Source organism: Mesoplodon mirus (assembly GCF_964341445.2).
Source record: "Mesoplodon mirus genome assembly, chromosome: 8".
NCBI classification, from domain to species: domain Eukaryota; kingdom Metazoa; phylum Chordata; class Mammalia; order Artiodactyla; family Ziphiidae; genus Mesoplodon; species Mesoplodon mirus.
In genome coordinates this window covers 3,078,197-3,326,303 of record NC_138984.1, presented here as the reverse complement: position 1 = coordinate 3,326,303, position 248,107 = coordinate 3,078,197, and the positions used below count along the sequence as shown (strand labels likewise).

At 47.3% G+C, this 248,107-nt stretch overlaps 3 protein-coding genes and 2 long non-coding RNA genes across 44 annotated transcripts; 2 read left to right on the top strand and 3 right to left on the bottom strand.

The window, feature by feature from the left end:
• Nucleotides 1-7,424: 7,424 nt before the first annotated feature.
• On the top strand, nt 7,425-8,151 carry PRLH (prolactin releasing hormone; the record flags this gene model as incomplete). Its single annotated transcript, XM_082630387.1, has 2 exons — nt 7,425-7,500; nt 7,988-8,151. 2 exons carry the CDS (start codon nt 7,425-7,427, stop codon nt 8,149-8,151), a joined length of 240 nt encoding a protein of 79 aa, XP_082486513.1.
• A 4,228-nt stretch (nt 8,152-12,379) lies between these two features.
• RAB17 (RAB17, member RAS oncogene family) lies at nt 12,380-35,418 on the bottom strand. Of its 3 annotated transcripts, none has more exons than XM_082631202.1 (6): nt 35,192-35,418; nt 28,779-28,938; nt 19,194-19,345; nt 17,769-17,945; nt 14,813-14,906; nt 12,380-14,540 (listed from the first exon to the last, which is right to left on the bottom strand). In XM_082631202.1, the coding sequence occupies exons 2-6, from the start codon at nt 28,933-28,935 to the stop codon at nt 14,428-14,430; spliced, it is 693 nt and encodes a 230-aa protein (XP_082487328.1). In that variant the 5' UTR covers nt 28,936-28,938; nt 35,192-35,418; the 3' UTR covers nt 12,380-14,427. The 3 variants fall into 3 exon arrangements, with proteins under 3 accessions (XP_082487328.1, XP_082487329.1, XP_082487330.1); XM_082631203.1 differs by having other exon boundaries at nt 17,820-17,945; XM_082631204.1 differs by having other exon boundaries at nt 17,832-17,945.
• Nucleotides 35,419-36,486: 1,068 nt separating this feature from the next.
• On the bottom strand, nt 36,487-51,477 carry LOC309809772. The gene is made up of 3 exons (XR_014294899.1): nt 51,431-51,477; nt 47,511-47,570; nt 36,487-36,596 (listed from the first exon to the last, which is right to left on the bottom strand). It is a non-coding gene; the product is annotated as an uncharacterized lncRNA (long non-coding RNA).
• Nucleotides 51,478-61,671: 10,194 nt separating this feature from the next.
• LOC309809580 lies at nt 61,672-63,679 on the bottom strand. The gene is made up of 3 exons (XR_014294875.1): nt 63,592-63,679; nt 62,530-62,610; nt 61,672-61,889 (listed from the first exon to the last, which is right to left on the bottom strand). It is a non-coding gene; the product is annotated as an uncharacterized lncRNA (long non-coding RNA).
• Nucleotides 63,680-63,772: 93 nt separating this feature from the next.
• Nucleotides 63,773-217,236, top strand: LRRFIP1 (LRR binding FLII interacting protein 1). 38 transcript variants are annotated; one of them, XM_082631445.1, is made up of 24 exons: nt 63,773-63,936; nt 149,294-149,380; nt 155,806-155,823; nt 159,163-159,210; nt 160,829-160,873; nt 161,500-161,550; nt 164,527-164,565; nt 168,346-168,405; nt 174,310-174,354; nt 175,504-175,569; nt 180,716-180,793; nt 189,635-189,670; nt 190,121-190,246; nt 191,789-191,860; nt 193,609-193,779; nt 196,811-196,903; nt 197,859-197,951; nt 199,125-199,217; nt 200,504-200,645; nt 211,216-211,265; nt 212,811-212,928; nt 213,525-213,604; nt 214,692-214,796; nt 216,377-217,236. In XM_082631445.1, the coding sequence occupies exons 1-24, from the start codon at nt 63,847-63,849 to the stop codon at nt 216,485-216,487; spliced, it is 1,917 nt and encodes a 638-aa protein (XP_082487571.1). In that variant the 5' UTR covers nt 63,773-63,846; the 3' UTR covers nt 216,488-217,236. The 38 variants fall into 38 exon arrangements, with proteins under 38 accessions (XP_082487571.1, XP_082487566.1, XP_082487541.1 ...); XM_082631446.1 differs by lacking the exons at nt 63,773-63,936; nt 164,527-164,565; nt 174,310-174,354 and adding exons at nt 130,096-130,600; nt 172,864-172,941; XM_082631440.1 differs by lacking the exons at nt 164,527-164,565; nt 168,346-168,405 and having other exon boundaries at nt 180,704-180,793.
• The last annotated feature ends 30,871 nt before the right edge of the window (nt 217,237-248,107 follow it).

Here is a 248,107-nt window from a genome sequence, read left to right as displayed (position 1 = left end):
ATAAATTCCACTGTTTGAGAGAATTCTCCAGAGTTCCTTTTTCTACCGGATGGCCATTCCAGAGACATTTCTCCTGGGAGCGGAACACAGGTCAGGGACCAGTGGCCCTGGTGTACAGAGAGTCATACCCCTGCTTCCAACCAGGGAGCAAGAGAAGCCAGTGGCTTCACTGTGACCCCGGGTGGACATGAGAGACACTATTTAAACAGTAGTTAAAATACTTCTCCAGAGTCTTTTTCTCTGTCCATCTCCTTAATGTGGAAAAGAGAAAAAAGCATGACGAGGAGTTGAATGCAGGAATCTACCAAAGACCTTTCATGGTTAAAGGTGGGCTGTGCATGGGCAGCACAAACCGTTCTGTTCAGATAACCTAGCATCCAGCACCCAGGTCGCCAGAGGACGCCCAGTCTCCTGCAAGTCCTTAGGGAAGAGTGTGATTTCACAGGTCACCTCCCTGGTCTCATCAACTTCAAGCCAGCCATGAGTCAAAGAGCTACAATTCCACAATTTTATACCAAACCTTCATTTCAGAAAGTTCCAAGGACTTTCACTTCTCAGCAGCACCGTGAGGAAGAAGCTGCTTTGCTGGGGGCCTCATAACCCGTCGCTGAAGGAGCGCTACGAATCTTAGTGCTTGGCCTCTGCCAACCAGGCATTCTGCGTTCAGCTTGCTGGCTGCAGCCAAGTAATCTTTCAGCATGCTCACAATGCCCGTATCTCCAAAGTTGGTTTTTTTTTGTTTGTTTGTTTTGTTTTTGCGTTACGCGGTCCTCTCACTGTTGTGGCCTCTCCCCCTGCGGAGCACAGGCTCCGGACACACAGGCTCAGCGGCCATGGCTCACGGGCCCAGCCGCTCCGCAGCATGTGGGCTCTTCCCGGACCGGGGCATGAACCCGTGTCCCCTGCATCGGCAGGCGGACTCTCAACCACTGCGCCACCAGGGAAGCCCCAAAGTTATTTTTATAGAGGATTTTTATTACCTATGAGATGTCCTTATGCTTTATTGGGAAGAAAACAGAAAAAATAGATAAGCTAAAAAAATAAGGTAAGAAAAGAAAAAGTCAGAATCCTCTCTCAACCAGCAACCTTGTTCATTCCTCCAGACATCCATTCACATATTAACTTTTAGCCAAGGCTCCTGCAAGTTAATTTATGGGTAAGTAGGCGAAGTCCATTCCAGAAGTTACCTGACAGCTGTGGCTTCTCGGGAAAGGGCCAGCCTGAGGAATCTTATGCTGCCAGATTCCCCTGAAAACATCTACAGCAAAGTCTGCCCAGAGGCAGCCTTTTGGGTAAATAAACAAGCCAACCCCTCAAGTCCTTCCACACTTGCAGCTCAGTGGCACCTGGGCTCAGAATCCCAAGGAAATAGTCACACTGGAGAAAGTAGTACTTTGCTCCATCACCACAAACACAGCAGTCTGTGATGGTTAATTTTATGCGTCATCTTGGCCTGGCTGTGGAGTCCAGATGTTTAGTCAAACATCAGTCTAGATGTTGCTGTGATGGTGATTTTCAGGCGAGATTAACAGAGTACACGCCATAATGTGGGTGGGCCTCGTCTAATCAGCTGAAGCCCTTAAGAGGAAAAAGATTGAGGTTCCCGAGGAAGAGGGAATTCTGCAGACTACACTGGGCTTCCGGTGGGAAAATCAGCTCTTCCCTCGTCTCCAGGCTGCCGGCTGCCCTGAGGATTTCAGACTTGCCAGGCCCAAAGTCACATGAGGCTATTCCATAAAATCCCTCTCTCTCCCTTTCTCTTTCTCCTTGAAAACACACACGTGCACACACACACACACACACACACACACCTTATTGGTTCTGCCAGGGGAAATGGCCCCATGCTTCTCCCCCAGCCTCAGGTGCTTCTGGCAGCCCTTGACGTTGTGCCTGGTCTTGTGGCCGCATCCCTCCCGTCTCTGCCTCAGAATCCACATTGCCTCTTCCCTTGTGTGTCTCTGCTTGTCTGTCCTCTTCTCATCATGACACCAGTGATTGGATTTAGGGCCCGCTTTACACCAGAATGATCTCGTCTTAACAAATTACATCTGCAATGACCCTATTTCCAAATAATGTCGCATCTGAGGTTCCGGGTGGACATGAATTAGGGAGGACACTATTCAACCCCCTACAGAGCACCATTAGGTCCAAAAGCCAGAACAAAAACCATCCGTCATCACGCCACTTACTGCGTGCCCGCTGTGTACCCGGTAATCTACCATGTGAGTGTGTAAGCTCAAAGACCTCAAAACTGTGACTTCGGGCTTCCCTGGTGGCGCAGTGGTTGAGAGTCCGCCTGCCGATGCAGGGGACGCGGGTTCGTGCCCCGGTCCAGGAGGATCCCGCGTGCCACGGAGCGGCTGGGCCCGTGAGCCGTGGCCGCTGAGCCTGCGCGTCCAGAGCCTGTGCTCCGCGACGGGAGAGGCCGCAGCGGTGACAGGCCTGCATACCGTAAAAAAAAAAAAAAAAAAAAAAAAAACTGTGACTTCCACCCTGAAGACTGGGGTTCTCCTAACTATGCTGAGGACACGGGGGTCTCCTCCACGTGGCTCTTCCAGTGCAGGAGCGTCATCCGCTCACAGCAGCCTGGTGCACCTGGAACATCCTCTCAGGATGGAGGGAAGGGCAGGGGCCAGGGTGGCTCGGGGCAGCCATGCCCTTGAGACCTCTCGGAGCGTCCCTCTTGACCATGAGCCGTTCATCGCGCATTTCAGGAGGTGAGTCTCCACCCCCGCCCCTGCCTCTCTAGCCCAGATTCTGACTGTAGCCCTGCAGCGTCCACAGCTCATGGTTCTAGACACAAGAGTGAGCAGGGTGATGTGTGTCCCAGGTGCTGGCCAGTCAGGGATGGACCGAGCCTGCTGAGAAGCCCTCCGTTGGACCAGCAGGGAGCGGGTCACTGGATCCAGCCATGTACGCCTCACAGACACCCCACATGGGGTCCCAGGAGCCAGACTGTCATCTCTCCCCAAAGATCTGAGGCCTCTGTGTGTGGAGTACTGTTCACCCACACCTGCCATAAATAATTTCTAGCTAGAGATACAGACCAGGGAGCAGCAGACTGTGGCTCCAGGTGTTCTCGTAAATAACGTCTTGCAGGTGCCCCCTGGGGCTTGGGGGTTCCTGGCGAGAGCAGTAGAGTAGCACCTCCAGTTCTCAAAGTGCCCCCTCAGTAACTCTGGGTCCTCTTATGGCTGCCACCAGAGACCACATGGGACATCATTCCCCTCTGTCAGCAGGGCGGAGCAGAGAGCCGTGGGCGCAGGGGCTGGAGCAATGCCACCCTGTCGACCAAAATAATCAATCGACAGTCTATACTAGGAATAGGAAAGAGATTTATCTGAGCCAAACTGAGGGCTACAGCCCGGAAGCCAGCCTCCCAGATAACTCCAGAACTGCTCTGGAGGAGCATGGTTTTCAGAACAGCTGTGTATCTTGTCAGAACAAAAAACATTAATATTAAACAAGTCAGGGATACATTCTTTCAAAGTTTAAAAAAAAAACAGACCAGCAGGTACACAGCGAGCCAGCATGGCCTTGGCCCTGGGAAGGGAGTCTTATCATCAAAGGAGCACCAGCATCGGCGTCCCAGGAAGGGAGGCATTTCATCTTTATTTTTAATGTGGACATTCTTTACTTCTGGTCAGTGCGCCCTTTTCTTTAACGATTAGAGCAGACGTACAATGTATGTTTGATGGGCCACAAACAGGATGTTCTAGTTAACATACGGTTCAAGTTAATGCATGTATAAGCCAGAACGACTCCCCCAGACCTCAATATGTGAACATTTATTTTATCAGCACCAACCCGCACTGAGACGAAGCTGCTTGGCTGAAAGAGAAGGATTCACTACCCCCACACACACACTCATGCACACATACACACACACACCACACATGTGCGCGCACACACACACGCTTGCACACACGCGCATGCACACTCACACACACGCGTGCACGCTCACACACGACGTGCACACACACACATACTCACAGACACGCTGACACACACACACACACACAGGCTCCCACGATGGTGCCCAGGAAGCTGCCTCCAGCTGCTGTGATCTCACACTGTCCACTGCCCCTGAGGCCCAGCTGCTGTGCACACATCCGCAGGGAGAGGACCCACCTCGAGACAGGACCACACCTCATGTCAGTGCTTCTCCACCATCACCACTCTTCACAAGAGCCACTCTGACCACCGCGGACCCTGAGCTCCCCTGGGCATTCTGACAGTATCCATCCCAGTGGCCTCAGCCTGCAGCCCGGGGTGGAAGCCACCCGCCACGCTCCTTATACACTCCCCCTCACCAGCGCCCCCCGACTCCAGACTTTCTGGGAACCCACCACCCATATAACCTCCATCACTAGGAATGGGCAGCCATGGCAGGAAGGAGAAGCGCCCGTGACTGACCCTCTGGGGTCCAGGTACTGCTCTGGAACTTTCCTCGAAGTCTGACGGAGGCTCAGGAAGGGCCATGTGGCCCCTGCACACGTCCAAGGAGAGCAACCCGGGAAGTGTCCTCCCCAGGACAGGCTCTTTGAGATGATGCTCAACAGCACTTAAATGACCTTTGCTCTAATCTAGGATTATTCAGTATATGAACGAGCTCAGTTCTGAGGGCAAGTGAAGTGGAGAGCAGTGCTCAGTTATTTAAAATAGCACAAGTCCGATGAATCTACCCAGAGAGTATGTGAAAAGCCCATGAGAAGGAAATATATCGCATGTGATAAATGGCTGGATTCCCTGATATGATGGATGTTTTTTTTTCTAGCTTTCTGTATGTGCTAAGTTCTTTCCAAATGTATATACATAGTTTTTATAATAAAAATAAACTTGTTTATTATTTATTTCACAATGGAAATACATGTATTTGTTTTATAATAATAATAAACTTGTTTATTTTAAACAGTAATTATGACAATTCTGGAAAAGCCTAGAAAAAGTAATTTTTCAGTGATCGGAACAGGACGAAAGTGGCTTGCATGTAGTGAATGCAGCTATGAAAATCCCCATAGGTGCCTGGGAAGGATTATGAGGATATATCATTCAGTTGTGAGGGCCTCGGGTGACTTGTCCCTTCACCTTTGCATTGGAACCTGGGACTTAAAGGAGGAGGGAGACAGCCGCGGGGTCCCCTCTGCGTCAGCCATCACGCGGCTGCGAGCACCCAGGCTGGTGGCACCTGACTGCAATTGCCCAAAGCATGAAGGAGGAAGGCTAATGTGTTTTAAAACCACTCAGCCCAAATGAAATTATATAACCCAGGAAGGGACACATCACATCGCTAATGAGAGTTAAAAAAAAAAAAATAGAAGAAAGAAAAGAACAAAAACAACTCTCTCCTGATGCCGCCCAGTGAGGGAGGCGGGCGGGGAGGGACGGGCGGGTGTCGGGTCGACTGCTTCCTCCTGGGACTATAAAAGGGGGAAGCTGGCTGCCACCTGGGTCACTGCTCCTGGTCACAGCACTTGCCAGCCTCGTGGGAACCTCGGTGAGTAGCTCCCAGGGTGCTGGAGAGGGTGGGGGTCCCTGACACCCCACCCTCCTCTGTCAACCTTCCCTCCGCATCCGGGCAGGGGTCAGTCCTGGCAGCCAGGACTGGCGGGGCAGCCACCACATCGCTTGTGCATCTGAGGGCCACGCCGGCCTGCCGGGGCCCCGGTGCACAAGGCTGCCCGTGGTGGAGACAAAAGGTGAAGCCGTCCAGGCAACTCTGCTGGGAATGCAGACCAGGAATCCCGCCGGCCAGGCCACAGCCAACCTCCAACTCTCAGGAGGCAGGTCCTTCCTCTGGTATCAGGTGCTGTCAGGGTTCTCCTAAGACACCCTCCACCCAGCGAGGGTCCCAGCCCAGGGGGAGGAGCAAACACCCCAGTGTCTCTGGGTGCACCGCTTTAGTACTCCGCTTTTTTATTTTTTTATTTTTATTTTTGGCTGTGGGGATCTTAGTTCCCCGATCAGGGATTGAACCTGGGCCCCAGAAGTGAAAGTGCCGAGTCCAAACATTGGACCGCCAGGGAGCGCCCTTTATTACTCTGCTTTGATGATGGCACCTCCATTTCCTCTAAGTTGGAGTCCCCCGCCACTGAGTGTGAGACACCCCAGCATGTCTCTGGAAAGGAAAGGGGTGGGCATCTTAAATCTCTTGCATGGAGAGCACTTTCCGGGGGCTGGAAAGCCAAGGTCGGCAGAGGGGTCCTCCCTGAAACAGGCAGCCTCTCTGGCGTCTTCTGTGGGTTCCTGAAGTGCCAAGGGTGGGTGAGGTGGGAAGACCCAGCCCTATGAGCTGGGGGCACCTGCGGAAGGAGTTGCCAGGTCTGCGGGATGGATGCTGTTCAGGGCCTCAGCCCCGGCAGGGTGAGAAGTGAGTTTTCTGGGTGTCTCTGTTGCCCGCAGCACCCTCTCCCCCAACACCGGCACTGGGGGTGTCCTGCTGCATGAGGACAGGTCCCACCTGCTGCAGGTTGATCTTGGAGACTCAGTAGCTGGGATCTGGGGTCGTGGGGAGGGTGAGTGCTCTTGGGAAGGATGGAAGATGATGACACTTCTACAGTGCCCGGCTGGCAGCTGACATTCTCCAGCCGGCACGGGGCAGGATGCAACCGGGCCGAGGGAGGGACAGAACCCTGCACCAGGGTCCTGGTCCCTGAGCGTGGTCCAGGCTCAGCATCCCCTCGGCTTGCCTCCCTGGGCACGCCTGAGGTTGGGCCACACCCCATCCACCTCTGCAGCAACCCCGGCTCCTCCGGGCGGCTCCCCACCAACCCCCTCATCTCTGCCCTCCCTGCCGAGGCCAGGTGTGCACACCCACAGTGGCGCGGAGCCCTCCCACACTCCTGGTTCCCTGACACAGACAGGCAGACAGATGGGGGCAGTTCCAAGAGAGCCCCGCTCTCCACATCCACAGCTCACGTTCCTCCCGGCTTCCTTCTGATGACAGAGGGTCCTTGCAAACATGACTGAGCACGGCAGAGGCCACCACACACGTGGTCACCTCATCTAGTGCTCACCGTACGGAGGAGAGGGCGGGGTGCCCAGGGGAGCAAGGGACTGTGCAGAGAGCCAGGTCGCCTGCTACCTCTACGCTCACTGCCATTCCAGCAGAGCAGAGAAACGCACAGCAGAGCACAGCTGCCTGCACACGCGTGTAACCCCATGCACACCCCCTCACGTACACAGGGGCGTGAAAACACATGCACACCCTGTCGTACACAGGTGCACACCCATGCACGCGTGCACTCACACACACGCTCACGCACACGGGCACGTCCACTCTGACGTGCGCAGCGCCCGCGTTACCTGAGGGTCCCAGCTTTGTGCGCACGCGCCCTCACGCGCTCTCACCTTTACCTCTGCCCCAGGTTGCGCCCTCCCGTGTGGGACCCCAGCTCGAGTGGGCCTCTCAAGGAGCCCGAGGGATGAAGGCACCGGGGGCCTGGCTCCTGTGCCTGCTGCTGCTGGGCCTGGCCCACCCGCACTCCACGGAGCTCCGCAGTGAGTGCCCAGACCCCCGGCCTGCCCTCCCACCCCTCCGCCCCGGGGTCGCGGTGGGGGCCCGGCCACCTCCTGAGCTAGGGCACCATCCTTGCTAAGTGCCCCAGGGCTGGGGGCTCGGCCTCCTGCTCACCAGACCTCTCCACACAGTGTCCCTGACACCTGCTCCCAAGGGCCCCTGCCCGACGTTCGGGGGAGGGGTTCAGTCCTCACCACCAGGGCAGCCTGGGGCTGAGGCCACTTTGCCCATGAGAACGGGCTTGTGGGGACAGGAAGGGAAGGGGGAGTTTGAATTCCCATCTCCCGAAGCCACCGCGCCCCCCAGAAACGGCCTGGCCAGGCCCTCTGGGCGCCCCTCCTGCGCGGGCGGGTCCCAGCAGGGCCTGGCGACTGGGCAGCAGTGAGCTGAGCGCTTGCACTGGGCCCTGCCACCGCGGTTGCACACACCAGGGCACGTGCATTCACACACTGCTCTCTCTCTTTCCAGCCCCCGACATCAGTCCTGCCTGGTACATGGGCCGTGGAATCCGGCCTGTGGGCCGCTTTGGCCGGAGGAGAGCAGCCCTGGGGGATGGACCAAAGCCTGGCCTCCAGTGCCTGCCCGTCTGCTTCCCCCTGGCAGGAGGCGCTGAGCCCTCCCAGGGTGGCTGACAGCTCAGCTCCTCCAGGAATAGCCCCAGGAGCCTGCCTCCAGCCCCCCGCCCCCTCCTCCACAGGCTACGTCCCCTTCAGTCCCAATAAAAGCAGCTGGCCTTGTTTACAAGTGTCTGTGTGGGGACAAAGTGGGAGGTGCTTTCCCTTGTGGGATGTTAGCATAGAGGACCCTTAGAGCCCAGAGGCTCTAGGACTTGTTCAGGGGCGCCCAGCATGGAGAAGGGAGGCTGGGATGTCCTCGGTCGCTGCAGCTCCTACCACCCTCCCCCAAGCCGCCTTGAACGGCTGCTCAGGCTGTGCACTGCATGAGGCCACCACGCAGGAGGCCCCAGAGGAGGGCAGCCCCGCCCCCCAGCCTGCCCTGCCCTCTCTCTGCCCCAGGACTTTTCCCCTCCCTGTTGGTACTCGGGGGAGAAAAAGAAGCACGGGTGGCTTGTTTCCAGTACTCTTAGGTTCAAGTATTTCAACCCCAGCTTGCGTCCCTTTCAAATCACACGGGGACGTCCCTGTGTCCTGTCTCAGAGGGAACTCGCTTTGGCTTCGGGGAACACACAGGCACAAACTGGGTGACTGGGCCCAGCCGCTAACTTCTTGGAGCCCCGGTTCCCACGCCTGAACCTGGGGCTAGTAACCACCCCACCTCACTCCTGAGCTCAGGTTGGTGCAGCCAACAAGTGTGGATGCTCTGTGAGCGTAAACCCCCTTCTCCAAGGCGCACCCCCTAGTCCAGCACTGGGGTGGGGGGCAGGGCAGGTTTAACCAGTTGCTTCTGAACCCAGAGCTCAGGGCCCATCAGGCCTCTGCCTGCAGGGTCCCAGGAGCCTGCCCGGACCACGGGACTGCTTCTGTCCATCCACACTCAGGAGGGCTCGGGATGCAGAGCAAGCCCGCAGGACCCCAGACACCAGCCATCCCTGCTCCAAATCAAGGAAGGCGGGTCACACTCACTGGCCAGCTGAAGGAGGCTGAGCTGGCCCAGACCACCCAAATGGAGCTGCATCAGGGCTGCCCCCCTTCCCAGCCACAGGGAGGCCAGAGGGAGGCCGGAGGCCCGTCTCCTCCCAGGGGAGAGCTCCCGCAGCGTCGGCGCCTCCCCAGGGTGGATGCACACGGGGGAACAGGAGGGCGGCCAGGTCTGCTTCCTGGGCAGGCAGGTGCTGGGCCAGGTCAGGCAGCGTGGAGAGCCCAGGAAAGCAGTTTGGCGGTTCTTCAAAAGTTAAACCTGGAGTTAGCACACGGCCCCTACCACTCGTGGGTACGTACCCCAGAGAGCTGAGAACCAGTGTTCAAATAAATACTTGTACAGGAATGTTCATAGCAGCACAATTCACAACAGCCAAAAAGGTAGAAACAACCCAATACCCATCGATAGACGAATGGATAACAGAACATGGTCCATCCACACAATGGATTATTATTCAGCCATGAAAAGGAAGTTCTTTCAAATGCTACCACATGGATGAACCTTGAAAGCATGACGCAAAGTGAAAGAAGCCAGACACAAAAGGTCCCACAGTGGATGATTCCATTTATATGAAAGGTCCAGAGGAGGCAAATCCATAGAGACGGAAGTAGCTTGGTGGCTGCCAGGGGCTGGGGTCTGCTCCATGGGTACAGGGTTTCCTTGTGGGGATGAAAGTGTCTGGGAACTGGCCCGAGGTGGTGACTGTGCTAAACACCACTCAATCGTACACTTTAAACAAAAGAGTTCACAGCCCCACATGACGCAGACATGGAAACATCAGTGTGATGAAGGGCTCCAGATTCCAGCCACCCAGTGTGTGATACCCTGTCAGGGAAGCCCCAGGAAACAAATATATCTTCTGAGCCCAGAGAAGTAGAGAGGTGGAAGATGTTATGTTTTCTACAAATTCTTATTATGAAAGTTTTCAAACTTACAAGAAATCACAAAAATATTATGATGACGTCTAATACCTTGCACTAAATTCTGCAATTCTCACTGTATTTACTTTCTCTCCCCGCCACCTCCCCTTCTCTCTCTCTAACGCTTGGAAGTAAGCTGTAGACATCATATTTCCCCTAGAAATCTCAGCATCTTTCTCCTCAAACTAAGGACAATCTCCTACGTAACCACAAAATTATCACCATGCCTAAAACATTTTGTAATAATTCCTTAACATCATCGAGTTTTTAGTCCATACTCAAAAATCCCCAAATAAGGCAAGAAAATCTTAGTTGTCTTTTCTTTTTTTTTGGAAGCCAGGCTCCAATCTAATCTCAAGGTCACCCTTAGTTATTTCTCGTCACTCCCAGATCATCTCATTTTGTCACAACATTGACTTTCACAGAGGCCTGGATGTGTTACCTTGTAGAACGGATCCATACGTGTGACCTGTCAACTGCTCCCCCACGTGCTGTTATCGTGTTCTTCTGTCTCCCCCCTCCCCCCCCCCCACTGTATTTCCTGTCATCTGGGCAGCGGATCTAGGGGCAGAACTGGACTCGGTTACCACTGAGGGCATGAATGCTCTGTGTCTGTCCTACAGCATCATACCTGATGGTGGGCTCTGGGCCCCGCTCTGACTGGTGCCAAGTCTGGCCCTTTACGGAGAGGATCTCTCAACTGTAAAAATCTCTCGGGTTCCCCGTCTGCTCACTATGCGATCCGCAGAGGTCGTGGGGACTCATGGCACTAGCCTGTTTCCCAAAGAGCTCACGGCCAGTGATGTACACCTACGGAATACCTTCTCTGGGATCAACTGTTATATTATGGGTTGTACAACGGTGATTCTCTAATTCCTTCCACATGTATGAGCGGGGTTCTTCTAAAGGACATATTTCTCCTTTTTTCTCCTTTCCTCCCTTTTTTTTTTCTTTTTTGTTCAGCAACTTACAAATCATTCTTGATGCTCAAATTGTCCTAAGTTTGGCCACTGAGACCTTCAAAAAGGGAATACATTTTAAAAGAAAAAAAATGGGGCCTCCCTGGTGGCACAGCAGTTAAGAATCCGCCTGCCGATGCAGCGGACACGGGTTTGAGCCCTGGCCTGGGAAGATCCCACGTGCCTAGAACCTGTGCTCCACAACAAGAGAAGCCACCGTAATAAGCCCACGCACCGCAACAAAGAGTAGCCCCCGCTCGCCGCAACTAGAGAAAGACTGCACGCAGCAACGAAGATCCAACGCAGACAAAAATAATTAATTATTTTTTTAAAAACGGTACCAAAGGGGCTTCCCTGGTGACGCAGTGGTTGAGAGTCCGCCTGCCGATGCAGGGGACACGGGTTCGTGCCCCGGTCCGGGAAGATCCCACATGCCGCAGAGCGGCTGGGCCCGTGAGCCACGGCCGCTGAGCCTGCACGTCCGGAGCCTGTGCTCCGCAACGGGAGAGGCCACAACAGTGAGAGGCCCGCATACCGAAAAAAAAAAGGTACCAAAAACAAAAGAAAAAGAAAAAGAATGGATTCCTGAGTCAGCCCTCTGGGCACAGGGGGCTCTTCCAGGGAAGTTGGAGGAGGCATTAGAAGCAGAGGGGGACGGGAAGGGTCACGGCTACAGGCAGGACAGCAGGGCTGCGCCCAGATGCTGCTTCTCGTCCTCTCTGTGCTTCCTGCCTCCATCATGAGCACGCACACTCACACATGCGCACACGCACATGCACACCCACACACACGCACGCGCACACACACCCCGGCTCATGAGAAGGGTTGGAGCAGCTTCCCTGGATGCGGGCGGGACGGTGAGCTCACCCACCAGCCTCCCCTGAGCATCTGCAACCCCATGGGCTCATCGCCCCCCAGGCTGTACGCCCACGCCCCCTACCACCACCTCACGGTCCAGGACGGGCTGAGATCGGGTGGGAGAAGCACTGACACAGAGAGAGGCTTCCATAAACGTCTGCGGTGGCCGGGGTGGAGGCTGTTTGTAGAAGAACCTGCCTTTTCTTTACATCACTGGGAATATCGGCTCGTATCCTCTCTTGGACACATATTTGTTGAGCGCCTGGCATGTACCAGACATCATACCAGGCACCTGGAGCCCCACGAGAGGAAGGACAGACAAACCCCTGCCCTCATGGCAGAGCGCCCCCTTATCTGAATATTAGGTCACCAGGTGGGCTCAAAACTCCCAGGGCTCAAGCCGCACTGCAGACGGATTTAACCAGGGCTTCTGGCGGGCACAGAGATGCTGCCTGCAAAGGCTCCCAGGTGATTCCATTGCAGGGCTGAGCCCCACCTGCCTCGTGGGGGAGAAGGGGAGGAAAAGGGGCTATCATATCCGGCAATGGGGAACCCAGCTCCAGGATCACAACGCACCCCATCCCATCTTGGGGGAAGGGAGGGAAGCATGAAAGGATGCCAGGTGGCAATGAGTCAAAGAACATGTTTTAATAATAAATTCTAGCACAGTGTTACTAGCCTGGCAAGACGGGAGAAAAACAATCAGAAATGTGGGCATCCTACAAATATCATTATTTCCCCACTTCCTATTTCATTATGGATGGGTCAGATACTCCTCTGAAAGCCTTACTGTCAGCAAAGCAGCACTCAGGACGCAAACACCAGGGGCGGTGGGGTTTGCCTTCGGCGATGCTGGCGCGCCATCTAGTGGCCAGGGGCCACCTCAGCCTCCCGCCGCCTCCGACGTGGGTCCCGCCCTTTGCAGAAGGGATCCCAGCCCTGCTCCCCCAGAGTGGGGGAACAGACGGCGTGAGGACACAGCCTTACACAGAGGGGTTCACACCTCACGTACTTCACCACGAGGGAACAGTCACATACAGAGCTTCACTGCAGTCAGAAACCGCAGGGCACACAGCACCAAGCTGTCAGGTTTCACCTGGAAATTGTCTAGGAAAAAAACCGCGTGAGTGCTTCTGGGACGTCCAGGAGCTCAGCGTCAATGGGGAAGGACGCTTTACGTTTGTCCTTCTGTTGATATAGAAGTTACAGTTGATATAGTGAAGCCACCTTTTTCAGGGGGATGACAATGTCGTCTTATTTAAAATTTCATACAGGAGGGCCATCGGGCCTCTCTAAAGGCAGGAACGAGGTGACCACATGAGGTGTCACCACCAGAAAGATGTCCTGTGCCCACCTCAGCCACAGCCCGCCGCCTGGGGCCCCTCAGTATTTACTCACCATGAGCCCTCCTAGAGGATGTGCGGGAACAGACCCCCAGCTTACAAACTCACCGAAAACCACGTGATATAAAGTTAACTCTAAAAATGCATTCCAATAGACAGTAGGTGCAGACAAATACTGTGTGATTCCACTTACACGAGGTACGTAGAATAGCCAGATTCATAGAGTCAGAAAGTACATTGATAGATTCCAGGGTCAGGGGAGGGGAGGTGGGGCGGGGGAATGGGGAGTCAGGGTGTAATGGGGACAGAGTTTCCGCTTAAGAAAGTGAAAACTTCAGGAGGTGGATGATGTGAGAACTGCACGACAATGTGACTGTACTTAGTGCCCCCGAACTGTACAGTTACATGTGGTTAAAATAGTATGTTTTATATTATGTGACTTTTACCACAATTAAAAAACATTTGGAAACATAAAAAGGACCACATGATAGAAATCGGTTTACTTTTCGGAGAAAAACTCATACGCGGTACAAGTTGCACCTGGGCTCCAAGTCTGAGTCCTGGCGCGTGTTGCACAAGCACCTGTTCGCATTCACAGCAAGGAGCAGAGAGGAGGGGCCTGACTCCGCCACCCCCATCCCCAGCCGCCCTCCGTCAGGCACCGTCCCTCGGGGAAGCCTCACAGAGATCCGGTGACGATGGACCCAGCCCCGTGATGGTCGCGCCAGCTCTCCCTGGCACTGCCCCCTGCGCCGGGCCTGCCGTCCCCTCTCCCACCTCCCAGGAGCAGGGGGGCCCCAAGCCCCCGGGCAGCCCCCTGCCCAACACCAAGTGCGTGCTGGGTGATTTTCCGATCTTTATTTCCCCTCTGACCGTTTCATTCTCCAGTGTCCGGTGGCCAGGCAGCTAAGGGCAGGGTCACGCGTGCCCACCCCCCAGGACATCCGGGATTCAGTCGGTATCTGGTGTCTGAGAGGTGGAGCTGACACCCTCTGGGAGCCTTGGACACGGGACCCTCTCCTGAATGATTCCCACCAGCTTGTGAGATGGTTATTCTATGGGGAGGAGGCCCTCTTCCAGAGCCTCTAGGACTCAGGAGCAAGCCAGCATCGACGGTGAATCAGGATAAGTACCACAATCGGCATGGAGCTGGCGGTGGCTCGCCCTGCGGACCAGTGGGTTGTGGGCTGGGCGCATCCTCCCCACGGCCTTTCCTGGAGTGGCCCCTTCTAGCGGGCGCAGCATCTGCCCCGCCCCGGGGGCGTCTCATTCAGAGCCAGCCGTGCATCTCCCCGCTGCCTCTGGCCCTCCTTCTTCTCTTCTCTCTGCAAAAGCTCTCGGGCTGTGGACGACAGAAGGAGAAGGACGTGGCCTGGTTGGGAGGAAAGTCCCCCAACCCAGCCCAGCACTCGCCTTGCACACGTGGCATCCCCCAGGGTCCCACCCTCCCTGATGTTTTCCAGGAAGCAGGAAACACGGGCCCTTGACTCCTGCCCACTTTCCAGGCCCTGGGGATGTTCTGCTGGGTCCCAGGTCGCCAGAGAAGAAGACCTGTTGAAGACCCAGTGATGGTCCCCCCACCCCCTGCTCTGGGGTCGGAGGCTGGTCACTCACCGACAGCACTGAAGACTTCAGTCACCTGGTGGTTCAGTTTGGCCGAGGTTTCCATGAACAGCAACCCCTTGCTCTCTGCAAACTCCCTCCCTTCCTGACGGAAACGGCCACGGAAAGCCCACATTAATCATCAGAAATTTCCCACGAACACTTAGACGGCTTCTAACAGGAAGACCCAAGAAACACCGAGAAACAATTGCACCAGCAGAGAACGTCATTCCTCAAGCTCTGTTTCTGGGGCTCCCAGAGAAGGGGGCCCAGACCAGGGAGCAGGGCAGGGCAGGGAGGGAGGGTGCTCGCTGGCAGGGGAGCCCGGCACCCCCAGCGGGGTCCAAGGATGCTTTCCTTGGCGAGGTTCCCGCCCCTACCACAGCTCTCTGGCACCGGTGGGCTCTGAAGCCAAGTGAGAACAGAGGCAACGTGGAAGGGGAGTGGGGACAGCCTGGTGGGAGCCCGGCCCTTCTCTGGGTCCCCCACCACCGTCCCACAGGGGTCTGGCCTACGTGGAGTGAAGGGTGTACGGAGCAAGGGCATCTGGGAAACACCAGGGCTGCGCATGTGGCTGAGAAGCGGAGAAGCATTCATGGGAAGGCGGTGGTGAAGGAGGACCTGAGGGCCTCCCCGTGTAGGCCTCTCGCCTCCGGACCCTCCCAGGAGGCGCAGTGCTCAGTGCCTGACACTGAGCCAGCCCCTGGGGGCTGGGCCGGCCGTGCCCACAGCATGGCACCCAGCGGTGTCTACTCCCCCCACCCCCAGCCTGGCCCGCAGAGCTTTGCTCTTCACGAGCCCCCAACGAGCTTCTCAGCCCTTTCCCAGACACAGAGGGATGGGGACATTATTACTTGTATTTTAAAGGACAAGGTGACCTAGTACAGCTGAAGACTCCGTGACTTTAGGTAGCTCATATCTGGATCACATGAATGAAACTCAAATACCCCCCTTTGCCCAACTAGCTTGGGGGTTCCAGATGGGGTCATTTTAGGGGTTTGTCCTCAGGTCCAATGAGCCTCTGGCCCCTAAATTGCAGGCCCCCAGCCCTCCGTCCGCCAGTTTTTCCTGGAGGCTCCCCAGGATGGAAGCCACGGTTACCTCACGCCCCGTGGAATGAGCACATCCAGTACGCAGATCTTGACTCCTAAATTCATTCCCCAACACTAGGAACCAGGGCTCTTTGGGGAAATGATTGATTCCAGGGCTGGGGCCGAAAAAGGACAAGATGACCCTGGAACAACTTGGTGAGCCAGAAAGGAAGGAAGAGCTCAGAGAATAACAGGGCGGGGTGACAGGGCCAGCGGAGGGAGCCGCTCTCCACGGCCAGATCTAGGAGCAGATTTCCCCGAACCAAGAGAAGGGCATTAGTGGGAAAAATGATAAAATCTGCACAAGATCTGTAAGGAAGTTTGAACTGTCGTTTCCTGATTTGCTCGTTGCTCTGAGCCTATGTGAGATGTTAACACTTGGGAAAGCTTGGAGAAGGGCAGACAGGGACTTTTTGTACTATTTTTGCAACAATTTTTGTAATTCTGGAATTATTTTAAGATGAAAAGCCCCAAAATCAATGTAAAAGCTGCACTGACCACAGGTCAGCTTGGCCTCTGCCCCAGCCGAGGCGCCTGCGGCTCCGGGGTCTGCCCCCTGCCCCACCGCCCCCAAGACCCAGCTCAGTGGGAGCTCAGAGGGAGCCAGAAGCCAGGGTGGGGCCTGGGGGCCCAGGGTCTACAGCCCAGGCCCCAGGGTGGCCGCTTCTGTGCAGTCTAAGCCACGGGGTCTCCCTCCCACAGGCAGGGGTCCTGGGAGAGTGGAGAGGAGGCCCCTCCCGCCCCTGAGCTGGGCCCCCGGCCTCCAACGGGTCTCCCCACCCAGGCCCCGTCTCCCAATTCAGCCTGGCCTGGGCTCCATACGCTCTTCCTAAATCACCCATCAGGTCCCCACCCCAGGGACTCGAGGCTGCCCCGGAATAAAGCCCCCAATCCCAACACCAGCGCTGGGATCTCTGCCTCTGAGCCCCAGCGCCTGCTCAGCAGGGCCTCCTCTGGCTGCCCCCTGCCCCCAGACTCCCTCCCCCTCCTGCTCTCCCCTCATCTGCCCCTCCTCCCAGAGCCTCTCCTAAAACCCACACCCACATACACACACTCAGACACCACTGTACACACACGTCCTGTACACACACACACACATGCAGACACCACTGTACACACACGTCCTGTACACACACACACACACGAACCCCTTGCTCCCTGCTTGCTCCAGGCTCTCATCGCTTTACAAGCAACTGCCTAGAGTATTTATTCTGCTGTTGGTCATTTTACAGAAGAACTGCAGCTTTCAGGTTCTCTCTCCCTTGCTCAGTTCCTAGCAAAAAATTTGGATTTGCCCCTCATTTTTGCGGTACTTGGGCCTCTCACTGTTGTGGCCTCTCCCGTTGTGGAGCACAGGCTCCGGACGCACAGGCTCAGCGGCCATGGCTCACGGGCCCAGCCGCTCCACGTCATGTAGGATCTTCCCGGACCGGGGCACGAACCGGCGTCCCCCGCATCGGCAGGCGGACTCTCAACCACTGCGCCACCAGGGAAGCCCAGAATTTGGCCCTTCTTGAGTAGTTTATTGAACACGAAGAGAAAGATCTGAAACCCGCATTACTCAAAGAAGGAGAGAGGGTGGGAAGGGTCATGGTTTCCTCATGGAAACCGTTCCCTGCACTGCGCCCGCCCCTGCCAGCCCTCGGGAGGCTGCGGTGATGCTCACAGCTCTCCCCGCAGCCAGGAGCAACCACCTCTGGGTCTGACCTTCCCAGGAGAGACCAGAAACCTCTGCCCAGGAGGGAAACTGAAGTGGTACGTGTGTGTGTGCGCATGTAGGGTGTGTGTGTGTATGAGTGTGTGGGCAGGTGGACATGTGTGTCTGGGGCCCCTCCCTGCTCCTACACTGGAGACATAGTGACCGTCCCCAGGCCCACCTCCAAGGTCACCTCCTGCACCGGGGACATAGTGACCATCCCCAGGCCCACCTCCAAGGTCACCTCCCGCTCCTGGTCGAGGTCTGTCTTGTTGCCGACCAGCATCACCACGACTTCTCCCGGGCGGAACTCCTCCTCCAGGTCCTTCAGCCACTGCTGCGCCTTGCAGAAGGAACCCTGAGAAAGGAAAACAGGACCATCAGGCAAACCCGGTGGTCTTCCTCAGCCGTCCCAGGGAAGACACGGCAAGTGTCGGTGGCTACCCTGCGTAAAACACAGGATCCAAGTGACCCACGCAAGGAATCGTGAGGGATGGATGGGGGTGCACTGTTCTGGGTACTCCGGGAGGACCACGGAGGGGCGCAAACCCAACCGTGCAGCAGGAAGAGGGGCTGTCAGGGAGGGCTTCCTGGAGGAGGTGACCAACTTTCACTGAAGGAATCTACTGGTTGTCACGATTTTAACATAAAACGGCACGTGATCCAACTGGCCTTATGTCGGGCCCCAAGGGCTGTTCTGCCCCTTGAGCAGGGGTGGCTGGTCTTCCTCTGGCCTCGGGTGGTCTGGGCCGAAGGCAGCTCTGTCCCCACCCGGCCAGCAGGAGGCTGGGGGCTGCAGGAGGTTCCGAGTCAGACCTGGAGCTCTAGAGGCCTCTGCTCCTGGATGCCCTCAAGGACCACTTTGTGGGGAAGTGGCTGTAACCCGAAACCCTGATCCTAACTGCAGTGCCCCACAGACCTGGGAATGGGGCCTCTGCCCTGGGTCCCATGCAGCCCCTCTCCCCAGCAGCCATGCTGACCCAGTAGGCCTGCTCTGAGCACTGCAGGGGCTCCGTGCATGGCACTCGACCTCCTTAATTCCACCAGCGCTGCCCTCTGACCGGAACTCCCGTCCCGCCTGCTGCTCACATGCCCACCGCCACCTCCCTGCACGGCCCTGCCCAACGGGGCTAATCCTGCCTCTCCCAAAGTCTCAGCTAGAGCCTTCCTGCAGGAAGTATGGTGCCCCTCCTGTTAATCCCATAGAACCCTACCCTTCCTTGCTAGTGCACTAAGCATCTGCTCACGTCTGTTCGGCCCGATGATATTCTGCAGAGTGGATATGCAGCCAGGGGCTGTATCCTGCTTTCATAACACCCCCCCTCAGCAGCTCAGTGGGCACCCAAGGAATCGTGAGTGATGGATGGGGGTGCACTGTTCTGGGTACTCCAAGAAGACCACGGAGGGGCGCAAACCCAACCGTGCAGCAGGAAGAGGGGTTGTCAGGGAGGGCTTCCTGGAGGAGGTGACTGACTTTCACCGAAGGAGTCTCCACTGGTGCTCACGATTTTAACATAAAGCACCAGCACAGGTCAGTCACATAATGCCGCCAGAAGGTTGTGTCCATGTGCCTGGGAGGGCGGGGACACACCCAGGTGAGCCTCACCTTCCTGGTGACATCATACACCAAAAGCGCGGCATTGGCACCCCTGAAGTAGAGGTGGCAGACGCTGTGGTACTTTTCCTGGCCAGCCGTGTCCCAGATCTCAAACTTCAGAGACGCAGCCCCCAAATCCACCACCTTTGTGAAGAATGCACCTGAAACAGAAGCCCAGAGGAGTTTTACATGAAGGACGAGGTCTTTATCCATGGCTCAGCCTGGACCAGCGTGAGCCCTGGGCTCAGCAAACCAGCCAGAGACAGCCAGCCCTGTGCTTCCTGTCACCCTCAGTGGGGAAGGCTCAGCAAACACCTCTTCTAGAAGATGGCATTTTCCAGAAAAAGCGAAGAGTTGTAAGGAATTTGCTGCAGACCTTTGCAGATTCCACAGAGGCTTTGGGTGGGAAGATAAACTCTCAGGGTCCTATTCAAATCCTCTGGACTATGTGTGGCATGGAAGGGTCTCTGACAACCAGGGTCACCCCGTGGGTGTCCAGCGAGGTAGCTGGCATGCTGACGGTCACACCAGCTCCTCCCCTGCATCCTTCCTGGTCTCCTGCTAACTCCCCGGCCTGATCCACAACTCTCCCTGCTGACCTCCCTTCTCCACTGACCTCTCTGCTTGGAATCCTTCCTCTTCCCCACCTCCCTACATGTCCACCGGGTCTTTGAGTGTGAGCCCTTGGGGCAGTGCTGGGACCCCCTTCCCCGGGAGTGGTCTATAGTAGCCCCCCTGTGCTCATCACTCACCCACTGCACAGGTAGACTTCTGTGTTCTCACCTGTCACCCCTGGGGACAGTGAGCATCTGGAGGGCAAGGACTTTTATGCATTCTTATCCCTGCTTAATAAGTACACACAACAAAAGATCTATCCCCAAACCATTCATTCAACATATTGGGCAATCCACCTTTCATTTGAAGACTGTTTTCCCCTTAGCATAGCTTTCCAAAGTGTTGTGACTTTAAGATAGTTATTTACTAACACCAGGATATTGTCCCCAGAATGTAAATTGGTGCAGCCGCTATGGAAAACAGTATGAGGGTTCCTCAAAGAACTAATAAGAGTTGCCATATGATCCAGCGATCCTATTCCTAGGCATATATCTGAACAAAACTATAATTCAAAAAGATACATGCACCCCAATGTTCACAGCAGCACTATTCACAATAGCCAAGACATGGAAACAACCTAATGTTCATCGACAGATGAATGGATAAAGATGCGGTACATATAAACAATGGAACTTTACTCAGTCATAAAAAGAATGAAATAATGTCATTTGCAGCAATGGATGGACCTACAGATTATCATACTAAATGAAGTAGGCCAGAAAGAGAAAGACAAATGCCACATGATATCACTTATATGTGGAATCTAAAACATGACACAAGTAAACTACTTACAAAACAGAAACAGACTCACAGACATAGAGAACAGACTTGTGGTTGCAAAGGGAGAGAGGAGGAGAGGGAGGGATGGATGCAAACTAGTATATATAGGATGGATAAACAACAAGGTCCTACTGTATAGCACAGGGAACTATATTCAATATCCTGTGATAAACCATAATGGAAAAGAATGAAAAAGAATATACATATGTATAACTGAGTCATTTTCTGTACAGCAGAAATCAACTATACTTCAATAAAATAAATTTAAAAAAAGATGTTCTGCTCCCATAGCGTATGGGGTATGTCATATACAGAAATAGACCAGGGACTGGGAGGGGCCAGGGGTGAGACTCCAGGCAAAGCTTCTGCCCTGCCCAGACCCGGGCTGGGTTGGAAGCTTGTTGGTAGATTCTGGTAAATGTAGCCACATGCTTGAAGTTAAATTTTTCACTCCAAGGCCAGTGTGTTAGTGTCCTGGGGTTGTCATAACAAATAACCACAAAAAGGGTGGCTAAAAACAGCAGACATTTATTCTTTCAGTTCTGGGGGCCAGAGGTCCAAAATCAAGGTGTTTCCAGTGTTGGTTCCTTCCAGAAGTTCTGAGAGGGAATCTGTTCCACGCCTCCTCCTGGCTCCTGGTGGGGACCAGCAACCGTCGGTGGTCCCTGGCTTGTAGATGCATCTCTCCCGTCTCTGCCTCTGTCTTCACATAGCCAACCCCTCTGCATCTTTGTGTTCTCCTGTTACAGAGACACTAGTCATGGGATTCAGGGCTCACCCGAAATCCAGGAATATCCTTAACTAGTTACATCTGCAAACACCCATTTTCCAAATAAAGCCACATTCACAGGCACTGGAAATTAGGAGGAGGACGAATCTTTTGGGGGACACAATTCAATCTGCTACAGACAGAGAATAAGAGACAAGTCTGGGCTGAGATTTTTAGCATAGAAAGGGTAAGATCATGATCCTCTCTCATGAGAATCTAGTTTGGGGTGACTCCTAAATGGAAACCGCTGATCCACCCTCTGCCTGCCCATCCTGCATTTTTCTGCTTGTCCACAAACTTGAAGTCAGATACACTTCCTAGGTGTTATGGACTGAATGATTGTATCCTCCCAAAATTCACATATAGAAGCCCTAACCCTCAGCATGATAGTATTTGGAGATGGAGCTTTAGGGAGGCGATTAGGCTTACATGAGGTCGTGAGGGTGGGGCCCTCAGGGTGGGATTAGTGCCTCTGTAAGAATGCACTCCCTCTCTCTCACTGTCTCTCTGTCTTCTTCCCTCTGTCTCCTCTCTCTGTCTCTCTGTCTCTGTCTGTCTGTCTGCTCTCTCTCTCTCTCTCTCTCCCCTCCCTTCCATGCAAACACAAAGAAGAGGCCATGTAAGCACACAGTCAGTTACCTAGATGGCAGCTACCCATAAGCCAAGAAAAGAGGGCTCAGGATGAAACCTACTTTGCCAACACCTCGCCTTTGGGCTTCCAGCCCCCAGGACTATGAGAATAAACCTCTGTCATTTAAGGCACCCAGTCTGTGGTGTTTGTTATGACAGCCCAGCAGAACACCACACCAGGTCAAACAAAGCTGCCGTCTTCAGCTCAACAGTAGGACTGACAGCTCCCAGCTCATACGGGGCTACTGTCAGGACTGAGCAGGACAGAAGCTCCATTAAGACTGTTGAGGTCATGAGGGTGAGGGCCACGCCTGGGCCTTGGAGGGAAGTCTATCAGCTGCAACAAACTCTGTCGACTTGCTTCAACCTTAGAGATCCCAGCCTCCTCCTTTACCAAGAGTCAATAGTGCCCTCTTCCCAGGGCGGTGGTCAAACCCAGGAGAAAAGAGACGAGGTGCAGGGTGTGGCACCTGACGTCCCTTCCTCCCCTCCCTCTCCGCTCTCCCAGCTCATTGTCTGGGAACAGCAGCCTTTTATCCACACCCTTTGTTTGTTATCAGGTCAAATCACACTTCTGCGTGTGCGATTTTGGTTTCATCCTAAAAGTCATCACTGCCAGGTTACAGGTGGGCATAAAATTCAGGTTTGCCTCCTTTGCTTAACAATCTGAGCTTCTGATATTTTCCTTTTCTACTCTGAAAACGATGGCTGGTGGTTGAGTTTAAATCAATGTAAAATCCCAACCGACTTGCAAGGAGCGCAGGGTTTTCACACCGAGCAATGACGTGGCATGAGTGGCTGTTGGATATTCACAGACCGCAGCACCTCGTCTCCCCTGGAGAGAGACACAGACCCCCCAAGTGGGCCCCTGGGCTGGTATCCGAAGCAAACTTCCACCCCCTACCCCGTGAACTCCTGGCTCCAACCCACAAAAGAGCCCACATGTGCTACCTTCCTTGTTCAGAAACCCACTGACCACATTTTCTACCTGTTCACAGCTAAAGCCAAAAAGTGATTAAACAATAAACTTCCAAGATATTCAAACAGACTGGGAGATTTTTCCTGAAATGAAGTTGGCAACAAGCTGGGGTGTGGGAGCAGGACCGGGCCCAGAACCCGGAAGTGTCCACGTCTCTAGAATACGCTGGTGGTGATGACACACCGGCACATTTTTACCAGACGATACCCTGAACCGGGGCCACCTGGCACTGCTTTATATGGCGACACAGGGCTCCAGCCTCCTCTGGCCCCAGCACAGACCTCAACACAGGAGCCCCAGCGGTGGGGACACTTGGGGACGCTTCCGGCCCCCTCCCTAGCCTCTGGAAGCGGGTGTGCCTTCCACTTGCTGAGCTGAATGGACCCCCAGTGGGCAACGAATGACAAGAGAATTCACTGGGGGTTGTTCTTCAACTTGCATTCTGTTGCCCCCAATTAAAAGGTGTCTCAACTAAATGTTAACACAAGGAAAGGTTTTGTTTTTTGACCTTTTAATTTAAATCAACGGCCGATCTTGCTCACTGAAGCCCTCTCTGCAGCGCTCTCTTTTCTGTAAAAGTCACGAGCTGCTTCCTGGTGGAAGGGAACACGACATGGGTGACTTCTCAGGGTCACCTGGGCTCCAGCAATGTTTCATTCAGCAGGGAAGGGAGGTGGGGAGAAATCCAGTACCTTGCGCACCTTCGCTGCCCCAGGCAAGGCCCAGCTGGTCCAAACTGGCTTCTGCCAGCAGATCCGAACACAAGCACTAGATGTCACCACCCCTCCAAAGATGTCACTAAAACGTGCAGGGCAGGGAAATGGGCCAGAATGTCCCCTGCTGCTGTCCTTCAGGATTCCAGGATGAGGGGTCCGCGGGAGCTCAGTGGGATCTTCGGAAGCTCTTGGTGCTCCAAGCCCCCAGCCACCGTAAGCGCTTTGGGCAGCTGCCCACCTCCCCTGCCAGCCCCTCTCTCAGGTGGGTCTGGAGGGCTTTGTGGTGCTGGGGCAGCCAGGAGTTCAGGGGGTTCTGGTCTCCTCCCAGCAGGCCACGCCCTCGGGAGGCTGCGCTCAACTCTACTCTGGCTCTGCTTTGGGTACAAGAGTCTGTCACCGCCTGTCACAGGTACGGCTCCAGCTTCCTCTGGAAGGACAGGTCTTGCCGCAGGGCGGCTGGAACCCTGTCTTGGCGCAGGCGCTGTTCTGCAGAGCTGTGCCCAGTGCTTGTGTAACCCTCCACTGTGGGGCCACTCCACACACTCACCAACAGATCCAGACCCTCTGGAGGGGCCCAGGGACCCCCGCTCTTCCCCAGGGCTGGAGTGTCTTGCAGCTGGCCTGCGCTGAAGGCAGCACCACCAAAGACGTGCCAGGCCCTGGTCCCACCCCTGCCCTCGGGAGTGTGCGGGTGGGCGTCTGAGGAAAGGGGGCGGCAGGAAAGGGTGACAACTGAGGCCGAGCAGGACCCTGTGGGGCTCCTGGGCACGGACGCCTCTCCATGCCCCCCGCTTCTGTTTGCAGGGAACAGACTCCAGCCCCCATGACCTTCCCTGAGTTCTAAAGCGCAGATTCGAACCGTCGCTAATCAGGGAAGGGAGGGGATGCAGAGACAAGGGAGGGGCAGCCAAGAAACAATAGAGCAGCCTTGGGCCCTGGTTCCGCCTCAAGGGTTACACATAGGGATTTCCCAGGTGGCACAGTGGTTAAGAACCCACCTGCCAATGCAGGGGACACGGGTTCGAGCCCTGGTCCAGGAAGATCCCACATGCCGCGGAGCAACTAAGCCCGTGCGCCACAACCACTGAGCCTGGGCTCTAGAGCCCGCGAGCCACAGCTATTGAAGCCCGTGGGCCTAGAGCCCGTGCTCCACAACAAGAGAAGCCACCGCAATGAGAAGCACACGCACCACAACGAAGAGTAGCCCCCGCTCGCCGCAACTAGAGAAAGCCTGCGTGCGGCAACGAAGACCCAATGCAGCCCAAAATAAAATAAATAAATTTATTTTTTTAAAGGGATACATATAACAATATCTTTGAGCTCCTTACAGAACTAAAACCCCCAACAAATAGATGTCAGCATACCTCATTCCAGAGAAGATCACGGTTTGATAACCTCATCAAGAGACCACCTGAGGGCCTCCCTGGTGGCGCAGTGGTTGAGAGTCCGCCTGCCGATGCAGGGGATGCGGGTTCGTGCCCCGGTCTGGGAGGATCCCATATGCCGCGGAGCGGCTGGGCCCGTGAGCCATGGCCGCTGGGCCTGCGCATCCGGAGCCTGTGCTCCGCAACGGGGGAGGCCACAACAGTGAGAGGCCCGCGTACCGCAAAAAGAAAAAAAAAAAAAAAAAAGAGACCACCTGAGGCCACATTAAAGGAGCTGCAGGCCCTGCATACACCCTGATCCTCATCAGCAACCCTGGCCTTGAACCGTTGTTATAAAACTCCTCACTACATCTTCCCGGCTTGGGACCCACAGTTTTCGAGGGCAGGAGCCTGCTCTCTCCCCCTCTGCCTGGCAAAGCAATAAAGCTGTTCTTTTCTACTTCACCCCAAACCCTGTCTCTGAGATACAACGCAGCAATGGTGCACAGAGGTCGAGTCTTCGGCATCCCAACCCTAAGTCATAACGTGGTGACCCGTGACCTGACATCCTTGGTCGACCTTTCACAAAGCCCTCCCCCCCACAGAGAGGACTGTACATCCCATTTTACAGATGAAAGCATGGCGCTGAGAGCCTAGGCCCTTGCCCTCGGCCGTCCCCTGTCCCCTCGTTTGTAAGTTCAGCTCATATTTATCAAGGGCTTCCTGCAGGCCAAGCCCTGAGCAAGGCACCACCAACTTGTTCCCCCAGCTGCCCCTGGGGAGGAAGTGAGGGCCCTCATTCTTATCCCCCATAAAGCCAAGCCGTAGTGAGAAAGCAATGGGCGTGTCTGCCTTCAAAGGGTTTCTGTACAACACAGACTGTCTCCCTTAGATTAAAGGGATACTCGTGGTCCATTGCCTCCTCTGAAAATTCAGGGAACTTCCCTGGCAGTCCAGTGGTTAAGACTCCGCACTTCCAAAGCAGGGGGCGCAGGTTCGATCCCTGGTCAGGGAACTAAGATCCCACATGCTGTGCGGCGTAACCAAAACAAAAAACAACCAAAAAAGGGAGGATGTCTGCTTTTATACTAATATAATAATTATCATAGCATAATAATTAATAAAATCACATAGAATATAATACGTGAATAAATATCATATTATAATAAATAATATTATTTATTTATTTCTATAATAGCGTAATAATCCTTATAATATCCCCTGCAAAGGTCACAAGGTGTACAAGGCATGTGAAGTAGGCCCAGAGATGTATGTGGCGGAGACCGTCATTCCCACAGGGGATTTAGCTCCTCAAAGCAAAGGAAGGCGTACTCATCTCTATGTCCCTTATACCCAGCTCAGTGGCTGGCACCTAGTAGGTGCTCAATAAATAGGCTGGTGGCTGATTGAATAAACGACTGCTAGACTCACCTAGAGGGCTGCGGGGCCACAACACTGATCCACACCCTCCCACGGCAGCCCAGGAAGCCAAGGCCTAGGGCACCAGCCCCAGGGCAGAGGCGGGGTCCTGGGGAGATGAGCCCCGGCCTGGGGGAGGGGCACGGGCAGGAGGAGGAGGGCCGGGGCCAGGCAGAGGACCAGGAGTGGAGAGGGCGCACCCCGGCCTGCCACCCAAGAAAAGGCCCCCCACCCTGACCCGAGCCCAGGCTCTGTGCACCCTCCTGACCCTCGTAGGACCCCTGAAGAGAGCAGGGTGACTTGGACAGCCTGGGGAGGGTGACAGCTTGGCCCCCGACTTGCTGGAGCTAAAGGAAGCAGTGGAGGTGACTGGGGTCGGGGAGACAGGGCACCCCACCCACCGTCCACGAGCTGCAGCGTGCCGGACCTGCGGGTTTTTCAATTGGGAGAGTTAGCGAACTTGTCTGCGTTCCCCTTTCCCTCCCCAGAAATACAGAACGCCAGCACCGCCCGCAGGCTCAGCCTGGCTCTGTGTTTATGGGGCCTCTTCTGCCCCACAAGGTAGGTCAGAGTTGCAGGCCTCCCTGGGCCCACTGAGCTAAGTTCTCAGCTCACAGTGAGTCCCCAGGCCACTCCATGCCCGCTGGAGCCCACCCCCTGGCCGCCCACTGCCTCCCAGGATACTGGCTCTCAAGCAGGAGTCCTAAACTTTTGGGGGGAAGTTCCCTGTTGTAAACATTTTAGGCTTCGAGGGATGTACTGTCACGGTTGCCAGCAATCAACTCAAAGCCGCCCTTCCAGAGGGAAAGCAGCCACAGAGGATACACAGGCATGAGCGGGCTGTGTCCCCATAGAACCTTATTTGCAAAAACAAGTGAGCCTGTGAGCCGTGGCCTCAGACCTCGGCCTTAGAGTGAGATCCAACCTGACAAACCGCCCGGTCTGGTCCCTGCAGTCTCCCTCCCCTGACTTGGAATCCAGGTTCACACCCAGGCACACAGCCCTCGATATCCCAGCTTGGCCTGGCCCCCTTCTGTGGTCTCTGCTCTCAGAGAAACCCACCTTGAAGCCAGACTTGGCACTTTGTTGTATTTTTTTAAAAGCCCAGTCTGATATCACGGGTGGGCGGTGTCAGCTTTCCCGCTGATGGAGAAGAGGTGGCCCTGCGTGCCCCTCAGCCGGCCTGGATCCACGGTCTTTACCGGCTCTGCCCGCGTTCCCGTCCTGGGGCCAGCGCTTCACCCTGACTCTGCCCTGCTCACCACTGTTGCTGGGGGCCTGGCCCTGGCAGATCCCTTCGGGCCCTATATTCCTCAGGGACTATGGTTCCTGAGAACCACTCTCCTGAGAAGATTGAGGGTCCCCAAGGAGTTAATACCGTTTGCTGAATTTTGTGCTCTGTTTCTATGTTGGTGTGTCTGCTTGGCATCTTAGAGAATCCTCCACACCTAATGTGGGCCTGCGACAGAGGCCACACCCAACAGATACTTGCTGAGTGAGTGAATGAATGGATGAGTGAATGAATGGATGGGTGACTGAATGAATGAATGAGTGGACACAGAGAAACGGAAGGCTTATCCATAGCGGAGTCCAAATTTCAAACCGAAGCTTTCGTTCCCAGTGAGGTGTCTCTTCCACCATGACGGCTGCCTCCCGAGAGGACTGGCACAAAGCACACTGGGTTTCCCTATTTTAGGGGGGAAGTGGGGCTTTTTACCCCCAGACAGGATGTGAAGGAGACCAGTTGTCCACAGATGCGCCAAAGCCCCTCCCCTCTGAAAGCCATGATTTGCTATCCTCTTTAAGCAGTGCAGTGAGAGGGGCCTCCCTCCCTGTCGTCCCTTCCTACAGCACCCACCCTATCCGCCAGCCCAGACCAGGTGGGTAAGCCAAGTCCAGGCAGAAAGGGATCAGCGTTAGCAGGAGAGCAACCAGCCAGGGTGAGAGGCCGGCTTGTGTAGGGGGCTGAGTGGCAGAGCCTGGGGGCAGGTTCTTCTTCTGGGCTCCCCCCTCCACCAGCAGAAGCCCTCACACACCCAACTCTTTGGGGCCAGAAACTCTGTCCCTGATACACTACCCGCCCCCTCCCCGGTCCCCGCAGACTCCAGTTGAGCTGAAACCTGTCTGAGTTCTGGATTCCGTGTGCATGCCTGCCTGGGGTGGACCTCATGCCCTCCCTGCACGTGCCAGGCACTGCCCGAGGCTCCAGGAGAGCCTGGGAAATTCCCAGGTGGCCTCGTCCCCAGGTGCCCCACATGTGGGTCAGCAGCCCTGGCTTCCCCACCAGGAGATGAAGGAAGGGTGGCCTGTCCCGTTACTTACATCCCACGGTCGGCAGGATGCTCTTGAAGTCATTCTTCACATACCGGAGAGCCAAGCTGGACTTGCCTACAGAACCACTGCCCAGGAGAACTAGCTTGAAGATGCAGGGCTGGCCCAGGGCAGCCCTGGGCCGGGGGGCCCCATCCACCTGTGCCATGCCCTGCAGAGAGACAATGATGGACGGGGGCTGAATGTCAGATGCCAAATAATCTCAGCAAGGGCACCCCCGGGCTGCTGCTGCCCTGGCTGAATACAAACAGCCTTGAATGGAATGGAGCTCCAAGTCAGAGGCACCTGGCTTGCCACTCTGCACCCCATCTCCCCTTCTGGAAAGTGGGGTGAACAATAGCTATAATATACGCCTGCTGTGAGTGACTGAATGGATGGGTGACTGAATGAATGAATGAGTGGACACAGAGAAACGGAAGGCTTACCCATAGCGGAGTCCAAATTTCATACCAAAGCTTTTGTTCCCAGTGTCTCTTCCACCAGGATGGCTGCCTCCTGAGAGGACTGGCACAAAGCACACACTGGATTTCCCTATTTTAGGCGGGAAGTAGGGGTTTTCACCCCCAGACAGGGTGAAAGTGTTGTGAGGTGCTTGGAAAGTGAGTCCACGGTGCCCAGCAGGGGCCAATGCATATGAACGGCTTCGTATCTACAAAGTAGTGATTGTGTGCTAGTCATCATACCGGCTCACTGTCCTCTTTCCACCACCTCTCACTTTTGAAAAACCTATGACTTATTCCAAAAAGGTTCTGAAATACCTCAAAGGTACAGCACTCTCTCAGTTGTGGTTCATGGATTAAAATTGATGTTTCAAGAAAATCTGTTTACAAAAAAGCTTGGTGTTTCAAGGATCTCACAACATTGCAGTCCTTCCCACTGTATTGAAAGCCTCAGAACCCACAGTGATAGGCCCTGGAGAAAAATGGCTCTGTGATCAAAATTAATTGGGGCAAACCCTGCACATGTTTTCATTGTAGAAAATTTCAGGCATGCACCAGAACAGAGAGGAGGGAGGTCGTCCTGGTGGACCTCAGGTCTCCATCATCCACCTCCACAAGAATCAGCTGTAGCCAATCTTGTTTCACCCACATCCCCAAAGCCCCCTTCCTCCGAAGATTAGTTTGAGGGAATTCCTAGACATCCTATTAATTCTCCTGCAAATCTCAGTTTATGTACATGCATCCTCTTTTTCTCTGTAATTTATTTGTTGAAGAAATCAGATTGCCCTGTAGTTTCCAGTCTGGATTTTGCTGATTGCATCCCTATGTTGTCAATAAATGTGTTCCCTTGAACCCTGATTTTCTGTAGCTTGGTGGCTCAGAACAGAAATCTGATTGGATATAGGCTATCTTTTGGCAAGAATACTGTCGTGAGTATGGTGTGCATTTCCTCAGGAGGCAAATAATGTCCGGTGGTCTCTTTGTGATGTTAGCAGCCATTGAAAACTGTCCCTATGTCCACTGTCTCATTAGGGGGCTGCAAACTGGTGGCATTCTACTGTTATCATTTTGTCTTCGTCTATTATCTGGATTGCATCTAGAGAAAAGCTTCCCCTGAAAAATACCCAAACCCACATCAGAGCTAGCCCGTCCAGTGAACAGAGACTCTCCCACCACACTGCAGTGGGTGGGAATGGAGGAAGGGAAGGAATTTTGAAGAGGGAGGGAGAAAAGAGAGAGCAGTAGGAAGCAGACCCTGTTCCCTCGCTGTCCCCAACAAGCAGCCACAGCCACAGACTGGTCTGGTCTGCCGTGCGGGGACAAAAGGAAAAGAATCGAGTTTGGGATCAAAGTTTAAAAACAAATAGGACTGAGTCCTAAATACCAACAAGACTTTCTAAACAGAAAGTGACTGGAGTTACAGGGTCTGGCAAAGAAGGGTTCACAGGCCTATCCACCCCTTGGTGAAAGGGACACAGCAGAGCTGAATGGTTATTGGAAAGCATGTCTGGAACCCCATCTTCAATGGGATGCTCTCAAGTTTCACCATCGGGGATGATGCTTAATTGTGTCAACGGATGACATCCCGCCAGGGCACCCTGCAACTTTCTCTGCATCCCGCAGACCCACAGCTGCCGCAGGGGTTGGGTAATGGAGTTCTGCAGGGGCCAGTCCTCTCTCCAGAACCCACCACCCATGCAGGAATTCAAAGCAGTCCTTCTACAGATTTCTGATCCACTGGTAGAAATTAAACTCAAAGGCAAAATAAAATAAACACCAGGAACAAATAGGGGCGCCCCCCATAGTGGCTGGCCCTCCAGGGATAAAATGACAGCCTATGATTCAACTCTACAGGCCAAAGGGCAAATCAGAGTCCAGAATGAGGATTGACGCTGCAGGAAAGATAACAAAAAGCGGTTGGCTCAAAGTTCAGAGGTTGCTAGAGCTGCTTATCTGTCAATCCCACTGCCTAATCATCTGGGGAATTTGCCTTACGGTGAAGCTGCTACATCTGCTCTCTTCTCTCTGTTCACCTTGTTGCAAATCCCTCTCCCACCACGGCCTCCTGTCTGGTCTCACAGCTGCCACCCTTACCCCACTCCCTCATCCCCGATCGTGTGTCCAGTCCCCATAAATAGCAGTTCATAAAAGAGAGAAAAGTCTCTGTATCGTGGGGCCTACAGCTCCCTGTTCCTCTTCTTGATGGAAATGATCTGTTTCCAACTCTACCTTAATTCGTAGAATTATTTTTTTCTTGGTTCTCTCTCTCGCCGGGCTATAACTGCTCACGAAAGCAAAGACAGTATCCACTGAGATTACAGTAGGTGCTCAATAAATGTCTCGTGCATATCCATGGGGATGGCCTAGCAAGTCATAGCCAGACAGACATGCTGTTTCCACCCCATAGTTTGCACGGCCAGTCCAACCCCAGGGAGCTTGTCAAACAGTGGGCTGGGGGCTTCCCTGGTGGCGCAGTGGTTGAGAGTCCGCCTGCCGATGCAGGGAACACGGGTTCGTGTCCCGGTTCGGGAAGATCCCACACGCCGCGGAGCGGCTGGGCCCGTGAGCCATGGCCGCTGAGCCTGCGCGTCCGGAGCCTGTGCTCCGCAACGGGAGAGGCCGCAACAGTGAGAGGCCGGCGTACCACACACAAAAAAAAAGTGGGCTGGGATCTCTGTAGAAAGAGAGACCAGAGGGGCATCCAGCAGGTGCTGGGACCAGCTTCCTCCAGGCAGCTCAGCCCGAGTGACCAAGAAAAGCAGAAAGCTACAGGTTTAAAGGCAACCCTGCATTCAGATTCAGACAACATATTCAGAGGAGGCTGCTGTAACAGCACGTAAAACCTTGACCAGCTTAAAGTGGTTTTGCCTCCTTAAAGAGGTGGGTTGACTAATCAAACCCGGAGTTACTGTACAGAGACAGCACTGCGCATGTGCAAGGCGGGACCCCACGTCTCCAGGATGACCCCAGAGCCAAGAAGCTCCAGACTAGGGAACTCACAAAGAATAGAAATGTTGCCACCAGAGCCCTTTACGAAGGACAGGTCCTTTAATAAGGAAAATCTGGCTTCCAGGAGCGCACGCGTAGCTTATAGGGACTGATTCAAGACTAGCCAGTTCGCTTCCAAGTTTAAAATTCCCCGAAGCCCTTAAATTTTGCCCCAAACGTGGATTGCAGAGACACGTTTGAGAGCCTTGCCGGTCGACCTCGAATTAAAGCTCTGTCTTTTCTCAAAAGCCAGTGCCATAGTGTTGGCTTCTATGCTTGTTGGGCAGGGAGCCCTTGCCCTACAACACTGCGGGGGAGGAGGGGACCAAGGCTAATGGACCCGCCATCTCCACCAAGGAGCAGGTGACCGTGCTCAGGGCCCCTGCATGGCTCGGCTGCACACAGGTTTCTACTGAAGCGGAGCAAGAAGCCTCCGGGGGTCCTGGAGTTACCCCACCCTACAGAGAGGCCCAGCAGCTTCTCTAAGAGAAAGATGCAGGAGTCCAAGCCAGAGCAGGCTCAAGGAGAAGGATGGGGGCTGGGGGAGAGATGGACTGGGAGCTTGGGATGAGCAGATGCAAACTATTATATATCGGAATGATAAACAACAAGGTCCTACTGTATAGCACAAGGAATTATATTCACTATCCCGGGATAAACCATAATGGAAAAGAGTATGAAAAGGAATGTATATATATATATATGTATAATTGAATCACTTTGCTGTACAGCAGAAATTCACACAACATTGTAAATCAACTATACTTCAATAAAACAAATTAAAAAAAAATTTTTTTTAAGCCAGAACAGGCTGCCTTCACGTCCACACTGGATTCACCAGGCACGAGCATCATTTCAGTCACTTACAGAGGCAGCGGGACCTGCACTCCATCCACACCAAGAACCGCTGGTGCAATGAGCCTGCCGGGGAGCCGCTGGCCTGACCTCATTGTCCAAAAGACGGTCAGCTCAGTAGCAAGCCCTCACTTATAAACCACTTTTTTTTTTTGGCCTAATGTAGAGAAACAGAGAGGAGAGTGGTGGTGACCAGAGGCTGGGGTGTGTGTGGGAAATGGGGTGATATTGGTAAAAGGGTGCAAACTTCAGTTGTAAGATTCACAAGTTCTGGGGATCTCATGTACAGCATGATGATTAGAGCTAATATGGTATTATACACTTGAAAAGTATTAAGAGAGTAGATCTTAAGTGTTCTCACCACAAAAAGAAATGGTAATTATGTGACGGGGTGGAGGTATTTTTGCAATATGTAAATGTACCCAATCAACACGTAACATATCTTAAATTTACCCAATGTTATATATATGTCAATTATCTCAATAAAGCTGGAAAAAAGGAACACTTTTAAGAATGGGATTCCCCAGGTTTCTGTGCCACCCCAGGCTAATACCTTGTTTCTTGCGAAAGTACTTAAAGCACCTGCTTAGAAGCAGATATTCCACTGATTTGTGCTGTAATTTTACATAGAGAGAAAGTTCTAACACACCTACAGCAATTCTCAAGTATTTAAAGATACCCTTTTAACTTTTCCTTGCTATTTATGTGCACTAATTAATAAAACTCTCCTTAAGTCAAGAAAATCTTTAGCCCCAAACATGTCTGAATTAACCAAAATCGGTGGAGTATGAATAAACATACCATTACTATGATACCACATACAGGTGACACATCTCTTTATCTAAAAACATTATTTTTCAATAAATATAAACACATAATTGTCAATATGAAAAAAATGAAATTACCCATAATCCCACACCCTTAATACAACAAGGGATAGTATTTTGCCTACTTTCTTCTAGTTTTTTGTGTAAGAATCTTAAAAACAAACAAACCATCATTTTAACATAAAATTATGCATCCTACATTAAAAAAAAAAAGTAAGACATATCAAGGGTGGTTTTCCACATTACTGCCTATGTTGTAGATACATTCGACCTATGTGTGTTTAATGACCTCATAATACCCCTACAACGATTCCAATTTCCTGAACTATTTCTCTGTTACTGGATTTTTACTTGGCTTTAATTGTTTTTTCTCTGTAATAAATAAGACTGCAGTAAGCATTTTCATGTATGCGTTTTCGTGTGATTACACACTGATTAGAGGTTGAAGCCCTCTGTTCAGAGAGGGCTCCAACTGAAAAATGTGACTCCTGACTCGGCCCCTGGAATTTCATGAAGATAGGGTTACTGACGTGTCTCTAAACACAGAGATGATCTCAAGAATGCCACGTTCGTGATCGGGGCCAACAGAGACACCCTCCGGAGCATTTCGGTTTCGGGTTTTTCATTTCTGACAAGCTCATCTCCTTGCACCAAGGGAAAAAGGAGAGATTGCAAGTCCAAACCAGTCTTCCTGGGGGAGGGTCGCTCCAGGGAAGCATCTGATCTGCCGAGTCCTCCTCCAGCTCTCCCCGCCCACCCAGGCGTGTAAGGAACGCAGGGATTACTGTGCAGTTGTTTACTCTGAGGTCAGTCGGTAGCGTTGGGCATCGCGATCCGTTTGAAATGGATTCCTGTAAGGGCTCCTATTCATTACGTTCAAGCCTTTAACTGGATTTTCCCAGAGGCCACTCTTTAAATAGGAATCTCCTTCCAGGACCCTGACCTAGCAAGCCATCCGGACAAGCAAGGACACCTCTGGTGCTCAGAACACACTCCTGGCTCTTCACTTCGCCCCTTTGATTCTGTGCACTGGGGCTCGTGCACAGACACACGTCAGACACAAAGGTGCAGGCACACGTGACACACACGGATACACTGACACCCACGGATACACTCACACCCACATACATGCACACAGACACAAATACACACAGACACACAGATACAGACAGACACCCATCGATATTCGCACACAGATACACACACACACACACACTCGACAAAGCACACAGAAGTTTAAACAATGACACACACACACTCGACAAAGCACGCAGAAGCTTAAACAATGACTCACCTGTTCCCCAGGCCTGGTCACTTCCAGTGAGCCTGACACCCTGCCATCACCGGGTCCCACAGGGCCCCTACGTGTGTCCCCTTTCTCCCCGCTTCTGGCCAGGGGAAAGTTTTGTTCCCTCAGCAGGTGGGCTGGGGCGTGGCCGTGGCCCCGGGGCCAGGCAGAGGCTCACGGAAAACCGGTGAGAGGCCGCAGCCTCGGTCCAAGGCGATGCCCAGCCCCCTCCCCCAAGGTCAGGCCTCCTCCCTTCCCAAGAGGCTCTCAGGGCAAGGTCCGCCGTGGTCAGGTGGTCACCTGGGGCAGCGGGAGGCTGGACCTTAATGCAGGCGCTGCGGGTGCACCGGGGCACCTGCCGGAAGTCGCGCTCCATCCGGTCACCCAGCTCCACCTGAGTTTCTCAGTTTTGTTACGAGTCGCATTTCAATGCTCATTCATTTCCCTCTGCTTCTCCTTCGAGCTGTGGGGCTCTTTGTTGCGCTTGAAACTAGTAGCCCAGAAGAGAAGGAAGTATTTGGGTCAAATGAATCCATTCCTGCCACAAACAGCTGGGCGCCTGCTCTGGGGGCCCTGAGCCTGGAACCAGGGGCAAGGCCGGGTGCCCTGGTCCTGGGGTCAGACCAGCCCATCCTGCCTGGATGCTTCGGGGGGTGCTGTATTTCCCTGATGCCTTCTCCCAGCAACCTGACTGCATCTGCCCGGAGGTGGGAGGGTCTGGGCACAAGAGAGAGGGCAGGGGACTTTTTCCTGGTCCTTCCAAATTCTTCACAGGACTCTAGTTGCGGAATTTCCCGCCTCAGCAATGATGGAATAGCCTCTTTGAGATGAGATTTTCAGAGTCTCCGAGCACTGGGGTAGGGGGAGCCAGATGCTGAGAAAGGTAGAAATTTGTCGGTCACGAATCTGTCTGCAGACGCAGTGTGCAGAAAGCTGGCTTTCTTTATGTTCTCATAACTCACCTTGATTTCAGTGAGACACGCTCTGTCAGCTCCGTGGTTCCCCCATGCCCTGAGGGGTCCTGGGGGTCTTCTGTTGGAGGGGACACCTGTGTAGGTTCCAGTGGGGACGCCCTCCCACCTTCCCTCCAGGGCCAGCCTCTCTCGGCTGCACCCGCACCACCCTGGGGACAGGGGTTCTTCCCCCACACAGTCATTTCGTCCAGGGTGCAGCCACCTCCCTGGGTGCCAGCATATAACTGTCCTGTCACTTTGGAGACTGAGAACCTCTCTCCCCTTTTGAATGAGCTCCTCATCCCCGACCCGCAGACCGGGAACCAAAGGTCTGGGTGCTGACCCGCTGCTCTGCCCAGAGAACCCGTGTGACAGAGGGTCCAGCTCTGATGCAGGTGAAGGTGCTTTTCTCTCACGGGGATGGGCGTCCCCCCAGTTATCGTGAAGCATCCACCTTCCTGCAGGTTGATGGGGCACAAAATGGGAGGGAGCTGTAAAGATCAGTTTTGTGGCAGGAATGCAAGAGACAAAATAGTCAATAACCAGTGTCTAACACCCCAAATGGGAGTTTTGCGCCCGCAGTCAGACAGTAGGTTTGAAAGCCAGACCCTGCCCAAAGAAGAGATTTTGGGGTCCTTTCAAAAGCTCCCATGTGACTCTCCAGCCGCCATGGATCATGTTAGGGAGGGTCCCAGCTGGAGGGCAGCGGAGGAGATGGGGGGGGACGGGGACGCACAGGCCCCCTGCTCACAGCCGCGCACATGCCCTCCCTGCCCACCCTCGAGGGCAGGGGCGTGCAAAGATCCTGGAGAGGTCTGGGGAGCCCAGATACTCCAGGGGGGCAGCTGGAAACCCCTAGAAGAGCCACTCGTGTCAGTCTTCTCTGCCCCCTCCCCCTCCCGACGCTGCCGTGAGGTCTCTGGTCACCCTGCCCAGCGAGGTCCCCAGCGCCCATCTCGCAGAGGAGCGGGAGTAGAAAGAAGGCATCTGGGAGAGCGGGCACCTCACCCAAATCCTCTCTGTGACTGCGGGAGACCAAGGTCCCTGCACTGGACACAAGTTGAGAAGCCCTCCCTCAATTTTCCAGCGGAAGAGGCCTCGCAGAGAACTTCTGGTTAATCGCTATGAAATAAAACTGCATTAAGAATTCTGTGACCTGTGGCCCCAGAACCCTCAGTGACCGCCCCAGGGGAGGACGTGTCACTCCCGGGCGCAGAGGAAAGAGCCCCAAGTTCATGACGCTCCCACCACAGCCTGGAGCAGAACCAACCCAGCACTCTGACAGCCTCGGGGTGGATGGGGGCTCGGGGCCTGGGTGCTTGTCTGTCAGCCTGTAACAGGCAACCACCAACATGGTCGCCTACGACCCACGCTTATTATCTCACAGTTCCCGTGGGTCAGGAATCTGGGCACAGCCTAATGGGTCCTGTGCTCAGGGTCTCACAGGCTGCGGTCAAGGTGTCGGCAGGGCTGCATCCCTTCTGGAGCCCAAGGTCCACTGCAAGTTCATGTAATCTTGGTGGAACCCAGTCCTTTGCTGTTGTAGGACTGAAGTCCCGTTTTGCTACTGGCTGCCAGTCAGAGGGCACTCTCAGCTCTTAGAGGCCCCCATAAAAGCGACAAGCCCCCAGGCGCTCTCACACATGGCAGCTTGCTTCCTCGAGGCCATCAGGATCTCTCTCTGACTTCCAGACCCACGATCACAGGCCTCACCTAATTAGGTCAGGCCCACCGGGCACAATCTCCCTTTCCTTCACTCAGAGTCAGCTGATGAGGGACCTTAGTTACATCTGCAAAAAACCTCTTCCCCTTTGGCATGTACTATGACCTAATCTCAAGGTGGCATCATTGTATCCAGGCCCTGGGCACCCTCAAAGGATGGGATTATCCAGCATGTGGACACCTGGGGTGGGAATCTCGGGAGCCATCTAGAATCCTGTCTGCCTCGGATCCGAGCCGGAGCACACAGAGGGAGGGCACTGCTTCCCCCACCAGGTGACGCAGAGGGAAAGCACACCACTGGCAGGTGGCGATGAACCACCCCCGGGGCCTGGACTCAGGCCAGTCCCAAACAGCCTACCTCTTCTCACCTCGAAAGGCCCAGGGGCACGAGAGGCCAGGACTCAGATACTCAGGAGGGCCTGGGGGCTGATTGCTTCTGTGGTCTTAGGGTCACCCTGCACAGCTGTCATTTGGGTGGGTCTTTTCCCTGAAACCTGTGGGTTCCTCCTGCAGAGACCTTGGCAAGTCACTCCCCTCTCGACACCTGTTCCCTCACCTCTAAGGTGAGGGGGTTCCCTTCACCTCTGGCCTCTGTGATTTGGTCTCAGGGCACAGAGAGCAAAGCCGGGGGCACTCATGCTTAAATCAGAGGAGGCTTTCCCGTGAGGTTGTGTGAGTGAGGCTTGGGGACAAACAAAGTCCCTGGTGGGGAGGATGGAGACTTAGAACACAGACCTTCTCACCCCACTGAGACCTGCACCCCAGAATTATCACTGCTTATGGTGGAAACTAATCAAAGACGGTACATAAGCAATTTGCTTATGTGACCATAATTAATATTATTTTTATATGGCCGTACCAACTTTTAACTTTCTCTCTTGGCATTTGTCAACTTTCCTGTATTGACATTAACAGGAAGAATTTCCACCGCACCAATTAATCAGGCCACAGATTCAGACACGTACACTCATGGGCATATTCCCCCTTCAAAAGAAATGCAAAATTACAGAATTTTGGAGCTGAAGGGGCCCCTGGGGACTATCTGGCCTGAGCACCCAGTGGCTGAAGAACCCAGCAACAGCCCTGCTGACTCATGTCCCAGTCCCTGCTCAAATATCCACGGTGGATTCTAGATTCTAGGATTTGAAATCTTGAGACAGTTCAAACATCAGCCTTTTGTAACTTCCCGCCCGTTTGTCCTCCTGGGGTCACTTGGTGAACGCCTGACCCACTGCTGCACAAACATTTCTGAGATTTTTGAAGCTGTTATCATGGCTTGTAACCAACACTGCCAACTGCCCGCCCAGACCTCCTTGTAAAAGGACCCCCCATGGCTCAGATGATCAACACAGCTTTCCAGTAGATGTGCCCAGTGACCCACTCTAGGGAACTGGGGGAAGACGAGCGTCCCCTTCCTCCTTGAGGCCTCCTTGCTGGGCTGTAGCTAAGGATCAATCTCATAGTGTGATAGCTATCTGAGGTGCAGATCTTCCAGAATGTTCTTATCTCCTAAGGCCTTTGAGATAAGCAGGAATGACCTCCAGCCTTGCCCCGAAACCTGCACCCTCACTTATCTCAATGGAAAATTCCAGCAGGGGTTTCTGAACACCAAGTGAAATTCCTCAGCTCAACAATCAGTTCAGTGCATGGCTGCCAGCCAGACTGGGCAAAGCAGAGGGGAGGAAAGCAAACGAAGCAAAGCCCTGCCCCGGGGTGCCCAGGGCTGCAGGGATGGGACAGGGACCACACCGAGGAAGGGGGCTGCCCTGGTTCAGACATGGTCCAAAGGGGCAGAGAGCGCAGGCAGAGGAGACACCTCGCTTGGCCGGAGGGAACAGAGATGGGTATTTCCAGGGGGAAATACTGACACACAGATGGACAGACGGATGAGAAACTTATGCACTGGCCCAGAGAAGGAAGGGCTTTCCCAGCCCCAGAGGTAGTGTGAGCACAGCGCGAGCCCCGGAACCGAGCACTAGGGGGCGCTAGAGGAGACCGCCAGCGAGGGCAGTCCGGGGTGGGTAGCCGGGGTGAGGGTGGAGAGGTCTTGTCCAATTCCATAAAGACTAGAAACATCGCAAACCAGCGTAGGTACTCTCTATTGAGCACAGACGATGCACCACCACTGTGCTAAGCCCTGAACTCAGAGTCTCTGACTTCATCCTCATCCTCACAGCAACCCCAGCCTGTGGGCCACTCCCCAGAGGGCCCTCTGCTGGCCTCCTTCCAGCCGTGCCTTCCTCATGGGAGCGGAGTCCATGGAACCAAGCGACATGACTACTTAAAGCCTGTGCCCCTGACTTCTAGATTCTGAGATGGCAGAAGTCCCTAGGAGACCTAAGCCCACTTCCCTGCAGGCCTCGGGGCTGGGTCTGGCCCCGCAAAGCAAACCACGCCACCAGTGTGTGCACCCAGGCCAGGAGGCAGCGGCCGGTGGGCCGAGGGGTTGGAGATGCAGAAAGACTTGATACATGAAGAACTCAGTCTGCTCCCAGATCAGGGATTGACATCCTGAAGCTGACACTGCCCCTAACCCCACCTCATTCAGTTCAATGAGTTACCATTTCCTGAATATGCTTGATAAAACATGTAACAATCTAACTGTACATCATAGCCTGGGGCTTAAGAACCTAGGCCTCATTTCTTGTCTCAGGGGGACACTATGTTTTAACTTCCAAGTACACCACTTGTAAATAAATGTTTTGAGTGCAGCTGCCAATGGAGGGAATATATATTAGTGTGAACACATTTCCCATCTCATCTTTCCCACTGTATACTTTAAAGCAGTGGTCCCCAAACTTTTTGGCACCAGGGACTGGTTTCATGGAAGACAATTTTTCCATGGATGGTGGGGGGTTGTGGGGGGGATGGTTCAGGCGGTAATGCAAGTGATGCAGAGCCATGGGGAGCGATGGGGAGCGATGGGGGGCAATGGGGAGTGGTGGGGAGTGATGGGGAGTGGTGGGGAGCGATGGGGAGCCATGGGGAGCCATGGGGAGCAATGGGGAGCCATGGGGAGCGATGGGGAGAGATGGGGAGCGATGGGGAGCAGTGGGGAGCGATGGGGAGCGATGGGGAGCGATGGGGAGTGATGGGGAGAGATGGGGAGCAGTGGGGAGCAATGGGGAGCGATGGGGAGCGATGGGGAGCAGTGGGGAGAGATGGGGAGTGATGGGGAGTGATGGGGAGTGATGGGGAGCAATGGGGAGCCATGGGGAGTGATGGGGAGCAGTGGGGAGCAATGGGGAGTGATGGGGAGCAGTGGGGAGCCATGGGGAGCCATGGGGAGAAATGGGGGGTGATGGGGAGCCATGGGGAGCCATGGGGAGCCATGGGGAGCGATGGGGAGGGATCGGGAGCAGTGGGGAGAGATGGGGAGCGATGGGGAGCCATGGGGAGCCATGGGGAGCAGTGGGGAGTGATGGGGAGAGGTGGGGAGCAATAGGGAGCCATGGGGAGTGATGGGGAGAGATGGGGAGCCATGGGGAGCCATGGGGAGCGATGGGGAGCGATGGGGAGCAGCGGGGAGAGATGGGGAGCGATGGGGAGCGATGGGGGGCTATGGGGAGCGATGGGGAGCGATGGGGAGCGATGGGGAGGGATGGGGAATGATGGGGAGAGATGGGGAGCGATGGGGAGAGATGGGGAGGGATGGGGAGAGATGGGGAGCGATGGGGAGCCATGGGGGTCTATGGGGAGCGATGGGGAGCGATGGGGAGCGATGGGGAATGATGGGGAGAGATGGGGAGTGATGGGGAGAGATGGGGAGGGATGGGGAGAGATAGGGAGCAGTGGGGAGAGATGGGGAGAGATGGGGAGCCATGGGGAGCGATGGGGAGCTGTGGGGAGAGATGGAGAGCCATGGGGAGCGATGGGGAGCGATGGGGAGCGATGGGGAGTGATGGGGAGTGATGGGGAGAGATGGGGAGCAGTGGGGAGCAGCTGTAAATACAGATGAAGCTTCGCTCACTCACCTGCCGCTCACCTCCTGCTGTGCGGCCTGGTTCCCAAGGCCATGGACCAGTACTGGTCCTTGGCCCAGGCGTTGGGGACCCCTCCCTTAAAGGGAATTCTGTCTTTGCCTTCTCTGCTTCCTCCCTCACCCTGCCTTCCATGGAGCCTATTTCCGGGCCAGCCTGACTCCAGGCCTTATGGGGCTGACTTGGGAAAATGGATAGTGAGGCATGGGACTCGCAAGGAGGGAAAGAGGTAGGGACCCACCCCCTGCAGGGCAAAGTGAGCCAATATATCTTTTCCATACTTTGATTTTCAGCCTGTCTTCATGCTTAAAGTACATCTCTTAGAAATATTATACAGAGCTGAGTATTAACTTTTTGATCCTGTCTGCCTTCCAGTTTAGCGTCTGGTCTGTCTACCTTTAATATAATTATTGATAGCGTTCTGCTTAAGTCTGCCATCTTGCCGTTTGTTTTCTGTTTGTTCCCTCTGTTCTTTTTCCTCTGTCCTTCTCCTTTTGATTTAATCAAGTACTTTTAGTATTCTATTCCATCTTCTTTACTGGTTTTTTAAGTACATTAGATTGTATTTTTCAGTTCTATGGTTTCCATTTGGTTCTTTTCTAGAATCTCTAAATCTCTCCTGAAATTCGCCACTTCTTCACTCACTATATGCATCCTTCCCTACAGATTCTTTACCATGTTCACCATAGTATTTTAGACTCCTTATCTACTAATTCCAACATATGGTTAGTTTGTGGGTCTTTTCCTACTGATTGGTTGCTTTGTGTTTTTCTTGACCATGGGTCACATTTTCCTGATTCTCCATATGTCTGGGAATTGTTATAGTGTATCAGATATTGTGAATGATGTGTTGCTGAGATTCTGGATTCTTTTCCTTTGAAAAGTGTTGAGCTGATTCTAGAAGCCAGTTAAATTACTGTGGGTCATCTTGAACTTGTGGAAACTTTGCTTTACACCTTGTTGGGGAGCTTGGTTTGCCTTTAATCCTAGGGTGAATCTTACTGCTGGCATGTAGTCTTTGTTCCTAAGCTGAGGCCCTTCTGGGGTTTCGGTGGAAAGTCTGAGGGGTCCACCAGGCCCCTCTACTCTGCAGAACTTAAACTCTAAACTCACTCCCCCCTGCAGAAAGAGGGCAGCAGCTGAAATCTCTGCTCAGCTCTTTAAACCTTACAGGCATTGCTTTCCTCTGGGTTTCTTGAAGCCTCACCTGTGTATGAGCTCTTGAGGGGTCAGTTAAGGATTTGAGGAGCATTAATATGCAATATTTTGGACCTCCCTTCTTTTTAAGATTTCACCTCTGCATCCAACAATAGCAGAATACACATGTTTCTCAAGCTCACATGGAACGTTCACTGAGATAGACCACATTCTGGGTCATAAAACACATCTTAACAAATTTAACATAATAGAATTCATATAGTGTCTGCTCTCAGACCACAGTGGAATTAAAATAGACATTAATAACTGGAAAATCTCCAAATTCATAGAGATTAAACAACATACTGCTAAATAACACATGAGTCAAAGAAGAAATCACAATAGAAATTTCAAAAGATATTTAACAAGATGAAAATGAAAACACAGCTTATCAAAATTGTGGGGTGCAGTGAAAGTAGTGCTTAGAGGGAAATTTATAGAATTGAATGCATATATTAGAAAAGAATACTGAAAATCGATAATCTAAGTTTCCACCTTAGAAACTAGAAAAAGAAGAGCAAATTGAATACAAAGTTAGCAGAAGAAACAATGAGAGCAGAAATCAATGAAATTGAAAATTAGAAATCAATAGAAAAAAGCCAAAGAAACCAAAAGCCTCTAGCCAGGCTGAGAAAAATGAAAGAACAAATAAGTCACTAATATTGGAAATGAAAGAGCGGACATCACTCAGATCCCATGGATATTTAACGATAATAAAAGAGTGCTATGAACGACTCTATGCCCACAAATTTGGTAACCTAGATGAAATGGACCAGTTCCTTGAAAAATCCAGTGTGCCAAAACTCACACAAGAAGAAATAAACAATCTAAATAGGCCTATAGTTATTATAAAGAAGTTGAATCAATAATTAATAATCTTGCAAAACAGAAAGCTCCAGGCCCAGATGCGTTCACTTGTAAATTCTACCAAGCATGTAAGGAAGAAATTATACCAATTCTCTACAATCTCTTTCAGAGGATAGAATCAGAGGAAGTACTTCCTAATTCATCCTATGAGGCCAGCATTATCCTAATACCAAAACCAAAGATATTACAAGAAAACTACAGACCAATATCTCTTCTGAACATAGATGCAAAAATCCTCACCAAAATATTCTCAAATGAAATCCAACAATGATAAAAAGAATTATATACCATGACCAAGTGGGATTTATCCCAGGTGTGCAAGGCTGGTTCAACATTCAAGAATCAGTTAATGTAATTCATCACATCAAGACGCTAAAAAAGAAAAATCGCATGATCATATCAGTAGATGCAGAAAAAGCATTTACAAATTCCAACTCCCATTCCTGACAAAAACTCTCAGTAAACCAAGATTTCACCCCTCATTTTCCAGCCACTCAGGCAGCCAAACTCCATCCTCCGACTTCTCAGACCTGTAAGTTCTAACTGCCCCTCCCTGAGCAGACCAGGAAGGGCCCTCCCCCTCTGAGGAACGTCCCATTCACATGGATCTCATCCAGATCAGTTCCCTTCCTTCAAGGGTCAAATCCCCTGCAGTTTTTGCTTCTCACATCACTCTCCAGTGTCCTAAAACAGTGTTTTACGTTTTATCCAGAGTTTATCGTTGCTCTTTGTGGGGAGATTAGTCCAGTAAAAGCTCCTGCACAGTTACTAGGACTGGAATTTCCCCTGGAGTCACCTTTTTTTTTTTTTTTTTTTTGCGGTACATGGGCCTCTCACTGTTGTGGCCTCTCCTGTTGCGGAGCACAGGCTCCGGACGCACAGGCTCAGCGGCCATGGCTCACGGGCCCAGCCGCTCCGCGGCATGTGGGATCTTCCCGGACCGGGGCACGAACCCGTGTCCCCTGCATCGGCAGGCGGACTCTCAACCACTGCGCCAACAGAGACGCCCTGGAATCACTTTTATAAGTACCTTTAGTTGTTGGATTGTATTTGTTTAAGGGGGAAACCAAGCTGTGATTGGGCCATGGGGTGCTGGGACTTAGCTAGGTTAAACACCTATTTATGGGGACTGGCTCCATACACAGACTCCTTCACTGAAGGAGAGTTGAGACACTTCCAGAAACTGCCACTGAGAACGTACGTTTTTCTGGGGAGTAAACTGGGAATATGTACCTATGGGCTGGACAATAATACAGCCTTTGACTCAGCTTCTTCCCCACACGCAGAAAGCACCTAGGACCCGGAGGGCAGAATTGAGGAAACGATTCAGTTCTTTAGTTCATCGGCTGATTTTAGCTACACTTCATGCTGACAGTAAAATTACTCACCCTCCTGCCCAGCCGGCTGTGATGCACACAAGGCAGCCTTGGGAAAACGCAAAGCTGACAGCGTAGGAAGTGTGGAGGAGGGGCAGGAATTCAGCTCGATTTAGATACACGTGTGAGACGTGAGCTCCTTATATCTAAGGGCTGTCTGAGCCCCAGGCTGTTGGGTTTCCTTTCCTTTTCCGGTGGTTCCTCAGCTTTCACTGAGATTCCCTGGCTGACCTCCCTAAGGAAGAGGCTCTGGAATAGACCTTCTCAGCAGCCACTTACCCCTGACCCTCCCAAGCTCAGAGGCTCATTGGAGGGATCACATTCTACTCCTGAGGAGCCTTAGGTGGTGTGACCAACAGCAGAGGCCACAGGCTGTTGTGCCCACGTTCTCAGCCAGGGTAAGCAAGCGGGCGAGGCAAGGGGGACTCAGCCAGGATGCTCTTGGTCATGTCCAGAGGCAGCCAGGCAGGAGTAAAGGAAGGTCCAGACATTGGGAAAACGCATCTCCCATAAAAAGTGGAGAAATAGCACTTTGTCCACCCAACCTTTGTGTCAGCCGATAGGTTCCCTCTGAGGCTGAGAGAAGGAAGCTGTTTCAGGCCTCTCCCCTGCCTCGGGGGGCGTGCTGCAACCTTCGCCATTCTTTGGCTTGTATTATAGAAGCATCACCTCCATCTCTGGCTCCATCCTCAGGAGGCCTTCTCCCCGTGATTGTGTGTCTGTGTCCAAACTTCCCCTTTGATAAGGACACCTGTCATATGGGTCCATGGCCCACCCTAACGAACTCACCGCAACCTGATGACCTCTGTAAAGACCCTCTCTCCAAATAAGGTCACATTTTGAGGCGCTGGGGCTTAGGACTTCAACATTTGAATTCTTGAGGGGCACAATTCAACTCATAACACCTTGGACGTCATAAATACTCATGAGAAGGTCAACCAACGTGCTTTTGTGTAGGTCTGTTTCTGTGAAAAGCAATTCGGGCATTTGCCCCAGGCCTGGTCCTTTGGGGGTTCCTGAATCAAGAGGAGGCCTTTGGACTCCAGACAACTGTACTGCGTTGAAGAGTGTCCCCCAAATTTGTGTCCAAGGAACATCAAGGATTCCCAGTAACCACCGGAAGCCAGGAGAGTGGCATGGAACAGATTGTCCTCAGAGCTTCCAGAAGGAACCAACCCTACCCACACCTTGACTTCCAAGCCTCCAGGACTGTGAGACCACAAATTTCTGTTGTTTTAAGCCCTCCAGTCTGTGGAGGTTTGTTACATCAGCCTCCGGACACCAGTACAGAACTTAGCCCAGTGCAGTACCCGTGCCCTTTGGGAGGTTAATAGTCCGACACAGAACATCAGGCCAGTCCTGGAGTCTTCCGGAGCACAGCCTTGAGTGTCTGCACAGGTCACACTCTGTGATACTAGCCCCCCGTTAGACCCCCACCTGGGCCCCAGGTGACAGAGGCTGTGCACAAAGTTTACCCAGCAGAGGTAATGCTGGTAACACGGATGCACATTCACTATGTCACTTGTTAGCTCCAAGTGACTAAGACAGTTTAGTCTCTGGTTAAGCATTTGGCCACAACAGCAGAAACCAAGAAGGCAGGCAGAGAGAAGGAAGAGGGCAGTGGAGTTGTGACAGCGCGGCACTCCAGAGAGGCGGCCGACTGTAATTTGGTCCCTGGAACTGCAGAGAGCCCTGAATCACTTCAGTCCTGCTCCCATGAGATCTGCTGTGTGGCCAGCATTCCCTGCCACTGACATCTTCGTCACTCTTAACAGCTGAAGAATTGGCAACACAGAGTCCCTGCCCTGCTGGCTGAACGCGGAGTGGTGGGCGGTGGTGTAGGCTGAGCTGGTGCCGCAAAGCCCCGTGGGAGACAGGGGGCACCGGGCACCAGGCGCCGGGCACCAGGCACTGGGGACCGGGCACCAGGCACCAGGCAGGGGTCCTCGCCTGGAGATCACCTCCCCAACCTCCAGCAGGGGCGGGGCTCCCCGTGGCCGCCCAGCTCCCTCCACCCACTCTGCGGACAGGGGAACCCCCGGAGCAGTGGGGCTCCCACCTCTCACCCCTGAAGCTGCAACCTCCCCCCGGTAGAGGCCAGTCTAGGGCCCACCTGGCCTCCGCCTGGCCCTCCCCACTGAGGAGAGAAAAATACAGCTCGGCAAGCACAGAGAGAGGTTCAGGGCATGGCCTTGGTGTCTGACAGACTGGGGTTGGCGATTGCTCTAACCTTTGCTGGTTGTGTGACTTTGGCAGGTCACATGAGCTTTCCGAACCTCAGTTCCTCCATCTGTAAAAGATGAATAGGTCCAGTGGTTAGGACTCCGCGCTTCCAATGCAGGGGGCAAGATTTCACACCCTGGTCGGGGAACTAAGATCCCACATGCTGTGCACAGCGACCATAAATAAATAAATTAATTAATTAAAGTGCTTATTCTTTAAAAAAAAAAAAAAAAGGAATAAAGTTGGGCCTTAGCCACAGGAAGTTGTGAGTACTGAAATATCAGGTTTGGATAAGACCCAGCACAGAGCCTAAAAAATGCACTAAAGAGGGGATTTTTTTTTTTTTTTTTTTTTGCGGTACACGGGCCTCTCACTGTTGTGGCCTCTCCCGTTGCAGAGCACAGGCTCCGGACGCGCAGGCTCAGCGGCCATGGCTCACGGGCCCAGCTGCTCCGTGGCATGTGAGATCTTCCCGGACCGGGGCACGAACCCGTGTCCCCTGCATCGGCAGGCGGACTCTCAACCACTGCGCCACGAGGGAAGCCTAAGAGGGGATTATTTTTTTTATATTTCTTTTTTTTAATAAATTAATTTTATCTTATTTTATGTATTTATTATTTTTGGCTGCATTGGGTCTTTGTTGCTGCACGCGGGCTTTCTCTAGTTGTGGCGAGCGGGGACTACTCTTCATTGCGGAGCACGGGCTTCTCATTGCAGTGGCTTCTCTTGTTGCAGAGTACGGGCTCTAGGCATGCAGGCTCAGCAGTTGTGGCTCACGGGCTTAGTTGCTCCGCGGCATGTGGGATCTTCCCAGACCAGGGCTCGAACCCATGCCCCCTGCATTGGCAGGCGGCTCCTTAACCACTGTGCCACGAGGGAAGTCCCGAAAGGGGGTTTTGAAAACAGTTTTTTTGGTTGCAAGTTACCAAACCAATTCAAGCTAGCTGGAGTAAAAGGAATTTTATTAGATAGCTACTGAGGTTGTTCATGGAAGCGGAGGGCAGCCAGGCCTGGAACCAGTAAATGGAGAGCTGTCACCCCCAGGGGGTCCCCTCTGCATCCCCCATCTCTTGTCTGCTTCTCTGCACTCACAGCAGCCTGCGGTTCTGGAATTGACAAGGGACCAGCCCTGCCTGACCGTCAGTCTCTCCCCCTCTTCTTCCCAAAGTCCCACACGGTCACCCAGAGCCCATCAACGGTTGAGGAAGCTGGAGGAGGTGGATGAGGGTGGGGGACCGTGAACAAACATGGTGGAAGGAGGAAGCTCTGAGCAGAAGGGGGCCTCATGAGGAGGACAGGTCCCCTGCCGAGTGATGGCTGTCACATTAATAATTACCATTAAACTGCCACACACGGCCTACAAACTCCAGAGCACAACAACCAATCTGCTCTCGTATTGTTTCATCTCCTCAGAGCAGGTGTGCCTAAAATGCATGCTGATTCCAGAGAGGAAATATGCCCGAGCCTGTCCAGAAAGCCACTGCTATGGACTAAATATCTGTACCCCCGTGAAAAATTCATGTGTTGAAACCTAATCCCCAGTGTGATGGTGTTGGGTGGTGGGGCCTTTGGGAAGGGATTAGGTCATGAGGGTGGAGGATTAGTGTCCTTATAAAAGAGGCCCCAGAGAGAGCGCCCATCCCCTCCACCCTGTGAGGACACAGTGAGAAGATGACGGTCTTTGAACCAGGAAGCGGACCCCACCAGCCACTACACCTGCCAGCACCATGATCTTGGACTTCCCAGCCTTCAGGACAGTGAAAAATAAATGCCGGTTGTCTATAAGTCACCCAGTCAGTGGTGTTCTCTTACAGCCCGAATGGATGGAGGCAGCCACAGAAAGCTCCAGTGAGGCACCCAGCTCAGTGGATGAACCTCTCTGTTGCAAACTCTCAACTGGAAGAGCCCTTGGCCTCGGTCTTGTCAGACTGTACTCTGTTATCCCCAAAGTGGGCTCTGTGAATTCTAGACCTGTGATGTGTTTCCAGGGCAAGGGTCCAAGGTCAGATAGGTTTGGAATGACTATTCCCTGCAATCCCTTCTCGGAGACTCAATGCCATCTGTACACAGAAGACCCCGAGAAGCCCCTGTATTGCAACCTGTTCAACTTTGTTTAAACCAGCATTTCCCACATTTACTGGAGCCCATACACATTTTTCATGGAGCACCTATTATCATGCCTCGGAATTAGTGGTCCATGAAACACACATGGGGGAAAACTCGCCCAGCCCCATACCAGCCCCTCCTCGGTGGGGAGAGGAGTCCTTTGGAGGCTCTCCATGCTGGCCAAGGCGTCCCTGTCCTCCCTTGGGGCCTGAGGCTGAGGAGGTCCTTCCTTCCTTCCATTGCACCCACTCCTGTTCCTCGGCCCCCTCGCCCCGGACAGTCCACTCTGCTCAGCTTCCTCCCATCACGAAGTTCTCCCAGTTGCCTTCTGGATGCTTTGCCTGTGTCCCACTCAAGTTTACTTCCTGAACTAGACCAAACTCCCGAGAGCAGTCCGACCAACACAAGACGGAGCGGACACATCTCTTCTCTTACACAGTAGATCTCAAAACTTATCCTTCATTCTGTGCTTATCAAAAACCTTCCCGAGTCCCCAGAACTGTGTCAGAAACCTACAGGGTCACCAAGAAATACCCTCGGGGAGCTTCCTGTGTACTGAGGAGGCCAAAGAAAACTTCACAAAGTTCAACAACAATATAAAAAGTAAATTATTCATGTCAGCAGTACAATACAGGTTGCAATAAGAATAGAGGGGTATTCCTGTCCTGCCCCTAGGTCCTTGAGGATGTGGGGAGGGGGAAGGGTAAGCTGGGACGAAGTGAGAGAGTGGCATGGACATATAGACACTACCAAACGTAAGGTAGATAGCTAGTGGGAAGCAGCCGCATAGCACAGGGAGATCAGCTCGGTGCTTTGTGACCACCTAGAGGGTGGGATAGGGAGGGTGGGAGGGAGACGCAAGAGGGAGGGGATATGGGGATATATGTATACTAATAGCTGATTCACTTTGTTATACAGCAGAAACTAACACACCATTGCAAAGCAATTATACTCTAATAAAGATTAAAAAATAAAAGAATAAATGGGTAAGGCCCCCAAGAGTATAAAAGATAATCAGAATCATCAAAAGCACACAGTGCCCACCTCCCCACCCCCATGAAAAGTGCAGCAGATACATTGGAACAGATGCCAACACGGAAAGTCAGGCAGGGGAAGGCAGATGTCTGATCTGACTCCGTTTCTCTTTCTTCCTCCCCAGGTTTGCTGTGAAGGACTCTTCTCCCTAAATACTGTGGCCTGAGGACATGGTGAGTCTCCCCAGAACATGGCAGAGTACGGAAGACACCTTCCCAGGAGGCAGGATGGGGCGCAGAGGCTGCAGTGAGACTCCACAGCAGACGATTCTTTCCACCAGCAATGGTAGCCATGGAAACCCCGATAACCGCAGGAAACGCTGTGATCGAGAGTGAGGAAGGGGGTCTCAAGGACACCGGAAAAGGACCGCCTCACCCTGGGCTCCACCAAGGGATGGAGGGTTCCCGCTTGCCTGTTCCCAGGGGACATTCGATAAATACTTATCCAATTGGTGAGTGATAGAGTGAACGGTGGGTAAGTGAAAACCACAAAAACACAAAAGTCAGGCTTCCCACCTGAAGCAAGGCCAAGCACAGAATTAAAGGGCCATGTGAATGAATGAATAAATGAATGAATGAATGCCCCATTGCCTTTAGGAAATGAAAGAATTTGAATATGGAATACATTTTGATAATTTGAAATAAGTTGAATGGATGGTTTCCTCCCCAGCCAGTCTACCCAGAAAGACAAAAGCAAGTTCTTGCTCAAGACTGGGAAGCGGGAAGTTGATGATGTACCTTACACACACACACACACACACACACACGCACACACTCTCTTACTCACACAAGCAGACCTGTGGACTCGTGGCCCTGCTGGTCTCTTCTTTTTTTTTTTTTTTTTTTCTTTTTGCGGTATGCGGGCCTCTCACTGTCGTGGCCTCCCCCGCTGCGGAGCACAGGCTCCGGACGCGCAGGCCCAGCGGCCATGGCTCACGGGCCCAGCCGCTCCGCGGCATATGGGATCCTCCCAGACCGGGGCACGAACCCGTATCCCCTGCATTGGCAGGCGGACTCCCAACCACTGCGCCACCAGGGAGGCCCCTGGTCTCTTCTTTGTTCTCTCCCGGCTTCGCACGGCCACATCTTTGTGCCCTTATCTGGGCCTGTCCTGGAGGCCTTCCCTCCTTCAGCGATTGGCCCCGACCCAATCCTCAGCCCTGTCCCGCCTCCTCCGGCCCTGCCCCTCCTCCCCATGGCCAGAGGCCTTCCTTCTGGGGAGCTGGCTTCTCATCTCTGTCCCATCAGGGCAGCCAGCGGCTTTGGTCAGCAGCTAAGGTCTGGTGCTGAGCAAGGATCCTGAGTCCCCTTCTCCGAGTAACAAGACGGCAGTCCCTGGAGAGAGACAGAGATGGCTGCAGAGCAGAAAAAACAATTCAGCCTTTGCCCTTCTGAGTTCTTGGCTGAGGTCCCTAAAATAAAACAGTAACAAGAGAAAAACAAATAGAAGTTTATTAACACGTTTACCTGACATATATGTGGGAAATCCCCAGGGAAAAAATGAGTAACTCTTCAGGGGGCCTCAGCCACCAGCTTAAATACCATCTTCAGCTAATGACACAAGAAAAAAGGTGGGAGGTTCATACAGGAGATGAGCAGGTAAACAGAGTGAGGTTATTATGCAGCTCTAGGCTGTGCCTTCGCCATTGATACGCGTTTCCTGTGATTTAGAGTCATCCTCTATTCCTGGTACAGGGAAGGAGACCCCCTTATATATGGAGATACCCTTTACACGTGTAGATTTCACTTACAAAAGGGCAACTTCTACTCTGTTTGCTGAGCTTTCCCTGTGTCTGCTGTTTCTCAAAATAATCAGCTCAGAATAAGCCTCAAGCCAAAAAGGCATATTTGGGGATAGTGCATCCTGTTACCCTTCGAGGTTTCACACAAAATATTCCCCTTCAGGCAGTGAAACCATGGCCCAAGAGGCCCGTGTAAAAGCAAGGATGCAGCTCACAGCCTCCCTGCCTGGGCTTTCCTTGGATACAGCTTCTTCCCGTGGGAATAAATCCTATCCATCCACAAAGCAAGTGCTCCTTCCTGATTTTCCCAGCAAGGTGCTCCGTTGGAGCAAAGCGATTTTATCCCTCCTTTTGCCACCTTGAGACCCACTGGAGACAGGAACGGGGTCTTGCTCATCCTGCTCTTTCTCCGGCCTCTCTCTACTGCACACAGTAGGTGCCCTGATGTACATTTCCAGCGTGCTGGACTCTGCCAGGCTCTTTGCAGGGCTGTGATTTCATTTAATCATCCCAGAGATGCTAACTTGCATTGTGATTAGATTTTACTGTGAAAAAAAAAAATTTCCTAAGAAGAAAACCATATAACCTTTGCTCTGCTTGAGGCAAAGCTAAATTTTACAGACTGCTTGTAGCAAATTTTATAAACTGTTCTTTGTCTGGGTTAGAAAGATATAAAGAACTTAACTTGAGCACAGACTGCAAATGAGTAAGTGGTAAACTATTTTTCTCTTATGTTCCTAAAATAGCCCGAGTGCCGGCACAGAGAGCTTCATCTTGGCCCAGAACCCTTGAGCGCTGTTATGGTGGAGAGTAAAACAAGGTAAAGCTCGGGACCCTCTGGAGTGTTTTCAATTGTTCGGCGTTATCTTCATGTAGAGAAATTTCCAGTGAATTCCTCACAAGAAAGTCTTCAGAACACTATTCAGTCTAACCAAAACTTGGTGAAATGTTTGTCCTATTTAAAAATTGGCAAATCCAGCATACAGTGTACTCTTAAAAGCTACTGCCAAAAATATGGCGAGCATCTTCCTATAATAATGAAAAAGATCTGAAACATCTGTGCTCAATTTCCGCTTTGGAGGACTGGAGTTGAGTAGTTGATAAGGATGCTGTTTTGCTCGTAAATACAGCGATTCCTCAAGGGGAAAAGCTACACTCACTAACTGGTCCATGTAAGTAGTGGAGAAACTCGGTGACTTCCTACTCAAGATGCCTCACCAATAAATAAGCTACAAGGATATATTGTACAGCATGGAGTATGTAGCCAATATGTTATAATAACTTTAAATGGAGTATAATCTATAAAAATATTTAATCACTATGTTGTACACCTGAAACTAATATAATATTGTAAATCAACTATACTTCAATTAAAAAATAATTAGGCTTGGCTGCAAAGCAGAAGAAAACAAAGACCTCACCAAATGTACAGATGTATACAAACTGTCAAACACTGCACAGGTACCAGCCCACGACTATGATCACCTGTGCGGTACCAAACAGAAAACAGGGCAGATCAAACACAGCCTGGAATTCCATGGCTCTGCCCTCCAGGTTACAGATGCTCAGTGACCACAAGAACAGAAAAGCTCACAAGGAGAAAGGACCATGGGAAATGGGAAGAATTGGCAGGAGAGGAATAAAAGGAGTGAGCTTCACGATTCCTTTCACAGCTGCCACAATGAGCCGAACTGGACTGTGAGAAAATCACCTTTTTGTTTCCATGTCCTGATGTTACCTGCGGTCCTTCTGCAGGAAAACAGCATGCCAGTGGGTACCTGAGACCCCACAACAAGTAATAGGGGAGAAATAGATGGAACCTCCCCAACCTCTTAAACCCTCCCAGGAGACAGGTGTCAAATAGGCTGACACCAAATATCCCTTCACAGCGTCTCTTTTTATCCATCATCTCCACATCCTGGAGGAAGTGATGTGCAGTCAGTGATGGACAGTCAGCGATGTGTTAGGTTATGGTCTTTCCAAAAGCCATTACATTAAAACCATGAGTTTAATATGATGCCTAAAGGACAAATGCTCTCTTCTGTTGCCTGCTTATGTTTTCATTGGTTTGGTTGTTTTCCCATCATCATTTCTTTAAATACTCTTTTTTTAAATTGTATAATCAACACATAATAAGATGCACAGATTTTAAGTGTGCATGCTCTTGGACGTGCATGCAAAAATTCTACGAGTTGTGACAAATGCTCACATGCACATATGTAAGGTGACCAACTGGTTCCAGTTTTCCTGGGACTATCCCTGTTTGAAATCTGAAAGTCCCACGTCTCAGGAAGCCCCTTATGCCCAGATAAAACTGGACAGTTCATCTCTCTACGCAGCAAACACCTCACTGAAGATATAGAATATTTCCATCACCCCCGAAAGTTTCCTTGTGCCCCTTTGTAGTCAATCCACTCACCCTGCAAAGGCAACCACTATTCTAATTTCTAGCACCATAGCTTAGTGTTGCCTGTTCCAGAATTTCATATAAAGAGAACCATTCAATATATACTTTTTTGTGTCTGGCTTCTTTCACTCAACATCATGTTTTGGAGCTTTATCCACATTGTTGCCTGTATTAGGGGTTTGTTAGTTTATTTTGCTGAGTAGTAGTATATCTATAACTATAAGTTGCTTATCTCTTCACCTGTTGATGGACATTGGGTTGTTTTCAGCTTTGGGCTATTATGAACATTCTTGTGCATGTCTTTTTGTGGACATGCTTTCATGTCTCTTGGGGAAATACCAATGACTTGAATGACCCGGTTACAGGGTAAGTTTCTAAGAAACTTCCAAACAGCATTCCAGAGCAGCGATACAATTTCATACTCCCACCGGCAACGAGTGAGAGTCCCAGTTGCTTGACATACTCAACCACATGTGGTCTTGTCAGTCTTTCCAATGGTAGAATTCCAGCAGATGTGAAGTGGTATCTCACTGTGGTTTCATTTTGCATGATAAGCATGTTCAACAGTTTTCCTATACTTTTTGGTCATTTGTAGATCCTCTTTTTTTTTTTTTTGCCGTACGCGGGCCTCTCACTGTTGTGGCCTCTCCCGTGGCGGAGCACAGGCTCCGGACGCACAGGCTCAGCGGCCATGGCTCACGGGCCCAGCCGCTCCGCGGCATGTGGGATCTTCCCGGACCGGGGCACGAACCCATGTCCCCTGCATCGGCAGGCGGAGTCTCAACCACTGCGCCACCAGGGAAGCCCACCTCTTTTTTTTTTTTAAACAAACAATTTTTTATTGAAGTGTAGTTAATTTACAGTGTTGTGTTAGTTTCAGGTGTAGAGCAAAGTAATTCCGTTATACATATACATATATATATTCTTTTTCCAATTCTTTTCCATTATAGGTTATTACAAGATACTGAATATAGTTCCCTGTGCCATACAGTAGGTCCTTGCTGTTTATTTATTTTATATATAGTAGTGTGTATCTGTTAATCCCAAACTCCTAATTTATCCCTCTACTTCCCTTTCCCTTTCAGTAACCATAAATTTGTTGTCTATGTTTGTGAGTCTGTTTCTGTGCCATAAATAAGTTCATTTGTATCATTTTCTAAGATTCCACATATAAGTGGTATCATATGGTATTTGTATTTCTCTGACTTACTTCACTTAGTGTGATAATCTCTAGATCCATCCAAGTTGCTGCAAATGGTATTATTTCATTCCTTTTTATGGCTGAATAATATTCCATGGTATATATATACCACATCTTCTTTATCCATTCATCTGTCGATAGACATTTAGGTTGCTTCCATGTCTTGGCTATTGTAAATAGTGATGCTATGAACACTGGGGTGCATGTATCTTTTCAAATTAGAGTTTTCATCTTTTCTGGAATATATGCCCAGGAGTGGGATTGCTGGGTCATATGGTAGTTCTATTTTTAATTTTTTAAAGGAAGCTCCATACTGCTCTCCACAGTGGCTGCACGAATTTACATTCCCACGAACAGTGTAAGAGTGTTCCCTTTTCTCCACACTCTCTGTATATCTTCTTATATACAGTGTCTGTTTAAGTATTCAAATCTCTTGCCTGTTATTTAAATAACTTATCTTTTTCCTATTGATTTGTAGGAAGTCTTTCTACATTCTGGATAGAAGTGCTTTGTCACATTTACATACTGAGGATATTTTCTCCTAGTCTGTGCCTTGTGTTTTCATTTTCTTACTGAAGTTTTTATATAAGCAGAAAATTTTAATTGTGACAAAATCCAATTTATCAATTTTGGATTTGATGATTAGTGCTGTTTAAACACTGTCCAGGAAATCTTTGCCTACCCCAAGTTTTCAAAAACATTCTCCTAGATTTTCTTCTAGAAATTTTACAGCTTTAGCTTTTAAGTTTAGGTCGAAAATATTTCATGATTTAATTATTGTGTAAGATGTTAGTTAAGGGTCAAACTTTATTTTCTCTCTATATATCCAGCGGTTTTGGCTCCACTTACCAAAAAAAGATTTTCCTTTCTTTGCTGAATTTTCTTGGTGCCTTATTAAAATCAAGTGACCACCGTGGTAGCCTGAACCCCTGTAACCTGTTTTTTTAAATGTCTTTTTCTCTCTGTCCTTCAGTTTGGGTAATTTTACTGACCATTCCTCAGGTTCACTGATCCTTTCTTCTACATTATCCAATCTATTGCTAATACTATTCAAAGATTTTTTAAATTGGAAAGCATTGTATTTTTCAGTTCTACAATTTCCATTTGGTTCATGTTTAGAGTCACCAAATCTTTCCTTAAATTCCCTATGTCTTCTTCCATTATATCCATCTTTCTCATAGTTATTTTATAGTACTCCTCTGCTAATTTCCACATCGAGGTCATCTGTGAATCTTTTCCAATTGATTATTTTTTTCTTGACTGTGAGCCTCATTTTCTTGATTCTTCTTGTGTCTAGTAATTCTTTATTGTATATTGGACATAGAGGACATTACATTTCAGAGACTCTGGATTCTATTGTCTTCTTTTGAAGAGTGCTGAATTTGGTTCTATCAGGGAGGGAAGTTACCTCAGCCCTTCATAGCACCTTGATCTTGTAGAGACTTGGTTCTAGGCTTTGCTACAGCATGTGTATTTTGATTTTCCTGTCATAGCCCTTAGTCCTCTAATGTCATCTTACTATTAAGGCATACTCCTTCTGTGGTTTCCATGAAAGGCTCAAGGTGTTTGCCAAGCCCTCTAACTTGATAGGACTTGAATTCCTAACTTTGTCTTCCTAGCATGGGACAGCTGTTGAAATCTCTGCTCAGTTCTTCCAGGCTTCCAGCTTCCGTGTGAATTTCCTGGAGTTTCACTCCACACACGCATTGTTCAGGACTCAGCCGTGGTTTCTACATAAGTTAGTATGCAGATCTTGAGGCTTAACCCTCTCTGCATCCCTTTTTCTGGAATTTCCTCACTAAATTGCCAGCCGTACTTGTAGTCTCAGACACTAACATCTATTCCCAATCCAATAACTCTTGAATTCTTTTCCCAGTGCACCTTGAGGACTGGAGAATATCCTCTGGGGAAGCAGATGTCACCTTTTACTTCCCTTAGTTCAAAGGTTGTAGCCACTCCAGTCTCTATCTGCTTTGATTACTCTTCAGTGGGTACTTTTATATTTTGTTTGAGGTTTATAATGATTATTGACAGGAGGATTAGTTTGAGGTAAGCTTCCTCTCCATCACTAGAAGTGAAAAGTCCTTATTTTAAAAACCAACTGAATTAATAGTTAATAAATCCCATGTGAAGAGAAAATTGGTATCAGTGTCAGTCAGTGAGTATTTGTAGCATTTCTCTTGCACAAATAAAAAGAAAATTGGTCTTCACGTCCTATTTTATATGGCACCATGTGAAAGGGCTCTTTATTCAGTCAAGCCACGAACATTTTCTAAACACCCATGGACCCATGACCCTGAATAAGGCTCTCTTGGGGGATGAAAAGACAATCCTGGGTTTGGGGCTCAGGAATGCTATCCCAAGAGGGCTGCGGAGAGCTGACTGAAGGGGTTGGCTAAGGAGCCGTTCTGTGTGCAAGAGGACAGCCACTCTCAGCTTTTCTCCCTGGAGACAAGCATGGCATGTAATTATCCTGAATGTGACGTCCTCCTGCCAAAGCATCTCATTTGTGCAAAATTCCTGCCACTCGGTAGCACTCAGTGGAGGTAAAATTATTATGGTAATAACACTTATGGCCAATAATTTCACAAACTTCAGCATTTTAACTATTACTAGTCATGAATTACCAGTAACACATTTGACACCTATTGGGAATCTCCAGAATTACTGCAAAGGCTACGATGGAGCCATTCTGAAGTTTGGAGTGTGCAAAGTGATGGAGTGTACTTCGGCAGGTTATTCTGGCTTTGGTAGTTAGGAAGGCTCCAATAGGGACAGCACAGAGCGGGAGCTCTGATGGCCCATGGATGGACTTCAAAGTATCACCCTTTAAAATTGTGCTCAATTTCCTGTTTAGGTACCCTTTACTTTCTTCCTTCATTTTTTTTGTTTTTTTGGTGGGTGAGAGTAATCCACCTTTATCAGATTATTTTCAAAGGAGTTCACAATCCTCCCAAATTTAAGAATTATTGATCTAGAAACCAGACTTCTTTTTATCATGAACTCAATCACCAAATATTTTAAAATACACCCCAAATTTTATATATTTATGTGTAAATTATGTTATAATCTATTTTCATCTGTTATATCAGGGCACAATATCCACTAAAAATGAGGTTAATCAATAATAGGAAATGTAAATTTGTGTTTCAAATTGTTTGGGATGATTATTCATTGTTCTCATCATATCTAATAACCTAATATTGAGACCAATGAAGAGTTCCTCCTGAGTTAGAAATATGTCTCTCATTCTCTTGATTGTCTGTGATTTGGGGGAAATATTTTCTTGAGAATCTTTTAAATCCTTTGAAGCCATTTATCTACCCTTTGAGTTTTAGTTAAAACTAGATTATGTAACCCATAAATCCATTTCTTGTTCATGCAAATACATCAAAATATTCTGAAAATGCTCTCATGAGAGAGAATGCCATTAGCAGCCCCTGGGAGTACCTTGTGTATCATTATGACATGACGTGTGACCACTTAAAGTGAGGTTATAGATCATACATTAACATTTGATCTATAACATTCTTATTTTTAGTTTAAAATACATATTAATGGAAGTTCTAGTATGTTTCTCCCGCACCACAGTGTATTGTCTCATGCACCCAACCCTGGAGACCTCAAGTTCAGGAGATGATTTACTGCAAGTCACCCACAGGTGTGGCAAGGTGAACCAGGTACAGAACATCATGAAGTCAGCAAAGATGCGGAAGGGGGATAGGGATAGAATCAATCAGAGATGAAGGATAAGATAAATTTAAAAATCCAACGTGATTCCAAAGTGTTAACTCCAAGAGACATGAAAACATAACTGGAAGTGGTGGTATCCTGGGAGAGAAGAGGCATTTAGAATGACAAGATTGGGTTGGGTGAAGGATCAGTCCAATTTTCTGCTTTGAGATGCTGAGAGAGGAAAGAGACAAAGGCCAGCAGGCCACTGGAGACAAACTATTAACCTCCCAGGCGTGGTGGCGACCCTGACCTCAGCCAGCTCCCCTCTGGGCATGCTTTTGGCTCCATGTTCTGTCCACTGCCTTTCAAGCCATGCTTGTGAGTGGCTGTGATTCTCCCTAGCCTTTCTCCAGCTGTAATCCAAGGGAGGTTTTTCCATCCTCTGTTAATTGGAAGAGCAAGGCTGGGACATGAGTGAATGATGTTTGAACCACATGGAAGGCTTTCTCAATGGACCCCAGTGAGTCAGCTCACGGCCATGTGACTGTCCTTCAGAGGGCCCTATCAGAGCAGCTCTGAGTCACCCTCCAGCCTGGGTGACTCCTCCAGAGATGCCGATTAACTTCTTCCCCCAGCCGGCGCACAGGCTTGCCTAATGAGGTCCCAAACAAAAGGAACACTGTGTCGGGAGTGGAAAGTCCACGTGGGGTCCCCTGTGTGGTGCCCGTCACCGAGGCTGCCTTCACATATTCATGGACCCTTCCTGAAGGGCATCTGTATCTTTGTGAAGAGCCTCAGTACCAGGCTTGGAGATGAATATATTGATTCTCTTGCCCGGGACATCAGACTTCTGATGTGGCTTCTCTGAAGTAACCCCTTGTGGGTAGTATAATGACCTGGACTAAGAAAAGGGCCACATGGGAGGGGCTAGGTGGTGTTGGTGGCACAATACAGTCTTCTAGGTAGAAGCAAGTTCGTGGACTACCATGCAGGAGAGGCTGAGAGTCCAGAGCAAATAAAAAAGCCACAGCTTCTTGGTAAGCCTGTGGCTCAGCCTGATGGATGGGGTCTTGCAGGTTTCTGTATCCTTCAAGGGACACCCCAAGAACAGGTGACAGCCACAAAGCTGCCTAATGTCCTTGCCCACCTCCCCACGCCCCAGCGGGAGCTGCTGCCCTATTCACTCCAGACCCAGGCCTTTGGGGAGAGGAGCTGGAGGACCACTTATTGATTGCCTGTGTGTCGAGCCCTGAGATACATCTTTACATGGACGGCCCCCACCCTGACAATGCAGCTATCACATTTCCATTTAAAGGCAAGAACTGATTCCAAAGGGAGAAGCAGACGGTTGTAGAGCACGTCATCAAAGAAGGAAGAAGCATGAGGATGGTGGTTCAGGAGGTCATGACATCATGGGACCACCTGAGGACCAGCAACATTGGTTCTGATGATTCCCAAAAGATTGGCCTTTCCCAGATGTGGGTGGCTGATGGGGGAGAGATGGGAGACAGAATTCACCCTAGTGTCTGAGAACACAGTGTAGGGACTGAACTATTCGGAAATACCTCCAGTCAGGCCCTGAGGCAGTGAGTCCCCTGTCTCTGTACAAAACCCAATTGGGATGGTGAGGAGGGGGTTGGGACCTGGACTCAGTCCCCAAAGTCAGCCAGACGCTCTCATTATGATTGAAACAGTGGCACATTCAGTCCCCAGTGAGGGCGGAAAGATGAGCAAGACAAGGTCGGTTCCTACCCTCCTCACATCATCAGATCAGCACAGAAGAATTCAAGTGCTAGAATAGTCGCTTGATGTTCTGAGGAAGACCAGTGAGGAAAGTAAGGGGCAGCCTGGAGAGTTGGGAAGACTTCCTCCAGAACGGAGACGTGTTAAGACTGGTTAAGACTCTGCACTTCCACTGCACGGGGCATGGGTTTGATCCTTAGTCAGGGAACCAAGATCCTGCATGCCACGCAGCGCAGCCAAAAAAAAAAATTAAAAACAAATTTTTTTGAATTTTATTTCATTTATTTTTTATACAGCAGGTTCTTATTAGTTATCCATTTGATACATATTAGTGTATAGATGTCCATCAAAAAAGAAAGGAGATGTTGGAGCTTGGATGTGGCTTTGGAGGAGGAGTTCCGGGTCTCTCAGGTAAGTCCTGAGAGAACAGCGGCTCTCTCTGTGTCCTTTGCAGTTCTGCCGCAGCTTCCGGCTGCACCTGCCAGGCAGCAGGTGTGGGGGAATGAATGAGTGAAGCCATGGGAATGAGCCTGAGCAAAGACAGAGTCTTCACCAGGCATCATGGGCTGAGGGAGCAGCGAGCCTCCAGCAGGGCTGAGGGCAGAGCAAGAGATGGTCCTCCAACCAGGACCATGTCACCTAAGGAGTATGGGGTCCTAAGTGGTGTCATGTGACATGGAAGACTCAATCAACAGGTATTTCCTCAGTCCCTCCGCTGTGTCATGTGTATGAAAGCTCCAGGAGTACAGTAATGAACAAGGTCACAGCCCTAATACCAACTGCCCTGTCGACCCACCCCACTGAAGTCCACTCAGGTGTCCTGAGCAATGGAACCTGGTTCCTCCCTCCTGTGTCACTCCCCCGCCATCTTTTCCCTGCACTAAACCTCCAGCATCCTCCTCTGCCACTGCTGGGTCCCCTTTCTGTTCCCTCCTCCATCCAGCTCCCAGGTTACTTTCTAAGAGCCCAAACCAACCTGGTCATGTCACTTGGTTAGAAATACACCAAAGTGTTAACTGTACTCATCTCTAGGGGAAAATCACATCAGGATGGCCCTGCCCTTCCATTCTTCCCTAGCCGCATTAAAGATCTCCCCATACCCCAAATATACCACTAACTTTTGGTTACTGTGCTTCGGCCAGCGCATTTCTTCTTCCTTAATTCAGTACAGACAGCTAACAATTACTCCGGTGCTTACCCTGGAAAAGAAGGTAATGGCTTTGTAAACCTCACCTGATCCTCCTATTCAATTTTAAATCCACCTTTAGAGAGTGGAAGGTAAAGCTCAAGTAGTCATTCCCTTTTCAATATCTACTTCTTGAGAGCAGCTGATGTTTCAGACCTTTTCCTAGAAGCTGGGGACACAGGAGTGAAGTGGCAGGTCCCAGAAAACACGCCGGTGAAGAAGGAAACGCCCACATCAACACGGGGGTTCTGAACGTGCTGTAAAGCTCAGGGGGCTGGCGAGATCCCACAGAGCGGGATCTGACCTCCCCTGAGTCTGACCCTAGAACCAGCTTTCACCCATCTGTGAGGCCAGACCCCACTTCACCTGGGGCGCAGGTTTGAACCACGTCCCTGCACCCACCCCTGGGTGCAAACCCCTCTCTGCAGCCCAGTCCCTCCCCGCGAGCCCTCCAGCGCCCCCCGATGAAGTGACCGCTGCCCTGGTGAGGTCAGCCCACGATTACCAGGGGGGTCCACCCTCCAGTGTCCCCCGCCCCGCCGGCCCAGACCCCTCCAGGCATCTCGAGCTCCACCTTCCCGCCCTCCCGCCTCCGAACCCTCCGTGGTCCCTTGCCCCCTGTCCCCACCGGCACCCCAAGTCTTCATCACCCCGACCCCTGCGCCCACGCGCCGCCGACCCCCAGCCATCCCAAGTCTGCTGCCGTTTCCACGCTCACTGTCCCCCAGCGTCCCTGCACCCCACTCGCATCCCCAGCCCTTGTCCCCGCGGGTCGCCGGCGTCCTGGTCCCCGTGTCCCGCCGCTCCGGCGTGACTTCGCGCCCCCAGCCCCAGTTTCCACCGGCACTCCCAGTGTCCTTGCCCCACGCGTCCCCGCGCCCCCGCCCCCCAGCCATCCCAAACCTCCCGCCATCTGCATGCTCACGGTCCCCCGGCGTCCCCGAGCCCCCAGCCCCCAGCGCCCGCGTCCCTGGACCCCGGAGTCCCAGCGCACCCAGCTCCCCGGTGCCCTCTCCGGCGCGTCCCCGCGTCCCTGCTGTCCCCGGCGCTCGAGTTCCCGTGCTCCTCCCACCGGCGGCCCCAGCCCCTGTCCCCCGCGTCCCCGCGTCCCCGCGTCCCCGGCCCGCGCCCGCTGACGCCATGACGCCGCGGCGGAGGGAGGGGCGGAGCGGGGCCCGGCCACACCGAGAGGGGCGTGGGCGGCGGGAGCCACGGTCCCGCGGCGCAGCGGGCGACGCGGCCGGTGGACATGGGCACCCAGGGCTCGGGGCGCAAGCGGCTCCCCAACCGCGAGCGGCTGACGGCGGAGGACGACGCGCTGAACCAGATTGCGCGCGAGGTGAGCGGCGGGGCCGGGGCGCGGGCGCTGGGGGCGCCGCCGTAGCTGTCAGGCATCTGTCTGTCCGCTATCCGTCGGTCCGCCGGCGCCGCGGACGGGGCGCGGGCCAGGCCGGGACCTCGGTGGGCCGGGCGCCGGTCCTCTGCCGCGGGGACAGGCTGGCGGCACCGACCCCTCCCCCCATGTCGCCAGCTCCCTTTGGCCGCCGCCCCCCCACCCCGCGCAATGTGGCCCCGGGCCGGCCGGGTTGGGGGGCGAACGAGAGCCCCGCTGTGTTGCGCCGCATGGTGAGAGTGATGTAGGCCCGACCCTGGAGGCCCGAGGACAGTCCCCGGAGGCCACATGGCCCTGGCGAAATGACCCGCTCCTGTCGATAACCAGTTGTCGTCTCAATTGACACACAAGGTGCAGCTTGGGCACGAACCGGGGTCCCCGTGAATCTTGTTTCTGGACCGCGTGCAGACGGGTTCAGGCACGCCTAGAGGTTCTCCTCAAAGTTTCCCGGGCAGAGTTTATTATAATGGTCGGTGATGAACTTGAAGTGTGGCGAACAAAAGGTGCACCGCCCGCGTAGCTATACAAGTGCCTTTTTCTCCCACAAGGATTCAGCCTTCAGGTTAAACAAACGGTGATGTTGGCAAAGATGCCCAGCAGATTGGTGGCAGGAGCTTCCCTGGGAAGGGGCGTGATTCCTTGGGCCCACAGTGGACACGCTTGTTTTTTTACAGTGTACCCTTTTGTACCTTTTGAATTGTGCGCCCAGTGTGCTCACTATAGAGAATGTATATGCAGAGGCAGTACCACCTTCCTGGTACCCTCTCCTCCAGGTGTTGGAGCGTGGTGGAGTTTGTCTGCATGTCATTATTACCACCTGGAAGAAAGTCCAGGCGATTTAGGTTGAGGTGTCTGGTTGCCTCAGTCAGCTATTTATGGAGGTCTACTCTGTAACCCGTTCTTAGGTGATTTCGCTTTTATGGACACGTGGCTGTGAATCAGTATTTGTTGACTACTGGATGAATGAACACTTTTGTTTTTCTCCCTATGCGAAGAGAAAGTCTTTCCAGGAAAACTCCTATTCACCCGTAAAGCCCACGGTAGATTTGTGTCCTCTGTGAGACCTCCTACACCACCCCGGGGCGGAAGTCTCCCTGCCTTCACTCGGGTTCCACTAGCTCTCACTCCCTACGCCTGCTGTGGTAGTCACGTGGCCTCAGCATTATTTGTTCACTGGTCTGTCCCCCGTAGAAGGTGACCACCAGGCAGGCAATGTCTTACTTTCATATCCCCAGAGCTCAACACAGAGCCAGGCGCATAGTAGGTGCTCCTAAGTCTCTGTTGCATTGCCTGAAAAACAAAAGAGGTACAAGGCACTTACAGTACATTTGGCTAAATACAGACTTTTATTTTTATTTATTTATTTTTTTGTGATACGCGGGCCTCTCACTGCTGTGGCCTCTCCCGTTGCGGAGCCCAGGCTCCGGACGCCCAGGCTCAGCGGCCATAGCTCACAGGCCCAGCCGCTCCGCGGCATGTGGGATCTTCCCGGACCGGGGCACGAACCTGCGTCCCCTGCCTCGGCAGGCGGACGCTCAACCACTGCGCCACCAGGGAAGCCCTAAATATAGACATTTGCTAAATGTAGTAGCTTGAACATAATCCCCACCCCCTGTGAGGACGGCCCTTTAAGTATGTATTTAAACATAAAACCAAACAGGTGTTCTCTGGGAGACCTGAGGTGACACGATCCGTGAGCCTTGTCTTTCTGGCAGTGGTTACGGTCAAAGGAAGGAGAATGAGGGTTCCCTAAGTCCACCTCGTATCTGCTGGATTGTATAAAAACAGACAGAAAAGGAAGGCCAGGGGCTGCTCGGGTGGACAGCCCTGAGGTCCTGAGTAACTGGGAACCCGCGGTCCTGCCTCCCAGCCAGGGGACGCAGTTGGCGGTGGCCAATTCAGACGTGGGCATCGGACCTGGGCTCGAAACTATACAGAGCTCCTCGTGAGCTGTGCGATCCTACTCAGCCCCCTCCCAGCCTCCATTTTCTCACCTGGAAAATGGGGAAGAAGAAATCCCCGAGGCTGTCAGGATTAAAGAAAGTGAGTAGCAGACATAAAGTAACTAGCTAAATGTGAGGGCTATTCACGCACACATCCTTCCAATAAAACCAGCCATAGATGTGGCTGTTCCAAGTGCTGAATGGCACGTATCTGTGGTGTTGGAAGGAGCTGGTGCAACACTTTATGTTTTACTACAAATTGAATTCTATTTCCCAGCTGTGAAACTTAGAATCACTATTCAAATGGCAAATATCTATTCAGCATGAAGTTCTCGAGAGTTCTTATAAAAATTAACAAAATCGTCTTAAGTTCCGTGCTTTCGTGTTTGCTCATTGATTCAGCAGAAACATGCCCTCCAAAGCCCTGTCCTAGGGAGACTGGGATTCAGGGATGGACCTGAAGAGCATCCGCCCTCCAGGAGTTGGGGTCTGACATAGATCAATAACAAAAATAGAAGACAGGAAGAGATCTGAGATTTAAAGGATATTGTTCCCTGAAGGTTTCGAAATGAGAGAGTTACAATTTATTAACAGGACTAAGACAGGCAATCAGAGGAGGCCTCCTGGGGGAAGTGGCATTTTGAGTTAGTCTTGAAATCACAGAAACCCTGACCTGGACTGGCCTCCACAAGGGGAAATGATTTGGCTGGAGGACGGATTCCCGGGCAGCCTCACCAGCGCGGTGGCCCCTTTTCTCCATGGCTCCTCTGCAGCTGGCTCTGCTGCGCCATCCTCTGCGGGTGGCCTCATCCTCAGGCCGCCTTGCTTTCGGCGGACTGGCTGCCGCGTTCCCAAGCCACCGCTCCTGAGCCCACACCCCTTCTCTTCCGGTGGCTCCGTCCTGAGAGCTAGAAGCATCTCCCAGGCCGCCCCTGAGCCAAGCTCTGTGACCAGGACAGTGGACTCAGCGGCGTGGCAGTGGGGCAGAGGGGGTTTACCCTGTGATCAGTCAGGCCCATCCTGGAAGTGGGGGGAGTTGGCCTCCCCCGAAGCACCTGGGGAGGTATGGGGGCCTGGACAAACCCAGGAGGCCTTAAGAAAGTGGCAGGGGGTGGGGTGGACTCGGGTCAGGCCCCCTGGAATGTGCACTCAGAGGATAAGTGGAGAATTCCAGGCAGAGGTGATGGAGTCTGGGACGGGGAGCCCCGAGCGGCCGAGGCAGGCCCTGCTGGAGAGCTGGCTTCCCTGCTGAGGGCTATGGACTCTCTGGGCAGGAGCGGGAAGCAGGAACCCAGTGGAAGCGCTGCATTTATATTTCTGCAGTCAGTTTATGGTTTCACTCCAGGCAAGTTTATAGTAAATGGAGTTGTAACTTTAAAACACTGCAGCTGCCTTAGCACGAGCAGCTTGTCTCTCACTGTCTTGTCTGAGGCGGGATTCAGGCAAGATGTTTTCAGGAAGAAGGTCCAGTAAGCACTTTGAGAAGCTCGAGCAGCGTTTCTCACGTCCCAGGGAGAGGTGCTTTGAAAGCAGATATATTTTTCTCTCCCAGCGCCTTGAACATTCTGCTGATGAGTTTTGGTAGCATCCCAAACGTCTCATTCAGCGCTCTGCTGCTGACTGGAATGGTCTTGCTCTCACAATGCCCGAGGCAGTTCAAAGTATTCCTCTCCAGTGGAGAAGGCCTTTCCGGCACACAGGAAGTCGGCTGTTCAAGCTGTGCGGGCGGCATTAGATGGTCCTCGCGGCGAGCCTAGCATCCTCTCTGCGGCCGTGAACGCTGGTCGGTTTCCCTTCCTCGCTCACAGCACGGAGACCTCCCCCATGACGGTTTCCCGTGGCCTGCTCTCCTAGGTGGTCCCACTGGGACGCTGCCCTCTGGGCCCATGATCGCCCCGGGGGCGCTGGTGCACCTCCCAGATCCCCCCCCTGTTGGAGGGTGTCGACCCCTGGCCTGTGAGTGTGGCTGTTCTGGGCTCATGGCCCCCCTTCACTAGAGAAGTGCCCATGGCAACTGGGTGGGGTCACTTTGCAGGGGAGGGGGTAAGACCTCCCACCCCAGGGGCAGCCCACAGCGATTGACCCCGGGATGTGAGGACACAAAAAGCTCCACCCCCAGCCCACTTGCCTCCCAGTGGAACCAACTCTGTGGTGCAGTTCACACTCCAGGGCTCCCCGGGGGAGGGCCCGAGGGCAGCCTGAGTCCACCTCCTTCCCTGCCCCATCTGCCTCCGCACACCCCCCTGCCGGCCGTGCTCCCTGGTAGATCACTCACATCCAAATCCCTGCCTCAGGCTCTGCCTCTGGGCACCCCAACTTAGGACAGTCTCCATGTCTCATTCTGGGTGGTCCCATGAATAAAGGACATTCTAATCCTAAAGCCCCCTTTCATTTGCTGTCCCCCCACCTCCCGTCCTTCCCAAATAGTGCCCACAGATCACCCTGTCTTGAGGGACCCTGACTCCTTTTCTCCTCAAGCCTCAAGGCCATTCGAGGGCCAGTCTGGGGGTTGGGTGCACAAGCCCTTTTGCAGGGTGGCCTGGAAATCTGGTTCAGTTTGGGCCTCCACTTCACCTTTGTCCGGCTCTCAGCAGGCCTGGCGCCTCTGGGGTCACGCAGTCCGGGAGGGAGCCCAGCTGGTGTGACATGCTGCTGGTACCCTGGTGCAGACCCTGACCTCAGGTGAGATCACACCGGCGTTTACAACACAGGCTTGTTGCTGCAGCCAGTTTCACTTCATTTGAACCATCACCTTCATACCTTTTTTCCCAGTGAATTTGCTTTTCTGAGGCTGGCTGGTGGATGCAAACCTGTCAGACACTGACTGGAGGGTGAAATCCGGCGTGGCCAGTGGTTTGGGACTGGGGGTGGTATCAGGGCCCCACCTTCCAGGTGGGGAACAGGTGAGGGGCATTCAGCACCTGGCACTGCACACACCGCCCTGCCCCAGACTCTAACACAACTACCAGGCCCTTGCCTAGTGGATCTTCCTAAGACAGCCACACACATCTTGGTGGATCAATAACAAGCATTAGGAATGTGACGAAGCAAGCGTTCCAGGCGGATTTTTATCACAGTCTGAGCTGTCAGGGGAAAGGCAAGCACCGTGCCTGTGACCTTGGGCTGTTTCCGTGATTCCCGACAAGATGGTTCTGGATGGAGTTGGAATTGGAAACTCAGGGGTGGACAGTCCCACTGGCCCCCGATGCCTTCTGGGCCCCACCCCACAGCTATTTCTGTCATAGGGCCAGCTGTCTCCCTCTCCCTTTTCTGGGTGAATCTTTAGTGACTCATGGGTTCAGTAGTCAGGACTGTGAATGCATGTGGAGGACCTGAAGAGTCTGCTCGATAGAATGGAAATCAGAAGGCCTGGATTCTAGTTGAGCCAGTTAACCTGTGAGCCTTGTCAGGGTTCAGGAGGGGAAAGGGGAGAGATGGGGACAGAGGTTGCTTTTTTTTTTTTTTAATATTTTTATTTATGTATTTATTTGGCTGTGCCGGGTCTTAGTTGCAGCATGCAAACTCTTGTTCGCATGTGGGATCTAGTTCCCTGACCAGGGATCGAACCCAGGCCCCCTGCATTGGGAGCGCGGAGTCTTAGCCACTGGACCACCAGAGAAGTACCTGAGTTGCTTTTAAGGCCTAAGGTGTGCCAGGTACTCCCAGAAACTTCACCCCTGTAATTATATGATATCCCATCAGAAGAGTATAGAGTATCTCTATTTGACATAGAGAAAAAGGGTCCTAGATGCTAAGGTCATCTGCTGACTAAGAGGTGCCAGTTCATCATCCAGGCTGTTTCCTGGGATCAGTGTCTTGGCTCCAGCCAAGGCCCTATTCCAGGTGGTGCCCTGAAGCCAAGCTGACTTGCTTCCCATCTTGGGGACTGTCATCCCCAACTGACCTCTGAGCCATCAGGCATAACATTTCATGGGCGAGTCCCATATTCTTCTCTGCCTTTACTGTGTCTTTTTTTTTTTTTTTTACTGTGTCTTCTTTTTTTCATTCTTTCATCTTTAAAACTTAATTTTTATTGAATTAAAGTAATATATGTTTTCACCCTGGTCCCATACTCCAGGCCCTTCTCCACACAGCAGCTGGTGGTCCTTTTAAAATATGTCAGATCGTGTCATAATGGCTTTTCATATCCCTCCGTAAAAGCCAAGCTCTTAATGGCCTTACAAGACCCTAAATGGTCTGGTAAGTAGCTCCATGTCTGTAAATAATATGCATATGCACTATTTATTGGTTTTTCAATTTTAGGTACTATCTGCTGGCCCCCTGGTTTGAGGATGCGGACTTGGGATCTGTAGGTCTAGCTCAGGTCCTCTCCCCACCTTTCTTTCTCCTTATCTTCACACCATAGTTACATTGTACTTTTAGGTTAGATCAGTGGTCACTGGCAGAACAGTAGGCTGGTTAAGAGTGTGGGTGCTACGGTCAGGTTTCCTGGGCTCAGTTCCTGATCCTTCTACTTGTTCCATGACCTAGAGCAAGTTACTTAACCCCTCTGTGCTTCCGTTCCCTCCTGTGTAAGATGGGAAACTTTTAACAGTATACGTCTCACAAGGTGGTTATTGGGTATATGAGGTATTTCATGAAAGGACCTCAGAATGATGACTGACACATGCTCAGTAAACACCGGTGGTGATGGTGATGTAACATGATAGAGCTAACTGCAGAGCCACGTAGTATCCTATAACATTTTTCCTTGCACAACTTTCCGCTTTTTCTGGGGTTAATTCTTTCTCTTTCTTTTTTCCCAACTGCTCATCTCTCTGCGTATCTATCATACCTAATTCCTCACAAACGTTTCAATAGAACCCCTCACAATATTATTTTCTATGTGATTAAACAAATGTATCAGTTCCATTTTATTCCCTCCTGGAAATCTACCCCCTGGAGAGCTCTGTCCTCTAGACCCACTCTGCTCTGAGTGCTCTCAGGATTTGCTTCAGCTGCCGTTCCCTTTGCCGCCATTCTGAGAACTCCTTTTGCCACTTCTTTGTTATTGTTGTTGCTGGATCCGTACTAACTCATTTTGCTGGAGCACATCCTTCAGTAGCTTTCTGAGAGAGAACGCCTTTTCTAAGTGCTTGCATGTCTGAAAATGTCTTTATTCTACCTTAATACTTGATAGTTTGTCTGAGTATAGAGTTCTAGGTTAAAAATAAATTTCCAAAGAATGACAGAGATTTCTATGTATTCTTTGACATGATTTCCAGCACGTACTGTTAACTAAAAAAAGCAATGTACGGAAAGTGTAGATAGCACGCTGTCCCTTATGTGAGAAAAGCTGTAATTTGCCTGCATTTACAGAAAGAAACACTGGCAGAAAGTATAGTAAAAGAAATGTGGAGATGTAAGTGGGAGCAGATTTGTTAAGTGTAACTTTTCATACTCTTTTGGTATTTGAACCATGAGACTGTGTTACCTATTTGATAAAATAAAATAATAAAAATCAAAAAGTATAATTAACACTATTTTCTACCACAATTTTTAAGACTTTTTTCCATTTTATTCTAGCTTTCAGGATTGCTTTGAGAATTTGATGCCTTATATATTTTCAGTATCTTGTATAATATCTGGTTTTACACTCTATAAGCTTTTAGGATCTTCTCTTGATCCTCAGTATTCTAGATCTTATTTTTCCATTTATTAAGCATTCACTGGGTTCATTCAATCTGGAAATTTGTATCCTAAAATTCTGGAAAATTTTCTGAAAATTGTCCCCTTCCCACCATCTTCTCTGTTCTCTTTTAAAGGAACTCCTGTTGTTGGAAATAACTTCCCTTTCCCCCTCATTTTCTAGCTTTTTATCTTTTGGTGATACTTTATGGGTGATAACTCAACTTTATCTTCCACTCCTTCTACTAAACTTACCTGTTCTATATTTAATTGCTAAGATTTTTGTTTGTTTGGGGTCTTTGTTCCTTTTTTTTTTTTTTTTTTTTGCGGTATGTGGGCCTCGCGCTGTTGTGGCCTCTCCCGTTGCGGAGCACAGGCTCTGGACGCGCAGGCTCAACGGCCATGGCTCACGGGCCCAGCCGCTCCGCGGCATGTGGGATCTTCCCGCACCGGGGCACGAACCCGTGTCCCCTGCATCGGCAGGCGGGCTCTCAACCACTGCGCCACCAGGAAAGCCCTGTTCCATTTTTATAGCATCCTTTTTGATTCACTAATGCAGTACCTTTTCTTATCATTCTGAGGAATATTCATTTTTGGTTTTCTGGGTTTTCCTGAAAATTGCTTTTGTTCCCTACATTATGGTCTCTTTCTTTTTGCCCTTTGTGTGCTGTGGCCTTTGTCTTTCATCTTGGAGCCTTTCCCAGATGGGTGGTGATCCTTGGATCCATTCAGATGTGAGAATGAGGCACTAAAAAACTGAGAACAATTTGAGCAAAGGCCAGGAGGGTAGATGCCAGAAGATGCGACCAGGACGCCACCTGGGGTGCAGTGGGGTGGCTGAAGTGTTGGCACCAGACGTTAAGTCGTCCCTCAGGACACTGGCACACAGCCTGGACTTGAATCCGAGCCCCCTTGTCTTCAAGGCCAGTGCCTTCCAGGCCAGGGTCAGTGTTGGGAGGAAATGCTGCTTAATGCTAACAAGTCAAACCTCTCTAATTTGGTACCTACAGATAGAGTTTTGTTTTTGATTAAGGGGGTAGAAGGGATTGAGAAGAAAGTTGAAAAATAATCTGAGACATACCAAGGAAGATGTAATGTCCATACAGCCCAAACAAGAGAACTAGTCATCACAGTGCTCTTTTACTGAGAGTGGAATCAATGTCAAATTAGGTGAGCAAACAAAGAAAGTTATAAAAAATAAGATTTTCATAGCTTCAGGCATCAAGGATAATTCATTTATTTGTTCGGAAAATTCTCTAAGGTGTGAGATATACTCTCCATGAAACAAATACAGAATACCTGGAGAGTTTAGGTAGGCAGAATGTGATATGGTCTTGGCAGTGGGTAAACTCCTGGATCAGCAAGTATGGAAGCGCCAGAACCGTCCAGAACCTCCACTGACGTATTATATTGCAGTGTTTCCACCCACTTCTTGGCTTGGGGGAGTGAATGAAAAATCACACAGTGGTCATGATAATATTTCAGCATAAAGAAACCAGTAGATCTAAAGTTGCTCATTATGCTTCTTTTTTTTTTTTTTTTTTTTTCTCACTGTTGTGGCCTCTCCCGTTGCGGAGCACAGGCTCCGGACGCGCAGGCTCAGCGGCCATGGCTCACGGGCCCAGCTGCTCCGCAGCACGTGGGATCTTCCCAGACCGGGGCACAAACCCGTGTCCCCTGCATCGGCAGGCGGAGTCTCAACCACTGCGCCACCAGGGAAGCCCGCTCATTATGCTTTCAACCTTCCTCACATAAGTTTATCAGCTTTTCCACCCTTACCCTTGATTGCTTTTTACTGTTCACCTTCTTTTGTGACGTCCCTTAGGCACATGAGAAGATGTGGAATTTTCCAAGTTGACACTCAGAGAGATGGAATTTCCATGTTGATTGAACAACTCATATGACTCCACCCTGGATGCCCTAAGATATTGCTTGAAATCACCCAGATATACTTTTAAGTCACCCAGAGCAGTGATGGCCAGTAGGGCTTTCTGTGTTGATGGAGATGTTCTGTCTCTGTGCTGTGTGTCACGGCAGCCACTAGCCCTGTGGAGTAATTGAGCACTTGAAATGTGGCTAGTGCAGCTGACAAAGTGCATTTTAAATTGTACTTAATTTTAATTCCTTTAAAGTTAATTAGCCACCTATGGTTGGTGGCTGCCATATTGGACAGCACAGCTCTAGGGTAATGACTTATTCTTTGTTGAAATTTGCTGTCATAGAGGTGTGCTCTATAGTGCAGAAGGTATTGAGTCTCATGATAGGAGAGGAGTGAAATGGGAATGCAGGTGCACAGGGCTGGCGTCCCACAAGCCGGAAGTCAGTCCAGCGTGGGGAGGAGGTTCGGGGCAGTGGGAGAAGCACAGTCAGCCTTTTGAAGTCGTGTGTCTGTAGGCAGGTTAGCGTAGCCGAGCCTCCTTTCCTTTGTCTGTGACAGAGGAAAACCATTATCTGCTGGTTGTAGTAATGAGCCATGCCGGGAAATGCAGAGCATCTACCAGGTACCTGGTAGGTGCTAACCCAACGGTAGTTATTTTCTCCCTTCACCTCTACCAAGGGACACCAGTCCCCTGCTGGACTGGCCAGGATGTGCCTCAGGAACTACTGATGCAGAGGCAGGGGTGAATCCCTCCCTCATAAGTTGAGGGCTGGAATGAGAGGCGGGGGTCAAGGGGAGAGAAAAGGGAGCAGTCTGTACAAAAGTTGTGAGAAAAATACAGGAAAGACAATCTCCTGTGTGTCAGGAGGACACAGGCGGCCCTTGGGACTGGTTCAGTGAACTCAGAATAAACGCACTAACGGCTGTCGCTTTATATACACTCAGTAGATAAGTATTCTTTAGTGTCAGACCTCTGTGGCCTTTCTTATAGTTTAGAGCTTATTACAATTCTTTGGCATTTAGATAGAAAGGACCCTCTGTTTTCAACAGTAGTTTTGCTTCTTGGCCTTGAACTGAAGAACCAGTAGTAAGATGCCATCAGATTTTTCGAGCTTCTTCATTGTCAGGCAGCCAAGCCTTGCTGTCGTGCCTCTGGTTACCTTCCTGGAGATAACGGGCCATTTCACCCAGGCGCTGTCCTGCACCATTTATCTTTGGGCTTATCTGACCTCTCAGAAGGTACTAAGTTACCTGCCTATTTTTCACCCATGCCTGGAGCCAGCTCCAGAATGAAATGGCCACATGAGCTGGGATGAGGTGGTGGCCACGCAGCCTTCCAAATCTTCATTCCAGTTTCTCAGGTTTTTCCTCTTACTTTTAAGTCAGGGTTTCTCAGCCTCGGGATTACTGACATTGGGCCGGATGCCGGGAGGTTTCTGTACATAGTGGGGTATTTAACAGCATCCCAGGAGGCAAAATGGCCCCCTGGAGAACCCTTGTTGTACGTTCCCCATCTCTACTGGGTTTGTACCTTAGCTCTGAACTGCACGCCTCATCTCCAGAAACCTGGATCCTTTCCTCTCAACTCTTGTCAGTGGCTGCTCCCCAGGAAGGCAAAAAGTACCAGCTGACCAAACTACATTCTCCTTGGAGCTTCCCCACTTAACCCTCCCGGAAATTAGTGGGAAGGGCCTGCGTACTCTGGAAGGCCATGGTGGAGCTGTTTTAGGAAAAGCTGTGCAGACTCAGGAAGCTGGGACTTCAGCTGCAAATTTGGTTACACTTTGCTGTGTGCCAGAGGGCGCTTGAGTTGACGGTGGCGTGGGAGCAGCGTGGGGAGAGGCTAAAAAGAGGGGGATGGAACGGATCCCGGATGGCAGGCCTACGGAAAATGGGTTGACATGAAGGTGGGGGCTGGTGAGAGGGGGTCCTTTGCGTGACATCCTATGGGCCCTCGTGGCTCCCTTCTGCCCGTCGGAGACACCCATTTTCCCCCTGATAATGGGTGTGCTCTAGGCCGGCCAGGCCAGCGTCAGGCCCGATTCCGTTGGGACCACAGAGCGATGATGCAGGCCACCAGGCTGTGTCAGTTCTGTGTTGTCTTTCTCTCCAGGAAAAGCCCCAGGCCAACGGCTCAGGCGTGCTCCAGGGATAACAGGGCCGTGGTGGCATCGTTCACGTGGCCCTCCCGTGAGCACTTCCGAGAGCCAGCTCTGCCAAGAGGTCGGGGGGCCACAGGCTTGACCTTCCGAGCCAGCTAGGGTCCAGTCCCCACAGCCCACGGGCTTTGCCTGGTGCCTTCCGGCTTCATTCTGGGGAGTCAGCAAGAGGCCTCCGAGGAAGGAGAGACGCTGCCGGGCGCTGCCTGGACTCAGCTAAGCACATCTGCCTGTGACCCCGCCATCCTGTAACCCTGAGGGTGGCATTTCCATACGGACGCCCACCGCCTGGGAGAAGGAGAGCAGCCTGGGAGAAACGTCAGGCCAGTAAGTGGCCAGGCCTGGGATGATGCTTCTGGTGGACTTGACGTGCCCAAAAGGGCAGGGACAGGGCAGCCCCCCACAGCCAAGGGAGGGGGTCCAAGCTGCCACCTTGTTCTTTAAGAGCCAGGAGGTCTCTGAGGCTGGGCATGACCGTAGCGCACCCGCCTGCATCACCTGCTCATGCAGAATCCCAGGTGCGCTGCAGGTGGACGGACAGGGAGGACCCCACTTCAGCCTCACCGCTGGGGGAGTTCTGGCGGCCCATTAAAACTCCAGACCCCCTGGAGAGGCCCCCCAGATCACAAGGGGGCTGGGTGTTGAGCAACATGAAGACCAGTGACCAGCACAATTCCACAAGGTTAAAATTGTCCCCGTGTCTCCTAAGAGGCATGTTGCTTTTGTCATTCATAGCTGAAATTGTTAAAACAGATGACCAGACCTGGGCCCTGTGAGGACCCCACTGCGCGCCAGGGTCTTTGTTGCTCACGCTCAGCAGGACACCTGCCTTTCCTTGCTGCTTGCTCTTTAGAGAGTTCTGTACAGCCTCCATCTCCCCGTTCTTCCTGTTCGCAGGGAAAGAACCGGAAAAATCAGCCGTCCCAGTGGCTCACCACCTCCCCCTCCCCCCCCATGCCCTCGCCCATCCCGGGGCTCTGTTCTCTCTGGATTCCCTTGGCCCGAAGGCCTGTGAGTCACCACTGAGGCTGCGGGGATGAGACAGGAAGAGACTGTTAACCACGCTGATGTTCTGTGTTCCATCATATTCCCCTCCCACGTTTAGACCTCCTGCTTCTGTTTATTTATTTGTTTATTTATTTATTATTTTTTATTTTATTTATTTTATTTTTGACTGTGTTGGGTCTTTGCTGCTGCACGCGGGCTTTTCTCTGGTTGTGGCAAGCGGGGGCTACTCTTCGTTGTGGTCTGCGGGCTTCTCGCTGCAGTGGCTTCTCTTGTTGGGAGCACGGGCTCTAGGCGTGTGGGCTTCAGTAGTTGTGGCACGCGGGCTCAGTAGTTGTGGCTCGCAGGCTCTAGAGCGCAGGCTCAGTAGTTGTGGCGCACGGGCTTAGTTGCTCCGCGGCATGTGGGATCTTCCTGGACCAGGGCTCGAACCTATGTGCCCTGCAGTGGCAGGCATATTCTTAACCACTGAGCCACCAGGGAAGCCTCCTGCTTCTGTTTTTATGTACAGTTTGTGAAGGAAAATGCACACATACAGCATCCCTCTCATTCTTTGAAAATTCAGCTTTAGGATTCCTTTGAGTTTAATACATCTTTTTTACTTAGACTTTTGTTTTGTGAATAGTGTCACAATTTTAATCTATTTTTTCTTTCCTAAACATCTTTTCCTACTTTCCCTAAACAGCATGAGGCAGATAATGAATTATCCTGAATACAGGATAGAGTGGGGAGTTGCCTTGCAGTTTAGCATTGTGCTCTATACTAGCCTGCTTTTTAAATACTATTTAATATAGAAAAATGTAACAGGTAAAAAGCACAACATATTATATACATCATATGTTGTACAGTTATAATTAATTCTGTTTATACTGTTCTGTATTCAACTTTTTAAATTTTGAATTCTTTCGGGTGAGGGTACACCTGACCTGTTAGAGGATTTCATGGGCATTGTTTAGATGATCATTGTGCTCCCTGTCTCGGGCCCTGGCCACGTTCCGTGGTGGATGATTCATTTCTTCCAGAGACGTATAAGCAGGCCCAGCTCTGCCGCCAGCTGGATCTGGGACGTGGGTCCTTTGCTGTCTTGAAGCTTCAGTTCCTCAGCTGTAGGATGAGGACGGTGGTGGTTGGGAGAACTCACGAGAGTATATGCCCATCAGCAGCCGAGGTCTGGGCCTCCCTCCCCACAGAGGTCACTTCCTCTGGGAAGACCCAGGCCTGCCTGTCTCCCACCCTGGGCCTGAGACGTGCATCCTTCCCAGTGTCCCCAGCTCCTCCTGTCTCATATGTCGGCTGGGTTGCTATGTCCTTTTCTCGGCTCTCTCCTCCCCGGCAGACTGTGTGCTCTCTGGGGGCCGCGCCTGGTCCAGTTGCTAGTGAACCCTGCCCCTGGCACACGGGAGGCCCTCAAGGACAAAGGAGGGCCCTGGACTCTTCAACCTTTACTTGGACTTTGCAGTAAGTGGTGTCTCTTTGGCTCTGTGCCTGCTCTTGCATTTTGCCGAGTTACCTGTACAGGAAACCAGCAAGGACCACTGGTCCTCATGGGGTGGAATCAGGTCAGCCTGCCACCCAGATGGGTTCTGGTCCCTTGAGGACGTTCACAGAGCTCTGAAACAGTAGCTGTTAAGTTATTCAAACCTACTCTGGGTGAACGAAGCACGCTGGGCTGGAACTGAGGGTGGCTGATTGTACCTTGGATCAGCGGTTCTCAAAATGTGGCTTCCAGACTCAGTATCAGCACCCCTCGGACCCGTTAGCAGTGCTGCTTCTTGGGCCCTCCCACACCCGACTGAGTCCAAGCCTTGGGGTGGGGCCCTGCTCTCTGTCCTGAGAGCCGTCTGGGTGGTTCTGATACACCCCAAAGTTTGAGAAGCTCTGCCTTCGATAAAACGATGCAATTAGTGAGTCTGATTAGAGAGGTGAAGAATGCCCTTTACACTAATATTCCCAATTAGAATAGTAAGGCCTTTTCCTCCTCAAATGCCTGAGGAGTCAATGGCTTGTTTCAGTAACAAATGTGAATATTATCATAACTTTCAGGCTGAGTGAACGTGCTTGTTGAGGAGCTGCCCCCTCTCACAGGCTCCCCTCCCATCTCCCCTCCTCCTAAGAGCCTGGCTGCGGCCACCAGCCCTGAGGGTCAGCCTCCTGGCACACAGCAGATGCTCAGTTACTGGGGTTAATGGTGAGTGAGTGAGTGAACAAATGAATGGATGGATGAATGAATGAATGATTGGATGGATGGATGGATGGATGGATGGATGGATGGATGGATGAATGGGTGGAATTAGCCCTACTTCACGGTAACGTTTGAAAATACAGATTCTTTTGAAACTAGAACAAGATTATTAAATATCTTTGATGGTCGCTTGGGTGTCAATGAAGATTTTCCAGAAAGCTGTTGCTAGCAGGATCTAACCTGGCAAGGTGTTAACTCCTGAAGTGTCCATTCTGATTCCCCCCACCTCCACCTTGGCCGGTTTGGTCAGTGACCTTATCCACCGTTCATGTAACAGGAGCTGGAAGGAGAAATAAAGCAGAACTTTCAATCCTTTCCTGATCACGCTTACAATCGTTCCCTCTTCCAACTCCTTTTTAGACTTTTCCCCCTCATGTTTCTCCATTGACTTGTTTTGTGAGGTTGGCACTTGGAAATAATCTTTGAATGATCTTAGTGGTGGCCTTTGGACAGCACGTGGGCCATCGGGTTCCACTGCACGTTGCCAGTGCCCCGAGCTTGCACTCCCTAAAAAGACATTCATTGTGTCCAGGAAAGCTCTGCTAAGGTTGGTGGCACTCTACCAGGGGCTGAAGTAACTTGGAGCAGGTTTGTAGAACATTCTCCTGTGCGGTTTCCCTGTTGGGCAGCAGGGTTTGGACTAGAGGAATTTAGGTGTATTCATATACCCTGCCAGGTGCAATAAATAGCTGTCTTTGCCTGACCTTAACCTCACCTAAGTGCTGTGGTTCTAAAAAGCCTAGCACACACCAGGAGGAACTGAAAACATTAGGAGGAGAGTGATGCCGGTGTAACATGTCGGAGGCGGGTTGGGCATGCAGATGGAAATTAAAACGATTAAATGTTGGAGATGTGCCTTGTAAACCAGAAAGCTTAGCTAGGCTGACAATTAAAAGAAGGCATAACCTGTTCTAAGCAATGTTTTGTTTACTAAACTACAGACTTTGTACAGATTGCCCAGTTTTTTGACTAAAGTCTTCTTTCTGTTCCAGGATCCATTCCAGGATCCCACATTGCATTTTGTCATTGTGTTGCCTTTGTCTCTTCCAATCTGTGATGGTTTCCAGGCACTTTTGAGGAGTGTCAGCTATGCATTCAGTAGAACGTTCCTCAGTTTGGATTTGCCTGATTAGACTGAGGTTGTGGATTTGGGGAAGAGTTCAGAGGTGCCCTTTGGTTCATATCACCTCAGGGGCACATGATACCAGCATGACATCCCTGACGACGTCAACCCTGATCTCTGACCTAAGGTGGGGTCTGCCCGGTTCCTCCACAGCAGAGTTACTGTTTTCCCTTTCCCTGCTCTGTCCTCAGGAAGCAAGTCCCTAAATCCAGTCCATCTCAGGGGAGGGGACTTCTGTTCCACGTCCTGGAGGGAGGGGTATCAAAGAATGTGTGGTCCTAGGTTGAAACCATCACCGTCATTCGCAAATTCGGAGAGTGATACTTTGATGCTATGCAGATATCCTGGGTCACCCTAAAGCTCATCGGTGGGTGCGTCATTCTTTTTTAAGTGTGAATACAAAAAGCGAGTTATTTGGTGCATCCGGTGAACTTGAGAGTAGGGACCGGGAAGCCCTGGGTGTTGTGGCACCTGACCCGGCCTCTTCCTGGCCAAAACCTATGGCCTTTTCTGCTTCTCCTCGCTGTGGGGACGCCGGCGGGGTGGGTCTCTGGGTCTCCAGCCCCTTTGAGTGTACTGCTCACTCACTGCTGTGGCCTGGATATGCCGACACCTCCCTGCCCCACACCTGGTCCCCCTCCTCCCACCTTCCACCAGAAGGGACGTTTTCCAGTTTTCATCTCCATCTTCCAGTTTTCTCGTGGTGCAGCCAGGAGAGGCCTTGCTGCCTCCCCAGTGGGGATGAGATATGCTTGGGAAGATAATTGTCTCTTTCTTTTTCGGAGGGGGTAGGGGGAGACTAAAGTGTGGGTCATTACTGAGTGGAGGTCTTACACGACGACTGGAAAGAATAATGATTTTTTCATCTTAACTCACTGTCACTTTTCATAGTCGAGTCATTTATTGCCTAGTTTGAGACGAGATCTCAGTTTTTCAAAGCACAAGTCTGGCCTAGAAGTGCTCTTGAACATGTGACATTGTAAAGAAATCTATATGCGGAAAACAATCACCTTCAGTCAGCTGAAGCTCATTTTGCAGTTAAACCTAAATAGCTGTGGTTCAGTGGACATGTTTTTTGCTAATTGTGTTCCCTGCTTTTCTACTGTTAAAGTGAGCAAAGACTTGAGGGGAAACGTCTAGTGGAAAGAAGGGAAAATACAGTACCTGTCTTTTAGAAATTATCTTAAATAACAATGAGCCAGAGAATGTGAGAAAAATCAGAGAAAAAAAATGCAGACCAGACTGCTAAAGACGAAATGTCTAAATGGCAGAGAATTATAAACCTTTCCCTAGAAAATGTCAGCATGAAATCCACACAAGTCAGCGTTCATCGGATTCTAGGGAGGGTTCGGAATTGCAGTTCTCCCTGAGCTCTGGCCTAGCTCTTCGTCCTGTGATACGGTCCTTTTCTTCTTTTCCTGAGGTTGATTGCTCATTGCGGGCACCGTTGGTAGTAAGATCAGAATAACAACAACAGAGGGAGTGGTAGCAGCGTTTACTGAGTGGTTAATACCCCTTGATTAACTCGCTAGATCTTCAGGGTGACACCGTAAGGCCGCGTATAGACTGAATGTCGGTCCCCACCCCAACCCCTGCCCCAAATTCATATGTTGAAGCCCTAATTCCCAGTATAGCTGTATTTGGAGATGAGGCCTCGAAGGAAGTAATTAAGATTAAATGAGGCCATAAAGGTGAGCCCCTGATCCTATAGGGCTGGTGTCCTTGTATGAAGAGCTCGCTCTCCGCGTGCACACAAAGAAGAGGCCACGTGAGCACACAGGAGAGGGCGGCCGTCCACAAGCCAGGAGGAGAGCCCTCACCCTTAGCCACGCTTGCTGGCACCTTGATCTTGGACTTCTAGCCTCCTAGAACTGTTGTTTAAACTGTTGTTTAAGTCATTTATGTGGCTTTTTGTTATAGCAGCCTGAGCAGACTAAGGTTGGTAATATCATTCCCATATCAAAAGTGAAGAGACGATCGTAGAAAGGAGAAATGACTTGCCTTATCCATCTGTTGGTTTTTCCTTTACTTCTCATCATTTTGCTTTATGCATTTGGTGAAATCTTCAGTTTATAAAGGTTCTCAACAGTTATTAGCTTAATTGTAAACCTGCCCAGTTATAGTATACTAGTATTTTCCATGTTTGACTTTTTTCACATTGAATTCTCTTTTCTTTAGTGTTAATAGTTGAAACCCTTGTGTCATCAGGATAGGCTAGGTTTCGATGTGGTAACAAACACCGCAAGCCTGAGAGGTCTGAAACGACAGAAGTTTCCCTCCTGCCCACAGTAGACACCCATCACAGGTCTGAGGGGCTCACTGTGGCCTCGCAGGGACACTGCCCGATAGTGACTTCCTTCCCAAGGGCTTCTGCTGTCATCACAGCAGTGGGTGGAGGCCACAGCGACTTGTTCACTGGCTCTTAACACCTCTGCCCTGAAATGGCACATGTTTCAGGCACAGGCGGCAGGGAGCGTGCTGAATGGCTCCCCTGGCTGATGGGACGGCCTCTGTGCAAAGCAGAAAAGGAAGGAAGACCCACCCCACAGGTGCGCTGCTGGGATAGGAGAGGGCCCCTCCCCTTAGGTGGGGCAGCCCCCAGGGTGTGTGGCTGGGTGGGGGGCAGGGGCTGTGTGGGGCCCTGGTTCTGAGCATGTTCTGTCCCTTAAGACAGCGCCTGGGAGCACCACGCGGGGAGCTGCTTCCAGTCCCCTCAGCCAGCGTTTCGTTAGTGGGAGGGCCCCCCGGGCCCAGCCCTGGCCTGCGTCTCAGCTGAGATGGGATGGGCCTTTGCCTCTTCTCAGCCTTCACAGGAATTGTTAGGAGCAGTCGGGGCTGCTGCCGAGACTGCCTTTCAGACTCTTCTTGATGTAGAAGCCACCTCTGCTTGTTGAATGTTCCAGAACCTGGGGGAAGAACTTACTCTTTTCCTTGATGTTCTGAAGTACTGAGGGCTGCCCCTGACTACGGCAGCGTCCCAACCTCAAACTGAGGCAGTATCTGAGGTCACTGGTCGTTTTGCTTTGTTTTGCTTTCTTCGTTTGGATTGTAACATTGCCCTCATTTTGTTCCCGTGTTAAAGTTACATTTGAACGACTTAATGTGCGTGGAGGCAAGCCCTGAGCCTGACCTTTTCCTGCATGTCCCACGTGGCACTTGTGTTTTAAGATTGCAGGAGCCTGGGAGCGGCCATGACTGTCTGGTACATCTTCCTGGCACCTGCTGGCTCTTTCCTGATGCCATAATTCCCCTCTTTCCCTACTTTAGGGATTTTCTTTTCTGAAAGCATGTGGCAGCTCACCAGTGGTGTCCTGAGTGCTCACCACAGGCTGGTATAAAAGACACCTTTCAGGTACTTCCTTGGTGGTCCAGTGGTTAAGACTCTGCCCTTCCAATGCAGGGGGCCTGGGTTCTATCCCTGGTCGAGGAGCTAGGATCCCAATGCCACCAGGCTCAGCCGAAAAAAAAAAAAAAAAAAAAAAAGACACCTTCAGTTCAGAAGACCTGAAGTTTGGACTTCCGGGTAAGATGGCGGAAGAGTAAGACGCGGAGATCACCTTCCTCCCCACGGATACACCAGAAATACAGCTACACGTGGAACAACTCCTACAGAACACCTACTGAACGCTGGCAGAAGACCCCAGACCTCCCAAAAGGCAAGAAACTCCCCACATACCTGGGTAGGGCAAAGCGGAGAGATCCGCACACAGAGGATCGGTGCCGAGCGGCACTCACCAGCCCGAAAGGCTTGTCTGCTCGCCCGCCGGGGCGCGCAGCGCTGGAAGCTGAGGCTCGGGCTTCGGTCAGAGCGCAGGGAGAGGACTGGGGCTGGCGGCGAGAACTCAGCCTGAAGGGGGCTAATGTGCCACAGCTAGCCGGGAGGGAGTCCGGGAAAACTCTGGAGCTGCCGAAGAGGCAAGAGACTTTTTCTCCCCTCTTGGTTTCCTGGTGCGCTAGGAGAGGGGATTAAGAGCGCTGCTTAAAGGGGCTCCACGGACGGGCGCGAGTCGCGACTGAAAGCGCGGAGCCCAGTGACAGGCGTGGGACGCTGGGGCTGCTGCTGCCGCCGCCAAGAAGCCTGTGTGCGAGCGCAGGTCACTGCCCACACCGCCCTTCCGGGAGCCTGTGCAGCCCGCCACTGCCGGGGTCCCGGGATCCAGGGGCGGCATCCCTGGGAGAACGCACGGCGCGCCTCGGGCTGGTGCAACGTCACGCCGACCTCTGCCGCTGCAGGCTTGCCCCGCACTCCGTGCCCCTCCCTCCCGCCCGGCCTGAGTGAGCCAGAGTCCCCGAAGAGGCTGCTCCTTTAACCCTGTCCTATCTGAGCGAAGAACAGACGCCCTCCGGCGACCTACACGCAGAGGCGGGGCCAAATCCAAAGCTGAGACCCAGGAGCTGTGAGAACAAAGAAGAGAAAGGGAAACCTCTCCCAGCAGCCTCAGAAGCAGCGGATTAAAGCTCCACAATCAACTTGATGTACCCTGCATCTGCGGAATACATGAATAGACAACACATCATCCCAAATTGAGGAGCCCGGAGTCAGTGCTGTGCCTCTGAGGTGGGAGAGCCAACTTCAGGACACTGGTCCACAAGAGACCTCCCAGCTCCACATAATATCAAACGGCGAAAATCTTCCAGAGATCTCCATCTCAACACCAGCACCCAGCTTCACTCAACGACCAGCAGGCTACAGTGCTGGACACCCTGAGCCAAACAACTAGCAAGACAGGAACACAACGCCACCCATTAGCAGAGAGGTGGCCTAAAATCATAAAAAGTCCACAGACACCCCAAAACACACCACCAGACGTGGACCTGCCCACCAGAAAGACAAGATCCAGCCTCATCCACCAGAACACAGGCACTAGTCCCCTCCACCAGGAAGCCTACACAACCCACTAAACCAACCTTAGCCCCTGGGGACAGACACCAAAAACAACAGGAACTACGAACCTGCAGCCTGCAAAAAGGAGACCCCAAACACAGTAACATAAGCAAAATGAGAAGACAGAAAAACACACAGCAGGAGAAGGAGCAAGATAAAAACCCACCAGACCTAACAAATGAAGAGGTAATAGGCAGTCTACCTGAAAAAGAATTCAGAATAATGATGGTAAAGATGATCCAAGATTCTATTTCCCAGATCCAAAATCTTGGAAATAGAATAGACAAAATGCAAGAAACAGTTAACAAGGACCTAGAAGAACTAAAGATGAATCAAACATCGATTAAAAACACAATACATGAAATAAAAAATACTCTAGATGGGATCAATAGCAGAATAACTGAGGCAGAAGAACGGATAAGTGAGGTGGAAGATAAAATAGTGGAAATAACTGCTGCAGAGCAAAATAAAGAAAAAAGAATGAAAAGAACAGAGGACAGTCTCAGAGACCTCTGGGACAACATTAAACGCACCAACATTCGAATTATAGGGGTTCCAGAAGAAGAAGAGAAAAAGAAAGGGACTGAGAAAATATTTGAAGAGATTATAGTTGAAAACTTCCCTAATATGGGAAAAGAAATAGTTAATCAAGTCCAGGAGGCACAGAGAGTCCCATACAGAATAAATCCAAGGAGAAATACGCCAAGACACATATTAATCAAACTGTCAAAAATTAAACACAAAGAAATCATATTAAAAGCAGCAAGGCAAAAACAACAAACAACACACAAGGGAATCCCCATCAGGATAACAGCTGATCTCTCAGCAGAAACTCTACAAGCCAGAAGGGAGTGGCAGGACATACTTAAAGTGATGAAGGAGAAAAACCTGCAACCAAGATTACTCTACCCAGCAAGGATCTCATTCAGATTTGATGGAGAAATTAAAACGTTTACAGACAAGCAAAAGCTGAGAGAGTTCAGCACCACCAAACCAGCTTTACAACAAATGCTAAAGGAACTTCTCTAGGCAAGAAACACAACAGAAGTAAAAGACCTACAATAATGAACCCAAAACAATTAAGAAAATGGGAATAGGAACATACATATCGATAATTACCTTAAATGTAAATGGATTAAATGCTCCCACCAAAAGACACAGAGTGGCTGAATGGATACAAAAACAAGACCCATCTATATGCTGTCTACAAGAGACCCACTTCAGACCTAGAGACACATACAGACTGAAAGTAAGGGGATGGAAAAAGATATTCCATGCAAATGGAAACCAAAAGAAAGCTGGAGTAGCAATTCTCATATCAGACAAAATAGACTTTAAAATAAGGACTACTAGAAGAGACAAAGAAGGACACTACATAATGATCAAGGGATCGATCCAAGAAGAAGATATAACAATTGTAAATATTTATGCACCCAACATAGGAGCACCTCAATACATAAGGCAAATACTAACAGCCATAAAAGGAGAAATCGATAGTAACACAATCATAGTAGGGGACTTTAACACCCCACTTTCACCAATGGACAGATCATCCAAAATGAAAATAAATAAGGAAACACAAGCTTTAAATGATACATTAAACAAGATGGACTTAATTGATATTTATAGGACATTCCATCCAAAAACAACAGAATACACATTTTTCTCAAGTGCTCATGGAACATTCTCCAGGATAGATCATATCTTGGGTCACAAATCAAGGCTTGGTAAATTTAAGAAAATTGAAATTGTATCAAGTATCTTTTCCGACCACAATGCTATGAGACTAGATATCAATTACAGGAAAAGAGCTGTAAAAAATACAAACACATGGAGGCTAAACAATACACTACTTAATAACGAAGTGATCACTGAAGAAATCAAAGAGGAAATTAAAAAATACCTAGAAACAAATGACAATGGAGACACGACGACCCAAAACCTATGGGATGCAGCAAAAGCAGTTTTAAGAGGGAAGTTTATAGCAATACAATCCCACCTTAAGAAACAGGAAACATCTCGAATAAACAACCTAACCTTGCACCTAAAGCAATTAGAGAAAGAAGAACAAAAACATCCCAAAGTTAGCAGAAGGAAAGAAATCATAAAAATCAGATCAGAAATAAATGAAAAAGAAATGAAGGAAACGATAGCAAAGATCAATAAAACTAAAAGCTGGTTCTTTGAGAAGATAAACAAAATTGATAAACCATTAGCCAGACTCATCAAGAAAAAAAGGGAGAAGACTCAAATCAATAGAATTAGAAATGAAAAAGGAGAAGTAACAACTGACACTACAGAAATACAAAAGATCATGAGAGATTACTATAAGCAACTCTATGCCAATAAAATGGACAACCTGGAAGAAATGGACAAATTCTTAGAAATGCACAACCTGCCGAGACTGAATCAGGAAGAAATAGAAAATATGAACAGACCAATCACAAGCACTGAAATTGAAACTGTGATAAAAAATCTTCCAACAAACAAAAGCCCAGGACCAGATGGCTTCACAGGCGAATTCTATCAAGCATTTAGAGAAGAGCTAACACCTATCCTTCTGAAACTCTTCCAAAATATAGCAGAGGGAGGAACACTCCCAAACTCATTCTACGAGGCCACCATCACCTTGATACCAAAACCAGGCAAGGATGTCACAAAGAAAGAAAACTACAGGCCAATATCACTGATGAACATAGATGCAAAAATCCTCAACAAAATACTAGCAAACAGAATCCAACAGCACATTAAAAGGATCATACACCATGATCAAGTGGGGTTTATTCCAGGAATGCAAGGATTCTTCAATATACGCAAATCAATCAACGTGATACACCATATTAACAAATTGAAGGAGAAAAACCATATGATCATCTCAATAGATGCAGAGAAAGCTTTCGACAAAATTCAACACCCATTTATGATAAAAACCCTGCAGAAAGTAGGCATAGAGGGAACTTTCCTCAACATAATAAAGGCCATATATGACAAACCCACAGCCAGCATCGTCCTCAATGGTGAAAAACTGAAACCATTTCCACTAAGATCAGGAACAAGACAAGGTTGCCCACTCTCACCACTCTTATTCAACCTAGTTTTGGAAGTTTTAGCCACAGCAATCAGAGAAGAAAAGGAAATAAAAGGAATCCAAATTGGAAAAGAAGAAGTAAAGCTGTCACTGTTTGCAGATGACATGATACTATACATAGAGAATCCAAAAGATGCTACCAGAAAACTACTAGAGTTAATCAATGAATTTGGTAAAGTTGCAGGATACAAAATTAATGCACAGAAATCTCTGGCATTCCTATATACTGATGATGAAAAATCTGAAAGTGAAATCAAGGAAACACTCCCATTTACCATTGCAACAAAAAGAATAAAATATCTAGGAATAAACCTACCTAAGGAGACAAAAGACCTGTATGCAGAAAATTATAAGACACTGATGAAAGAAATTAAAGATGATACAAATAGATGGAGAGATGTACCATGTTCTTGGATTGGAAGAATCAACATTGTGAAAATGACTCTACTACCCAAAGCAATCTACAGGTTCAATGCAATCCCTATCAAACTACCACTGGCATTTTTCACAGAACTAGAACAAAAAATTTCACAATTTGTATGGAAACACAAAAGACCCCGAATAGCCAAAGCAATCTTGAGAACGAAAAATGGAGCTGGAGGAATCAGGCTCCCTGACTTCAGACTATACTACAAAGCTACAGTAATCAAGACAGTATGGTACTGGCACAAAAACAGAAAGATAGATCAATGGAACAGGATAGAAAGCCCAGAGTTAAACCCACGGACATATGGTCACCTTATCTTTGATAAAGGAGGCAGGAATGTACAGTGGAGAAAGGACAGTCTCTTCAATAAGTGGTGCTGGGACAACTGGATAGGGACATGTAAAAGTATGAGATTAGATCACTCCCTAACACCATACACAAAAATAAGCTCAAAATGGATTAAAGACCTAAATGTAAGGCCAGACACTATCAAACTCTTAGAGGAAAACATAGGCAGAACACTCTATGACATAAATCACAGCAAGATCCTTTTTGACCCACCTCCTAGAGAAATGGAAATAAAGACAAAAATAAACACATGGGACCTAATGAAACTTCAAAGCTTTTGCACAGCAAAGGAAACCATAAACAAGACCAAAAGACAACCCTCAGAATGGGAGAAAATATTTGCAAATGAAGCAACTGACAAAGGATTAATCTCCAAAATTTATAAGCAGCTCATGCAGCTCAATAACAAAAAAACAAACAACCCAATCCAAAAATGGGCAGAAGACCTAAATAGACATTTCTCCAAAGAAGATATACAGACTGCCAACAAACACATGAAAGGATGCTCAGCATCTTTACTCATTAGAGAAATGCAAATCAAAACTACAATGAGATATCATCTCACACCAGTCAGAATGGCCATCATCAAAAAATCTAGAAACAATAAATGCTGGAGAGGGTGTGGAAAAAAGGGAACACTCTTGCACTGCTGGTGGGAATGTGAATTGGTACAGCCGCTATGGAGAACGGTATGGAGGTTCCTTAAAAAACTACAAATAGAACTACCATATGACCCAGCAATCCCACTACTGGGCATATACCCTGAGAAAACCATAATTCAAAAAGAGACATGTACCAAAATGTTCATAGCAGCCCTATTTACAATAGCCCGGAGATGGAAACAACCTAAGTGTCCATCATCGGATGAATGGATAAAGAAGATGTGGCACATATATACAATGGAATATTACTCAGCCATAAAAAGAAATGAAATTGAGCTATTTGTAATGAGGTGGATAGACCTAGAGTCTGTCATACAGAGTGAAGTAAGTCAGAAAGAGAAAGACAAATACTGTATGCTAACACATATATATGGAATTTAAGAAAAAAAAAATGTCATGAAGAACATAGGGGTAAGACAGGAATAAAGACACAGACCTACTAGAGAATGGACTTGAGGATATGGGGAGGGGGAAGGGTAAGCTGTGACAAAGTGAAAGAGCGGCATGGACATATATACACTACCAAACGTGAGGTAGATAGCTAGTGGGAAGCAGCCGCATAGCACAGGGAGATCAGCTCGGTACTTTGTGACCGCCTGGAGGGGTGGGATAGGGAGGGTGGGAGGGAGACGCAAAAGGGAGGGGATATGGAAACATATGTATATGTATAACTGATTAAATTTGTTATAAAGCAAAAAAATAAAATAAGTTAAAAAAAAAAAAATAAATAAATATATGTGATAAAAAGAAAAAAAAAAAAAAAAAAAGAAGACCTGAAGTTTAATCTCGCCTCTCAGGATATTTGCTTTGTGAACTTGGACAAGTCACATGACTCCAACTTTTCTTTGCCTCTCATGCTTTCTGGTGATGAGCTACTGAAACCATTTTTCCTAGAAACCACCTGTGCCCCCATCACCACCCCAGCTGTGTAGACCCAGGGAGGAATTATCTGGAGAGGGTCCCCACCAAGCAGGAAGCGATGGCAGGCTGCCATGGAAAGGAAGGAAAAAGCACTGAAATCAAGCAGTTTATTACCTCTCCCCTCATTTTCTCAAATTCCTGAAAGACTCACATCTTTTCAGGATTTTTTTCTCTTTCTCCCTTCTGGGTACCACACTGCCATGAGATACATCTGTTCCGCCATTCTGGCTGCCCCAAAGGGATTCTCAGAACAGTCAGGACTGCAAACAGAGAGGAGGCTGTCACCCGTTGCCTTACTTCCGTGGTCAGCAGCGTGGCTGCCAGGCCCGTGGCTTCTGCAGGAGCTGGAGGGGAGAGCCAGGGCCACAGTCTGCGAGCATCCATGGCCCCCACTGGGGACCCCCACTTAGCTCAGAGCTGGTGGTAGACAGCCCGGCCCCGGACCAGGTCCCCCTCTCCCCACCCATGGAATGAGCACTATTTAATTAGCTGTACTCAGCTGAGAGCGCGGTGATGGTAGATGCAATTATGGGTCAACCTGAGGGCATTCTCCATGTATTTTTAGATTTTATTTTCAAAAGGAAGATGGTATTTTTCAGGCCACCGTTGATAGCGGACTGCAAAGGAGCCTGACATTTTTTACTTTTCATTTTATTTACTCCTCTGTTCAATGTCTCCTTTCTCCCCCCGTGGAATAGCCACGGGGCTGGTATGAACCCTGGGTTGTCTTTTTGTTCATGTCCCTGTTGCCTCAGGTATTCACTCCTTCTCTGACCTGACAAACAAGTCTTGACTAGCCCCTGCAGGTACAGTGTGCTGGGGCCACAGAAGGAGAAGACGTGGTGCTTACCTCAACAACCTCACTTACAAATAGCCCCCCGGCCACTGGGCCGATTTTACTGATCACACCCACCGTGCTGGAGACACAGCAGTGATCAGGCAAAGTCCCCACCCCTGTAACCCTAAAGATAAACTTCCAAACTGGCAGCTCTGCAACATGTCAGGGGTTGAAAGGGCCTTTCAGAAACGCAGGGGGAGAGGTGTACGGAGGGAAATGGGGCTGCCCTTGTGATGGCTTATCGGTGGGGGGGCTCCCTGACAAGGCATTATCCCAGGCAGATGGAACAGCAGGTGCGAAGGCCACAGCTTGAGAGCAGGCCTGAGTGGGGAGGCTGTGGCGCTGAGCACGGTGCACCCAGGGAGGGAGACAGCTGGGGGCTACCTCCTGTGGGGCCTTCCAGGACGTGGTGAGGCTTGAGTTTTCTCTCCTCGTGAGATGCGTGGCTGTTGGACAGCTCCAGTGGAAGACGGCCTGCTCTGGCCTGTGTCTTAAGAGGATTCTTCATGGTGCCACGTGCAGGACCACCGTGGATGGCCGTGCAGTTTGTGCACCGCAGAACCCCAGAGCACACCCCGCAGACCGACTCTTGTATGCATGGCCATCACCTGCCTGAGTAGGGCTAGCCCTGCAGGAGGAGCAGACAGGAGGACGTGAGGGCAGAAGCAGGGAGCAGGCTGGAGGCAGTGACCCAGGGTGAGAGGTGATGGTCGCTGAGCCAGAGAGGAGCAGTGGGGGTGGTGAGAGGTGGTCGGATTCCACATGCCTGTGCAGGCCAGATTGGCCATGGGATAGGTGAGGAAAAGAGACACCAAAAGGAGACCCCAGGGGTTTTGCCCTGAGCGACCAGAAGAGGGATGCTGAGGTCTGACAGAAACCAGTCTGGGAGCTGAGCACATGTCAGTTTTAGGGGGGAAGACCTAGTTACCTCTCTTGACAACTCTGCTCTCCCCCACATGCTCCTCTGAAATGCTCCCCGGGTCCCTCTGGGGTGTGGATTTTTGATGCAGGGAACCCAGAGGTTAACTCATGGTCCCTAAGGGGTACATTGACGTTCATTTCTACAAGTTGTATCACACTCTTTAAGCTGGAGGTTTATAAAAATGAATTTTAATGTAAAAAAATTTCAAACGTACCCCAAATTAGGGAGACTAGTACAATGAGCACCCATCCATCCATCATCTAGATTCAATAAGATTTCACCATATTTACTTCATCCAGCTTTTTCTTTTTTCCTTTGCTCATAATAAGCAAATTCCAGATACTGTGTTGCCTCACTCTTACACACGTCAGTATGCATAACTTAACAGCGGGAACATTTTCTTATGTGACCACAGTGCTTTCACACATGGCAAAACTGACATTAATTCATTGTATGTCTAATACCCAAACATAGTAAAAATTTATGATTTTTATTATCTCAAAAATATCATTTTACAATTAGTTTCTTCGAATCAGGATCTACACATAGTCCAGCATCAAGGGCTGCCCCTAAGCATCTTTTAATCCATGGAAGCTCCCTTCTCCCCACCATGTTCTTTCAGAAACCAAGTCACTCGACCATTAGCCTGTCCTACAGTCTAGATTTACATTCTTTCTAAGGCACTGAGCCTTGAAATCCAGTGCCTTTTGCACTGGCGGCACACTTGTTTGGTAGCTCACCTGCCCAGGAGCCACCTGTGGGGAGGTGCATTGGGCAGCGTAACTCAAGGGGCTCCTCCAGATTCTGGCAAACCTTTCCCTCATAGGTGGTGCTGTGTGCTTCCTGTTGTGTCACATCGGGAGTTCCTCACTGGTGGTCCCGCTTTTAGTGATCTGTGGGTGCAGGTCCTTCCACTGCAAACTTGCCCATCCAAAAAGCTATGGGGCTTTCACTTTCTGAGATGGGGAAAACTGAGAAATCAGGGAGTCAGGAGTTGATTTTTGCACATGTAACATCTGAAAATCTTATTTGACATACAACGGGAAAGTAAACGAGGCAGGTGGATGTGAGCTTGGAACTCAAGAGCAAGATCTCAGCTGGGGATGTAAACTTGGGAGTCACCAATGTATTGATGGTGTGAGTATAGATGACATCACCAAGGGAACAAGGGCCAGTGTTGAGAGGTCACTAAGGTAAGGAACCAGCAAGGCAGGCTGAATGCTATCCCAGATGCCAGTGAGGAAACTATCTATAGAAAGAAGGGATCACCTGTGTCAGGTAACACCCATGGGTTGGGGAAGGCTAGGGCTGAGAAGTGACCATTGGATTTGGAAGTGACCTTGATGAGAGCTGGTTCGTTGGAGTAGTAGGGGTGGACACCCGATTGGAGTAGTTTCAAGAGAAAAGCGTCCCTTAAAAAACTTAACATAGAATTACTATATGATCCAGCAATTCCACTTCTGGGTACATATCCAAAAGAATTGAAATCAGTATCTGGAACAGATATCTGTACACCCTTGTTCATAGGAGCATTATTCACAATAGCTAAGAGGTGGAAGCAACCCAAGTTTTCATCAAAGTATGAATGGATAAACAAAGTGTGATATATATTTACAAGGGAATATTATCCATCCTTTAAAAAGAAGGAAATTCTTCTCAGATCATCCAGACAGAAAAATCAATAAAGAAACACTGGCCTTAAGCAATACATTAGACCTGATGGACTTAATAGATCTATATAGAATATTCCAGACAAAAGCAGCAGAATACACATTCCTTTCAAGTGCTCATGGAACATTCTCCAGGATAGATCACATGCCAGGCCACAAAAGAAGTCTCAATAAATTTAAGAAGATTGAAATCATACCAAGCATCTTTTCCAACTATAATGCCATGAGACTAGAAATCAACTATAAGAAAAAACCTGTAAAAAACACAAACACATGGAGGCTAAAAAATATGCTACTGAATAGCCAATGGGTCACTGGAAGAAATCAAAGAGGAAATTAAAAAATACCTGGAGACAAATGAAAATGGAAACACAGCAACCCAAAATCTATGGGACACAGCCAAAGCAGTTCTAAGATGAAAGTTTAAAACAGTACAAACCTTTTTCAGGAAACAAGAAAAATCTCAAATAAACAACCTAACCTTGCTCCCTGAGCCATGCTCCGTGGTTTCTAACTATACCACAAAGCTGCAGTAATCAAAACAGTATGGTATTAGCACAAGAACAGCTACATAGCTCAATGGAACAGAATAGAGAGTCCAGAAATTAACCCACACTTATATGGTCAATTAATCTACAACAAAGCAGACAAAAATATACAGTTGGGAAAAAACTACTTCTTCAATAAATGGTGTCAGGAACACCAGCAGCGACATGCAAAAATATTAAAGTGGACTACTTTCTCACACCATATGCAGAAATAAACTCAAAATGGACTAAAGGCTTAAATATAAGACCTGAAGCCATAAAACTCATAGAAGAAAACATAGACAATACTCTCTTTGACATCAGACTTAGCAATAGTTTTATGGATCTGTCTCCTCAGGCAAGGGAAACAAAAGCCAAAACCAAAAATAAACAAATGGGACCATGTGAAACTGAAAAGCTCTTGCATAGCTAAGGAAACTATCAACAAAACAAAAGCCACCTACTGAATGGGAGAAAATATTTGCAAATGGTATGTCCAATAAGTAAGTGGTTAATATCCAAAATATATAAAGAACTCATAAAACTAATATCCAAAAAACAAACAACCCAATTAAACAATGGGCAGAGGACCTGAATAGACATTTTTTCAAAGAATACATACAGATAGCTCCAGACACATGAGAAACATCACTAATCAGGGAAATGAAAGTCAAAACCACAATGAGATACCACCTCACACCTGTCAGAATGGCTATTATAAAAAGAAGACAAGAAGTAACAAGGGTTGGCGAGGATGTGGAGCAAAAGGAAGCTTTGTGCACTGTTGGTGGGAATGTAAATTGGTGCAGCTGCTATGGAAAGCAATCTGGAGTTTCCTCAAAAAATTAAAAATAAAACTACCATAAAATCCAGCAATTCCACTTCTGGGTATTTTTCCAAAGAAAACCAAAACACTAATTCAAAACGACATATGTGGGACTTCCTTGGAGGTCCAGTGGTTAAGACTCTGCACTCCCAACGCAGGGGGCAGGGGTTGGATCCCTGGTCGGGATCCCGCATGCCATGTGGCACAGCCCAAAAAAAAAAAAAAAAAGACATATGCACACCAGTGCTCTTTGCAGCATCATTTACAATGGCCAAGATACGGAAGAAACCTAAGTTTCCATGGATAGACAAATGAATAAAGAAGAGGCAGTGTGTGTGTGTGTGTGTGTGTGTGTGTGTGTGTATACATATATATACACACACACACACATACATATACACACAATAGGATACTACTCAGCCATAAAAAAGAATGAAATCTTGCCATTTGTGACAACATGAATGGATCTAGAGGGTATTATGCTAAATAAGTCAGAGGAAGACAAATCCTGTGTGGTTTCAGTTAAATGTGGAATCTAAAAACCAAAACAACTGAACAAACATAGCAAAATAGAAACAGAGTCATAGATACAGAGAACAAACAGGTGGTCACCAGAGGGGAGGGGGATGGGGGACAAGTGAAATAGGGAAGGGGAATTAAGAGGTACTAACTCTCAGTTAGAAAGTAAATGAGTCATAGGGATGAAATGTACAGTGTGGGTAATATAGTCTTAAGTTTGGAAAAAAGGAAGGAAGTTCTGTCACATGCTACATCATGGATGAACCCTGAAGACATTATGCTAAGTGATATAAGACAGTCACAAAAGGACAGGGACTGCATGATTCCACTTATATGAGGTGGAATCTAAAGATAGGAAGGAGATGGTGGGGGCCAGGGGCAGGGGGAGGGCGAGGGGGAGCTGGTCTTTAATGGGAAGAGACTTTCAGTTGAGGAAGATGAAAATAGTTCTGGAAATGGGTGGTGGTGATGGTTGTACAACAACGTGAATATACGTAATGCCACTGAAGTGTACACCTAAAAATGGTTAAGATGGTAAATTTTATGTTATGTGTATTTTACCATAAAAGAAAAGGGTGTAGGGAGAGAGGGAAGTTGAGGCAGGATCGGACTGCAGGGGCGAGGTGGGGAGTGCCAGATGGGAGGTGGGGATGGGAAAGGAATTAAAAAAGAGAAAATGGGGGTCATTCTGTGAAGGAGTTTAGCTGTATAGAAGATCGAGGGCAATGCATTAAAAATGTACAAAGTTAAGGAGAGAAAGGGATCACTTTGGGCCACTTCTCCATGGTGACCTTGGAGGCAGCAAAAAATCCAGTAAACTCTTGATTTGGTATAATTTTCAGGCCAGGCTAAATATGCTTCCAGGGAGTGTGTCTACAAACAGATCATACCAAAAAGATTATATAAAACAGATATCTCTGGGGTGATGGAAATGTTCTAAAATTAGTGCGGCGATGGTTCCACTGCTCTGTAAATGTACCGAAAATCCTTGAATTGTACACACAAAGGAGGTGACTGGTGTGTGAATTATACCCCGGTAAAGCTGTTAAAACACACACACACACACACACACAGAAATGATCGTGCTTCCCTGTAACCCGCCCTTGTGCCTTATCCACAGGCACCCTGTCCGTCACCCCCATTTCACCAGGAAGGGAAGGTGGTCGTGGGCAGTGAGCCTCCCCTTCTGTCCGGGTCCCTTCACAGTCTTAGGACTGGAAAACGTTCTAATCTAGATGTGTGACCTCATCAGAGGCAGCTCCCTGGGGACCTGGCAAGTCTGCTCCACTTCTGGGCACCAACGGTCAAGGCTTCCCCGCAGTCGGGGACCATCAGAACGACGCCAGCAGATGACAGCTCTCGGGTGTCAGCCACGCTCACGGGCCGTGGGGTGGGCAGCCCTTGGGGAGGCTTGAGGGTGCGCCCGGCTCCTCCACGCCTCTGGCCTGTCACTTGGCCTGGCGCACTGCGGTCATCTGCCCCGGAAGCAGCAGCTGGGTCAGCAGATAGGAAAGCCGGGCCAGCGACCTCAGGCTTTCCTGAGTCTCTGTCTGTCTGCAAATAGCTCTGAGCCCAGCTTTTTGTTTGAGAGCCATTCATCACCTCATTCCTTTCCATTCTGTCACCCGGCCTGCGGATGCCACGAGGGCGGGCTGACCCGGAGGTGCTTCCTAGCGGGGAGGCACTTGGGCTCGGTGACTTGGTGGAGAGCAGCTGTTCCCGCCAAAGTTCTGGCTCTAAAAATGGTGCATAAAGCATCACCGAGCTCTCCGCTCAGATCAAACAGGGCCAGGTGACAAGTGCTCTCCTAGATGCATGGCATTAAATCAAGCCATCATAATAACTTAGAGCTGGAAGGGGTCTTAGAGATCATTTATTTCCAGCCCATCTCCTTCATTTGAAAAACAAGACTCAGAGGGCCTAGGACTCGCCGAAGGCTACACATCGATTCGCTATCAGGACCCAGACTTGCTGCCAGGTTTCCTGGCAGCTCTCCCGGGCAGGGCTGACCTCACCCCATCAGGCCTGATGTCCCCTTCTTACTATATTTAAATGCTTCAGTGAGGAGGTGCTTACAGTTCTTTAGCCCCAACAAGGCCTGTCTGTTCAGGGAGGAGATCACTTACACGTTCATCATTAGAGCAACCTGACAATTTTAGGAAATGGACAAATGGCTGTGACATGCAGTGGCAGTAAAATCTTAATCTGGAATGAAATTACTTCAGATCAAACTTTAGATCGGCCCCAACAGTGGATCGAGTTGTTATCGAGTGGATCTTAATGTTTTCAATTTATTTCAGTATTTATAATATTTAGTTGGTTTCAGTTTACAAGTGACTTTTTTTCAATGTTAAGGGTGTCTGGCACATGAAAGGCATTTTAAACTGTTAGTTATTCTTTTACCATGTGAGTCAGTAGCTTAGAAACCAGCACATGGTGGCTTGAGACGTGGCCCCTCTGGGAGGGTCACTCAGCCAGGGGTGCTCAGAGCTGGGGGCGAGCCCGGGCTGGGGCGTGGACATCTCGGACGACTGAAAAACTATTTTTGTGCCCAGATTGACTTAGGAACTACTATTCTAGGGCACAACAAAAATAATTTTTTGAAATCACAATTGCCTAGCAAGGTTACAGCGATTTTAGAAGACTCTCCAGGCCACCAAAGCACATGGGGAAGGTTGTCTAAATCTAAATCCATGGAAGCTGATCTGCTTGCTTGTGTTGTGATTGTATGTATATAGTTCATCTTTTTAACCTCATAATATGATTTAACCAAAGACAGTTCTGTGTATTCCCTGTAGAAAACATACCAGCTCAGTGTTGATTGAAACCCAATCATATGAACAAAAGGAAAAGTATCCAAAGATATTTTTATATCTTTTTTTTTTTTTTTTTTTTTTTGCGGTACTTGGGCCTCTCACTGTTGTGGCCTCTCCCTTGCGGAGCACAGGCTCCGGACCCGCAGGCTCAGCAGCCATGGCTCACGGGCCCAGCCACTCCACGGCATGTGGGATCTTCCCGGACCGTGGCACGAACCCGTGTCCCCTGCATCGGCAGGCGGACTCTCAACCACTGCGCCACCAGGGAAGCCCTTATATCTTTTTATATCCAAAAATATCCAAACCCTCAGTTGAAATAATAAAAGACAAAACAAGAGAAAGACTACTTTTTTCTCCTCAGATTATTATTGAAAAAAACCCATAATTCCAACAGGGCAGGCATCTCTTTCTGGTCTCTTCTTATTTTCTGAAATGTAAGCTCTTGGTTCCCACTCTGAGATTTATTCATGCAGTAGACTGTCAGTTTTGTTCTTAAGGTTGTTTCTCTCTTGTTTCCTTTGGTTTTTGACCTTGACTCCCTGGACCTGTAATTTGTGTGTAGGGATTGGGAAGATGGGGAGGAGGAAGATCTACCTGGCACGAATTACCTATGTAGCCTTAAAAAAAAAAAAAAAGACCAATTTTTGGTGGCAATTGTATTATATATTAAAAACCAAATAAAGCAAAAATTGCCTAAGCAAATCAGTGCGACCTACATAATTTTCCCTTTTGGTTGTTTGAGATCGCAGCCTTCTTTTGTATGCAGTTAAGGGTTAAAGTAAGAATAATTAAAGGAAAGGTACTAGCTATTATACTGGGCAGGAGTGAGGCATGGATTTTTTTGGGGGGGGGCATGGATTTTGAAATCTTTGAATAGATTTACTCAAATTACATTTATGCCGTTTTGGGGGGACGAAGTTGAGATACATGGTTTATTATATTATTGAAATATTACCTTCCAAGATCAGTAAAACGACTAATAATTATTGAGCAACTATATGTACAAGACTTTGGCTAGATTTTGAAAACAGTGGTTCTTGGCTGTGGGCCTCAGACACCTCAAAGCCACAGTGCTCAGTACTTCTGTATCGACACCAAGCATTGTGGAGGACAGCAGCAGATTTCTGATGGAATATCCATCCAACACACGTATGGTTACTTATTCGTAAATTATACATGCACTACCACAATGAAAGTTAATTCATTGTACAGTACAAATAAAAATAGAAACTAAAAAAGGATGAGAAAAAATATAATGAGAAGAGTATGCATTTCACTTTGGAGAAGTAAGCCTATAGGACAAAAATAAATATGCCTTATACCTGTACAGACTTTTACTTTTTAAGCATTTGTAGATGCTGCTGTGATTAGTAAGACAGGCAAAGGAGATTTAACATGCAAAATTAGAATCTCTGAAGAAGCCAAAATAAACAGAACAGCATAAATATTTCAAAATATAAATTAATAAAACATCTCAGAAAGAAAAGAAGATTTAAATTTACACTGTGACCCAGAAAATAGAGTCATAGTACAGTCAATACCAAGACATAGTCTAATAAAGTTTCTAGACAGCCATAATAAAGATTTCCACGGGAAACTAGGCAAAAAGATCAAGTCACACATGAGGGGAAAAGTACTCATGCTGGCCTCAGATTTCTTCATGGTAACAATCAAAGTAAAAGACAAGGGACTTCCCTGGTGGCTCAGTGGTTAAGAATCCACCTGCCAGCGCAGGGGACACAGGTTCGATCCCTAGTCTGGGAAGATCCTACGTTCCGCGGGACAACTAAGCCCGTGAGCCACTACTACTGAGCCTGCGCTCTAGAGCCCGCGAGCCACAACTACTGACCCCACGTGCCACAACTACTGACCCCACGTGCCACAACTACTGAAGCCCACACGCCTAGAGCCCGTGCTCTGCAACAAGAGAAGCCACCGCAATGAGAAGCCTGCGCACCGCAACGAAGAGTAGCCCCCGCTCGCCACAACTAGAGAAAGCCCGTGCACAGCAACAAAGACCCAACGCAGCCAAAAAAAAATTTTTAAAAAAACAAAGTGAAAGACAGTTGGAGTAATAGCCACAAAGCTAAGAAAAGGAAGGATGACCAAGAATAGTATACCCCAAACTGTCATTCAAATTTGAGGAGGAAAAATGTTGTATTTGTTTATATATGCATAGAGTTTCTCTGAAAGGATGTGTACGGAAATAAAATCCCAGTTTTGAAAATGCAAGAACTCAGGAATATCACTCCCATAAGCCCCTCTTGAATAAACTATTAAAGACAGTGTCTTCCATGTAATGTTGCTCAATGGAATCACCTAGAGATCCTTTACAAATCCCTGTGCCCAGGCCACACCCCACACTAATTAAGTCAGGTGCTCTGCTGTTGCCACCGAGTTGCTGGTATTTTTTGAAACCCCAAGTTTGAGAATCAGTGCAACCAAGAAATAAGTAAAACACTACACAAAAGAACTGGCAGTGAACATTGTACCCATTGAGCTGTAGGACTAAGGTTAAAACCAGTGTGGAAATGCTGTGACCAACAGGACCACCTGAAAAGTGATTACAAACCATGCAAGAATCCAGTAGGTTGGTTGGCTGTAAAGTACTGCACCGAAATCAGTAGCCTCCATATAATCATGCAATGACCAGTTAGAAGCTATAATGGAAGAAAAGGCTTCATTTAATAGCTGCAGAATACATAAAATACCAATGAGTAAGGTTAACATCAGCACAGTTTATGTGAAGTCATCTTTAAAACATTACTTAGAGATGCCAAAGATTTCAATAGTAGGACAGGCAGACTGTGTTCTTCAGTGGGATGACTTAACTTCAGAAAAAGATCAAGCCTCCCACATTAATCTACATAATGGCAGTTCCAATCAAAATAGCAATAGGATTTCTTTTGGAACTAGACAACCTGATTCTAAGATATGTACAGAAAAATTAGCAAGCAATAATAACCAGGAAATTCCAAAAAAGTAAAATTCCTAGGGGGATTAGCCTTAAGATATTAAACACATTATAAATCTATAATAAATAAAACTATATGGTCCTGGGCATACATCTCAGAACAGGCAGGTACAAAATAGGAAATGCAGAAGTAAATAAAGAAATATATGGCAAAAGGAGCATTTCAAACCATTGGGGAAAGATAGATTATTAAATAATTGCTTGGGCACAAATGGCAAATTATGTGGAATAAGATTAAGTCAGCTAATGCTTCACAACTTAAAATAAGAAAATCAAAGATTTAAATATAAAAAAATGAAACCATAAAATTACAAGAAGAAATAATGAGAGAATTTTGAAATAATATTGGAAAGCCTTTCAAAGTAAGATACAAAACATAGGAGTTACAAAAGAAAAGATGTTTACATTTGTCTTATGTAAACGTCAATGTTTACGTGTATTCATTATGGTGAAAGCCAACATTAAAAATAGATCAAAAGAAAGTCAAACAACAGAAAAAAATATTTGCAACTTGTATCACTAAGGCTGATATTCCTGATACAAAAAGAACTCCGAGAAGTTGTAAAGACCAACAATATAAGAGAAGAATAAGCACAAGAAATCGAGGCCACTCCCGAGAGAGAAGCCCTGTCTCCATCTTTCTGGAAGTCAGACACCCAGCTCGTGATGTGGGCTTGGACCCTTTCTGTTGCATCCCCAGCCCAGGCACGGCCCTGGCGCCCTGGTATAAAGGAGGGTTGGTCTTCAGCTGTCGGGCTGCCCTCCCCAGCACCCCCTCTCTCCTTCTGGATCCTAGTTAAATCTGGGACTTGGCCGCTCACTCTTCCTTACCCCTCTGTCTTGCTCTAGGCCCCTGGTCCACCTGCAGTCCCTGCCCAGGGGACGTTGCTGTATGGGTGCCTCTGTCCTCACCCATGGTGCCGTCTTTGGCCTTCCTGCTGACCCTCTCGGGCAGAAGCAGAAGAGTGATGAGGATACCGACGGCCTTGTCGCCGTCAATGGGATTTTAAAATGAAGCTGAGGTCTGTGACAGAGACATACCAGTCATGGGGAGTACATCCAGCGTGCCCTGCCCAGGGACAGGTGCAAAAAGAAAGATGGCAGTGTTTCTCTGTTTTCTGAGTCCACCATCTGCAGTTATATGGCCAGGCTGCCTGGCAAAGGCTCTCCCGACCCAGGTACCTGTGAGTCCCCAGAATAGGAGTCACCAAATTCCTTTGGGCAAAATATAAAATCTATCTGAAGCCTGGTGTGCCCAGGGCAACATATGACAGTGTGTTTGTATCAGTGTCCTGAGGCTGCCATAACTGCCACAAACTGGGTGGCTTAAGACAGCGTAAATTTATTCTCTCACAGTTCTGGAGGCCAGAAGCCTGAAATCAAGGTGGCAGTAAGGTTAGTTTCTTCCGGAGGCTCTGAGGGAGAGTCTGTTCATTGCCTCTCTCCAGTTTCTGGGGGTCACCGGAACCTTGGGGTGCCTTGGCTTGTACACACATCCCTCCAACCTCTGCCTCCGTCTTCACAGAGCTTTCTCCCTGTCAGTCTGTGTCTCTGTGTTCAGGCTTCTCTCTTCATATAAGGACACCAGTCATCGGATGAGGGCCCATCTGCATCCAGGATGACTTCGTCTTAGCTTGATTGCGTCTTAGCCCATTTCCGAACAAGGGCACGGTCACAGGTTCTGGGTGGACATGAATTTTTGGAGGAGAGTATGCAACCAGGGACAGTGTCCTTAAGTGTCACATGTATGATTTTGTTCTTCGGGGTTGAAGTGTGTGGTATGTGTCCTGTGCTCTTAAGGCCTTCAACAAGATAAGGAAAGACATTTTTTTTCAGGCCCAACTACGGAAAGTATTTTTTTCCTTTCTCTTGGGACTTGAAGATGTATAACCATAGGTCATAAGCTGACCTGAAATACTTGTTTGTTCTGCAGTAAAATCCATTAATAATACCTTATATCTAGGACAGTTTTATGCCCCCTTTCTCCATCTGGCTATTTATAGTGAAACCTATTTTCTCTGAATTAAAATGCACTGGTTACCGTTAACACCTGGAACTGGTTTAACTAAAATGACTAGAATTTTGGGCTTTAAAACATGATTGATAAAGATTGCGGCCATTCTGTAAGACAAGGAGGGAAAGAGGTGAACAGCTTGACTTCTGGGCTTGGGGGAGGATGGTGCACTGTGATGGTACCATTTATTCAGACGGGGGAGCCAGTGGGTTGGTGGGGCAGGTTGGGGAATAGGGAAGAGTTCAGTTGCCTTCTGAAAGTGTTGTGTTTGAGGTAGCTGAGGGCTGCCCAAATGGAAAGATCTAGCAAACGTTCAGACACATTGGCCTGCGGTTGGGAGTCATCTCATTCAGGGATGGTCCGAGCCACATGGGCCCATGAGGTCTCCTAAGGAGATCAGGAGAGTGGGGTGCTGAGGATGGAGCACTGGGGGCCTTGGACGGACAAAGGGGAGCTGAAGCTTCACCTGGCACACACCAGGAGCCAGGGGCAGAGGAGAGTCATCCAGACTCGTGAGGGAAGCTGGCAGTGTCTCATGCTGCAGAAAGACCCAAAGGGGCACAAGTAGAAGAATGTCACTGGGACCTTGCGGTAGGGAGTTCCCTGATGATCTGAGCCTGAGGGTTCAGTGAAGGAGCACGGTGGACTGAACCTCAGGGGTCCAGGAGTGGAGATGGAGGGGCAGAGATCAGGGTCAGGCTTGTGGCGGGGACCCTGGATTCCTATCCTGCATGGTTCTGTCCCCAGGTGTGCCTGCCATTCGCCCACCCAAGGCTTTGCTGATGGCTGCTCTTCAGTCCCAGACTCCACTGCCGATCCCCTGGTCCAGTTACAACGGTTCTGCCCCAAGCTCTGAAAGCACCTTGGTTTTCAGACCAGTTTGCTGCTTCAGGCAGCATCCCCTGCATCTCCTGTTGGATACTCAGACCTACTGTCCCCACAAGGATCACTTCAAGGCAAAAGGCTGTTCTAGGAGCTGAAAATCTTGTTAAAAATCATGACTGGACTTTACCGAGTGCTTGTTACAAACCAGGCCTTTTACTTTCACCTTCCTGACAGTGCTGTGAATAGGTGTGGTCAGGGGAAAAGAAAAGAGACTGACAGGTCGCTGGCCAGAGGGTGGGCACCCCTCTTCCACTAACAGACAGCCCTGTAGCAGCGGATGTCCAGGGGCTGGGGTCTGGTGATGAGACAGCATGTTCAAGGGCATCACTGCCGCCTTTGGGAGAAACAGGCTGCGTTCTGTACAAGGTTCAGAAGCTCCAAGGAAGCTAGGCTTCATTCTATTTAAAAAGGAACTTTCCAGCAAGTAATGCTGCTCAAAAACTGAATGGACTTCCTTGAAGGTGTGAGGGTCTGGTCTCTGGGAGTGTGTTTTGCTGCCTTCTTTGAACTTTTTTGTTTGAATTCTAGAATTTTGAGCATTTTATAGAATTTTAAAATTGATAAATTCTAGAATTTGATAAAATATCATTTTATAACATAATCATTCTAAATGCACTTTTTCTACCCAGTAGCTTCATAGTGTTCTATCTATATTTACCACAGTTTATTTCCTTCCGCCCCTATTTCCCTCTGCTATAAATAATATGGAGAGAAACATTCACATTTAATCATCTTTGCCTGCATCTCTGTTCGTGGCTGGAAGTGAAATCACTGGGTTCAAATGATGTGAGCATTTTTTGGAGCATACTGATTTACATGCCCCCTTGATTTAGTTTTCCATTACCTTGCAGAGTTTCATGACAGCCAAGAATTTCCATTCATAAAATTGCATGTAGGGTTTTCTTCTGGAAACTAATAAACGATTTGAGGGTTATTATCAGCCCACTGCACTGTGCTGACGCTGAAAGATTTTTAAGTTTCTCACGTATCATAAAGAACGCATACAATTTAAATTATTTATGAAACATTTAAATAAGTTTCTTACTGTTAAATAATGCAGCATTTCTTATTGTGGAATAAACTATTTACTGATGCTTTTTGAAGTTAACGAAACTAAAGTCTAAGGGTTTCAAATAAACATTAAGGTAAAATACAATAGTAATTTAGTTTAAAAAGAAAAAATGCTAATTTTCTTATTTACTGGAGTGAATTGTTCTCCTGATGTTTTTATATTTTGAAATAATTTTAATTTAAGAGCCTGTGATTTTGAATAAAACATATAAATAAAGTAATCTGTAATCTACAAAACATAGGGATCCTGACGTTTCTCCCAGACTTCAGAGTCAGCATGGGAATCCACTCTTCTCATAAGAATGAGTTGGTTCCCAGAGATAGCTGCAACTCAAAATATCTTAATCTGATGCCTTACGGATTATCAGCACAACATTTAAAGGAGGGTTTTTATGCTGAGCAACTCATTTCCTGCCCTGAAACTGCCAAAAGGTACTACAAAAACAAAGCACACATATGCTGTTTTTAAAAAACTTTTCTTTTGTATTGGACTACAGTTGACTTACAATGTTGTCTTAGTTTCAGGTGTACAGCAACAAATACATGCTCTTTATAAACTTTGTTAGTATTAAAACTCTGTAGAAGCGATCTTGTGTGTTTGCAGAGGGGGGTTGTTCGACATCCTTCAGCAGGCTGAGTTGGCTGGTGCAGCAGAGAGAAGCCCCCAAGCCTGGGTAGGTGACACCATCTCCCTGCGGCAAGGGGGGCAGGCAATCCTTACTGTCCAGAAGAGCTGGGACAGCGGCCCATTCTTCCCCTGGGGCTTGATTTACAGGACTGCCTCTGACGCAGGGTTTCCACGGCAACTCCCCTGCTGCTCCCGTGGCCCCTGACCCCGTGTGTCTCTGGTTCAAGGTTCAAAACACCCAGGCGCCAGGGCCTTCCTGGTGGAGGAGCCCGCAGGGTCCGGCCACACCACTGACCAGGCACATGACTTGGGGCAAGTTATCTCGCCTTTTTTTGCCTCCACGACCTTACTTGGAAAATGGCTGTAATTCAGGGGCTGCGGTAAAAATTAAGTAAGAGAACCCAGGCACGCGACAAGCTCTGGAGTCGGACTCCTGTCCCCCACGTCGAGCACTCGGGCAGGCTGGCTGTGTAAGGACATCGCCACCGCCGGGGAAGCAGGGCAAGCAGGGCACAGCCGTCCTTACTGCTGTACAGGTACTGGGCAGTCCCTGCTGATCGGCACTTTATTCCTCCGGCCCCTCTCTGGGCGCTGGGAATTTTCTCTCTTCTGGAGACGGGGCGGGCGGCGGGGAGGATGGGCAGGAGGCCTGCGGGCGGGAGGCAAGCCCGCTGCTCTGCGGAGGCCACAGAGCGGGCGGAGAAGCGGTCTTCCTGACGTCATACATGGGAGCACGACTCGTTCACGCGCCCGTCGCCGTCCGCTGTGTGGTACCCACGGTTTCCACCTGGGATTGACCCGGGCCTGAATCCACCTAACCAGGAGCCGGGGAGCCGTGTTCGTGACACCGGACTGGCCTCTCAGCCTCCCCTCCTGCCGTTTGACCCTCCGACCATGTGTTTCGCGCCCCCGCCCCGGTCCTTCTCCTCTGCCCCGTGCCAGGCTGTTCTCTGTGCCACTCCGGCCACACTCACGGCGCTAACACCCCTCACGATGTCTCCACGTCCCGCCCTGACCCCCCTTTGAACTTGGCCTGACGACCCGACATCCCCAACCCCCAACTCTGAGGCTTTTCATCTCCAACCAGCCGCTGACCCTCCGGTGTCTCGCGTCCCTACGCGCTCACGGCCACCTGAGCCAGGACCGCCCCCCCATGTTCCTCCCACTGTGGAGCTGTGAACACGGCCTGGCTGAGGCCTGCTCACCTCACGTGGTTGCCTTGGTAGCTTCCTGGCCTGTGGGCTTCCCAGACTGACCCCCGCCTCAAACCGGTCTTCATCTTGGTGTCCTAGGGATCCCTAGCAAACACAGACCTCACGCCACAGTCTCCCTCTTTACCACCCTTAATGACGCCCTGTAGCTTCCAGGGTAAAGTTACAAGTCTTACGATAACACCAGGGGCCTCTCAGCCTCCCCTCCCCCTCCCCTCCCCTCCCCCTCGCCCTCCCCGTCCCCCTCCCCTCCCCTCCCCCTCGCCCTCCCCGTCCCCTCCCCTCCCTCCCCTCCCACTCCCACTCCCTCCCCTCCCCCTCCCCCTCCCCTCCCCTCCCACATCTCCCATCTCTCTCCCCCAGCACCTTGCACTGCAAACGTACTGAGCTGCCAAACAGTGTCTCCCATCCCTTTCCATCCTTCTAGACTCAGTTCGCCCTTCCTCCAGGAAGCCCTCTCTGACTTCCCCAGGCTGGGGTGGGAGCATTCACACTCACTGCATAGTCTCCTGACAGCATTTATCCTGAAGTTTGGTTTACAACAGGTTTTTGGCTGAATAAATGAAGAAATTACCAACAAAGCTAATAGTTGCTGATGAAAGGAAATGTTTAATTTATTACATTAACTGTAATACATGTTTATTATAGAAAATAATAAGGAAAATTCAAACAATTATATAAAAATTATGCCCCCTACTGTGACCAAGAATAACATTTGGTTTTATTCCCCTCCATTCTTTTATCTATGGATGTTTTTGAACATAGTCTCAATTGTATATTTGGAAATACTGCATTCTTTTTTTTTTTTTGCTGTACGCGGGCCTCTCACTGTTGTGGCCTCTCCCGTTGCGGAGCACAGGCTCCGGACGCGCAGGCTCAGCGGCCGTGGCTCACGGGTCCAGCCGCTCCGCGGCATGTGGGATCTTCCCGGACCGGGGCACGAACCCGTATCCCCTGCATCGGCAGGCGGACTCTCAACCACTGCGCCACCAGGGAGGCCCGGAAATACTGCATTCTTTATTGTCTTTCTTAAGGAAAGAAATTAGTGCAACCTTGGTATCAAATGCTCTGAAAAACGTTTTAATGGCCACAGAATATGGCACTGAGGGTGTTCCATCATGTCTTTGTTTTCCTGTTGTTGGACTTGGAAAGGTTTTTTTACAGGTTTTTTTTTTTTTCTCTCAGTTGTGAGTAACATTTCAGTGAATGTCTTTAAGAGTAAATAATGTTTTGTACTTCAAATGATTTCCTTAAATTAGAATATTAGAAGTGCAAATATAGATTTTAAAAGTGAAAACATGTGTGAGAACCCTGATATTTGTTTCCAAGCTGCTTTCCTGAAAGGCTATATCAGTTTACGTTGGCATCTGTGTTGTCTGAAAGAAAGTGTCTTCCTCACCACAAGATTAAGTGCTGTGATTATTCTTAGCCTTTGTAAATTTGAGAGCTAAAAGCTGGTGGCTTTTTTATTCTTCGTTTTTGGAAGTTCTTTTTCAAATTGCCAAAACATGTCTTGGAGTATTAGTATTTATTTAATTTTTTTTTTTGGTGATTTGTACATTGCTTATTAACCCATTTCATAGCTATTGCAAATATGTTTTTTCAGTTGAGATTAGGAGTTGAACATCTGCCTCATTGCCTGAAAGAAACATGCCTACCCAGGTGCTTGATAGCCCTAAAATAGGTTCTCCACTGGGCTTATCTTATAAGATGTTGAAGCCGTCACAGTACTTTGATCAGATGAATGAGAGCAGAAGGTTGGACTTAAGTGGGACCAAAAAGATGACTCCACGTCTGGTAAATGCATACGCGCACACTCCTCTCTTTAAAAGTAACACAATCCCCTTAAACACCGACTGGCTGTTCCATCACACTGTTCCCTAGGAAACAGTTGCTGACGCGCAGAAGCCTACAAGTTCTCCTCAGCTTCCACCCCTGTGTGAGATGTGTCTGCTGGACACAAAGCCTCGCTCACCACTGCCTGGAGAGTGGGCTTGAGTCAGCTTCTGGCAGGAGATCATGAGAGTCTGGACAAATCTGAATATCAGACACCGAGCCATTAACAAAAACCAGCTGGGAGGAGTACGTTTCCTGTGTTCTTGGACATTTGACAAATGGTGGGTAGATGGTTGTAATTCCAAAAGGGAAAAAATAACGCATTATCTAAGGATGATTTGTCAACTGGTTTTTTTCACCGAGAGGAAAAAGCCTGAAATGTCCCCAGTAAAGCTATTTGCCGCTGTTATAACACAACTGGCGGGGCAGAAAGTGGTGTTGTTGAAACGGAGATTGCTCTGTTCTAGGTGTGGCTACTTGGCCGTGTGACCTTGGACAGGTCACTTGTCAAGACTGGAATAGTGACATCTGCTGGAAGCAGCGACCAGGCCAGATCATGTCTGGAGGCCCCTTCCAGCTGTGGTTTGAAGAAAGAAAGAAAACATTTGTCCGATGGAGACAGGGATGGGGTAGGAAAGAGCCAGGACTATGGGGAGGGCAGCACAGCTGAGCTCCTGGTGCGGCCGTGCGGTCTTGAACCTGTGTCAGCTGGAGTCCATCACTCAACCCCCAGCCACGGTTCCCGCACAGATGCCCGGCAATAATAATACCCACCTTTCAGGGCTGTTGAGGCTTAAATGAGATAAACCCGTAAAGTGCCAATGCAGCATCTGACACAGCATTCAGAGACCATCTGGTGAAGGTTTGGGGACCACATTCCTGCCGGTTCTGCATCCTGGGCTACATCCGGCTGCACTGCCCCCTGGTTACAGGACCTTGACGAGCCACTCACCCCGTCTCTGCCTTGGTCCCAAATCGGAGAGTGGGATCCTTTCTCTTGATGGGGCTGTTGTGAGAAATAGCAGAATAAAGCATGTCAGGCATTTCAATAGCATCTGGTACACAGTGTTATCACTTGTTTTTGTCATCAGCCTCATGGAGAAATGTTTCATTTGAGAGTCCAGCGGAGGTGCTGAGCGTAGCACACGGGTGCCAGGGGGGTGCTTACAGCGAACCTTCCCTTCCAAGGTTCCCGTCCACCCCCTTGTTGTATCTGAAGAGACTCACAATATCTTCAGGTCATATATGGAGAACCAGTCCATTGCATCCAAAAAGGGTCCCGGGATCCTGAACTAAGGGAACCCCTTCTGGTTCGCGTGGCGACTGTGGCTGTAACACCAGTATCCCCCTTTGCAAGTGATGAGCTGTGAGCTTGTGCCGGCTTGTGGTGTCAGCCGAGGACCGTGTAACAACGTGCACTGCTCACATACCCTGCAAGTGGTAGTGGGTGGTTCCAAGCTGCCATGCAGAGGTGCAAATCCAAGAGCCAGAGACTTTTCACATCAGTTCGGGCTCTGAAGCACTTAGCCTCAACCTATGAAAACAAACCAGGCACTGCCCATGGTCCCACGAAAGCTATTTTTTTTTGTCACATGTCAGAAACCCAGTATGGCACAGAATAGATTCTCTCTCGCTGTTGGACACTTAAGTCAGACACTTTCCAATCAGAGGTGAACCACTGCAATGACATTTGTGTTGAGTCTTTCGTATTCTCACGACAACCACAGAGAAATGCGGCAGGAAGAGCTGGGGGCAGGAGAAGGGGCCGGTTCAGGGAGCCCTGCCAAGGCTCAGGGGCTGCAGTGGGCCTCCCGCCAGCTCCTTGCTCCTTCCCCGCACTTCCGTGGTCCCCTCGGAGAAGCTGGCCAGCTGGCCAGGGGCTAGGGCCCCTGCTCAGTACAGGCCTTACATGAGTCTGGGCATGCGTGTGCGTGTTTCCCTTGTGAAATATCTTAGACCACCTCTCTAAGTAAATTACAGTTAGAGTGACATGAATGACCGGTGTGGCAACATTTTTCTTAAGGCTTTTTCACTGTTCACCAGGTTGAGAGTTTCTTCTCGTTCTAATCTCTGCAGCGGTGTGAACGGTACTGTATTAGGTCCTCACAGTTTCTAGAAGTCTATGGAAGCCCACCACAAGCAGCTCAGTCTCAGGACATATAGTCACTGATGGACCCTTTACAGAGGAAGGGTCAGTGCCCTCAATTTCTTGTCTTGTTAGTGACTTTTTTTTTTTTTTTAAAGATGTTGGGGGTAGAAGTTTATTAATTAATTAATTAATTTTTTTTTTGCTGTGTTGGGTCTTCGTTTCTGTGCGAGGGCTTTCTCTAGTTGTGGCAAGCGGGGGCCACTCTTCATCGCAGTGCACGGGCCTCTCACTATCGCGGCCTCTCTTGTTGCGGAGCACAGGCTCCAGACGCGCAGGCTCAGTAGCTGTGGCTCACAGGCCTAGTTGCTCTGCGGCATGTGGGATCCTCCCAGACCAGGGCTCGAACCTGTGTCCCCTGCATTGGCAGGCAGATTCTCAACCACTGTGCCACCAGGGAAGCCCTTGTTAGTGACTTTTTAAATGTGGTAGACAACATAAAACTTCTTAAAATAGAAATGGAAAATGTGGTTCTTAGGCAACAGAGTTAGACTTTTGTGTTCAATGAGAAATTTAAGATTTGAAAAATAAAAAATTGATAGAAATCAAAGATTTAAAAATTCTTAGGTATCCACTATGATCCTATTACTTGTTCAAACTGGAAAGCAGAAAATTTTCTGCACCTGCATAACACAAATTTTGTCTTGCCCTTAAAAAAATTTTGACCTAAATTTAAGTTCGTTTTATATTTGGTTTATTATTCTGGTTATTCTAAGAGAATACCTACTTTATCATATATTGAAATAAGACCTTACAAATATCTTAGAATTGATGATATATATTTTAAAATATTTCCCTTAGCTTGAAACTCTAAACAAAACCTTGCAATGTGATTTACCTTGTATTTTCAAGTATTGCTATAGATAAGCCAGAAAATACTGACTTTCAGTGACTCTAGTAAATAGTTACAGTTTTTCATTTCTTCTTAGAGCATGATGAAATGCTTCTACAGTCGGTGGAATTGTTCAAACTTAATAGATTAAGAGTAGACTTACCAATGCGTGTATATTCCATCTGGGGGACGGAAGAGTGATCTTGTTTCTATACTCACTAAAACTCTGACATAAATGAGCTTGTTACCAAAGTTCCTCAGCTGAGGGTTGGGTCCTCTTTGATTACAATTACCGTTACGTTTTTATAAATTGTCTTCGTGGAAAAAAAGAAACATGGGGATTCTGTCTCAAAGGTTTGAAGTCAGCACCAGGCGGCAGTCTTCTGTCGCTGGTCTGTGGGATTTAAGGGCAGTGGTTGAGTGGCTGGTGGCAGGACGCCAGGCCGGCATCTAGAAGGTTTGGTGATGTCTGGGAGTTTGCCCTTTGCCCGGCTCTCAGAGGGAAGCCTCACAGGTCTCACAGGAGGGCTCTCCCTCCCCACCCCTCCCTGCTTGGAATCACGTCTTGTTTCCTTAGAAACACAATGCTGTATTTTCTGTCTGCGTCTGTCTTCGTATTTTCATTGAATGTCATGGCACTTACCATGACAATTAATTACTTAGTTGGCAATTATTTAACATCAGTCTTTCCCCCGGAGGTGTGGCTGCTCCTTGCTCACTGTTACATCCATGGTCTCTGACCCGTGGCAGCCCTCACCCACACGTGATGACTGACTGAATGAGTGGATGAGAAGACTCTGCAGCAGTATGGGGGGTGGGGTGGGCACTGGGGACAATTCTGATCATTCTGAGGAGTCACGCTGAGGCCGGGTTAAGGCAGTGGCCCTGGGGGCACATCGAAGTGACATTAGGAGGGGAAGCCGACTTGGTGCTGCACTGCCGGCGGGGGCGGGGAGAGCACCAGCCTCGCAGGGGCAGGCGTTTACTGATGTCAAGACCTGGCAGCACGTTGAGTCCTTACAACAGCCCCGGAGGTTGTGACTGTTACTACCTCTCCTTCACTGATGAGGGAACTGAAGCCCAGAGACATTAGAGAAAGCCTTCTCAGGAGGCACTGGCTGGTAGTGCCCCCTCGGAGGAGGAAATGCAGAGGAAAGACCCTTGGAGGTGACACAAGTTCCGTTTTGAATACGTCTCGAGCTTGAGGTGACTTTGGGACCTCCGGGTAGAGATGTCCACCTGGCAGGTGGGCTGAAACTTGGATAAGTCAAGAGAAAAGAAATAGAGACCTGGTGTTGGGGGACATCTGGGTCACAGTCAGAGTGGTGGGGCTGAGAGGGGACCTTACAGGAAAGAGCTCTGAAGACCACCCAGGAATCCATGTCCCCCAGGAGAGCGGGTGAGGATGTAAGCACAGTTGTGTGTCTACTTTATTTTCTGTGGCATTCAGAAATACGCATAATATGATCAACAAAATGCAAAAATTACTATTTACTATCTGCAGGATGGTTGATAATATCAGTTAGAGAGATGCACCAAGGCGTGAATTTGCGGTAGTATTATTTTCCCTTTTAAAGCATAAAAAGAAACCTGGTATCAATGATCAATCATGTGATCATGTGATCAGTCATGTGACTTTTTTTTTTTTCTTTGCGGTACACGGGCCTCTCACTGTTGTGGCCTCTCCCGTTGCGGAGCACAGGCTCTGGACATGCAGGCTCAGCGGCCATGGCTCACAGGCCCAGCCACTCCGTGGCATGTGGGATCTTCCCAGACCGGGGCACAAACCCGCGTACCCTGCATCGGCAGGCAGACTCTCAACCACTGCGCCACCCGGGAAGCCCAGTCATGTGACTTTTTTAAGCAAAAATTAAGGAAGAAAAAGAACTGTATTCGACATCTTGAAATACCAGAAGGATTCTTAACTTTGGGTCCAATCGTCCTCCAAGTGTCTTTGTTTAGATTTCAAAGGATCCCTGAAATTGGATCGGAAAAAAGAAGCAGCATTACCTCCAATTATGAATGTAGGCCCAAAACTTTAGAAGTGTGTGTGATTTCATCACCAAGGACCAACTATTTTTATGTCAGTTTTCGGTGGTTGCAGACAGCTGTGGAAATGTACAGGGCCGTGTCGATATCATGGTGGATATGAGCTCTTGTCACTCAGTACACTAAGAAAGAAGCTCGTATTTGGGCTAGTTATTAAGCTGTTGCCTCTCTGCTCCAAACCCCGCTTCTTCCCAGCCCTGTGATGCTGGGGCTGGAGCCCTGTTACACACCTCATCTCCCCGGGCTCTGCCCAGGCCCTAGAGGGCAACTGTGAGGCCAAGGAAGGAGACAGGACCCACTTCTCCTTGTCTGCCTCCTGTTTCTGTGAGCATCACCCCAGCAACGGCCTCCACCCAGGCAGCCGCGGTCGGTTCCATTTCTAGTATTTTTCATGCTCTCAGAAACCACCGTCATGGAGCCGCATAGGAGATTCTGGAGCACAGTGCCTTCCGAGCCTTTGGGGTATGCTAACCGAGCCCTTTGTTCCCCCAGCCCTAGCTGTTCCACAAAGTATTACCTCTGTGTTACCCGAGTCCCCTTTGCCTTCTCAGTCATCCAACACCTGTATTAAATTGCTCCTATTAATAGAACTGGTGTAATTTCCTTTTTTCCTGTCTGGACTGTGATTGATACGATATATCACAATTTAAAAATATATTTTGATAATATGCTTCAGAATAATCACTTTCCTTTGTAACCCTATATACTTTGTTTTAAGCATTTAAAAATACCATTCTGGGACTTCCCTGGTAGCTCAGTGGTTGGGAATCCGCCTGCCAATGCAGGGGATGTGGGTTTGAGCCCTGGTCCGGGAAGATCCCAAGTGCCGTGGAGCAACTAAGCCCGTGCACCACAACTACTGAGCCCGCGTGCCACAACTACTGAGCCCGCCTGCCTAGAGCCCAGGCTCCACAACAAGAGAAGCCACCGCAGTGAGAAGCCCGCGCACCACAAAGACGAGTAGTCCCCACTTGCCACAACTAGAGAACGCCCGCGTGCAGCAACGAAGACCCAACGCAGCCAAAAATTAATTAATTAAAAAAAAATACCATTCTGAGAATGGCCACAGGCTTCACCAGCCTGCCAGGGGCATCCATGGTACAAAAATAGGAAAGAAGTGAAAGTGGTGGGCAGCCTAATTAATTTCAGTTTCCTTTTAGGTTTAAAAGCCTCTAGGAACAAAAGGCATAAAGGTTTTTCTTTTCATTCTTCCTTTCTTTTCAAATAAAGTTACAGAGAAAAATAAAATTCTGTGTTATTTTCCCCCTTTAAAAGTAGTACATGCATAACAAAATAATCATTGGAAAATAGAAGGAAACAAAAAGCATTATAACATAAAGACAACCATGGCTCTATTTTGATTTATTTCCTTAAGGTCTTTGTTGTTGTTTATTTTTTCATAGATGTTATTAGTGTGTGTGTGTGTATTGAGTGTGTGTGCGCTCAACATTGTCATAAGCATTTTGCATTCTATTACATACTCAGCATAGACACCATTTTTATAGCCAGAAGGGATGCCATAAAGTAGATATACCAAGGTCGATTTGGCCACTTTCTTACAGTGTAAAACTTTTAATATAAATTATTTTTTATTGTGGTAAAATAGACGTAACATAAAATTCACCATCTTAACTATTTTTAAGTGTACAGTTCAGTAGGATTAAGTACACTCACACTGTTGTGCAGCCATCACCACCACCCATCTCCAGAGCTCTTCTCATCTTCCCAAATGGAACCGCATCCATTGAACACTAAATCTCATTCCTATGTCCCCTCCAGCCCCTGGCAACCACCTTCTACTTTCTGTATAAATTTGACAATTCTAGGTATCTCCTGTGAGTGAAATCATACAATATTTGTCCTTTTGCATCTGGCTTATTTCACCTTGCATAATGTTTTCAAGGCTTCATCCACATTGAAGCATGTATCGGAATTTCCTTTGTTTAAGGCCCAGTAATATTCCATTGTATGGATACACCACATGTATTTATCCATTCAGTGGACCCTCAGGTTGTCTGACATTATTAAGCCAACATGAAACCTTTAGCGCAGGCCCTTCGGGAATGCTTGCCGGTGACCACCAAGAGGCAGCCGCTGGCGTCCGACCCTCTCCCAAGTGTGTCTGTGTCTCCCTGCTTTCTCCCGTTCTTCACTGCCTACTCCCCTTTGCCTCCTTCCAGAGATAAAGATGCTGAAAGACAGAGATAGTTCTATTACATTTTATTTTAATTTTTTTTCTTTTTTTTTTTTTTGCGGTACGCAGGCCTCTCACTGCTGTGGCCTCTCCCGTTGCGGAGCACAGGCTCCGGACGCGCAGGCTCAGCGGCCATGGCTCACGGGCCCAGCCGCTCCGCGGCATGTGGGATCTTCCCGAACCAGGGCACGAACCCGCGTCCCCTGCATCGGCAGGCGGACTCTCAACCACTGCGCCACCAGGGAATCCCCTTAAATGTATTTTAAATAACCGTAGAATATTAGAACTGAAAACTTTGAATATTTTTATTCAAAACTCTCAGTTGCTTCACTGAGGAACAATTTCTTCTTTTTCAAAAATTGTACCATAAGAGAGTCTCTTTGCCCAAAAAGAGAAGTTCCTGGGCTTCTGTTGCCTAATTCCATTCTTTGCAGACACAGTCCAGTCCAGCCATCTGGGGCACAGCTCTCAACCAGGCAGTGACTGGGGGCCTGAAAGACAATAACTGTCCCAAAGTTCAGGCCACTCGTTCTAGAAAAGTAATAATGGCTTTGCTCCTACTAGAGCCTCACGACTTAGAATTCCAGTTAGTCTTCCAGTTCCATGGGCTTAACAAGCTCATATATTTCCCCTGCACCAGTGTGTGCCCTGCAGGCTGTGGGTTCCGGGCCGCAGAGATGCAGGCTGAGATAGAAGCCACAGTGGGGTGGGGCCGGAAGGCAAGAGGGAGGGGCCCTTGGTCTGGGACAAAAGTTAATTCCCACAGCCCTTTGTAAATGGTGACTGGTTACATGAGATTTAGGTGAAATGCACCTTGGAGTACTTTTTAACATTGTGCCTTTTGTAAACCAAGCGCTATGCTCACAGCCAGCATTTTATTTATTTAAATACTGATTATGAATAATCACTCATTTAATCCTTATAAATGGTATGAACTGGGTGCCATTGTTACTCCTATTTGACAGATGAGGAAACCAAGGCATAGAGAGGTTAACTGGCCCGAGACCAACAGCAAGTTCTAGGCAGGGGTGCGGCTTCCCGCCCACGCAGTGTTGGCCCCAGAATCTGAGTGTCATCCCTCCACAGGGCCTCTCCCTGCAGAAAACAATTGTATGGTAACACAATAATAAACTTTTCACTGACTTCAGTACTAATCTTCAAGTCGCTTTGCCTGTTTATCTTTTATTGGTCAAAATTAGATTGTGGCCTTTAGGCAAGAGTGTCTTGTTCTGAGACTTATAATTTCTTTCCTTTCAGGGGCTTTATCAGGTGACTGACAACAAATTCTCTGTTTACTTTCTAGGCAACTTTAATGCTGTTTAAATGCTAATAAGGCTGGTGTCCTGTCCTGTATTATTACAGTGCAAGCACAAACCCACAAAGCTGCTGAGTCCTTATTACTTCCCTAATTGCAGAGTATCCAATTTAAGAAGAGATGGCAGACCAGGGCTACTGTAACATTATAATGATGGGAGTTCTGATGTTCAGACAGGATAAAGAAATCCGCAATATAACTACTGAAAAGGAATAGATACAATTTGTAACTACTTGCAGATAATGTACATAGCCAATCCAAAAAAATCAGTCTAAAACAGAGTTCAATGAAATAATTTGTGATGATATAAACAAAAATCCATAGCAGGGGGGAAGGGTGAGGGAAAGGGATAGTTAGAGAGTTTGGGATTGACATGTACACATGGCTATATTTAAAATGGATAACCAACAAGGCCCTACTGTATAGCACAGGGAACTCTGCTCAATATTATGTAGCAACCTAAATGGGAAAAGAATTTGAAAACGAATAGATACATGTATATGTATAACTGAATCACTTTGCTGTACACCTCAAACTAACACAACATTGTTAATCAACTATACATAAAATAAAAAGGTAAAGTTAATTAATTAATTAATTAAAAGAATATGTTCAGGGAACAAGTTTCCCTACTTCCAAAAAAAAAAAAATCCATAGCATTCCCATATGCCACAATAATTTTTTAAATAACGGCCAGAAGATAAGATCCCATTCAAAAGAGCATTTAGGAGTAAAGAAATATGTAGGACCTATATGAAGGAAAGTATAACAATATACTGAAGGACACAGATTAAAAAATGGAGAGAGAGATACCTTGTTTCTGAATTAGAAGACTCGGTATTAAAAAGATGTTAATCCATCCCAAATAATTTATAAGTATAACGTAATTCAAATAAAATCCCAGTGTAAGGGACAAGGTTGGCTTAAAGTTAAAAGCTAACTTGGAAGAATAAATAGTGAGACCGGCCAAGAAATTTTTGCAAAAGAATAATGAGAGTGATTTTTAACTTTTTTGTAGCCTACAGGTTCTTTGTTCAAACAAAATCCTACTTCCCTGTTCAAACACTTTCAGTGGGTCCTTTACTGCCTCCTGAATAAAGTTCAAGTTCCTTAAACTATTATATAAAAAAAGAGCATTCAAACAATATCTAAGCGTATTCTGAAAAGCAATAAAATTCCCACGAATCCATCACTTAAATAGAGCAGCTCTTTCGTTTACTGCATTTCCTTCCAGTCTTTGTCTACATTCGTACATTTGTACAGAGTTGTATTCACAATACACTTGTCTAAGGACCAACGATGCCAGAAGCTTGGTTCTGGCCAAAATAAGCCCAAAATTCTGGGCTTGGAGGGGGGAGGTTCCAGAAAGAGGGCAAAGCTCCAAGTGCTCAAAAATGCAGACACTAAAGCCTTAAACCTAATCCGAGCCAATTAAGTGACTCGGGACTCTACCTATGGTTTGTCTAAACCTGTATGTAAATTGTAATTCCAGAGTCTCTTATCTGCAGGAAAACTAATCTGTGTTCTTTAGAATAACAGGCAGAGTGTGTGGCAGGTGCCAGCCTGGGGTCCCACCGTTTATCTGTCACCTGCCTGGTGGCTGCGTCTCTCCTGTGTCACATGGGAAGCTGAAGAGGTCACAGGAGTTGCCGGAAACTACAACCTAGTAAGCGACAGAGCAGGGATTCCAACCAGCTTTTCTCCCAAACCTCTGCTTTGGAGGTTTGAGGACTTCTGTGCTGTGTTGACTGTGCCGGCTGCTGGCGCCCCGGCTCTGGCTTTGCGCTCCATCACTTGCCCCTTTTTGATTGGGCCTTCCCAAAGGGTCAGGAGGCAAAACTCAGTTCTTCGACCTCACTTACAACGTTCTTCCTTCCAGCCCACCTCCACCATTACACCCTTGGTCTTGGCATGACTGTACCACATCTGAAATCTCAGCCTCAAACTTCCCACCCTGTGGCTCCTTTCAGTGTCTGGTGCTGACTTCCTTCGTGACTACAGCACCCAGCCCTGCTTTTGAGTTCTTACTTGAAAAAAAAAGAGGGCTATGGACATTAGAGAACGTGTTGAAATATTTCTGTCTTGATCATTATTTCTGTGCATGTTTAGCTGTGTATTTGTTGAGGTGACTTGTCTATGTAAGTTGATAAATCAGTGTCCTTCTACAGTGTGAGTGCCTTGGATGAAGGCTCAAACCCTCTAGATCAGGGGTTCTCAACAGGGTTCTCTTTCCCTCCCAGAGGACGTGTGGCAAATGTCTGGGGACACCTTTGGTCATTCAGGTGGGGTGCAGAGTGTCACTGGCATCTAGTGTGTGGAGGCCAGGGATGCTGCTAGTCATCCTCTGATGCACAGGACGGCACCCCAGCAAATAATTATTTCACCCAAAATGTCAATAGTGCCGCTATTAAGAAACCCTGCTCTATATTTATATTAGAGTTTCCTCATAAAGTCTCACCCCATATTTAATACAAACGCCTCAACAGAAGTGGGGATAAGAGGAAGGGGCTTCGGTGTAATCTGACTAACTAAAGTCAAACCCACGGGTCAGAAGAGGCTTTGGAAAATCCACAATGGGCTTAGGTAACCACGCCCTTCCATTAAGGTAGGCGAGTCAAAGCTGCCCAGTGAGGTGGCGGGTATAAAGGTGCCTTTAATTGACCTCTCGGCTGGCACTCAGAGGTGACGTGGTCAGGAGTGGCTATTTGATCTCCTGTTATTCCAGAATTTCCACTCTCATGCTAAACATGTCTCTCTAGATGGCTATTCTTCGCTCGTCCTTAAAGTTGATCTAAAATCTTCATTTTTCAAAGGTGAGGCTTTTATGTTCTATGTTAAGTCTGCTGGAAAGATATCTGGTTCATACGGATTGATGATAAAAAGGTGCCCATAATCTGGTACTTTCCTGGAGGCTAACAGTTGATGACTTTTCTTTGCCCTTTGTTTCAGGGGCTAAAATGCAGAAGGGAAAACCCTTATTTTAGGGTGTGGGCATGTGTTTTTAGTGCTGTGCTAAAGTGTGTTACAGTCTTTATTTTCCTTTAGGAAAATTCATTTTCTTAGAAGGATTATTTTAGGGATGCTCTTTCAGAAATTTCTGTACCTTAGGTTGGAAGGTTGCTTACTTCTGATATTTTTGTCCTGAAGTCAGGTTGTCTTCAAGTCAAGCTGTTTAGTAGGAGTGCCTGGATTTTAAACCTTTGAATTCACCCTATGTGCCCTCAAATTTCCCTATTTGCTATGGGTACTGTTTAAATTTAGATTATAAACTCCTGTGTTCCCCACACTTCCTTTCTGTGACTGACATTTGTCAATCACATTTGTAGCCTGATTGATTTCTGGATTTTTCAGCTAGCAGGGTAAAGATTTGTTTCATGGCTCTGATTGTTAGGCACATTCTATCTCTCCTAGAATGTTAAACTCATAGGCAAGATTACTAAGGCCAGAGCCAAATAAATCGGTGAGAATCTAGAAGAAATTTTGCTTCTGTTTTTTAACCATCATTTTATATTCCTAAATATATTTTGAAGCATTTCATTTATTTCTTACCCGTGGGGTGTTCTGTTAGCTAGTGAATACAATTATTGAAAGTAAAGCCTATTTTCCCTATTTTACTATCTATTTTGATCAAAAGGTTTTTTTGTTTGTTTGTTTTTTTCGGTACGTGGGCCTCTCCCGTTGCGGAGCACAGGCTCCAGACTCGCAGGCTCAGCGGCCATGGCTCACAGGCCCAGCCGCTCCGCGGCATGCGGAATCCTCCCAGACCGGGGCACGAACCCGCGTCCCCTGCATCGGCAGGAGGACTCTCAACCACTGCGCCACCAGGGAAGCCCGATCAAAAGTTTCTTAAATGGACTATTCTGAGTGCATATATAGATATTTTTTCTTTGCATTAGGGTTGACTTAAAGTCTTTTCCTATGTGATTGAGAAATATGTAATGGATTTGAGTTGTTTTGTTCTCAATATTTTTAGAAAATAATTGGGTGATATTTGCAGTGTGTTGTGTTCATGAAAAACAGAACTGGTTTTCCTAAGAGGTGCTTTATTGGATGTGTTTGTGGCCATTTCCTTGGGCACAGTATATGGTGGGGGGTTTCTGTGATCTTCTGGTCTGGTCTTAAGGGTCAACAGTTCTGAGGACTGGATTGAAAAAATGGCTACATCCCTCCCCCCTCCAAGATTGCTATGGACTTATTGCTGGACACTTTTGGAGATGAACTTAATTCCAGGGTAAAATAAATTAGAAATTATTTTAACTGTGGACAGATTTTACCCTGTGGCAGCATTATTGGGCCTTCTGGAGCCCCATGGAAAGGCTCTGGGCTCAGGTACTGAAAATAGCATCACCCTGGCTGGACCAGAGGTGGCTCTCTGGCGGGTCCTTCAATCTCTGCTCCTCCCACCCTTCCTCGTCCCTCAGTTCTGTGTCCACAGTCTCTGCACCAGGACTGTGCTTCTTGTTATCTGTCCTCTCCTGGCTACTTTGGTTTTCTCATCCCCATTTAGCTCAGAATCAGGCCAAATCCTGAAAGTCCAGAAATGCCCTCACCACTGTCCCTTAGTCAGCAGTCTCCCACACGCCCACCCTGTTTTGGCTCAATCTCCTTTAACTCCCACTTTCCAGCCTCCAAACTGGCTCAAGTCTCTTACATCCTTAAAAACAGATGGACACGTGAACAAATCTCTTCCCACCCAAAACCTTCTTCTTGATTCTGTCTTCCTCCGAGGCTGTAACGTGCCATTTATTTTGTGTGCACGAACCATTGAAAATGCTTAAATGTAGAATTTCAATAAGAGGATACAATAGCTGGTGTTTTTCTAGTTGCAAATTAAAGGCTTTCTCGACCCTGCCCGCTTCACTCCATCTACCTTAACACCAGCATTCACGCCAGCCTTCTGAATAGTGGCTTCCAGAAGGCGCCTTTAATTTTCTGTTTCCCTGACTACCCGTTGTCTTTCTTGGCTTGTTCTTGACACTCTCTCATTCGTTAAATGTAGGAGTCCCCAGATTCCTTCCTTCAGCCTCTTTTCTGTTATATGCATGCTACCATTTTTATCACCACCTTAAACCGGTTCATACTTCTGGTGCCAAAGTGCCCGTTGGACACCTTCCTCAAGGCTTTCTACCCCACTTCAGGTTCAGGGCAACCAAAATTCAAGCTCATCACCTTCCTTAGAAAATCCAAAGGGATTTCCAAAATATATACAAAATGAAAAAAAGGTGTGGTGAATTGCTGCGTGCCAGGTAGTTATGCAAAAAAAAGAAAAAAAAATCTAAAAGTCATGCCGTTTTAAAAAGAGAGTTTCTATTCTCAGTTGCTACCAAAAATATAAAATACTTAAGATCAATGAGAGTTAATGATAACCTATCAAAGTCCTGCATTTTCCTGGGAGAATCATCCATCCATCCATCCATCTGTGAGGTGAGCACCTGCTCCCATTTTGGAAGAGCCCACTCATAGTCTCTGGGGAGAGTGAGGACTGAGTCACAGGCAGCGGTGAGTATGAAGTATGTGGTTGTAGGTCACCCAACACAGGGTGGCTGCTCCGTAAGCAGGAGCTGTTTGTATGCTAGAAACGAGCTCTCTTGCTTTCTAGCCACTCTTGCCCCCAATATTTCTGTCCACTGGCGGCAGTCAGGACCCAGGCCCGAGTGTCAAGTTCACCGTGGGCCTGATCTGGGCCGGCTGACTGTGGGGTACAGTTTTCTCTGTGAATGGCAGGCAGGGACTGGCTCCCTCATTCGATGTCCCTACCAGTGCCCTGGGTCTTACCAGGAGAGCGAGCTACGGCCTGGACCTGGGTACGCGCACTGCTTTGCCAACACCCTTGGAGCAGGAGATGGGGTTATTGGTCCAGGTTCAGCCCAGGGAGACAGCCTGTCTGGTGACTGTCTGTTCCCAGTGAGGATCCCTGGGGGGCTGGGGGGAGGGGGCACCTCTGTGTCAGGCAGTGCGCCGGACGCTAAAGACTTGGACTTTTAGCAGGGACTTGGGTTAAAAACCTGACTTCAGGGCTTCCCTGGTGGCGCAGTGGTTGAGAGTCTGCCTGCCGATGCAGGGGACACGGGTTCGTGCCCCGGTCCGGGAAGATCCCACATGCCGTGGAGCAGCTGGGCCCGTGAGCCATGGCCGCTGAGCCTGCGCGTCCAGAGCCTGTGCTCCGCAACGGGAGAGGCCACAACAGGGAGAGGCACTCGTACCGCAAAAAAAAAAAAAACAACAACACCTGACTTCACTCTGCCAATGTGCATCTGTGGACAAGTTATACAACCTTTGTGGGCCTCCGTGTGTGTACACCTGCCTAGACCTCGTTTTATTGTACTTCACTTTATTGTGTTTCAAAGATACTGTTTTTTTTTTTTTTTTTACAAACAGAAGGTTTGTAGCAACCTTGTATTTAAGAAATATGTTTCATAAGGCTGTAGGTGCCATAGATGGTGATTCCTCTGATGGGTCTGGACAAAGTCAATTAAAAGCCTTCTAGGGCCTCCCTGGTGGCGCAGTGGTTGAGAGTCCGCCTGCCGATGCAGGGGATGCGGGTTCGTGCCCCGGTCTGGGAGGATCCCACATGCCGCGGAGCGGCTGGGCCCGTGAGCCATGGCCGCTGGGCCTGCGCGTCCGGAGCCTGTGCTCCGCAACGGGAGAGGCCACAACAGTGAGAGGCCCGCATACCACAAAAAGAAAAAAAAAAAAAAAAAAAAGCCTTCTAAAAAGGAGTCACCATTCTACACACCATTAAGAACATGTGTGATTCACCAGAAGAGGTCAAAATATCAGCATTAACAGAAGTTGGGGAGAAGTTGACTCCAACTCTCATGGGTGACTTTGAGGGGCTCAAGACTTCAGTGGAGGAAGTCACTGCAGATGTGGTGCAAGCAGCAAGAGAGCTAGAATTAGAAGTGGGGCCTGAAGATGGGACTGAATTGCTGCATCTCATGATAAAGCTAATGACTGAGGGATTGCTTCTTGTGGATTTGCTATGAAAGTGGTCTCTTGAGATGGAATCTCCTCCTGTGAAGATGCTGTGAAGACTGTTGAAATGTCAACAAAGGATTTAGAATATTTCATAAACTGAGTTGATAAAGCAGTGGCAGGGTTTGAGAGGATGGACTCCAAATTTTGAAAGAAGTGCTACTGGGGGTAAAATGTTATCAAACAGCATTGCATGCTACAGAGAAATCGTTCGTGAGAGCAAGAGTCACTCGATGCAGCGAACTTCATTATCTTATTTTAGGAAGTCGCCGCAGCTGCCCCAGCTTTCAGCACCCACCACCCTGATCAGTCAGCAGCCACCAGCACAGAGGCAGGACCCTCCTCCAGCAAAAAGATTATGGCTTGCTGAAGGCTCAGATGATGATTAGCGTTTTTTAGCAATAAAGTTTTTTTTTTGGTACGCGGGCCTCTCACTTTTGTGGCCTCTCCCATTGCGGAGCACAGGCTCCGGACGTGCAGGCTCAGTGGCCATGGCTCACGGGCCCAGCTGCTCCACGGCATGTGGGATCTTCCCAGACTGGGGCACGAACCCGTGTCTCCTGCATCGGCAGGCAGACTCTCAACCACTGTGCCACCAGGGAAGCCCAGCAATAAAGTGCTTTTAAATTAAGGTATGTACATTGTTTTTTAGACACAATGCTCTGGCATGCTTAAAAGACAACAGTGTAGTGCAAACGTAACTTTTATATGCTCTGGGATGCCATAAGACTCGTGTGACTCCCTTTATTGTGATATTCACTTTACTGCAGTGGTCTGGAGCCCAGCCCACAATGTCTCTGAGGTGTGCCTGTGTAAAATGCTTTGTAAACTGACAGGTGCCGTGCAAATCTGGGTAGTCACTTCATGAACCAGCTTTATAATATGAAGTGGTTTTTATATTAGTCAGAAGGATCCATGTAAAGTTATAACATACATGTAATCTGTTTGTAGAAGTAATATAGAGATGTTTATTCTGCTGTACTCAGTATGGCTAGGGATTCATGTTCATGAAAAACAGCTGTTGTGGCTGTGATGTGGAAAATGGTTTTGTGTGGGTTATTAACTAGGGGTGCAGCCAGGAACCACTCTGCCCTCCCCTGCCTGCCCTCTGCCTTGTGCTACATCCTGGAAGGGTTTGTCTCCGTTGCTCTAGCACTTAGCACCAGCCACAGCAGGAAGCAAAGCTAGTGAACCCAGAAGCAGCCCAGCACCATGAAGACCAGTAAACCAAGTTTGGGTGTGACCCCAAAGTGGTTAAATGTTGTGGCATTTGCTGGTTAGCTATGAGTATGAGGTTCCTAGAGCAAAATTAGATCATTCTGCTTCCCTTTTGTTCTCTTCTAGGGGCTCCCTTAAGGAATTAAGTTCCTGCGTGTAATCTTATTGCACATCAGAGAACTGCTTTTGAGATTTTCGACATTACACTTCTGTTGAGAGGGCTCAGAGCACCACAACCATGGTGGCTTTTAGGAATGCCCGAGACAGAGCTTCCACAAAACCTAAGGTGCCTCTCAGGACAGAGTCCCTGGGTTTAAACAGTGACTGGGTGCTTGCAGGTCAGTGACTGCCCAGCAGCTTGGAAGGGGCTGGAAATAGAGTCCACCTGCTAGAAGTGGGATCTTGACCTAAAGAAGGGAACGCTGAACCTGTCATTGACCTCACAGCTCTTTATATAAAGACCCTGGGCCCACACTGGTGCAGTCCGGATGGATGGCCACCCTCTTCCTTACGCCTCCCCAGCCCGCATGCTGCTCAGACCATTCAAAGGCGCCCTGGGTTTCTTCCGCCAACCTCTCTGAGGATGGAAACCTGGGGCTTCTTTTTTTTTTTTTTTAACATCTTTATTGGAGTATAATTGCTTTACAACAGTTAGTTTCTACTGTATAACAAAGTGAATCAGCTATACATATACATATATCCCCATATCCCCTCCCTCTTGCATCTCCCTCCCACCCTCCCTATCCCACCCCTCTAGGTGGTCACAAAGCACCCAGCTGATCTCCCTGTGCTATGAGGCTGCTTCCCACTGGGTATCTGTTTTACATTTGGTAGTGTATATATAAGTCCATGCCACTCTCTCACTTGGTCCCAGCTTACCCTTCCCCCTCCCCGTGTCCTTAAGTCCATTCTCTACATCTGCATCTTTATTCCTGTCCTGCCCCTAGGTTCTTCAGAACCATTTTTTTCCTTTAGATTCCATATATATGTGCTAGTGTATGGTATTTGTTTTTCTCTTTCTGACTTACTTCACTCTGTATGAGAGACTCTAGGTCCATCCACCTCACTCCAAATAACTCAATTTCGTTTCTTTTTATGGCTGAGTAATATTCCATTGTATATATGTGCCACATCTTCTTTATCCTTTCATCTGTCGATGGACACTTAAAACCTGGGGCTTCTTGTCTGATTTCTTCTCACCTGACACTCTTAGGTGGTTTTAGTTTTGTCTTCCTCAAGCTAAAGGATTTAGATTATTCGGCCAAGTGGTCTTTAGAGCTGTGAGCACTGGGGTAAAAATATACTAGTGCACGTCCATGGCTTCCGTTCTACAAAATGTCACTTTCTTTGACTTCCGTGTGGACTTTCCCAGCACCAAGTTTCTAGGCTCCAGTCACTCAGTAATCATCCTCCCAAGTGGCCTTGCTGAGTTTAAAAAAAGGGGCGGCTTCCCTGGTGGCACAGTGGTTGAGAGTCCGCCTGCCGATGTAGGGGACACGGGTTCATGCTCCTGTCCAGGAAGATCCCACATGCCCCGGAGCGGCAGGGCCCGTGAGCCATGGCCACTGAGCCTGCGCGTCCGGAGCCTGTGCTCAGCAACGGGAGAGGCCACAACAGTGAGAGGCCCGCGTACCACAAAAAAAAAAAAAAAAGTGGGGGGTGGAGACTGCCTGGGAAGGGGCTTCCTAAGGGGCACTTTTCACTAGAGAGCTACTTATGTCAAAATGAACAGAAGGCAACTAGACCCTCTACACTTTGTTCTGGGGCCCCGGGGTCTAAGTAACACCAAGAAGTGTGAATTCAGCACCACTTAAAATACAGACTGACATTTCCCTACAGCTGGGATGGGTCTGAGCCATCTTCACGGTATGGCTGGGCTGGAACACATGTCAGAACATAGAGGCCTCTCATCTAGAGGGATGTTAGCAAAGCAGTTTTCTCTAATTTGCTACTGCTTAGTAGAATCAGAAATCTCTTGTGCCTTTACTATCACTATTTTATTGTTGGTATTGTTCGTTTGTTCCTGGAAATAAAACTAGTCAACCAGTTGCTTCTTCCTCCATGATAGCGTCCTCCAGCCAGGCCCTCTCCCAGCTTTTGTGGAGGCTGTGCGTTTGGTGTCTTCTCTGGGGCTACCCACAATCTCTCCCAGTCCTCAGCCATTTAAACCTGTTGTTGCCCAGCTTCCTTCCTGCTGCGGAGAAGGGCAGGAAGGCCTGGGCGCCTGGAGGCCAGGAGAAGACAGCGGGCTGAGAGGCAGCAAGGCGGCTCCCCTGACTGTGCTCATTGGGGGTCCTCCCCTCCGCCCTGGGCACTTTCATTATCACTGTCATGTTTCAGATGAGACTCGAGACACAGGGGCTACATAGCTTAGTCCTGATCCCACAGTAAGTGGCAGAGAAGAACTGAGCCCGATGGTTTAATTCCAGAGCCACTTAACCCCTTCCCTGTGTGGTTTTCATAAAACTGGTAAGTAGCCATTGGACGGCCACCTGGGAACTGGGGAGGGTGCAGGTGTCTACAGGCACTGCCCTGTGACAGTCAGGACAAAAGAAGCCTGTTCCTTGTGCCCTGCTCAGGGAGATGTGGTCATAAGGTTCCAGGTGGCACGTAGCTCTAGAATTTGCTTATCTAGATCAGAATATTCAAACTGAAGACTCCCAGAAGGCGATTTTATTAACTGGCTATCATTCTCATCTGTGGAGCTCTTAACTAAAATCATCTTTGCTTTCCACCAAAGATTCCCTAAGTTCCGTACTTGTTTATGTAGAACAGCTTAAAATTATTTTTGCCAACCAGTTTAACTCTATAGAATCAAGAACTGTAACGCACTGACATATTTTAAGTGTTATAGCAAGAAAACAAGGTATTAAAGGTATGCATTTCAATCTTTGAAAATTATTCTTGCCAACCTAACGCTGCTATCCAACAAGGCTTGGCGCTGTGTTCCAGCTCATCAAAGTGGAAACCTGCTGTTTCTCCCGCAGAGGCCACTTTGGGTCTTTACTCGGCCTTGCTTTTCTGCTGTCCCTACTCTCTCCTAGGTTAGGACCTCGGTCCCTCAGAACCTTCTCTGTTCCCCACCCCCCTACGCCCCCCAACACATACACCCTTCCTTCCAGAGCCCCTGCCCTGAAGCCAGAGCGGGAAGGCGAGTGCACACGGGCCTTGCGCTAACGTGTTACCGAGGAGGAGGTGAGTGGGGCAGAGAGTGGGGAACTGGGGGGCTGTAACGTTTAAATGTATATTTGCGATCTGTCGAGGATTTCGCTGGAGCCGCCTTTGCAGAGAATTAGGCCCAGCCGCTCTATTCTTAAGTTCTCGTTTCGGGGGCGGGGAGGTGGTCTTTCTGAGAACGGCCTCCGAAAACGTGCCCCCAGGGCATGGGCAGGAAGGGCCCGGGGCCGCCTGGACGCAGGGTAGGAGGCGGGGCGGGGCAGGGGGGCGCGGAAAGCTTCCAGGCGCCACAGGCAGCGGGCTGGGCCAGGGCAGGTTGGCATTCCGATGAAAATCTGCGTCGCTTCCTGCCCGTCGCTTCTGCTTCGCCTGGCGAGGTCAGGAGACGTTTCGTTGCTTTGCATGTAGAACTGCTAAAGAACGAGCGACGCGAGTTCTGCGGCTGGAGGAGGCGCGTGCTGGGCGGCCGGGGCCCCATCCCGCCGCTGGACGCTCCTCTCCACGCCCTCCCCGCGCGGCGCCCGGCGGGGACCTCGGATCGGCCCCTGCACCGCACGACCTCCCGCCGGATCCCTGGCCGGTGCAGCCCCCCCGGCTCTGAGACGCCGCATCCGCGCCAAACCGCGTTCCTCTGCCGCCGCCTGCGGAGGGGGAGGCGGGCGGGGCCGCACCCGGCCCTCGGATGCTTGCTCTTACCCCCGCGGGCCGCGCGGTGTGGTCGCCCTGGAAGCCGGCCCTTTCTTCGGGTGACGCGTTAGCTGGGCACCCCGACCAGCAGGTGCCGCGGGGCTCGGGCGAGGTAGTCGCGTCCATAGAAGCTCACTTCGGCCTGAATTTGGAGAACACCTTGGGGCGGGAGCGCAACACCGACGGCGAGGGGGCCGGGGGAGGGGTCTGAGAGGCAATCCGCCCCGCCCCCGCGCGGGCCCCGCCCCCGGGACCCCGCCCCGCTCTGGCTCCTCCACCAGAGGACCCCGCCCCTCGCCCAGAACCCTCCCCCGCGCAGGCTCCTCCCCAGGGCGACCCAGGCCACGCGCGGCCGCCTTCCTACTCCTCCCCCGTCTTCCGAGGCCTCCCAGCTCGTCCTCTCTCGGAGGGCGGGTGGGCGGCCGACGGGGCTGTGGGCGGGGCCGGCTGGGGTCTTTTTCCCCCCCGCTTTTCGGGAGGGGGGCGGAGGAGGGCTGGGTGGTGATTAATAACCGCGCCGCTGGGGCGCGGGGAGGAGCGCTCGCTGAGAACGGGGCGGGCGGGGTGCGTGGTGGAGCGCGGGCGGGACCCTCGTGGGTGGAGGGCTGGGGGCGGCACCAACTGCTCTTCTCCCGGGTGCCGCCACCCCAGGCCCGCGGGCTCCCGGGCTCCGTCACCTGCGCCCCGCCCCTGCGGCCGCACTCCAGCCCCGGAACCGCGGAGGCGCGACCCCGCCTTGGGAAGGGCGAGGTTCCCGTCCCGACGCGCGAATTTGTGTCCGGGCAGTAGCCCCGCCGTTCTCGGCATGTGGCTGCGCTGAGAGCCGGCCCGCCCGCGAATCCGGGGAGCCGGGCGTTGGCTCCCTTTCCCTGCTGTGTGAGAAGGTGGACCTGCAGCCGGCAGGATGACCAACCCTGCGGCCGCGCAGAACCAGGAAATAGACTGTCTGAGCCCAGAAGCTCAGAGACTGGTAAGAAGAAAACACATTTTCGAAACTTTTGGTTCTGATTGCCAGTGTTTGGTCGTTGTTGATGTTCTAGGAGCCAAGGGCAGGCGGCACCTTCCGCCGCACTCATCTGTGCCCGGGGAGGTGTGGGGCTGCCTCGCCTGGCCGGGGACCCCCTTAAACGAACGTCCCCACGCGAGCATGGGCGGGGGGGTGGCCTGCTCTCGGTTCAGTTCGCGGCTCGGTGTGCACTGTCCCCCCCTTGCGCCCTGGAAAGCACATTTCCCTGGGCAACGCCCCTCAGCAGGACGGAAAGGAACTTCGTCTGGTCCCTTCTGCCCGCAGTTACGGCCTTTTGACGGGCTCTGCCCAGCTGCGTGACTCGGCCGTGGATCCAGCCGAGGTGTGAGACCTGCGCGTGGTCTAGAGTTTCGCTCAGAACTGCTAGTTTGATGTTTTACAAAATACAGCACCTAGGAACTGGTGCCCAGAGGCGGTGCCCTCACTTTGAGGCTGGCACTCCCAGTGGCTGGGTGGCTTGGAGCACCTACCCTGCGCTGGGCCTTAGAACTAATGGGTTGCACCCGGTTTCTCTAGTTCCCCCAAGGACCCCAGTTCCCAGATCCACTCTGGCTGGTCTCCTGGGGTCGCCGGGTCCGGAGGGGATCCTCCCTCTGGGGGATTTTGCAGTTATCCGGCTCAGCACCCAGCGTTGGAACCGTGGATGTGGGAGTCGTTTGGCATTAAAATCGGGCAGGGGGTGAGGTGGGGAAGGTTTGTAACTACCGCTTTTCACGTGGCTTGTGGTTGATGATGGATGGGAATATTTAAAGGTGAAAGGGCGTAGTCTGGAAAAGAAGCACATCATTAAGTTAGTACTACAGACAGGGAGAGAGAGACCCTAGATTTCCACATTATCCGGCCTGTGTGGAACCTTGATAAAAATGTGAACCCCAAATAGTCACTCCTTCACCAGGTAGGAATTAATCACCTACTGGGTGTTTGTGGAAGATTCAAGATGAATAAGACTGCCCTGCCCAGAGCTTCCCGGTCAACACCAGAGAGGGGTGTAGAAATAGATTCTGATGAATACACCCTTGAAAAGTACACTCCTTGCCGAGGACAGGTGGGTGGATATTTTTCAGGTCCTCCTTAGTGTGCTCCTCTGACCTGACATAACGTTCCACCCCTGGACCAGACCTTTGGAGCTGGTTTCTACCCCTTAACCTACCTGGGAACCTACAGAGAGATCCTTGAATCACCATCAGGGAAGGGCCCTTGGAAGAAAGAAGGATGGGAATGCCGCTGAGAGATGCCCAAGCTCCCCAGGAGCCGCCTGGGCAAACCATACATGGCAAGAACAGGCTGATGTTAATCCTGGGCAAGATTTGAGCTCAGAGGAATGAACTGCTGGGCAAGGAGAAGAAAAGAGTGACCATGGAGAACAGGATGTGAGGAAGGGAGCGCCAGGCCGTCAGAGGCAGGAGTAGAAATAACACCTGTCACCCGAAGGCGCTGGCTGCACGGTCTCATTAACCCTTAACTTAACCCTGGGACTGGATCTGGTTGAGGTGCGTCACAGAGATGCTGCTGGGAGTTGGTGACAGGAGAGACCGGAACAGCTGCTGATTGAGGAGGTGCTCGGTGGGCACAGCCCACCTTCTCCTACCCCGAGTTCCAGGATCCAGTAAGCTCTGAAAATCAGAAGTTGTTTCTCTTTTTTGTAAGTTGTTAGCAGTGATAGGAGGCTATTCGCGGCCCCCAAGTCTCATCTTATTGTAGGGATCTGTGCCAAGGTCCCCAGGTCCCATTTGGCTGATGGGAGGCTATTTTCAGTCTTTATTCTTCTTAGTGTGAATATTCGTACATTTCTCTGCAGCCCTGTTAAGGTTCTTGACTAAGGGCTGTTACTCTGGGTTGTTACAGAATATATGGTGTATGCATCTTGTTACCTTTCTAAAATCCAAAAATGTTGAATTCTGAAACACATTTGGTCCTAGGGGTTTTCAGTAATCAATTGTGAACTTGCTCAAGTAAATAGCAGCAAAAACTTTTTTAGAGCAGGACTGTTTTTTGAGGTTAATGGTTGAAAAGGAAACCGTTGGGCTTCCCTGGTGGCACAGTGGTTGAGAGTCCGCCTGCCGATGCAGGGGACACGGGTTCGTGCCCCAGTCTGGTAGGATCCCACATGCCGCGGAGCGGCTGGACCCGTGAGCCATGGCCGCTGAGCCTGCGCGTCCGGAGCCTGTGCTCCGCAACGGGAGAGGCCACAACAGTGAGAGGCCCGCGTACTGCAAAAAAAAAAAAAAAAAGAAAGAAAAGAAAAGGAAACCGTTGCTGAAGGACCAGTGGGGTGGGGTGGGATGTGTCAGAAGGAGTCGCCCAGCAGCCATCCTGGGCGGTAGTGTTCCAGCGGAAGAACGGTGGGCATTTCAGACTGGCTTGTGCTGGCTTGTGTTCTGTGCCCAGAGACCCTGTGTCCCGGGAACAGGGGTCTCCAGAGGAGGAGGAGGGCTGGGGCCACCTGGGTGTGAGGCCAGAGCTGGGTTGGCGGGAGGAGATAGATTTGTCCAGCTCCATCTCACAGGGCAAAGAAAAAAGCAGGATCCAAGCAGGAAGTCCAGGCTCCTTGCAGGAGAGGACAGTGTAGATACCATGTTTCTTTAACTTTTGTAACTTCCCCATGTTCGTGCCGGGTTGTGTCACCTCTGGTCGTTTTCCACATACCGATTAGCACTAAGTCCTCACAGACGGCCAGCCCCATTCTGAGAGAGGCTGTTAGGGTAGAACGTGGACCCCCGAGTCTCATCTTGCTGTAGGTACCAGTGCGCAGGTCCCCAGGTCCTGGTGGCCAGGGGACATGTGGATGAACGGGGGTGGGTGAACCCAGTGCTGGGGGGCCGACCCTGCTGGGCTCAACAGGAGACCTTTGAGCACTGGAATCATGGTTTGCTTTAGACGAATCATTTTCCCAAACAGTTAAGATATAAAAACAGTAAGTTAGGTCTTTTCTTATAATAGTAAGAGTGTCCCACTAGGGCAAAGATGGAGACGCAACTTCCCTTTTTCTTTATGGGTTAGTTTCTGTTCAGCCTGAGCTAATATCAAAGTAGTGGAAGCCTCCTTAGCAAACTTTTTGTAAACCCTGCGTCTAAACTGCCACTTACAGTGAGCACAGGAAATCGAGTTATTTATAGCGGCTGAAGTGTTTTCAGGCAAAGTTGATTGGTGTATTACCTGATTAGAGTGAGGTTCTTATCTGGTTTCTACAGAATTATGAGGCTACATGTTGGTGCGATGTGTTTGCTCCTCAAAAGGCAATGTTCAAGAGGAAATTCTTATCCCTGAAAAATCAGGCTGTGTGACTCAGCAAAGGAAATGTGTTTTTTTTTTTTCCAGAACCCACAGACTTTATTTATTTATTTATTAATTAAACATCTTTATTGAAAGGAAATGTTTATGACTAGTTACTCATATGCCAGTGTTTCCAAAATATCTGATCATATTTAAAAGTTTTAATCTTGGAGCCCCGTTGGCCATAAGGTTCGAAATACTAACCTGTTAAGGCAGTAAGCCTGTTACATCTCACTATATGTTAGACGTGGGTCAGGGAGAAGAGGAATTTTTATTACTTTACTGCTTTTACTCTAGGCCACCCAAAGTTTACTCTGTGTGTGTGTGTTTTAAAGCAGCTTATTTCCATATTTTCATGGAATGGATTTACCAGAACTTTCATTATTCAGACAGTCTAGATAAAATTAAGTAAATGAACTTCTTCTAAGTTAAACAAAGCACAATTTTGACTACATCCAAGATTAAGTGATTCAGAATTGCCATGTGCTTGATTACATACCACCACTAAAATCCCCTTTCTGCACCTCATGTATTCATTTGGAGGAGGGCCAGAGTTTCAAGTGGTTTTCTCCTTAATACTGTAACTTGACAACTTTAAAGCCATATAAATAGTTTTGTTTGGACGCCAAAGTACAACTACTCTAGCTGTAGTTTAAATTACTGTAAGGAAGTTTGACTTTTCATTTTAACTAAAATGTTTCATTTATATGTTTGTGTAATAGAGCTTATCAAAGCGACATCATTTCTGATCCTCACATCTGTTTTATTATCTCTGGCCAGTGGATGTGTAATCTTCCTGTGGGAAGAGAAGTAGGAGTGGGCTTTTGTTGTGGGTGGGCAGTCTCCACCTGCCTCCTCTGAAATTTCCCCAGCACTCTTTCTCCTGGTGAGTGCTTCAGCATGCTTGTCTTCTCCTGCTGCTTTAAACCTCCTGTGAGCTGAATTCACACTGTCGTCATAGAAGACGCTGTGTAGGTAGTAACAGTGGGTAGCATCTCCCAAACCCCTGCCGTGTCAGCCCTGTTAAGTGTTTTCTGTAGAAGTCTTCCCTTCCCCCTTGCATAACCTCAGAGGTGGTTTGGTTATTTCCACTTACACATAGAGAAAACGGGCTCAGAAAGTTCAGGGGACTTTCCCAAGGCCACACAGCCAGCAGGCAGTGGGGGCCAGTTCAGACCCAGCCCTGCTGGTTCAGAGCTGGTGCTGATGATGTCACCACCATACACGATGCTCGGGCAGGGTCTGGCAGGCAGTCAGCGAGCATCATTGCTCTTGCCAGGCTCTCCTGGGGCCTCACAACCCCAGTATCAGGGCTGAAGGGTTTCTTTTTACTAAGGTAGCCTGTTAGGACACAAGACCTTGCTCCGGAGTGCATACTGAGAAGTCTTCATTTCATTAACGTCTCCTTTCTATTTCTGGTAGTTTTTCAGGCAAAAGAACACTCAACGAACTGTATTTTTTCTAAATAAGGAGAGGAATAGTAGAAATGACAGAGCTGCAGAAATTTTTATTTTTCTCTTTTTCATACTGTACCCACTTTTTAGCTGTCACTTGCGTCAAGCCACGCTGGGAGCTGCTGGGCAGCAGCCTCATTCCCACGTGCTGTACAGCTCCTCACCACCATCCAGACTGACGAACTTGTTGAGGATGGAAATGACGCCTTCTGGCTCTTTCCTAGCTGGTTCCAGGAGAATCACTTGAGCATAGGAAAGGCTGTTGTGTGCTGCCTACATGGGAAAGCGTGGAGCTGCTGCAGGGTCCAGCCTTATGCTGAGAAGGAGCAGTGTTAGTGTTTTGTGTCACCTTAAAGGTGTGGAGTTTGCAAGGAAGACCCTGAGTGGAGCAGGTGAAGTGAAGGGTATGGAGCCCAGAGGCATTGGCTGGAGGGAACCTGTCACCTGGAGAGCTGCACAGGTGAGGCCAGGCTGCTCTTACCTGCCACCCGTCGGTCCTGTCGGTCCCACACAAGGTTCTTTGTGGCCATCACGCCCTTGCTTGTAACTCCAATATGTTGAGACTGTTGAAGGAAGTGTGAACATCACTCATCTCAGAAAAAAATTTTAAATGTATTAACAACAAGAGGAGAATTTATTTGCATGGAAGATACTGTGCACTGTTTTTATTCATCAGCTTGAGTGTGGGTCGTTGTTAAGCCAAAGATTGTGTTGTGAAGTTTGAATAGGTAAAGGTTATTAGTCTGCTCTCGATAAAGGAACATGAATAATTTTGTTCCTGATTAATATGTTTGTTATTCTGGTATGTTTTTCTGAGAAGCAAAGTCAGGAGATTTCCAGTAGCAAAATGGGGAAAGAGAACTCGATGGACAGTCTCAGGGTGCAAAGAATTCACCCCAGTGTAGAGACATAGCATTTCAGAGGCAAAGGGAGCACCCAGAGATCACGTCACCTGGTCCCCTTGCCCCCGGTATTGAGGGCTAGTGTTCAAAAGTGATGCAGTTTGTCCAAGTTCACATAATGGGTCAGCAACAGAGCCAGCGCTGGTAGCTTGGTCTCGAGACCCCTCTCTGGACAGTCTCTGTCTTTGGAAACTCAGGGCCCCGCTGAGAACACCACAGCCACAGCCGTGAGAGGTAGCTTTTCCACCTGGTCCCCTACGAGCCAGCCCCTCACAAGCAGTGACGTAAAGTGGCCTTGCAAGGTAAAGGCTTCTTTGAAGACTGCTGTTTTATCTTAAAATTCCATGATCATTTTACAGTCCATAACTCATCTGATTTGATTTTGATGGAAACATAGTGTTTTAAATAACCAGTTAAACTTTAGTCCTTAACTTTATGTCCTCCAAATCGTCAAGTAAAATTGATAATGTGTCTTGTTTATTTTGTGGCTTAAGCACTGGCCCCCAGACCTGTGCCCTGAACCTGTGCCTGGGCTGTTTCAACAATCATGGCTGTGCCGTAGAGGGGTTCATTCCCCCCCATCCCACCCCGAAGTTTTAAAACTGTGGTTTGCAGCTCTGTCAGACCCAATGCCCCTTTTTTATAACAAGCTTTTTTTTTTTTTTTTTTTTTTTTTTTTTTTTTTTTTTTTTTGCTGTACGCGGGCCTCTCACTGTTGTGGCCTCTCCCGTTGCGGAGCACAGGCTCCGGACGCACAGGCTCAGCGGCCATGGCTCACGGGCCCAGCCGCTCCGCGGCATATGGGATCCTCCCAGACCGGGGCACGAACCCGTATCCCCTGCATCGGCAGGCGGACTCTCAACCACTGCGCCACCAGGGAGGCCCTATAACAAGCTTTTAACATCCTTATTACTAACCTGAAATGAAGTTCCTAGGTGGTAAAATCTCCCTTCACACATAATTTCAAGTCAATATAATGTTTTAACTGTAACATTAAAAAGAAATAAAATGAAAGTAAATTGCAGTGATAGAATGTGAATATTGAGAGTAACTCTTGGGAAGGTTCTGAACAAAGCCATGTATGATCTTCCCTTGATTTCCATGCAGATTGCATTCCTGGAATATTCAGTGTATGTTAAAACTACTCAGAATGTACTTTGAATTTATAAGTGAGTTGGAATGAATTTGTAGGTCTGAAAGTTATAATGTGGTTTTTCTATCTGCCTGAGTAGCCAATGGGGAAGTTCCTCATTGTGCGGGCCTGAGTACAGGATGGTTGGCATACCACACCCTGCCCCTAAATGCCATTAGTCCCCTCCTCCAGTCACTGTGACTTCCCAGCACCTCCTCCAACAGTTCCAGAATGCCCTCTCAAGCGTTGGCACTTCCCCCATTGACAACTGTCATCCCAAAGCGCCTTCTTCTCCGTGGCCATCATAATTACAGTCATGGCTGTAAAGAGCAGGCCCCCTCGTGGGGGAACTTATTGTGATTGCCTGAGCGAGGGGTTTGGAAAGATGAGATGTTGAGAGTGGAGTAAAATGCACGTGGCAGCTGAGGGACACAGGGGCCGTGGACACATGTGGTTCACAGGCCAGGATCGCCACTGTTTCTGAGCTGCCAGCTGGTATACGCTCCCTCTCCTGTTCCTGCCTGTGCGGGAGAACACATTGCCCAGTCTGCTTGGTTGCTTTGAATAGCAAACCATTTTTAGAATCTACTGCATATGAGGAGTTGGGGGTTTACATAGAAAACAAAAGTTGGTAGCGGTTGCCGCTTCCTGTAGCAAAGTCAATTCAGGAAAATCATAAAGACCAGAGAGGAAATAAATAAAATAGAGATTAAAAAATAGAAAAGATCAATAAAACCAAGAGCTGGTTTTTTAAAAAGATAAACAAAATCAACAAGCCTCTAGGCAGGCTCACCAAGAAGAAAAGAGGGAGGACCCAAATAAACAAAATAAGAAATGAAAGAGGAGAAATAACAACTGAGACCACAGAAATACAAAGAATTATAAGAGAATACTGTGAACAGTTATATGCCAATGAATTGGACAACCTAGAAGACATGGACAAGTTTCTAGAAACATACAGCCTGCCAAAACTGAGTCAGGAAGAAACGGCTAATTTGAACAGACTGATTACTAGAAGTGAAATAGAATCTGTAATTAAAAAAAAAAAGAAAAAAACCTCCCTGCAAACAAAAGTCCAGGACTAGATGACTTCACTTGGGAATTCTACCAAACATACAAGGAAGAACTTATTATAGGTATCCTTCTCAAACTATTCCAAAAAAATTGAAAGGAAGAGGGAACACTCCCAAATTCATTCTGTGAAGCCACCACCACCCTGACACCAAAACCAGACAAAGACACTACAAAAAAAACAAAATTGCAGGCCAGTATCTTTGATGAATATAGATGCAAAAATCCTCAACAAAATATTAGCAAACTAAATACAACAATACATAAAAAGGATCATACACGTAATCAAGTTGGATTCATTCCGGGGTTGCAAGGATGGTTCAACATACGCAAATCAATCAGTGTGATACACCACATCAACAAAAGGAAAGACAAAAACCACCTGATCATCTCAATAGATGCAGAAAAAGCATATGACAAAATTCAACATTCCATTCATGATAAAAACTCTCACCAAAGTGGTTATAGAGGGGACATATCTCAACATAATAAAAGCCATTTACGACAAACCCACAGCCAACATAATACTCAGTGGTGAAAAGCTGAAAGCCTTCCCACTAAATTCAGGAACAAGATAAGGATGCCCACTCTCACCACTTCTATTCAACGTAGTATTGGAAGTCCTAGTCATAGCAACCAGACAAGAAAAAGAAATACAAGGTATCCGAATTGGAAGGGAAGAGGTAAAATTGTCACTATTCGTAGATTAGATGACACTCTATATAGAGAAACCCTAAAGTCTCCACACAGAAACTGTTAGAACTAATAAATGAATTCAGCAAGGCAGCAGGATACAAGATTAATACACAGAAATCTGCTGCATTTCTTTACACGAATAAGGAAGCATCAGGAAGATAAAGTAAAAAAAAAATCTTGTTTAAAATCACATAAAAAAATACCTAGGAATAAAGTTAACCAAGGTGATAATAAAAGTTATCTGCTGGGGCTTCCCTGGTGGCGCAGTGGTTGAGAGTCCACCTGCCGATGCAGGGGACACGGGTTCGTGCCCCGGTCCGGGAAGATCCCACATGCCGCGGAGTGGCTGGGCCCATGAGCCATGGCCGCTGAGCCTGCACGTCCGGAGCCTGTGCTCCGCAACAGGAGAGGCCACAGCAGTGAGAGGCCTGCATACGGCAAAAAAATTATCTGCTGAAAATTATAAAATGTTGATTAAGGAAACTGAATATGATTCAAAGAAATGGAAAGATATCCCATGCTCTTGGACTGGAAGAATTAATATTGTTAAAATGGCCGTACTACCCAAAGCAATCTACAGATTTAATGCAATCCCTATCAAAATACCCATGAGAGAATACCCATAGAACTAGAACAAATAATCCTATATGGAATCAAAGAAGGCCCAGAATTGCCAAAGCACTTCTGAGGAAAAAGAACAAAGCTGGAGGCATAACCTTACCAGACTTCAGACAGTACTACAAAACTACAGTAATCAGAACAGCGTGATATTGGCACAAAAACAAACATATAGTCCAATGGAACAGAATAGAGAGCCCATAAATAAACCCACACACTTACGGTCAATTAATCTACAACAGAGGAGGCAAGAATATACAGTGGAGAAAAGACAGTCTCTTCAATAAGTGGTGCTGGGAAAACTGGACAGCTGCATGTAAATCAGTGAAATTAGAACACTTCCTCACACCATATACAAAAATAGACTCAAAATGGTTTAAAGACCTAAATATAAGACATGACACCATAAAACTCCTAGAAGAGAAGAACATAGGCAAAATATTCTCTGACAAATTATAGCGATATTTTCTTAGATCTCCCAAAAGCAGTCTCCCAAGGCAAAAGAAATAAAAGCAAAAATAAATAAATGGGAACTAATTAAACTTAAAAGCTTTTGCACAACAAAGGAAACCATAAACAAAAGGAAAAGACAACCTACGGACTGGGAGAAAATACATGCAAAGGATGCGACTGACAAGGGCTTACTATCCAAAATACACACACAGCTCATACAACTCAATAAAACAAACAACCCAACCAAAATATGGACAGAAGACCTAAATAGACATTTCTTCAAAGAAGACATACAGATGGCCAACAGGCACGTGAAAAGGTGCTCAACATCACTAATTATTAGAGAAATGCAAATTAAAAACACAATGGGGTATCACCTCACACCAGCCAGAATGGCCATCATTAAAAAGTCTACAAGTAATAAATGCTGGAGGGGGTGTGGAGAAAGGGGAACCCTCCCACACTGCCGGTGGGGATGTAAGTTGGTGCGGCCACTATGAAGGTTCCTTTAAAAACCAAAAATAGAGTTGTCCTATGATCCAGCAATCCCACTCCTGGGCATATATCCAGAAAAGACAAAAACTCTAATTCAAAAAGATACATGCACCCCAGTGTTCATAGCATCACTCTTTACAGTAGCCAAGATATGAAACAACCTAAATGTCCATGGACAGAGGAATGGATAGAAGATGTGGTATATATACACAACGGAATATTACTCAGCCATAAAAAAGAATGAAATAATGCCATTTGCAGCAACATGGAGGGACCTAGATATTGTCATACTTAGTGAAGTCAGACAGAGAAAGACAAATACCATAAGATGTCACTTATATGTGGAATCTAATAATAATACAAATGAATCTATGTACAAAACAGAAACAGACTCACAGACTTAGAAAGCAAACTTATGGTTACCAAAAGGGAAAGGGAGGGAGGGAGGGAGAACAAATGAGGAGTTTGGGATTAACAGATACTAACTACTGTATATAAGATAGATAAGCAACAAGGATATATCTTACAGCACAGGGAATTATATTTAATATCTTGTAATAACCTATAATAGAATACGATATGAAAAAAATAACTGAATCATTTTGCTGTATACCTGAAACTAACACAACATTGTAACTCAGTTCTACTTCAAGAAAAAAAGGAAAAAAACAAAAGGCAAGTCAGGAAAGGGATTCTGTATCACAGCCTCATGGTTCCTTTGCACTGTCTGCAGCATGTTGTAAAACACTTTAACACGGGGCTGTGTGTGTTCACCAGCGACTCTGAGATTTCAGCCTTGCCCAACAGGAGCTGTAGTCCTTCCTCATTCCCAGGAACAGTCACACGTGGAGACAGAGGGCCCCTGCTTGTTTCTAAGCAGAACCAGTTCTTTGTCACACTGCAGGCTTCAACTGCATGATATTCCTATTATATTCACATGAGTGAACCTTAAATACATCCTTTAACTTTTCCCAAGAGGTTACAAACTACAGTGGTAACATATCACGTGGCCTGAAGAAAATTCTGCCATCACAGAGCATTAGGGTCACTGGTTTGCACGTCAGTAATGAGTAATAAGTCTCCCCGGGCTCTGCGGGGCAGACTGGGAGCGGCTCCCAGAGCATCATCTCGGTGCCTTTCCAGGCTCCAGGGCTTTCTCCTTCTAGGTGGAGGAAATGATGACGCAGCTCAGGCCCATTTCTCAAGAGTCATCCTAGAGTTATGGCTCATAAACCCCTTCCAGGTTCCATGTAGAATTCTGGAACCCCAGGAGAATTGAAGAACAGAATAAGAACTTTTTCTGGGACTGCGGGGTGAGAGGTCTTGGGATATAGAATTCCACACCATGCTTGAATCCCAGGAAAGCTTCGATGCTCAGGAAGTATGCAGACAGAGTCAGGACTCCGGAAGTCGTGTGGGGCTTTTTAGAAAGCTGTTGAGACTACGTCCTGGGCACCTCTGTCGTCTCCAAGCAGGCAGGACTTCGGTTCCATCGATGTTTATCGCGTTTCTGCTTTTCGAAGATCACGATGTGGAGCTGAACGGCTAGGAGCCACAAAAGGATACAGATATTATCAGAGCTCTTAGAGCCCCCGACGTCACTGGAATTGGGGTGCAGGGTACTGGGGGCGGTGCGTGGTTGCTGCACCCTCGGGCAGTGTCCACCACTGCTTACAAAACCTCCAGCACAGACAGGAGGTCAGGGAGGAAGGAAGCTGTGCAGGGGCGGGGCTCGGAGGGCAGGGCACGCCTCGCCCAGGGCGTTCTCCTCCCGTCCTGGCGCATAACTTCTCATTTAGTTTTGCTCAATCCCCAGGCCAAGCAGGGGGCTGTCCCTGAGTTCCCTGACCCTGAAGAAAGGAGCAGCCATTGTCTCTGGATGACAGTTTTATTGCAGCTGGGAGTTTCTGGTGCTCCGAGCAGGAGGCCCGTCAGGGTCACTGCTAGAAGAGGCGTGCATCTGTTTATCCGCTGACTTTTGTGTCCCGCTCTGGTAGAATCCACTTCTGCTCTGTGGTCCGATCTAGAACTAGAGCTGATCAAGCCCTCGGCCTAGTGCAGAGACCCATCACCAAAGTAACTGCTGTTTTTGCCGGTGACGTATTCACATAACCCTCCAGCCTTTCTCCAGCCCAGCCCAGGTCTGGGCCGCCAAGAGAGGGCAGTTCAGAGAGAAGCATCACTTTGGTTGTCTGCCTCCTCAGCCAGCCTGTGCACCCCTGTGGCCGGACCCTTGGCCGGTGGCCTCCGTGCTTCCTTCCACCCCTGGACCTGCAGGGTGCTGTAGGGCTGGTGTCCCAGACCCTGGCTGGGTGCGCCTGGCTGTTTTTAGCCATTTGTTTAGAAGGCCCTGGGGCTCAGACTCGTGCTTCTTCATGTGTTTTTAGCATCTCTCAGACCATACATATCACCTTAGTGTCAGAGCGTGTTGTCTTATCTATCTCTGGTAAAATAAACTGTAAAAGTGGAACTTTGGAATCAAGGGTTCAGCTTTTTAGAATTATTAGGAGGCAACTTTGGTGATAAAAGGAATCTTCTCTTCCCAACCAGCTCCACCGTCAAAGGGTGCCTTGATTGAAAGCCCCGTGTCTGTAAAGCTCTGTTTATGAGGTTCCAGGTCAGGACGGTAGGATCCTGGGGGACTGTGCCCCCTGTGAGGGGGCTGGGACTCTGGCGTGCGTTCCCCACCAACCCTGGGCGGTCCTGAGAAGGCCAGGGAGCCTGCATCTCGTCAGAGGAGGCCTGGCTGGGTCAGCCGCTGTCTCCCCTCCTCCCTAATCCTGGAGGTGCGCCCGATGGTGAGGGCCGGGGGGCAACGCTGCAAGGGTTTTTAGCGAGGGCGCCAGGCGACCTTCTCGCAGCAGTGAGCTTGGCCTTGGGGCTTCTTCGTTTCTTTCCTTCCCTCCCTTTCTCTCCCTTTCAGCCTCTGCTCCCTTCCCCCACCGCCTTCCTTCCTTCAAAAATGTTTGCTATTTATTATGAACAATGTCAAACATACCCAAGCGGAGATGGGATAACAGAAAGCAGAGGTCGTCGCACTGGGGGGGAGCAGCCAGCTCCCTGGGGGCGGGTTGAAGCCCAGACTGGCTGCACCTGAGGCCCTGATTCTGCGGGTCTGGGTTGGGGCTGGAGACTCTGCATCTTTCACAAGCCCCAGGGGCTGCCGCTGGGGCACAAGGGCCCCGCTTCCTGCCACCAGCCCCACAGCTGCCAGCCTGAGGCCACTTTCCCTACCTGAGCGAGGTCGTATCACGTCATCCTTGAATGTCTCAGCGTGTATCTCAACAAACATGCTCTTGGACCAAAAAAGGAGGATTTGGGGTCCGGAGCAACGCCTGTTCCAGAGCCCCTTTCGAGGACAGTGGGCTGAGGGACGAGCAGCTGGACGGGCCCGGCCACCAAGCTCTGGGTGGGAGCGCGGCCCTGCCAGCACCGTGCGGTCACAGTGAGCAGGCCGGGGGCTAGTAGCCAGTGGAGGACCCACGGACCTTGACCTCCAGTGGGAGCTGAAGGACGACGGCTGACAGCCATCACGGGTGGGGGGACGGGGAGCCTGGGAAGCTTCGTTTCCCAAACCTTGCTTTACAGCCCTGTGCATTTTATCGTTTGTACCCTAAATGCCATAGGTCCGTCTCCTTGGCTCCATCCTTGCCCTTCGGCCACTGTCGTCTCCCTTGAGGTTGGGAGCGCGGCGGGGAGGGGGTCAGGGTGGAAAAATGCCCCACCTCCGAGGCCGGAGGCGTCAGCAGACCGTGTGCCTGGGTTCGGGTTTGGGGGAGTGGCATCCGTCGGGGCGCGGGCTGGCTCCTGGGGCCGTGTGGGCCTCCTTGGGACCCTGGGCTCCTGACGTTCCCTCCAGGGCCCTCTCGCCTCTCCGCCCGGCTTCGTCCTTGGCACGTGGTTCATGTTCTCGGGCTCCCCCCCACCCCCCGCTCAGAAGCAGCCTCTCCTCACTTCCTGGGTCTCACGCCGCCCTCCCCACCCCGCTCCTGGTCCCCACGTTCAGCCAGAGCCACGTTTCTAAAGCGAAAGTCAGACCCCGCTGTGCTCTGCCTTCTTCAGACCCGTCAGTGGTTCCGCGTTCCTTCAAGATGAGGTTCCAGGTAGCGGGGCTGAGGCTGGCGCGGGCAGCCGGGCCCTCGGGACTCCGCCGCCCCGTCCTGGCCCCTTGCTGCCCGCCCCCTCGCCTGGGCTTCTTCTCTTTGCCCCTCGGCGTTGGCTTCGGGCTCCCGTCCTCCAGGACGCCTTCCTGACACCCGGACGGGTTACGTTCTCCTCCAGAGCAGCCCCAGCACGGTTTCTTACCCACCGTAGCACTTGTCACTTGTACGTGGTCCCCGAGAGCTTTGTGTGCACCCCCTGAGACTGGGGCCCCAGACCGCACGTTGAAAGTCTTTCCCCTGCAGTCTCGGCAGTGCTGCGAGGCTTGGGCTGGAGTGCTGATGGCCAGGAAGCTGCAGTCCCCTACAGGCGAGGGACAGAAAGTGAAAGTGTGCATTTGGAGACTCAAACAGTGTGACCTGGCTGTGCCCTCAAGCGTGAGTTTATATTTTACAAAAGTGTCAGTCTGCAGCGGATTTGTCCTGCATCACCGAAGCCCTGGCCAGGGGCACACCGACCCCTGGAACCGCTCGCCTGATGGTCAGCAACTAGAGGGCAGGGCTGGGCCTCCCTGGAAGTTTTGGGGGGAATGAACTCATGCCTGCAGGTCACCAGGGTGGACCATCGCTATTCTGTACTCTCTGTTCATTGAACGACTGATCTTATCAAACATTTCCTCTGATGCTGTCTTAAATCAGCATCATCTGTGATGCTCTGTGTCTGGCTGTTTTGTGTTCTTGGCAATGTCGGCGTTTTAGAGTGAATTGTGTTGTCAGAGCTCTGTGTGGTTTTTCTTTTAGGCATCTCAGGTTGTGTTGGGGTTATTCTGCTGATACTGGTTTTGTGCTAATGAAGTTGGCTGTGCATAGGTTTTGTGCCCCTTCAAACGTTGGCTTATGTATCTGTTAGCTTTTAGCCAGAGTCCCAGAAGCAAGCATGGTTGTTACCACTTCCTGTGTTATGAGAGCCTTGTTCTCCACATATGAGTCATGTCAGAATCCTGTGAGATGTAGGTGCTTCATATGGCGGTGACTACAAGCATTTGAAACTGTACTGAATTATTTATCTCCTTTCCACATTCTAATCTAAGGTGAAGCTTGACCATATCGATCTGTCTTCAGGGTTGGCTAGCTCGTGTCCTCACGGGGAGCTTGTCCTGTAACAAGCTCATGTGGTCCCTTTGTCAACCCAAGGCCAGGTCCCTCAGGTCGGGGGTTGTTCTCATGGATGGGACAGACATGCTGGGTGGACGTGAGGACCAGAGAGGAGGTGGGCCATGACGGGAGCCCTTTGCTGGTGGGTAGAGGCCCACCAGAGTAGCTGGGGTCTGATGGGACATGATTTTGGAGGCCTGCCAGTCTGGTGGGGAGGCCATCTCAGGTGTCAGGGACCACCTGCTCAGAGAGGTGGTCTCTTCGAGGATCTTTGCTCCGGTCCCAAGAGGAGTTCAAGCAGAGGAAGGGGCTGGCCGGACAGGCTGGGGAGGAGGTGGGCGTGCAGGGGCTCGGGCTCCTTAGTCACAGAGGCACCCACGTGTGAGCAGGAATCATCCCAGGCCTCACCGCCTCGTGTCAGTCGTCTGCTGATGCGGGACAGATACCCACAAATGTGGCAGCTTAGAGCAACACATGCTGATTATCTCACAGTTCCCGTGGGTCAGGAGTTTGGGCACAGCCTACTGGGTCCCTCTGCCCAGGGTCTCCCAAGGCTGCGGTCAAGGTCTCGGCCAGGCTGCATCCGTTCTGGAGCTCAGTCCTGTTCCCGGCTCACGTGGTTGTTGGTGGCATTCACCTCCTGCTGTTGGACTGAGGTCCCATTTTCCTGATGGCTGTCAGCTGGGCCGCTCTCACTCTTTGTCATGCGACCCCTCACAGGCCCTCTCGCACGTGGCAGCTTGCTTTTGCGAGGCTGGCAGGAGTCTCTGTCTGACCTCCAGGCCCACTTTTCCGGGGCTCACCTGATGAGGTCAGGCCCACAATGGAGCTCTGTTTTGATGAACTCAAAGTCAGCGGATGAGGGACCTTCATTACTAGTGCGTTTCTCTTTGCAGTATAATGTAACCCAGTCACAGGAGTGACATCTGTCGTACTCACCGTTCTGGCCACACTCAAGGGGAGAGGAGAATGCAGAGCACGTACCGTGGTGACGGGAATCTCGGAGGCCACCCTAGAATTCTGCCTGCCACACACCTCTCTCCCCTGGCCCCCCCTGGCAGCCCCTCCTTCTTCCAGCCTCTTTCTCACTTTCTCACTCCTCCACCCCCCTCTTCTTCCTCCATGCCCTCCCTTCTCTTTTCCTGAATCCCCTCGCTGTTCCTCACCGCCCCCTCCCCAAGCTGATGGGCTGTGGCTGCCTGGTCCACACCGGCTGAGAACCTGGGCCAACAGCCAGGGAGCCCAGGAAGGGCCGGAGAGTCAGCTGCACTCAGCGTGGACACAGGCCTCTTCCCGGCCTGTTGATGGGGCTGCAGGGAGTCAGTGTACCCAGAGGTCGGTCTGCCACAGCTTCCCCTCCCCTCCCCTCCTCTCCCCTCCGTTTTGGCTGGATCTGTTTATAGACCCTGAGCGAGTGGTTCATCACACAATGTAACATGGGTTAGAAAATTGGAAATGGCAATGAGGTATCAAAGTTCTGATGCACTTGTGATGTTTGACATCCTTGATTCGAAGGACGTGGGCTTGGGTTGATAAAGAAACCACATGGGGCTTCCCTGGTGGCGCGGTGGTTGGGAGTCCGCCTGCCGATGCAGGGTACACGGGTTTGTGCCCCGGTCCGGGAGGATCCCACATGCCTCGGAGCGACTGGGCCCGTGAGCCGTGGCCGCTGAGCCTGCGCGTCCGGAGCCTGTGCTCCGCAACGGGAGAGGCCACAGCAGTGAGAGGCCCGCGTACCGCAAAAAAAAAAAAAAAAAGAAACCACATGAACGAAGCGTGTTGTAGAATAAATTCCTTATGAGGACATTAGGTAGCTAATCTTTGACAGATCAGCTGTGGTCAGTTTTCAGCTTAGATTAGAACTTAGAAGACGCATTTGTAGTTCTGTGCAGTATAATTGTGGGGTGAGGGCAAGGGACATCCTTGACATGAGGAGCCACGGTCCTGGTGGGAGCCTGCGGTACAGGGTGCCTGGCCTTTGGGAAGAAACTGGACAACAGGACATTTGGGCCACCTCACTGCTTGCTGGCCCCAATGACCACATCAGAAGCACGTGACCGTCTCCGATGGCCCCGTTTTAAGATGACCTAGGGCACAGCGAAAGCTCTTAGAACTGTTGGAAGAATCACAAGTGTATTCCCATAAAAAATTAAGGGGAGGGCTTCCCCGGTGGCGCAGTGGTTGAGAGTCCGCCTGCCAATGCAGGGGACATGGGTTCGTGCCCCGGTCCGGGAAGATCCCACATGCCGCGGGGCGGCTGGGCCCGTGAGCCATGGCCGCTGAGCCTGCGCGTCCGGAGCCTGTGCTCTGCAGCAGGAGAGGCCACAACAGTGAGAGGCCCGTGTACTGCAAAAAAAAAAAAAAAAAAAAAAATTAAGTGGAAAGGATGGATTTGTTTGACACCAGAAAACCTGGATCCTGGTAGCCTTGCACCGTTCACCTCACTGGGCCGTTTTATCACCTGTGATAATGAATAAGCTCGAGATTTGTAGAATGTGAAACCAGGTTCAAGTGCCACGTCCGACAACGTTGGCTGGTCCTGGTCAAGCGTTTTAGATGCTCTTGAGTAGAATAGGGCAAATCAGCTGCAAGTTGACAGGTAGTTAAATGGAGCCAGATTTTGTTTTAATTTAACAGCTGGAACCACTCTGCTCTGGTGGAAGATGTCTTGCTTGAGAAAAGATGGGCTTCCCAGTGCTCAGGTGCCTGGGGGGCAGCGGAGAGTAGTGAGGGGTGACTGGACAGGAGTTCTGGAAAGCAGGGGCAGAGTCTCAGCCCTGTGACCTTGGACAGGTCTGGCGGCCTCTCCGGGCCTCTGCTTCCTGGTCTGTAAAGGGAGGGGTTCAACCAGTGACCTGGGGTCTTGTCCAGCTCTAGTGCTTTGCTCCGTGCACTCATCTGTCATCGCTCCAGAGGAAGGCAGACCGCCCAGCCCTGCCACTTACGGGCTGTGTGACCGTGGGCGCCCTACCCTCCCTGTGCCCTAGTTCCCTTGTCTATTAACTGGGTGTGGTAACACCATCTCCCCAGTAGGGCTGGTACGAGGAGTCCATGGCATAATATACATGAAGCCCTCAGAATAGCACCCATTGGCATTTAGTAAGGGGGCAATAAAAGGGAGCAATCGTGACTACTGTAACGATGGTGACTGTGATTCCTGGACCCTTTTAACGCTTACAAGTCTGTGTTACTATGTATTAACCTCTGAACAAGAGCATCATTGTTAGCCGTGTCCCGGACAGGAGCCGCTGGTCTGTCTCCTAATGCCATCTCCGGGTCTGTTGCAGGCGGAGGCCAGGCTGGCGGCAAAGCGCGCGGCACGAGCAGAGGCCCGAGAGATCAGGATGAAGGAGCTGGAGCGGCAGCAGAAAGAGGTAACGCCGGGCTCCTCGTCAGTTCTCGCGGGAGGGTTCCTTCCAGGCAGAGCAGGCCCACGTGGGGGCACCTGCCCCTCTGATGTTGCTCTCGATTTGAAGGCACCTGTGCCTGTGACTTTGGTTCAAGGTCAGGCCAGGGCATGGCATAGCATGCGGATGCCAGATGGCCCATCCTGGACACTCAACCTGTCAGATCCTGGGACGAGCCTCCGCACAGAGCACTTGCCCACGTGGATCTCCCCGGCCCAGCCTTCTGGCCGGAAGGAACCAAGAGACGCTGGCTCTGGACTTGAGGTTCTAACTGTTGAGCTAGAATGCCCATCCTCTGAATTAAAATGTGAAAGAAGAACAGGTTATTATTTATTTAGGCTAACCAGTCTCATTTAAAATACTTGCCCTGTGGTTTTTACACTTTTTCATAGGTTTCATGAGGCCTGAAGCCTGTGTGTGATACAGAGAACAGAATAAACACTGGATGAAATAATCAGGAAAGAAACTGCCCTCCTGGGAAGGTGGATATTAATGTGTTTACACACCTGTTAATGCTGTTTGCTACTTTCTTTCACCACCTTGAGCCGGAGCCAGAAGCCACGTGGGCAGCGTGAGGGCTCTCTCACTCGCAGTTCAAGGGGTGGGCTTTCCTGTGACCTTGAAGTCCACGCAGCGAATGAGCGACTCCCTCTCCATGGTCTCCGCCTTCTCCCGTGGACCTCGGCCTCGCGGGGTCTAGGGAGCAGCCGTGCCAGGCCCACGTGCCAGGCCCACCGGCGGCTCTGCTTGTTTGGAAGATTTGAATGTATTGTGTTGGAGAGGCAGCCAGCTGCTTTCCCCAGGGATGATTTTCATACTCAGAGTCTGGTTTGGTTCATGTAGCCAAATTTTCAAAGTCGAACCGGTGTCTTAAAACTTGTGAGGTCTCAGATGAAACTCTGGATTTCCAGTTTCTCATAAAACAACTGCAGTTTCTGCCAGGTTCCCAAGGTCACGTTCCCTGTAGAGGCGAGGTGCTCACTGTCGTCCCCTGCCTGACTGCGGGGTTTGCCACTCTGCATGGACGTGTGTACTCTGGGGGAGGGGTGTGGCCAAGCTTGAACTTGAGGAGGAAACCTCTCCCACGTGGCTCCAAGAATCTGTTGAAGGTTACTAGAAACTCAAGCCCGGGGGTTAGTTAGGAGAGTCATACCTGGGTCCTGATGACGGGAGGGTGGGGGCCACCAAGGTGGCCCCCAGAGTGATGGGGATGGAGGGGACATGTCCCTGAGAGAAAGGCCACACAACACGCCAGCGGTGATGTTGGGAAGTGGCCTGAGCAGAGGGGCAGCCACACCTCGACCGTATTTTAGGCATCACTTGGGGATGTGAAGAAGAAATACTTCTATGGGGAGGAGTATTTGGACTGGAAGTTGGAGAAAAGGGACAGGTGTTGTTGTTTTGTAGACCTTTGTCACTTAACCTGTCTGAGACAGTGTCACCTGGGCTTTAGGAATCACCCTGACGGCAGCCAACAGCCGGGCACCAGACTCTGACATAAAGAGTACTCTTTGGAGGCCACCTAATGGAATAGTTCTCTTAGCCTGGACTGGTTTTTAAGTTAGAGATTTGATTGATTGATTGGTTGATTGATTGAGCCGAGCCGTGTGGCTTGCGAGATGTCAGTTCCCTGACCAGGGATCAAACCCGGACCCCAGCAGTGAAAGCGCCAAGTCCTAACCACTGGACCGCCAGGGAATTCCCTAAGTTAGAGATTTTAAATAACAAATTGATTTTTCAAACTGCCTGGCATCGATGTCTGTTTAGAATATTCCTGTCCATTCAGTAGCTACTTGCAAAGCCCCCGTGTGCAGGACACTGCCAGCCCCTCCCCTCTGCTTTGGAAACCATCTGGCAGGGAAGCTCGGGGGTTAACGCAGTGGCTTCATCACAGTTTGCAGGGTGAGGCTGCATTCTCCAGAGCCAGCAGAGGCTCATTCCTTCCTCTGCTTCCCCTGCTTTCCCTCCAGCCCCCAGTCTTTTTTATATTAAGGCCTTAAAAGAGCTGTAAGAAGAATTTTTCAAAATACATTGTTGCCCCTCCAGCATGTGCCACATTTGACTGAGTGGCCGCCTGGTAGTGTTTCTGGTGGCCTGTGGCTGTCCCCTCCACTCTGTTGTTGGAGCTGGACCACTGGACTCGGGAAAGATGACCTTGACCTGTCAGGGGGCCCGCCTTTGGTTTTGTTGGCGGTGTTATCAGTGATAATCATTTTATCATTTGTCTCACAAGTGAGAGAAAGTTACTCTCACAAAGGTAAAATTTCTACAAAATCAAGGCCAAAATGAATTACATAGTATATACATACATATCTATCTTCCAAGTTATAATATATTCTAGCCTTAATTATGGGCAGAATTGAATTAAGTATATAGTTGATAACATAAGCAGCCTATTACAGAGTTCTTTGGCAGAAGTTCTTGATTTAGAAAATGAAAGTTAAGAGGAATTTGGCTAAGTAAGAAACCACTTATTTGAAGGGCCTCCTTTCAAAGCAAAGCACCCTTTTCCCCCTTGGAGTTACAGAAAGTCCCCTCCCATTGCATTTAATTCTGCAGAGTGACCTGCTGCCGAACTCCTGCACTTCGGTTGCAATATTTCAAGTCGCAAAACTGCAGTTGCTAGGGCTTCCCTGGTGGCGCAGTGGTTGAGAGTCCGCCTGCCGATGCGGGGGACACGGGTTCGTGCCCCGGTCTGGGAAGATCCCACATGCCGCGGAGCGGCTGGGCCCGTGAGCCATGGCCGCTGAGCCTGCGTGTCCGGAGCCTGTGCTCCGCAACGGGAGAGGCCACAACAGTGAGAGGCCCGCGTACCGCAAAAAACAAAAAACAAAAACAAACTGCAGTTGCTACCCAAAGATGGGAAACTAAGTCAGGGCCATTTAATTTTGGTATCATTAAATGGACATTGGATGTCGGTGGGGGGAGGGGGGGACCGTGTGGAGGGTCCCCCGCCGCCTGCCGCGCCAGGCACAGCCCTGCCCCTCACAGCAGCCTCGCCAGGCCATGGGAGCCCCACTGTACTCTCAGGACAGGGGAGCCCAGAGGACTGAAGTAACCTGGCCTGGCAAGAGCTGAGATTCAAGTCCAGCTCCTGTGCAGCGTGGCCTGCCCTGGGGTGTCTGGTGCCTGCTAAGGACCTCAGGCTTTGCAGAGAAAATTTGATTAAAACCTGGGAAATCTGATTTAAAATGCCACAATTTGCCTCACTCGGTCAGACACACAGTGTCGTTGGTTAGTAGATGGCATTAGAATCTTGAAATTCTTTTTTTAAAATTTATTTTATTGAAGTATAGTTGATTTACAGTGTTGTGTTAGTTTTTGCTGTACAGCAAAGTGATTCGGTTACACATATACCAACATTTTTTCATATTCTTTTCCCTTATGGTTTATCACAGGGCATTGAATGTATTCCTTGTTGTTTATCCATCCTCTATATAATAGTTTGCATTGAAATTCTTTATTCTTGCGGTAAAGACACTTGGGTGGTTGACAGGGATGAAAATGTTTTGTCGTGATTCAAGTTCCATGGAAGGTCTCACACAGAAACAGTTTGCTAATTGGGTGCCCTCAGCATTCAGCCACCGCGGAGATGCTTTCAGACGTGGGAACATGTTTCCAGGGACCTTTCTCAGGATCAGGCCGTGTGCCTGATGGCCCAGCCCCACGCTGTGAATTATCTAGGTGCAGAATGACACCCTGGGTGAGGGGCCTGTATCGGTCAGGCAGGAAGCAGAGAAAGTAACTCCGGGCAGCACGGTGGGTGAGTGCAGACCCTGGACGAGGAAGCTGCAGGTGGGGAAAGCCAGGACGGGCAAGAAGGCCCCGTGGGTGATGAGAGTCAGATGGCAGAGGCCTGGAGGATGGAGAGAGGGCCCTGGCTCTGCCCGGAGGTTTGTATCGATGTGTGATCCCAGGAGCACTGACTCATACAAAGGACAGTTTTGCTATCATAAATTCAGTGTGCTTGGGACAGAAGCGCATTGCCATTTAAAGCGTATGTCTGCTTCCTCAAAACACATTTGAAAGGTTTAAAATAAAATACACGTATCTTTTATTCGTAGTCAGAGGGATCTGGGGTAGGGTGGGGGGCCTGGCAGGGACCTCCTGGAGCCCCTGGCGTGTGGCGGTGCCGGGACTGGGTGCTGTCAGTCTGGAGAGGGGTCTGTCTGGGTTTTATTGACAGGCGAGGAAGACGGACCTTAATTAGACAGTTTTCCCAGAAGCTGAGCGAGTGGCTGGCCAGGATTCAGATCTGGACCTGGAAAAGCTGTCAAGCTTGTAGTCTTCCCAGTACATCCTCTGCCTCCAGATCAAGTGTATAACCAACAGCGAAAACAAAGGGCGGCGTCAGTGTGTTACCCTTGGGATTAACCTTGGCAGAGAGCACGCTGCCACTCGCCACCAAGGCGGGGGAAGATCCACGAAGTCCTCGGCGTTTTGCAAGCAGACGTGCACCTTGAAAAACAAGGTTTTTTCCTTGGTGCTGATTCAGGGCTCGTCATATAAACACAGAACGGACCTTTGTGTCCGCTGAGTGTTACCGAGAACACGGGAGCAGCAGCTGTTCGTCTAGCTGATTCTTGACGTGACCCGTGTCCCGGGCTGGGGGAGTGGGCACAAGTGGGCCCGTGGGTGTGCATGGGCGTTCGTGTGCACATCTAGAGAGAGGAGACAGACAAGCTTGCAGGTTTGGGGACGCGCTTTTAGGACTGAGGTTGGTGTACAGACAACACCCCTCGGTCTCCCCTCTGCATATCACATCTCCGGGCCTATTATTAGAAATAGCACCACAATCTGAGGTTACCCAATCTGATAGCCCAGGCACTGGCATTTTAAGTTGTTGATTAAGTGGAAATGAATATGCTTTGGAAGACCCGTGTTTAACTAGTAGGGTTGATATTTTGGTGTAAAAATTGAGAAACACAATCCCTGTTTCCACCGGCTGGTGAGCCACCCTACCTCTGCACAGGTGCTTCTGAGCAGGACCAAGGCTTTCCTTAACAGGGAGGTCAGCTCGGCTGCAGGCAGACGTAGGCTGTGAACGCCTGGAGAGCAGTGACTGTCGCTGGGGGCTCAGGAGGGCAGGAAGCTGGCCACACCACTGGGGGGTGTCAGAGATGAGTCGTGGTTGAAGCCACACTAGTGCCTGGGACCCTCCAAGGCCAGCACGAGAGTGCGCACAGAGGAGAGGTGAGAGGCGTCATCAGTGCTGGAGGGGTGTAGACCTGTCATCAAGCCCCAGCAGACCCTGAGGATATGGGGGCCTCGAGCCGGCTGCAGATCTGTCCAGATGGCCCAGGCACCCCAGCCCTCCTAGCCGCCCACTGCACCCTCCAGAATGGTTCTTTTCACCCGTGCAGATGGTGAGAACCAACTACATTGGCTGTGCTTGGGGGCTGTTTCAAAGGATTATGAGCTCCTTTTTAATGGATTTATTAGGGAGAATATGTAGATATTTGGGAAATCTGAGTGAACCTTTTACTTTGTTCGAGAACCTACACTAATGGGAAAAAAATGGCGGTATGATGCCCAGGTGATCTCATGATGATCAGAGTGTATCTCTTGTTGCTACTGACCTGATAAACATTTCTGTTGGAGGAAAAATGTTCAGTAGTCATAGTGTTGAATATATTGATCTGCGCTCACCCACCGAGAAACACCGAGTCTCAAGTCTTGTAGTTGTGGCAGTGCCTTGGTCAATGCCTGACTTAGTCAGAGTTTTGTTGAATGGATGAATGAATGTATGGGTGGAGTAGACATCTCAGTCTTACCTAGAGATTACTACAAAATTAGGAGAAAGCTCTAGAGCAAACTAATATGTCAAGGCATGATAATAAGCTTTTCAAATTTTTTTCAGTTATATTCCAGTGATCACTCCATTTGGCTGGAATTTTCCTGGTATTCTGTTTGTATCTGTTGAATTTTCCACGTATTCTGCATCAGAATCAGAACGTGAAAGCCTCTTTCTTCACTCTGTGTGAATTTGACCAGTTGACTTTCCAATTAAATTTCTGTACTTTTTTATTAAACTTTGATCACGGTGAAAAGAAATTTTAAATTGAAGATGAAGTTCTTTTTCCCATTAACGGTAACAGGTTATACAAACTTCTGCATTAGAATAGTAGCAGGATTCTTGTAGACTTGTGTGGACATGCCTGTGTTTCACCAATATATCTAAAATAGAATGTAAAATCTGTTATGAAATTACTGATTATTTCAGTGAGACTTCAAGAGGTTTTTTTCATTCATATTTTACCAGTTTTCACCTTTTTTCCAGTATGGCTTTTATTCATATTTCTAGGTACTTACAGAACCTTTCTTTCTGATGTTTATACTTCTGTAACTGTATTTTATATTTCTTTCCCAATTTCTTTTGCCCTTCTCTATAGATCTATCAGGTTCAAAAGGTAGGCTCTTCCTTCTTTATTTTCTAATTTGCATGTACTCTTTTTCCCTTGCCAAGGACCTGGTCACCTTTCAGAAATAACACCTTTGATTGAAAACTCATCCAAGTTCTTACTGCTTCTTTTACTGCTTCTTTTACTGCTTTATTTATGAATCGGTTTGAACAAGAACGCCTAGGTCCCCACTTCAGCCCACACGCAAAGCAGCCGTCAGCACACATTTCTGTGTACTGAAAGCTTTTCCCATCTCCCTTTTCTCAAGAAATTAGAAAATTGTTGAAGAAGAAAAATTAACTCTAAGACAAAATAAAAATCACACCTCAGAGTTTGGAAAACCTTTTGAAATCAGATATTTAAAAAGAAAGATTATCCTCTCATATAATTTTATTAGAAAGGGTTTAAGCTATCAAGGCATATTACCATACATTAGGAGATTATTACATACTGATTTAAAATCTGAGTAAAAAAAGAAAATGATGATATAACAGTAAAATCCAACAGCTTAAAACACACCTGCCTTCTCTCCCCAATATTCTCTGTTTCCTAGTATTTTGTAAAAGCAGCTGAGGTTTAGAAATAAATGCACTGAGCAGGCCAGACACAGAAAATAAAGAGGAAAACAACCAAGTCAGTGACCCCTGATCCAGCAATAAAGAAGGAAGGAGTAAGTGGTTCCCTGAGAACTTACAGAAAGTGTTCACGGTGAGTCTTTCCCCAGAATGAATTGTTGTTACTTACGACGCCTGTAATAGCTTCGTTTTTACAAATTTATTTAGTTTATAGATAAAGAAGGACTATATTTGTCTTTGAGAGCAACCGAGAAAATCAAAACAAGGTGACTTAATTCCATAGGTTAGAACGTGCCGACCCTTTAAATACCCTATATCAGTAACTTTAAAATTCTGTTTTTGGATTCCTTTACCAGCTACAGTTCCAAATTGCCTTTCCTTCCTGCGCCCCTCACTCTGCATAACTACTGTCCCCCAGAGTGTTAAGAAACCAGTTAAGTAGGTGCCAGAATCTATCTGGACTTTGTTAGTTTTTGCAGGGTCCACTTGGAAATGTATATTGAAGCTAGAGTTCCAACCCATACACAGAGAATCTAGGTAAGAATTTCATAGGTAAAAGACAAGGCTGGGAACCATCGCAGTATCCGATGGAGCAGGACATAATTGCCTAAAACCTAGACAAGGTCATTTCCACTTTGATTCATTCCCATCTGGTGCTGGATCGAGATTATTTTCCTTTTACCAACTCACCAGGGATACACCCTTAGAACTTTGTCAGAATGGTCATTTGTATACAAAGTACAACCAGAGGGAGCACAGGAAGCCCTCCATGGGAAAACAGATACACATTTTTATCATAAAGACGTGTCCAAGGGAAGGGAAGGCTTTCCTTGTCACTGAGACTCAGGAAACGGAAAAGGAAGCAGTAAGTCTCCGTCCCAGCCCATCAGCTACATCCATCACGGTTTCTCTCCTACGGAATCAAAGCTGTTTCTGAAAGTCGAGCACTTCTGCGTTCATCTGGCTTTTGCTTCCTTCTGCATGACTCGCTGGCTAATCATAGCAGTTTACACGTGCAACATCGTACACTTTCTAGAGTTTGCTGTGCTGTCACTGCCAGCTGTTAACACCAGGACTACTCGTTAACCGCACTTACTGTTGGCAGGGGTGTCCTCCCTCCATGGAATGGCGTGGAGATGCAGCTGTAGAGTTACAGCAGCTGTTTATGAGGCCACCTGTGGACTCGATGAAAGACTTTAAATACTGATTCTTATTTTTGTCCTAAAAAGAACAATAGGTAGAATGCAGTATTTGATATGGGTATAAAATTGGCCAAAAAGGGAAATATGGAAATAGAAAATCGGATAACACAGACTCCTTTTGGAATTTACTTTTTGTCAATTTCTATAGGCCCCCTCCTTTTTAAAAACCACATTTTCTTTCTGTCTTTGCAATTAAGCCATGAGATAAAGGAGGGTTGATGGCATCAAATTTTCATATCTGGAATTTGACAGTGAGAGTGGGTGGGACTAACATGAATTGAACGCAGAATAGCTTTAAGCCGTTGCATTTCACTGAAACTGATGTTAAAACATGACTTTAGGAAGTGTTTACGTTTATTTCCTTTCTCGATTTATAGTCTAAGGAAAGGAACTTACAGAAGAAGATTTGGCTTATGTGCTCCGGATCTTAGGGCTCTGTATTGTTTGAATTTTTTAAAGCATCGTTACATTCTCCCTCCTGATTTCCTTCTTACAGTTTTCTACTTGCTGCCACCTCTAAGAGAAAGGGACAAGGCCATCGAAGAGCCATAAATATATATTAAATCTGGCCGCCCTTCAAAATAAATGGAACCTAAACCACACCTAGCAGCAGCCTGTTTTGGTAATTGTAAAACAATGTCAAAAATTGTCGTATACTCTAGCATCCAGTTTTTTTCTTCTGATTATAAGCTTTTCACGTGTAAGAGGAAAATCCCATCTGTGTCATACAATAGGGAGGTTTGGATGGTTGTTTCTTGTTTTTCTTATTGGAAATTGAGGGAAGAGTGAGGAGGACAGCAAAGCCCCATTATTTGAGAGTCTACCTGGGTTCCCACCTGAATTTGGAATTACTGTATTTAGTAACAGTAGTAGCCACCCTGAATCTGCTTTTCTGTTTCTAACTTGGGCCGTTGCGGTTTAGACAGGCAAGCTGAAACCATGGAGGTGTTGGCTAAAGAAAACACCAAGCAGAACTTTTCTTGCCTGGGCCAAGACCTCTTCTGCAACAGCCTGCTTGGTCATCTTGCCATCAGTGGCATGTTATAAAGACGTCCACAGCCTAGAAATTCTCGAGGGCCTAAATTTAACATGGCTATCAGATAGCTGGAGCAAGGGTACCAGAAATCTAGGGGCAGCACACCATTTCTCCCCCTTTCCTCTGGTGTTCTCATTCCTTTTGTAGCAACATGGGAATGGCTTTGGCTTCTCTTAAATCGTGCTTTATTCCCGCAGTACACCTGCTCTGAAGGCAGGGACAGCTTTACAGAGGGGCTTGAAAGCTGCTGGGCTCAGTTTGAGTTCCTGGTCTCTACAGAGGCCACCCCCTCGCTCCAGGACTGCTTCGTCCTGGGCTCTCTTGTCTTCCCCCAGGGAGCGGGTTGAGAGGGTCTGTCTTCACAGGCTCACAGGCTGCGTGGCGGTCAGAGCCTGACCATGTGCTTCCCTGCTTTGCCTTGGCATGCTACCTTGACCCTGAGGCTTGGCAACGGTTTGGAAATGCATGTCAGAACAGTGTCCTATGCGATTACCTTTGCACTTCTTGCCTAATTTTCTTTCCCTTCTGTCTGTAGAAATATTATGGGCTGGATACAAAGTGGGGCGACATCGAGCAATGGATGGTAGGCCTTGAATCTGATTTTTAAAAGCTTAAATGGTTTGTAATTGGATTCTTCCGCAGTTTAATTACATGGCTAGGTCCCTGTTGCACCCTAATTTGATACTGAGCGATTTCCTGCTGGGCATGCTTGCATCTGGCCTGGTTGTTTACATCCCATGTGAAGCCTGGTTAGAAGGTGCCCTGGCCAGGGTTGGTGTCCGGTCTGTTCAGTAGCAGCTGACTCCTGGAGCTTCCAGGCCAGCGTTTGTGAGGGTCTCCACCCCGACCATGACCCCGATCTCCTCTGCAGTGGACTCCCCACCGGGGACACTCAGGCTGGGCGTGTGCCCCCGGCGCGAGAACCTTCCCATGAGCATCCAGTCCAGCCAGCTCTAGTTGGAATCCAGGGGGATGCGTGATGCTGCATTTCTTTCACTCACGATTGCAGTCAGCTGCCCGGTCACCCCATTCCGACCTCTATACTTTGCTGCTGGGTACCCCCCCCCCAACCTCATCCGCTGTGCCCGAGAAACCACTGTCCTCTGGTGAGAAAATTCCTTTACCTTCTCACCCTGTTTCCTGGCACGACTTAGCTGTCCTCCTTAGTCGGTTAAGAGCTGGCCCGCCCCTCACGATACCCCTGTCCTTACGACCCTCCCAGGGGGAGATCTTGCCTCCTGGCGGGAGGTTCTAGAAGAGGGGGATTCCAAGAGCTGTCCACTGGTCCCGAGGGAGCACAGCTTCATGCCTTCTCTCATGAATTCATCCACCTGAGCACTCCCCACCTCTTCCTGTCCTTGTCACCTTGCTGACTGGCCTCATGGACATCATCACATACCTGTAGTATTTGAGAACCTGACCAGTATGGAACTGTCCTATTAGGTGTCCCTTACACATAAAATAATCTAAGGGAGTATAAAATTACCTAACATTTAGAGATCTGTGTATAATATAAAAGAAAACTGTTGTTGAAATATAAAGAGCACACAACTCCTCTATTTAAAAAGTTATTAACTTCAACCTCTGTCACGTGTAAACCATCATTCTAAGTGTATATGGCACAGGCAGATGTATGTTTATCAAATCGTAAGACACGGTTAAAAGATGTGTCAGTGTTTTATATACCACTGAGAAAGAAAAAAAAATTTGCTAATTATAATCGTGAGCAACTTTGATGATAAGATATGCCCCAACTTCAGAGACGTCCAGATGCAAAATGGAGCACCTCAGAATGCACAAAATATAGTCGTTAGGGTGGCATCCGAATTGGGTCTCTTACGAAAATGATTTCTCTTCCGATTCCTGAAGAGAAGTGAGTAAGGTTTTGAACGTAAGAAGAAAAGTAGGCTGATTTAAATGGACCACATTCAATTCGGAAAAAATTAAGACCCTGCTTTTCACTCAACACGCACTTGTTTTTAAAGCCAAAATGAAATATGCCGATTATTTGTGTGCTTAAGCCCCCCACCCACTTTTAGAAGAAAACATTTTCCCCCGGTGGTTTAATTGAAGCCTTTAAGCAAAAGCAAAGAAAATGTTTGTTTGACATTTATATCAGAAATACTGTATTATGGAGTATCTAAGCCTTCTCCAGTGTCTGCCCTAACCTTTCTGTGCTGTGTCCTCCGTTGCTTTGGTAGGAAGACAGTGAGCGCTACTCCCGTAGATCCAGAAGAAACACGTCGGTTAGTACCGTGTTCATTCATTACCTCGGCGTTTTGACTGAAGTCTGATTTGCAGTTTTAATGGCTGAAATACATAAATTGTCTCTCTATCCATCTATCTATATATGTATATACATCTATCTATAGATCTGTATCTATATCTATGTCTTAATGATACTTATGAAAGAAATTAACTAACACTTATACTGTTACCTAAACAAAGACTGTGAACTCAGCTTTTAGCATTGTGACCTGACTTTGGTGAGGGGAGGGTGTTTGAAAATTTTCTGAGTGTTAATATATTCATGACAGTTTTAGGGCTTTTTTTGTTATTGAATACCCATGAATAATTTGCAGAGTAATATGTATTAAGCTACATGTTTGTAGGTTACCAGCGAAGTGAACAGCATCACTGTAGTGAAATTAAAAGTCATGTTATCCAGAAACAGCCTTCTGTTAAACAGAGGTGCACAAACAAAGCCTTTCTGGCGAAAACCCAGGCTCACGTGCACTGAGATTTTCAGAGGGGCCTGATCTGCCCCCCTGCCATGTGTCGGCTCAGCCGCTTCCCCGAGAGCTGGTCATTGGTTTCTCTGTGTCTGTTACAGCATCGCCTCATGGTTGTTTTCATCCTTTCTTTTTACTAGGCGTCTGATGAAGATGAGCGCATGTCAGCGGGTAGCCGCGGAAGTCTGAGGGTCAGTAACCAGGATGGTGGAGTTTGCATGGTACAGTCTGTGTCCACGTCCCTGGCCCTTCCATCCCTGCATTCAAAGTTCTTGTTCATTATCCCTGTAGCCTTATAGTCAGTATCTAACTAAGGTGCTTATTTAAAATCTGTTCAGTGATGGGATGTTTCTTTGTGATGTAGAGAGATTATTGATACGCGTGAGCAGTTTTGTTGTCTTTCTCCCCCGAGAGGAAGTCCTCATTTCTTCATGTTGGTCCACATCACAAAGCTGCCCCATTTAGAGTAAGTTGCCTCATTGCTAGCGCGGTGAAGGGGAGCATCGAGGCTCATTCTGCCCTAATGGAAGTCCACGTGCTCGCCAGCAAATTGGAATCTCAGTTAAAGTAACTACAAGTTAAAGTAACTGTTATTCAGTGATGTTTCCCATAGCTCCTTGAGAGCTGCTGTAGGCTGCCGGTGGAAAACCGGAGCACACTGAATCCATCCAGCCTGGGGCCTCAGGAGCCTTTCCTTTCATCAACTATAATGAAATCTCTTCATCACTGACAGCCTGATGGTTGATAAACACAAATACACATTTTTCCTTAAACCTTCCAAAAATCTTCATAATTATACTTGAAAACATGGCATGCTTTGGGAAGTGAAGTAGAGAAAAACGTGTTTTGCTTAGTTCTTTAAGTCAGTGAATTAATCTGAGCGTGTCAGTGTAGTTTACCACTGGATTAAAGCTGCATCTCTCTGCTGGTAATAATTCGGTCTCAACGCAGCCACTCCATTTTACTGAAGGACTGTATGGGGCACAAGGCTTGTTTTTAATCACCGTGGCAATTAAATTGTGATGTAACTCCTAGCCTTCTTATATACGCACCAAATGTACATTTAATTTAGCTGTTTATAACAATGAACTATAAAGGTGATACAGGCAGCCTTCCATATACCCAGGTTCTGCATGATTCAACCAATCATGGATTAAAAATATTCGGAGGGAAAAATTCCAGAAAGTTCCATAAAGCAAAACTTGAACTGGCAATTATTTACATAGCATTTTACATTGTATTTACAACTATTCATGTAGCATTTACATCGTATTAGGTATTACAAGTAATCTAGAGATGACTGAATGTGTACAGGAGGGTGTGCGTAGGTTATATGCAAATACTACGCCATTTTATATAAGGGACTTGAGCATCTGCAGATTCTGGTATCTGGGGGGGTCCTGGAACCAACCCCCCGCAGATAGCAAAGGATGGCTGTACACTGTCGCTTTGCTGTTAACAGTTGTCATTGTCCTGAAGGTGCCAAAAGCATATCCATCGTGGTTTTACCGGAAAGTTACAGTTCAAAGGTGAAGTCAGTTAAAGAGCTTCCTTGCTATTTGAAACTTTCTCCTTAGCCATGTAGTTGTAACTTCCTCACATACCCTCTGACATGATTCACGCAAGAGGAAGTAAGATTTATGTAACCTAAACATTATCAATGCAAAACTCAGTTTGCAGAATCTGTAGACAAGGGTCGGAAATTACAGCCGTCCAGCAGGCACAGGAGAAGGTCGGGTCCTTGAAACCAAGTGAAGAAGTTACCTTTTCAAGGAGAAGGGGCGTGATCATGTGAGCACAGGACTCACATGACCACTGGCCAAGACGTTGGTGAGCTTGACAAGGGCACTTTTGATGGAAATAGTGAGGGCAAAACCTGACTGTTTTGGGCTCAAGAGAGAAAAGGAGAGAGACTGGAGAAAGAACCCAAACTCTCTTTCAAAACAGCATTTTCCATCTGCGATCCTCCTTGAAATTCAAGATTTTGTTTGTACTTGCATTTTTCTAGGAAAATAATGTCACTTTCTTAAGATTCTCAGAGGGTTCCCTGATCCCAAAGAGCTTAAAACTATTGTATTATTAGTGGTTGTTTGGGTGTTTATAGCATTTAAATCATTTTCAACGACTTTAACCAGAAATGAGCTAAATTTCTGTGCTGGACACCATTCTTTGCCAAGATACAAGCCTATTTGTTTTAGGATATAAAAGTTTATGGAGGAGCTCCACAATTAGGGTGCTGAGTAAGAGACGGGGAGAAGGTGGAAAGTCAGCAGTGGATGGGTTTTCGTCGTTAGCCGGGTGGCGTGCTCCCCTGCTGTTTCCCGTGATGCACTTGATCTAAAGAAATAACTCTCGTTAAAAATCACAGACCTTGAGAACTTGGATCCTGGGGATAAGGGTCAAACCTTCTCATTTTTACAGACATAGAACAAGCCCAGAGCAGCGAGGAGGCCTGCTCAGGGCCAGGGTTCTGTGATAGCATCAATCCCAAAGCCCCTCGGGGGCCCGGAAATGGCCTCTCCTGGTTGGTGGGCAAGCAGGGTTCCCACTGCGCCTCCCCCGCCAGGGGGGCTCATCTCAGTCCATCTCTGCGTAGGGCCAGTTTCTGCTGTTTTTCATCTTTTAATATTTGGAAATCTTTCGTTTGCAAAGTTCAAAGACCCTATCTTTTATCTCTTGACTTTCTCAAAATACAGGCCTTCACTCCACTGACAGTGATGATCAACCCTTAAAAATGGAAGAAATTTTTTTTTCTAGCGTTTGTTTGGACATTCTCAGAAAACCTAGATTTAGATATCATTAGTACTTAATTTTCTTTACTTAAACATTGAGAGTGACACATCTGTTGACCTTTTGCCTAACATAAATAGAATGTTTTAGGTAGAGGAGGAGAGAGGATTGCTCAGACTGCTTCAGATTCCATGAATTAGAGCAACGTCTGCCATGGAAGTTTTATTTAATGCTAATGGATTTTATGGTGATACTAATGTAATTGCGTTTGTAAATACATAAGAGATCTTAGAAGTCATGAAAAAAATTTAATTTCATTAAGATTTTCAAGATTGCCTGTGTTTTGTTTTATGTTTCTGTTATGCCTTACGTAGCTTTTTAATGGATTTTGGGCAACTCTTTTCTGTTGTTTTTCTCTCCTATCCCACCTCTGACAGTCGCAGCCTGACGTGGAGTACGGGGGTCCCTACGCTTGGGTGAGATGATTGGGCAGACATGTGGCCTGATCCTAATAGTGTTGCGTGGGAGATAATAACCTGTGGCTTTCCACTAATCTCGTGAGCATTTGTATACCTTTGTTTTAAAAGACACACATGCCACGCACCTGTTCTTACCTGGGGACTGAGAGCCGGAGGGCAGGTGCACACACCACAGTGAGCTCTCTTCTTCCCAGGGCCTCCTGGGTACAGCTCTGACCCTCATGGGTGGGTCTGGAACCCAGGTGTGGGTGCTTGACCATCTCCCGCACCCGGCGGCCTGTGAGCACCGCTGTCTGCCAGGCTTTGGGGTAGCAGCTGCAGACACCAGATGGGAAAGATGGTGTCTTCTTCAGGGAACTCAAATCAGATCAAGAATTCCCAAGCCTCTACATTTCCTTTAAAAGATTGAATTTAAAGTCATTTTATCTAATGAAAAATTTATTATTTTCTAATCTGTATCCTTTCAAATTAAATGTCCCAGATGGCTCTTTGGCCAGAAAGTGCTCTTTGAGAAAGACCCCAAACCCAGTAACAAAAACGAAGCCTTTAGATTTAAATTCAGAATTTCCCTTCTTACATCCATCTAGAAGAGTTTGTATGCCTTATGCTTTCTGAAAACCTGTAAACTTAAATTACACTAAAAGGAAGAAAAATGTAATCTCACCAGCATTAATCACACTCAGCATTAAAGTGACTCAGCACTGAAATTATTATAGTGGATTATACACTTATTCACTTGAAGAACTTTTTCCAAAAGGATTTTGTGCTTCATTCATTCCATTGCATTGAAAAAATATCTAGCAAACTCTGGTTTTCAAAATATATTTTTACCCTTAAGATGATAATTAACAGGACCATATTACATCGGCACAGCACACTTGTCCCCAGAGTCTCCCAGTGAGGCTGCTGTTCTCCACTTTAAAACTAAATTGAGTGCATCAAGGATTGCACGTCAAAGCGTTGATTTTGCCTTTCTTATTTTGTCTCCCACCTCTAATGCCCCTGAAGGTGCTCTGTCTTTTGACTCAGTAGAATACCTAAAACTATTCATTAAAATAATAACAGTTGCCTTTTGCATGGTCACGCGTGAAGCTGGTTATGCCTTGACAGCACCGCGTGTAGTGGTTAGCATTCTGGCTAATCACACGTTACCCTTAGAATAATTGGTTTTGATGGGACATTTATTCTTACATCTTACTTATCCTCTTTTAGAAAATGCTGACTGGTGAATGTCTTTATTTTGTTCTGTCTTAGAGCAGTGCTTCTCAATGTTACTATATGTAAGATTCACCTGGGGAACTTGTTAGAATGCATATTCCCAGGCCTCTGGGTATTCCGATGTCCTGGGATGGGAAGCACGCCCCGTGACCAGGACGCAGGTGGTCTGAGGAGTGCTGAAAAAAATTGTGTAAAACAAAGCTAGGTGAACATCCGAGACCTGACTTAAGATGAAGGTGATATATGCCTTCTGTGGACTTTTTATTCTAATGCTGTTACAGTTAATTTCAACTCTCCTTATTACCCTCTTATGCCACTAAAAACAGCTCCACCCATCTGAATTCAACACAGAAAAACTACCCAAGAGGAGAAAGTTGGTGTGTTATTTAACAAGGTCAAAGTACTTCTCACTACAGAGATGTTGTTGGTGAGGTCTACAGATTTGGGAATACGTTGTAGGGATACATTCTCCATGACAGAGTTTCATTACAACAGAAAAGTGTGGATGTTCCACAAAGCCTTCAAAAGAAGGGTTTTTCCTGCATTTTCGTGGAAGGCCAGAAGAGAAAGGGACAACTGAAGGAGGGCATTTGCTCTCCCAACCTTCACCCACCCTCTGCTTTACGCTGCAGGCTAAATAAGAGAATGAGAAGATCAAAAAGGAAAAATCCATCTACAGCAGTATGTATTTTATAAGCAACAGTGGAAAGCCAGAGGGTTTATATATGTAATACATTTTTCTTCCTTATTTATTAGCAAGGTAAAAATCATCTAAAATTGATTGATGTTAGCCTTCAATATTAATTTTTTCCAGAAACTAGCTTCTAAACAGATATCAAAGGAATAAGACTGAGGTCTGAAATATACAAGTCCTTGACGTGCAAGATTATTTCTCTCGAGAGAGAAAAAAAGGAAATTAGACTGAATAAAATTCCTGCCAATCGCCAAAGGTTTTTTACTATCAAATTTATTTCAGAAATGTTTTAGGGCTTCCCTGGTGGCGCAGTGGTTGTGAGTCCGCCTGCCGATGCAGGGGACACGGGTTCGTGCCCTGGTCTGGGAAGATCCCACATGCCGCGGAGCGGCTGGGCCCGTGAGCCATGGCCGCTGAGCCTGTGCGTCCGGAGCCTGTGCTCCGCAATGGGAGAGGCCACAACAGTGAGAGGACAGCGTACCACACACACACACACACACAAAAAAAATGTTTTAATGTACTCATAGTTTTAATTTTTAATTCTGAAGGATTTCTACATACTCTTTTTCATTTAGAAACTTCGAATAGACTTGCTTTTGAATTGTAACACAAGTACACAGTTTTATAGTCAGGGTTTCATGAATCTGGATTTATAATCTGCCTGGAAATCCATATATTTATTCTTCATCAACGTCACAGCTGCATAATATGTGCTGAACCGTCTCCCCTCCCCCAAACTTTTAACAAGGAAACGTATCCTGTCCTTCCTCGGTACCAAGCACTTACCCATACAGTCGGCATTGATCTGGGCACTCATTTTAATCAGCTTTAATCCTCACAGTGGCCTTGTAAAGTATTTATTACCCTGCATGTTTTCACAGCCAAGGAGGTAGAGGTTCCAGTGGATTAAATAACTTGCCTAAAGTCATATGACAAAGCTTCTACTTGGAATCTCGACTCAGGTCCATGATCCCCTGGCATCTCCTTCCATTTTTAGCATTTGTGGGGACTACTGCTCCTTTTTCTGTCTCAGGAGCTGGTTATGTCCCTGACACTTGGCAGCTCTTATCTTGAATCAGCAGAAATTTCCTTATAGATGAATGAGAGCAGTTCTAGAGCCCGAGCTTAGGCTGGGAATCGGGAAGAGAAGGGAGACAAGCCTATGCTTAACTGAATCGTTCTCTTTTTTTCTGGAGAACAAAGTATGAAATCATGAAATATGTGCTCAGATTTCACTTTGAAAAATAAAGTAGGAGGACTGGATGAATGAAAAACTGATAGAGAGGATATACTGCCATGATAGACATTTTTTCCATGATGAACATTTGCATCTATAAATTGAGTAGAAGCTCTCTCTGAATCTTCTGAATACAGTTTCATGATGAGCCGTGGTTTTTAAGGACTTCACGCTGAACCAAGAACTCAAGACAAATTGACTCAGGTGGAGGTCATCAGCCCACGTTGCCTGGCATCCAGGCTCCTCACAGGCTGGGATTCCCGCATCATCAGCACAAAACTAGAACCAAAAACTGCCGAGGAAAGCAAGGGCACCCAGGCCCATGCGCCTCACTCTATGGGGACTTGGCATTTCCTCCCGTCCCCTAGTGAGTGCCCCATAGTCGCCGGTGACACTAAGAGGGTGATGTGATCCGCCTACGGGGCTGGTTTCTCCTGAGGCGCAGTCGAGCAGATCAGGAGCGTGGAGGCAGCGGGGGGCCTGCCGGGATGTGTGCTACCCTGGCCGTGTCCATCCGCTCGACTCCAGAAACTCACTTCATACCCGGCGAATTCTTCCCTGCTCGTCTGTACCTGTGTCTGCATTTGTATACTGATGTCCGTTTTTCTCCTTTTCTTCGCTGAAACAGACAAATGGTTATGATGGAGAATTATATGGATCACAGGCCCTGAATAGAAGATCTGGCAGGGTTAGTAAATTTGCATGACACAAAATTCAAACAGGTTGCTGCAAAGCTTTTTTAAAATATCGCTAAATTTAGCTTCTTTGGTTCTTTCCTGTGTTATAGTAGGTGTGTGTGTGTGTGTGTGTGTGTGCATGATAGAATGAAAACTAATGTTTTTCAGTTGGTTACCGATGTTAGACTGTTCGTCTTCTAACATTCTAAGTGTTAAGGTAAGAGATGGACATTGAAAGGAATCTCTTAGGTGTTACAAGGTCGAGTTAAGTACTAGCTCCTTCATTACTTTATTGCCCTGGGTGTATGTGTGTAATGTGCATATGAAGTGTATTCCACTCTCAAATATACTTAAGTTCAACATTTCCACTGTTGTCCACCTCTCTCATTGGTAATTTCAAAGACACATACCCTAGAGCCTGTGTTTTGCTGAACAGTGATGCTCACAGTGCTCACGGCTCCAGGGTAGGAAGCGGAAGAGGAGCTGAGGGATGCTGTCCCAGGAGAGAGAGGAGAAGAAATGGACCAATAGCAGGGCAGTCAGGAGGAAGTGGGGGAGGTCTCAGGGTTTCCTAAGGAAGTCATTGGGGATTTCAGGTGGTTAAACCAGATACATTTTAATTCAGTTTCCTGACCTGCTGCAGATCTCTTATACATTAAATTATCTAAAATCTTCCTGTTCCTGCATTTGCTTCATTTATTTTCTTGTAGTCATAAATTTTACTAGCTGTATAAAACAGTATTTCTTTTCATTTGCCTTAATTATATTAAGCAATATCATATATACATTTAAATTATATTTTCAGGTTTCAAAGGGGTAACGGGACACCCTCTTAGCGTTCTGAAACTGGCCAGTCAGGTTTTACCTTCTCGTTCCTATTAAGGATTGCATACACTTCTGTTTCAGCTAAGCTTTTCTCATTCCAAACTAAAATATCCTCCCAGTTTAAAGGCTGTGTCTTCCTCTTTAGTTGCCTTTTGCACTGACAGCCTTGGGACTTTCTCAAGCTCTGTTAACGTTTTTCTTTAAGGTAATACAGCACTCCGGGGACAGAAGCAAGCAACATCCTTTCCGTTCTTACAGGATGTTGACAGTTTTGCTTCCTGTGCTCAGCAGCCCTGAGGGCTGTTTAGTGCTGGCTTTATAGGACAGGAGCTCTGATGGCTTCCCACTGCTTGTTGGGGTTAAATTGACTACTTTAGTAACTTTTCACCCTAAATGCGTAGTTTCACCATATTGATCACAAAGAATCACAGTTCAGAGTTGGAAGTTACTTTAGAAGTTCTTTAGTCCAACTTCTACCCAATATTACATTCTTCTCTAGAGCATCCCAAACATGTAGTTGCCAGCATGTTTGTGACCATACAAGGTGGCATCAAGCTTTATGTTGTACATATATCCATATGTTTTAATCTTTGATTTTTATGTTGAAATGGTAGAAGTGTGCCTTACGATTTAGTTAAGATTAAGTAATGCCTCTAGAAATCAGATGCAAAAGAATTTGATTATAAAACTGTTCACCACAGAGTGAAATTGGATATAAAATTGATTTAATAAATAATCGAGAAATACTACATTGGCCAAAAAGTGCGTTCGGGTTACAAAAACCCAAACAAACTTTTTGGCCAACCCAATACAATGATTGAAGGACCAAGTAACGTACTTCTAATGTAGCATCTTATATAGGAGCAGAAAACTCCAGGAACAGTGTAAGGATGGGCTTGGAGAAAAATTGGATGGGAATGAGAAATTTCATAGACATCAGAAGTACCAGTCTGTGGGCAGGAACAAGATGCCCAGACTGATGATGTTTGTTTCCTCCCTGGAGCTTCAGGGCTGAGCTGTAGCCCTCAGACGTGCTGGGCTGAGGAAAGAGTGAAAATTGTGCAATAAATGGAATTTTAGTTACCTAAGAAGAGATGTCATATGGAAAGTCTAGACTAAGGTTATAGATGGTCCTTCATGAGATTTAGCAAGGAATTACAGATAATAATAGCTAAATTTAAATATAAATAGTTACATAATGATACTAGTTAAATCACACAACCTCACTGAGACATAAACACTGAAAAGTAAAACACAGCTTAGAACCCCTAGTGGTTAAGAGTTTCTGCTGTAGTAGCGGGTATCAGTTCTCTAGCTGCCTCTGCATTCCTGGAGTACTAATACTGGTTTGGTTGTGTCATTCCATATTTGCCTTTTGACCGGGACAGGTGGTGCTTTGGGGAGAGTAAGGAAGTGCTCATCACTTACCTTGTCTTCTTTGCTGCTCAGAATTCCAGCTACAGCGCTGACAGCCGACTCTCTGCTTTGTCACCATCCAGAGAGGACACCTTGGTTGGTTTCCATTTAAATCTTTCACATCCTCTCTGCAGAAACTACAGGTTTTGTAGCATGCAATCCTATATGTGTAAATTCTACTCTCTTTTCTCTTTGAATGTCTATTTTATGAAGTTTCATTTGGATAACTGTTAAAGTCCATTTTGGGGTGGTAATTAACATGATATATTTACTTCGGATTTAGCCCACTCTCTTGCATTTGAATTCAGATTCAAATGTTGGAATACAAATTGTGGTGTTGGGTTAGGTACGGTGAAAGAAAGTATGTGGCTGTTGAGTAGTTGGAATTAATCAAAAGGGAAAGAAGAAAGCCCTGAAATTCTTTCCTTGAGAATTCTTGAAAGCAGAATTACTTTGCAGGGTACATGCATACTTGGGGCAATTTCACAAGGATGGAATAGACTTGGAATGAAAATCAAATCAAATCCAAACGTCCACACAATAACATTCCTTCCCATACTTTAAGAACATACACCAATCTTGATAGGCAAATATTTCTCAATTATTTAAGAGCCCTAATAGGTAAGGCTTGTTTATCCTGCCTCGGTGAGATTTGTATTCACTCAGCAAATATTAGGGAACTAGTTCAGGTAGGGAAGTCACAGAGACAAGCAGGTGAATTAGGTCCTCCGGAAGCATTTACTTCTAAAACAGAATACAGACCCCCTCCCCGCCCCCCGCCCCTCGCACTAGTACAGAAACTGATTTTGCCAGGAAGTGTCATAACAAAGAATGTCAACTGAATCTTAAAGAATACGTAGGGGAAAAGAAAGAATAAATAGAAACTAACCAGGTAGAGCCACAGTAGTCTCACCCTAGTCCTCCCTTCGTCCTCACCCCTGTCGTGCCTCAGCCCCGCCCCCAACTTTCTACTCCTGCTGCGTGGGGAGGGCGGAAGGGGGCGTTCCAGACACTGCCGCAGCTTCTCCGTCTCCCCATCAGCTTGCCCACGCCCCAAACTCCCACCGCTGCCCCCCATAATAATAAATACACCAACCCTGCCTTCCCCTAGTATGTGAACTCTGGCTGAATACAAGATCTGGTAAGCACCAAAGGATTGGCGGGTTTTGACACCTTGAGTTTTTTGTGTATTGTGTGCATTTTCTTAATTCAGCGGGAGATTTTGCTTTTGAAAAGAGCACTTCGTCATTCAGAAAACTTTACTTCCAAGCATAGATACTTTCTGTAAAATAGAACATGGTGTTAGTTATCTAATACTTGGATGTGAATTTATTCACCAAAATTAATTGACAACATGGCTTCTACCCAGGGCATTCTCCCAACCACTGGAACAAGTTTCAGGGTTTGTGTTAAAATATTAGAAACTTCCTCCCTGCCCACCCCAGGATTCCGCTTGCCTGCCCCTCAGGTCATTCTGGTGCACCTGATCCAAGGCATAAGAACGACAGGCACAAGTTACGGGGTCTCGAAAGGACGGGGAAGTGTCTTAGGGTGCCACCAAGTTACCTGAGCAGAGCTACTTCATCCCCTTAAAGGGCTGCCCTGGGTTTGTGTGATCAGTAGAATACTGCTGACATGGAAATCTGAAACAGCTAGCCTCCTCTTCAAGGGTCCTTTAATGTGGATAGAACATTTTATTTGGGGAAACTGCTAATTTATATAGTAGTCCCCAGAAATCTCGTATAGACTGTTGGTCTCAGAAATGTACCACTGAATCTATCATGTCTTCTGTGAATACTGAACACATGTGCATTGTGTAAATACCTAACCAAGCCCGAGATCATCTCCAATGAAATATTTTATTACGTAGAATAGAGGTTACTATCTCTGCAAATTCCTGATTTTGAGTTTTTCCCACCAAACTGTAAAAATTAGAATTTGCATTAGAAAGACCTTCAAAACCCCACTGACCTTGCTATCAATTCAAATTAATGCAACCTGTTTTTGCCTATGTGTAGACTCACAAGTCCTAATTTAGTCCCAGGTAATAGTTTTGTCAGTTAACTGGACTGTCTTTATTTCCTTCCCCTCATTCTCTCTTCCCGGCAAGTGCATGTCCTTTACCGATCTTGTTGCAGAAGTCAGTTTCGTGTGAATTGATGATGCCTTTGAGATGAAATAAAGCTGTGAGCCTTTTTCCCCCCCCGGCCCGTTTTCTCTGATTACAGGGACTTTGCCGCTCCGACTTCGGGCTTCTCAGTCGTGGCCTTGCTCCCAAACCCCCGTCTGCCCAGAATGGAAACCGGGTCTGTCCTCCTTTTCACATCATTCTTCCCTCTTCTTTCCTTCTGTTGTCACTTGAATTGCTGATTAAATGGACGTGGATACTTCAGCCTCTCCCATGTGAAGTCCAAAGAGCAAAGCTTAGTAGATGTTTCAATTGGCTTGACTAACTGGCTAAGACTTTTCTCATCCTTTTAAAGCAAATCCAAAATAATTTAAGACCTTACAATTTTTTTTAAAAAGGAGTTTAGGGAAAAGGAGGCTCTATTAAATGTATATTTTCAAAATCTCAAGTCCAAAAAATTGGTCTCTTGGGTCTCTCCTCCTTTTCCAGCAATTGTTCCCCATTTGGGGTTTCCTTTGTTTTTTAAAAACACATTTTTCTCCTGTAAATGTATCCAGGAAGCAATTTGGAAGGCTTTTGTGCATAATCTAACTCCTCCGTCTTGGAAAGTGGGGAGAACAGCATTATTTCTCTGGCTCGCTCTCCGCTGTGTTTCCTGTTTGTACAAGGCCATCCCCGAGGTGCTTGGCCTTTTTAGCTCCAGGTATAGGAGTCCTGTTCTCATAGGAGGAGGTTGGAGGCCGAGCTCCAAGAACACATCACGTTATGGAGGTTGAACTGCCATCTCCCTGCACTGTCGTGTCCCTTGCGTTGCTGAGTGATTCATCCCTGTTCCTGCATGTTCCCTGACCAGCTTGTGCGCCCCCTGCCCTGGGCTCTCCGTGGCCTCTGCCAGTAAACAGGTTATGATGCTCTTCGGAGGTGAGGCTCAGGTCACACCAGCGAGCTGCCCTTGTGTTCCAGCACACCCCGCACAGGCTCCGTCTCTGTTCGGGTGTGGGTTCCCCTGTGCCAGAGACGTGCCAGCCCTGGGCAGCTGAAGCCCCCCTACAGCTCCTGTGTGTCTTGGAGGCTGTTGCTGGGATCCTCTGATAGAAGCAAACAGGCTCTTCCTGCCCCACTGTTGCTGTGGGGAAGTCTGTGTATTAACACCCCCAAGTGCTTTCTTCACCTGGGATTTTGAGTCGTGGGTTTGGGCTCTTGCTGGTGTCGTTGACATTGTCACCATTCTATCTCGCTCCCTGACCCTTTCTTCTAGGAATGCCTGAAAAGAGATGCCCGAAAGTAGCCGTATTTCAGAGGTTCTGGGGAAGTTCACTATTTTTAAAGTTAAAAATCATCTCATGTTTATTTTTCTTGTAAGTGTGGGTTTCTATCTATCAGAGGTATTGAAGGCATGGTGCCTTTGTGGACTTCTTTTCCTTCTAACAGCCGTACAATAACTTGGCTGTCATGATCACCAAAAGCATCATGATTACCTTATCACTATTATTTGTTGCTGTTTTTTCAAGGGTTTAAAAACCTGCCATTTGCTTTCATCCTCCAGCCCTCCTATATGTACGGCGCTGCCCGGCCGGCTGGGAGTTACCGGGTGCGTGTGCTTCCCACAACCCCTTGCCCGCTCCTGCCCCCTCCGCCCATCACCCCCCCACACTCCGCCTAACCGCCCCCCCCCGCCCCTCAGCGCGCATGCGCGCCCCTCCCCCACCGAACACCTGCTCTGAGTGCGGTGGACTTACCTGTTTGCAGCCCTTCTGGGGGTGAATTACCCCTTTCTGTGGAGTTTACACTTGCAGCCCCCTTTGGCCAGATCTGGGGTTTATTTCTCCCGACAGTTGACAATAGCTGGGGAAGACACGTGTTTGTATAGGATTGTTAGCGGGAATAAAGTATTGGCAACATTTACTTAATCTATTGGCAAAAAAGAAAGATAGCTTTTTATTGCTTTGGTAACCTTAACAGATACTACTCCATTATGTTATATTATCTTGGAAATTTCCAGTTTTAAGTACCAGGTACTTATGCCCTGCAGGAAACTTAAGTATTCAAAGTAGCTATCCTCTTATTGTTAATAACTTTCTGAATTTCCATCAGATTGCACACTTATGAATTAGATGTATAACTGGTCCAGCAAACCCGCTGTGTCCTCAAGGAGAAATAGGGGAGATTAAAGTTCCATTCATGGTATTGTAAGCTCCTGTTTACCCTCATTTACCCTTAGTGATTAATTACATAGGATTTTCAAGTTAATGAAATGTTCTACTCTCTAGTTAGCAATTCTTAAGGAATTATAAAACAATTGAGCTCTAATCAACATGCCGTTTTTACTACAAAGTCACTTCATATTGGAGTGACGTTCTAAGCATCAGCTCTGAGGACGCCATGAGAAAATTATGGATATTTGAAGTATCTGCTCGTTTTAAATCTAGATCAACAAGTTTTTACTTAGCAAGGAATATTTTTCAGAGTCATAGATTTAAAGGAGATTCCATTGCATGCCAGTTGGTTGACAGCAACTAAAACTTCTCTCACTTGGACTTCTGCACGACCCTGTTTTTTTGCTGCACAGTCTTTGCCTGTGGAGGTGGTTTTGAGCCTTTCCTGCATGTCTTCCATTGTGATGTTTTTCAGGACGTGTTCCTGGCATGTGTCACTCTTCCTTAGCTTACATTTCAGTGTTTCCTGGGTGACGACGGAGAGAGGAAAGGTGTCCTGTCCTGACAGTCTGTTTTCGTCACAGGCGTCTGTGTCGGATGAGAGCAGTCTCGGTGGGGCTCGGCGGAGCAGTGCCTGCGGTTCCCACGCTGTAAGGCACTTTCTGTGTTTCCCGAGCTTTCTGCTGCATGACCCTGGGGTGACTCTCTCAGCACAGCTTCAGCCCTGGGAGATAACTAACCAGCGTTATAGGGAGGAAACAGTGTCTCATCCCAGTTTTCCATGATAATAAGGGTCATGGATAACGTAAGTCATATAGCCTTTGGTGGTTAGTTTAATGTCCTCACTCATCAGTTTATGTTGAGGTGAAAGGGAGAATTCATCTTAACTGAGTTTCATCTGCTCTTTGCCTGCAACAAGGGATGAAGTGATCTTATAATAATAAAAGGAGTCAAAGAGTCAAAAGGGAATTCAACAGGCCACAAATTATTCTCACCTCTGGATGATCGAGGAAGATGAACAAATTTAAGGACTAGAATATTACACATAAGGAATTTCCTTTTTTTATTTTGTTGTCTTTTCACCTCTTTGAAGGATTTGAAGTGATAGGGTTTCTCAATAAAGGTGTAGTAGTTGTACAAGAAATACTTGTTGAATGAAAAAGATGAGTGAATGAATGAAGGATAAAGGTAAACAAAATGGGATCAGCCCATGGAAGTGAGGAAACTGATTGACCTGTCCTGAGGATCAGTTGAAACTGGGCATTGGACCCAATCAGCCCTCCCCAGGGGCAGATGCTTCTGCATCCTGAGGCTCCTGCACAAATCCTAGAAAGATGCATCCACGCCCCACATGAACTATGATGGCTTAAGAAATACTTGAAAGTGCTTTTATAATTTTGCTTTTGGAAGTAATTGACTACTTAATTAATTGGCTAAATGATCCAGCTTTATGATTTATTATATTTCTCCAGTCATGAATATTCAGGAATTCTTATGAAGTAAGCCAGGGTAGCCTACAGTTTTCTTCAGAATGTAGTTTTTATTTATTTTTTTTTTTATTATTTTTTTATTTTTTTTTGCGGTATGCGGGCCTCTCACTGTTGTGGCCTCTCCCGTTGCGGAGCACAGGCTCCGGATGCGCAGGCCCAGCGGCCATGGCTCACGGGCCCAGCCGCTCCGCGGCATATGGGATCCTCCCAGACCGGGGCACGAACCCGTATCCCCTGCATCGGCAGGCGGACTGTCAACCACTGCGCCACCAGGGAGGCCCAGAATGTAGTTTTTATAAATGTTAATTATAATAATTGATGTAACATGAGTTTTAAAAATTTTTATTGGGGTATAGTTGATTTACAGTGTTGTGTTAGTTTTAGGTGTACAGCAAAGTGAATCAGTTATACATATGTCCACTCTTTTTTAGATTCTTTTCCCATATAGGCCATTACAGAGTATTGAGCAGAGTTCTCTGTGCTGTACAGTAGGTCCATATTAGTTATCTGTCTTACACGTAGTGGTGTGTATGTGTCAGTCCCACGCAGCATGAGTTTTTGTTGACATCTAATTAAACACTTGCATTGAACAATTTTATATTGCATAAAATTTTAATGCAGTGGAACCCGCTATATAGTTGTTAAATATTTTTGTAGGCCCTTAAAAATCTCATAAACCATACCTAATGGATGAGATAGTTCAGGCCTATAGGACGGATAAAATGCAACTAAATGATTTTCTTTTATCAGTCAGAAGCAGCAACCTAATTCTTTAAGAGGATGGATCTTCCCAGGCACCAAAGCAGAACTTCTAATGTCTGGCGGGATGTACGTCTCATAGATTCTCTTTAAGTGTTGCCTCTGTAGATGGACTTTTTCAAGTAGCTGATTCCTGACCTTCGGGGCACTGTGACTGGCATCGCTGATTGCTCTTTTGTGTAGCAGTTATTTGGTGCTTTAAACCCTCCTGTAGGAACTGCCTGGGAGGTATGGCTTTGGGGAGTTAGGAAGTAAAAGGTCTTCTTGTCCCGACAGCAGAATGCCTAAAATAGGGCTCACGTCCCTGGTCTCACACCAGCCTGAAGAAATAAAAGAGAATCAAAAGATATTTTTTTTCTGCACCTAACACTGCACTCTCTTGCAAAAGGAGCACAGCATGCGTTTGCTGGATTAAACGGGACACATTGAACCCCAGGATAAAATCCCTCAGAAGAGATCTCTGGGCCATCAGCTGTGTGCCAGCCACAGATCAGCAGGCCTGGTGGGAGGGAAGGTTCACTGACCTCTCATTCTTTCCCATCTCCACCCCACCCCCAGCCTTCAGGATAGCCCTGCAAGGGGATGCGGAGTTCCCCACGCCCAGGAAGGCTGTCTCCCCAGGCTCTCTATGCAGCTAGGAGCTGTGGCCGCTGACGAATACACATACAAAAATGTGAGGACACTGCGCCTTGGGGGTCCCTCCTGTCCTGACTTGTAGTACTGTGAGCTGAGTCCAGGCTGACCCCAGGCCTGCCCAAGACAGTCCTGAGCCCACTTTCAAAGACTTGTCCCCATCTCCATTCTCCCAAGAAATTAGCCTCAGACACAGTATGTGTTTACAATTAAAGGACTAATTACAATTACAGTTAGATGATTAAATGACTGGTTCTTGAAAGTAGAACGGTTTTGCTTCAAAACCTCTCTATTCGGTACCTTCCTTACCATTAGTAAGCTGTGTGCATGTTGTAGGAAGGACTCTTGGCCGTGTGTGACGTGACCTCCTTAGTTCTGACCCTCTGGGAAGTGGTCATCACCACCGATGCCAGTTGGTCCAGGAGCCGTGAAAGTTGTTTCTAGCAGAAAGTGACAGCTGGAGAAAAGCCCAGCTTGTATTCTCTTGCATAATCCTCAGAACCTGTGTGGTCAGTGTCTCTACTTCATGACATAGATGACAAGATATGTAACTTTCGCAAGGTCTCATGGCCAATAAGAGATGGACCCTGGACTCAGATCTTGCTATTGAATAACTTACTTCAGCCCACATTAGCCACGCTGACTCCAGAGTATGGGCGACTTCAAAGGTGCCACATGGACCACAGTGACACAGACTTTACACTTATTCTTTTCCGCATGATCAAGTCAGATCAGATGATTTTGAGACTCAGGAGTTGGGGAAACTTGGGTCAGAGATAAACCGTATTAACAACAATCTGTCATATCTCAGCACCATAAACCAGGACTCGAATGACATAGGATACACTAGGATTTGTCTACAGGAGGAAGTTTTCCTCTCTCTTGTATCAGCAAACCCGAAGGCGAAATACTTCTGCTTTAAAGTGCTGACGTTAGGTGTTTTCCTTTATTTTGAACAATAAAGCTAAAAGGTGAGCCTAGTAATGCTGGTAGATTTCTTGTATGTGCCATACATGACAGTGATTCTTACAGTGTATGTACAGCTGTATTACCTGTGCATCTGAAATAGCATCTTACACCTAAGTGTAAATACACAATAAATATTTATCCAACATAGGAATGAGTCCAGGCAAGATGGGTCTGGGGAATTCGCTCATCTTGACCAAGGCTATTTACAGCCTAAACTTGAAATGGTTCATTCAACAAGTATTGCTCAAGTACCTACTGTGTGCCAGGCCTCGTCTGGTCGCTGGGGATTCAGCAGGGAACAAAATAGACACAGACTCTGCCCTGGGGAATTCCTCTCTGGTGGATAAACAGGCAAACTGAGATGGTATTTACGATAAGGATCTAGAGCACCCCTGAAGGTTTGTGGCCCCGTATAATCTGCAGTAGGAATGGTGCCTGCGGGTCTCCAGGGGGCCTGGGGGCAGGGAGAGGACAGTCCGCACAGGCCTCGAAGACCAGCTTCTCAGTCGCTGGTGCCTGAAGTTTTGTGGCCCCGTATAACCTGCAGTAGGAATGGTGCCTGCGGGTCTCCAGGGGGCCTGGGGGCAGGGAGAGGACAGTCCGCACAGGCCTCGAAGACCAGCTTCTCAGTCGGCCAGTGCCTGTGGTCCTAAATGGTGTTCGAGTTCCGCCTCCCCTCCCACCCTCCCCCCGCCCTGCCTTGTTCAAGAGGAAGGTAAGATTTTCTTTTTAAGGTCTCATGAAGTGCTTTTATTTTATGATATTCTTCAGATAGGTACATACTTTTTTTTAACATCTTTATTGGAGTATAATTGCTTTACAATGTGGTATTAGATTCTGCTGTATAGCAAAGTGACTTGTAGTGAGGTGGATGGACTTAGAGTCTATCATACAGAGTGAAGTAAGTCAGAAAGAGAAAAACAAATACCATATGCTAACACATATGTATGGAATGTAAAAAAAATGGTTCTGAAGAACCTAGGGGCAGGACAGGAATAAAGACGCAGACGTAGAGAATGGACTTGAGGACACGGGGCAGGCTTAAGGGGAAGCTGGGACGAAGTGAGAGAGAGGCATGGACATATATACACTACCAAACGTAAAATAGATAGCTAGCGGGAAGCAGCCGCATAGCACAGGGAGATCAGCTCGGTGCTTTGTGACCACCTAGAGGGGTGGGATAGGGAGGGTGGGAGGGCGGGGATAAGGGGTATACGTACACATATAGGAAGGTAAGATTTTGTTGTTATTGTTAAACTGAAAATGCATTTAGGGCTATCACAAATGTGAATACAAATCAAAGTTAAGAGGGCATAGCCTCCAGATACACGAGTTGCTGGTGTTTTCCTTTACTAGAAGAGAGAAAGTTTAGGTAGATGGGTAGACAGACAGATGTACACGCAGGCCACCAGATAGAAGGTCCTGTGGCACTTTAAAAAGCCTTGCCTGATTTCGTATTAACCCTAAATCTTATTTTGTATTCACTTGCAAAGATAGTAGAGAAGCAAACTTTTGCATTTTGCCCCGAAGCCAGCCCCGCTTGTCTGGCTCTTCAGTTTCTGTGCCGGCAGGCAGCTCACGTTCTCAAGACCTGTGTCTTCCACATCGTGGAGGCTTTTCTGCGCCGAAACTAGGTGTCCTCCACACCCCAGCTGAACAGATGCTCTGTGTTACTTTCTTCCTACTAACCAAGAAATCTGTGTTCTTTTGATAGTGTGATTAAGTTTTGTGTTCTGAGTGGCCACATGTCGATGCTGGGAAGACACAGCCTCCTTTCCCAGGGCCGGCCAGCGGCCGCACTAACCTCTCCTTCCTTTCTGGGCTGCGCCTGGCTGGCCTCACAGCTAACCGGAGCCTTTGTCTCGCGGCCTCCGTCCTCCTTGCATCTTCGCTGACCTGTTCCTTTGTTTCCGTCTGCGTGTCCCGCGGCCAGCTGGGTGGGCAGCCCTCGGAGCACAGCGGCCACTTCAAGTCCAGCTCCCGCAGCTCCTCGAGAGGCAGCTCGGCGCGGGCCAGCCCAGTGGTGAGTGGGCCTCTCGCCCTTGCTGCCGTCCACTTCCTCCCTTCCCCGCCCCCCCTCTTGGACCCTTCACTCCTCTGTCCCGTAAGAAGACCCCCTGCACCTGCAAACGCCTGAACCGGGAGAAAGTAGGAAGGCTTTCCATGATTTATTTCAGGTCTGAGCAAAAGCAGGATTGGGGAAGATGCTTCCAAATTTAGAAAATGACTATTCAGTGAGCTGAGAATTGCACTGCTCAGTTTGCAAAGGACCATCTAGGAAGCTGCTGACAGCACTGAAGAGATGGCGGTCTCACTGGGAGATGGGAACTTTGCGCAGTGCGGGAGAAATGTAGCCGTGTGCCTGGATGCGTTTTTTTATGATTTAAAAATTTGAAGGCTCTTTTTGTATCTGTCCCAGTTAACTTATCTTTTTTTAATTGGGGTGTAGTTGATTTACAGTGTTGTCTTAGTTTTAGATGTACAGCAAAGTGAATCAGTTATACATATACATGTATCCACTCTTTCTTAGATTCTTTGTCCATATAGGCCATTACAGAGTATTGAGAAGAGTTCCCTGTGCTACACAGTAGGTCCTTATTAGTTCGCTATTCATATATAGTCGTGTGTGGATGTCAGTCCCAATCTCCCAGTTTACCCCTCCTTCCCCCGCTCCCCGCTTTCCCCCCTGGTAACCGTAAGTTTGTTTTCTACATCTGTGACTCGATTTCTGTTTTGTAAGTAAGTTCATTTGTACCATTCTTTTAGATTGAAGGGTTCACTTTTAAACATTGTGTTTGGAACGTTATCTGTTATTGGCGCCCAACAGTTTTTAGGATAAAGCATCGGCCTGCGAGTGCCACAGCGTCCCTAGCTCTGTTCCATCCCCCACTGTCCCGTTGGTCCTCTGTTCAGTGCCTGTGAAACAAACGACAGAGCTGCTCTCCTGTTTGTCACCCGGCCTGAGATGACCCAAGTTCTTCAGAAAGCAAGGGGTCCTGCTACCTAGTCTCCATCATTTAAGTCTCATTATTGTGTGGTTTTCCCATGGTCTTTGGAATTTTGGACAGTTTCACCGTATCTGATGCTTTGTATGAGGCAACTGTATTGTTCTCTTGACCATAAGGGATTGGCAGGGCACATCTGCCCGGGGGACATTTGGGAAGGGGGGCTGACACAGTGACCAGGGAAGGACGTCCAGTGGACAGGGGCTGGGCTGTGTGCCGAGCGGTGTGCATGCCAGCCCTGCACCACGGGGGCTGCCACACCGAGGGCCAGGACCCCTCCTGATAGACCCTGGGCAGAAGGCGGCGAAGATGGGCAAAGTTGAACTTGGAGCTGGACTGTGGTTTGTAACTCACTCACACAACACCACAGTTAGACGCCTCGATGTCTAAACTTCAGGAAGTGTTCCTGGTCATCAGAGAAGAGGCCGTGGGGCTGAGTCGCCCACTTGCACACGTGCACCCATGGGGTGCTGCTGATTTGTTTTTGAAATTAGATGCAGCCTTTTAAAGCCAGGAGGCTTCACACCAAATGCAGACATCTGCTTCTTCTGGCGACGCAAACAAAGGGATGGATCCCTTTTGCAGACTGAGCCCATGTTGCTGAATCGGGGGCCTCGGTCCCCCCACGCCTGCCCTGCTTTCCCTGACTCCAAGGCCAAGACCAGAGCCATTCGTCACTGGGCTTGCCCTGATGCTTTCCTGCTAGTAGAGAAACGTTCTCTCCGCCACTTACACATCGTGGGTGAGAAAACAAAAGATAGATGAGGCAGGCGAGTATTAGAACAGGAGAGCCTGTTTCTCTGTGGAATTGAGAGCTGCCCCCCTCGCCCCCCAGCAATGAGGGGAATAGGAGAAGCCGCTTCCTGGCCGCGCTCAGGTGGGGCAGGAAACGTGGGGTGATGGACACCCCACAAAGTCCACTGCTTACTGCTCCAGCCAGGACCAGTCAAGCAGGGAGAGTAAGATATCCAGCTGTTGCATATCATGTACGTTCAGTGTTCAAAACCTGGCGAGTCGCTTCTTCTGCACGTGGCCGACAGGACTGAAGCGTAGCGTTTGTGAACTGAGGGATCCCTGCTCCGAGGTCAGCAGCCCCCGTCTGCGCGGACCTGCCTACCTGCCTGCCTCTGCCTTCGGCCCTTGCTTGCGTGTTTCCGATGCAAGTCATCGGTGTTTTCCCACGATAGATCTGACGTGGAGAGCCGCTCGTCCTCAGGCGTAATGCTCGCTCTCTGGCACTCACTTTGGGGAACACGAAAGTTCACAGTCATCAGAAGAAGCTGAGGCCTGACCCCTCCTGGGCTCCCTGCCTGGCGCAGCTCAAGTGAAGCAGGGAACTGGGAGCCCGTGATGGTCTGATGTCTTTGGGTTTATTCGGGCATCAGGATGAAGTCACAGCATAGCAACGCAGTCTAGTTCCCCGGACGGAAGAGACTGAAACCAGATACGAATTCCTCTGTCATCTGCTTCCTGAATCTGACAACAGTTTACTCCTGCAAAGTGAGTTTAGTGGACACGAGAGGTGAGCGTTCATCGTGCCCGTGTCCCTGGGGCCTGAGGACGAGAGGTGGGGGTCTTTTGGTAACTGGGGGGCCTGGCAAGACCTCCGCCACCGTCCCTTGGTCCCTTGAGAGCCCTGGGTTTGCAAGACCCCCAGGGGCTTGACTGAGCTGATTTTTCAGTTCATTACACACAGGTCATCGGTTCCGTCTCCTTTCTCCCCTGACTCAGCTGCTCATTTACAAAGGTCGACTGACTCAGGTTGGCACGGTTAGTGAGCAGAGGTCAGCATCCGGGCACCTCACGCAGGTGTGGGGCGTCAGAGCTGAGGACGCCTCTGGGTGTGGCCCTCAGAAGACAGAGACACCTGTGTACTGCACAGGGCACTTCCACGCAGTTATGGTGGCTCCCGGTCATCTGAAGGATAGAGCGCGGACAGCATTCCTGGCCTCTGCAGAGAGTCTGGAGGACAGAGCTGAGTGAACCCTCTGCTCTGTGCTTCCAAACCTCAGTCCTCTTCCACGGAATCTGCCCCATTTCTATTTTCTGAGCCTGGACAGTCACACCCCTGGAAAGGGCTGGGAGTTTGCATTTTGGGCTTGCGAGACGAACAGTGTAAGTGGATGCATTTGGCCTTGTTGATTGGAAAGAGACCAGGAAACTTCTGCTGAGACTCCCCTGGTCCTCCTGCCTGGGAGGGAGGAGCTGCAGGGACAGGCGGTGCCCAGGGAGAGGCCCGTGGGGTGAGTGACCCTCCCCTCCTGGCCTCTCAGAAGGACGCAGAGCAGGAAGGGGGCAGGGAGTTCCAAGACCCAGGTTAAGATGTCACAGCTCTCATTCCTGGCTGGGGACACCGGCCAGGCACATAGACTTCCTGAACTCCACCTGGAAAGACGAGTAATGATATGCTTGAAAAACAAAAACAAGAAAAGATTTGGGTCGATAACCTGCTTCTCCTGGGCGAGTTTTCCAGGGCTGTGAGTGTTGTCCACTATGGCTCGGGGAGAATGATCCTGGTGATCCATCAGGAATATGGTTCTAGGGGGTGGTACGGGTGAGGGCAGGGGGCAGGGGCCTCTCCGGGAGGAAGTACAAGCCGGGGCAGGGGCAGCCCTGGGAGGCTGTGGGTGTGGGATGTAGGCTGGTGCCCCAGGGGGCGGGCGAGGGGCGCCCTGTCCAAGAACAAAAGTAACCAGAGTGAGGGAAGTGATAGCTTGCCCCACTTTGAGAAAATAAAGGTACCTCAGCATCCAAAGATGCGAAGTGTGCCCCACCCCCGGGTCCTCCAACTTCGTGGGGAGCAGAGAGGGTGCCCGCCCCATCTCAGAAGGGCATACACTATGGAACCTCATCTCATTTTTCACGTTCTGTAGGTGAGCCCTATTTTCTTCTCCAGAATCTTCCTCTTGAGGAAGTTGGGGTCCGTTCATTCAGCCAGTGTTTATCGAATGTTCTAGACACAGGGTTGCAGTGGTGAGGAACACACCTGCTCCCCTCACAGACCCACAGGCTGGAGAGGCAGACGTCAGCAAATGGGCGCAATACAGTTTAGAACTCAGAGCACGGGCTCGAGGGAAGAAGGCAGGATGCTTCCAGGGAGCTGGACTCGGGCGTCTGGGTAATCCAGGCCCGGAGAACAGACCAGCAGAGGGCCTCGCCTAGAGGGGCCGACGCAGCTGTGTCATCCAGGCCTCAGAACCCAGCGAACCTGCCGGGTCACGGAAGCACAGGTCAGGGGTGTCCTGCGTGGCGCCCAGGTTCACGTGCCAGTGTGTTTTCAGAGAAGCATTGGTGGTGAACAGGAATCTCAGCCCCATCTGAGTTAGAAAAACAAAAGACTGTAATGACTCATGTTCTGTGTCGTGGGAAGAGTTGGAAGCAGGAACCAGGTGGAAAAACAGGTCTTGAATTATAAATACAGGAGTTCAAGGACCAGTCATTCAGGATGAGGTCAATATTACCGGATTTAAAACCAGAAATTTCCATTCTGATGGTAGCCTCCACTGCTGTTTATATCTGAAGGAAAATTACCCTTAAAATGGGTGTTTTCTGAGCAGCGTTCAGTACTGTCACTTGGTTTCTCGAGGGGGACCCCTGATGACACTGCTTCCGTGATCCCATTTCCCATCTGGGGCTTGGGGCACCGCGAGGAAAAGTCCCTTTGTCCCGGGCCCCCTTGCTAGGGTCTTCCCACGCCCACCTGCTGTACTCTGTCTTGAGGAAGGTGGGCAAGCCAGGTGGTGATACGGAAAACTTGGAATTTGAAACCTCACCAGACATTGTATTTAAGTGGGCCTAAATAGTATGCTCACTTAGACACGATTTTAGAAGGTTGGAATTAATAAAACATTTAACGTGCTACGTTAAGCGTTTGTTTCTGAAAGGAGGAGTTGCCATAATTTAAAAGTTCACAGAAATTTTTTGGAAGTGACTACCTCCCGTAGATTTTAAAAGATGCCTTTTTATACACTCCATTGTGATTCTAAAATACTGGTTTGCATGTTTCATAAGCCTGTTACTATAGAGTTTTCGCACTGACCTAAGACGTTTAGTACTGCTCGGTAAATGAGAGTAAGAAGGCTAACGGGCTGCAGGGTCTGTGGTGCTGCCGCCCTTCCTCGGATAAGAAGGCGATGTCCCCAAGGTCCTGTGGCTCGTCCCGGGTCCCGGGTCCCGTGCTGCCGTGGGCTGCGGCATGTTGGGGCACGTGTGGTCCGCTGCATGCCCTGGGTCACATCATGCAGCAGAAACGACAGTGTTTAAAACCCTTCCATCTATTCTGTTTCTTTGTATATTATTTTCAGAGATAAAGTACTATGCTTTATGTCAAATTAAACTCACCGTCAGGGTTACTTATCTGTTCCTTTGTTGGGGGCAGTGAGGGGTGCCCTGCCTGACCAAGGCTCCCTGGGCTGGTCCCACTCCGCTCGACGCAGGCTGCCATCTAGTGGCATCCGGTGGGGCTGCAATGGCTCCATGCTGCTGCGCGGCTTTTCTCCCTCCCTCCCTCCCTTCCTCTTGCCTTGCCTTGCCTTCCTTCTTTCCTTTCCTTCCTTCCTTCTGTTTTATTGAAATATAGTTGATTTACAATGTTGCGTTAATTTCTGCTGTACAGAAAAGTGATTGTTACACATATTCTTTTTCATATTCTTTTCCACTATGGTTTATCACAGGATATTAAATATAGTTCAGTTCCCTGTGCTATACAGTAGGACCTTGTTTATCCATTCGATATATAATAGTTTGCATCTGCTAATCCCAAGCTCCCAGTCCATCCCTCCCCCAACCAAAACTGCACCACTTTCCATGGGGCTCCGCGTACTTCTTAGGTTGCAGGAAGGCTGGCAAATACACGTGTCCCTTGTCATTCAGAAAACAGACAAACGTCAGTCACCCTGATACGTAAAATACAGATTGGAAACAATAGTCAAGCATAGATTAGCTATAACTCTCATTGAGAGCTTAATTTTTCCCTGGTCTCTACTTAAAAACATGTCCTGAATTTTCACATTCTGAGTTCGTTATCTATTTCAGAACAAAGGCTTTTTTCAGATTACTTTTAAACTAAAGAGAAAGCTATGGTTTTAGGTTTTTTTCTCCCTTATTTGGTGTTTTGCAAATTACGAAAGCAGTGTTTGTGTTTATGGTGAAACAATGCAGAACAAAGCTATGCTAAAGGCCCTCAGGAAACCAGTGCTTTGGGGTCTGGTGTATAGTTCTTCTCGTCTTTCTCACAAGAAATACTACAAAAAAGAAAGTAGGGGCCTTCTTTTATGGGCACGGATATCTTTGTAGGTGAACATAGGATTTCTGGAGCTTCCTTTCTCTAGGCAATATTTATCTATTGCTGATGAACAGTCAAGAAAGACACTATTTAAACTGCAGAGCAAAACAGCAACAGGCTTCTCACGGTAGCTTGATAGTCTGTTCAACTGAATCTTCCCTTTCCACCAACAGTTAAATTACCCTCTTTATTTTCATCTCATTAATATTTGTTCTGCAAACTAACTTATTCTAGGGAATAAAGGCCTTGTGTCCAGGAGATCTAATGAATGGATTCTGCAGCAGAGCAAGTGCTGGACAGTTAGCTTTTCCTTCGTTGTTTGAAATTTTCAGGAATATTTGTATTCCCAGGTGGAGAGGAGACCCACACTTGAAATGCTAAAATCATCCTCATGACTCAGAACGTTGGTCGGGGGCTCCCTGGGGCTCTGCCAGGGAGGAGGAGATAGAACCGTCTCAACTGTAGGCCATCTACAGATGTTCCAGAATATCTAGTTAGGCTGGTGTGACATGCACATCTGAAAAAATATAAATATATAAGTTTACACACACTAAACACACGTGCCAACAAATGGCAGGCGGTGTGCAACATGGTAGTGAGTGAGCTGTCTTTACCTAACAGGCTGTGACTGCCACATCGAGAGTGAAAAAGGATGCACGTGGCCAAGAGTGCCTGGAAATCTCCTGTCCTTGGAGGCCAGCCGGCTGTGGCCCAGTGGAGAGGAGAGTCCTCTGGGCGGAGGCAACGCCAGAATCCAAAGCCCCACCCGCCCAGGGGCTTATTTAGCAAGCTGGGAGTGAGGCCAGCGCGGGTCATCCCGCTGGCCTGGGGGCTGCAGCTCCTTCACGCCCTGTCCTGAGGACAAGAAGGAGACTGGTTAGCTGAGAGTAGAAAGTTCTTGCTGAAGACCCAGGTGTGAGCTGGGTGCCTGACACCAGGTGCAGTGGATTTGGAGCCAGACCCGGGGGCAAAATTGGATCTGTCGAGCAGAAGACCCTTGAGCTTGACTCTCCTGAGCTCAGAGCTGGTTTCAGAAGTTGCCTTCTTTTGAATTAAGTATTTTGTATGATTCCATCTGATCCCCTTGGTCGGCTGATTAGCTCTCACACTTTGCTGTGTTATTCTAGCGGTTACTTCAGGCATCCTGCCCTTTGAAAGAAGGTTTGAGGAGCGTGAAGGAGAGAAGGTGGCAGTCAGTGCGCCTTCTTGGTGGGGGACAGGATGGTGAGGCTGTGGGCATCCAGCCCAGCACGGGCGCAGGGTGGGCAGAGGACAGGAAGTGCTCATCTTTACAGGAAACCGCCGCCATTACGGCATCCTGACCTGTGCTTAGCGCCTGCACCCACATGCCCCGTGCATGACGGCGTTGTGGGCAGTTGACCTGTTCATGAGCCTCTCTGCAGCGGCCTTGGACCCAGACCTGTTAGGATTTGTCCACCTGCAGTCTGGGTGGTCTGTGGCGTAAGCAGTCAAGGGTGACTGCAGGGTCCCAGCTCACTCATGAGGTCTCCTGAATCAAAGGTGTGATCCCACCCGTCACGGGCATCTTCTGTTGACTCCCTGGCCATCAAATTTAAGAACCTCTGAGCTACAGGAGGTGGGATTGGAGGCATGTTGGGAAAATCCAGAGAGTCTGGAGACAACTTGGTGCAGGGTTCTCTCGCCCTCTGGGACCTTTCCCATGGGCTTTCGGAAAGGAGCCCTCAATGTGCCCCCCAAAAAAAGAGAAAGTTGGCCTTTCGATGGATGCTAAGCAAAGAAAGAAATAGCACCAGCGCAGCCTCAGACTGTTGACCCCAGCAGACCCGCACAGGGCAGGGGTCTCCCATAGGGTTGAAGCAGATGTGCTGTCTTGGGGCTCCACAGGCTGCTGGGGGTCCTGCAGAGACCCCTGCTTGCAGGAGGGAAAAGAGAGGATTCAGAGACAGTCCAAACAGGAAAGAGTTTGAAAAGCCAAATTCTTGGGGTCCCCCTTTTCACCCAGCAAACTCTCCTGTACCGTCACCCACCCCCAGCCAGCTCCCCACATCTGGGTGTCTGTCTCAAAATGTTTAAACTAGAATTTTCACATTGACTCAGTTACTCAGAAGCAGTGGAAAAGCTGCAGTTGGCTCCACTGCTTTCTCTTGCTTTGGAGACCACGTTTAGTGATAGTCAAAATTAAAACTCTGTGTGGTTGCGTCTTCCAGCCCCCAGAACCCTGGTCATATTCTCACGTTCCGATCATAGTAATTGTGGTGGGTGAACGAGGCTGGTGCCTGTCCTGTCCCACACTGTGGCCTGCACACATGTAGGAACTGGTCAAGTCATCCTGTTCAGATTCAGTTCATTCACAAATCATCCTCCTGTGGAAATTGTGAAAGTTGAAAAACCACGTGGTGAAATTCAACCAGGCTCACTGAGCTGCCCGTGGGCCACCGCTGTGACACCAGCGTATCCGAGAGTCTCATGGCAAAAGAGAGTTTAAAATCACAAAGGAAGCTGATGCTTTATTTTATTATTATCTTATCCCCTAAATCCAGATTCTCCGTTTAATGCTTTTAAGTATTTAATATTTATCCATTTTCTTCTCCAGGTTGAAGAGAGACCAGAAAAAGACTTCACAGAGAAGGTAAGGAATTTCTGTAGAGCTTTATATTGTGTCATCTATAAACTACGAGGGTCCCAAAATGTATGGATGAAACTAACAAGAAAATATATTGCTTGATGTTTAATAAAGAATTTCACCATGGAATGAACAGGACTAGTGGGTGGCTCACCAGGCAACACACAACCTTTAGGGCCCCCGGTGGGGGGGGGGGTCATTTCCAGTGTGTGTGTTAAACCTGCAGAACAGTGAAGGAATTCACAATGGGCCCAGCCATGGAGCTTACAGTTAATCCAGACAAACCCCGAGGATCCGTGAGGCCCCTCGAGATGAACCCCTTTTTGTTGCTCACCATAAACCCACCGAAGATTTTTCCAATTTGGAAAGTGAATTCAAGTAAAGGTACCATCATAGTAGACTAAGAAATAATTTTGGTTTGGGCTGAAATCCCATTTGCTGTTTGCCACTTTGTAGGGGTCTCGTGGCCTGCCTGGCCTGTCTGCAGCCACACTGGCCTCCCTGGGCGGGACCTCCTCTCGAAGGGGCAGCGGGGACACCTCCATCTCCATTGACACTGAGGCCTCCATTAGGGAAATCAAGGTAAGGCTCTCTACTTACGCATGACCTAGAGAAACCTTCTGTGAAAATCAGTCTTCAAGTGAAATAGGATTTAATTTGTAAAGTTCCAGCTCTTTCTTCTCGGTCTGGTCTCCCCTCCTTCCCATTAAGCTTGGTGTTCTAGTAACAGTCGGGCCCGGCCTGGTTCTGGTTCCTTCAGGGAGCTGCCCCTGACTTCCCCGCCCCGGTAGGGCCAGCACACCTGTGCTGGGATCCCTCAGCTCCCCAGGCACACCTGGCCGAGACCCCTCGCCACGCTCCCCTGAGGTGCTCAGCCACCTCTCTACACAGAGCAGGAGTGAACATTCCGCCCCAGCATTGGAAGGTGCTGGACACAGATTACTCGCTGCCCGACAGGTACAACCCTGCCCTTTGCACATCCCGCCCTCTGCCTGCGGCGTGCCCTTCCTTTCCCTTTGTGATATGCGTAATATGCCTTCAGTAGACCCCATCATGGTATTCTAGTGACTTTTCCTTCTCCCACTGGTCTGTGGACACTGTTCTCTGTTGCATCCTCAACACTGAGTGTGTGACAGAGAAATGGGCCTCTGCTTGTTAAAGTAACTAGGGACGTTGCATCTGAAAAGGAGACCGTGCAGAGGGAAGGCTGAGTCACCAGACCTCGTGTCCTCTGGAGAGAGCGCCAAGGCCAGGGAGGCGCTTCCGGGTCAGATTGGGCTTCATTTATGGACGAGCTTTCTAGTAATGAAAACTGGTGAAAGAGAACCAGCTTCCGTTGGTGCTACCTGAACAGGTGGATGACATCTGCCAGGGAGGCCAGAGAAGAGCTTAAGCATCAGGACCAGTGGGACTAGGTCCCCCTGCAGACGCCTTCCAACTCCTGTGCTTTATAAGAACAATGTTTTGACTGCTGTTCCTGAAATGTCCTTCCCTGTGTGGTCCCTCGGCCTCCTGCAGCCCTTTGGTCATCCTTTCCCGCCTTGAAGTAGAGTTTGCTGCAGTCATAATCTGTGTCTGGTCTTGGGTTGTGAGCATGATTCAGTCGTTCAGTAAGGATTTATTGAAACTCCAGCTCACGCCAGACACCAGACCCTGGGAATGTGGCGGTGAACGAGATGGGAAAGTAGAGTCCTTGGGCTCTGTAAGGGCAGGGACAAGGCTTTGCTGATTTCTGTCTTCAGTATCTTACCGTATGTAGCACAGAGCAGAACTCAAAGAGCTTGAATGAACTGTTAAATGTGAGTAAATTAACGTGTTCCATTTTCAGAAGCTCATTTGCCTGTTTTATAAAATTGTGTAAAAATATATGAAGACACATACCTTTGATAAAATTGTGTGAAAATATCATATGAGATACGCCTAAATTTTCATCTTTGTAGTGTTGAAATTCATCTTATTTTCCTTTTAACACTTAAAAAAGTTAAAAGAAGATTGCTGCTCCAACTACTCAAATAAGGAAACCGCCCAGAAGTAGAAAAGAATCAGAGGATCGCCTCTCCTTCTCTGTGGTCTCTGTCCATTTTTCCCTTTGACATCATTTGCCTTTTTTGCCATTTCCCCCAGGAACTCAATGAGTTAAAGGACCAGATTCAGGATGTAGAAGGCAAATACAAGCAGGGATTGAAAGAGATGAAGGTACCAGCTTACGGAAGTGTGGACTCGTGATATTAACCCAGCTTAACTTTTAAAACTCCTACAGAAGGCATTCAGACTGCATGCTTGCTCTACAGAGGCCCCAGACTCTAGACCTCAAAGTGGCAGGAATGCTAGGAGCACGAGGGTGTGTGCTCAGGGTGTTCCCAAAGGCAGCTTTGAAACCAAGACTCGAGAACTGTAACTCCTCGTTAGCAGATGTTACTAACGTGTTTCCTGGTGCATGTCTTGGACTCACCTCCCCACCACACCTGGCTTCAAACCAGTTTCTCATTTGCCACAGAAGCATACCCTACACTTGAAGAAGGGTTTTTGGTTTTCTTCACTTTCCGCAGTCCTTACTTACAAGGAGCGCTTCAACTTAATTTGCTTCTCAAAACACCTGATGTCTCCCGATAAGGAAGTTCTGTTGCTGTGCTTTTGAAACACACAAATTATTTGCATACTGTGCCATTTTACTAACCGAAGCAATGTCTGAATGTGTATCTTCTTGGATTTATTTGAGTAAATACACGGTACTTGTAGAATGTGGAATTACTGCATTGTGCTGACCAGGAAATTGAGTTGCCAGGCTCCCTGGAAGTGAGGTGGGGCGTCAGGGACTTTATTCTCTGGCTTCACAGGGCAGCTCGGGCAGCTCATGAGTCTAGCAAGAGATGGTAAATCTGTTCCTTCCTTTTCAGCTCCTGAGAAAGTACCCCCAAACCAGTCTGAGTTCAGTATCCCAGGGGCGCCAAATCACATGACTAATTAATCCGTTTCCTATTTGTCATCACTCTTTAAAAAGGGGGGAAAATTAAGATTCTGGCTTTCAACTCCTACTGGAGTTGGAAAGAGAGCCATGGAAGCAGCACAGGAATCACTGGTCCCACCTGAAATCCTTGCCCTGGTTTGCAAGTGCAGGCGAGGGCAGCGCTGGTCTCCGCAGAGCCTCCTGGGAGCACCTGACGCACGCCCGACCTGCCAGTGCCCGCCATTCTATAGCTCAGGGTCCTTTGCACCTGGGATGCTGCTCTCTGTTCTCCCAGAGTCGTCTCCCGCTGGTCTGTGCTCCGGGATCCACATGCTGCTGTACTCTGTTGCCTGCCCTGCCGGTGTGTGAGCCCCTGGGTTGAGGGGGGCACGTTTACTTTGCAGGCCTCTTTGCCTGGTTGTCTTTTCAAAGGAATGAGCTTTGTCTCTCCAGGACCTACCCGGTGAGGCCTGTGTACCTTGTTGAGTTTTCCTATGGGTTGAACATACGAACTTCCACTTAAGCCTTTGCTGGTTCATAAGCCCCAGTGGGGACAGTGGGCCGCTGGTGGCAGGTGTTGCACTCCCCCTCCCCAGCACTGGCTCTGTCCCAGGTTCTGGTCACGTGTCTTGAGTGGTTACTTCAGACAGCTGTACAACGGGCAACAGAATCAGATTCCCACAGCCAGGGCTCTGCTGCCTCTGTGACCAGAGCCCCTTCCACGCAGCGTCCCCCTTGTCCTAATGACTGTCAATTATCTTCATCCCTACACACAGTTAGTAACTAATTTCCTGTGTCATGAGAATTGGAGCAAATTGAAAAGGGAGACTTTTGGGGCATTTCACATTGCCATGTGTTTCTTCTTCTGATTCATTTGCTCTAAGAAATAAAGTCTAAATTTAGGGCTGCGTTTTTGGAGGTTTTGTTAAAAATACTGAACTAATCTGTGTTTTTGTTTCCTTACTACAAGTTCAATAACATGACCTATTTTCTGCAGGACTCACTAGCAGAAGTTGAAGAAAAATACAAGAAGGCCATGGTTTCCAACGCTCAGCTAGACAATGAGAAGACAAACTTTATGTACCAGGTCGATACGCTAAAGGACACGATGCTGGAGCTTGAAGAGCAGCTGGCTGAGTCCAGGCGGCAGTACGAGGAGAAAAGCAAAGTATGTGCTCATGCGAGAAAGAGGGTGGAGTGTATATATGTATAAATGCTATGTGTAAGGACGGAGAATATATAGATATATAAACGGTGTATGTAAAGATGGGAGATGGGCTTCCCTGGTCGCACAGTGGTTGAGAGTCCTCCTGCCGATGCGGGGGACACGGGTTCGTGCCCCGGTCCGGGAGGATCCCACATGCCGCGGAGCAGCTGGGCCCGTGAGCCATGGCCGCTGAGTCTGCGCGTCCGGAGCCTGTGCTCCGCAACGGGAGAGGCCACAACAGTGAGAGGCCCGCATACCACCAAAAAAAAAAAAGAAAGAAAGAAAAGGAGAATATACATGTAAATGGTATATGTAAGAATGGGAGAATATGTATATACACAGGCATATGTATATAAATGGTATATGTAATTATAGTAGACTATATATATAAATGATATATGTAAGGATGGGAGGATATACGTATGGTATAAGTAAGAATGGTAGAATATGTGTATGTGTATGTATATATATTTGGTATATGGTATATACATGTTATACATGTGTATGTGTATATTTGTGTGTGTGTGGTTTTTTTAAAAACAATAGTTCTCCACTTGCCCTGGAAGCCCAAACATATAAGAATAAGAATACCATGCTCTTTGCTGAGGGACTTGCAATATTGGTATGCACAATTTCAATATGTAAACTAGAGACAATTTTACTAGGAGGACATTTGTGCGTTTTGCATGTAAGGTAAAATCATAACCATGAAAAAACGTGCCTACGAAAGACCCAGCATGCTTGGACAAAGCACAATTAGATGCTTCAAGATTTTCCTGTTAATATACATTTCTTCTTTCTTATTTTGTTATCTCAACACCAGAGAGAAATAGTTGCAAGTATCAAGGATTTTAAGAAAATTATATTCCTTTGTTTTCTGCTGATTGGGAAAAGACACGGTTACTCCACTTGAGAATTAAAAACCTTCATTAACTTCAGAAAAGGGTAGAATCTTATTTGGGCTTTCGTTAAGAACCACTGGAATTAATATGTTAACTTACGATATCAACAAAAAGCATGAGCATGTGTTGTAATTAATGACAGTAGGCTGATTTGGTGAAGGCTGGGCTTAGCTCTTCTTTGTGAGATAGCAAGGAATACGTGTTTTTCATGTTGTAAGGAATTAGTTGGTTTGTCAAATCCTAGAATATTATCCAATTTTTCAGAGTTGCTGAGATAAATAGAAAATTTAATTTGTGAGTATCATTATCTTTTTTTTTTCTAACTAGCTATATCCTCTAAATCCCAAGGGTTAAAGCCAAATACCGTAACAACTCAAGGGCCTCCTTCTTTCACTACTGTAGTTGAGTTACAAGCTAAAGAAGAATTTTGTCCATGAAGTTCCTGATAACTGACCTCTGAAACAAAGGAGAAACTTTTCATGAGACCTGATGTCATGAAAGCTTTCTTTGAAACTAATTCAAAGGAGCAGAGAGCATTTAGGAGCAGAGAGCATATTCTGAACCCACTTGGGTGGAACAGTACTGTAATGCATTCTAAATACTCCTAGAATGCCCTCATTTAGGCATCAGGAAGTAGACCAAGAAGCCCCAAATCTAATTCCAGAGAAATGGGGTGATCCTGGAACGTTGACCCAAGGTGGGGACCATGGGTGAAGCAAAGCCTGACAGACATGTCTTTGTCACAGCTAGGAGGGTCCAGTCACTCCCAGACTTCAGAAAGTGGGTGAGCACAGGATGCCAGGGTGAGCTAAGGTCAAATCCCTTCTAAAATAACTGGTAACGAATCGAGGGAAGGTGTTCCCTGCTGTTCCCTAAACTGTTGGCAGCTAGGTGGGCACCACACCATCATTAGGCACTGCGCTCCTGTGCTGAGCTGAGTGGGAGACCAGAAGAGCGTGTTGCCCGGGCGCAGGGATGAGTTTTGTGCAGGGAAGGGTTGGACTGGGGGAGCGGCTTTGTGCTGACAAGGGCTTTGCTTCCCCCGCCTGTTTCTACTTTGTCTCTGAGGTACAGAGCTGACCGCCTACTGTTAGTGAGATAAACTTGCCAAGGTCATCCCTTTTTGCCCCAAAGAGTATTCATCGGCGTATTTGAAACTCGAATGATTTTATTACCGCTCTTTTGCAAAGCTGCCTCCTCCAGGCCCTCAGCAGACAGCCTGGGGGGCCTTCCCAGGGCACGGCTTACCTGTAAAGAAATCGGGTCATACTGTCAGCTGCATCAACTCCTCAGGTTAATTTTTTTTTTGAATTTTTGAATTTTATTTTATTTATTTTTTTATACAGCAAGTTCTTATTAGTCATCCATTTAATACATATTAGTGTATACATGTCAATCCCAATCTCCCAATTCATCCCACACCACCACCACCCCCGCCCCTTTCCCCCCTCGGTGTCCATATGTTTGTCCTCAGGTTAATTTTACAGTAGATCGTAGGGGTGTCTTCTAGAAAATGCAGAGAAACTGGTTCATGTTGTTAAAAAGGCCTTGAGGGCTTCCCTGGTGGCACAGTGGTTAAGAATCCACCTGCCAATGCAGGGGACACGGGTTCGAGCCCTGGGCCGGGAAGATCCCACATGTAGCAGAGCAACTAAGCCCGTGCGCCACAACTACTGAGCCTGCACTCTAGAGCCCGCGAGCCACAACTGCTGAAGCCTGCGCTCTAGAGCCCGCAAGCCACAGCTACTGAGCCCGTGTGCCATAACTACGGAGCCTGCGCACCTGGAGCCCATGCTCTGAAACAAGGGAAGCCACCGCAATGAGAAGCCCGCGCACCACAAGGAAGAGTAGCCCCTGCTCGCCACAACTAGAGAAAGCCCGTGCGCAGCAACGAAGACCCAGCACAGCCAAAACTAAAAACAAAAAAAATAAATAAATTTATTTTTAAAAAAGGCCTTGAAAGGCCTTGAAAACTGTGATGACATGGTAACAGGTGATTTGTTCCAGGTAAAGGTAAATCATAAGAACGTGAACTAGAGTGACAGAAAAATGTGATTCCACTGGAACTTGAATGCTCTCCTCCTTTATAGGAATTTGAAAGGGAAAAGCATGCCCACAGTATCCTCCAGTTTCAGTTTGCTGAGGTGAAAGAGGCCCTGAAGCAAAGAGAAGAAATGCTTGAGGTGAGTAGTTTTTCCTGTTTTTCTTTTCTGTTCTTTTTTTTTTCTTTGTGTGTGACTTGGGAGCATCTTGTTGGGTCATTACTAAAGCTACCAGTTTTCTTGAAAATTGAGTTTAGGCAAATTCTCTATGCCTTGCTTGAGGAGACAGTTCCTTTTATTAGTGAAGATTCTCATTCTTTGGTGGTTTTCTGTTTGTTTGAGGAGGTGTGGCAGACCGAATCATGCCCCCCAAGATGTCCATGTCCTAATCCCTGGAACTGTGACTACGTCACCTTACTCAGACAAAGGGACTTTGCAGATGTGATTAAGTTAAGGACCTTGTGATGGGAGATTATCCTGTATCATCTGCATGGACCCAGAGTGATCCAAAGGGTCCTTGCAAGAAGGAAGCAGGAAAGTCAAAGGCAGAATAGGAGATGTGACCACGGGGGCAGAGGTCAGAGCCACGTGAGGAAGGGGCCACAGACCAAGGACTGTGGGCACATCTAGGAACTAAAAAAAAGGGGGAAATAGATTCTCCCCTGCCCCAAGCCTCCAGAAAAGAGCCCAGGCCTGCCCATGCCTTGGGGATACCATAAGACTCATTTTGAACTTCTGAGTGCCAGAACTGTAAGAAAATAAGTTTGTGTTGTTCTAAGCCACTGAATTTGTGGTAATTTGTTACAGCGACAAAAAGAAACTAATACAGGCTTGATTTTTTACTTTTTTAATTTGGTTAGAACTCTAGTGCCTGTAAGTGAGAATTTCACTCCAGCTGGTTTTCTTCCTACACTTGGAGCTGGGGAAAAGGACAAGGATAAAGTCCCAGCATCCTGAGAACGAACTTGGGATCAGTGAGGAAAAATGGTGCTGGGACCTCCAAGGGCGCTTGCTGGCTCAGGGGTTGTCTACACTGCAGAGTTTCTTCCCATTTAACCCTGTATCTGCTTTCTTTCTATCTGTTCCTATTCTTCAGGAAATCCGACAGCTACAGCAGAAACAGGCGAGTTATATCAGGGAGATTTCTGATCTTCAGGAAACAATAGAATGGAAAGACAAAAAGATAGGGGTAGGATTCTCAAGTCTTTGAAACCTGTTCAAGTGGGCAGTCTGCTTAGCAAATTGAAAGCTTTCAGAATCTTTGGTTTGCAAAAAGGCTTGTATGAGTTTGCATGTGACCCCCGTGGGACACAAAACGAATAAAAGAGAGACTACACGAACTTACCCAAATTGACATTAACTCCAAATTGGAAGTGGACTTCCAACGTGGAGATTCTCCTTTGGTCAGCATTCCCGGGCTCCCTGCCTGCCTGTGAGCAGCCAGCGGCGCAGAGATCAAAGGAGTGAGGAAGGCACGCTGGGCAGGTTCATGCGTGGAGGCTCAGACCTCCTGGAGTTCCCTGTCCCCTGTTGCCTGGGCTTTTTCTCCAAGGGCTTTGAGGAAGCTGCAAGGTGGCAGGCGCTGTGCCTCACGCATCCCCACCTTGAGCCTCCCCAGGGAGATGTCAGCCCCTCTCCCTCCACAGGGAAAGAAGAGGCAGCCCGTCTGCATTTAGGAGTGACGCGTAGGGAGAAAGAACACGCTTAATAAAGTGACGGCTGTGCTCCGCGATGCCAAACGGCTTCCAGAACACGGCGACTCACTCCACACGGCTCTGATAACAATCTCTAGATGCTGAAGCAAACGTCAGCGCCTTTCCATCGTGAAGCTGCACCTTGCCTTCACTTTGATTATGCTCACCGACGCTTATTTAAGATTTTGTGTGCATGTCTGTGTGTGCGTTGTGTTTGCTTCAGGACCACTTTATGTTTATCTGTGACAACAAACACCGAGAATCAACGTACAAAAATAGTCTAAATTCCTAAAATAGTTGTCACTGGGGGGTTGTAAACGTTTCTTCTTTTCCTTTATTTATCCCTCACTTAAATGGGTGCATGGCTTCTGTTCGTTCTCCAACTATGCCGTGAAACCGCAGACTAAGCCAGGAGAGGGTGTAAAACAGAGAGCATACTTCAGAACGTTAAGGTCTTTCAGGGAGCATGCACAGCGACGTTTCTTGGCTGGCGTAAACTAAGTGCAGAGCTTAACACTGCATTGTGTTTATATCTTTAAGCAAAGTCTGTCAAATGCCCTGCCGATGTTAGCCTTTTACATAGTAGAAGCCTCCTTGCTAGTCCTGCTTCTGAAGTCGTCTGCTCACCTGTGTGAATCTTCTCTCTCTTTGCTCCGCTACACACTCAGGCATTAGAGAGGCAGAAAGAGTTCTTTGATTCCATAAGGAGTGAACGAGACGATCTTAGAGAAGAAGTAGTCGTGCTGAAAGAGGAATTAAAGGTACGAAGCCAAAGTACAGTTTTAAAAAATCCAGGCGACAACAGCAAATTCCAGGATTCTCAAGGACGAACGTGTGTGGATAGTGGTGTTCATTAATTTTATGTCGTTGATTTTAGTTCTGTTAATAAAATCAAATCTTGGGTTAACTGACCCCAAAGAGACATGTGAGGTCAGCGTGGATTCCGGCTGATTGTCTTTAGATATTTATAGGCATATCTGATCTTGAAAGCAACTCTGATTTCCAAGAATTTTTTTGATAGGCTGTCTAAATTTTTTCTCAAACTCACCAGTAAATTCTCCAGGACGTTACTCCAAGTTAGAGAATGTATTTCTTTCTTATATTAAAGTCTCGAACATAAGGACCTCTGTAGCTGAACAGTGGCGTGGCTGACGCTAGTTCGACTTGGAGACCCCGAGGATGGTAGGAAAGTTCTGTCTGGACCATGTCAAGGGGTCTTCAGCTGCTGGCTGGAAACTGAGTAAAATAAACCAACGGCCAGCAGCGGGGGTCAGAGCTCTGGGTTGACTCTCGGCACCGAGGAAGGCGGTGTTGAGTCTAGGGGGTATGGCCATGGGCTGGTGCGTCAGCCAATGGAAACATCCATGTCAGCTACTTACAATGAAGGGTCAAGGCCAGAGCAGTAAGCCAGCAGGGAACAGGCTTAGGGCTCAGATTCACAGTACTTCTCCTCACCAGGGTGTGAGTACAGGGCTGGGAATTCCTCCAAGCAGAAGAGAAAGAGCTATGGGCGGCAGGAGGGTGTAAGAGAGGGGTGATCCCGGGTGAGGGGGGCATCCTGGCATTGTGAAGCGTCACTGGGTTTAAAGTGTTTTGCTGTGTCGTGAGCACGAATTGTATTTCTTTTGAATATAACAAACCTTCCAGCCAAGTTTCATCATTCCTTTCAGAACACGTACATATTTCTCTGTCCTTTTAAAGAACACAGCCGGGGTTTTAGAGGTAAAGACCACTTTATAGTGATTTGCTTGATGCTCCACTTTCTGGCAGCCTACAGTGAAAAAGGATGCCCGAGGAAAGTGTTTTGTCACCAGCACATTAAGACGTGGCTGGGATCATGTAAGGAAGAAGGACCCTGGAGGAAGACATCCCAGATCAGTGTGTGTTGATAGAATATTTACAGGGGTGGAGCCTAGCGCTCCTCTGTCTCTGTAGAGTTTTCCTCTGCTTAGGGAAAAATAGGGGTTTTTAAAATTATTATTTATAAAATAAAGTTTAACCTAGTATCACTTAGAGAGTATTACGATGAGCCTGTTTTTATTCCCAGAAACATGGAATAATCCTAAATTCAGAAATAGCTACCAATGGAGAGACTTCAGGCCCTCTAAATAATGTTGGCTATCAAGGTTCTACAAAGATGACAAAGGAAGAGTTAAATGCCCTCAAGACAACAGGGGATGGGACGCTAGGTAAGTACTTGTTTTCCTTTGATCCTTGCATCTTCCGGTCAGCACTGGTTCACCTTCCATGCATTTGTGGAGTTGATGTAATCATCACTGATCGATTAACAATCACCCAGCATGCCCTTTGTTCTGTCACTTCATGGGAACTTCCTTGTCAAACGATGCCATCACCCACGTGTGTTGTCTGGCATGTACCTCTGTTCAGTGCTCACCACCGATGGCTTAAGAATACATTTCTTTTGCTTCTCAAAGCTGCCAGTGAGACTGTGAATACAAGGAAAATAATCTCAAAATTAAGTGACCGTGTTGACGGTTCTGTTGTATTTGGTTTTCTTCAGTTATGTGCCGAACACGGCGTTGTGACTTATTCTGTTACACAATTGTCAAAAGATCAGAATAGCAGAGCTGTAAAGTAAGTTAGTTGACTGTATTTGCAAGCCAGTGCTGCAAATCCTGTGCACCATTAAGCTTTTTGAGAGTCTGAAGTGCCTGTGGACAGCAGATGTACAAGTAGCCCTGGGTGGTGGGGGAGATGGACGGGGAGCCCTGGGTGGTGAGTGTGGTCATTGCGGAGGGCTTTCCTTACCAACAAGAGTCTGAAAACGTCTGCCCCTTTGTCAGAGGTGATGTTCCTTTGTATGTCACATTTTTGCTTCTGGAAGAATGTAAATTGGGAAACCCAATATATTGTAGGAATATTTTACACAGTTTTCAAATATCTGAAAAGATTCACCAATTAATATTTGTCGTAATATACTTGGCTTTGGGATAAACCTTCTGCATGTGGTGGGCGGCCTGAAGTTGTAGCCAGCAAGTAAGGCCTCGCTTGCAACCATTTCCAGCTTTTCACAGTGAGGCTGGGATAAGGTCAGGGACCATGGCTGTAGTTTCCATTTGGAAGGTTCTTCATGGACATGAAGAGGACCTGTAGGCCCCAGCTTCCCAGGACTGGCTTTCCGGGAAGGTGCCTCATTACCTTGATGACTATTCAAGAAACACAGCTCTTTTTGTTGTGTCAGAGTTGCTGAGGGAAGATAAACTGATGAATGTCCCTCCTACCTTTATGTTCCCTACCTGAGCAGCTAGAATTTATCATGCTGCTCTTGTTCAAATATACATTTTATAAATCCTTGATAACTGTTGTGTAATGAACACTTAAAGAGCTAGAAACGTCGGTTTTGTAAGTAGTCTCCATGTGTTTTTGTTTTTGTTTTTGTTTTTGTTTCGGTACGCGGGCCTCTCACTGTTGTGGCCCCTCCCGTTGCGGAGCACAGGCTCCAGACGCGCAGGCTCAGTGGCCGTGGCTCACAGGCCCAGCCGCTCCGCGGCACGTGGGATCTTCCCGGACCGGGGCACGAACCTGTGTCCCCTGCATCGGCAGGCGGACTCTCAACCACTGCGCCACCAGGGAAGCCCTCCATGTGTTTTTTGATCACATATCCCTGTAAAGAATTGCAGGAACTTCCCAAGATATATGTTTATTTTTTATTTATATTTGTGTAATATTTAGTTAATATAAAATGTACATTATAAAACGTATGCAATACTAGAGATTTTTAAGGGGTGAGGCAAAGCTGACTCTGAATAGAATCCTGCCGGGCTCTCCATCTTCCTGGAGACCACTGGTCGTAAATCACCGAGCTTTGACTTTCAGCATCGTGGTGGTAGCTCATATGCTGCGATGTTGTTTGTGTAGAGAATCCAAAATGTAACTGACTGTAACTGTTCATTCCAAAGCAGCAGCAGGTTCTTTCATTCATAATTCTTTGATCGCTGATTGATTTACATCTAATTAAGCAGTCTCTTGATCTGAGACGCTCCCCTCCTGCTGTAACCGGCCCCCTTCCCTCCAGGAAAGGAGCAAGGTGTTGAGGGCACGGGCTGCTTCCCCAGGAAGACAGTGATGGGGGAGTGGAGGGTGGAGTTCTTTTTACCTCCAGGAGCTATTTCAAAAGTGGCTTCCCTTGAGATTGACCTTGAGGCTGAGTTTCTTAAGGTGAACTGAATGTTTCTTTTAAAAATTATTTGAAAGCTGCTCTCAGAGCTGCGTGATATTCGGTGCAGTTTGACAGCTGGAAGAGTAGGAGTGGGGTCCCCGTGTGCATCCAGAAATGAGAATGGGGACCACGAACCTTCCGTCCTTCTGAACCCCCTCATCTTGGAGAGTTTGGCTGCCTGATCCAGAGCTCTTTCTTATTTGTTAAAACTTAACTTCACCTTTGAAAGTCAGTTCACCCCAGGTGGCACCAGCAGCCACTCTTGCCTTTGACATGGTGGCAGTGGCCTCCGCTGATCCAACATTTGCTAACGCGATGGCTGCTTTGCCGCACAGAACTGGCAGAGGCTTCTGTCCGCGTGCTTCTCTGATGGCTCTCTCTCTTTAGGAGCGGGGTTGGCTGGGAAAGAGAACATGTGTTTACATTGTAATATATGTTGTGTGGTCAACCACATCATAGGGTCCCTTCAACTTTCTCAATGGTCTTTTAGGAAGAGCCAATGAAGTGGAGGTGAAAAATGAAATGGTGGAGAATGAGGGGAAAAGAGAAATCTTGCAGAACACTGAGCAAAGACAGCCCAAAGAGGACCCAGGAAAGGACTGTGTGGACACAGAGGTGTTACATCCTGGTGACACTGCCGAGGACCAGAAAACCTCTGAAGACAGTGCCCCCTCCCCGGGAACGTTAGTCAATTCTGAGAACAAGGAACAGGTTCAAAGCCAAATTCTGGAGGACACTTCCTTCTTTGAAAACACAGAGCAGGTTGAGTCAAGTGAGGTCATAAACAGTGAACTAGATGGTGAAATCCCAGGTCCTAGGATTGGGCAGGGCAGCAGTCATGCCTTGGATATCAAAAACCAAAGTAAAGAGTCTGCAGAAGAGTGGGAAAAAGAAACACAGGAAGATTTTGAAACCAGCTTGGAAGAGATGAGCATAGAACCACGTCAGGAGGCTGCTGCTTTGCAAATACCTGAAGTTGGAGGGGAGAGCAGTGCAGACCCTGGGGAACAGAGCGGGAACCCCACAGAGGCTGTGCCGGAGGCAGGGCTCACTGGGTTGGGGGAGCAGGTAGGCACAGTGGCCTCAAGTCCTCCAAGGGGTATCGCTGACACAGTGAGTCACCAGGAAACATGTGAGGTAGATGCTCCAGAAGGCTTGGACCCAAGCTCAGGGCATGATTTAGAGAAAGAACTCACCAACCAGGAAGTAGCTGAGCCCAAGGAGGTCCCAATTCAGAGCACAGAGGTAGGTGGGGAGGGCAATGAAGAGGAGGGTAAGGGAAGAAAATTAAGGGATGAGAAACCAACCAAGCTGGAAGTCCAAGCCATTCCTTGTTCTCCAGAAGCCAGAAGCAGCCCACAGGAGGTGCCAGGTCCAAGTACGGTAGATGCTGAAAGTGAACCCCTAGATGTGAAAGAGCCCGATGAAGAAAAGAATGACCCACAGGGAGAGGCACTGGATTCGTCGCACAAGAAAACGAAGAACAAGAAAAAGAAAAACAAGAAGAAAAAATCACCAGCACCTGTAGAAACCAAAGATGTTCAGAAAGAGTTAACATTTCAAAACCCAGATTTCAGTGAAGTGAAAGAAGAGCAGGTAAAGTTTACTGACAAAAAACCAGTTGTAGAAGCACAAAATGAGGTCACTAAAAACCCAGAACAGAACACTGTGGTAGGAAGCAGTAAAAATGCCGATGGTCCAGAAAATCCTAAAATTGGGTTGGATGGAGGACTTAACCAAGACGATTCTGGTGTAAACACTAAGACAAGGAAAGCAGTAGCTGATGGAGACACGTTGGATTTTGCCGATAATACAGTTCAGTCATCAGGCACCAGTGCCAGTAATAAAGAGTTAGAGGAAGGTGCTGTAAAAGATGATGCTGAAGAAGATGGCACCGCTCCCAGCTGTCCTCCAGGTCCAGACAGTGAGGAAGCGCCAGGCAGCACCCTGCTCCAAGATGAAGGTCCCTCAAAGAACATTAATGATGCCTGTCAAACAGAAGGCACAGAAGAGCATGTGACATCGGAAAATCTAGGTCAGACAGTCAGGAAGGTTCCAGATAACAGTGGTCTAGAAAATGATGACGTGGCACCAGCAGGCGAGGTGGGGGACTTTAATTCAGAAAGCAGGGAGGAGATGAGAGGTGGACACGGGAAGGGCAGAAACAAAGAGGACTGTACCTTGTCGTAGGTTGAGGTGGGGTCTTGGGCTGCACAGCAAGTCCAGCCGTGAGAGACTCCACCGGTGAGACCCAGAAAATGTTCTAGATTGGTATAGATGCACCAAATGACAATCCACCACCAAGTTATCTAATCCTTGAAGCTATAGACTGTTACCTGTAGATTTCTGTTTCATCACTAAGGTTATCACCCAGATGAGAAGGACACTTCTGTTATTGGAGTTAGTTCTAATGGAGAGCATTCCAAGAGCATCAAACAATAATGTACACTGTTTTATTTCTGCTTAAAATCAGCATCAAAATATTTAGCTTTTGCCTTAAGCTGATATGAATGTGCATATTCTTGACCAAATGTATCAACATCTAATTGAAGTGACCAAATAGTATCCTGAGATTTCCACATTATGAGTATGCTTTAAATGAAGGTGTCTCATTTAAATATATGTGCTTTCATATTTGATCTTGATATGTATAATATAACCTGTATGGTATTTTATTTAAAAAGTGCATAAACGGCCAAACAGCTTATAGGTCACTGAATGATGAGATTTGCATGTTAGGACAATAATTAATCATGTTAGGGATAGCAAATAAACATCTTACAGCACTAGGGATAGCTTACTTGCCTTTACCTCATATAAGTATTTTATCTCAGACCAATACTTTTGGATATCATTCTTGAGGATACCTGAATTTATTTTGTAGGAGATTTTGACTTCATGACAATTATGTACCAAAGTCATTTTATACAAGGACTTTTTTTTTTTTTTTCTGGAAGAGATACATGTTGTAATTGCATTTCCTACTGCAGTATTTGGCTAGGGAGAATCATTTCTAAAATTTATTTTTTTAACCTTAAAATTACTTCTCTTTGTATTTGTCTAATCATTATTCAGTAGAGCAAGACAAAAGGATGCTATTCTTGTGCAAACTTCTGATTAGACTCTAACAGGATATTTTAAATAGTTGAATCACTTGGTATTCTGGTATAAATATTTTCATTTGTTGTTTTTCAGTATATTCTTACCAGAAATTTCTTGTTTTGATCTTCCTGAACAAGATATATATTTTCTATATAAAGAAACATTTTAAAAATAATTGTAAAGTTAAATTAAAAACCATTATAGAATATTAAAATTACAGAGGAATGTACAGTTTGAATGCTGTTGACACTTTATGAGATCATATGACTTTGTATTATTGTTACAAGACATAATTGAGTGCAAAAATGACCAATACCTCAACAAAATTTGAAATAAAAACATGTTATAATTTTACAAGCCTGTGATCACTCTTGTGCTACTTGAATTCTGACTGTGGCTACATAATATAATCTTTAATCTACTTTTATCTACCTCTGGGTTGCTAATTCCCAGTTGGGGTTCTATGGAGGCCTCATGCATAATATCCATCGTCAGTAGTGAATAGCTTCTCTCCCGGTGTCTAGACTGGGACTAGTGTTGGACCACCCTTGAGTAAGATCTTTCCTCATAGAATCTCCTGTGGTCCGTGGTTCTGATGAAGAGCCCAGTTGAGAAAGGTCTCCATCTTGTTGCTTTGCTTACAGGTGCCAATACTTAGAATGTTTTGAAGAGAATGATGAGAATTTCAAATAAACATTGACTATTTCTGCATAAGTGTCCTGAAGCAGAGGATAGTGGGACTGATCAGTTCTCTCCACTTGTGCCATATAAATAGAAAACTGTGGGGCTTGCTAGAGAATCAAGTCCAAGGGCTGCAAAGGACTTTAAAGTTGGTATCTCTAACTTTAGCAAAGCTGCGTTCATACTGGAATGCACATTGGGAAACAGCTCTCCTTCCTACTTTTAAAGGCCTCTGGGGAAGTGATTCAACAGCCAAACTCACTCAGTAGTGAGATCATCAAACCATTTTAAGTTCTTTCCTTTCTTTCCCATGTTTTTCAGCAGCACATTTAAGGGCATTATTATAGGCTTCCCATCCCTCCAGCCAGCCAGCCAGCAGTCTCAAGTGTCCATCCCTCATTTAATCAGTAAACATGTAGATCACTTCCTATATGGAAGGCGCTCTGCCCATGAACAAGCACGTAGGACCCAACCTCTAGTGGAAGCAGCAGAGAATTGGAAAGTCAGCAAAAAAGAAGGTAAGGATTCTGAAGGGCCAAACCATCCCTGATAATCTAAGAGCCTTCATTATGGACATCAGTTACTCTGCTCTGAGGGCGAGATGCTATTACAGCCCCACACAGTAATTAATGTGCATGTGAAGGCCCCTGAATTATCAAGAAATGGTTACCTTTGGTATATTCAGTGTAGGAAGGTGTGGAAGTGTATAAGGCCATTTGGAAAGATCGCAATGTCAAACAATTCAGACTCAGAAAAGAATCAGAAGGTGACCTGTCAGCCGCAACCCCAGAGGAACCTGGACCACTGAGGTTTCACTATAATGCAGAACAGAGAAAAACATCGATCACTGATACTTTAAATCAAAAAGCTGGGATATTTTTCAACCCCAAACCAGAACATGCCTACTGTATGTAAAATGTTAATCTTCCTTCCAAAATATGTAAGTATAACTATGAGTTTCTGTAAAAAATAGGGAAAGGTAACTGAGCATTTTGAATTATAGGCTATTTTATAACATACAAAGGTTGGGAAGCAGTAAAATTTTTGAAAAGAGTGTTTAAGAATGGGATATCTTGCATTGACTACTTTCTATAACATTGAGTATTTCCAATTAATGGAAAACCTAATGACCTGAACATTTAAATTTCCACTGTCACTAGGACCCTGGAATGCTGCTTCTGGGTGTTTAGACAGTTTAGGGTTCCTGTTTTCCATTGATAGATTCCTTTTCTAGGAGACCACCTTGTATGACATGCCACCATGGCCATCGAAACAAGGGAACACAACAGTAAGATTCATTCCAAATGTCCGGGCTCCAGAAGGAAAGGCAGGGGCGTTTGTGAGCGTGCTCCATTCAGAATATGTACTTATTCAGTGTGCTGACCTTAATCAGGGAGGACAGTCTTTCAGGAGAAAAACTCTTTCGCCCTCTCCCTTTCACCCTCTCTGCCCCTCTTACATCAAAGACGAACGAATTTTTTGAGACGTGAAAGGCTTCAGCTGTTCTGCTGAACTGAAGCAGCAGCTGCCGTAGGGAGTTGCCATCTGTACAGACCTCTTCAGCAGCCTGTCCCTGTTCTGCCTTTTACGGGAAGGAGGGGCGATCCTGGCGTGGGAGGCTAGCCCTGGGGAAGTTGAAAACTGACCACATGGATTATAATCAAATTAAGTCAGTGCAAGGAGGGAGCAGAGAAAGGACCACACTCAGTGGATTTCCTGAGATGTCGGTCTTCTGATCATTATCTTTGCGAATATGGAGGGAGGTGACTTGCTCTGCGATGGGGAGAGGAGGCCTGAGGCCCAGGATTGGGTGAAATTAACCCACAGAATGAAAATTATCCTGCTGATAATATATTATGATGAGTAAGCTACTTAGCCTTACTGTGTCTCATTTTACTCTCTGAAATTGGGGTTAGAACCTGCCTTTTAGAGTGGTGGTGAGGATCAGACCCAGTAAAGCACTAGAGAGTAAGTGCTCAGTGACCATGGTTGTTGCTGGTGGTTGACCTTTACAGCCTGGACAGACGCGGTCACAACACGCAAGCCCCTCTGGAGCAGGGCTGGGGGGTCCCGGTGCTTGCTTGCTGCCCCTGTGACTGACTGTATGGCCTTGCCACTTTGTTCCTTGTTTTACCGGTCTCTAAAGTTCACACCAGAAAGTGTGGTGGAATTTAATATATAAAAAACAGATTTAAAAAAAATGTAATCCTTTAACAACGTTACTAAAATAACTTTAATTGCCCATTGATTTGAACTTCCCAGTGTAAAAGAAAACTCTGAGTTCGAGACAGTGTGACTTCATTTTCTTTAATGCTTATCATTTGGGGGTTAGAGACCAATGATGAGCAAGGCTGCTTAGTGAGTATAGGTTTGCAGCACTCTTGCTGAGTATCACAGTAATTGCCAGTCACGCACCACTGTTCACTTCACAGGTTAGACTTGTTGACTTTTAAGACTGTAAAAACAGCAGTACTCATCTTCACTTCTTTTTTGAATTCTTTTTTTATTGGAGTATAGTTGATTTACAATATTATGTTCGTTTCGGGTGTATAACATAGTGTTTCGATATTTTTATGGATTACACTCTATTTAAAGTTATTATAATATAGTGACTGTATTTCCTGTGCTATACAATATGCCCCCATAGCTTATTTATTTTACACATAGTAGTTTGTACCTCTTAATCCTCTGTTCCATCTTGCCCCTCCCTCCTTCCCTCTCCCCACTGGTGACCACCAGTTACCATCTGTGAGTCTGTTTCTGTTTTGTTATATTCATTCGTTTGTTTTATTTTTCAAATTCTACATATAAGTGATAACATATACTGTCTGTCTTTCTCTGACTTATTTCAGTGCTTATATTCTTTATAGCAAACAATTTTGCTTCTCTCTTTTTTCCAGTTTCCTGAAACTATTTAGTTTTAATCTTCTCCACTTCTGCTTTAAAATTTCTCTTCCTTCAAAGTTCCATTTGTCGCTCTCCATTTTTCCTATTTTCACTATAAGACTAAAGGTCAGATTTTTTTTTTTTTTTTTTGCGGTAGGCGGGCCTCTCACTGTTGTGGCCTCTCCCGTTGCGGAGCACAGGCTCCGGACGCGCAGCCTCAGCGGCCATGGCTCACGGGCCCAGCCGCTCCGCGGCGTGTGGGATCCTCCCGGACCGGGGCTCGAACCCGCGTCCCCTGCCTCGGCAGGCGGACCCCCCACCACTGCGCCCCCGGGAGGCCCGCGCTTGTTTTTCATTGTCAGCACTATTATCACATTTTAACAAGTGTTTCACTTGCCGTCTAAGATATCCGAAGTCTTCTAATAGAAAAAAAGCAATAAAAGTGTAAATAGATATGTGAGCCTCAAATCACTTTCTGATATATTCAATGTTTCTTACGATGCCTGTGGTTTTTGTATATAGGAATATAAAATATACAAGATAAAATGAAAAGTGATATTGAATAAGAGAGCCAGGTTTTCAATTTATTTTTAATTTTTGTTTCAGTGTTGGGTGCATTTATGGAAGGGACAGAATAAAACACCTGTCAGAAGCAGTTTGTATGGAAATTAGAACGGAACTCAGAAGGATTATCAATGTATCTTATGCGTAACATTTTCTATTTTCATTGATTGTGTTATTGTGCCTTTCAAAATAGCAATTTAGGATGTTTGGAAACACAATTAGCGAAAACACGTAACTTGGATTAGAATGTGGATAGATGATTTTTTAATGAAAACAAAGGTGCGTGTCGTATGCATTATTTCCATTTCACACGGCTAATCAGAACCTGGGCAGTGTGAGAGCCCTGCCGCCTCGGGAAGAAGAGCCTCCGGCCAGGAGTCCGGTCTGACTCAGAGGGCTGTGTTTAGGAAAACAGTGGGTGCAGGGGTTAGGGGTGCAGCCCTGGGGCTTTAGGAAAGCTGCCGGGCCTGGGTCCTCATCTGTAGAAGAGGGACGTGTCAGCAGTGCCCACCTGGAGGGCTTCGCGGGAGGTGGTGTGAGTGGCTGGGACAGCGCCTGGCACACAGGGCACAGCACACGTGAGCACCCGCCACCATCACGTCGTCCTGATTTTGCCCTGAAACTGGTGTAGGATTTTGCCCCTAAAAGCCTCCCTGGGTCTTGGTTTCCCCTCTGTACTCTGGAGAATGTATTACTCAATGCCCCTTCAGAGAGTTGTGTGGGGGATTTCTAGGTGCTTATGTATATGCAAACTTCTGTATCTGGGGTGGGAAGAATGACAGAAACCTAAGTTATTGCTGCGTTCTTCCTCAAAAGAATAGCAGCAAAGTGGGTCCCCAGATGTGCTCTCAGCACACTTAGGGTTCATAGACAGAGTCAGAACTCTGACACTGGTGAGTCTTTGGGAGAAATGAGGAAGATCCACACTCGTGGGATGGAAACTTGGGAAGTCAAGGCTAACGAAAATGCTGGTGATATTGGATCCCGATGCTCAGTGTGTTTGTACCTCGCTAATGATGTTAAACCGTGAAGCCTTGTGAGATCTTGTGTTGCAGTGTGGTTTGGCCCTAGAGCTCTTGCATGCTAACGCAGAGTAGAAGACTAGCCTGTTTGCATGCAGCCGGATGCTGCCCTGACGAGACAAGCATGTGTGGGAGGTTGCCGCAGTTCACCCCCCTTGGCTGAATTCCTCCCCCGTCCTGTCTGTGGCCTCATTCGCTGTGGTACGTGTGTAATACCTTCATCATCAGTTTCACTAACCCCAATGCTCCTTCTTCAGTTTAGCAATCTGCTGAAAGGGGCAGTCCATGGAGTCACCTAAACCTGTATCTTTCTGATTTCTTTAGATATTAGGTTGAAAAAGCTTGTTGATGAACGGGAATGCTTATTGGAACAGGTAACGATCTTTTTACTACTTTACGAGTTCTGGAACGGGGCGCCTGAAACCGGGAACCTTCCCATTCTAGCTTCTTGCTTCATCAGGAAACCCCTGATGCATCGTGGCTGAAAATAATTACCAAGCCAACCAGTGTTCTTAATGTTCTTACTCAAGTAAAACATCAGAAATCATATCAGATTTAGAGAGGATGTCCCAAAGATTCAAGGCCTTGGTGTGAATTTGGTACATGCTACATGAATTGCTGCTTAAAATAAAGATTTATGTAGAAGGCCTTGATTAAGCATTGAGTGGCAAGGGTGTTCCCCAGACATTCCAACACCCTTCCTCTTCCACTGGCCTGTAAAAGTCACTTTTGTAATCTCGCAGTGGTCAGCACCCCTGTCCAGCAGGTATTTCTTTGTTACAGCTGATCCAAGTTGTTTCAACTATAGCTTACCTTCCTTGATCTCTTCTGCCTCAAGAAATACTACACAGTTGTCCTATTTGGTCTTTTTCCTATGCAGGGTAGTATTAAATTATTCCACAGTCACTTTCTAGGGAAGCTCAATGTCTCTCATTTTCCCACGTAAGCCTAATCAAAGGTATTTGCCTCGCTTTTTACAAGATTTGAAGATTTCTTTCAAAATTGGATAAGGCACTCAGTGTGGTGGGAGGATTCTCATGAAGTGCCTGTGATCTTTTAAAAACATATGTCCATGGTAATTCTGTACTTGTGTTCTTAAAGCAGCATGCACCGATGGTTTGTATGTCACTGGGGGTCTGCTGTGCTCCTGTCGGTGTGTGGGGGGACTTCCAACAAGTCCGCAGAGATGAGAGGTTCACAGAGCAAGGGCTGGGAGACACCCCATCACGTAGCAGAAGATTCTACAGTCACGGCTGTTAACTGCAATTCCAGCTACTCTATGTGCGTGTCTCTCTCAGGGGGAAGAAAGCTAGGTCGAGGCCAGCTCTCTGCAGGTGGCAAACCTACAACCTGTTTGGGTTCTGTTGGGGACAGCACTGCTGTGCCTGGAAGGCTCCAGGTGGCCCTTCCTGGCTTTTTAGTGAATAAAGCAAAGGTGAATCGTGTACTGATCTAGGAACTTGTAGATAACCACTCAGAGCTGTTTTATGGAAAATCTCCTCCTGAATTCGAGAGGAACTTCAACCTTAGACATAACTTCTCGCCCAGAGTTACAAAATAATGCAAGCCTGTCACAGTAAATAGAATTCCAGTTTCATCCTGTGTACTACTACTTTCTAAGAAGAGTACTAGCTGGCACAAGGCTTTTCATTCATTTATTTGGGTTTGTTCCTTTATGAAACGGGAGAGACTCCCCCGTCTTCCTGGTGGATTGCAATGTCTTACTGCATTTCTCTCCTGCTTCATTACGGAACCCCTGTCTCTCTGGCCCCTTTGAGACACACGAAATAACTGCAAGGCAACATCGGATTGTACTTAGGGGGTGTGGGCTTTCACGTTACGTGCAGCTTCCTTTCTGATAGGCTCTCGTCTCATTTAGAATAGAGAAATTAACGTGCTTTATTGGTGGATGTTTTCAGATCAAGAAACTCAGAGGGCAGCTGGAAGAGAGACAGAGGAATATCAGATTAGACAGTCTGCACCCGGAAGATGGGGTCTTACAAAACGGGACGGACGTGCATGTGATGGATCTACAAAGTAAATGTCAATCCTCGTGTAGAAGAAATCCCTTTGCCATGCGCGATTTTTATTGTACTAATGCGGGAGGAGAAAAACTATCGTGGCAAGGAACAGCCGGTGTTCCCAACGTCCCCCCAAAAGCCCTGAGTACAGAAGCACAAAGATGTTTCCTTGTGGGCTAGAACAAGGATGGGCAGGTGGGCAGAGCAAGGATGTTTCTGTCTGAGCCTAAGAAACAGAACAGGTGCCACCAGCTGACGCGCTGCTAGAAACCACGTTTACTACGCTGAATGCAGTCTTTGGATCTGCTGGTTGTATGGGGAAATCGGAAGGTATTTTTCTGTGCCAGTAAACTAGAAAGAAGCTTACGGGGACAAAAGCAAGCCCAATCTCTCTCCCCTTCCCCCTTCCCCCTACCATTTCTTTGCCTTCTTTGCTCAAGGGCGCTCTCCCTGCTGCGGAGAAAGAGTGCCTCCTCAGTTGTGAGGCCACAGGCCAGGACTTACAGATTGGCAAGACGATTATAAAGTAAGGGCTTGGTTCCCAGTAACTATTGTTTCAACATTTTCAAAGCCCAAGAGCTTAACAGATTTTCCTTCTCTTTCAACCTTTAGGGGATGCCAACAGACAGATCAGCGACCTCAAATTTAAACTTGCAAAATCTGAGCAAGAGATAACTGCATTAGAACAAAATGTACGTGCACACTTGTAAGCAATCACTGGCCGCCCAACTGAGGATTAACTAAAGTTTTATTTGCTAGAAAGGCTTGAGGGCTGAGGACAAAAAGAAGCCGAGAATTTTAGAACCAAAAAAGGTCCTAAGGGGGATAAACAAGGCAGCAAGTCTCTCGTGTATTTCCTACAAGGAGAGGACGTGAGGAGGGAGAGGTCATAACTAGGATCTGGGCTGTTATAATCGATACTAATCCTTCATAAACACAGTTAGTTGCAAAAGTACCTAATGTGGTTAGGGTTTTTTATGACAGTTTGTTCTTTAAAATAAAAAAAAAAAATCGGTTAATTACAAAACGCTTCATGCAGGGATGTCCCTTTTGCCTGGATTTTCCCTCTTTCCCTCCCAGCCCAGTGGCTCGCTCTGGTCCCTAGATTTGGGGCGCTCATGCCTCCAGCGTGCTGGGCCCTGGGACCGACTGTGTCCTAACCGAAGGGGGAGATACAAGCAGGTACTGTTACCCCCTCCATTGTAAGTATATGTGGCTGGAACTTTTTGGAATTTTTGTAGAGATGAAGATGAGAAGCGCACCTAGAAAGTGACGCGTGTTCAGAAGCATGCCTTTGAGGGCAGGCTGAGTCTCTGGCCGCAGATGCCACCCCAGAGCCGCCTTCCGTCACCCTGCTCTCTGAGCCCCTTGCCTCTCTCCTCCCTTTCCTGCTTCCCCACCCACCAACCCTGGGAGAGATTAGACTGGAGCTGAGGTCCTGGTGGAGCCGTTGCCTCACCAGCCTGCTTCTGCCAGATCGACCCACATCGGGGAGAGATGGTGTCATGGGATCTGCACTGCGGGAACCACACTTGGGACAAGGGTCAGGGAGGAAATGAGTCCCTGATAGGTGTCAGTACTGGCTTGCTCATAAATATGAACCAATAGCTTGCGTGGCTAGAACCTCTGTAATAGTCCCAAATGCTAGATCATAACTATCGTCATGGTGTTTTCTCTCATTTTATTAAGTTATACCTTTTGATCTCAAATATAGTAAAGCAATGGGGGAAAGAAAACAGGCCTATCAATTTATACACATGATTTTTCCTTTCCTTTCAGGTCATAAGGTTAGAAAGCCAAGTATCACGTTATAAATTGGCTGCTGAAAATGCTGAAAAGATAGAAGATGAACTTAAGGCTGAAAAGCGGAAACTTCAAAGAGAGGTAAATTTTCTAGGCTATTTCTAGGAAAAGAATGGGTAATGATATTCTAGTTGGGAGAGCAGAGGGAGGATTTACCGCCGGGAAATCTGCGGCCGAATCATTCATTGTCACATCTGCCCAAACCTCTCTGAAGGGCTGTGCTCACACCATAAAGGAAATTGTAGTTCAGCCAATTAGGAGCTTAGGGCCAGGATCACCTGTCAGTGGTTTTTCTACCTATGGTGATTGCAACTATCATGCCACCATCTTCTGGCTTCTGCTAAGAAATCTGTCATTCTAACTCTTTTTAGGTGATCTTTTTTTTTCCCCCTCTCTAGCTGCTCTGCCATTCTCTTTGCCTTTGATTTTCTACATTTCATTCTAATGTGTTAAAATGTGGGTTTACTGATATTTGTTCTGCTTGGGATATGTTGTGTTTCTTTGATCTGTGAGGTCTTTTTTCTAAATAAATTTTGGAAAATTTTCAACCACGATCTCCTTCAGTAACTCCTCTTCCCTAGACTCCACCCTCCCCCTGGGACTCTGATCAGAGGATACCAGATCTTCTCATGGACCCTCTGCATTTCTATACCATCTGTCTCTTCCATTTCCCATCTCCTTACCTCCCAACGTTGCATAATGTACAGTTTTTGTAGATCTTCCATTTCACCTCCTTTTGTTTCGTATTCTCATTCCTGATTGTTTCCTGTTTATGGTTCCTTTGTTGATTGCATCCTTATTTCTTTAAAGATTTCATACACAGCTGTTCTGTTTTCCACACTGACGACTGAAACACGTTCAGTCTTTGGGGTCTGTTTCTGCTGTTTATTGCTTCTGTTGACTCAAATGGTTTGTCCCACCATGTGTTTGGTGTTTTATGAGATTATGCTTGATTTGAATTTATATACTTGAATTTATACTCCAGGCCTGACTTGGGGAAATTTCTACAAAAAGGGCTTCTGCTTCTGCTTCTGCTTCTGCCTCTGCTGGTGAAAGGCAGGGCAGGGCCGTTTAACCTGTCTCAGGACCCTGCCCACCCTCCTGGAGGGTTTTGGATCAGAAGCAGAACTGTAGACTCTGTTCTAATGATGCATGTCTCCACAATCACAGGGCTGTGAACCCCCGCCTTAGGGCACCTCCACTCTTCCTCACTGCCTGACGGTCCATGCAGCTCTCTGCTGTTGTGGCTCCTGCTGTGAACCCCAGGCTCTGTGGCCCTGGCCCGGGTATGATCATCAGGCATTCCCACTTTGGTTTCTGGCTGCAGAGCCCTAGCACCCAGCTGCCCAGGGCTGTGGGGATCACCTCCCGCAGCTGGTCTGGCTCAGCTCTTATTTGTTTGTTTGCCTCACCTTCTGTGAGACCATCAGGATCCCCAAGACTGTGCCCTGTCTGGGGTCTAACTGTTTCAGAAGAGGAAACTTCCCTAGTTACTCATGAGGCCAGAATCTTGTGCCTTGTGTTCCTTTTTAAATTAAGAAATAAACGTATACACACGTGTCGGTATATGTGTATTTTTAGAATCTCGGTGGGTCTGGGTCGTAATTTGTTTTTCAGTAGGCTTGGAATCCAAGCTCACTGCCTTTTGCCTTCATTTCCAGCTTCGCTCTGCATTGGACAAAACAGAAGAGCTCGAGGTGAGCAATGGCCACTTAGTGAAGCGTCTGGAAAAAATGAAAGCCAACAGGAGTGTCCTCTTGTCCCAGCAGTAAAGGCCAGTTCTGAACAGGAAATGATTGGGTGGATGGAGAGCATTGTTTCGCACGCTGTTCTGTTGCTGTCTGGGAGCACTGCTTCTTCCCCTGCTTCTGAGAGAACACCCCCGGGGAGCACCCGGCTCAGCCCCGGGACCCCCAGCAGCAACCAGATGCCTCTGTCTGCAGACCGCAACCCGGGCTGGGGCGGCCGCTCCGAACCTGCAGGCCATTTAATAAGCACACTGGGCCGTGGAGCTCTGTTTCCGACCGTGCAGCAGCCTCTTCACGCCATTTTAAATGGTGATCAAAGTAAAGATGAAAGTGGGACTTGAGTTTTCTTTTCATGTGTCTTGCTGAACGTTAAGGGGAAATGTTTCAGTGTTGGGACTTCCTTTTGTGGCAGAATCTACAATTTGAGCGACTTCCGTAGTATCTCTTAGTCTACGCTTTTCATACACAAAACACTGTGGAACCACAAGCCATTACCAAGCAAAACTCTTTCATTAGAAACAAGGGAATGGTCTAGAAGTAAAAGTGACCTTAAGAAGACTCTTTACAGGCAAAAATGAAGCTTTTCTAAGGGATTTTTGCATCAGTTCAATCAAAAGAATACTTTTTTCCAGGGTAATTAGGCAACAGCTTCACTGAAAATGACAGCTTTTCATTCGCGTTATTGAATCCTTATATTTGGAATTGAAGTTGTTAACTTCTTTTAAAGAGTGTACTGTTGGAAAAATTAAAAAGTGGAATGTTGAAAGACTTCAGCAATATGGTTTTAATTTTTTCCCACTGAGAAATATCTTTATTTCATACTAATTGTTCTGTATATTTTGGATCATCTTTTTATTTTTTTAGCATATCAAATCAATGCACTTTTCTTTCTCTATTTAAAAAAGGTGTATTCACAGTGAATAAGAATAGAACACTTATAAGAATCAGCCCTCTTAGAATAAAAAGTAAACTGAAGAAGTTACAGACCAGAGTAGAGGCAGTAACTCTGAGGACAAAAGTAAAGGATGTTGGGCTACTTGCTGATTTTCAGTTACTCTTTTGTATACGCTGGGTTTCACATAAGGCTGGCTCAGCAGGCCAGCTTTTCAGGATATTAGCAAGTGCAAACCAAGATAACATCATCCATAACTATACCCATTGTGGACTGCTAGACATGAATTGGAATATATAATTATTCCATTTTCCTTAATTATATATAATTAAGAGAACATTCCCAGCAGAGTGCTAGAGGTCACGAAGTTCCGTCCCCCAGCACTGTCTGGAGCTGGGATACGCAAAGCTACATGTCACTGGGTAAGAGAAATTCGGTCTCCTCGTGCCGAGGATATTCAGATCTTCTTCTTGAGTGTTCCGTACATAAAACTATCCGATCACTAATCCACACGTCAGTGCCACAGACCTGCTATAGCTGCTGCATATTCAAAAAACAATGTTTGTATGTGGAAACCTACTCTGCATTAATCCCAGGACAGCTCCAACTCCCCACAGGTTTCTATATTTACGTAAGATTTGTTAGAACACATTTTAGGATGATTGGTTTCAAAAGACTTCGTTTGAAATTCTACTTAATGAGCATTAAACGTTCCAAGTTGTTTCAAGAATGCAGTGCATCGGTCTGCTCCAAAAACAGAAGCCACCCAGTAATTGGAACAGGGAAAGCGTAATATAAAGAATGATTAACTCATAATAGGGGATTCACTACTACGGATGAAAGAGGATCTAAAGAACCCGAGAATGCGACAAACTGGGACTGAGACCTCATTGGAGGGGTTGGGGCCACTACTCACTAGGGGCAGACAGGTTACAGGGTGACAGAGGGCTGACATCAGGAGACAGGAAAACTTGGGCCGAGACTGGGGGACTGGGAGAAATTTTGGTTGAGGGTAGCACCACCAGGTGACCTGAATTGCTCACCACAGGTGCCCCGTGAACAAGGAGGAAGAAAGCACAACAGAAGGAACCAGAAAGGGGAGCTCCTGCAGTGACAGTTCCTGCAGTGTCCTTCCAGCCAGCAGAAGAGAAACGTCTACTGCATTGTCTTACCTCTAACGTTCCCTCCACATCTTAATACAAACATGTTTAACCAGTGAAATACCCATCTGGCTCACAAATAACACTAATGACCACAAACACTTGTATATCATTTAGACATGCCTGGCAGTTAGTTAGATGCTTTTACATATCTTCACTCATTTGATTTTCAGGAAAACCCTAAAGAGGTAGATGCTATTATTAAGTCCATATCACCGATGAGGAAACCAGAGCCTAGGGAAGTCTCACAGTTGGTGAAGAAGCGACTCTTGCCTGTCTCACCAGCCCTGGGAAGATGGTGTTTCTCAAATCAGTGGCTCGGAAGGAAGTCAAACCTTTAGTTTGGTACCCCTTGTGCCAATCCTTACAGACACAGCAAATCCATGTTGCACAAACTTCCTCATCCAGAGGAAGCTAGAACACAATTTTTAAATTTCTTTCATAGAATAAAACTTTTCCTGTGGCTGTTGGGAATTTGTTGCTGCTTTTTTCATCCCTGTAACCCGGCGTTTCTCAGCCTCAAACCACTGACGTCCTGGGCCACATCACTCCTGGGTGCTGGGTGTCTGTCCTGAGCATTGTAGGATGTAGAGCAGCATCCCTAGATATTAAAGGAAAGAGTATCAAAGAATTTGTGGACATATTTTCTAAACCATCATACTATGTATTTGCTGAAAATTTCTCTTAATATTGTCATCTTTAAACTTTTTTTTTTTTTGCAGTACGCAGGCCTCTCACTGTTGTGGCCTCTCCCGTTGCGGAGCACAGGCTCCGGACACGCAGGCTCAGCGGCCATGGCTCACAGGCCCAGCCGCTCCGCGGCATGTGGGATCTTCCCAGACCGGGGCACGAACCCGTGTCCCCTGCATCGGCAGGCGGACTCTCAACCACTGCGCCACCAGGGAAGCCCTTTAAACATTTTTTATGTAACAAAGCACGCTTTCATTTTGCTCTTCCCAGAAAACAAATCAATATTTATTATGAAATTCACACCACACCTCCTCCCAGTCTCTTTTTTTCTTTACTTTTTCAGTCATAGTACTAGCTTCTACATGTCCACTCGATTCTGCATCAGTAGCATGTCTTTGTTTTAAATCTAAGTTTGTCCATGCTTATTTTAGAATTAGAAAAATAATTTAAGTATAATTAAAACAAACCGGGACTTCCCTGGTGGTCCAGTGGTTAAGACTCTGCCCTTCCACTGCAGGGCACACGGGTTCGATCCCTCTTCAGGGAACTAAGATCCCACATGCCACATGGTATGGCCAAAAAATAAAAAAATAATTTAAAAAACCTAAGCATTTCAATTTACTTACCAAATATGATTTAATATGTATGAATGTAACTTACGCTATCTGCATGGAATAGTCAAATAAACACATTGAAATATTATAGGAGTACCTAGGAAAAAATCATTCGCGCAGAATCAATCTCTTGACACCTAGCAGATGGGTTCATGTGTAATAATAGAAACGACCCCCATGCCTGAGATGCACACTACAACGTAACAGTAAGATCTTACCTGATGCAACAGTGAAAGTGAAATGTAGTCCTCCAGAAACAGTAAGTCAAAGAGGAGGGCTTAGGAGTTCCATTTAGGCCACATCAAGTTTGAGAAGCTAATGAAACATAAAAACAGCTGTGGCATGGAGTTGTGAGTGCTTCCCCGACCACCCTATTTAAAATTGCCAGCCCTCAACAATTCCCATTCCCTTTTCTGATTCATTTTTCTCAAATTATCACTGTCTATCACACAAGAGATTTTGTTTTATTTACCATCTCTCATCCTCCACTGGAAGGCATCCTGCATCCCTCCAGGATGGCAGAGAACTGAGCATGGAACTCGCGGAAGAGACCCAGGTTGGAGATATAGATTTAGGGGTCATCAGCAAAGAGGGGATTTTCTAGACTTGCCTAGGGAGAAAGTGTAAATAATTAGAGGGCACAGGAAGAGCTAAGAACAACCTGACAGGGGTTGGGTGAAGGAGGAGGGCCCAGCAAAGGGCATTGAGGAGGATTAGGAAAGGGTTACTTAATGAGAGATTACAAAAGACAATAAGCAGAGTATAGAAATACAAAATCCAGTTCAGCTTACAAAGCCAAGTCTTCTGATATAAACTGAATTCCTTGTCCCTCTCCCACTCCCCAGCCCCAGCTGCATGATTCTCTTCCCCAGATCCTTACCACTACAAAGGCAGCAGCATCCATGCCAAGCCTAGTCCGAAGCCCACGTTATTTTTGATCCCTTCCTCTCCCTCACCCACCTCCACTCTGATCTCAAGCACACAGCTCTATCGGTTCTACTTACAAAATACCTCACAAATCCATCCTTTTTCCCGTCACCATAGCTATTCCTCTGGACCAGGCCATTATCATTGGCAAAGTACCCTTGCCTGGTCTTCTCTGTTCAGTGTCCTTCACACCTCCAATCTATTCAAATTTTTAAAAATCTGATTATGTCACTACCTCCCCTACATCTACAATCATGTTTAATCTTTGCAATAATCCATTGAGGTGGGCACTCGTACTGCCTCCATTTTTATAACTAAGGTAACCGAGGCACAGAAAAATCAGGCAACTTGCTTAACGGGACACAACTATGAAATGGAGGACCCTAGATTAGAATTAGCAATAGGATTCCAGCCCGCCCCGTAACCATTCTGCTCTGCTGGGAGGTCAAAGTCTTGTTCAGCACCAGAGGTTCAGTGCTTACAACAGTGTCTGCTGCACAGCACTCAAGAAATGGTACCACACGTTGCTTCTTCATTATTCTACCACTAATACTATAAGTCCAGTGTTTCCCAACTATAACTCTAATTCCTAGGAATATTAGTAAAGAGAATTCTATAAATAAATCTTCTTCGGTAACACTCAATTATAACACTCAATGGGTTGGCTTGTTGAGGAGTATTTACTTGTGGATGTCACTGGGATTCCTTAAGAGGGAAATGGACCAGGTACAATTTCCCAAACTGTTTGATCATGGAACCTGTCTTTTTTTTTTTTTCAGAGCCTTCTGGGACCAGGACTCTGCAGAGCACAATTTAGGAATCACTGTTGTAGCCACAGGGTCAGGCACAAGTGTGTGGGTTCCTAGCCTGAGTCCCCTGCTCCCAAGTCGGCCTCCAGATGCAGCCCAGCATCCCTTTCCATGATGCTCTTCAATATCTTGACACTTCACAGTCCAGAGAGAAAGATTCCGTTCTTCCCCTACTACAGAAGGCCCAGAAAGTTGCAAATTTGGGTGTTTAAGGCTCATCTCTGCTTGAGAGGACCAACCTCGAGGGTCTTCACGTGTTCTTCAGGTGTTAACGTGTTCACCACGTTACAAGCCCATCAGCAAAACCATAGCTTAATTCGCTGAACCACTCACTCCTCACTTTTTTCTTCATCAAAATTTCCTTGTTCCACCATTCCTGTTTCTTTCAGAGCCCTAGAGGCCAGTTATCCAAATTTATGAAAACAGATGATTTTCCCAACTTTCAAAAGGAGAGTAACATTGGGAATTGCCTGGCGGTCCAGTGGTTAAGACTACACACTTCCACTGCAGGGGGCCTGGGTTAAATCACTGGTTGGGGAACTAACAAGACTGATTCTAAACCTTTCATAAATGAAAATATGTTTCTTGTTATGTTACTAACTTTGATCACAGCCTTCATAATGTTTTTGACCAAACTCATGACAGTGTTTATGAGAATGGGGACAGAACAGAGGATACAGACAAGTTTCATGGTCTACTACCTGCTACAGCTCCATCTTACTTAATACAGATGAAAAGTGATAAATAAAATGTAAAAGTCAGGTTCTACAACACAGTAAAAGACTCATTCAGCAAAATCATGTCACGTTTGTAGCCTCCAAAGTGAGGTTCTGTGAGAAGTAGGGTTATAGGGAATTTCTATTTTCTTCTTTACATTTTCCTGAATTTTCTACATTAAATGCATGTGACTTTAATACTGTTAAAATATTTAAAAGATATAAAAAAGGAAATGTTAAAATAATCAAATCATAAAAGGCATGTAAAGGGGTTAGCAGATGTAAGCTATTGTATATACAATGGATAAACAACAAGGTCCTACTGTATCGCACGGAGAACTATATTCAATATCCTACACAAAATAAGAAAAGTAACCACTGTCCTGACTTTAAAAAAAAAACAAACAAGTAAAAACTACTGTGTAAATACCATTATTCTGAACCTGAAATGGGGTTAAAATCACTGCATTAAATCACAAAGAGATTGACAGATTTCATAAAAACGTCACACTTCACATCCAAACTATGTAAGCCCCCAATCAATTATGTAAGAGCTGCCTGGCAGCAAACACAGACACCAGAAACTACCAGAAGCAAGGACCCCACTGCCCCAGGGCTAGTGGGGACTATCTGGAGATGGCATCAAAAAACTAAGATTTTAATGCAACCTGAAACGATTTTAAACAACATGATTTAAGCAACAGTCAAAATCCATGCAAAAACTTCATGATGAAAAAAGTGAACATTTTTAAAGACAGGATAACAGTCCGTTGAGGAGCCACGTTAGAGCCGGAGGCAGAAGGAAAAATTAGGAGTGCTGATGGGGCTATTTTGTCCATCTTGGATTTTTCATTACTTTTGATTGCCTTCAACGACTGCATTAAAATATCACTTATCTTGATCGTGGAGATTTTTGACGCCCCCTTAAATTCTGCGCCCAAGGCAAGTAAATGCCTCATTCTCTCACCCTAGCCCGGGCCCTGCTAATGATATTGTAAAAGACCCCTCGAGGGAGGACACGCTGTGTTAGACAGGAAGAAGGGACACGTGTCGGTGGGGACAGCTGTCCAAGGAGGGCAGCCAGGGCCGGCTGTCCGGACACTGTGGGCGCGGGACCTGGCGGGCGCCGGGCCCGAACCGGGGGCCAATTGGGCCCCTGCCGGCGGTGGCGGGGAGCGCCGCCCAGCTTTTTTCCTCCAGTGGCTTTGCACAGCCGCGCCGTCCAGACGGGTCGAAGGTCACGGGTCGCGGGCTGCAGAGCAGTTAAAGCCTCTCTGGGAGTCGTTGCGAGCTGAGCCCGCGGGCCAGACGTCTCCCCTCCCCCACCACGGGAAATGCAAAATCCCAGCAGGTGACTCCGTTCGCGCCCGCACGCCGGGCCAATCACAGAGCCGCCTCTGTGCGCGCCGGCCAATGGGAGCGCCCCGCCAGGCAGTGGGCGGGCCGCGGACGGCCGTTACCCGGCGGGACCCGCGGCTGCACGAGGAGCGCAACTCCCTCTGAGGCGGCGGCCGAGACGGGACGCCTCACGGACGGCGGCGGCGACAGCGCGGTTCCGAGGTACGACAAGCGGGGAGTCGGGCTGGCGGGGTGGGCGGCTGCGGGCAGGCTAGGGCGGAGGCCGGGAGCGTGGGGATCGGGGCAGCGAAGCCCAGTGGCGGCGAGTCCCCGCCAAGGGCCCATCGGCGCCGAGGGCCGCGCGGCGTGAAGGAGGCCAACGAGGCCTCCTCCAGCGGATCCTGGAAGGGGAAGCGGGCAGGGTCCGGGGGCACCGCCGTGGTCCGCAGGGTTTGCGCGTACGTCGGGGGCCTTGGAGTTCCAGAATCCCCCAATGTGGTACCTTTGCGTTCGGTTCCAAGCGGGTCCCACAGCCTCGCTTCGCGGGCGCCGGGGCGGACTTGCGCGTCTAAAGTTCTTTTCGAGCTGCGTTGCGGGACCTGACGTTTATTTCTCCTGGGAAAGGCGGGAGTTCACTCACGCGTGTATGGTTGCGACAAATACGAATGGGGCCTGTGCAGCGGGCGCGGGGTACGGCAGCAACCAGCCACGGTCCAGAGCGAGAAACGGACGCTGGACATTAGTTAATTACCCTGCTATGTGGGACGGACGGCAGAAGAGTGGGATGTTTTCCAAACTGGCGGACGTTCCTGATGTTGTGTGGAGGGCCAGGAAGGTTTCCCTAAAAAACGGATATTGGGGGTGAGGTCTGAAGGTTGAGCAGTAATTGTAGGTGGTTGGGGGGCCGGGGTGCGGCAGGCGGAGGACGCACGTGGCCCAACCTGTGTGAGGAAGCACGGTGGCCGGTGCATCTGGAGCCCACGAAGTGCCAAGGTTCCTGCAGAGCCCAGGCCCTCGGGGCGTGGTGGGGGGGTCTTGCAGACGGTACTAAAGCTTTAATCGTTATCCAAAGAACAGTGACAGTCTGTTGCTTAGTTTTAAGCAGTGGGGTGAACTGACCAGATCTGCATTCTGGAAAGATTATTCTGGCCAGGTAGGAGGTTGTTGCCCGGATCCATGTTAACAGTCAGTGGTCTCTTGACCAAGATGCGTCAAGGGTTAAAACTGACAAGACCCGGTAGGGATGAGGGAGGTGTCAGAGGGAGGAGAGCAGCTTCTGGTTTGCTTCCGGGATTGAAAACACCGGAGAGAATAGTTTGATGAGTGAGAGCTGGGAGAGCAGAATAAAAAGGGTTATATGCCTGGGAGCGGAATTGCTGGATCACATGGTCGTTCTGTATGGTTTTTTTTTTTTTTTTGAGGAACTGCCAGATTGTTTTCCAGAATGGCTGTGCCGTTTTACATTCCCACCAGCACTGTAAGAGAGTTCCAATTTCTCCATTTCCTTGACAGTACTTACTCTCTAGTTTAATAGTTATCCTAGTGGGTATAAAGTGGTATCTCACTGTGGTTTTGATTTGCATTTACCTAATACGTTGAGCATCTTTTCATATGTTTATTGGCCATTTGTATATTCTCTTTGGAAAAGTGTTTATTCAGATCCTTTGATCATTTTAAAAATTGTGTTGTTTGTCTTTTTGTTGGACTTGTAAGACTTCTTTGGATATGCTGGATGATAGACCCTTATCAGATACATGATTTGCAAGTATTTTTGTTATACTAAAATTTTTCCTTTTGTCAAAGTTCTTGAACTTGGGTGTCTTCATATTTAAGAATGAAGCTTGCAAAACATTGAAGGTAGATTTGAATGCAGAATCAGATGTGAATGAGGCTCCAGCTTGTAAAGGCATATAGTAGAGAGATTTGCAAAATATGGTTTTCTTGCTAATTTTTTGGAAAATATACGTTTTTTAAATTGAAAGTGTTACTTATATTAAGTAATGGGTTTATGAATAAATTTAAAATTTTTGTTTTACTTTCTAATATAAGTATTAATAGATATTACCAACATAAACAAATACTCCTGGGGGTTTTCAGTACTTTTTAAGAATGTGAAGAGTACCAGAGTCCAAAAAGTAAGAAAACCCCTTATCTATTTTAATGTTAGTTATTTTGATAAACTAGCTTTCTTTATACCCAGTCTTTATTTTAAACATTTACCTGGCATTCCTAGAGTAGAATCTTTACTGACTTAAATAAAATCTCTTAAGCCAGGAGTTACAAACTTCCAGGTTTTTTTTAATTTATTTTTATTTTATTTATTTTTTTATTTTTATTTTTGAGTCTTCGTTGCTGTGCATGGGCTTTCTCTAGTTGCAGCGAGTGGGGGCCACTCTTCATTGCGGTGCGTGGGCTTCTCATTGCGGTGGCCTCTCGTTGCAGAGCACGAGCTCTAGGCACATGGGCTTCAGTTGTTGCAGCACGTGGGCTCAGTAGCTGTGGCTCGCGGGCTCTAGAGCGCAGGCTAAGTAGTTGTAGCACACGGGCTTAGTTGCTCCACGGCATGTGGGATTTTCCTGGACCAGGGATCGAACCTGTGTCCCCTGCATTGGCAGGCAGATTCTTAACCACTGCGCCATCAGGGAAGTCCAAACTTGCAGTTTTTAAATGTACTATAGAAGTCCATAAATCCTTTAAATTATATGTGTATGTATGTGCATTTTCTCAGACTTTTATCAAATCTTCAGTAAGCCCATAACCCCAAACGTTAACAACTGCTAGCCAGTTTTAGCGCAGTAAAAAATAAATAAATAAAAGGCTGTTAAGCTCTTGATATTGGGCCAAATCTTTTCAGCTACCAGCTAAAAAGAATTTCTGAAACATTAGTTGAAAGTTGAATATTTCCAGTCCAGATAATTCCTAAGCTTCACATCTGTATATCTATTTCAAATTGTTATAGGCCCTTGAACTTACTATGTATAAAAATGAACTCATCATCACCACTGCTCCCTACCCAAAATCAAAATAATATAAAGAACAGAAAAGTATTCTTCCTCCTAGTTTCCTAGCTCAATGAGAGTACCATCAACAATAATGAGTTCACTTTTATACATAAGTCTAGTTATCCTGTCCCTTCTTCTTACCCTTCTCTAACCTTGGGGCCGTCCCATATTTGTCCCCTTAGGTTGAGGTGCTTTGTTCACTTCCCTGCTCCTTAGTCTAGCCAGCCGCTACGTGATCTGCATGATTTAGCTTAGATAGATGTCACTTTCTTTATAGGCTTTTCCTTACCTTTATCAATGCAAGCATGCTATATTATTTCCTACTTAATTATCTGTGAAATCCAAAATTTTAGTTTTTAATTGCTTTTTAAATACAACTCTCAGTTTTAAAAACTCCAGATGCATTTTGTGTGTGACACTATATCCTTTATATAAAAATCTAATACTAAATTGGTATGATAATCAGTATTACAGCTAACGCCTCCTTGCTCTTCTTTCCGATCTCAGGTTAAAGGTTAAAGGACACTTTCTCATGAAGGCCTTAGATTAGGTTAGGTCTTTTTATGTTTCCCTAAATCTTCAGGTTATAGAAATTTCCTATTATTTCTGGCCTCCAAATTAGACTCTGGAATCTGTATTTTTCAAGAGTGCCCCAAGTGATTCATATGTCAGGCAAGTTTGAGAAAAGGTACTCTACAATAAGATTTATGTGCTCCATTCCCCTCCTCCCACATGACTTTTGGGAATTGCTTATTTATTGTGTGCTTATCATTAACTGTTAGGGCAAGAACTCGTGTCTTCAACACTTAGCATATGACTTAACAAATAGGGGGTCAGTCATTATTGAATAGTGTATTAAAGAATGATTCTGTAGAGAAGAGTGTTTATTCCTGAAACTAGAATGTAATTTCTTGGTAATAGGCTAGTTATGTGGTTAACATCATTAGAAACTGCCAGTTTTCCAAGATACGTGGTCTTAACAATTTGTATTCACTTTAGCAATGTATGAGTTTCAGTTTGTTCACATCCTCACAATATTAGGTGTTGGTTTTTTTTTTTTCCATTCTAGTGAGTGTGAAGTGGTATCTTGGTGGTTTGAATTTGCATTTCTCTGTTGACTAATGATGTTGAGCACTTGCTTATACACTTAAGAGCAATTCATATGCTTTGTGTTATGCACATGTGAAGTAAGTGTCCAACTGCTTTGTCCTTTTTTTTTTATTAGATTGTCTTTTTTTAGAAGGTTCTATGTATGCAAGTTCTTTACATAATCTATGTAAGAGTCCTCTGTTGGATATATAAATTGTGAATAGTTTCTTCCAGTCTTTGGCTTGTCTTTTCACTTTTCAGTAATGAGCAGAAGTTTTTAAATTTTGCTGAAGTTCCAGCCATAAAAAGGAACGAAACTGGGTCATTTGTAGAGACGTGGATGGATCTAGAGACTGTCAGACAGAGTGAAGTAAGTCAGAAAGAGAAAAACAAATATCGTATATTAACGCATTTATGTGGAACCTAGAAAAATGGTACAGATGAACCGGTTTGCCTGACAGAAATAGAGACACATTTGTAGAGAACAAGCATATGGACACCAAGGGGGGAAGGTGGCGGGGGGGCAGGTGGTGGTGGTGGGATGAATTGGGAGATTGGGATTGACATATATACACGAATATAAAATAGATAACTAATAAGAACCTGCTGTATAAAAATATAAATAAAACAAGATTCAAAAATTCAAAAAAATTATATTTGCTGAAGTTCAAATTAACAACTTTTTTATTAACACCTTTTGTGTTCTAAGAAATCTTTGCCTACCCTAACGTTGTGAATATGTTCTATGTTTTCTTTGACAAACTTTATAGGTTTGGTTTTCACCTTCAGAAATATGAGCCATCTCACTTTTGTTATTGGGTATTATGTGAGGTAGGGATCCCAGTATTTCTTTCCCCTTGCAGAAATCTAATTGTTCCAGTACCATTTATAGGATATGCCTTAGAACTTCCTTTCCACATTGAATTGAATTAATGCCTTTCTTAAAAGTCAAGTGGCTCTCTTTCTTGCCTCTCATAATATGTTCTTTAATCTATTAGTTTAACATACTACACTGCCAATACTGTAGCTTTGTAAATCTTGAAATATGTGTCATGCAAATTGCTTCTTCTGAATTGTTTTGGCTATTCTAGGTTCATTGCATTTCCATGTAAGTTTGCAATCAACTTGTCAACTGCTACCAAAAAATCTTGCGATTTTGAGTGAAATTGTGTTGAATCTATAGTTCAATTTGTAGAGAACAGATCTTAACATACTGAGTCTCGATCCAACAATATGGTATATCTCTCTCCATTTATTTAGTTCCTCCTTAATTTCTCTCATCATTGTTTTGTAGTTTTCAGTATAAAAGTCTTGTATATCGTTCATTGCATTTAACCACCAACTGTTTCATGTTTTTTTATGCTTTTGTAAGTGGTACTGTTTTTAAGTTTTCATCTTCCAATTGTTTCCTGCTGGAATATAGAAGTGCACTCGTGTTTTGTTCATTGACTTTGTATTCTTCAATCTTGCTAAATTTGCCTATTAGTTCTAGTAGTTTCTTTGAATATCCCTTTGGTTTTTCCCTGTATGTTATCATATGGTCTGTGAAGAAAGACAGTTTTACCTCTTTTTTTCCAATATGTATGCTTCTTATTTATTTATTGCACTGGCTAGGACCTCTAGTACATCAGATATAAGTGGTGAGAGAATAACTGTGTTGTTTTTGACAGAAGTTATTGAATTTTTCACCATCAGGTATGATCTTAGCTTTAAGGTTAATTGGGGCTTTTTTTTTTTTTTTTTTTGCGGTACGCGGGCCTCTCACTGTTGTGGCCTCTCCCGTTGTGGAGCACAGGCTCCGGACACGCAGGCTCAGCGGCCATGGCTCACGGGCCCAGCCGCTCCGCGGCCTGTGGGATCTTCCCGGACCAGGGCACAAACTCGTGTCCCCTCCATCGGCAGGCGGACTCTCAACCACTGTGCCACCAGGGAAGCCCGGGGCTTTTTTGTACGTAGATACCTGTTATTAGATTGAGAAAGATCTTTACTGTTTCTGGTTTGCTGAGAGCTTTTACCATGAATTGGTTCTAAGGGTTTTAGTTTTTTGTTTTTTAATTTTTTAAAATATTTATTTAGTTAGTTTGTTTTGCCTGTGTTGGGTCTTAGTTGCGGGATCTTTGTTGCGGCGTGCGGGATCTTTCATTACGGTGTGCGTGCTCTTCGTTGTGGCACGTGGGCTCCAGAGCGTGTGGGCTCGGTAGTTTGCGGCACGCAGGCTCTCTAGTTGAGGCCTGCGGGCTCAGTACTTGTGGTGTATGGACTTACTTGCCCTGCAGCATGTGGGCTCTTAGTTCCCCGACCAGGGATCAAACCCGTGTCCCCTGCTTTGGAAGGCGGATTCTTTACCACTGGACCACCAGGGAAGTCCCTGATTCTAAGTTTTAATAAATGTTATCAAATTCTTTTTCTGCATTTATTGAGATGATCATGTGATTTTTCTCCTTTATTCTCTTACTGTGGTGAATAACATCAGTTGATTTTCAAATGTTAAACCAACCTTGTATTCCTGGGATAAACTTCATTTGATTAGAATGCATTATTCTTTTTATGTGTTGCTGGATTTGTTTTGCAAAAAATTACTTTAGGATGTATGAGTCTTTCTACATAAGAAGTATTGGTTTCTTTATTTTTTACTTGCAGTGTCCTCAGATTTTGGTATCAAGATATTACTGGACCTATAAAACATTGGGAAGTTGTCCCTCATCCATATTTCTCTAATGGACTTTGGTTAGGATTGAATTCTGACTGTATTTCTGCCTCAGTTGATTGATAGACTTCATCAGTGAAACCATCTACATCTGGAGTTTTCTGTGAGGAAAAAATTTTAATTACAGTTTTAACTTCTTAAGAGATATGGGACTATTCAGATTGTTTATTTCTTCTTGCATCCAGGTTGTATTTTCATGGAAGTATGTTCAGGTTGTAGAGTTTATCAGAGCATGTTGTTCATTATATCCCCTATTATCATTTTAAAATTTGTAGGTTCTGTAGTGATGTCTCCTTTATCATGCATGATATTGGTAATTTGTGTTTTCTCATTTTCTTAGATAAGTTTCGTGAAGGGTTTATACATTTTATTAATCTCTTTTAAAAACTTTGGATGTGTTTTTTATAATTATTTTTTTAAATTTACCTCTCTTTATTATTTCCATCCTACTTTCTTAGGATTTAATTTTGCCTAATTTTTCTAGTTTCTTAAGGTAGATCATTAATTTTAAACCTTTTTTCCTAATATAAGTACTTAACGCTGTACATTGCTCTGTAAGCACTACTTTAGCTGCATCTCAGAAATTTTGATGTATTGTATTTTCATAATCATTTAGTTCAAATTATTTTCTAACTTCCATTGTTGATATATTCATTTCTCCATGAATTATTTACAAGTGTGTTGTGTAATTTCCAAATATTTGGGAAGTTATTGTCCTTTTTGTTATTCTTAATCGTACTGTAGTCAGAAAACATAACTCTCAAGCGTAATGAGGTTTCTGGCCATGATGAAGTAATAGACTGGTTTTACCGTGTTGCCATAAAACAACTTGAAGACTAGGCCACGTGTGTGTAACAACTGTTTTCAGACGGATAATGGACAGTACAGGACTGTGATTTCTCAAAGAAAGGAAACCTGCAACATGAGCCCTGGGGTAGCCTGACTTCCTGCCCAGAAGAACATTGCAGACCATGGAACAAGGAGCTTGAGATTCCAAGCAAAGCAGTGGTCACCTTTCCAAGGGCCGGAGAAGGTGGATGTCCCAGTTCAAGCAAATTCACCACCTCTTTGCTCCATTCAGGCCCTCAACCGATTGGGTGATGCCCACTTGCATTGGTGAGGGTGATCTTCTCTACTCAGTTTACCAATTCAAATGCTAATCTCTTCCAGTAACACTCTCACAGGCATACCCAGAAATAATATTTTTACCAGCTTTCTGGGCGTCCCTTAGCCCATTCAAGTTGACACATTAAATTAACAATCACAAGTTCACCCCTTGTCAACTTGGCACCCATACGCATTTCCTTAAACCATGCTGAATCTCCAAATAAAGACAATTACAAGATCATAATTTCACCTAATATGATACAGCTATCATGCATACAACTGAAAATGTGCTAATCCCTTGGCCCCAGAAGAGGAGGTAAAATTTAGCGTGATTTTACTCTTCTCCGTAAATGCTGTTATGTAAAGTTGACAGTGCTTAAATACTGATAAGGTCAGTACATTTTATGTTACATAATAAGGGAATAAGAGAGGAAAGGAAACAAAGGTATTTACTTAATAGATGTATATATACATATATATATTCATAACAGAATAAGGAGGAGATACTCATTACAATTACAGTCCTCATTTCTGCAGCCAGTCACGTAGTTGTAACAGGTATTTATAACTGTGTTCTTCTACTACCTGTTGTGTATTCTTTTTACCTGGGGGATGACCCAAACCTTCATTCCTGAAGGGTCCGGGCCTTAGTGGTCCTGACTAGATTGGGTTGTTTTAGTTTTCCATTTACCATAATCACAGGGCATGGTAATACTAAGAGACTCCTTAGGGAACCTCCTGTATTCCACAGATATTCTTCCTTACCTCCATTGTGAAGTAGTCATCCAGTTTCCCCTTGGTAGTCAGGATTAGTCACCCTGGCCAACACTGTTACTCTCTTCTTTGCCTGTTGATTCAGAGGCGTGAGGAGCCCAAAGTGTCCAGGTGGCAGTCTGAACTTATAATTCAGTGGAGTCGTGTCTCCTGGTGGAAGCATTCCTCTTGAGGCCAGCAGAGCATAATGTTGTGGAAACAGGAAACAAAAATTTTGCTAGTAGATTATTGCGGGTAATATTGAATGGTGCCACTCCCATTTCCAACCCCTTTATTCCTGGTTCTCTGAATCCTGGGGCTATGAGAGGAACAGCACCGTATATTGGATGCTGATTTAGAGTATATGCCACCTTCTGGAGAACCTTGCCCCAGCCTTACAAGGTATTGTCACCTAGCTGGCACTGAAACTGAGCCTTCAAAGGGCCATCCACTCTGCTGTTAATCCAGTTGCTTCAGGATAGTGGGGGACATGGTAAGGCCAATGAACTCCTTGAGCATGGGCCCACTGCCCCACTTCTTTTTGCTGTGAAGTGAGTTCCTTCGTCAGAAGCGTTACCGTGTGGAATACCATGGCAGTGGATAAAGCATTGTCAAAGTCGATGGATAGTGCTTTTGGCAGAAGCATTGTATGCAGGGAAGGCACATCTGTATCCAGAGTAAGCATCAATTCCAGTAAGGACAAAACACTGTTCTCTTCCATGGTGAAAATAGTCCAGTGTAATTAATCTGCCAACAGGTAGCTGGCTGATCACCCTGGGGAACGGTGCCATACTGGGGACTCAGTACTGGTCTCTGCTGCTGGCAGTTTGCCACACTGGCCTTGGCGAGTGGAAGTCCATGCTGCTGAGTGCATGCAGAATCTCCATCCTGGCCACCACAGTGCTGCTGCTCATGAGCCCACGGGGTGTTGACATGGTAACTGGGGAAAGAGACGGACTGGCATCGACAAAATCTATTATCCTATCCATTTGGTTATTAAAATCCTCCTCCGTTGAGGACACTCTCTGGTGAACATTCACATGGGACACAAATATTTTCACGTCTTTTGCCCATTCAGAGAGGTCTATCTACATACCCAAATTTCTTCGTCACCAGTTTTCCAGTTATGTTCTTTCCAAGCTCCCGACCATCCAGCCAAACCACTGGCCACAGCCCATGAATTGGTATATAATTTCATGTTTGGCCATTTCTTCTTCCAAGCAAAGTGAACAACCAGGTGCGCTGCCCAAAGTTCTGCCCACTGGGGAATTTTTCTTCGCCAGTGTCCTTCAGCGATGTCCTTGAGGGGTGGGGGCTGGTAATGCTGCAGCTGCTCACTTTTAGGTAGTGCCTGCATATCACACAGAACCATCTGTAAACCAAGCCCAAGTCGTCTCCTCTGTCAGCTGATCATAGGGAACTCCCCATGAGTCCATAGGTGCAGCCTGGGAGAGAAAAGGCTGTGTAGCAGGAGTGGGGGCCATGGGCATTTGGGTCACTTCTTAATGTAACTTATTTGTGCCTTTAGGGCTGCTAGGGCCTGATCACATATGTATATGTACCAGATCCACTTGATGATGGAAAGTTGCTGTGCACACTGGGTGAGTCAGATAACACACAGTTAGTAACAGGCAGCTCAGGTTGCATGATAACTCAGTGGCCCTGGGTCATGTGTTCAGTCTCCACCAAGGCCCAGTAGCAGGCCAAGAGCTGTTTCTCAAAAGGAGAAGAGTTATCTTTGGATAATCTCTGCAGTCCCTCCAGGGATGTGGCATTGCTTTTATTTACTATTTTCCTAGGTAGAGGCAATTCTAATGGTTCCACTTGCCCTTTCCCACCATAATAGCCCTCCCTCAACAGGTCAGAAAACCACTGCAGGGATTCTGCCAGCTGCTCAGTATGTCTCTCCCAATGATGCATTCTGGAACTGAGAAAATAGCCACAGTATGGGTTCAGGGACCCACTGGACGCACTGTGAGATGAACCTGAGCTAAAATTCCATTGATCACCTGACCTCCATAAGCCCCTACTCTGACTGGAAGGCCACAGTGATGTTTTGGGTCTCGTAAAATTAGTGTCAGTTCAGAGCCAGTGTTCCTGAAAGGTGTGGTTATTTTCTTTTTTTCTTTTTCTTTTTTTTTAAGTAAAATGAAAATTTATTTCTTGGATAGGGAAAGGTTTTAGAGGTAAGTAGTTCAATGCTGATATGGTAAGTCTGTTCCACAAAGTCCTCAGAGATCCGGCACCTTCTGTGTGATTGCTCATGCATGTGTAGCTCCATTACCAAGGTTACCTGCTGGCTCAAGATGGCTGCTCCAGGTCCAGCCATCATGTCCACATTCATTTCCCATCACACAGTACTCTTGAATTTCTCCAGCAGGCCAAGACTTTATCTATCTCGAGGCATTATCACATCTCTCTTCTGCCTAAACTGTTAAGCTACTAGTGTTGGAGGGGCTCCCGCAGAGGTGGGGGTGGCTGTGGCTCACCACGGGGACAAGGACACCGGCAGCAGAAGCTGTGGGAAGCACTCTGGCGTGAGCCCTCCCGGAGCCCCCTGATTATTTTCTTCTCCCCAATGTACAGTTTACCCTGGTACAAGGCTTTAGGGACCATTTAGGGAAAGGTACTGTTAGTGGTGTATTTGGGGTTCTTCCTGAAGGAGATCCAGCCTCCCCTTCATTCAAGGGCTTCTAGGTCTGTACACTGACACAAGTCTGGGAGTTGGCTGAGGGGCCGTCACTCTGTTTTTATGACTCAGGTTAGAGTTCTGTTCACTTGACCTAGAACCTTTTTGCTTATACAGATGAATTAAGAATTTAGTAGGCTTGATAGGAATTGTTATAGGATAAATCTTTGACGGCCTGTTCAATTTTTTCTATTGTTGATTCTCTGTTTAGCTTTTCCTGTAAGTTGTTTTTTTTTAAAAAATAAATTTATTTATTTATTTATTTTTGGCTGCGTTGGGTCTTTGTTGCTGTGTGCGGGCTTTCTCTAGCTGTGGCGAGCGGGGGCTACTCTTTTATTGCAGTGCACAGGCTTCTCATTGCGGTGGCTTCTCTTGTTGCAGAGCACAGGCTGTAGGCGCACGGGTTCTAGAGCACAGTCTTGGTAGTTGTGGCGCATGGGATTAGTTGTTCTGCGGCATGTGGGATCTTCCCAGACCAGGGCTCAAACCTGTGTCCCCTGCATTGGCAGGCGGGTTCTTAACCACTGCACCACCAGGAAAGCCCTCTGTAAGTTTTTTTAAAAATTATTTTCTTAGAAAATTGGCTATTTTGGTTAAATTTGCAAATTATCCATTAAAGGTGTATATAGCAATTTCAATTTTTAAAAGTACATTTTTATGTCTTGTTAAAATGCTTCTTTTCTCATTGCTGGCTTTTGTTTCAGTACTGTCAGTGAGATTTGTCTGATATTATCTACTTTAATTCATTTTTCAAAGAATAGCTCTTGGTTTTAGTTATCATTTTTACTGTTTTTAAATTGGTCACTTTTTATTTTGTCTTAAATAATTCTATCCTCAACTTTTTGAAATAAAGACTTTAGTTCTTTTCTAGATTCTTGACTGCTTATTAAATCATTTATTTTAGTTTTATTGAATAATAAGAATCTAAAGCTGTGACTTCTTTTGGCTATAACTTTGGGCAGGTCCCATATATTTTGGAAGTCCCGTGTTCTCATTGTCATTAATTTTTTTTGCACTGTTAATATTAAGTGTCTAAATCAGGTTTCAAAGCTAGACAGACTGTCTCCAAGGAGTGAGTTCTTCTGCTTTATAATGTCTTCTCATTGTAGAACAGGGAGAGTAAACTTGGGGATTTGTTCAGGATCATCGATTGAAATAATTCATTGAGAATTAGAACAAAATCATTTCTTTTTTTTTTTTTTTTCCCAAACTCATCAGGAACCTTTGTAATACCTGGTCACCAGAATCCCTTGACAAGTACTTCAGCTTTTTAGGGGTGTAGACAGTCATGATAACTAGAGGCCAGAAGGCTCAAAATGATTTTGTGGGTTGGCTGCACATTTCTTCTGCTGGTCTTCTCTGGGGTCACTCGTGTATCCATTAGGGTGCCTTGGTTTTCTGACAGGTGTCCAGCTTGGGCTTCCTCATGTAGCAGCTGGGTTTAGAGAACCATTGTCATTAACTTTTTAAAAGCAGATTTATTGAAATATATCTCACTCATTTCAAATGTACAATTCAGTGATTTTAGTCACTTTATCAAGTGGTGCAACCGTCACACCATAAGTCAGTTTCAGAATGTTTTAATCCCTCTGATAAAATCCCTTATGCCAATTTACAGTTAACCCTTCCTGTGCTCGCTTCAGCAGTACATATGCTAAAATTGAAATGATACCATTAACCCCTCTTCTCATCCCCTGTCCCACAAAGCCACTAATCTACTTTCTGTCTCTATAAATTTGCTTTTTCTGTAAATTTCATTTAAATGGAATCATACAGTATGTGATCTCTTGTCTGCCTTCTTTCATTCAGCATAATGTTTTTGAGATTAATCCACCAGTTTACATATATCAGTAGTTTGTTCCTTTCTGTTGCTGAAAGATATTTCATTGTAGGGACTTATCATGTCATTGGTTTTTTAAAAGTCTACAGTTTGTTTTGGAAACATTTTTGTTCTGGGTTTGACATAAATAGGGTCACATTGTAGCCTTTAGGACTCTGTTTTTTGGATTAAGACTTTTTGGGCAGCCTAACACGGTTTTTAAATGTTCCTTGGAAATTTTAGAAGAATATGTCTTGTCTGTTTAAATAATACAGTCTTTTATGTAGCTGTCCATGCCTTTAAAAAAGTTACTCAGGGCTTCCTTGGTGGCGCAGTGGTTAAGAACCTGCCTGCCACTGCAAGGGACACGGGTTTGAGCCCTGGTCCGGGAAGATCCCACATGCCGCAGAACAACTAATCCCATGCGCCACAACTACCAAGACTGTGCGCCACAACTACTGAGCCTGCGCTCTGGAGCCCGCAAGCCACAACTACTGAGCAAGTGCGCCACAACTACTGAAGCCCGCGCACCTGGAGCCCATGCTCCGCAACAAGAGAAGCCACCGCAATGAGAAGCCTGCGCACCGCAACAAAGAGTAGCCCCCGCTTGCTGCAGCTCGAGAAAGCCCGTGCACTGCAACAAAGACCCAACACAGCCAGAGATAAATAAATAAAATTAATTTTTAAAAAAAGTTATTCAAATGTCTTACAAGTTTTGTTTATTAGGCCTTTGATATTAGAATCTTTGACTATAATTATACTTTGTCAGATTCTTGTTTTTCTAATAGTTTTTAAAATATGCTGAGTATAATAACAGTTCAATATTTATACTTCTTCTAGGATATATGTCCTTGAGTGATGCAGGCCACTGAAGTGGTTGAGACAGCTTCTGGTAAAGGCTACCACAGTAATGGAAACATCCAGAAAGGTGAGAAGCTAGTCCAGTTGGCTTTATTCTGGGTGGAAAGAGGTATTAAATGTAATTAGACTTGATAGTTCCCTCTCCAATGTTGCTACATCTTAAGCCCTCCTACCAGTAAGGTAAGATTCAGCATGTTTTTATCTTGACAGATGACTCAGGTGATTTTTGGTAAATATGGGCCACCTACATAGGATCTCTCAGGTAAATGGAAGATTTAGGAGAGAGAAGGTGAGCCAGAAGAGAGGGTTTCTGTCCAGGCAGGCTTTCAGGAACTAGTGACAGGTACAGTTGCCTTCAGGGTAATAAGTAGAAAGTGGGCAGGTTGACCTCTGCTACCGAAGTTGTGTATGTTTTTTCTTCACATGGATCTAAAATTTCTCTTTCTGTCATAATGGTAGGAGAGAGAATAATCAACAAGGGCATAAAAAGCAAGCTGACTAACCTTTATATGCTTATGAATACATGTATGTAACTATTAAGAGGACTTTAGAATGTGATAAAAATGCTATTTCAAGTCAGACGGGAAGCAGTGGATTTTTCAGCAAATGGTATTAGGACAACTGACCATCCTTTTTGGAAAAAAAATTAAGTTAGAGTCCTACCTCATGCTAGAGAGAAGCATTAATTCTACATAGCGTGAAAGGGCTAAGTGTTAAACACATACACCCACACAAAGAATTGGAAAATTATAGAAGAATACTTTTATAATCATGTGGTAGGGAAGGCCAGAGAGACAAACCCAGAAGTCAGAGAAGAAAAGACTGATTAATTTAACTAAATAATCTTAAGGCCCATGGCATGACAAAATATTATAAAAAGTTAAAGGATAGCCAGTAAACTGGGGGAAAGTCACTTAGATTATAAATGTGAAAAACAAACACCTAGTATCCAGAATATATCATGAACTCCTATACAAATCTCTAAGAAAAACACAGTCAGCACATGAGTTTATAATTGTATCTGACCCTACTCTCCTTAGCACCAACCCCATATTTATAACAGCTTATTAGACATTCACATCTGGGTGTTTTATCTCTAACCTTAAACTCCACTTTCCTGGAACTGAATTCATTATCTTCTCCCTCCACCTCCCTCCCCAGCCCCTTGCTTTTCCTCTTCATCTTCTAAATCTCCTCTTCATGAAGCCCCTATCTCTTTAGCACCAGATATTCCCATTCATCTGTAATACCAAGCTGTAACCCTTAGCATTATCCTAGAAAGATATTTAAGCAGGTGGTAGCTAATTGATGAGTCATGAAATCAGCCTAGCTGATTGTGATCAGCTTTTTTTTTTAATAAAATGAAATAGACTAGAAAATAGCAGAATACTTTGGACATAATTGGAGTAATAACTGTTTTGTAAAATTTTTGTTTCACTTATACAGACACATATATGCTAGATCTTGATATAAAACATGTTTCTGATTGTGTTCTTAAAGAAAAAAATATGTATTTGAAAGCCACTAATCTCTCTCTCCCTTATCTACCATTTCTAATTGATCACCAAGTCTTGTCAGTTGTGGAACTTTTATACTAGTCTCTTCTTTTCCAGTCCCATTTCTGTACTCTTGGTCTGTGTCCCTTCAGTCTCCCCCTTCAAGCCTTCATTCTTACTGTTGCCAGAGGTGTCTAAACTCAATTGCATTCACATGACTACCCTTTTAAGAAGCTTTCAGTGGTCCTCCGTGTTAGGATAAGAACCAGACTCCTTAACACCTCATCAAAGGCCTCTTTCTGTTCACAGCTCTCTTCACTCCCTTAGAGCTATTTCACTCCAGACAAGCTGGCTTATAATTTCCTGAAAATGCCATGTTTTTTTCACCCAGCTAACTTTGTAGTGCTGTTTAATTTGCCTAAAATAACTATTTTGTTTCAAAACACTTTTTAAATGTACAGTTTTCTCTGACATCTACTTCTCCTTTCTTAAGCATTTACCTGCTAATCAGCAGCATGGCACAGCACCCATGTCTTCGTCGTTGTATTTCTGCAGTGCCTAAGGTTGATGTTAGGACACTAGGAGGCACCCAGAGGTTACAGAGGGAAGGACTGCCTCCTAAATGGTAAATGCTTTGCCACCAAAAGAGCTCGAGGAGAATCTTAGCTCCTGTCTTAGTCACCTGGGGCTACTGTAGCACAATACCATGGAGATGGCTTAAAGAACAGATATTTGTTTTTTCCACAGTTCTGGAAGCTGCAAGTCCAAATGGGGCTGCCAGCATGGTCAGGTCTTGTAAGGGCTCTCTTCCTGGCTTGTAGATGGCCGCCTTCTTGCAGTGTCCTCACATGGTGGAGAGAAACAGAGAGCAAGCTCTGTGGTGTCTCTTCTCCCATAAGTGCACTGATCCCATTTTGAGGGTGCCACCCTCATGACCTCATCTAGCCTTAATTACCTCCCAGAGGCCCCGTCTCCACATGGGGAGTTAGGGCTTCAGCACATATGAATTTTGAGGGGGACATAGTTCAGTCCATAGCAGCAACTATTTAGGGATATTTGTTATGGATAATGTAAAAAGTATATTCCTACATTGGGAAGAGCTTAGGCCAGATTACATCTAAGGTCTTGTGTTTAAATTCTGTAATGTTTCTGCTAACATTTTATCCTTTTTTTTTTAATCAGATGAGCCTTCTAATCATAAGAAAAAAAATTTGTTATCTCCTAATGGTTGTAAAGAAGCCAAATTGACTTTTCTTGATTATGACTGGGATTCCTTGGCATTAGAAAAAAGAGCTAATGACAAAGAAATCAGCAATACTGACAAAACAGAGTTATTGGAGCCATCTTTTACTGTGAGTCCAAATACTAAGATAGAGAGTACTCACTCTCAGTCAAGTGAGTTTGAAGGTAGTATTGACAACGCTTTCCTGAATGAAACCTACTCTATACGTCATTCAGAGTCAAAACTGAAGAACGAAAGTCTTATTCATTTAAATTCAGAATTAGATTATGAAATGCAGAAAAGAAAGGAGGTGTTTTTTGATATTTTGAATCATCGAGGTAATAAGACTGTTGGCTTAGAAAGAATCTACAAGATTTCAGATGATGATTCTGAAGATGTGCAAAAGCGTGATCTAGATGATGATGACTCACAGCAGGAATATCACAGTGCAGAAGAACAAGAATACATAAATAACCATTTATCTTTTGACCAAACGAAAGCATTAAACATATCTAATCTGGAAGTTTGGGGACTAAGAAGTTCAGGTTATGGAATTAATTGTGCTAGCAATCTAGAAAATAATCATGTTGAATTAGAAAGTAATTCTAGCACCTCTTTAGATTCAGCTGATGTTTATGGACAAGAAGATTCACCTCATGTCTCCAAATTTCAGAATTCTGTTATGTTAAGAGAATATCATGAACCAAAACATGGAAAGTGTATGGAACAAGACACTAGTTTAATGTACCACACAGCATTGGATGAAATTGTACTAACGAGTAGTCCTCTTGAACACCAGGAATCTCAATCTAAGAGTTGTTTCTTGAACCCTCAAAAAGCATTAAAAACTAAAATGTATACTGGCAAAGTGAAGTCTCAAATAACTAAAAGTAAAGATTTTTGTGGAAATTCAGTTGTTGAGAAAAAAATGTTACAGCACCTTGAAAATCCAAGCACATCACCACAAGACAAAGATTTAGAGACATTACTCCAGCCCTGTAAAGATTGTCAAACTTCCTGGACCTCTATTTTTGATGATTCAGTAATTTCTGCCTGTGAGTATTCACCTTACAAAAGCCTACAAAACACCCCTAACCCAGCCTTAGATTTTTCTGTTACTCTGCCAAGGTCTGCAATCAGGGATAACCGGGCAATAGAAGAAGGTAGCTCCCTAAAAGCTGCTAATGGCAATACCACAAATAAAGCATGCTTTCACCATATGGAAGGACCATGTCCCGAATCAGTGACAGATGTAGCAAGTCGTACAGTCACAGTTAATCAAACAGTGGATGTTAGCACTGATTTTAGGGCTTGTTTCACAACAGGCAAGGCAACGAGCGCAAGATCTTCTGTAGTATCTACATCAAGCAGCGCAGAGATAACGATGAATAAAAAACAGTGTGGTGAGTGGCAAAGTGAGAGACGAAGTGTGGCATGTAACACAGATTGGGCATACAGTCAAGATAATGAAGATCCACAGATGGCTATGACAAAAGGATCTTTGGGGAAATCTGTCTCCGCTGACAGTTTAAAACCTAAGGGAAATTTCCTGAATAAGGTAAAACCAATATGATTAATAATAAAAATTTATTTGACTTTATAAAGAAGCACTGTAGGCTAATGTAAATATTTTGGTTCACTGAATTATATCAGGGGTTTCTGAAGCTTTTGTGAGAAAATGCTGGATGAAGGAAAAAGGTGAATAGATTGCTACCAACTCTGTCCTTCTCTGTTGGCAGCTATTGCCACAAAGTCAATTAGAAGTTGGATTTTACGTCTTACCAGATACAACATGTATTATTGTTTGTCGTGTATGTCTAATTTGATCTTAAATCATGTTTTCAGGATTCCCTGGAATTAAGGAAAACATTTGATTTCACAGACTTAAAGAAACATTCTGAAAGGTAAGTCAGACATACAAGCTTGCAGATACGTATGAGGAAATAATCAAAATAGTAATTTGCTTTTTGTGTAGGTACTTAACCATATAGAATAGTAGCCAGGAGTGACTTGAAGAGATCATCTGCTTCGGCCATTTGTGTAGGTACTTAAACCATATTGAATAATAGCCAGGAGGGACTTGAGATCGTCTGCTTCAGCCATTTGTCTTGAAAGAAATAAATATTAGAACAATGTCGAATGTTAAAGCTTTCCACTTACTGAGATTCCAGTCTGAATAATTCCTTCAGAAAAACTCATGGCATCTTATCTTTATTTATCCAACCCAAACCCACACTGATTGAATTACTTTCGTTTTCTTTCATTTGATCCCCTGTAGTCCAAAACAAAATAGCACATTTGGAAAACATCATATATTTGAAGAAGTAAACAGATACTTTTACTGGGATATTTTAATCTTGATTTTAATTCGTTGTATAATTTATTTTGCATCCATGGAGAACCAGGTGGTGGGGGAGAGGAAAGGGAGAAGTCTCTGAGAAGTCAAATTGGTTTTCATGCTCTGAGATCATTTGCTTTTTCCTTCATTCATCCTTTATTCTTCTAATGAGTTTGATATGGTATCCAGTCCTATAAAATTAAATAGAAGAGTTGGTTTCCAGAGGCAGATGTATCGAGAATAGTTAGAAGTGGCTGGTATTAGCAAGGGAAGAACTATTAACATTCAAAAAGTAGTGATTTTGGAGCTTTTTGTTATAACAGCAAAATATTTGCTTATAATAACATAAACATTATTATCATTAAGAAAAATGTAAATTATATTTTCTGTTTAAAAGATAACATTTAAAAACAGTTTTCCTCCAGAATGTGTATAACTTTTAAAAATGCTGGCCAGTGCTTGATTTAGGTTGAAAAATCTGTTGATTCTAGATAAATTAGTACTTTACTTTAGAATTCTTTTCTTGGTAAAATAAAGTATGAATTTGAGACTTATTTACTCTCTTGAATTCTAAAAAGAGTATATTTATTTTTTTAAATAAATTTATTTATTTATTTTTGGCTGCATTGGGTCTTCGTTGCTGCCCACGGGCTTTCTCTAGTTGTGGCGAGCAGGGGCTACTCTTCGTTGTGGTGCGCAGGCTTCTCATTGTGGTGACTTCTCGTTTCAGAACACGGGTTCTAGGCCCGCGGGCTTCAGTAGTTGCAGCATGCGGGCTCAGTAGTTGTGGCTCGTGGGCTCTAGAGCGCAGGCTCAGTAGTTGTGGCACACAGGCTTAGTTGCTCCGTGGTGTGCGGAATCTTCCCGGACCAGGGCTCAAACCCGTGTCCCCTGCATTGGCAGGCAGATTCTTAACCACTGTTCCACCAGGGAAGTCCTAAAAAGAAGATATTTAGCATTGACTCTTGACATCCTTGTTTTCTTCAGCCTTTCCATCTTTAGTAGAAATTGATTTAAACTTGACAGAGAAATGTAAGAAATTTTAAATCTGTTTCTGGAGGTATGTCATTAACACAGAAAAATATTTGGAATCTTACCTAATGCAATTTTTTAATTTCAAAGGGAACCTCAACTTTCTGAAGAGATGGAGAAGAATTTGCCATCAAAGTGCTGTCAGCAAATAATGCAGAGAGCCATCAAAGCAGAGTTGCACCTTTTAAATGTTCACTATCAAATGTGTCATCACCATTGCAGTGATATTTACAAACTTGTAATGGAAAATAGAGAAGGACTAAATAGGTGATTGTTAGGGTTTGTTTGTTTATTATCTGCTTTCTTATTGAGGTACAGTTGATTTACAGTATTATATGTTTCAGGTGTACATCATAGTGATTCACAGTTTTTAAACATTATTCTCTATTTATAGTTATAGGTGATTGTTAATTTTAAAGCTGTATCATCCTAGAAATTTATCACTAACTTTGTTTATTCTAGAAAATTTCTTTAGTTTTGATTTTTAAAGGGCAGAAGAGGGGTGGATTATAACTGGGTTTGTTAACTGGCCTAGGGGTAATAGACTTTAAAAAGTAGTACATTTTAATTTCACGAAGAGGCAACAGTGCATGTTGGAATGATGAATCCAGTAAAAAGACAGATTCAGGGTTTCTTTATAAAGTCCAAGTTCAGATGAAGTCAGTTGGAGGGTTTTTCATGACATTCGACCACATTCTGTCTGGCTTATATGTATACCAAGGATTGCTTATCTTGCCCCTGGAAAAACACATCTTCTGTGATTCGTTTTCTTTTATTAAACATTTAAAAGAAAAATTTAGGGATCTAGTAGAGTTAGAATTAAATGTATAATTTGACATTAGTTTTAAATGGGTGGCTTGGGCCTAAGTAATTTAGTTTTGTGAATGTAACTCTTGAACAGGAATTTATCAAGTAATTCTACTAAGAAAGAATTAGGATCAGCTCTACTGTCAGTTTTAGAAGACTTGAAACTTAGATATGTGAATTTGCAAGAAAAGATAAACAAGGGTATACCACTGGAAGAGCTGCCTCCACTGTCGGTAGAATCAAAATTATTATCTACCTTCTCTGCGTTTGCTTCCAGGGTATGTATTTATGTTTTAGGAATAAAATTTTTACTTCATTTAGACAGAAAACATTTTAAGCTAAAAGCTTTTTCTTCCCTTCTCTTTCTTTCCAGCTAATGAAAGAAGAATCACATATGTAAGTTATGTTTTCATCTAATTTAGAATTCATTAGATCTTAAACATTGGTAATTCAGTTAACTTTGTTTTCTGTTTTGGTCCTTATTCAGAACATTGATAAATGCTTTAATGAAATGTTTATCTGTTTAGCTTTTCAGGAGCAGATTCTGAACTAGATAATCAAAGTACACGTGATGTTGATGGTTCTTCGAGCCTGAAAAAGGCACTCTCTCAAGTGAGATTTTTTTAGAGTACTTCATCGAGTGTAAATCTTTAATCTTATGGCTTGCACAAAGTAAACTATAATTTTTAGAAGCTCTCACATCCTTCTTTTCACTCAGCTGGCTTATTTTGTGCACTGCCATTTGAGGGATATAACTGACTAGAAGGAGCATAATGTCCTGATCAAACGGATGTCCGTAGTCTATGTTGGGTAAGATGACCACATAAGTTATCATCAAATCAGGAGACTTCTGAGGATAAAAGGTGGTGATGTTAGTAGTTCACCATGCCAGTTGGTATAAACCTGGAGCGTCTCTGGCAAATCATAATTTTTGGCCCCCATCGTGTTAATGCAATGTAGTAAAAACTAGTATGTTATGCCTTCATCGCATGAGATAGTATAAAATAATATCCTGGGCTTCCCTGGGGGCGCAGTAGTTAAGGATCCGCCTGCCAGTGCAGGGAACATGGGTTCTAGCCCTGGTCCAAGAAGATCCCACATGCCGCGGAGCAACTAAGCCCGTGCGCCACAAGTACCGAGCCTGCGCTCTAGAGCCCACGAGCCACAACTACTGAAGCTCACACGCCTAGAGCCCGTGCTCCACAACAAGAGAAGCCACCGCAATGAGAAGCCTACACACCGCAACAAAGAGTAGCCCCTGCTCGCCACAACTAGAGAAAGCCTGTGCACAGCAACAAAGACCCAGTGCAGCCAAAAATAATTCATTAATTAGTTAAAATAATAATATCCCATTTATTTTTTCCCCCATTTATTTTAGGGCAAAGTTTTCATTCCTCCTTTGCTGAAATGATGAAAATAATTTTTAAGTGCCTTTCATAGGTTTTCTTAATCTCTCTGGTTACCCCAAGGAGATGTTTGTCAGATGACAGTCTGTGTAAGAGCACTCTGCAAACTGTGAAGTGATAGAGAAACATGAGTTATATTCCATTATCCATGGAGTAGGAAAACTGAAGGTTTTTTTTTTTAATTTTTATTTATGGCTGCGTTGGGTCTTCATTGCTGTGCGCGGGCTTTCTCTGGTTGTGGTGAGCGGGGGCTACTCTTCGTTGCGGTGCGTGGGCTTCTCATTGCGGTGGCTTATCTTGTTGTGGAGCACGGGCTCTAGGCACACGGGCTTCAGTAGTTGTGGCTCACGGGCTCTAGAGTGCAGGCTCGGTAGTTGTGGCGCACAAACTTAGTTGCTCCGCGGCATGTGGGATCTTCCCGGACCACAGCTCGAACCCATGTCCCCTGCATTGGTAGGCAGATTCTTAACCACTGCGCCACCACCAGGGAAGTTCCCTGAAGTTTGTTTCTACTTTTTGACTTTAGTCTTAACCCTGAGGTTATATTATTATTTGGGTAGTCTTAAACAATAAGATGCATCCCAAAGCCAAAAGTGAAATAAATACTTGATTGATTTATATTCCTTTCTATTAAGATAAATGACTAAAAGTAAATTATTTTAGCAAATTATTTATTCCATTTTTCTGCTCTTTAAAAAAAGAAAATCTCAGTTATCCACAAAGAATTAACAGGTCTAAAACCAGATTTTTATATCTTCAAATTTCTTACATAGTTTGCTTAACCAACTTGTCCATTTAATGATATATAATGTTCTGGAGGGGTTTTGTTTTTTACTTTTTTATTTTTTTCATCATTGTAAAGGTAGCAGTGATGGAGCCTGCTTATTTGGGCAGAACAATAATAAATCTTTTTAAAAGTACAAGATGCAGGTATAACATTTTTATAATCTTAATTTTGGCTCTAAAACAATATCTACTTTGTTAGGATTACATTTTAATACCCACCCTACTAAATTAAGTTATGAATGAAAAGCAGCATCATATAGTGTAGTGTTTCTAAATTTCAGCTACTTATGTACCATCTTCACAATTTTTCATGGCCAGGTATTACCTATAATGTTATTTGCTTTGTATTTTTTTAAATGATTCTCCTCTTTTAAAAAATTTATCTGTGAAGAGTAACTTATTATGTATGAGAAAGAAATAGCACTCCCCATAAATGAAAGGTACATATAAGCACACGTTAAATATACAACTGTTGACGTTAATGTGAAAAATACTTACATGTGCAGCTCCAAAAATCATCTCAGGTACTTCTAGTGTGTGGATGCCACACTTTGCTAAATAATGGTGGTGTTAGCATACAGTCACTATACATAGACTAGCTTCAAATCATAATTCTCATTGTGTGACAGACATAAAGCAACAGGTTACTTAGGTTCAGTTTGCTCACCCATAAACTGGGTCGATAGTGACTTTGTCTCATAGCCTTTGTTGTTGTGAGGATAAATAATGCCAGTGAAGCATGCTTGTCACATAGAGTGCAATAACTGTTACTCCTTATTTATTACTGTTGTTTTTATTATTTTAATCCTCAGATGTCTCTATTACCTGACAGTAGTCATCCTGAACAAGATACATCACCCAAAGAGGATGGTTTAGAAAATGGTGACATAGATATAGGCTTTAGTCAACTAAAACTTGATAATAAAGGTCAGTATAAAAATGTTTGTCTTGTGTCATTGCCAGAAAGCAGATAATAAGATTTAAAATATCCCTCGTGCCCTCTATTAAGTTAAAGTAAATATTTTTAATTGAATGGCATCATTCAGATTATGAATGTTAAGTATGTTCTTATTACATCTACTTGATATCTTTAAGGTTACTTAATATATCTGATAATGCCAAATAATAATACAGACTTTTGTTCTTCTGGTTCATGTTTTCCCTTTTGAAAATTCTTTTCTCTGTCCAACTTGTATCTCTGTAAATTGTATGGGTTTTTAGTTTTGTTTAGTTTTGTCCTCAGTGAGAAGAGAAAGATCCTTTTTTAGTGAAATAAAGACTTGCAGCACGACTTAACCCGTTTTTAAAGATGTTCACTGTTGTTCTGTCTATAAAGAGAAATCTCTTCTTCAATAAAGGATAATTAAAAATCAGAAAAGTAAGG

Bases quoted from the DNA above. Each gene is read 5' to 3' on its own strand.
- LRRFIP1 (XM_082631415.1), top strand. From the start codon at position 63,847: ATGGGCACCCAGGGCTCGGGGCGCAAGCGGCTCCCCAACCGCGAGCGG. The intron at 190,247-191,788 runs GTAAGGCTCTCT...CATTTCCCCCAG, and splicing joins CCTCCATTAGGGAAATCAAG to GAACTCAATGAGTTAAAGGA. The intron at 199,218-200,503 runs GTACGAAGCCAA...TTTTATTCCCAG, and splicing joins TGCTGAAAGAGGAATTAAAG to AAACATGGAATAATCCTAAA.
- RAB17 (XM_082631202.1), bottom strand. From the start codon at position 28,935: ATGGCACAGGTGGATGGGGCCCCCCGGCCCAGGGCTGCCCTGGGCCAG. The intron at 19,346-28,778 runs GTAAGTAACGGG...CTTCTGTTTCAG, and splicing joins CATCCTGCCGACCGTGGGAT to GTGCATTCTTCACAAAGGTG. The intron at 14,541-14,812 runs GTGAGTGACCAG...TGTCGTCCACAG, and splicing joins TGAAGTCTTCAGTGCTGTCG to CCCGAGAGCTTTTGCAGAGA.